Source organism: Symphalangus syndactylus, chromosome X, assembly GCF_028878055.3.
Source record: "Symphalangus syndactylus isolate Jambi chromosome X, NHGRI_mSymSyn1-v2.1_pri, whole genome shotgun sequence".
Lineage (NCBI taxonomy): Eukaryota > Metazoa > Chordata > Mammalia > Primates > Hylobatidae > Symphalangus > Symphalangus syndactylus.
In genome coordinates, this window is record NC_072447.2 from 123,850,872 (window position 1) to 124,139,229 (window position 288,358).

General features: G+C 40.2%; 4 protein-coding genes, 2 long non-coding RNA genes, 2 other non-coding genes and 2 pseudogenes across 13 annotated transcripts; 5 read left to right on the forward strand and 5 right to left on the reverse strand.

Annotated features, from left to right (window-relative positions):
• Positions 1 to 2,728: 2,728 nt before the first annotated feature.
• On the reverse strand, positions 2,729 to 45,976 carry LAMP2 (lysosomal associated membrane protein 2). Of its 3 annotated transcripts, none has more exons than XM_055269391.1 (9): positions 45,712 to 45,955; positions 33,245 to 33,363; positions 31,955 to 32,168; positions 25,867 to 26,025; positions 24,745 to 24,929; positions 23,209 to 23,331; positions 19,132 to 19,195; positions 18,274 to 18,438; positions 2,729 to 5,196 (listed from the first exon to the last, which is right to left on the reverse strand). In XM_055269391.1, exons 1-9 carry the CDS (start codon positions 45,773 to 45,775, stop codon positions 5,054 to 5,056), a joined length of 1,236 nt encoding a protein of 411 aa, XP_055125366.1. In that variant the 5' UTR covers positions 45,776 to 45,955; the 3' UTR covers positions 2,729 to 5,053. The 3 variants fall into 3 exon arrangements, with proteins under 3 accessions (XP_055125366.1, XP_055125367.1, XP_055125368.1); XM_055269392.2 differs by having other exon boundaries at positions 2,800 to 8,061; positions 45,712 to 45,974; XM_055269393.2 differs by lacking the exon at positions 2,729 to 5,196 and adding an exon at positions 13,018 to 15,839 and having other exon boundaries at positions 45,712 to 45,976.
• A 35,339-nt stretch (positions 45,977 to 81,315) lies between these two features.
• Positions 81,316 to 81,375, reverse strand: LOC129476560 (U7 small nuclear RNA). The gene has a single exon (XR_008654991.1). It is a non-coding gene; the product is annotated as a U7 small nuclear RNA (small nuclear RNA).
• A 1,556-nt stretch (positions 81,376 to 82,931) lies between these two features.
• LOC129476567 (uncharacterized) lies at positions 82,932 to 82,981 on the reverse strand (annotated as a pseudogene).
• Positions 82,982 to 103,219: 20,238 nt separating this feature from the next.
• On the reverse strand, positions 103,220 to 159,038 carry CUL4B (cullin 4B). Of its 2 annotated transcripts, XM_063634853.1 has the most exons (24): positions 158,851 to 159,038; positions 157,998 to 158,077; positions 144,305 to 144,847; positions 142,160 to 142,275; positions 141,767 to 141,815; positions 139,148 to 139,215; positions 131,312 to 131,415; positions 130,725 to 130,794; positions 129,618 to 129,691; positions 128,654 to 128,816; positions 128,284 to 128,373; positions 127,897 to 127,979; positions 127,145 to 127,212; positions 119,599 to 119,717; positions 116,909 to 117,101; positions 115,809 to 115,913; positions 115,201 to 115,311; positions 114,656 to 114,747; positions 113,458 to 113,565; positions 112,358 to 112,471; positions 111,028 to 111,133; positions 108,940 to 109,112; positions 106,622 to 106,774; positions 103,220 to 103,382 (listed from the first exon to the last, which is right to left on the reverse strand). In XM_063634853.1, the coding sequence occupies exons 2-24, from the start codon at positions 158,062 to 158,064 to the stop codon at positions 103,287 to 103,289; spliced, it is 2,865 nt and encodes a 954-aa protein (XP_063490923.1). In that variant the 5' UTR covers positions 158,065 to 158,077; positions 158,851 to 159,038; the 3' UTR covers positions 103,220 to 103,286. The 2 variants fall into 2 exon arrangements, with proteins under 2 accessions (XP_063490923.1, XP_055125365.1); XM_055269390.2 differs by lacking the exons at positions 139,148 to 139,215; positions 141,767 to 141,815 and having other exon boundaries at positions 158,851 to 159,035.
• Positions 128,486 to 128,589, forward strand: LOC129476606 (small nucleolar RNA U13). Its single transcript, XR_008655030.1, has one exon. It is a non-coding gene; the product is annotated as a small nucleolar RNA U13 (small nucleolar RNA).
• A 19,680-nt stretch (positions 159,039 to 178,718) lies between the features above and the next one.
• Positions 178,719 to 178,808, forward strand: LOC129476648 (uncharacterized; annotated as a pseudogene).
• Positions 178,809 to 183,320: 4,512 nt separating this feature from the next.
• Positions 183,321 to 192,043, forward strand: LOC134736017 (uncharacterized). Its single transcript, XR_010119673.1, has 3 exons — positions 183,321 to 183,565; positions 184,231 to 184,411; positions 191,724 to 192,043. It is a non-coding gene; the product is annotated as an uncharacterized lncRNA (long non-coding RNA).
• A 1,137-nt stretch (positions 192,044 to 193,180) lies between these two features.
• On the forward strand, positions 193,181 to 201,642 carry MCTS1 (MCTS1 re-initiation and release factor). 3 transcript variants are annotated; one of them, XM_055269397.2, is made up of 6 exons: positions 193,181 to 193,548; positions 194,702 to 194,854; positions 195,374 to 195,471; positions 197,500 to 197,633; positions 200,276 to 200,343; positions 201,438 to 201,642. In XM_055269397.2, the coding sequence occupies exons 1-6, from the start codon at positions 193,538 to 193,540 to the stop codon at positions 201,517 to 201,519; spliced, it is 546 nt and encodes a 181-aa protein (XP_055125372.1). In that variant the 5' UTR covers positions 193,181 to 193,537; the 3' UTR covers positions 201,520 to 201,642. The 3 variants fall into 3 exon arrangements, with proteins under 3 accessions (XP_055125372.1, XP_055125371.1, XP_055125370.1); XM_055269396.2 differs by lacking the exon at positions 193,181 to 193,548 and adding an exon at positions 193,863 to 194,170; XM_055269395.2 differs by lacking the exon at positions 193,181 to 193,548 and having other exon boundaries at positions 194,665 to 194,854.
• A 13,961-nt stretch (positions 201,643 to 215,603) lies between these two features.
• Positions 215,604 to 219,855, reverse strand: C1GALT1C1 (C1GALT1 specific chaperone 1). Its single transcript, XM_055269394.2, has 2 exons — positions 219,675 to 219,855; positions 215,604 to 216,973 (listed from the first exon to the last, which is right to left on the reverse strand). Exon 2 carries the CDS (start codon positions 216,966 to 216,968, stop codon positions 216,012 to 216,014), a length of 957 nt encoding a protein of 318 aa, XP_055125369.1. The 5' UTR covers positions 216,969 to 216,973; positions 219,675 to 219,855; the 3' UTR covers positions 215,604 to 216,011.
• Positions 219,856 to 220,041: 186 nt separating this feature from the next.
• LOC134736018 (uncharacterized) lies at positions 220,042 to 234,808 on the forward strand. The gene is made up of 3 exons (XR_010119674.1): positions 220,042 to 220,400; positions 230,907 to 231,030; positions 231,456 to 234,808. It is a non-coding gene; the product is annotated as an uncharacterized lncRNA (long non-coding RNA).
• The last annotated feature ends 53,550 nt before the right edge of the window (positions 234,809 to 288,358 follow it).

Here is a 288,358-nt window from a genome sequence, read left to right on the forward strand (position 1 = left end):
CTGTCGCCCAGGCTGGAGTGCAGTGGCAAGATCTCAGCTCACTGCAAGCTCTGCCTCCCGGGTTCACGCCATTCTCCTGCCACAGCCTCCCAGGTAGCTGGGACTACAGGCGCCCACCACCACACTTGGCTAATTTTTTGTATTTTTAGTAGAGACGGGGTTTCACCGTGTTAGCCAGGATGGTCTTGGTCTCCTGACCTCGTGATCTGCCTGCCTCAGCCTTCCAAAGTGCTGGGATTACAGGAGTGAGCCACTGCGCCCGGCCTCTTTTTTTCTTTTTAACCCAGTCTGAGTTGATTTCTGTTCCTTAAGGTTTTATCTCACCTTATTCTCTCTCTCCACTTCCTCTTTCTATGATCTTATCTAAACAGCTGGCATCTGTCATCTTTAGAAAGAAGTCCAGATTGATATAAATAAAAAGCTAACATTGGCTGGGTGTGGTTGCTCAGGCCTATAATCCCAGCACTTTGGGAGGCTGAGGCTGGCAGATCACTTGAGGTCAGGAGTTCGAGACCAGCCTGGCCAACATGGTGAAACCTTGTCTCTACTAAAGATACAAAAATAAACAAAAATTAGCCAGGTGTAGCAAGAGGGTCAGTATGGCTGAAGTGAATACGGGAAAGTAGTAGATAAGGAGGGAGGGGCATGGGGCTTTCTCAGATTATGGCTGGAAACTTTGCAGGTAAAGATTTCTTGAAATTGGCTATGCACACAGTGGCTCACATCTGTAATCCCGGCACTTTGGGAGGCCAAGGCAGGTGGATCACCTGAGGTCAGGAGTTCGAGGCCAGCCTGGCCAACACGGTAAAATCCCGTCTCTACTAAAAATACAACAATTAGCCTGGCGTGGTGGCTATCCCAGCTACTTGGGAGCTACTCGGGAGGCTGAGGTATGAAGAGTTGCTTGAATCCGGGAGGCAGAGGTTGCAGTGAGCCGAGATCGCGCCCCCGCACTCCAGCCTGTGCAACAGAGTGAGACTGTCTCAAAAAAAAAAAAAAAAAAAAAAAAAAAATTCTTGAAACCCTTCCCAAAAGGCCTTAGATTTGGGAATAGGAACTGTGTATTAATAGGGTTCAGAACCACCTGGCAAAGATAGTTGAGTGTCATGGCTACAATGCACTTAAAGCTGAGGGACGAGGGGAAGGGGTATGAATGGTATTAAGGAAAGTGAGAAGAGAGACAGTTCCATTTAGTTTCTTAAACACACTAATGCACAGTCAAAATGATTCATGGTGCAGAAGAGTTTGAGGGCAGAATGACAATGATATGTGATCAGAATAACTAGATGAGGCTACCCTGAAAAAAGTGACATTCGGGGCTTAATATTACTGATGAGGTACAGTGCAAACTGGCCTTGGTTTTGATCTTCCAAAAGGCATGCTGCCACAACATCCATCTGCCCCACAAGTGGGCTGGATAAAACTCAAGTTATTTTAAAGATATTGAAGAATATTTATAAGGCAACTACATACAAGATAGAAGAGTACAGAAGTCAGATTTCTGTAACCATTTAATGTAAGGCATGTGCTTTAAAAAAAATCTATTGCTTCTGCAAAAGGCAGATGTATAGTGGTTAACTGCATGGTCTTTGGCGGGCAAACAGAACTGGGTTCAAATGTCCATTTTGCCGCTTAATCCTGTGTGACTTTGGTTAAGTAACCAACTCAAGCCTCAGTTATCCCATCTGTAAACTGGAAATGATACCCCCAACCTCAGAGAGTTGGTGTATTAAATGAAATAACGTGTTTAAAGTGCACAGCACTGTAACTGCTCAATAAAATTATGGATTTTTTCCTACTAAAGATGCATTGTATGGCAAGATTTCTCCTGTTCCTTACGCATACCTCTTGAAATTAAAGGGACCCAAACTTACAGTGCTATCAAAATACATGCAGACAGTAAAAACAAAGGAAAGGAAAAACATTTCATCAGAATTCTAAAGGCAGTTCTGGCATTCAAAAAGTATACACACTGAAGTTAAAAAGATGACCCTCCAAGTTGACTTTTTAGATACACTGTAACCCTCACAGCAACATATATCGAACCACTCTTCCTGATTATCAGTCAACTTAAAGTGCTTCTTTCAGAGGCCTCGTGAGGTGGCAGTTATGAAGGCCATTTTTTGACTTAATTACAAGCTATTAAACGTCTTTCAGAAAATGAAACCCTATTCTGGAACTATGGAGGGAGCCAATGTCTAATTCCTTCTCCCACCAAAAATACCTCTTATGTAAAAAGGAGTATGTTTATGTATGTGTTGTTGTTTTATCCAATTATATAAAAATTGAGCATTAGACTGGATTGTAAGGAATTTAAAGGAAATTCAGAAAATGGATAGCTCCTCCCCTTGCCCCACCATATCCCTGAGGTATATCTCACTCAGAATGAAATGAACTTCAACAATTAGTATAGTTCATCAATGCAGACAGACATACGTGGAAAGTTCATTTGTTAAGATGTTCTTACATTTGTTAGATTTCCATATTTTGTTTTTGATGTTTTCTTGTAATTTCCATGACTACGTAGGTCCCCCTATTCGAGGTGTCTGTACTAAAGGTTCTGTACTAGTGCCTTCCTAATGACGGGACTTGGTTAAGTTGCAGATCTATGAGATCCTATGATTCCTGTTGACAATCCAAGAGACTAGAATTTAAGAAACTTAGATTACACAATTAAGTCTAAGCTCTTAAGACTGAGCATATGGAATAAAAATGAGGTTATCCATAGTGGCATGGAATGTATGATCTTTATTAATTTTTAATCCATCAATCTAAAATCACACATACTAGATCAAACAGAAGTACCACAGTATGCTTTATTTTGCAGGTATTAATTGGCTCTCTAAATTGATACATCCAAAACTTTAGTTAGCAGCAAGCATCAGTTCTTCCAAAGCAGCTTAGGTGAAAAACAATTCTTTACATTCACCAGTTCAAAGTCATACTGTCTGATCCACTGTTGTATTGACATAAAATTGAACTCAGTAGGCAAAGCTAATTGAACACTCAGCTCATAGATTTTGAGCTTCCTTTATCTTATTGGAGTTGAAGCAGTTTTTAACCCTCTGTTAATATTCTGTATTTTAATTCTCAAAGAATTAAACACATATATTTTCTAATTAATTAAGATAGAGCCATGATAACTATTGAGGAATTAGTGATATTAGTCTCATACCCAAAAGGTAGAACACTTTTAAATGAACCCATAATTTTGAATGTATCTGAATTTCCAATTTATATGCTTAGCAAGGTCACAAGCTGATTTAATTAATCTGGCTTCTAGACAATCATCTCAAAAATATGTATTGAAATGAAGCCACTGTTCTTTATGATGCCATCGTTTTAACCAAATGCTTTTATAACAAATAAGCAGTTGTTCTCAAAAGAGAACATTTTAAAAGAAAACATTCTTTACATACTTAGCAATTAGAGGAGAGTGTGAATTTGCATGTCAGAGCTATAGAGTTCTAGAGGAGTTGTAGTTGAGCAATCTAACTTTCTACTCCAGTTTTTGAGATGTACATGTTTTTGAGATGTACATATAGAGAAGGCAGTAAAGAAAGATCTTGGTAAATTTAACAAACATTTGTAATTCCGGTTATTGGCAAAGGGTTCTGGCATGAGTTAATGGCAGCAATACAGTGGTGAGCTTCTGCATTGTGCTGAGAGGTAGATTGGGACTTAATCCTTGGAATGAATAACCAACTCACTTTATTTAAGGTTCAGGCTTAATTTTTTTAATCAAAAAAAATTTCTGAAGTGAAGGCAGATCTTTGGGAACTTTTGTTTTTAGTTAAATGTAGAGATAAAATAGCTTGATAAAATAAACATCTGCCTTACACTAATGACAGGTGTACAAAGCAGCCATTTGAACCCTAGACAACTTCAACACTGCTTCCAAATAAAAGGGCAATTCAACAGCTGAACCAATCAAGCAGACACAGGGATGAGTGGTCTCCAGTACCTTACACCAGAAGCCAGAGCCATTAGCGGTCCCTACAGGGATGTAAGTCTATATCAAGATCAACAAATGTACAGAATAATCTTGGTCCAGCTTTGGCTAGGCAGGCATCTGACTGATGACATATCAGGGCCCACTAACCTCTAGAGTAAGCACTTGTTGCTGTGAGAAAAAAGAAATCAATATATTAAAAATATCAACTAGAGCATATTCACGTAGGGAATGGGAGAGTGCAGGAGGCACACAAACAAAGTATATAGAGTTTTTGTTTTCAGTACAGGATAAATGAACCTTCTTAACAAGTTAAGGCTCTGAGGGAAAAAAACTTTCTAAACCATAACCTTAATAAACCATAGCCCATACAGGTGTTCCAAATCAACACCTTTAAAAAAAAAAAAAAAAGCTGGAGGTCTTACTTCATCCTTCAGTATAAATGTCAAGTCTGAGATAATCAGTATATTCCAAACTCTAGAACAACAACAAAAAAAGAAATCTCCTTGTTAAAATATAGTAGCTATTAACAGTAATGAAGAAGACAGCCAAACTTTTGATGTTAAATACAATATCATGAAGCCATTTCTTTCTTAACTAACAGAAAAATACAGAGTTAAATAATGCTGATCAGAAGGTGGTCATGAACCAAATTTCGTGTCTGCCACCAACAAAAATGAATCCATTATGTTCTTGAATTTATTTCCTGAAGCAAGTTAAATTCTTTAACACCTTTGATTTTGCAAATAACATCAAAGTAGTAAAATATAAGTAACTGTAACATATAAAATTACACATCAGTAAAAATGCTTTCATAATTGGATCCAGGGGCTTAAAATCATTATTTACTTAAAAAATTCTAAGCTGATTTTTTCTTTTAATTATACTTTAACAAAGGAAGAAAAAACAGAAAAAAAATTGGTCCTAATATATTTTGTCTTAAATAAGTGTACTCATGCCCAAGTTAGCTAGGAACTCACTGAAGTTAGTCTGCATATCTTAAACAATCTATTGCACAGCATGTCCTGGCTTTTAGCCAATGGAAATGTAACTTCTAATTGAAAACAAAAACAAACAAACAAAAACACTAGATTTAATTGATTACACAGACTGATAACCAGTACGACTTTTCCTTCTTCCAATCATATAAGAGATAAAGACAACAATTATAAGGAAGCCCAAGGCCACACCCACTGCAACAGGAATAAGAAAGTTGAGGTCAGAGTCAGCAGAACATTCTTCAGCTGTTAGAAAAGAACAGACAGCAAGGAAAGGAAATTAGTAAAGAATGCAATTAAGTAGTAAAAAGCATGCAAGAAACAAGCATTTTGAAAGTGTACATAGCTTAGTCTTTTATAGCATTACCTCTATTTTCTTATTTGCTCAATATCTCATTATCACTTTATCTAAAATCACACGAAATTCCTCAGTACGAAAAGCAGAAGGTAAGGGAAGAATGGGAAGGGTCCAAAATAGAGAATTGTGCTTGCCTAATATGGGAAGACTTTAGGTTTGATTATCTAATGACACTGGGTTAAGGAGCCATCTACACTTAAACCACTGCCTGTGTATTTCCCTACTCTCTCCTTTGTCACACCTATAATTAAAGTATAAATAAGAATTCTGTATAAGTAATAAAATTTAAGTTAAAAAAGACAGGATCAAGAATGCAGTATATATATGTATATACACGTATATATATGCGTATATATACACGCATATATGCGTGTATATAGGTGTGTATATATACACATATATACGTATATATAGGTGTGAATATATACATATATATACGTGTATATATATATATATATATATACACACACACACACACGCACAATTATTTTTAGCTGAGCAGTGGCCTGGAAGAATAACAGCAGTATCTAATGCACTGCAGTCCATTCCACCGAACCACCAGGAAAGCAACATGTGCAATGTAGATTTTGAGCTCTGGATTCAGACAGAACTGAGTTTAAATCTTGACTCCTTCCAGTACTAGCCAAAGGACCTTGGGCAAGTTATTTAAACTGGGCCTCACTTTCCTCATCTGTAAGAAGGGGATAATAATACCTATAAGGTATTTGAGGATTAAATACAATTATGTTTCTAAGCATCTGATACACATCAGGAGGTCAACAAGTGTTCATTCTCTTGTCTTTTCCTCTTATGCTCATGATCCCATCTGAGGAGGATTAGGTTTTGAAGTAGCAAACAGAGATTAAAATAGGAGTGTTTTGGTATATTACTACTGAAAAAGCCCATATTAGTATTAAAAAAAAAAAACTTAAGCAAAACATAGTATGGAAGCCCAAAGTGCCCAATTCTGATCTCATAATTTCAAGTGTAAACCAGCTGTTGTTTTACTGTTGAGTGACTAGATTTCATTAGGGGCAATTTTCATCAAAATGCTAATAATAGTTTTGTTGCCCACTTGATATGGAACCTCAATGAATTTCACTCCCCTTTCCGTAAATAATCGTTAAGGTCCTTTCCAGTAATAGCTAATGAAATTAACAAAATGTGTTATCTGGTGTGATTTATGATTAAGCAATAACTTGTACTTTTCTTCTAATTTTAACTTTTCCTCCTCTTGTACTTTTACCATTCATAAAAATGTTGCTGCGGTTCTGAGTACATAACACTCATCTCAGTAACCACACGTTAGGCTATGTTGAAAGAATTTACTATATTTTACTGAAAGCTCTCAAGGACTGAGAGCTGGGTAACAAGATACACTGTATTATTAATCAGGAAGTTATAGAAACTCTGATCATGCCCATATATACATACAATGGGTTAATAATACTTCAACGCGATAGTCTTCTAGTCTATTAGCCTTCCTTCTTTATGTTTCATGTCTGTGCTACTCTTATACCATGGAATATGCTTCAACAAGGGCTGATTATCTAGCTCATTTTAATGCCAACAGCTTCTCTTTACACCCCCATCTATGCACTGCCCCACAGGGGCCATCTTGAAGAAACAAGAGCCTAGTTGCTATGCTTCACTGCCTCCCTTCTGAGATTGCTGTTAGCTTACATTTCATAAGTACCACACTGATGACAACACTAAATAGATTTTAATGCTCCAGAGATCAACAAGATGAGGTAGAGAAACACAACGCAATCTGTCCTAATTAGTTCACAGAATATTTCTATCTTTCAATACTAATCAGGCATCCAAAGAAGAACAAAACAAGAAACAAAAAAGCAAGTGGCTAAATATGCTTGAATCTTTTCAGTCTATACTGCTGAAAAACAAACAATTATCTTAAAAACTCTAATTACGAAGCCAGTTTAAGTTCTGTTGTAGCCTCTTGGGTCTGTATCATCCCTAGGGAAAAATCACAGGCTTGAGGTACTAACTTCATGCTTAACTTGAACTCAGAGAAATCAGCAAAAGTCACATAACCTTTAAGATGCTGATGGTCCTGAGAACATTCTCTACTTCCTTCAACTGAAAACCAAGTTTAAGCATATCTGATGGGCATTTATACCACATCGATATTTATTTAATGAACTTTATGCAAAGGCACATTGATGAGTTTAAATCACTATAGTCCTTATACAGTGAAACAGAACACCAGTAGTGAAATGATATTTATTAATTCCATTAAGACACAACTACATATTTTATTCTTATAATGGCCATGTTAATAAGTTCAAGGCATACTTCAAGGTTAGGATCAAAATTTGGCCAGGGCTTCTTAAGATAGACCTTAAAACACTGCATGTTGATGTTCTTTTGAACAAGTTTGTCTCCAGGACCAGTAAATATGACACTTTGGATTTTAAGCTGATTAAAGAGAACAGGTTTTATTAATAAAGACTGATCTCAAAATGCTGGGATTGATAAAAGAATTAAAGTTTCAACGTATCAATTTTAAGAAGTAAAGTGTTTCAACAACTGAGAGGTAAGAAAACCGTGTTATTTGCATGTATTTTTATATAATCAATCAGGTTGCAGATTCTAAAATTGCTCATATCCAGCATGATGGCGCTTGAGACCAATAAAATAAGCCAGCAACACTAGAATAAGTACTCCTGCCAAGGCTGCTCCCACCGCTATGGGCACAAGGAAGTTGTCGTCATCTGCACTGCAGTCTTGAGCTAGATGTGGAGAAAGGACAATTGAGAACAGAAACAGTGACAAACTTTCAAATCTGTGTATTTTGAGTAAAATGACAGCACTTCCTAACACGCACATTTTGGTTTTTTATACCAAGGTAACGAGTCATTGGCATTTCATTATCAGCAAATGAGATGTTCCACAAAAGTGATTTTCCAAATAACCAAATAATACACTTTTAAGTACCAAGTAAAAATGCAGTCGTTTTGGATGAAAAATGTATAACATGGTCACATACTTCCCAGATTTCTTAAACAGAACATAATGAACAAATATAATTAGCCTTGCCTTGATGATCAGGCCGTGAGCTTTCAGAGGCAAACTGTTATGATGTCGAAGAAGCACAGTGCTTCAAATATTGCAGATTGTTAAGTATTAACTCGCTGCATGAACAACTATACAAAGAGGACATAAGAACTCAATACATTACAATCTGGGGTCATTTACTAATGGGAAAAGAGATATAAGAGATATAAGCAGGCCCTGATGACATAACTGTTTGCCTCAAGATGCTCAGTCTAGTGTGAGAGTCAGACAAGAAAAATCAGTGGTTATAATTTCAAAATGTGTTGTGGTAGGAGCAGGCAACACAAAGTGCCATGGAAAAATTTCAGAGGCACACTCAAGTTTAGCCTTATTACATAAGACACACTTTGAAAAGGTGACACTTGAGCTGAGATTTTAAGGATGAATAGGAATTAACGATGCAAGTAATGGGGGAAGGGCATTCCAGGTATAAGAAATAGCACAGACAAAAATATGGAGAGTAAAAAGACACAGCACTTCAAGGGAAACGCAAGCAGGTTGGCATAGCTAGAACAATGGATCAAAAAGTATTTTCGGCTGGACAGAAGGCAGAAAAAGTGTACAGGGACCCAGGTCACAAAGGTACAATATGCTCTTAGGTAGTCTGGCCTTATCCTGATGAAAAAAATTTCAGCAGCAGGATATTAAGCAGGATTTCATTTCAGAAGTTATGGCAGATGGAGGTAGTAAGGTAGGAGGCATCTTTATCACTACAGTCCAGGTAACCAATAATATTGTCCTGAGCTGGATTAATGAAGTGCAGAAGAAAAGCAGAAGGCACAGACTGGAGATCAAATTAGAAGGCAAAATTGACCAAATGGATGTAGGGGGTGTAGGAGGAGGAGATAATAGAATGGTTTCCAATTCCACACTTGACTGATTATGTAGATGCTGGTGCCATTCTATAAAAGAGGAAGAATATATGCATTTCAGTTTTTTGTATTTATATGGAACAGGGGCTAAAAAGGATACGTGGAAGAGAGAGATGCTCAGTTTTGGATATGTGAGTTTAAGATACCTGTGTCCTTAGTTGAGCATGGTGGCTTACGCCTGTAGTCCTAGCTACTTGGGAAGCTGAGATGGGAGAACTGTTTGAGCCCAGGAGTTCAAAACCAGCCTGGGCAGCGTATCGAGAACCATCTCAAAAAAAAAAAAAAAGTGACTATGTCCTAACCAAGTGGCTATATGAACCTAAGTGGTAGTTAAAACATGGGCAAGAACATTTCTCAGTAAGGGGAAGTAGAATAAAAAGAGGATCAGAGACAAAAACCCTTGGGAACACCAATACCTGTGGGATAGACAATGGAGTAGGAAAAAGATGTAAAAGGGCAGATAGAAAATGGCGCCAGAGAAGCTAAGGATGGAAAGTTTCAATTAGGGTGGAAAGACAGCAAATAATATTAGAAAGCTTTGAAACATGTCCATTGCCTCTAGCAATATGAAGGGTGGGAGATATGAGTAAAATTGCTGCAGGTTTAAGAGGGAATGGGAAGTGATTGGTTAGGACATCAAGAACTTGGGCAGGGTAACAAATACAATACTCATTTTGAGAAGTTTAGAATGATTAAGGCAGGACAAAAGGGAGGTAATTAGAAGGGGGACATAGGGAACTTAAATAGGATGAGGGAAAGAGCCATTAGCAATTGACAGAAGATGCTGAATGGTGCAAGTTCTCCTACAAGTTAAGAGAATTTGGATTCCAAAAGCATAAGACATAAGACTCAATACATAACAATCTGGGGTCACTTAGTAATGGGAAAAGAGATATAAATGGGCCTTGATGACATAACTGTTTGCCTCAGTTTAACGAGGAAAAGAAAACCTACTCTGAGACTGGAGAGGAGGAAGGAATGGTACAGATGGATACACTTGCAGGAAGGAAGTTAACTGCTATTTCTATTTCCCATTTCCTGTGTCTTGTTGCCCTAGTTCTCTGCCTAGCTTGCAGTCTACCAGGGACTGATAAATCAGATAACTAAGCTTATTAGAATTGTATCAAAGATAGGACAAATAGGCTGCATGGCAATTCTGATTGTGCTTGCATTCAAGAAATGTGCCAAGCTTTCCCTGCCGCCCCCACTAGCCTCTGGGGCAATAACTAGGAACAAAATGCAACCCTGGAGCTTATGAACTTTTCTGACATTGACTTTGGCTGCCAGTTCAATTATTTTTTTTACTTGCTTCTTGGTTCTGTTAAGAATCCAGAGAGCTAAGGTTGCCAGATGTGACCTGTGAATAGATGGTGTTAAGAGTCCCCAGTTAGCACCTCCCCTACAATTTCCCAAATTACCACCCAGCCCATAAACTATTAGGTGACATGTACCATAAAGTATTATGTCGTGGGTTTAATATAACTTGGTTTTTTAAAAATTCATTAGTAGATTAATTTCTTATTCTGGCAACAGACTCATAGTTCTCTCTTTCCCAAATTGGGTATTTGACCTAGTACTGAAACGACTTTCATAAATACTGCCAATAAGGCGTTCATGTAAGACAAATATTCCCAGAGTAGCTCAAAAAGGCAATTCCGCTAATACAAAGATCTTTCTAGATACTGTCACTTACTTAAAATGCTCTCAATTAGTATGTGAAATATTAATTTATAATAACTATTGATTGTATGAATTGAACCTTTAAAAATTATTTAGTTAATGGAAAAAATTGTGGTAAAACAGTAACTTTAATGGGATCACATTCTGAAGAAAAGAAAATCTCATCCTATAAGTCATTTTGATCTGATCTACTTGCCTAATGTATACTTAACGCTGTATTGAAAATGCTTCTGGGGAAAAGAAAAGTGTATTTGCAGAAGAATTTAATAGCCACAGAAGCAATAAAGATTTTTAAAGATTAACAAATTCCATGGCCACTAAAATTTCAGTAAGAAGTTTCATGTAGATTAAAAATGCTGTTAATCTTCAATTTTCTGCCAGTTCAGACATTTTTCAAATACAATTTTCAACACAAGAACTGGAAAGCTGAGGTATACATTTACAACAAAAACTAATAAAACTTCTCTTAAAAACCAGTTGAGGCCAGGCACAGTGGCTCATGCCTATCATAACAGCAGTTCAGGAGGTCGAGGCAGGCAGATCACTTGAGGTCAGGAATTCGAGACCAGCCTGGCCAACATGGCTAAACCCCATCTCTACTAAAAAAATAAAAAGGTAGCCCGGTGTGGTGACACTCGTCTGTAATCCCTGCTACTTGGGAGGCTGAGGCATAAGAATTGCTTGAACCTAGGAGGCGGAGGTTGCAGTGAGCTGAGATTGCACCACTATACACACTCCAGCCTGGGCAACAGAGCGAGATTCCATCTCAAACAAAACAAAACAAACAAACAAACAATTGAGTCAAAACTTCTTTTTGGAAGGATCAACATTAAGAAGCACATTCTTAGGTGATATCTTATTGGTTATATACATTTTATATCTATAATCAAACTGTGTTAAGTAAATCACATGCATCTGAAAAGATTCGTGAAGCTACTCGGTATCATTCATGAATATCTATACCAGTTTCAAAGACAAGAAATGGTGATTATTAACGCAGAAAGTTAGCTACCAGGGTAAAAGAAAAGGAGATGGGTGGAAGATGAGCCCAAGACAATTTAACATTATCTACCTAAATAAACAGATGAAATACTATCATCTTAAAAATGTCCGAGTCTTATAAGAATTCCTCCTGAAAACTGCAGGAAACTTAAGTGGTACATTTTACACAAAACTTATAGTATGTTCTTGATACGTAACAAGTAGCTTCTTATCAGATTCCTTCTAAAGTACTAAGATGTATGAAATACTAAGATGCATTCCTCTGAAATGCAAATTATCACTCAAAGAAATGAGTAGCAGGATTTTAAAGCCCCCACCCACTGGATGAAGAAATTGAGACACTAGAAGTTAAACAACTTGGCCAAAGACAATGGTAGTTAACTGCAGAGTTTGCAGCCGTGATGACTAACTGGCATTCACATGGCTTAACTGGGTAATTCAGCTACATTGCTAAGTTTTCTTATGTGATATAGTAAGGTGACTAGGTAACTATCCGTATATGGAAATTGGAAGGCTCAAGTATTTTAGGGTGATCTAAGTAAGAGAGAGACTGCACACAATCCTACGTTGGTTCAGATCAATAGCTCAATATGTATGGCTGCAATGTAAAGCTACTATGTAGAGATATTTAGGAATTTAGAAAAGTGTACAAAGAGATACTCTGAAGCTTTTATTATGAAATAAATATTCTAGATCACTGGTTCCCTAACTGACTATGCATCAGGTTCAGCAGGGGAGCTTACACACACACACACACACACACACACACTCTCTCTCTCTCTCTCTCTGTCTCCTCACTAGACCTACTACGTTAAATCCTCTAAGGATGGAGCCTGGAATCTATTTTTATAAAACGCTTCCCAGGTGAATCTTATTCTGTAGCCTGCCTATCATCAATCGAGGCCTATGTATGGGGCTATTCTTCCAGATAGTAATATACAGACAGAACATCAGAACATTTTGCAAATAATTTAATTCTACTTCTAAACATTTCTAAAGTTTTTCCATTTGAAAGAAATTGTCATTATGTGGTATACAAAATCTTGACTTTAACCAACGGGAAAAAATGTGAGCAAATTGCCTTAAGAAATAAAAGAATCTTTATTGTTTTAGAAGCAATTTTGAGTAAACAGACAGGCAAATATCTAAAGATACGATACATCAACTAGTGGTTTAAACATTTGAAGAAAAAACATGGAAAGTATTTACATGGACCAGTTTCTTTATACAAGTGCTAAAACATGAAAAACACCCAAAACCAAATAGAGGGTTACCATCAAGTATGAATCAAGTAATACAAATAAAACTACAAAAGGTACAAAGAACATGTAGCTATAGGAAATAATAGTGTAAATAGCAGTATATAAACTGGCCCATGTAAAATACAAAAATATTCACTGAAGTCAGGTTTTCTATAAAACAGTGTTTATTAGAGGTATTTTACTATGAATCAGGCATATAATCTGAATGTAGAAACTTTTAGAAATATTAACAGCATTCAGTCAGTGCCACGCACTTGTGCTTCCAATTATTTTTTTAAAGCTGCTTTGTTTTGACTTGTGAAATAGTTAAGGCCTACATTCTTATACACATTATCCATCTTATAAGGTTAACAATTTTACACTAAAACACAGTTTAAATTAAAAATGATTTTGAAAAATCACATCTATATTTAATCTTTAAGAAGTGTTTTAAGCTGGTAATGCAGCTCACTGTAGCTCTAAGAGAGAGGTTAGTCAGGATCTGATCTTGAGCCATAAAGGTTTTCAGGCTAAACAAAGAGCAAATTTAAGTGACGGAAAATATTTATAATTCCAATATAACTCAGTTATATTGTTATAAAAATACACATGCTAGCATGCAACTGCCTATATATGTGTGCATATATATATATATATATGTCTGTGTGTGTGTATTGATTCATTCAATATCAATATTTTGGAACCCAGACATTTTCTCATTTTCTAGTGAATAGTGAATGGGAGGCACATAATACCCCCCACTACAAAAAAAACAAAAAACAAAAAAAACCAAAAAAACAACCCCACAGGAACCTTCCATATATGGCTGCATATTAACAATTTTAATATTTGCTCAGCCATTCCAACACACACCAAAAAAGTTCTCCTAGAAGCAGCAAGAAATATTTGATGTGTTAACTATCAAGCTGATGTATGTTGCTTTCTCCTATAAACATTAGGTGGTGCACGGTAATTTGACAATTGGTGCATCTCTCAGAGCACAAAACTGAACACAAAGCACATGAATTAATAATGATTCTACCAAACGAATAATAACAATGAAAGTTTTGATTAGCACAGAACCATTTAAATGTGAAAGCCAAATTAGTAATGTTGTAGCAATCAATGCAAGCTGGAAACAAAGAACAACTTTTTAATGGATTAAGATAAGACCAAGACTTCTGGGTTAGATGCAAGTTTTGTTTGTTTGTTTTGTTTTGTTTTTTTTTGAGACAGAGTTTCATTTTTTTTGCCCAGGCTGGAGTACAATGGTGTGCTCTCGGCTTACCGCAACCTCTGCCTCCCGGGTTCAAGTGATTCTTCTGCCTCAGCCTCCCGAGTAACTGGGATTACAGGCGCCCATCACCACGCCCAGCTAATTTTTTGTATTTCTAATAGAGATGGGGTTTCACCATGTTGGCCAGGCTGGTGTCAAACTCCTGGCCTCAAGTGATCCACCCACCTCGGCCTCCCAAAGTGCTGGGATTACAGGCATGAGCCGCCACGCCCAGCCTAGATGCAAGTTATTTTATAAGTGTAAGTGCACTTTGTTATCTAGGTTCTAGGACACACTGGCATTTCTTAAGAAAAAGAAAATAATAAAATACATCACTACCAACAAGAAATATTGGAAGGCTAAAGAGAAATCTGCATTAATTTTAGTACTGCATACAGCGGCCAATTTATGAGCACAAAGTACTAATGCCCTCAATTGGCACTGGCAAGCAATTATCTCTAAAGCACCTAAAAAATGGATTGAAATGCCCAGTTGGAACAGTCTCATATCTTGCAATTTAAAAGATTGAAATATCCAGTTTTTTTTAAAAAAGATTAAACAATAAGATTAATACCTACTCTAAATTTTAAAAAGCTTTTGTATCTTTTGTCATTACAGCCACATAAATACAAATGTATTCAAAAAGCATTAGAAAAGCATTTATTGCTAAGAACATAATAATACCAGCCCCTGTTCAAATCTACTATTATATCTCTCAAAGGTCAAATATGCAGCAATGCCAAAGTAGCTAAGTTAACCTGCAAACAAAAATCACACACACACACACACACACACACACACACACACACACACACACACACACAGAGCAAAAGGAGCAAGTACAAATCCACTGTAGAACATGTTGTTCCAACTCAACTACTTGCAGGGAAAAAAAATCTCTTTTTCAAAAATTGTTTTTTCTAAACTGTGTATTTTTAGTCTGAATGTCTAAAATGAAAACACTGAAATATTAATTCAAGACAATAAAATAGAACTTATAATCCAGTGATTTTGCACATCTTTTGCTGTAAAAATAACAGTTTTAAATTCCTTGGTTGGAAAAACCAAAGTCAGGCAACTAACTTGTAGTTGATAGTTTTTTGTTTAAGTTTGAAATCCCCCATACCATCCATTCTAAAGAGCTGGACTGCAACTAAATATACCTTAAGTTGACCAGTATTGCATGTTGGAACTTGTACTTGCTTTTTTTCTTTTGTAACAGAGATCACGTATTGATTAGTGTTACAGAGTCTGATATCCAGCATAACTTTTTCTTCTGCCAATTACGTAAGCAATCACTATAACGATAATCAAGCCTGAAAGACCAGCACCAACTATAATTGGGATTAGAATGGTGTCATCATCCAGCGAACACTCTTGGGCTGTAGGTGAGAAAAAGTGTGTAACAAATAATGAGTATAATCACAAAAGAATGTCCCGAAGTCAAAGATATTGATTTAAAAGTCAGAAATGTTCTTACAAGATCAACTTCAAGTAACTAAGACAGGTATATTTTTAGATAAAGCTATAGAAAATGGAGAACTGTTCTAGAATTAAAATTCTGAGACTTTCTTTGTCCTTTCATTTGTTTATGTGTATATATGCAGATATTCATATCTATGAATACATGTATATTCATTTACATCTATAAACAGCTCATATTGTAATGTGCATATATTATATGCACATTATATGTGTGCATATATAATATATGCACATTATATATGATATACGATGCGCACATTATATGATATATATTTGATATATATGTGATATATATAATGTGTGCATATACATATATATGCACGTATATGTTTGTTTATATTCCAAGTCCTTTCCAAAATAGGCATATTACTTTATCAGAAATAAAGGGAGCTAATCTAGCCCACTTTTACATAGCCAGATTAGACTCTCAGTGGTAGCGTGAATGTCTTTTGGGAAAGTGGAAACAGGATCAGGAAGGTATCATGTGATGAGAATAGCCAGGCTGGCTCTGAAGTCTCTTTAGGGTCAGGGGTCAGCAAGCTGTATAGCCCATGGGCCAGATCTGGTCCAAGAGCTAAAAATGGCCTTGACATTTTTAAATGGTTGAAAAAAATATTTTGTGACACATGAGAGCATATAAAATTCAAATTCCAGTGTCCATAAATAAGGTTTTATTGGAACCCAGCCACAGTCATCTGTTTATGTGTTGCTGTTTTCGTGCTACAATAGCAGGGTTGAATAGTTGTGACAGAGACCATATGGCCCCAAAGCCTAAAAACACTTACTGTTTGGAACTTTAAAGTTTGCAGATCGTGACTTAGTACATACAATTTTAGTGGCTGCAAAGTCAAGAAACTGGGACCTCTTACTAATTTGAGTGTGCTTACTGCATTTCTTATCTGGTCAGGGTTGGCAGCCTAAGGGGGCTATTTTTTTCTATTTCTAGAAAGTGGTCTGATCCAGTAAAATCTAATCAACACTCTTCTGCCTTATTGCAATTCTATTTCTTTCCCCATACAGTCAAATATTACCTATGTGTTGTATTTATAGGTACCCACAGCCAAGAACCTAGTTTCACAAATAGATTATACATTCAATATCAGTATTAAATGTTGTATATCTCTTTGGGTGATATTTTTAATTCTATGTACATAAAAACCAAAGTTTCAAAGTAAGAGAAAGAGCACAGCTCATCTCTATTACAGGTGACTAGATAAACAGTCTTGAAGTGATGATACTAATACTGCAAATGATTTTAAATTGTAAACACAAATCTGGACTTAAAATTAGGGGAATAATGAAGGGGAGCCAGATAAAAAGTCCAAAAATAAAGCTACTAAAGGATCAAAATAATTGAAGTACTTAAGCAAAACAGGCAAAAGGGAAAATGAATTCTTGTAAATATTTTTAAAGTGTAACTAACGTCTTTAATCGCAAGAATGGTAGGGTGGAGAGCCCAATTTATTGTGGCCTAACCGAGTCAGACTAGGTATTCAACACCACTGCAAAAGTAGTCGAATGGCTCACAGTATTTTCGCTTTTAAACACAGCTTCCACATTTCCTTCCAAACCATAGAATGGTTGAAAAGGATGTGGATGCCTGGAATAGCTCTGCTCAACAGAGTTGTGATCCACAAACCCCCAATTTTAGGTAATAGGCTTAAAAGGACAAGTCAATTAAGGAATTTTATGTGCCTTTTTACTTCATGCAAATTTTAATCTTGTAATGCCAAATATGTCTTTCATATTCATATGAACACATTATAATGAGCCCTTCACAAGAGTTTCATTAAAAATCTAATAAATACCACCATTATCCCTGAGTGATCTTCAAAAAGCCTCATTCACACTGGCACATGCTTTGAAAACTCTCCAGATCGTTTTGGCTGGTAAAAACATAGTTCATGATATTTGAGGCTTTGCTACCGCTTTTTATCTTTTGTCTTAACAAAATCGGCCCAAACTGCTTTCATTCAGGTATGAAAATGTTTCCAGTGAGAAGACGGCCTCAGGAAGCAGATGCAAGATGCTCAAAGCTGCCCCTCCCAAGTGCCATCTTCCCTACAAACTAAAACCCATACCTCAAATAAAGCTCACTTAAAGCTTCTATCAGTTCTAGCTTTAAGAACTTTTTTTGCAAATGATTTTAAGATCACAAAAACATCTCGGTTGAGCAAAATGATGAGCCAAATATAGAGTTGCACAATTCGCTCAAGGCTATGAATTCATATTCCTCTATTTCAACGTTTAAATGTCTATGATTCAAAGGAAAAGCCACCTATCAGTCAACATAAGAACATAAATTATTAATGAAGTTTGCTTGATTCTTACCTGTGGAATACTTTCCTTGTGTCACGTTGAAAGGCTGAACCCTTAGATCAAAGGTATTTATCTGAAATGCTCCAGACACTGAAACAGTCTGCTCTTTGTTGCACATATAAGAACTTCCCAGGGGGGCATCCCAGTAGCTGAGATTGTTATTTGCAATGCTGAAAACTTCAAAGAAAAGAAACAGGTTAGTAACTTCTTATCCTATCAACATCAAAAATGGGAAAGTTGGCCAGGCACAGTGGCTCACGCCTGTAATTCCAGCACTTTGGGAAGCCAAGGTGGGCAGATCGCGTGAGCCCAGGAGATCAAGAACAGCCTGGGCAACATGGCGAAACCCTGTCTCTACAAAAAAATTAGCTGGGCATGATGGTGCACACCTGTAGTCCCAGCTACCTAGGAGGCTGAGGTGGGTGGTTGGCTTGAACCTGGGACTGAGCTGTGGTCACGCCCCTGCAATCTAGCCTGGGCATAGAGCGAGACCCTGTCTAAAAAAAAAAAAAAAAAGGAACAGTCCTCAGGGTTTTTCAGTGAAGTATGGGAGCCTGGGGGACAAGATCAACCCACAAAAAGCAATTCTTACCATAACTAGGTTCCCTTATCTTTCTATAGATGTTTCTATAGTCTAAAAATCGGTCACAACCTTAATTATTATCTACCCTACTTTGAAAAGATGGGATACAGAAAAAGACAGAACATCATAGTTCTAAGTTACTGATTTTAAGGTATGATCAAGGTACACTTTTTACATAGCATCTTCTGTTTCATTAAATAAGGCACTATTTGGTAATAAGACCATTGTAATTTCTAATCCTTCAGGGTAACCCACAGTCTTTTTCCCCAGGCCAATGCTTCGCTTACCAGAGCCATTAACCAAATACATGCTGATGTTCACTTCCTTCAGATAAAATCGGTTTTCATTTTTCTGTTTGAAAAAGAGCTTCTAGTTAATTAACATATCACAACTGTCTACAGATAACAGATACGGTTAATATCCACAGAAGAAAAGCAATCTAACACTATTACACAGAAGAAGAAACCATGCAGTTGAATAAACTGCAACTAAGTAAAAGAGAACTCATAATCTGACAGAAACCCCTTTCCTCTGTATTTTGTTTCCAACTTTTGGAGCACAGGTGTAGTCATGTGGATCTCAGACACTTGAAGATTTATGGCCTCAATTTTATTCCTCCTGTCACTTGCTGAGCCCTCACCACCTCTAGCCTGGATCACAGCAGCCTCTTAAGTGGGCTCCCTGCCTTTCAGCCCCTCCAGCCCTAATCTTTCCTTTTCACTGCTATTATCTTTCTGAAGTACTCATCTGATCAGCCAGTCATTCTAATAATTTCAGAGTGCAAGTACTCCAGGAGCTACCAAAATGAACCACACTTCAATCCTGCCTTCACCGTGTTTGCAATCTGCCAGGGAAGGTAAGATAAATACATAAACTACCATATTACAAAAAAGAAAGTGAGAAGTCATGAAAATAGGAGAGAAATCACTTCCAAATAAGGGAGGAGAAAAAGTAATGCCAGCTTAGGGATGGGGCATTTTGAACTGGGCAGGATTCTCTTAGGAAACAAGCGGGAAAAGGGGTATTTGAGAGAGCAAGAGTATAAATAATGGTAGTTAGAAAATAAGCATAATCTCAAGTTTTTATGCTAGCATTTGAGCACTTACTAAGTGCCCCGCACTGTTCTTAAAACTTTACATATGATGCTTCACTGAGTAAGTACAACACTCCCATGCAATAGGTGCTGTTATCATCCCCATTTTGGGAGTATGGCTGCAGAATCTATGTAATTATTATTACTATGTTCTCCTACCTCATAAGAAGTGCATAGAGGACAGGATGAGGGAAGCACCTTGAAGGAACTGAAGGAAACATAAGGTTCATAAAGAGGGAGTGAAGGCTGAAAATGCACGCTGCATTGCATGGGAGAAAAGAAGGCTTGAACTACCCAGCCATGGACTTTAGATGTTACCTTGCTGGCAAAAGAGAAACATTGCGAGGCGGGCAGACCACGAGGTCAGGAGATCAAGACCGTCCTGGCTAACATGGTGAAATCCCATCTCTATTAAAAATACAAAAAATTAGCCAGGTGTGGTGGCACGTGCCTGTAGTCCCAGCTATTTGGGAAGCTGAGGCAGGAGAATCGCTTGAATCCGGGAGGCGGAGGTTGTAGTGAGCTGAGGTCTCGCTACTGCACTCCAGCCTGGGCGACAGAGCGAGACTCCGTCAAAGAAAGAAAAGAAAAGAAAAGAAGGAAAAGAAGAAGGAAGGAAAGGAAAGGAGAGGAGAGGAGAGGAAGGAAAAAGAAAAGAAAGAAAGAAAGAAAGAAAGAAAGAAAGAAAGAAAGAAAGAAAGAAAGAAAGAAAGAAAGAAAGAAAAAGAAAGAAAGAAAGAAAGGAAAGAGAGAGAGAAACACTGATGGAGAGATGTGCTTTAGGAAGGTTAAGTTGATGTAGAACAATGGAGAAGGTGAGGAAGAGGAGCAATCAGGCAGGAGCTGTTTGAATGGTCCAGGCAAGAGGTAATGTGGACTGGACCCAGAGCAAAAGCAATGGGGAGTAAAAGCTAGGGGACAGACTTCAGAGAAATTTCAGGAAGAAGCATAATGGAGGACTTCACACCTTCATCACATCCCTCCTCGACTTAGGCTACATCTTGGCTTTGCATTCAAGACTCCACAATTTGTCCCAATGACTTTTCCATATTTTCACTAAACATATAACACTCCTCATTCTCCCAGCTGGTCTTGATTATGCCCTTTACCCAGGGATAACCTGCACTTTCCCACTTACTCTCCTTATCTCCCTACCAATACAAACCAGACCCATCCTTGAAGGCCCAGCTCAAATGCCATCTCTGCCGTTAAACCTTCCTGACTCTCCTCCAGCCAGAATTAACCTCTCTCTCCTCCATTCTCCTGCAGCACTTTGTACTATTCTCTGGTCTGGCACTCATCCCATTTCATATAAACCTTCCACAGTACTCTGCTGCCTACAGAATCGAGTTCAAAAGCCTTGGCATGGCATGTAGGCCTTTCACAAAAATGGTAATTATCTGCAGATTTCTCCCATTACCACTAAACTGTGGGCACTTTAAGAATACTGGCTTTCTTCTTCATAACCCACCATAGCAGCCTGCACATAACGCACTCAAATTCTATAAATTCTCCTAAGGAGCATCTATCATGACAGGGTTGAAGGCAATAATGGGCCCCACTGAACTCTGGGGACATTGCAGGGTGTCTCTTGATTTTTCAGAGTGCCTGTAGCATGATTAAAATGTCACTATTTTGGATTACGTTTTAAAATAGCCTGCTGGGGTTGGCCGGGCACGGTGGCTCACGCTTGTAATCCCAGCACTTTGGGAGGCCGAGGCGGGAGGATCACGAGGTCAGGAGATCGAGACCACGGTGAAACCCTGTCTCTACTAAAAATACAAAAAAAAAATTAGCCGGGCGTGGTGGCGGGCGCCTGTAGTCCCAGCTACTCGGAGAGGCTGAGGCAGGAGAATGGCGTGAACCCAGGAGGTGGAGCTTGCAGTGAGCCGAGATTGTGCCACTGCACTCCAGCCTGGGCGACAGAGCGAGACTCCGTCTCAAAAAAAAAAAAAAAAAAAAAAATAGCCTGCTGGGTAAATTAAATATTGTACTTCTTAAATACTAAACATTGCTGTATGAGAGTCAAGAGAAATCATGTTCCTCTTAGGAGTCTACCACAGCTAGAAAGATCAAACTCAATCACTTGAAAGGGAATAAACCCAAAATACTACTTTCCTCGTTCTTATTGACCATAACCCCTATTAGGTAACTTTAAAAGAGAATGTGCCTGAGGCTTGCTTTTACCATACTGGAGAGGACAAATTTAATGAGACATTTTCAATAGTAATTCACTGGTCACATGGTACTTTAACAGAGGAATTATTTGAATGCTGGAAAAAGGAACATTTTTGTAAACCTTTCCAAAATATAAGTGCCTAATGTAATCCTCAATTACTCGGCATATATTCTAAAGAGAAAAATGTGCTTTAGACTCAAAATACCAAGACCACATATGAAATAACAACATACCTACTTTTTATATATCAGATGTTGAGATTATTTCCCCATCCCCAAACACAGTAATCTGATTTAAAAACAGAACTGGTTTTTATCTAATTACACAATATTTTTAGTTTGAGAATAGTTGGTGGTTCAACATTTTCCCTCACTTATAGCTATCTTCTATTCCACCAGTCTCATTTACCACAACACGTTCACACATACATCCCTTCACAGAAATTATGGGAATAATTGCTTCTGAGAAGGTGGAAATAAAGGTCCCCGATGATTAATTTATGCTAGCAAGAAGTAGAACAGGTATGCTCAACCCAAAACCTTCTGTTTAGGTTTCAGCTCTTGATCAACAATAAAAACCTGAATGCTGCCATTATAAATTGTCCTGATTTAACGAATTCATATACACACTTAACACAGAGCTTGGTACATAGTAAGTACTCAATAGATGTTACCTATTTTTATTACTGACACTATTACAAATAATATAGCCTCCAAATGGCTTCAAATAGTATCATAGAAAAACATGAGCACTACCTAACCAATAACTGAGAAAAAATTATCATGGAAATTACTTATGTATGGATAGATTAGACAATTGTGTTTTTTTTTTTTTTTTATGTGAGTTAATTCTTGCTTCTATCCTAGAGTCTGTCTAATGGCAAAATGGCCACTCTTGGTGAACATTAATGCAAGAGTCCAACCATTGCACAGACTCTGAGGGATGAACAGGGATGAATGGACTACACTTTATAACTGAGTACTGTAGAACTGGAAAATAAAGCTAAATATCCCCCTCCCCCCATGCAACTATTTAGACTTTCAGATGTGTTTCTAAGAGAATGAACCTAACTTTAAAAAATCTGTTACTCACCACAGCAAAGACAAAGTCAAGATACTTAATGGTGCTGCTATGGAGTCTAAGTAGAGCAGTGTGAGAACGGCAGCTGCCTGTGGAGTGAGTTGTATTGGGGTTGATGTTAATAACTGAAGCAACCTTCAGGAGAAGAAGAAAGGGAAAAGGTACAGGTTAGCTATAAAAGTGGCCAGCAAAGCCTTATACTCTACCAAAACCAACTTCAGCATAAAACAAAAAATCTTTTGTCTGGATACTTAAATTCATGGTGTCTTAACTTTCAAACAAAGTTGGCATGGGTCCTCAAGCTGTGACTCAGACAACTTAAAAAAAAAAAAAAAAAAAACAAGAGGGAAGCTTCTACAGTAATGAGCCAAATGAAAACACACATTTTTATGGAGCACAAGAGCCACCTGTCTCGCTTGTTTAAGTCACAGGATCCTGGAAATCGGATTTGTTTCTTGGCACACCCTCTATAGCCTGAGTGGAACATTGCAACTAGAAGTGCCATCGTGTACTTGGGCACGTCTACATGATCCGAGTCATCAAATAGCTGGAGAAACGAATAGCTGTGCCATTCCCGTACGCCAACCTACAGTGCATTTCAGATCAAAGTGTGAAGGAGTTATATTTTAAACTGACCGAAATAAAGGCCAATTGTTTGTACTCTGATCCACTGATGGCAAATAGAATCTAACCCCAAAGAGTACTTTAAACAGCTAGGTTTTCTGCCAGCCAACACAACACCTGAAAGTGACATTAACACTTCATGGTTATAGTAACTCCTAACTAATCAAAGCTCAACAAGCCAACATGAAATCTCCATTTAAAACTGAATCAGGCTGGGCGCGGTGGCTCACGCCTGTAATTCCAGCACTTTGGGAGGCTGAGGCAGGTGAATCACTTGAGGTCAGGAGTTCAAGACCAGCCTGGCCAACATGGTAAAACCCCATTTCTACTAAAAATACAAAAAAAATTAGTTGTGCGTGGCAGTGCATGCCTGTAATCCCAGCTACTCGGGAGGCTGAGGCAGGAGAATCACTTAAACTCTGGAGGCGGAGGTTGCAGTGAGCCAAGATCATGCCACTGCACTCCAGCCTGGGCGACAGTGTGAGACTCCGTCTCAAAAAAAAAAAAAAAGAAAAAGCTGGGCGTGGTGGCTCATGCCTGTAATCCCAGGACTTTGGGAGGCCGAGACGGGCGGAGCACGAGGTCAGGAGATTGAGACCGTCCTGGCTAACACAGTGAAACCCCATCTCTACTAAAAAAATACAAAAATTAGCCAGGCATGGTGGCGGGCACCTGTAGTCCCAGCAACTCGGGAGGCTGAGGCAGGAGAATGGCATGAACCCGGGAGGCGGAGTTTGCAGTGAGCCGAGATCACACCACTGCACTCCAGCCTGGGGGACAGAGAGAGACTCCATCTCAAACAAACAAACAAACAAACAAAAAATGGAATCATTCTAGTAACACTACCTTTGGGCTGAAGGTAGGATACGCAATATTTGAAATGAAATGCAAAAAGGATGTATTGATAAAAATAGACACCTATACCTTATCCTGAGTGATGTTCAGCTGCAGCCCCATGGTAGCCAGCAGACAAGTATCATTGCCATTATTCACTGAATAGGTTCCAGCTTCTGGTTTTTCCTTTGGAATAGGTGCTGTAGTAGGAGATGGCACAGTGGTGTGTACGGTGGGTGCCACTGTTGAAGTTTTGTCTTTATCACACAGGAACTCTAAAACAGGCAAAAAGGGACAAAAGAAACCAAAGCAGACATTTTCTTAATTCATAAGGCCAGGGAAAACCAAAAAAAATTTCTCATAATAGAAGTCCAAAAGGGTTATATTAGGGGAAGAGAATATCTTGTTAGTATATCTGAAACTAAATTAGGCAGAGGTTCTTAAACTGCTGCTTCATATACAGAATATCTACATGAGTTATGACACAGCAGACAAACTCAGGACACATCCCTATGCTTTATCCACTCACACATGGCCACATACTCGTCTTTTTCAGACCCTTAAATCTTTTTATTCCCAGAGAACTTTGCCTGCCTCTGATATGAAATTCAGAGAGTTAAGTCTTAAATTTTTGGCTTTTTATTCCCACATACAACCACCATAAGGAAGGATACTGTTTACTAGAAAAAAGCTTAGACATCATCAAAGGACTTAAATACAAATGAACAATTTATTTGCATTAGCCCTATGGCAAATCATAGGCATTTCAAACTCTTCTTAGGAAGTGTTAGTAGTTTTCCAGAACTGGTGAATGAGAAATTATTACCTTTCCATAAAGCTATATAAAAATTATAAAATCAACTTTAAAAATTCAAGATTAGAACATGAATCTGATTTCTAAGCTTTGGTCTTGGAACTGCTAAAAAAGCTGATAATCAAGCTATCTGAGGATCTGTTCAAACAATGGTCAGGTTTTATCAGCTGAGAACAGTATAGGTAGTGTCTTTTAAAAGACCATTCCACAACATGTGCATCAAAAACTTTAAATTGTAAGATCCACAAAAATAAGAATTGCTATTATTTACAAAAACTTTATAGCCTAGTAGAAGCTATGAATAAACCTTAATATATAAATGCTTTCAGATAATGACTTCAATGAAAGCTACCTACTCTTAAATTAGGATCCAAGTAGAGAAATATATATTTACTCACCATTTGTGCTCACTGTGCCATTTTGGACAAAAGCTTGTACAAGAACATCCCAATAGTGTTGGACGACATCATTCTTTTCCAAAGTTGATAAACTATTGCATCTAAAAAGGTCATTCAATGGAATTTTGATGGCCAAAAGTTCATCAGCAGTAAGAATTCCTATAAAACAAGATTAACAATGGCTGTTTCCAAGAAGGTAGGAGAAAAGTAATAATATAAATATATTTGTATGGGCTTTCTTCTCCTCTCTGCCTGCCCTACCCCAGGCCCAAAGTGACAAAGGGTATAGCATGCTCAAGGGCATGATCAGTTCACTGTGGCTAAAACATAAGGAGTAAGGGGGAAGAAGAAATGGGGGTTAGGGGCTGGGCACGGTGGCCCATGCCTGTAATCCCAGCACTTTGGGAGGCCGAGGTGGGTGGGTCACCTGAGGTCAGGAGTTTGAGACCAGCCTGACCAACATGGTGAAACCTCGTCTCTACTAAAAAGATAATAATTAGCTGGGCGTGGTGGCAGGTGCCTGTAATCCCAGTTACTTGGGAGGCTAAGGCAGGAGAATCCCTTGAACCTGGGAGGGGGAGGTTGCAGTGAGCCGAGATCACCCATTGCACTACAGCCTGGATGACAAGAGCAAAACTCTCTCTCAAGAAAAAAAGAAAAAAAAGCAAAAAGAAAAAGAAATGGGGGTTAAGAAGGAAAGACAAGTTGCAGGTGATCATACTTTGAAGCATCTTCTATGATCTAACGCCAGTTTGGGCTTTTCTTTTTAGCAGTCGAGGGCTAGCCTCAGTTTTTAAAGCAGAAAATAACACATATATAATTTATTTTAAGGAAGATAGCAAATTTGTAGGGGATAGGCAGGGGGAAAAACTTTTCAGGGAAGCCACTTAAGAGGGAAACCAGAGGGTGATGGTCTGGTTAAGGTGAAGGGTAAGGGAGGGTTGCCTAAACTAAGATGGTGTGGGGCAGTAGAAAGAGAGCAAAGAAGCCAAACTGAAAACACTTATCTATGGTAGAATCAACAGGACTTATTGACTATAACTAAGGACGCAAGAGAGATGGATTAATCATACATTTGTACAGTAAATCCTTATTTTTGTTTTACTAGTCCCAAGTAAGTTATATTAACTCCAATGAGCTTACAGAACCTCTTCCTGGATTAAATTTAAAGATGATTCCATTTCAGGGAATCTTCAGAGTATGAAAGCAGTAAGTTACAGCCATTTCATATAGTTTTTATTAGCCTGTGTAGATTGAAACTTCAAAAGACTATGATCACCCAAGTGGTTTGGCTTCTTTTGGAGAAGTAGCAAGAAAGGAAAGTATCCAAGGTCCTTAATATAGGCTGCCTTCTGTGCCTCTCCATCATGTAGCAAGCAGCCACATAATGCTGCCTTGGCACCCCCTAATGGCCATAGGAATTAAAAAACAAAACAAAACAAAACAAAAAACAAATGAACTAGAACATTTTTCCCAGAATTGCTTCTCACCGTTAACAAAAATGAATAGATATGTGACTGGCTGTATATAGACCGACTCCAAAAATAAGTCAGTGAAAAAACAACTTGCAGACATATTGGAATTATACTATGAATAGCTTTTTTTAAACTATGTATTGTTTATGAACATGTACTTATATAGTAAAAAACAAACATAAAGACAGGAAGGTTATACCCCAAATTCGTGAAAGTGTTTGCCTCTTAGCAGGCAAGGAGGAAAATGGGTCTGGGGAGTGAAGACAAAGGAAATATCCACTGTATCATCAACGTTTTATCTTTTTAATCAAAAAGTGACACAAACATTAAAAAAACAGCATTTATTAATTCTGGATAATGGGTACATATGGGTCTGCTATATTATTCTCTGTATACATACATAATCTTTATAGATATATAATCTTTATATATATGTATATGTAGAGCCTTTTTAAAAACCCTTATTATATATGTAACTTATATATATATATATAATTTTTTTTTGAGATGGAGTCTTGCTCTGTTGCCCAGGTTGGAGTGCAGTGGCATGATACAAGCTCACTGCAACCTCCACCTCCTAGGTTCAAATGATTCTCATGCCTCAACCTCCCAAGTAGCTGGAATTACAGGTGCGTGCCACCACGCCCAGCTAATTTTCGTATTTTTAGTAGAGATGGGGTTTCACCACGTTGGTCTCGAACTTCTGACCTCAGGTGATCTGCCTGCCTCGGCCTCCCAAAGTGCTGGGATTACAGGCACGAGCCACCACACCTGGCCAGTACATTTCTATATTTTAATCATGAAAAAAATTTAAAAAAGAAAAAAGCAGCTTCAGTGTTACTTCAATTATCAGATGCCTAAAAATAAATTAGTAGTTTTTTATTTTTATTTTTTGAGACAGAATGTCGCTATGTTGCCCAGGCTAGTCTCACACTCCTGAGCTCAAGTGATGTGCCTGGCCTTCCAAAGTGTTGGGATTACAGGCGTTGAGTCACTGCACCTGGCCTAAATTAGTATTTTTTTTGTTGTTGGATGGGGTAGGGAAGGGTGTCCCTCTGTCGCCCAGGCTAGAGTGCAGTGGCGTAATCTTGGCTCACCGCAGCCTCCGCCTCCCAGGTTCAAGCGATTCTCCTGCTTTAGCCTCCCGAGTAGCTGGGATTACAGGCACGCACCACTACCACCCAGCTAATTTTTGTATTTTTAGTAGAGACAGGGTTTCACCATGTTGGCCAGGCTGGTCTCAATCTCCTGACCTCAAATGATCCACCAGCCTCAGCCTCCCAAAGTGCTGGGATTACAGGCATGAGCCACTGTGCCCGGCCATAAATTAGTATTCTTGAAACACTGAACTATATCAAAAACAATTATCAATAGTCCATTTCAGGAAGCCATTTAACATTCCAAATAGTTTCAAATATTATTATATAGAAGGTAGTAATTTAAACAGTAATCTTCCCTTTGTTTTAAATAAAAGGGGAAAGAGAGAAGTGTTAACATTTCAGGGTCCATAGTTTTTCTATCCAAATATGTCAGATTAAACACCTCCTCCTAATAACTGCTAACAACTGCTGCCCCCGTAGTCCAGGCATTTATTACATCAGCCCTTGATTACTATAACAGCTTCTTAAGCCGGCATCTCTGCCTGTAGCCTCCTCACTTCTCAACTAATCCTGCAGAATATTCTTTATAAGCTACTGTCTCTGCTTTTGTTATATCATTCTCCTGCTTTAAAAACCTAAGATGATTCCCCAGTGCCTACCCCATCAAGCTAAATGTCTTTCCTTGGCTTCCAAGGCCCCCTATAATTTAGGCCCACTGCATTTAGCCAACTTTATTTTCCTTCTGCTACACACACAGCCTCTGATTTAATCAGGCAGCTCTCCAATTACTGCCGCATATGCTATGCTTCCCCCTGCTGGAAACATCCTGCTCAAAATCCTCCGCTTACTCAAATTCTACCATTAGCTGAGTTTCAGCTCAGGTCCTACTTCTCTACCAAGCTTTCTCACTACTCTAACACACACTGAGCCTTCCTTTATCACTCCTTTATCCACCACTTGTGGGAACACGGGAACACTTTTAAATCAGCCAGTCTTTTTTTTTTTTTGAGACAGGGTCTCTCTCTGTCACACAGGCTGAGTGTAGTGGTGCGATCACAGCTCACTGGAGCCTCAACCTCCTGGGCTCAAGCGATCCTCCACCCCAGCCACCCAGGTAGCTGGGACCACAGGCACACGCCACCACACCTGGCTTTTTTTTTTTTTTTTTTTGTAGAGACAAAGTCTTAATATGTCGCCCAGGCTAGTCTTGAACTCCCTGGCTCAAGTGATCAGCCTGCCTTGGCCACCCAAAGTGCTGGGATTACAGGCATGAGCTACCATTCTCGACCTAAATCAGGCACTCTTAACCACAGGGATCTACATATGGGTTCAGGGACTATGTTCCATATGCAAAGTTTACTGTGTACTTTTTCTTTCTTGAGAGAGAGTCTAAAGTTTTCCTCACACTGTCAGAAGAGATGAACACTCTACTCCCTCAAACAAAAACGCAAACAACAACAACAAAATCAGACTGAGCTCGATGTTTTCCAATTTTTCCATGTAACTCAGGAATAGCATTTAGCTTTGTCTTCCCAGCTCATTCTTAGGCTACTTGAAAGTGAGGGGGCATATCTTATACTAGCTCTGAAAGGCAAAACAGGGCACAAAGATAAACTGATAAGAGAGCCAATAACCATTTGCTTTAGTTATACTCTCAAACTAAGAGATTAGTAAAAAGAGCACTAGGATTTGATTTCCAAGTCTCATTCTGCAATACCTCCCAAGTTTTACATGAGCTTATTTACTTCTGGTTCTTTCGAACAGGATCTTTTGACAACCTTAAGTCCAAATGAGTTATTAATCCCCAGGTCTAGGCAACTAAGGCCCATCTACCTGTGTTTCTGGGATCAGAATGAAACACTATCTGCAAAGAGCTAAGCTACTACAAATACCACATTAACCCAATCTCAATGGGCAGGGGGAGAAAGAAGAGAATTATATCCCTAACAAAATTAAAATCTTGACCGGGTGCGGTGGCTCACGCCTGTAATCCTAGCACTTTGGGAGGCTGAGGTGGGTGGATCATGAGGTCAGGATTTCGAGACCATCCTGGCCAACATTGTATTTTTGTCTCTACTAAAAATACAAAGATTAGCTGGGCGTGGTGGCACGCACCTGTAATCTCAGTTACTCAGGAGGCTGAGGCAGGAGAATTGCTTGAACCTGGGAGGCGGACGTTGCAGTGAGCGGAGATCAGGCCACTGCACTCCAGCCTGGGTGACAGAGCGAGACTCCAGCTCAAAAAAATAAAATAAAATAAAATCTCTACACTCTATATCTTCAAAATATTTTAACATGCATTTCAGTTCTGGGAATTACTAGAATGACCTGCCAATGCTTCCCAAGTTCACTTTGACCTGAAACTGTCTTAAAATAACAGCAAATGTTGACTTTAGTCTCCCTTTATCCACGGTGTTTGCTTTCCCCGGTTTCAGTTACCCATGGTCAATTGAGCTCTGAAAATATTCAATGGAGAATTCCAAAAGTAATCAATTCATATGTTTTAAAATGTACGCCATTCTGAGTAGCATGATTAAATCTCTTGCTGTCCTGCTCTGCGCAACCAGGAACATGAATCATCCCTTTGTCCAGTATATCAACGTTGTCTACACTATCCATCCGTTAGTCACTTAGTAGCCATCTCGGTTATCAGATCGAAAAAACATCGCATTTCCTGTATAGGGTTCAGTACTAACTGCAGTTTTAGGCATCTACTGGAGATCTTAGAATGATACCCCCTGAGTGTAATGAGGGACTACTACACCTTTAACTAATCATCATTTACTTTTCAATCAAAATCCAACCTAAATGATAAAAAGATTTGAACAAGAGGCATTTCTCCTAGTCTCAGGTTACTTAACTTTTACACATTTAAAATAGCTATTAGTAGCCAGGCGCAGTGGTGCATGCCTGTAGTCCCAGCTATTCAGGAGGCTGTGAGGCACGAGGATCGCTTGAACCCAGGAGTTCAAAACCAGCCTAGGCAACATAGTGAGATCCCCCCTGCCCCAATCTTGAAAATAAAGTAGCTATGAGTAAAGCATTTTCTCATTCATCAAACCTTTGTTTCATGCACACTACTGAATGAAATCAATAATAGTTAAGTATATGAATTCTGCAGGTCAATAGACTGCTTCAAACACCAGCTCGCCCACTTACTAGATTGTGTGATGTTTGGAAAAGTCATTTAATCTTATCAAGCCTCATTTCCTTTACCTGTAAAAATGAAACAACATCTACTTCCCAGGGTTGCTGTTAAGAGGGATGCTGCAGGTAACACACCTAGGATAATACCTGGTATACAGTAAGTCACTCAAGCAATGACAGCAAATATCATCAGTATGTTGGATGGTATCATATGTGCTATGCATGGAGTCAGTGGGAGGGGTATAAAGACATGAAGTTTCCATGCTAGTTAGGAAGACAGACATTCATAACAGTTTTTAAATTGTTTACATTTTTATCATTAATAAAAAGCAAGAGAACATAACACAAATCCATTCTTAAGGTTACCTTTATCTTCAGCATCAGGAAATGTTGTGTTATCACCAGTGTTGTAGGAAAATGAGATGCTGTCAATTGAATAAGTAGATGCCGCCTTGGTAAAATTCGCAGTCCAGGAAAAGCCAGGTCCAAACTGCACTGCTATTTTGGGACCATTCTGATCATCCCCACAAATGCTTCCATTATATGTCACAGTGCCACGGTCTGAAATGGTTACAGTTTTCTAAAAGAAATAGAAGTTTGGGGGTGAGAAACGAACAGGCAGCAAGGAACACCAAGCATTTATGTAGGGCATGCCACTTCAGCCTAAATCATACATTCTCCGTGGCCAGGTAGCCCTTTGCCTGGTTTGCTGTGTAAACCAGTCCCTGATTCTTCAGCTACATACCACTCCTCTGGATAAATTCGTGTATGTCTAAAGAGAAAAGGAAAATTGGCTTGAGCTGCTGTTCTTAAACTGGTTTTTTTAAAAATTAGGTTGTAAGTAGTGAGGACCTTAACAAAAAGAAAATAAGGCAAAGGAATTAAGAGGAGATGTCAAAAAGGGGGAGATTTTAGTGTTAGGTTGGTGCAAAAGTAATTGCAGTTTGTGCCAAAAAAAAAATCGCTTACTTAGGTTGGTGCAAAGGTAATTGTGGTTTGTTCCTTTAATGGCAATTACTTTTGTACCAACCTAAGCAAGAGATTTTTTTTTTTTTGAGATAGAGTCTCGCTCTGTTGCCCAGGCTGGAGTGCAGTAGCATAATCATGGCTCACTGCAGACTCAACCTCCTGAGCTCAAGCAATCCTCCCGCCTCGGCCCAGCAAGTGGCTGGAGGTACATGTGTGTGCCACCATGCCTGGCTAATTTTTAAAAGCTTTTTGTAGAGATGAGGTCTCACTATGCTGCTCGGGCTGGGATCAAGCAATCCTCCTGCTTTGGCCTACCAAAATGCTGGGATCACAGGCATGAGCCACCACGCCCAGATGGGAAGCTACTTTTTAAAAGGGCAAGCTTTGGTGCTAGTACATTTTAAACACTTTACAGAAATAGTTAGACCTGAACACCATATAGTCGTCTTCAGATCATTTGCCCTTAATCAAGTCCTACAAAAACTCCCAAGAACCAATGAATCAGAAGAAATATTCATTCTAACACTAAACAGAATAACTTCCGAGTGTGTATGCTAAAAAAGAAATCCCAGAGTTTCAGCATTAAGTCAGTCAACGTGGAATTTCATTTGTATACATGTATCTAAAGGATAAAGTCAATTAAATTCCTACTATAAAACTCAAAGAAAAATTAAAATATATACTTACATAAGTTTTATTTGTAGTTTCATAGCGTACTGTGAAATTCATCTGCCATTTTGCATAAAGGCAAGTGGCTTTTTCTGAATCTGTCAAATTAAGTTCCAATGCATAAGACTGCACAGCTCCTGGATTTATTTTAAAAAATAAGATTTTAAAATTGTACTACAAAAATTATATAAATTAAAAACAAGCTCTATCCACTACTGAAGTTCAACCAGCTCTAAAATGAAACAAAAGTATTTTATATCTATATATACACATATATACATATATATACATACACGTATGTGTATATACATACGTGTATGTATATATATATAGTATCCTGCTGACTGTTTTTCTTTGTATTTTTAACAGAATCCTATTGATAAAAAAGTTGGCATTATCCCTTACCAAAAGAATGGTTACTAGACCTAGGATGCTTAGGTCATGGCTCAGACTGGTGACATTTATTTGCCTTTTGCCTTCAAATAATCATTTCCACATGCATTTATACCTTACTAGTTTTGTTTTAGGCAATTGCAGTTTGCTTGTTAGGACTTGCGATTTTTGCGGTAAATGAGGTAAGAGGAAGCCTGGTAGGGGTGTAAAACTTCTCTCAAACCAGCTGGTGAAACATTCACTGCAAAAATAATGATAGATCTGATATTCTATCATCTTTTTGCTTTAAATCCTGTTGCAAGCTACATAACCTATGACACACAGATGTCTTCCCAAATGATTTTATTCTGAGGTGATCAGATACTCTTTCTGAGTATCATGTAACCAAGGAAGCAGAGTTGCAAAGGGCTGTTAAATCCATAAGAAAAACATGAATTCTGATAAATGCAAAGTTCATCACTGTTTCCCTTTAAAATCTAATTGATAGAAAGGCTGATGAATTTTTTGACGCAAAGTTATCTCCTAAATTTTCAACCTGCTACCTCTTTAGGCAGAGAAATGTTACAGAGACAGAAAAGCCTTGGAACTTTTCAGCTAACATGGTTGATCTTCCACACTTAAACATAGAAACATTATCTATTAAACTGAAGAGCCCAAGGACTAAAAATACTAATTCAGAGGAGAAAAAATATCCCAGCAAACATGCCAGCAGCATAAATATTGGGCAACTATTTAAGGGATTTTCTTCACTGTATCACACATTACCCAAAGGGTAAGCTGTTTCCTGTTAAGATACTTGCATACTCTTTAATAATATCTGAGCAATCCACTGTCATCTACAGGTACAGACTTGCTATAGACTAGAGAAAAGTGCTAAGAGGAATATCAAGAAGGTGTGCCTCAGCAACAGCTTTCAAGTTGTATAGAAGAGCCTATCATCATGCTCTGGAGATCTGGCTGCTTTGCAAGCCAGAATATTATACTAAAGCTTGTGGTTACTGACAGTGACTAAATGCATTGGCTAAGGCTCAAAAAGACCTTGTGAGGCCTAAGTAGGTTTTATGATCATTCTTTTCTAAGCACAATACGGAAGGGAGCTGTCATACTTACCGATCCAAGGCTCCCTGCCGTGGAGCCAAGAGCTCCAACTTACAATTTTAATGAACTGGAGGTTTGCTTTTTATATGCAGTCTTTTCTCAGTCTTGTTTAAGGTCTCTAGCTTTAGTATATTATTCTCCTTGTATTCAAAGCATTCAAAAGTATTGAAAATAACCAAGAAAAGCCTCACATGTATTAATCATTTTCTTTCCAAATATGTTAGAATAACAGGAAGAAGACCATGTAAAATAGTAATAGCATTAATGTGTCTTAGGGTGTGAGAACTGACGTTTTATGAAACAGAAGGTAGAGGTTGTGGTTCAAACGTATCACTTAAAATCAAATTCAAGATAGTATAACTGGTGGCCCGTAAACAAGAGCTGAGAAACACCCCGAAGATTCTGGCACACTCTGTTCCATTCCCTTCACAGCCTTTCTGCCTGGGAGTGCAATTCTTTCCACTTCTTGGTCTCCAACTCTAACTGCACAGGGACCACTTTTACTCCATATCTCTCACCTCAAACTCAGCAATTCCCAAACTAAAATTCATTCTTCTGCTTCCTCCAAACTGGGTCCCTCCTCAGCTTTGCTAGCTCTAAATGAAGAGTGGGACCAGTCACTCGAGCTCAGTTTCAGAAATAGCGTCTACTTCTTTCTCTTCAAGAAGTCCTATTGATTTTTTTCCTTCAAATCTTCTCTTAAATACAATCTTTGCCTTTTATTTCTACTCCCAATCTATCACCCCACACCTAAATTATGACAGAAAATGCCTAGATACTCCTAGAAGTGCTGCCAGATTAACAATCCTTAAGTACCATTTCCTTTTAGGATACTATCTTGTTCAAAAACTTTTAGTGGCTCCAACATTCCCATATGAAATTTAAATTCCTCTGCCTGACTTTCAAAGTAATCTTTAATCTTGTCCCATCCTATTCCTTCAACTTTTCTCAAACTATTTCCCCAGATCACACCCTTTAATCCAGTTAAACTTGTTTCCACTGGGCTCAAAAATGCCATACTCTATTCAACCTCTACCCTGGGCTTCTATTGTTCCTAACACTTGAAATCTACTTTCTTCTATTGGCCTAAATGCTCACCTCAAAGATGGATTTTCCTCGCTTTTTGGCTGCCCCAAATCTGAAACACCCCTTGTCCCCTTGTTACAATTTCTGGCAGAAATCACCACCCACTATAAAAGCTGAAAACACTGGATACTTGCTTTCCCAGACTCCCTTGCCGTAAGGAGGACCACTCGTGCTAGGCTCTGCCTAACAAAAGTATCCACCCCACACTTTGAAAGGAGGGCTGCAAATGGAGCCAGGAATGGAACAGGGAGGGAGGCAGGTGTGGAGTAGCAGAAGCAGGATCAAGCTCCCAGGCAACAAGGCCAGCACAGCAAGCTTCAGTTTCACACTTGGCAGTGGTAGTGCAGTTCAGCGGCATGATCTGGGTTGTTGAATCCTGAACTGGGATTTGGTATATATAGCCAGGAGCACCAGAAATTCTGAGTTACCCAATATATCCCTTTAATAAACATTTGATATGTAACATATGTACAGAAGCAGGCACAGTATAACAGATGTAAGGGAAAAGTGCACATAACATTAAGTCTATAGCTCAAATAATTTCACAAATCAAAACCACTTGTGTTAAGAAACAGAACATTAACAGAACAGGTGCTGACCCACTGCACAGTTGAAAATCTGCATATTATTTTTGACTCCCCCAAAACTTAACTACTAATATCCTACCGTTGACTGGAAGCATTACCAACAACATAAACAGTCGATTCACACATATTTTGCATGTTATATATGTATTACATACTATGTTTTGAAAATAAAGGTACAGAAAAGAAAATGTTAAGAAAATCATAAGGAGGGCTGGGCACGGTGGCTCGCACCTATAATCCCAGCACTTTGGGAGGCTGAGGCAGGCGGATCACTTGAGGTCAGGAGTTCGAGACCAGCCTGGCCAACATGATGAAATCCCATCTCCACTAAAAATTTGCTGGGCTTGGTGGTGGGCACCTACAATCCTAGCTACTTGGGAGGCTGAGGCAGGAGAATCGCTTGAACCTGTGAGGTGGAGGTTGCAGTGAGCTGAGATTGTGCCACTGCACTCCAGCCTGGGCAACAGATACAGACTCCGTCCCTAAAAAAAAAAAAATCATAAGGAGGAGGAGGAAGAGGAGGGGTTGGTCTTGCTGTCTTAAGGGTGGTAGAGGTGAAATAAAACTCATGTATAAGTAGATCCACACACAGTTCAAACTTGTGTTGTTTTAGGGTCAACTACACTGCCAAAGCCCTCCTTATTTCCCTTTCCCTTCGTAAGGGTTACTATTCCCTTCCCAAGGGTAACCATTATCCTGATTTCTAACACTATAGATTAATTTTATCCATTTTTCAACTTGATATAAATAAAATCATTCACTATGCTCTCTTTTGTGTCTGCTTTCTTTCCTCAATTTTAGGTTTAGTGAGATTCACCCATGTTATGCAAAATTGCAGTCTGTGCTCACTGCTGTATAACCTTCTATGATCAGGTGAATACAGGCCAGGTAGGGTGGCTCACACCTGTAATCCCAGCACTTTGGGAGGCCGAGGAGGGCGGATCACTTGAGGCCAGGAGTTCGAGACCAGCCTGGCCACCATGGCCAAATCCCGCCTCTACTGAAAATATAAAAATTAGCTGGGCATGGTGGCACATGCCTGTAATCTCAGCTACTCAGGAGGCTGATACAGGAGAATCGCTTGAACCCGGGAGGCAGAGGTTGCAGTGAGCCAAGATCACACCAGTGCACTCCACCAGCCTGGGCAACAAGAATGAAACTCTGTCTCAAAAAAAAACCCAAAAAAAAACTACTTATCTATGCTACTTCTAATGGGCATTTAGATAGCTTCCAGTTTGATTCTATTATAAACACTGCTGCAAACATTCTTGCACATATTAGTAAACACATGTATGTGTGTATGTTGGCTGTATATCTAGGAATGAAACTGTGGGGCCAAAGGGTATGCATTATATCCCAGTTCTTTTTAATACATCCTTTTCTGCTTAAAATCAATCAGACTGTATTTCTCTTCCTTGCAATTAAGAACCTGGGCTGATATGCTATCTGTTTTTTCAGTAGCCATTTTCTCCACAAAGCTTTCCCTGACTATAAAAGCCCTCAAAGAGCAGTAATAATGCATATCCCATTTCAGTATATTTTATATTGTCCTGAATTATTCAGTTATTTTATAGCAGTAAATCCTGTCCCTCCTACTGTCATAAGCTCCAACACAGCAGTTTTCAACTGTCACTTCACAACAAACTGGTGTGCCATGGTAAATTATAGTATACAGTAAGTAATTGGTTACTAATAAAAAAAGTACCAAGTCTGTGAATGAATGATACATATGGATAGATTCAAGATTCCCTTTAGATAACATTTCTGTCACTCATTTGAATTCCAGTATACTCCCTTGATCAGATGATCTGATCTATGCCACAACCCCTAGCAGTGTGTCTTTTATATGAATGTCATCTATCATTGGTGTCACAGTAGGGGACACCATGTGTATTACTTTTCCTCTATCTCCTATCATTCCAAGTAGTGCTGAATGCATATTAGATTTTCAATAAATACTGATTAATTATATCAAGGTGAAAACACACTACAATAGGGACCCAAAACATAGCTTAATCTAATTACAGAGAGGCCAGTCCTTTAGCTCTTCCAAATCTTGAACATATCAGTCTTCTGGATATTCCCTCAAACCCCATGTTGGGTTTCACCTCAATAAATTTTGACATGGATTTCAAGCTAGGAACAGAGCTTTTCTCAAAAGGTAAGTTTACAGTTGAAATATTTACACTTTGTTAAAAAGTATCTAGCAAGCAATTTCCATCCTTACTGCTGTGTTTGATTTTACAATACCCAATTTTTAAAAGGCTTTATGACATTAAAAAACCATAGATGAATATATTCTAGAGTGTGTAATTTTAGAGCTGAGAGTTTATTCTCTAAATAAAAGAAAAAGGTATGCCTCAAAATCAACGTTCTCAAAGTCAAATATCCTCTCAATCCTGTTTTCCAAAAAGGTCATTTGTAAATTCTTTTAGAATGCAGACCTTGGCCGGGCAGTAGCTCACACCTGTAATCCTAGCACTTTGGGAGGCCAAGGGGGTCAGATCACTTGAGCTCAAGAGCTCAAGACCAGCCTGGGCAACATGGCAAGACCCCATCTGTACTAAAAATACAAAAGAATAGCCGGGTGTGATGGTGCATGCCTGTGGTCTCAGCTACTTGGGAGGCTGATGTGGGAGGATCGCTTGAGCCCATGAGGCAGAGGTTGCAGTGAGCCAAGATCACTCCACTGCACTCCAGCCGGGGGAATGGAACAAGACTCTGTCCAAAAAAAAAAAAAACAAACAAACAAAACCTCTCACAGAGAACACAGACCTTACTTCCCCAAGTGTATGACACTGCAAAAAGTGGCTAGGTTTTTGCAAGTCTATTTGACCCAAAGTATAGCTGAAAACATATAAACACACAAAACTAGGGGTGGGGGAAGAACATAACATTAGCAATAAAACAAAACCAATAAAAAGAAACGAAACAATGATCCAAGATATAGTGGATTGATTATATAATGAAGTGATTAAGAGTCCCCATTCCTGGAGTGGAAGAGCTAGAATTCAAATCTGGCAGTCCAACTTCCTAGCTGTGAGACTTTGGGCAAGTTACCCTTGTTTAGAATTATAATGCGTATTTCTGCAATAGGTTCTTTGAAAGCATATAAACCCTTCAGAGCTAAAAGAAATTTGCCAAACAAGTTAGATACCAATTTACAAGTCTCCTTTTTAGTAAACACAGCACCTAAAGGGAACCTTCCCAAGTTTTAGCCTTATGTTTACTTTCACCATATTAAATTCTGGACTCTTGTCCTCAAACTCATGAATTTAGAATGATGTTGAGCAAAAGGTCTTTTTAAAACACAGGACACAGAGGCATACAGTACCTATTTATCTTTGTTTTCTATTCAGAGTGATGGTTTTCCTACAAGTTTAAGTCAGATTAACTGTTTCTCCTTTATAATTCCTAATAATAGGCACACTCATTGCATTCAGTTACTTTATACTCCTGCTTTTTGGTAAGTTTCTTAAAGCAGAAAAGCAATATGATTTTAAAGTAAGAATGTTGAACACATGAAAAAGAGTATTAAAAGTTAATAAAAATATGTTTTTAAGCTATAAAATGACTTAATTTGTTAAGGTCAGAGAGTGGGTAAGGAAACAAGATTCAACACTACTCAACTAATGGAAAGTGCTTATTGTTGAGCAGTGTTTGGCACACCTCCAGAATTCTTTCACAATGCACAGCAGGATACCGACAAGTACTTATAAAGTATACTTTTGGGTCTGAGGCGATCTCTGATCACTTTAATAAGAAACTATGATCAGAATGCTTTTGCACTACAGAAAGAAGAGCAGCCTTCCTGCATCAAGGGTCATTTAAATCAGCTCCAGTGCTGCGAAATAATCCTTGGTTACAGACAAAATCTACCCAAAGATAGAAGAACGCTGTTCTTTTGGGACATATTTGAGTATCTATAACCCTATCAGATGTGATAATCTGATATTTGGGACATATTTGAATATCTATAACCCTATCAGATACGATAATCAATGACTAACAAACTAATCTGGTATTTGGGACATATTTGAACATCCATAACCCTATCAGATGTGATAATCAATGACTAACAAACTAACGACAAGCCTGTCCTTTCTTATCTTCTAGCTTGACTTCTGTTTTTTGGTTTTTTTGTTTTTGTTTTTTTTTAGGGTTCAGAATTTTTCAGTCCTTTACAGTATCTCTATTATAACTAGAATAATTTGGCAGAACCTCGAAATCAAAGTTATCAGTTAAATGAAATGTGTTAAGCCTATAGAAAAATCTTAGTGCTTGTTTTCTCTCAGAGAAAGCCTAACTTTGTGAAAACCTAACTCTCCTCACCAAGGAACTCCTAATTCTCCATATTACCCCCTTCAAGACTATGGAGGTATATCTGAAGGAGTACAAGTAAGAGACGAGCATTATTATATGGGATTATACGTTAGTAAGTTACTGTATAATTATCCGTACTGCTTAGCACTGATCTTGAAGTTTTCAATCCAAAAGAACTTCCTGCAAAACATCATTTAAAATTCATAGAAGAAAAAGGAAACTAAATGAGTCTAGTTTACCACCATATCCCTAGTGCCCACCAATGAATATCTTCAACAAAAATTCACTAAGGGTTAACCATGTACCAGACCCTATGCTAGGTAGGCAATGGGAAGTAACAGTACATAAGATAGTCGCTGCTCTTAGGAGACTGCTACCATAGGAGAGACTTGACTAAAACTAGGAGGAAACAAAAAAGAGTGGAGAATAGGCTAGTAACCTAAGATTTTGCAAATGATAAGATTTATTCCCATTTCCCCAGATGGTCACATGGCTGGCCTCCTGCCAACACCCAGGTCTCTGCCCAAATGTCACCCAATAATGGAAGGCCCTCTGACCACATAATATAAAGAAGGATCATCCATCATCACCCATTCCTATCATCTACTCATTCTCCTTTCTCAATACCTGTGTAATTTTCTTCATAGTGTTTTTGTTTTGTTTTGTTTTGAGACAGAGTTTTGCTCTTGTCCCCCAGGCTCGAGGACTGTGGCATGATCTCGGCTCACTGCAACTTCCACCTCCTAGATTCAAGCAATTCTCCTGCCTCAGCCTCCCGAGTAGCTGGGACTACAGGTGCCGGCCACCATGCCCAACTAATTTTTGTATTTTTAGTAGAGATGGAGTTTCACCATGTTGGCTAGGCTGGTCTCGAACTCCTGACCTCAGGTGATTTGCCCGCCTTGACCTCCCAAAGTGCTGGGATTACAGGCGTGAGCCACCACGCCCGGCCTCTTCATAGTGTTTATCACTATCTGACATTATACTATTTATCTGTTGAGCTTTCTTCTCCCACTAAAATGTAAGCTCCAGGAGAGCAGGAACCTCATCTGTCTTATCCATTCCTCTGTCCCTTTCACCTAATATAGTGGCTGGGACACAATAGGCATTCAGTAAACATGTGTGGAAGGGAGAGGCTCCTACCAGTGACGTACACTAAGAATATTTCTGTGAGGTTTTTCCCACCCAGAAAAGACAAACCTAAAAAAAAAACCATTCTGAACCCTAAAAAAAAAAAAAAAAAAACAAAAAAACAGAAGTCAAGCTAGTTATAAGAATCAATAACCACAGAAGAATCCTGAAATCTATGATGTCACAAAAGGACCATAATTAGGCAATTATATAAAGAAAGGATTTTCACCCACTATCCACTTTATAACACCTCTAAATCATATAGCTTCTCTTCGGAAAGTTATCTGGTCAGTTACAATTCATCCAAATAAACACCAGCATAATTTAATTTCTATGAAAAAGACCAATATATAGCCTCTAAGAATCCTTTTCTGTACTTACTCTAAAGCCGCTGTTTTAAAAAGGTTACGGGTGAAGCTGGGATAGAGTTATAAAGTTACAAAGTCAAACTGGCACAGCTAGAGCACTAATGCTAATAAGACTATAAATTTAGGACAGGTCCTCCTTCACTGGCACTCTGTACAGTACCCAGGCACAGTTCTAGCTACATAGTAGGTACTTTACAAATATTTATTGATCTAGCTACATAGTAGGTACTTTACAAATATTTACTGAGTTTTCAAAAACCTATTATTGGTATCCATTTTGATATAGAAAAATAACTTGCGCAAAACCCACCAAGCAACTGCTAAATTCTTGAGAGAAAAAGCTATATGGGAGGACTTTGGGCTCCACACTGAACCAAGAGCCATCAGAAAATGCAGCTGTATAGAAAAATGGTTTCTATTTCATCCTGGAACCTCTTAAAAATCAGATCTAGGTATATTATTAATATTTACTTTTCCAAATCCTGCTCTGAACTTGGAGGCAATCTTGGAAATTTTCCAAGAGGAAGAATCTAGTTAGTCCTGATCAATAAATGGCAAACTAGCAGATGAGCTGATGGGTTCTTTTATGTGCTTCTTTTTACATGTTTATTTTCTGCAATGAGTAAGCATTGCTTTTGTAAAAACAAAACAAAAAAGCTTTCATTAAAAAACAAAAAAAAAATTTAATGACATGAAAGCCAACAAATAGGACAACTATTATTTTTTTCACTTTCCCAAAACAATAACAGTGTTGTATTTGTGCAGAGATTCAATTGGCAGGGAACTACTGATTAACAGATGCCTTGGTCAGATGTGTTCTAGTCACTGATAAGGTACTTTCCATTGTAAACAATCCTTTCTTAGGGTCAGTTGGCCCTCAGTAAGTGCTCCAAGGTACAGTTAAGGCTTCGAATTAAGTATTCAAGCAAAGCCTGCCTCAAGGCCGCCTTTCAAAAGTGCTACAGAAGAGTTTCCTGCACGCTGTCAACAGTTGGGACTACATCAGGGATTCCCAAACGTTTTGGTGTCAGGACCCCCTTACTTTCTTATCCACTGAGGACTTCACAGAGGTTTATGTGAGTCATATGTATTGGTATTTACAGTATTAGAAATTAAAACTGAAAAATGAATAAAATATAAGAACATCAGAGTGGTGAGGTCATCACATGTTATGTAGCCACTGGAAAACTCTGCTGTACACTGGTGAGAGGATGTGAGTGAAAAGGACAAAGGACAAACACTTTTTTTTTTTTTTTTTTTTTGAGACAGAGTTTCACTCTTGTTGCCCAGGCTGGAGTGCAGTGGTGCAATCTTGGCTCACCGCAACCTCCGCCTCCTGGGTTCAAGCGATTCTCCTCCTTCGGCCTCCCAAGTAGCTGGGATTACAGGCATGTGCCACGACACCCGGCTAATTTTTGTGTTTTTAGTAGAGACTGGGTTTCACCATGTTGGTCAGGCTGGTCTTGAACTCCTGATCTCAGGTGATCCACCCACCTCAGGCTCCCAAAGTGCTGGGATTACAGGTGTGAGCCACTGTGCCCAGCCGAAAAGGACAAATACCTTCTTAACATTATTCTGAAGTTTTGATTTCACAGACCCATGAAAAGGTCCTCGAGAGTCACTGAATTAGATAATCAAGAACCCTTCCAATACTATGGTTTTCGAGCAGGATTTATCAATGTTGGCAGCATTGACATTTTCAGGAAGATAATTCTTTGTTGTCAGGGGCTGCCCTGTGCTTAGTTAGGGTGTTTAGCAGCATCCTTGGCCTCTACCCACTAGATGCTAAAAGCAATCCCCCAGTTGTGACAACCAAAAATGTCTCCAGATGTTGCCAAATGTCCCCTGGTTGAGAATCACTATTCCAGAGTGTTGATTTTATTCTGCTGAAATGTGATTTACAAAATGTATACCTCTCACTGCTTTCTCAGACCCCTAATATGTCTATTTCTTCCCCACTCCCATCTGGGTCTGTTCTTTATGTTATTTTATTAAGTCACAAATAGCAAGAACAGGTGGGTGGCAACAAGCACAGCATGAATCAAAGTCAGGAAGAGACACTCTAGTCAAAGTTCACCTTTAGGCATTAAAGTTGTTAGGGACCCACTGCCTATTAGGGCACAACACAATCAGCGAACATTCACCCAGCCATTTATTTATTGATTTATTTATTTTTATTTTTTGAGACAGTTTCACTCTTGTTGCCCAGGCTGGAGTGCAATGGCACAATCTCCGCTCATTGCAACCTCCGCCTTCTGGGTTCAAGTGATTCTCCTTCCTCAGCCTCCCAAGCAGCTGGGATTACAGGCATGTGACACGACGCCCGGCTAATTTTTGTATTTTTAGTAGAGACGGGGTTTCACCATGTTGGCCAGGCTGGTCTCGAATTCCTGACCTCAGGTGATCCACCCGCCTCGGCCTCCCAAAGTGCTGGGATTACAGGCGTGAGCCACCGCGCCCGGCCCCATCCAGCCATTCTTAGGCCCTGGTAACAACCCAATCCTTAGCAAGTTGTCTGCCTGCTCCCTGCACCCCCAAAATATGAGGTAATAGGCTAGCTGTGTGATGGGGAAGAAAGAAAACAAGAGACTCTGAAGGCAAAGAGGTAGTCTACCAAACTCCACCCCCAAAACTTCACATCTGGGAGGCCCTCCTAACTGAAACGTCTGGGGATATTTTTGTCAGTGTCTGGCTGGGAGGAAGTAGCAAAACTGGGAGAAAATTGACATCCTCAATACCTCCAAGTCAGATGTGCACTCCCCATCAAAGTTCCCACTGAACCCCTTAGTCTCCAGAGGTTGGGTCCAAGTTTTCTTTCCTGGAAATTGCCCCAGCTACCTTAGGTTCCTTCGCCCTTAAAACTATGACTACCAAACTCAAACCCAGCATCATTCCGAATCTGTTGAATCACCCTTTCTTCACAGCCTCAAATTCCAACCTTCAAAATGCCCAACCCTGTCCCTGCCCCTGCCCCTCAGGCTCTACTGTCCTATCTGTCCCATATGTCCCCCACCCGCACACTTCCCCCAAGCTACTCCAGGCAGGCATGGTCTCCTCTCTTAATTTCCTATCTCACCCCATAGTTTTTCCACCATCTTCAAAACTCTTCCCTGATCTCAGCAAACCAAGACTCTCCTAATTGTCTCTGGCGCCCAAAATCTGCATGTACCACCCTCCTACGCTCACTCCTCAGTGTTTTCCCCAAGTTACTCTTTCCACCCTGACCCTCTCCACGCTTCACTCCTCCTAGCCTACTCCCTCGGCGTCCACCCCCCGTTACCGGCCCCTTCTTACTCTCCTGGGCCCTTCTTCCCCGCCATCCGTCGGTCAGGCCTTCTCTAGGTCACCGCTCGCCTCCCCGGGCCAACCGCCGCCGCCCAGTGTCAGCTGCTGAGCCTCTCAACCCCCTCCCCCTCGGACCAGTCTTTCAGGTTGTAGCCTTTGAACTGGCGCCCCGGGCCCAGGCGGACAGACTAATCGGGAGGGCCCGACAACTCACCCAGGACTAGGCAGACCAGAACGAGCCCTGAGCCCGGAACCGGGAAGAGGCGGAAGCACACCATGACCCCGCAGAGCAGGCGGCGGCGACGGCGGCGGCGGCGGTACAACAACAGCTGCAACACCAGGGAAAAGGCTCGCTGGACCTGGGTCAAGAGCACGGATGACCACCGACCACAGCCTTGCAAAAGCCAGGAATCGGCGCTTCAGTGCGAGTCATAAGACTAGGGGCGGGGCTCTTTCTTGCTTACAGCCAATCTCCGCGCTTGAAAGCGGCGAGAGGGGTGGTGATGTAGAGGCCGGTGGGCGGGGCGACCACGCCCTGGCTTTTTGGTTCACAGCCCTTCCTATGCTCCTAAGAGATGTGCGCGGACGGCATTTTCTTTTTCTTTTTCTTTCTTTCTTTTTTTTTTAATTTTACTTTAAGTTCTGGGATACATATGCAGAATGTGCAGCTTTGTTACATAGGTATACATGTGCCATGGTGGTTTGCTGCACCTATCAACCCGTCATCTAGGTTTTAAGCCCCACATGCATTAGGTATTTCTCCCAATGCTCTCCCTCCCCTTGGCCCCCACCCCTTGACAGGCCCCCGTGTGTGTTGTTCCCCTCCCTGTGTCCATGTGTTCTCATTGTTTAACTCCCACTTATGAGTGAGAACATGCAGTGTTTGGTTTTCTGTTCCTGTGTTAGTTTGCTGAGGATGATGGCTTCCAGCTTCATCCATGTCCCTGCAAAGGACACCATCTCATTTTTTTATGGCTGCATAGTATTCCATGACATATATGTGCCACGTTTTCTTTATCTAGTCTATCACTGATGGGCATTTGGGTTGGTTCCAAGTCTTTGCTATTGTAAATAGTGCTGCAATAAACATACGTGTGCATGCGTCAAATGGTATTTCTGGTTCTAGATTTTTGAGGAATCGCCACACTGTCTGCCACAATACTTGAACTAATTTACACTCCCACCAACAGTGTAAAAGCATTCCTATTTTTCCTCAGCCTCGCCAGCATCTATTGTTTCCTGATTTTTTAATAATTGCCATTCTGACTGGCATGAGAGGGTATCTCATTGTGGTTTTGATTTGCATTTCTCTAATGATCAGTGATAATGAGCCTTTTTTCATGTTTGTTGGCCGCATAAATGTCTTTTTTTGAGAAGTGTCTGTTCATATCCTTTGCCCACTTTTTGATGGGGTTGTTTTTTTCTTGTAAACTTGTTTAAGTTCCTTGTAGATTCTGGATATTAGACCTTTGTCAGATGGGTAGATTGCAAAAATTTTCTCCCATTCTGCAGGTTGCCTGTTCACGCTAATGCTAATTTCTTTTGCTGTGCAGAAGTTCTTTTAATTAGATCCCATTTGTCAATTTTGACTTTTGTTGCAATTGCTTTTGGTGTTTTAGTCATGAAGTCTTTGCCCATGCCTATGGCGGACGGTATTTTCTAAGGCTAAGGAGAGAGGAGGAACTTTTGAGGGCCGTAGATAGTAGACTATTTCCGTTTTGGCTCCTTGACAAAGAAGAGAAGAATTTTGCGGGCACAAAAATGGTTGCTAGGCATCTCAAACGTAATACATACACAAATAATACATGCTTATTCTCCAAACACTGTTGTGACCTATGCAGTTCATGCTGTGAGATGGACGAGGGAACCTAGAGGGTAGTATGGAGTCACGGACCATCAGAACAAGACATGATCTTGAAATTCACCTAGTTACATCACCCTGTTCTCAGGTGGGGGAATTGAGCTCAGAAACAAGAAGCATCTTTTTTAAACACAGGAAGAAAAATAATGAGAGAAATAAAACAGAAAGATAAAGGGGAAAAATAGAGATCATCTGTATTCCCACTATTAACATTATTATATATATTTACATACATATATACACACACACACATCTATACTTCCAGATGTTTTTCCTATGTACATACACACAAATATTCTTTAATGAGTTCATACTAAGCATACTATTTGCTATACTTGATAGATGAACAGACAAAACCTAAAATATTCAACAGATGAAAGCATTTAAAAATCTCGAGTTGGAATAAAGCACTGATTCTCAAGTGTTAGTTTCCAAAAGAACCATCTGGTTTTGGGTTTTTTTTTTTTAACATACAAATTCCTGTACCTCATTCCCCAGAGATTCTGAAACAGTAGGTCTGTGGCAGTCTTATGAATCTCTTCTTTAACAAACACCCCAAGTGATTCTGATTCTGTGGTCCATGGACCACACTTTGAGAAACACTGAAAGAGAGCTTCAAAATCATCTAGTCCAGGAGATTTTAATCTGGAGTTTATGTATGAGTTTAGACAGGATGGGAGAGGTGTCGGTGAATCCTCAGAAATTACATGCAACATTTATGTATGTGTATTTTTGTGGGGAAGTTTGTAGTTTTCAATAGTTCTCCAGTGGGACCTGTGACTCCTTGCCCTAACCCCTACCCTAATTCAAATATTAAGAACCATTGATCTGCCTCACTATTGTTTGCTTTAATGTAATTAATTCCTGAAAGTGAGAATATTTGTCAATGAATGTTTACTACCATAGGTGAAACTAATTTGTGAACAAGTGACCCAACACAAGACTAATGAACACTACATACAGTGTTAGTCATTGCCTTTAGCAAAATGTCATTTGACTGCCATCAATGAGACTTGGCAGGAGCTATGTCCTGGGCATAGTAGTCTTCAGAGAACCCACAATTGAGTTGAGCCCTCTGAAGATGCCCCACCAATACTTCCTGGACTCTAGCTCTTCTCTCTCAATTATAAATCGCATAACTTTAATGTTCAGTAAAACCCTAAGTTCTTTCTATAAGAAGAAACAGAAAAAAGAACATAGTGGAAAGAACGTTGGGTTGGCAGTCAGAGGAGTTGGTTGTGAGACACCACTTACTGGCAGTGTGACCTTAGGCAGGTCACTTCATCTGTTTGAACTTCTATATCTTTATTGGTAAAATGAAATAATGAGACTAGAGCTGTTTCTTGATCCTGGCTGCATGTTGGAATCACTTGTGGAGCTTTAAAAGTGGAAAATGCCCCTTGGTCCCATCCCTTGAGATTCTGATTCAGTTTGTCTGAAGTCAGACCTGGGCATGGTGTTTTTCTCAAAACTCCCCAAAACAATATTGGTGGGCTCAGATGATCTCTAAGTTGGCATCAGGTTTATAATTCAAGGATTCTATGTGAGTAAATGCTCATTTATTTAAAATTGGCCAGGTGCAGTGGCTCACACCTGTAATCTCAACGCTTTGGGAAGCCAAAGCAGGCAGATTACCTGAGCTCAGGAGTTTGAGACCAGCCTGGCCAACATGGTGAAACCCCATCTCTACAAAAAAATTAAAAATTAGCTGGGGGTGGTGGCGTGCACCTGTAGTCCCAGCTACTTGGGGGCTGAGGCAAGAGGATTGTTCAAGTCCAGGAGGTGGAGGCTGCAGTGAGCCATGTTTGCACCACTGCACTCCAGCGTGGGTGACAGAGCAAGACCCTGTCTCTGAAAATATATGTATATATTTATATTTATATATAAGGATAGCCAGCCATGGTGGTGCACACCTGTAGTCCCAGATACCAGGGAGGCTGAGATGAGAGGGTCGCTTGAGCCCAGGAGGTTGAGGCTGCAGTGCTCTATGATGGCGCCACTGTACTCCAGCCTGTGCAAATGAGTGAGACCCTGTCTCTAACAATTAAAATAAAATACTGTCCCAATTTGTCAAATATCTGGTGTAATAAATTGTCGCCCTTTATCTCTTGAAGGTGTCATCAAATTAAAAAAATAAACACAGTGAAATACGAGCAGCTTTACAAGCGAAATCCACCCTCACCCCCATCACAACCTTTTCCTCAGGCAAATACAAATGCTGGCTCCTTGACTGGGACAGGCATCGTCATGAGACACAACAATGTTTTGAAAGTTGTAGATACATGCTGGGTATTTTGTCAGAATAAATAGGCTAAAAATTCTGAAATCTTTGTTTGCACTGAGCTTCCATACTCAGAATTGTTTAATGTTTTCTCCGAAAAACACTGTGAGAAAGATCCCTTTTCTTATACAGTCTCCCATTACCCTGCCCCAGATTGAAGGAGCTTTTCCTTGGCTTTTGGTGGTAGATGCAGATGTATATGTGAGACTGGGGTTAGTGTTTGAGGAAATCTGTGAGATCCCCTCTGATCTAAGCTTCACATAGGTTGACTTGATTGTTGATACTGCTGTATCTAGGGTGCTTTTATGTGCTCTCCTGAATATACCTCATACCACCCCAGTGCACGAACTCCTCAGCAGTCCCCCCACACTGTCCCCTACCATCATAGGTAGATTAAGACTCTTTTCAGCACCCTTGAGAGCGCATGACTTTTTGGCCAAAGAGCAGGAAATCATTGGCAAACATTTCCCTACATGTCAACATACTGAATGGTGTAAGAAATGATGACCCTATCAGATTTGGTAAATGATAGACAATGAAATGTGGGGATGAGCGGAGGAAATGAACTTATAGGTGCAGAAGTTTAGAATGGAAGAATAATAAATAGTTATTAAATAAATGGGCTGGGCACGGTGGCTCATGCCTGTAATCCCAGCACTTTGGGAGGCCAAGAGGGATGGATCACTTGAGATCAGGAGTTCAAGACCAGCCTGGCCAACACGGTGAAACCCCATCTCTACCAGAAAATACAAAAATTATCTGGATGTGGTGGCACATGCCTTTAAGCCCAGCTACTCAGGAGGCTGAGGTTCAAAAATTGCTTGAACCGGGGAGGTGATGTTTGCAGTGAGCCAAGATCGCACCACTGCCCTCCAGCCTCAGTGACAAAGTGAGACCCTGTCTCAAAAAATAATAATAATAATAAATAAAAATAAATAAATGAGTAGCCCTGAGGTATTGGTGTCATCTATTTGCCACCAAAAATCTTTACTTTTTAAATTTGCATTATCCTTTTCTCTGCCCCATTTTTCCTTTCCCTACTCATTCTTTTTATAGTTTTTCCTACCCTCCCTCTTCTTCCTTTCTCCTTCTGGCATTTCCCTTTTTTTCTGGATAATACCTTTAATATCTACTGTCTGGATGACAGTATGGTCATCGCTCAACCCCACAGCGAGGTCACAGTGGGCTCAAGGGGCTGCCAACTCTTCAGCCAGAGTTCTCTGGATAAATGGAAACATGCCATTTTGAGTTGTTTGTTCTCCTGGCCAGTAGTATTCTCAGCCTCCCCTGCCAAAAGATCTGATCTAATCTGCTAAAACAAAATGGTTTATGCATTACAACCACTGGAGGGCTTATTAAAACGCAGATTACTAGGCTCCACTGTGAAGTTCAACAGCTCCGGGGTAGGACACAAGAATCTGCATTTCTAGCATCTTCCCTAGTGATCTGATGCTGCTGGTCTGGAGACCACATTCTGAGTAATGAGATCTCAAACTCTCAGTAGGGGCTTCCTGTCCTCTGGGGAATGGGATTAAGAGATGAAGGAGAGCTAGGCATGGTGGCTTACGCCTGTAATCCCAGCACTTTGGGAGGCCAAGGAGGGTGGATCACCTGAGGTCAGGAGTTCGAGACCAGCCTGGCCAACATGGCGAAACCTCGTCTCTACTAAAAAAAAAAAAAATACAAAAATTAGCCAGGCGTGGTGGCAGGTGCCTGTAATCCCAGCTACTTGGGAGGCTGAGGCAGGAGAATCGCTTGAACCCGGGAGGCAGAGGTTGCAGTGAGCCGAGATTGTGCCATTGCACTCCAGCCTGGGAGACAGAGCAAGACTGCGTCTCAAAAAAAAAAAAAAAGAGATGAAGGAGAAGAGATTTTTACTAACTTCTGCAGTAAAGTTGTACAACGAATGGATTTTTTTTTGCAATAATGAGATTTAAATTAATGTAAATTATTAAAAATCAAATCATTTAAAATGTTATGAGCCGGGTGTGGTGGCTTATGCCTGTAATCCCAGAACTTTAGGAGGCCGAGTCCGGCAGATCACCTGAGGTCAGGAGTTTGAGACCAGCCTGACCAACATGGTGCAACCCCGTCTCTACTAATAATACAATAATAATAATAATAATAATAATAATAATAATACAAAAATTAGCCAGGCGTGGCGCATGCCTGTCTGTAATCCCAGCTACACGGGAGGCTGAGGCAGGAGAATCATTGAACTGCCCTGCCCCCCAAAATAAAGTTATCCAAAAAGCCATCGTTTCCCCTCTTTTGGACCCCAGTCCCATTGCCCAAAGTAACAACTGTTATTGGTCTTTCTTTTTTTACTCTGCGGAGAAAAATCATATATGTACCAGCATATATATTTACATTCTTTTTTAAAAAAATAGACAAATATGGCATTGTTTAGTGACTTACTTTTCTCACTTAGTGGCATATTTTGAAGATTATTCTTACAAATCTGTAGCTTTACCTCATTCTTTTAAAAGCCTGCATAATCTTTGTGTAGCTGTACTATAATTTACAAACATAAAAAATATTCTTAAACACCTTCTCCTCAAATCTCTAGATCTGTCTGCAGCATCACCATGTGGTCAGTATAGGGATTGCATCATAGAACAACACCACTTTATTTTATAGAAAATTTTAATAAACCATTTAGACTTATGTCACTGTTTTGAAAACTGGAAACGTGCCACAAGATAAGCATTGCTCATCTGGCCAGCAGTTGTGATGCTGAACTAGATTTTTGGAACCCACTCAGCCATCAGATTATTATTTATTATTTATTTTTTATTTTTCAAGATGGAGTTTCGCTGTTGTCACCCAGGCTGGAGTGCAGCGACGTGATCTCAGCTCACTGCAACCTCTGCCTCCCAGGTTCAAGCGACTCTTCTGCCTCAGCCTCCCGAGTAGCTGGGATTACAAGCACGTGCCGCCACACCTGGCTAATTTTTTCTGTATTTTTAGTAAAGACGGGGTTTTGCCATGTTGGCCAGGCTGGTCTTGAACTCCTGACCTCAGGTAATCCGCCTGTCTCGGCCTCCCAAAGTGCTGGGATTACAGGCATGGACAGCGCCCGGCCAGCCATCAGATTATTATGCGATCTTAGGAAAGTCACTTCATCCCCTTCGTGCATCTGATCTCCCTCTCCACATACAAATTAAGACACACATCTCTCCCCCTCCCCCCAATTTGGAGGAAATAGAGACATAGCTGACAACAGGAAGTTGCTTCTTAGAAATTAAAACACTAGTTGGGGCCAGGTGAGGTGGCTCACACACCATTTACACGCCAATGTCACAGTGATCTTCCTCAGATAATGCTTTTACCGCATCCTCCTCCTATTTAAAATCTTTTGATAGCTCTCTCTCCCTCTCTCTCCTATTATATTAACTCTAGATTCTTCTGCTTGGCTTTTGAGGGCTTCAGTCTGGTTCCTCCCTACCAAGCTGATCTTTTCACATTACACATTCTCTGCTCTAATTTGGCTGGCCTCCTTACTGCTGCATAAGTTTTCATTCACATTACATCTGTGGCAGACATGGCTTGTTGCCTACCAGTTATTCCCCCTCCTTCCTTAGTAATAGAACCTTGATTATGTTACAGGTGACAGTGTGTTCCCCAAGAGGTGAATCACAATTGTTTTAAGCCGGTCATGCAAATTTTTGCTAGTGATGGATATAGGGGTGAGTAGGTGACTTAGTTCTGGCTAATGAGACATAAGGAGAACTCTGAGGGAGTTTCTGGGAAAGATTTTTCCTCTCTGAAAAAGAGATGATCATGGAAAAGAGCTCCATCAATCTCTTGCTTAAGTTACTAGAGTTAGGATGTGAGGCTTGATGCTGTGGCAGCCATCTTGGAACCATGAGGGGAGACATTGCCATTGCAATGAGGATGTCAAAACAAAAAGATAAAAATACTGATGATATTGTTGAGTTGCTACACAAACTCTGGGACTGCCCAGCTCCCGATATCTCGTGAAGTGGTGCTATGGACTGAATGTGATTTCCCAAAATTCATATGTTGAAGTCCTAATCTTCAATGTAATGATATTTGGAGGTGGGAACTTTGGGAGGTAATTAGGTTTAGACAAGGTCCTGAGGGTGGGCTCCCATGATGGGATTAGTGTCCTTATAAGAAGAGGAAGAGACCGTAGCCCTCTTTCTTTTCAACATGTGAGGATAAAGCCAAGAAAGCAGCCATCTACAAACCAAGAAGAGTGCCCCCACCAGACACTAGATGTGCTGGCACCTTGATCTTGGACTTCCAGCCTCCAGAGTGTGAGAAATCAGTGTTTGTTGTTTAAACCACCCATTCTATGGTATTTTGTTATAGGAGCCTGAGCAGACTAAGACAAGTGGACTAGTAAATATCTATAAAAGTTTAAGCCACTGATAATTTGGGGATTTTGTTACTTGCATTTGAAGTCATCTGAACTAATACTGTACTCTTCATCCAGGAAGCTGTCCATTTGTTCCACCATCAATTTAAATACTGAAATGTTTTCAAGAAGCAGCTCAAACCCCACCTGCCGGCAAATTATCCCCTGACCACTGAAGACCTCACTGATCTCTTCTGCTGAACTTCTGAACTAATATTTAACAGGTGTCCTGCAGCTTGGTACTTCATTACATTAAGCTTTTGTGGAACTTTTCACTCTGGTTTCTCCCAGGTTTGCCTCTTCAACTGGGCTAAGTTTCTTGAGAACCATGCCTTCTACTACTGTAGTTTGCCTCTGGTACTGCCAGCAGTGCCTAGCATTGTGCCACACAGCTAGTGTCTCTCAACCTTCTTTGTCTGAAGAATAATGGTGGCAGTTGCTTGGAATTTTGAGTGCCAAACAAGAGGACCTCGGTCTATTCTCACAGTAAGTAACTTTTAACTCTAGGACATGTAATTCGAAGTCCAAAGTAAACAGATGACATTTTTTGAGCTGAAAGGGTTTTATGAGATTTGACAAATTGTTCAGTAGTATTAAACCCTCAAATCTATACTGTGCAACATATAAATCAGTGCTTCTCAATAATGGTTGCACATTAGGATCACCTGGGTAATGCTTTTAAACATACAGATGCCAGGGTCTCACCGCCAGAGACTCTGACTTAATGAATTAATTATTTTATTTTATTTTATTTTTAAGATGAAGTTTCGCTCTGTTGCCCAGGCTGGAGTGCAATGGCGTGATCTTGACTCACTGCAACCTCCGCCTCCCGGGTTCAAGTGATTCTCCTGCCTCAGCCTCTCGAGTAGCTGGGAATACAGGTGCCCGCCACCATGCCCAGCTAATGACTTAATTAATACAAGGTGTGTCCTGAATGTCAGCAGTTTTAAGAGGGCGCCAGATGATTCTAATGTACAGCCAGGGTTGAGACCCAGTGCTGTAGATCACTGTGTTGATGTTCTAGGGCAGGGTTCTTAAACTCCGGTGTCCATAAGTATCACCTGTGTTTTATACAAAAATGATGATTTCTGAACCCCACTACCAGAGAGTCTAAAGGCTGGGTGGCACCCAGGGGACTGTATTTTTAGAAAAACAGTCAGGTGATACAGATATATGTGGTATGTGGGCCACACTTTGAGAAACTCTGTTCTAAATGCACTTACACTTAGAAAATTTTGTAATCTATTTTTTACTTGCTTAAGAAATTATGGTTGTCTGCCTTACAGAAAGGAAAAAAACAAGATTTGTTTAGATTAAACTGATGATTCAAACTGAAGGACAATGCTAATTTCTAGTGTGCTAGAAGTGAGTATAAGTATGGAAAAGAAAAAAATACATTTTAAATGACAGAAACATTTTCATGAAAATTAAGTGAGCATAAATTTTGCAAATGATCCAAATTTAGGAGGGCAAGCTAGTCCACAGATTCAGATTCAAATGCATGAAGATTTCTAATTATCTGGAACAGGAACAGTGGGCCCAAACCAGTGAGATGAAAGTGAACAGGGATAAACATAAAATCTAGTATTAGGAGCTTTAAAAAAAAATCTATCTCACAAATACAAGATGGAAGAGACCATATTAGCAAAAACTCATGGGAAAAAGATCTGCAGGATTATATTACTGACAAATTATGAATCAACAGTGTGACTTTTTTTTTTTTTTTTAAATGAAATTGAGCCGGGCATGGTGGCTCACATCTATAGTCTCCAGCACTTTCGGAGGCTGAGGTTGGTGGATAGCTTGAGGACAGGAGTTCAAGACCAGCCTGTCCAATATGGCGAAGCCCCAACTCTACTAAAAATACAAAAATTCTCCAGGCGTGGTGGCGCACACCTGTAATCCCAGCCACTCAGGTGGCTGAGACACGAGAATAGCTTGAACACAGGAGGTAGAGGTTGCAGTGAGCCGGGATTGTGCCACTGCACTCCATCCTGGGCAACAGAGTGAGACTCTGTCTCAAAAAAAAAAAAAGTGAAAAGTACAAGCTTGGGCCACTTAGGTAGAAAGCTCAAGCAAGCAAGTCAAGGGAGATGATATCCTAATGGACTCTGCCATGGAGTTATATATCCAGTTCTGGGTTCCACAGTTACAGAAGGACATTAACATACCAGAGAGCCTCCAGGATAGAGAGACCAGAACTGGGGAGGCTCTGGAAAATCTTCCCATGGGGACATGCTCAGGCTGGAGAGCAGAATCTGTCTTAGCAGGGTAGCTAAGGTAGGTCTTCAAACCTTTCTTCTTCAAACCTTCTTCCTTCTGCCCTGTGTATGACGAATACAGGGCAGAGTGAAGAAGATATCTTCTAGAGCTCTGGAGAGCAAAGTAAAAAGGATAGTTTGTCATTAAAAGGAGCCAGGGTTCAGTTTAGTAGAAAGGGAAAGTTTTTAACAATGAAATCTTAAAAAGTAGTAACTCATAATTATTCGTTCTGAGACACCAGAAGTGTTGTTTAAAGAGAAGCTGAATTGAGCATTTGTCCAGAAAATATGAGTTTCAGTATCAGAAGACAAGTTAGATGCGATGGCCTCTAAACACTCTACCAACTTGAATCCCACAGCTTTCTGAAATTTCTTGTGCCTCAGTAGTAGTTAGAGAAGAAATTTTACAGTAAATTAAAATACATGGCTGGGCGCAGTGGCTCATGCCACTAATCCCAGCACTTTGGGAGGTCGAGGCGGGAGGATCACCTGAGGCCAGGAGTTCGAAACTAGCCTGGCCAACATGGTGAAACCCCGTCTCTACTAAAAATACAAAAATTAGCCGGGCATGGTGGCACACGCCTGTAATCCCAGCTACTCAGGAGGCTGAAACAGGAGAATCACTTGAACCTGGGAGGCAGAGGCTGCAGTGAGCCAAGATCACACCATTGCACTCCAGCCCAGGCAACAAGAACAAAATTCCATCTCAAAAAAAAAAAAAAAAAAAAAAGGCCGGGTGCGGTGGCTCACACCTGTAATCCCAACACTTCGGGAGGCCAAGGCGGGTGGATCACGAGGTCAGGAGATCGAGACCATCCTGACTACTGCGGTGAAACCCCGTCTCTACTAAAAATACAAAAAATTAGCTGGGCATGGTGGCGGGTGCCTGTAGTCCCAGTTACTAGGGAGGCTGAGGCAGGAGAATGGCATGAACCCGGGAGGCGGAGCTTGCAGTGAGCTGAGATTGCACCACTGCACTCCAGCCTGGGTGACAGAGCGAGACTCCGTCTCAAAAACAAAAAAAAAAAAACAAAGAAGAGAAAACAGAAAATACAAAAGGCATTCAACAGTGATATTATGAAAGGAAAGGCACATTCAATGCCATCAAACTTTCTTTCACAAATACTTCAGAAGAAAGCCTTTGACTTTTTGTTAATTACAAAACAGCTAGTGGAGAGAGACCCCTTACCCCCATTCCAGAGTTACTTGATCTGATAGGCAGAACAATGTGCCCCTGACAAAGGGGTCCATATCCTAATCCTCAGAAAAATGGGGAATTTGGGTGTCAGATGGAATTAAGGTTGCTATCATCTGACTTTAAAGTAGGGAGCTTATACAAGGTTATCCAGTGGGCCCAATGTAGTCACAAGAGTGCTTATAAGTGAAAGAAGGAGGCAGCAGAGTCAGTCAAAGACAGAGATGTGACAATGGAAGCAGAGGTCACAGTGATACCACGTGAGAAAGACTCAAGCAGCCATTGTTCCCTTTGACGATGGAGGAAGGGGCCATGAGACAAGGAATTTAGGCAGCCTACATAAAGTAGAAAAGGCAAGGAAACAGATTCTCCCCTAGAGCCTCCAGAAACCTGTAAGTCTGGACAATGATTTTGGGGCAGTTTGAGGCCCTGGGTCCATTTTATATCCCTTCTGTGTCCTCCCCTCCCTTCTACAACTCAAGTTTCAGGGAGCATACCTACAACTGTCTTTACCCAATAACTTCCTTCCAACTCAGCAGTTGCTCAAGTACTCAGACCTTTATTTATTTATTTTTATTTTTATTTATTTATTTATTTATTGAGACAGAGTTTCACTCTGTCACTCAGGCTGGAGTGCAGTGGCACGATCTTGGCTCACTGCAACCTCTACCTCCTGGGTTCAAGCGATTCTCCTGCCTCAGCCTCCTGAGTAGCTGGGCTTCCAGGCGCACGCCACCACATCCAGCTAATTTGCGTATTTTTAGTAGAGACAGGGTTTCACCTTGTTGGCCAGGCTGGTCTTGAGCCCTGGACTTCAAGTGATCTGCCCACCTCAGCCTCCCAATATTGTTGGGATTACAGGCATGAGCCACCACACCCAGCCCGCATCCCTTTAATGTATGGTACAGGTAGGATTTTTTTTCATACTTCTGACATTTTGCTTTGTGATCACGTGTCTAGCCATTTATTCCTTTAATCAATCAGCTTGGCTCCTCTCCATCCACGCTGGCTTTCTGGCTGTTCTTCAGGTACACTCCCACTTCCAGGGACCCGACACTGGCTGCTGTGCCTGGGACTTTCTTCTCTCAGGTATCCCGATGGGTAACTCTCTCATTTCCTTCAAGTCTTTGCTTAACTGTCACTTTTTCAATGAAGCCTATCCTGACTACGCTATTTAACACTGAGACCCCTCTTCCACCCGTGTCACCCCACCAATGCACTTTCAAACTCCCTTTTCCTATCCATTTTTTCATAGCACTTATCTCTAACACAAAATAGAATTTAATTACTAATGTCGTGCACTTACTATCTGTCTTCTCCCATTAAAATATTAATGCCACAAAGTGAGGGGATTGGTGTGTTTTCTGTTCACTGATATATCCCTAAGCACTAAGAACAGTGCCTGGTACATAGTAGATACTCAGTAAATACTACTGTCAAATTAATGAATTTATTATCTTCTTGGTGCCTATTACTAGGCCAGATCCTGGCGTAGGGCTATAAGAGAATAAGACATTGTGTGACTTAGAATCTGCCTCTCCAAATATTACACACCTATTTGATTTCATTTTGGCTGGCTAGGCTGCAAACATCTGGAGGCAGGTACACTACCTTTGACTTGCCTCAACTCCCCTGATGCTCACTCAGTCCCTTTGCTCCCCACCCCGCGCCCAGTGCCCCAACCCTAATTGCTATTCTACTGGCACCCATTCTCTCCAGGTTTCTCTTCTCTCTTCAGTGGGGAGGAATAAGTAGGAAGGGGGTAAAATCACTCTTTTCACTAAATCTAGGTACTTACCAATATATATGATGTTGGAACGCTTCAGAAAAACACAAATGATTCTTAGAACAATAATTTGGGATTTTTATTTTTAAAACATAAATGTGTAGGAAAACCTCAAACAACTCCAAAACTTAAAAAAAGAAAAAAAAAGTTCAGGTGTGTTTTTGCCTTAAACAAATTCCAGTAAATGAGAACTGAAACTTATAAAAATAGACTGGATCTGGGAGCAGATTTTCACATTTCAAAGGATGCCTCACTTCATATAAATAATTTACTACATGGTTTTGTTGTTGTTGTTGTTGTTGTTGTTGTTTTGTTTTGTTTTTTTTGAGACAGAGTCTCACTCTGTCGCCCAGGCTGGAGTGCAGTGGCAGGATCTCAGCTCACTGCAACCTCTGCCTCCCAGGTTCAAGCGATTCTCCTGCCTCAGCCTCTTGAGTAGCTGGGACTACAGGCATGTGCCACCACGCCTGGCTAATTTTTTTGTACTTTTAGTAGAGACGGGGTTTCACCATGTTGGTTAGGCTGGTTTTGAACTTCTGACCTCAAATGATCCACCCGCCTTGGCCTCCCAAAGTGCTGGGATTACAGGCGTGAGCCACTGCGCCCAGCCAGTTATTTTAAATAGTTCGTTCAATTGAATAAAAAATTGAACCCATATGTCCTACAATGGAGAAACTGAGATTAAATGATCAACGTTCAATTCATACAATGGACTACTAAACAGTCATTAAAAGTTATGTTCTTAATAAAATGGGAAAATGCTAATATTGTAATGGGGGAGAAAGTTGAAAATCAAATTGTATAATTACAATTATTTTTAAAAATCCATAATATTATATACCTTAAATTGGTATATTGGGCTATTAAAAAAAAAGGAAAAACAAACAAAATCCATAATAAGAATACTGGAAGGAAAGACACCAAATTATTAACAGATTGTTTCTGAGTGTAAAGATTGTAAATAATTTCCTTTTATTCTTTTGAATTGTCTGTCTACATTTTCTGTAATGGGAGTGTATTATTTTTATTTTAAAGATTAATATATGGCCAGGCCCGGTAGCTCATGCCTGTAATCCCAGCACTTTGAAGGCCAAGGTGGGGAATATCATTTGAGGTCAGGAGTTGGAGACCAGCCTGGCCAACATGGTGAAAACCCATCTCTACTGAAAATAACCCGGTGTGGTGGTGTGCCTGTAATCCCAGCTACTCCGGAGGCTGAGGCAGGAGAATCGCTCGAACCCGGGAGGCAGAGGTTGCAGTGAGCCGAGATCGCACCACTGCACTCCAACCTGGGTGACCGAGTGAGACTCTGTCTCGAAACAAAATAATAAAATTAAATTTTAAAAAAGATTAAAGTAAACTTTAAAAACAAAATCCAGGTTTGATTTTTTAAAATTTGATTTGCACAAAACTTTCCAGAATTGTCACTATTGAGGTGACTATTGAGTTGTCACTATTGAGGGAGAAAAAATTCCAGGACAACTGTTTATCAAGTTTCTAATCTAATCACTCATTTGCTTAAGAACGAATCTATAAGATCTATTATACAACATGGTAACTATAGTTCATTACAATATGTTGTGGACTGAAAATTGCTAAGTAGCCAGGCGCAGTGGCTCACGCCTGTAATCCCAGCACTTTGGGAGGCCAAGGCAGTAGGATCGCATGAACCCAGGAGTTCAAGACCAGTGTGGGAAACACAGCAAAATCTCGTCTCTACAAAAAAAATGCACAAAATAGCTGGACGTGGTGGTGCATACCTGTGGTCCCACTGCTCGGGAACCAAGGTAGAAGAGTGAGAAAAACTGATGGTCCTTTTAACAAAATGTGTGGCAGTTGCTTCTGTGGGAAATGAGGGAGGAGCCTCATGTCAAGTGGTTATTTAAAACCCATATCTTGTCATTTGTGGGCTTGAAATGAATTTGGCTAAATGAATTGACTAAATTGAATTTTTAGAAATCAAATCTTGATCTTCATTTTTAAAGGTTTAAAATGTATTTGTTCTTTGTATCGAATGGAGGAATTCCGTTTAAATGTTCAAAACTGGTAGGTAGGACTGTACAAGAAAAGATGAAGGCGGTGATGACAAACCAATAAATTCAAGGAGGCCGTTTGGAGAAATCGCTGAGTCAAGAGTACGGCAATCACGTGAAGATTTTAATAGAAACGAAACTAATCAGACGCGTTTAGCCTTCCCTTCCCTCTCCACCCACTTTTGGTCTTGTTAAAGGGAAGAGGAGCGTCGGTTTTAATCAATCCTTCGGTTTCTCTACTGGGCGGAGCACTGAGATGGTGGCGGAAGGAGGGGCAACCGGGCCCGGCTGGCGCGCCTTTAGGCACGTGGGTCCGGGTTGCGGACCAGGAACACAGCGATCTGGGCGAAACATTGGCCTTTTGTGTCTCTTGCGTTTGGTACCTTTTGGGGGCCGGCTGCAGCTGTGAGAGGCCGCACTCGCTGCCAGCGGTCAAGGCGACCTTGCTCAGCAAAGCCACTATTGTACTTTGAGCTAGTGACTCCGGCGGCTTGGCAGCTTTCTAGGCATTCCTCCAGGACCTTTCTCCCCCTGGAGGCCTCAGCTTTAAATGCAGTTTGTTTTTACAGTTGGATACTGCTCTATTCTTGGCTTTGGCGCCAAGAGTAGCTTGCAATACTTGCCAGTTAATTGTGGCCTCTGCGCGAAAAGACCGATGAAGTGCTGCCCTTTATGTCTAAAGGTGGCGCTTCGGACTTCGCTGGCAGTAGGTGCTTTCAAGTCTTTCTTCAGCGAACCTACTCACCTGGTGGCCTTTATGCGAGTATGAACCTGCACCAAAACCACTAGGCTTAGTACCTGTCCTGGGTTGGCATGTCTGTTGGTGCCGCTGTAGCTATAAATGACTTTGATTGGCATAAAGAAACACAATTGTTTCACATATGCACTTGTCAAAATTTAATTAATTGTACACTTTATTTCTGCTAGCGAAGTTTCCTAAAAACAAATAAATAGTACACTTTAAATATATGTAGCTTATTATATGTCACTTATGCCTCAATAAAGTTGTTTAAAAGAAGCACATTCAGAAGATTAATACATGATAACTAAGATTAAGTAACTGATAAAAATACAAAATGTGTTTCTTTTATCTACATCACCGAGTAGAGAAAAAAAATCACATCTATTGCCGAATTTCGTAATTTAACTGCCATTTATTTTAAAGCCTTTAATTTCTGTAAATATAGGCACGTGGTTTTACTTGCAAAGTTTTTCCTGAGGATATTTAATTAATATTTTATTTACTATTGCCCTGACACCTAAGAAAACACAAAGCCACTATTCTTCAAAAAAGAAAAGAAAAAAAGAAAGAAAACAAACGATCATAGCCCCATAGGAGATAGCCCGGCACAGGGGTCAGGAACCCTGGCTAAGGGGTCAGGCCAGTGTCGGTCTGAACAGAAACTACCATATACCAGCTGTGTGAGCTAAGTTGAATTCCTCATTTTCTCTGAGCCCCGGCTTTCTTACAGAGTTCCTGAGTAAATCAGGGTCAGCAAGGGAGGAGTAGAAGGAGAGTAATTTGGGGGGAAGCTCAACTCTACGTGGGCCTCAAATATGGGCTGCTGTCTCATAATAAATTTGTGTGGAATTACTGGGAGAATGATTCTCACAAAAGTTGATCCTAAGTGAAATCTGTCAGCCCTGCTACTAGAAGGTAAGAGAATAGGAGGTCGGTGAGTGTCCTTAAAATCTGAAAGTTTCAGCCGAGTATGGTGGCTCACGCCTGTAATCTCAGCACTTTGGGAGGCCGAGGCAGGTGGATCACCTGAGGTCAGGAGTTCGAGACCAGCCTGGCCAACATGGTGAAACCTTGTCTCTACTAATAATACACAAAGTAGCCAGGCATGGTGGTGCACACCTGTCATCCCAGCTACTCAGGAGGCTGAGGCAGGAGAATCACTTGAACCTGGGAGGCAGAGGTTGCAGTGAGCCAAGATCGCACCATTGCACTCCAGCCTTGGCAACAAGAGTGAAACTCCATCTCAAAAAAAAAAAAACTGAAAGTTTCCCAGGCCTGGAGGACTTTTAATGATTAAATGAGATAATAATGAATGTGAAGGCCCAGAACGCTACCTGATACATGCTACTGTGTAATCAATGGTACTTATTTCTATTTTGTCATTATCATCAGTGGTGTAATCACCACCAATGGCACTTATTTTTTTTTTATTCTCATTGGTGATCGAACCACCTACCTGATAGTATTATTGTGAGCAGAGCATTAATGAACAAAAGCAAGTAGAGTTCCTAGCAGAGAGCCTGAGACATAAGGCTCAGTCGGTATTCATTTTCTTCCCACTTCCCTCTCCCTTACTTTGAAGCATTCAGCTCAAATTCAGCCTACATCATGAAGTTTTCCCTGCTTCACATTTCCCAGGTCAACACATGTGGCCTTTCCTGTGGCTATGGGGTTGGATGGGAGAAGCGTCATTGCCAAGTGCAGGCTAGTGTGGGAGACCTGAGTTGGCTCAGCTGGCACTGAGCTGCAGGAAGGCATCTAAGCTTGCACCGACGTGTTGCCCTGGACTTTGTGCACTTCAGTTGTAGTTACTATAAGGGAAGGAAGTGGGGTGTCACAGGTTGGATTTTGCCCAAATAGGCTGAGGTAGAATTTGACGTGAAAGATGTTTATTTAGAAATCAATACCTGTGAAAGGAAGGGGTGGGAGGCAGGATGCATCCCAACAACGGTGATGCCAGCCCAACACAGCCTTGACCAACCCCACAGGAACGTCTGGAGTGACTATTGCCATCAGTGTCCCACAATGGGCTGATAAGGCTGGGCCTTCATCTCCCTCTCTCTATCACTGGACGCAGGCTGCCCTGGAGAGAGCATGACCTAATGACCTGAAGTGGGGCAGGCCCTGCAGTCACTGACAGCTAATTCTTTTTTATTTTCATTTTTTGAGACGGAGTCTTGCGCTGTTGCCCAGGCTGGAGTGCAGTAGCATGATCTTGGCTCACTGCAACCTCCTCCTTCCGGGTTCAAGTGATTCTTCTGCCTCAGCCTCCTGAGTAGCTGGGACTACAGGCGCATGCTACCACACTCGGCTAGTTTTTGTATTTCTAGTAGAGACAGGGGTTCACCATATTGGCCAGGCTGGTCTTGAAGTCCTGACCTTTTGTTCCGCCCACCTCGGCCTCCCAAAGTGCTGGGATTACAGGCGTGAGCCACCGCACCCGGCCTGATTCTGAGCATACCCTTCACAGCTGAGCAGCAAGTCCTTTTTTGCAGGGGGATCAGAATGGCATATTCCCTGTGTCCACCACAACGGGGGCAAACCAACAGTGTAGTAACACATGGCAAACCGTTGAATGTCCTGAACAGTGAATTGCAACTATATCTCAACGTGTAAGGAGGAGGACTAGCAGCCATCTCTTGACACAGGATAGTAGGAAAAGTGAGATGAAATGTCTGTGTACCAGACAACTGTACATGTGCGGTAAGAGCAGCTGCCACAGAGAAAAGAGTGAGTGCAGGAAGAGAAGGGAGGCAGGCCCAGGACCCAAGCCTTGGAGCACTCCTGACAGTTAGACTTGGGTAGAGGAGGAGGAACATCAGAGTAAGGATGAAACCCCCCCAGAAGCGAAAAGAGGGAAGAACATTTTAAGGAGGATGTGTAATCAACTGGGTCAAAAGTTCATCATCCACATCATCATCATCACGATATTACTATTCTAGGATGTTGGTTAAGACCATGTGGAGTTACTAAATGGGACCCAGTTTAAGAAATAATAGGCTGGGCCTGGTGGCTCACACCTGTAATCTCAGTACTTTGGGAGGCCGAGGTGGGAGGATCACTTGGGCCCAGGATTTCGAGACCAGCCTGGACAATACAATGAGACCCCATCTCTACAAAAAATAAAATAAAAACTAGCCAGGCATGGTAGCATGTGCCTATCTATAGTCCCGGCTACTGGGGAAGCTGAGGTGAGAGGATGGCTTGAGCCTGGGAAGTTGAGGCTGCAGTGAGCCGTGGTCGTACTACTGCATTCAAGCCAGGGTGACAGAGTACGACCTTTTCTCAAACAAAAACAAACAAAAAGAAATGGTAATCTAGTGAGAAGTAGTATAACCATGATGACTACATTCTCATTTTGCCTGGGACAGTCTCAGTTTATATCCATTGTCCCACATCTCATCCAATTTAGCATTTGTCTCACATGTTTTTCATTTTTGAACTAAATATTACTCTCAATAGTTCCACTAAAATAATTTGGTTTGAGTTTAGTAGATCTCCACTTTGAACGTCCAGTTTCTACAGAGTTCTCATTTTGGCTCTCACCTGATTAAATCTGAAAAACAACCACTGATAATCTCTCTTTTCCTTACCCTTTCCAGAAATAACATAACTAACCTCCCCATCAAGGAAAGCAGGCAAAAGAACTCATTGATAAAAGGAAATATGCCCAGACATCAGCAGTTAGGGACTGCTAACAACCTCAGATCTCGTGTAGTGGTGGAGGAAGTATCTGACACTGTTCAGCTGCCTGCCACTTGGAGTACTGGCCAGTGGTTCTTTGGCCTGTGAGTTCCATGTGTGTTTCAGAAGCCATCAGGTCAGACTTGGAACCAACCCAAATGCCCATCAATGATAGACCGGATAAAGAAAATGTGGCACATATACACCATGGAATACTATGTAGCCATAAACAAGAATAAGATCATGTCCTTTGCAGGGACATGGATGAAGCTGGAAGCCATCATCCTCAGCAAACTAACACAGGAACAGAAAACCATGCACCACATGTTCTCACTCATAAGTGTGAGTTGAACAATGAGAACACATGGACACAGGGAGGGGAACATCACACACTGGGGCCTGTTGAGTGGTTGAGGGAAAGGGGAGGGATAGCATTAGGACAAATACCTAATGCACGCGGGACTTAAAACCTAGATGATGGGTTGATAGGTGCAGCAAACCACCATGGCACATGTATACCTATGTAACAAACCTGCACGTTCAGCACATGTATCCCAGAACTTAAAGTTTAAAAAAAAAAAGAAAGAAAAGAAGCCATCAGGTTGCCAGTTAGCAGGGTCAATGGGAAATGTGGGCAATTATAGGTAAGTTGTACCTGTATAGACATAGGAAATTGAGGCTGAGCAGACCAGCCACAGAAGATATAGAGAGCAGTCTGAAAATTCTCACACCAGTGGTTGTATAATTTATGCATAGTGTAAATATACAACTATGTATTGATTGATAATGCTTTTTTATTTTGTTATAAACCTTCTTAGCAGTAATGAGCTCAAATAAATGAAAGTACATGTTTACTGAAAATTTAGATACTGGCTGGGCATGGTGGCTCATGCCTATAATCCCAGCGCTTTGGGAAGCTGAAGCTGGAGGTTTGCTTGCACCCAGGAGTTTGAGGCTGCAGTGAGCTATGATTGCACCACTGCACTCCAGCCTGGGCAACAGAGCAAGACTCCATCTCTTAAAAAAAAAAAAAAAGGTACTAAATTTGGTGATGTACATGTAACTCGCACAAAATGTCTATTGATGTTTACCACTGTGAGGGCCACAGTGATATAACTGACCACACAAAACCCAGAAGGCAATGGTCTGTTGAGGAAGCATCAGCATCTACCTCATAAGGCAGTAGTTATTTTAAGAATGTGCTTAAGGACCACAGGTTTACATATAACTCTATTCAACGTGATTCTCATGTAGATCAAATGACTGTTCTTCTGAATTCATTTTGCTCAATTTTTATTCCAACTTTCCTTGTGCACATACAAAAAGTGAAGTTGTAGCTATTAAGGTGTTGGCTGCATTAGCCAAACAGTTTAATGATGCCAACCTTGTATCGGTGTCCTCAGGTGCTTCAGAGAGAAGTTAAATTAATAGTGATACATTTATTTCATCCAATGTATGAAATCAAAATAACAATTTTGGAACTGAATTCTGATGAAGACAAAACATCTGACAGCATCATAAACGCTGTTGTAATATAAACTTAAGATAAAATCCTAAGCCCCCTGCCGAATGAACAGACCCCTTCTTGGCCAAGAGGACCCCAGAAAAACCTTAAAACTGAGTTCCTGGCCATGATGGGATGATAGGTCAGACACGTCTTGTTATACCCTCTCCCTTATATGGTTTAGACACAACTAACCAACACTAATGTTAAAATAGAGACTGTAAGACTGACAGAATACACTCTCTGTGGCAATAAGATATGAAATTATAAACAGGACCTAAGGCCATGCCAGGCAAGGGTTAAGGAGGAAGGGTTGGGGTAGGAGCTTTATGCTAAAGAGGTTGGCTAAAGTTATATGTATGCAACAGGTTACAGGAGGAATTATGAATATTCATGAAGGTGGTCTTGACGCATGCATATTGAACGAACATGCATATATGACTATGCTCTGTCTCAAGGTTTTGCTTCTTCTCTAGCAGCAAACAAGCACTGGTCTTGAGATAATATTAAAACAACTACAACTCATCTAGCTCACAGACCCTGACTAACTGAACCTCTGTTCCCCCAGCCGTAACTACAGCTTTAATTGGACAACGGACTGATTTTAGCAACTTTCTCCTGATAAGATCTATCGGGGAACTTGCCTTGATAATCACGTAGGTTCTTTTCTATTTTCTTAAGCGTCGGCTGGCTTGAGAAATAAAAGGACAGAATACAAAAGAAAGAAATTTTAAAGCTAGGCGTCTGGGGGAGGCATCACACATTGGTAGGATCTGTGATGCCTTACAAGCCACAAAAACTAGCAAGTTTTTATTAGGGAGTTTTAAAAGGGGAGGGAGTACACGAATAGGTGTGGGTGACAGACATCAGGTACTTAACAGTGTAATAGAATATCACAAGGCAGGTGGAGGCAGGGCGAGATCACAGGACCACAAGACTGAGGCGAAATTAAAATTGCTAATGAAGTTTTGGGCACCATTGCCATTGATAACATCTTATCAGGAGACAGGGATTTGAGATCAACTGGTCTGACCAAAATTTATTAGGTGGGAATTTCCTCTTCCTAATAAGCCTGGGAGCGCTGTGGGAGACTGGAGTTTATTTCACCTCTGCAATCTCGACCATAAGAGACAGGTACGCCCCGGGGGGGGCCAGTTCAGAGACTTACCTCTAGGTGCGCATTCTCTTTCTCAGGGACATTCCATGCTGAGAAAAGGAATTCAGCGATATTTCTCCTATTTGCTTTTGAAAGAAGAGAAATATGGCTCTGTTCTGCCCGGCTCACCGGCAGTCAGAGTTTAAGGTTATCTCTCTTATTCCCTGAACAATTGCTGTTATCCTGTTCTTTTTTCAGGGTGCCTACATTTCATATTGCTCAAACACACATGCCGTACAATTTTGTAGTTAACACAATTATTACAGGGTCCTGGAACGATATACATCCTCCTCAACTGACAGGATTAAGAGATTAAAGTAAAGACAGGCATAGGAAATCACAAGGGTATTGACTGGGGAAGTGATAAGTGTCCATGAAATCTTCACAGTTTATGTTTAGAGATTGGAGTAAAGACAGGTGTAAGAAATTACAAAAGTATTAATTTGGGGAACTAATAAACGTCCATAAAATCTTCACAATCCACGTTCTTCTGCCATGGCTTCAGCCGGTCCCTCCATTTGGGGTCCCTGACTTCCCGCAACATCTCTCCCTTTCTTTTTATATAAATGTGCCATGGCGATGAAGGCTTGTTCGTTCTCTCGATTTTGACGCAGGATTCTTTGACTGGTCCGGCACACTAAAAGCAAGCTGATTAAACAGAGAAACGTAATTCCAAAATTTACTACAGTGGAGCCTCTAATAGACTTAATCTAAGTCGTGGGGTTTGATCTAACGCCTCAGCTCTAGGCACGATGGATAAGTGAGCTTGAGAGGCTTCAAAAATTTGTTTCTTTAATTTAGTTATGTCTAATGATAAATTATCTTCTTTATCTAGAAGGTGTCCTTTGACCATTTCTTATGAATGATCAGTCTCGTTATAGGAATATGGGGTGATGCAGAAATCCAAAGTATTCTAATCGCACTGCATTTGCCAATAACAGACTGTCTTAAATCATTAATTTGATTTGCCAATTTCTGATCGATGCCTTGTTGAGAATTCTACATTTGGGTGGAATTGGCTTGCCAACCATTAACAAAATGAGCTGTTTGAATAGATTGGTGTAATGCTATTCTGGCAGTCGTGGCCATTGCAGTGACTGTAATTAGGCCTATGATAACAGCGATTAAAGTGAAAACAAATCTCTTAGCTCTTTTTAGAATTCGCTGTAGCATTTCATTAATTAAATGTATTGAGGGGGAGGATTCCTAAGGTCTAGGTAAAGTTACCGGAATCCAGATTTCTTCTTGAGCTCGAACTAACATTACACTTTTCTTGGAGTTAAAATGGGAGTTAATACAAGTGTATAGATGACAATGCATCGGACAGTTTGATTATTCGTCCAAATTCTGATATTTCCTACTAATAGCATGTAAAGAGGCTTAACACAACTCTGTATGGGAACAGTCAGGTTGGAGGTAAGTAAAGCAGAATGTCTGGGTCTACATTGATACTGAGAGAGTGGGACTGTAGTGGGAACAACAGTCAAAATAGTTTTCCTTTCCTATACTCGCAGCCCAGACATGGCAATAGCCAATTTCTAAAGTTCTGGGTGTTCTGGGCTCAGAATAGGGAGTATCATATGAGGCCTGGGGAGGGGGGGCAATGCCTTTATCTTCTTATTTTAAGGGAAAGAATGAGCTGATCCTCATATGCAAAGTAGAATGATGATTCTCTTTCTCCTGATAAGAAATAAAATAAGTAGCCTCCAGGCATTCTTGTCCACCAGAGGACCAATTGTTTTTTAAATAGCCTTTTGGTGCCTAGTCTATTACTAAACTATATGAGTCATTTTTTAATATTACCGCATGTGAGTTAACACAATCTTCCTAAATTAAAGTTTTAGATGGGCCCTCAAAATTTTTAGGGCATGGTTTTCTTGCAGGTTTATATTCAAAGTATGGGGTATCTCCCATTACTCCTCCTTTCATTTGTTTTAAAGGAGAAAGGGAGAGTTCTGGCCGGTTTACAGAGGCTGTGCACTTGCATGCTTATGTGTCCTGAAAAGATCTTCTGTGTATAGGACCTAATTGTAATACATTTAAATGTTAAGTCTCAGCGCAGCATGGTGGCTCACACCTGTAATCCCAGCGCTTTGGGAGGTCAAGGCGGGCAGATTACTTGAGGTCAGGAGTTCAAGACCAGCCTGGCCAACATGGTGAAACCCTGTTTCTACTAAAAGTACAAAACTTAGCCAGGCATGGTGACAGATGTCTGTAATCTCAGCTATTTGGGGGGCTGAGGCAGGAGAATCACTTGAACCCAGGAGGCGGAGGTTGCAGTGAGCCGAGATTGCGCCACTGCACTCCAGCCTGGGCGACAGAGCAAGACTCTGTCTCAAAATAAAATAAAATAAATGTTAAGTCTCCATCCCAAAGTGAAAATGGGTCATATATGCATGTTTGTTCAATATGCATGCATCAAGACCGCCTTCATGAATATTCATAGCTCCTCCTGTAACCTGTTGAATACATATACTTTGCCAACCTCTTTTTTTTTTTTTTTTTTTTTTGAGACCGAGTCTTGCTCTATCACCCAGGCTGGAGTGCAGTGACGCGATCTCGGCTCACTTCAAGCTCAGCCTCCCGGGTTCATGCCATTCTCCTGCCTCAGCCTCCCGAGTAGCTAGGACTACAGGTGCCCGCCAACACGCCCGGCTAATTTTTTGTATTTTTAGTAGAGATGGGGTTTCACCGTGTCAGCCAGGATGGTCTCGATCTCCTGACCTCGTGATCCGCCTGCCTCAGCCTCCCAAAGTGCTGGGATTACAGGCGTGATACTTTGCCAACCTCTTTAAGATAAAGCTCCTACCCCAACCCTTCCTCCTTCCAAGTACTACCTGTCTCTGGTCTTGGCTGGAGGCTGTGTTTTCCAGCCTGCGGGATGGCCATTTTGCAGGCTGTAACTTTTTATAAGAAATAAAGTCTCCTCTCCTCTAAATTTATAAATTGTGTGTTTTCTAAAGATAACAGTAAGTTCAATAACAAAGTTTAATGCTGAATATAAAATGACTTGGGTTTTTTTCAGGGATAATAGGAACACAAATTTTAGCAGAGAAAGAATGTGTTAAAAATAATGTTCTTAATTAAGAAACTTATGGAGCAAAAATATCCTTGGGATTGGTTATAGTGCACATGTAATTGATAATTGCATCCATGCATCCAAACAAGCTGTAACACTGTATCTATCAAATGATAGATATTCTATTTGCTATGCTCATGCATATGCAATCCCAGCAATTTGGGAGGCTGAGACAGGAGGATTGCTTGAGCCTAAGAGTTCGAGACCAGGCTGAGCATATAGTGAGACCCCCATCACTACAGAAAATTTAAAAATTAGCTGGGCATAGTGGCATGTGCCCGTTGTCCCAGATACTCATGCGCCTGAGGTAGCAGGATTGCTCGAGCCCAGGAGGTTGAGGTTGCAAGGAGTTGTTGTCATTATGCCACTGCACTGTGGCCTGGAAGACAGAGTAAGACTCTGCTTTAATTTTTTTTTTTTTTTTTTTTTTTTGCTGGGCTCGGTTGCTCACACTTGTAATCCCAACACTTTGGGAGGCTGAGGCGGGCGGATTACCTGAGCTCAGGAGTTCAAGACCAGCCTGGCCAACTTGATGGAACCCCATCTCTACCAAAAATATAGAAATTAGGCGTGGTGGCGTGTGCCTGTAGTCCCAGCTACTCGAACCTGGGAGGTGGAGGTTGCAGTGAGCTGAGATGGTTCCACTGCACTTCAGCCTGGGCGACACAACAAGACTCCATCTCAAAAAAAAAAAAAAAAAATGTGAAGAAAGTTTTTGAAGGGCTCCTTTGATAGTGCACCTAAGTGTCCTAAAATAGGTACTGACTTTTTTTTTTTTTTTTACAAAGATTGGGTTATTTTGTTGAACATCAGTAGGTAATATTTAATCAAAATATTCAACAAATAGAACGCCTAAAAATCTTTGGCTTTTGAAGCTTTTAGCAAATTGCAGTTACTGAAAACAAAGCCTGAAAAACAGAAAGGCATCAAAATGTATCCCTCAAAAAAGGACTGAAACAAACTAGAGCTGTAATGGTGAACAATGAACAAACAGGATTTAACTGTGAAATTCTATAATTGTGCTTTGGAATATGTTGACTTGAGGGAAAGCACTTGACATGTTGATAGTGCTCTTATTTTTTTTAGTTGAATACATTTAATTTGATAATATTTTAATTTGACAGATTTCTATTCTGTACCTGAATAGAATGAAATTGAGAAGGCCTATGATTTTCAGCATCCACATTTGGCAAAATTTTCAAAAGAAACATAGAGACAACTTTTTACATGAGTTTTGTCTTGTGAAAATATTCATTGAAGAATGACATTTTGAATAGAGGGTTTCTGTAAGAATATTTGAGATGAAATAATTACCCATTTTAATTTTTTAAAGTGTAATTGTGAGTCTGGGGGAGGTAGCTTACACCCGTAATCCCAGCACTTTGGGATACAAAGGTGTGAGGATCAATTAAGGCCAGGAATTTGAGACCAGCCTGGGCAACATAAAGAAATCGTGTCTCTACAGCAACAGCAACAACAACAACATATTATAAAACAAAAGTAGGTAGGCATGGTGGCACACACCTGTAGTTCTAGCTACTCAGGAGGCTGAGGCGTGAAGATTGCTTGAGCATAGGAGTTCGAGGTTGCTATGAGCCATGATTACACCACTGCACTTCGGCCTGGGGGACAAGACAACACTCCATCTCAAAAAAAATAATAATAATAATTGTGACTAAGTATGCTATAGTTAAGATGTATACCATTTATTGAACTTGAGGTGCAGGGTACTCACCTCAATACTATCTCAGCACCTGCAGACATAGTATTTTCTAAATTAAAAATAGTGTGGTTTACAGATACGAGATAATTGAAGATATGAACAATTTCAAATTTCTTAACCATAAAATGCAAATTTTTCTCTTTTATAAAGACAAGTTTTCACTATGTTGCTCAGGCTGGTCTCAAACTCCTGGGCTCAGGTGATCAGTCCTCCTGGGCCTCCCAAAGTGTTGGGATTACAGGCATGAGCCACCTCACCCAGCCTAAAATGCAAGTTTAAAAATGATTGCAGACTATTTTATTTTAAAGTTTAAAAATAACAAAATAAGCTGAGCATGGTAGCTTATACCTGTAATCCCAGCACTTTGGGAGGTGGAGGCAGGCGGATCACTTGTGCCAGGAGTTTGAGACCAGCCTAGCTAATATGGTGAAACCCCGTCTTTATTAAAAATACAAAAATTAGCCTGGCGTGGTGGTGTGTGCCTGTAATCCCAGCTACTTGGAAGGCTGAGGAAGGAGAACTGCTCAAAGAGGGGAGGCAGAGGTTGCTGTGAGCGGAGATTGCACCACTGCACTTTAGCCTGGGCGACAGAGCAAGACTCTGTTTCAAAAAAACACAATAAAATAAAAATAACAAAATCATATTGAAACAATACCTTCTTCACAAAAATACCAGTGATGCATTATAAGACAGGACTAAGAAACTGATTAGACTATGTGAATATATACCAATAATAATTACTCCTGCTATTCGAAAATTTTCAGATAATCAATATAAATATCATTTTGCTTTAATATACACAGATGAATGTTATCTTTGTTTTTTAAATAAAGATTTTACTTTTGACAACAGTTTTTGCACACTAATATAATAAAATCAATTTTTGGTACAAAATAAATATTTCAGAAAAGTTATATAGTTAGTTTCAGAGCTCTCCACTCAAAAGCGCATCAGCTTGGACAAGAAGTTATGTGGTCACCTTAACTATAGCATACTTAGCATATTAGCTTTTGCAGCAGACAGCCTGGATTTTAATCCCAGTTCTAACACTTAGTAGTTTTGTGACTTTAAACTATTCAATCACTCTCATACTAAGTTTCCTCATCTTTGGTTTTTTTTTTTTTTTTGAGACGGAGTCTCACTGTGTCGCCCAGGCTGGAGTGCAGTGGTGTGATCTCAGCTCACTGCAACCTCTGCCTCCTGGGTTCAAGCAATTCTCCTGCCTCAGCCTCCCAAGTAGCTGGGACTAAAGGTGTGCACCACCATGTCCAGCTAATTTTTGTTTGTATGTTTTGTTTTTGAGATGGTCTCTCACTCTGTTGCCCAGGCTGGAGTGCAGTGGTGTGATCTCGGCTCACTGCAACCTCTACCTCCTGGGTTCAAGCAATTCTCCTGCCTCAGCCTCCCAAATAGCTGGATTTCAGGTGTGTGCCACCACACCCAGCTAATTTTTTTTTTTTGTATTTTTAGTAGACACAGTGTTTCACCATGTTGGCCAGGCTGATTTTGAACTCCTAACCTCAAGTGATCTGCCTGCCTCGGTCTCCCAAAGTGCTAGGATTAAAGGAGTGAACCACTGCACCCGGTCATAATTTTTGTATTTTTAGTAGAGACAGGGTTTCACCATGTTGGCCAGGCTGGTTTCCAACCCCTGACCTCAGGTGATCGGCCCGCCTTGGCCTCAAGTTTCCTCATCTTTAAAATGGTGATGGTAATAATATAAATTCTCTCAGTGGTTTGTTGCAAGGATGAAATGAAATAATGTTTATAAGGCATTTGGTACAGTGCCTTGGAATGTTGTGCTCTCAGTAAACATGAACTATTATCATTGCTGTTGTTATTATGATTAAGAGGCTATATTCATGATTATTGTTAGATTTTCCTTACCATTGACTTGGCGTCCTAACAGCACATTAGTTGCCTGGCCTTGTCTTTATCTAGCAAAGGGATCCAGTGATCAGGAAGATTTGCCAAATTAAATGGTGGCATAGACCAGCATTGGCTTGTCTTGTCTTTTTTTATTTTTTTCTTCATTTTTTTTTTTCTTTTTTTTTTTGAGACAGAGTCTTGCTCTGTCACCCAGGCTGGAGTGCAGTGGCACAATCTCAGCTCACTGCAACCTCCGCCTCCCAGGTTCAAGCAATTCTCTTGCCTCAGCCTCCTGAGTAGCTGGGATTACAGGTGTGCACCACCACACCTGGCTAATGTTTGTCTTTTTAGTAGAGACGGGGTTTTGCCATGTTGGCCAGACTTAGACCAGCATTTTCAAAATTGTTTTTTCTCAGAATACTGCAAGAATACTACAACATTGCAAGGATACTGCATTATTGCAGAATCCTGCAAGGTGCTCTGTCAGCAAAAGGTTCTGTTGTCAACTGGTGTTGGGAAACTATAGACATGTGTTGTAAATTCATAATACATATTTAGCACTGTAAAATCTCTCCAAAGTCCTGCAATAAACACTTTTATTTTGCTTACCCCTCATTTTCCAAATTTATTTGATAATGTAGCCTCTCCTCCCCTCTCTCTTTTGTGTGCGTGTGATGCCTTCAACATAATAGAGAGTATTCTACAAAACATTTTGCAAAACATCGATCTAATATAACATTTTCATTTTAAAAATGAGAGGCTCAACTGAGAGAAAGACTTTCCCAAGGCCACGCAGTAATAGTGGATATGTAGACCTAGGTGCTAGGGCTCCAAATCCTTGTGCTTTTTCTTTTAGGAAAGTCTCTTTGTATGTAATAATCTTTGTGCACGGATACATTAATGTGGGCTGTATATTGATAAATAGGTGTGTGATACCTTTGACATTTCAAGGACAAGGACATTTTATAATAGCCAGAGGGTTTTATTTTATTTTATTATTTTTTGAGTGGAGTCTGGCTCTGTCACCCAGGCCGGAGTGCAGTGGCATGATCTTGGCTCACTGCAACCTCTGCCTCCCGGGTTCAAGCGATTCTCCTGCCTCAGTCTCCTGATTAGCTGGGATTACAGGCGTGCACTACCACGCCCGGCTAATTTTTGTATTTTTAGTAGAGGCGGGGTTTCACCATTTTGCCCAGGCTGGTCTCGAACTGCTAACCTCAGGTGATCCCCCACCTCGGCCTCCCAAAGTGCTGGGATTACAGGCGTGAGCCACCGCGCCCAGCCGGGTTTTTTTAAATTGTGAAACCTACCCTTGTAACAACCTCCACGCTCTCTGGGACTGAAGGTTTCCGCTCATAGCCAACAGGCAGGGACCACAGACCGCAGTAATGGAAAATGGTCTCTTGAACTGACACCAGATGAATGCCAGAGGGCGCTCTTTCCTAAGCGGTACCAATTTAGAGACCCTAAGCAGGAAGGCACAAAACCAACAAGTTTCAAGGAGACAGAGGAAGAGAGAAAACACTGTCTCTGGAGGAAGTATAATAATGTTTAAGATATAAAGCCATGGACGAGAAGTTAGAAAAGAAAGAGAGACAGAATAGCACTATATCAATGTATAAAACAGTTTCGTAATCAACAAAATTAAGATTATAAACCAGACGCCGTGGCTCAGGTCCGTAATCCCAGCACTTTAGGAGGCCGAGGCGGGCAGATCACTTGAAGCTAGGATTTCTAGATCAGCCTGGGCAACATAGCAAAACACCGTCTCTACCAAAAATACAAAAATTAGCCAGGCGTGGTGGCGCACGCCTGTAATTCCAGCTACTTGGGAGGTTGAGGCAGGAGAATCGCTTGAACCCAGAAGGCAGAGGTTTCAGTAAGCCAAGATCACGCCGCTGCATTCCAGCCTGGGCGACAGAGCAAGACTGTCACAAAAACAAACAAGCGAAAAAAACGAAGATTATAAACAAAAACATGTAAATGCAAAAAAAGTTTTTAATGCATAGGAATGATAAAAAGCCAACATGAAATTATATATATAATTGCATATTATAAATAATTATAATTAAATAAGTATGTAATTAATTTTATATTATAATTGTATAATATATGCACACATACATATAACCTGTACAAATCTATGAAACCACCAAGTCTCCAGCAGCCAAAATGTCAAGTTCATATTTAGAGGAAAAATATAGAAATAATTGCTAAGGACCCCATCTCTAAAAAATAAGAAAAGAACAGAAATTCCTGATACTTATTGAGCGCATATTATGTATTTGGTACCTTATGTCCACTTTTGACACTTAAGCTTATGAGGTAGTTATTATTAGAATACCGTCCTCATTTTTCTGGGTTTTTTTCAACAGGGTCTTTGTCGCCCAGACTGGGTGCAGTGGCGTGACCATGGTTCATAGCAATCTCGAACTCCTGAGCTCAAGCAATCCTCTTGCCTCAGCCTCCTGAGTAGCTAGGACTAGAGGCATGTGCCGCTATGCCTGGTTAATTTAAAAAAGGAAATTTTAGAGGTGGGGTCTTGCTATGTTGCCCAGACTGGTCTGGAACCCCTGGCCTCAAGTAATCTTCCTATCTCAGCCTCCCAAAGTGCTGGGATTATAGGTGTGAGCCACCGTGCCCGGCCTTGTCCTCATTTTACACACGAGGAAACTGAAGCTTAAAGGCTTATGTAACTTGTCCGAGTTCACAGTGCTAAGTGAAAGAGACAGCTGAGACTTCAAGGTCTTCTTCCAGAGGACCCAACTACTCCCTGCTTTTTTCCCATGGCTTATAAAGCCCTGTGTGGCCTGGTTTCCACTTACCTCTCCAGCCTTCCTCATCACTCAGCTCTCTGAAAAGACCACGTTCCCTGCCTAGGACCCACTTCCCTGCATCTTTGCCTGATTCAATGTTACCCGTCCTACTGGCTCAGCTTAGACATCACTTCCTTCAGGAAGTCTTCTCTGTTCTCCAAGCCTGGATTAGGTGACTTTTCTTTGTGGGTGTTCGGCTCCCCATCATCTCACCACACTGTATGGCAACTGTCCACTTCCTGATCTGTGTCCTCTGTTAGACTGGGAATTTGGGGAGAGCAGAGACTAGATTTGGCTTGCTCCCCACTGCATTTCCCAATCCTGGCACAATGCCTGCCACGTAGTAAGTTCTCTATACACAGAGACTCCTCTGCTTAAAACATTTCTCAGAGAACCACATGTGAAGAGCAAATGTCATCAACTCTGCCACCAGCGGATGGTTATTGGCTGCCATTTTGGTCTCTGGCATTGGTGGTTCATCAGGCATGTTTGCTGTGATTTTGCTTATGTTTGAGTAGTTTAATGAACGTTATTAACATATTATATATCCGATACATATAAAGAGTGTTGAAAGTCCCAGTAACAAGTGACATAGGGTTACAATAGAAATGAAATTAGAGCCGGGTGCAAAGCTCAGGCCTGTAATCCCAGCAGGTTGGGAAGCCGAGGTTGGAGGATTGCTTAAACCCAGGAGTTTGAGACCAGCCTGAGCAACATAATGAGACCCCATCTCTACGAAACATTTTTTTTTAAATTAGCTGGGCATGGGTCGGGCGCGGTGGCTCACGCCTGTAATTCCAGCACTTTGGGAGGCCGAGGTGGGTGGATCACGAGGTCAGGAGTTTGAGACCAGCCTGGCCAACATAATGAAACCACACCTCCACTAAAAATACAAAAATTAGCTGGTCATGGGGGCACGTGCTTGTAGTCCCAGCTACTCGGGAGGCTGAGGCAGAATCGCTTGAAACCAGGAGGTGGAGGTTGCAGTGAGCCGAGATCGTGCCACTACACTCCAGCCTGGGAGACAGAGAGAGACGCCGTCTCAAAAAAAAAAAAAAAAATTAGCCGGGCATGATGGCATACGCCTGTTGTCTCAGCTACTTGAGAGGCTGAGGTAGGAGGATCACTTGAGCCCAAGAGGCTGAGGCTGCAGTGAGTCATGTTTATGACACTGCACTCCAGCCTGGGTGACAAAGTGACCCTGTCTCTCAGAAAAAAATAAAAAAAAAGAAAAAAGAAATAAATGAAATTAGAAATAAATAAATATGAAAATTATCAGGATTGTACAAAATATATATGAATAGTTAAGAGTAGTAAACGTTCTAATGGACGAACACTAAATCATGCAGCGTGTGAAGAAAGCTGCGTCAATGAAGGTCAAAAACATCTATAAGAACCATATATTTTGACTGGGGAAATGCATGTCTTAGGCTAATTTCCAGAGCACTTATTTTTGGCTGGTCAAGGTGGAGTTAGAGGTCTCTGTCCACTTTCCAAAAGTATTTTTTTTAATCTTTTATGACACAGGATGGCCCTGAGTTTCTCCAAAATCTATTATTGTGACATCTTGAATTTAAAGATGTTATGGCAAAGAGCTAAAATAATCAATGTTTATGAAGGAGGGTCACATCTAAAAAATAAAACAAAAAACAACACAGAAAATTCCTCCTATTGTGTATCCCCTTGCCCCATTTCTATAGGATTTTAGAAGGTATTATCTAGATTTTGCAATGTATTACCATCTCCTGAATGCCTATTACAGGTCAGGCACTTTTATTTTATTTATTTATTTATTTTTCAGACGAAGTTTCGCTCTGTCACCCAGGCTGCAGTGCAGTGGCATGATCTTGGCTTGCTGCAACCTCCGCCTTTGGGTTCAAGCCATTCTGTTGCCTCAGCCTCCCGAGTAGCTGAGATTACAGGCAAGAGCCACCATGTCTGGCTAGTTTTTTTATTTTTAGCAGAGATAGGGTTTCACCATGTTGGCCAGGCTGGTCTCGAACTCCTGGCCTCAGGTGATCCGCCCACCGCGGCTTCTCAAAGTGCTGGGATTACAGGTGTGAGCCACCGTGCCTGGCCTAGGTCAGGCACTTCTAAACATTTTTTTCATTTCATTCACACATCCCTGTGAGACAGATACTATCTCATTTTACAGACTGGGAAACTAGGACCCTGAAAAGTTAAGTAACTTTCCCAAAGTCACACAACTAGGAAGTGTTTATGTTGGAATTGGAAGGATCCAATATGCTCCTTACAGTCCACCAGCCTTCCTCTATTATCTAATTTCATTCTCATAACAATCATGTGAATGAAGTTAAGAAAATTATTCCCCCACTTCTCAGATGAAAACAGTGAAACCCAGGAATGTTCACGGTTTCACTATGTAGTGAGTAGAGATAGACGTGAACTCACATCTTGTGTCCCTAGGTCCAGTGCTCTCTCCAGGTCACCATATCTTTATTTCTTCATTGGTTGGTTAAAGGCTAGTGGTTGGAGCTTTTCCAGGGATTAGTCCTTCTTAGTGGCTGTGGAGTATGTGCCTGAGGTAGGGAGGAACTGGCCTGCTCTGTTGTTGGGATAAGGGAAGGAACAGCAGATACCCCACTAGAAGAAATGTTAGAGGATGTCCTTCATGATAACAGATGAAAATCAGGATCTACACAAAGGAATGAAGAGCACTGGATATGGTAACTGCATTGGTAAAATGCACAAGATTTTTTTCTTATAATTTAAATCTTTATAAGATATTTGGCTTAAAACAAAAATAACATTGTATTGTGCAGTTTATAACATATAGAAAAAATGCATGGCAACAATAGTGGTATGGTTTGAATGTGCTTCATTCAAAATTCATGGTGAAACTTAATCTCCACTGTGGTGGTATTAAGAGGTGGGGTTTTTGGGGAAATGATTAAGTCATGAGGGCTTTGGCCTCATGAATGGATTAATGCCATATAAAAGGTCTGGGATGGGAGAGGTGGCTCACACCTGTAATCCCAGCACTTTGGGAGGCTGAGGCGGGTGGATCACTTGACTCCAGGAATTCAAGACCAGCCTGGCCAACATGGCGAAACCCTGTCTCTATAAAAAATACAAAAATTAGCCAGGCGTGGTGGTGTGCACCTGTGGTCCCAGTTACTCAGGAAGCTGCAGCAGGAGGATCGCTGGAGCCTGGGAGGTTGAGGCTGCAGTGAGCTGTGATAGTGCCACTGCACTCTAGCCTTGGTGACAGAGTGAGATCCCGCTTCCAAAACAAACAAACAAAAAGAAGGTGGACTGTAACAGGTTAAAGATGTATTACTATAAAACCTAAAGCAACCAGTAAAATAACGAAACAAAGAGTTATATTTAATAAGCCAACAAAGGCAATAAAATAGAATCATTAAAATGCTCAATTCATACTAATTTATTACTTTTTCCTTTTTTTCTTTTTCCTTTTTATGTGGAGGTTTTCTGGAAAACCAGAAAACCTGCTAGACAAATTCTAAAAGGGCTGTAACACTGAATTTTTCCTTTCTTGAATCATGCTTTTGCTCTAAATCCCATAGATTTTCTCCTATATTTTTTCTAAAAGTGTTATAGTTTTACATTTTACGTCTAAGTCTGTGGCCCGCTTTGAGTTTTTTTTTTTATACGGTGTGAGATTTAGATTGAAGTTCATTTTCTTTTGCTTACGGTTGTCCAATTGTGCCAACACCATTTGTTAAAAGGGCTATCGTTCCTCCATTGATTTGCTGTTGTATCTTTGTCAAAAATCAGTTGGAATAGCAAACTATATGTTACATGTACTTTGCTATAATAAAAAAAGAAGAAAAAAAACAGATGGGTTCTTTCTTCTGTTGCATTGATCTGTATATCTATATTTCCACCAATATCACACGGTCTTTATTACTGTAACTACATATTAGGGCTTAATATCAAATACAGTAATTCCTCCCACTTTATTCTTCTTTTTCAAGAATAAGCTTGTCTATTTCTCAAAAAGCTTTGCTGGGATTTTGATAGGAATTGCATTACATCTATAGATCAGTTTGGGAAGAATTGCTATCTTTATTATGTTGTGTATTCTAATCCATAAATATGCTATGGCACTCCATTTATTTCAGTCTTCTTTGATCTCTTTCATTAGTATTTTGTAATTTTCACCATACAGATCCTGTATGTGTTTCGTTAAGTTTATATCTAAGTATGTACTGTTCTTCGGAACAATTGTAAATGGTATAGTGTTTTTCATTTTGGTTTCCACATGCTCTCTGTTAATATATAGAAATGCATTTGGCTTTTGCACATTAATCTTGAATCCTGCAAACTTTCAAGCTCACCTATTAGTTGTAGAGGATTTTTTGTTGTTTATTTGCTTGGTAGATTTATTAGGCTTTTCTATATAGAAAAGCATGCCATCTTCAGGTAAGGACAGATTTATTCTTCCTTTCTAATCGGTATTCTTTTTATTTCTTTTTCTTGTCTTATTGTGTTGTGTTTCCAGTACTATGTTGAATGAGTGATGAGAGTGAACATCCATGCCTGGTTTCTAAACAGGTGGAAGCCAGTTACTCTTTCAGCATTAACTGTGATGTTAGTTGTAGGGTTTTTGTAGATGCCTTTTATCAAGTTAAGGTAGTTCCCCTATCATGCTAACTTGCTGAAAGGTTTTTTTTTTTTTAAATATAAATGGGTGTTGGATTTTGTCAAATGTTTTCTGTGTCAATGAATATGATAATACGATTTTCTTTCTTGAGCCTATCAATATGGTGAATTACATTGGTTTTTGAGTATTGAACCACCCTTGAATACAGGCATACCTTGTTTTACTGTGCTTTGCAGATATTATGTTTTTTACATATTGAAGATTTGTAGCAACCCTGCATTGAGCAAGTCTATCAGTACCATTTTTCCAACAGCATGTGCTCACGTTGTGTCTCTGTGATAGCATGTTTTAACAATAAAATATTTTTTAAGTATGTACATTGTTTTATAAACATAATGCTGTAGCATACTTAATAGACTACAGTATGGAATCAACATAAGCATTTTATATGCACTCTTTCTCCTTTTTCTGTGAAGGTTTTCCAGAAAACCTGCTAGAAAAATTCTAAAAGCTGTAACACTGATTTTTTCTTTTTGTGACTCACTTTATTGCAATATTTGCTTTATTGTGATGGTCTGGAACTGAACCTGCGTCATCTCCCAGGTATGCCTGTACTGTGATGGCTAATTTTATGTCTCAACTTGACTGGCCATGAGTGCTCAGATTAAACATTATTTCTGAGTCTGTGAGGATGTTTCCAGGTGAGGTTATCATTTGAATCAGTGAACTCAATAAGTAGATTGCCTGCCCCAATGTGGGTGAGCATGATCCAATTCATTGAGGGCCTGAATAGAACAAGAAGTGGAGAAAGAAGAAAACTGCCCTTTTGCTTCCTGTTTGCTTGCCTGAATTGAGACATCTCATCTCATCTTCTCCAGCCCTTTGGCTGGGATTTATACCACTGGCTCCCTCGTTCTCAAACTTTCAAGCTCAGACTAAATTACACTAACAGTTTTCCTGGGTTTCCAGCTTACAGATGACAGATCATGGGACTTCTCAGCCTCCATAATTCCATGAGCCTATTCCTCAATTCCTTGTGTGTCTCTCTCTCCCTCTTTTTCATCTCCTACTGGTTCTGTTTCTCTAGAGAACCCTGACAAGTACAAATACCTGGAATAAATCCTACTTGATCATGGTGTATAGTCGTTTATATATTATATTTTATTTGCTAATATTTTGTGGAGTTTTTGTGCCTATGTTCATAAGAGATACTGGTCTGTAGCTCCTTCCTCCCTCCCTTCCTTTCTTCTTTCCTTCCTTCCTTCTTTCCTTCCTTCCCTTCCCTCCCTCCTTCCTCCCTTCCTTCCTCCTTCCCCCCTTCCTTCCTCCTTCCCCCTTCCCTTCTCATCCCTCCTTCCTTCCCTTTCTCTCCCTCCCTCCCTCTCTTCCTTCCTTCCTTCCGATACTGTCTTGAATTTTGTATTAGGTTAATAATCGCCTTATAAAATGAGTTGGGAAGTGTTTCCTTCTCTTATTTTCTGGAAGAGATTGTGCAAAATCTTTTTCAAATGTTTGGTAGAATTCTCAGTAAAACTACATGGGCCTGGAGATTTATTTTTTGAGAGCTTTATAGTTATAAACCCGATTTATTTAATGGTTATAGGACTATTCCAATATTGGTTCAGTTTTGATCATTTGTGATTTTGTGGTTTGTGGCCTACAGTTTGTAGAATTGGTTCATTTCTTCTATGTTGTTGAATTTACGAGCATAAAGTTGTTTACAGTATTCCTTTTATTTTTTTTAAATGTTTGTGGGTACAAAGTAGGTATGTATATTTATGGGTACATGAGATGTTTTGATACAGGCATGCAATGTGAAATAAGCACACCATGGAGAATGAGGTATCCATCCCCTCAAGCATGTATCCACTGAGTTACAAACAATCCAATTACACTCTGAGTTATTTCAAAATGTACAATTATTAGTGACTATAGTCATCCTATTGTGCTATCAAATAGTAGGTTTTATTCATTCTATTTTTTTTGGACCCATTAACCATTCCCACCTCCCCACCAGGCCCCCGCTACGCTTCCCAGCCTCTGGTAATCATCCTTCTACTCTTTATGTCCATTAGTTCAATTGTTTTCATTTTTAGACCCCACAAATAACTGAGAACATGTGATGTTAGTTTTCCAGGGCCTGGGTTATTTCACTTAACATAATAACCTCCAGTTCCATCCATGTGATTGCAAATGACAGGATCTCATTCTTTTTATGGCTTAATAGTATTCCATTGTGTATCTGTACCACATTTCTTTATCCAGTCATCTGTTGATGGACACTTAGGTTACTTCCAAATCTTAGCTGTTGTAAACACTGCGGCGAGAAACATAGGAGTGCAGATATCTCTTTAATATACTGATTTCCTTTCTTTGGGGTATATACCCAGCAGTGGAATTGCTGGATCATATGGTAGCTCAATTTTTAGCTATTTGAGAAACCTCCAAACTGTTCTCCATAGTGATTGTACTAATTTACATTCCCACCAACAGTGTACAAGGGTTCCCTTTTGTCCACATCCTCACCAGCATTTGTTATTGCCTGTCTTTTGGATATAAGCTATTTTAACTGCGGTGAGATGATATTCCATTGTCGTTTTGATTTGCATTTCTCTGATGACCAGTGACGTTGAGCACCTTTTCATATGCCTGTTTGCCATTTATATGTCTTATGAGAAATGTCTATTCAAATCTTTTGCCCATTTTTTAATAGATTATATTTATTCTTAGAGTTGTTTGAACTCCTTATATACTTTGGTTATTAATCCCTGGTCACATGGGCAGTTTGCAGATATTTTCTCCCATTCTGTGGGTTGTCTCTTCATTTTATTGATATTAGGTAAAGCAAACCGTCTCATATGTGTCCTCAAATATTATAAACATTTTTAAATTTTAAAAAAGTAATTTAGTTTTAAATTTTTAAAAATTTAAATAAATGGTATCACAGTGGATGTATTTTCCCGTGCTTTTTTGCACACCATTGTTTTAGACATTTATCTGTGTTGACACATATAGTACTAATTCAACTGTTATATAACACTGTATTTTATAAATGTAACACAATTCATCCATTCTGTTGAACACTCATAGCTTGTTTCCATTTTTTTCTCATTACAGACAATACAGAAATAAACATTCTTGTAGATTTCTCTTCAAACATAGTGTGAGATGTATATCCTAAGATTAGAATTACTCAGTCATAAGATGTGGGCAGCTTTGATCTTACTAAATATTACTATTGCTTTTCAAAGTAGTTGTGCCAATTTATATTCCTACCATAAATGAGATTACATTCCTCATTACCGCCATCATTTAATGCTGTAAGGCTTTTCCATTTTTGGTAATCTGATGCATGTGAAGTACAATACCTTACAGTTTTATTCTGCATTCCTCTGACCATAGTGAGATTGATCTTATGAATGTAGTGGTCATTCGGGTTTCCTTTTCTGTGAATCCCCTATTCATATTCTTTGCTTGTTTTTGAACTTACCTGTTTTTCTTATTGACTTATGAAACCTGCTTATATTTTCTGAATATTAATCCTGTGTTGGTTATATGCACTATGAATGTCTTCTCCCAGACTGTAAGTTGTCTTTCTGATTTGTATGGGGCCTTTTGATTAGTTATATTGGAACTATCTCTCCCATGTTATTTTTGTGCTTTGCATTAACTTTGCTTTTTCTAAGCTTCTTTCCCTGTTTCACTGATCATGTTTCCCCCTTCTACTGGTTTCGATGTTAGACATTCTAATTCTTTTTGAGTCACCCTAAAAATATATATTTTAATTTATATACAGTATAATTCATTTTTGTTGTACAGCTGAGTTTTGACAAATGCAGAGCTGTGTAAACACTACTACAATTAAGATGCCAAAGAGTTTCATCATGCCTCAAATTCCCTCTTAGTACCCCTTTATATATCCCTCCTCTCACCCCCACCCATGCTAATTACTGATCTGTTTTCCACTCTTAGTTTTGCCTTTTGCATAATGTAATATAGGAATTACACCGTATGTAGCCTTTTGACTTTGGCTTCTTTCACTTAGAATAATGAACTGCAGATTTATTCGTGTTGTTGAATGTATCAATAGTTCATTCCTGTATATTGCTGACTAGTAGTATTCCATTACACAGATGTACCATTATTTACCCATTCAGCAGTTGAAGGACATTTGGGTTGTTTCAGGTTTTTGGCAATTATAAATAAAACTACCATAAACTTACATACGGGCTTTTGTGTGAGAATTAGTTTTCATTCCTCTTGGAAAATACCTAGGGGTGAGATTTCTCGGTACCCTTAAATTTTAATATGCATACAGTCCAAAGTTAGTATATACTTTATTCCCCTTTTGAATAAAACAAAGATCCTAATACATTCCAACTCCAAACTTTTACCTTCCATCTTCCATGTTAGCTTGTCTAATATTTTAGTGCTACTCTTACTGTAATCTTCCCCAACAAAATCAGTAATTTTTATTTTTAGTCAATACTTATTTAGGTATAGGAATATATTTCATCAATTACTTTGGTCATCATTGCTTCTTGCATCCCACTCCTTTCTTCTAAAAAGCACATTTTAGGCCGGGCGCAGTGGCTCATGCCTGTAATCCCAGCAGTCTGGGAGACCGAGGTGGGCGGATAATTGAAGTCTGGAGTTCCAAACCAGCCTGGCCAACATGGTGAAACCCCATCTATACCAAAAATGCAAAAATTAGCCAGGTGTGGTGGCAGGCCCCTGTAATCCCAGCTACTCGGGAGGCTGAGGCAGGAGAATCGATTGAACCCAGGAGGTGGAGGTTGCAGTGAGCCGAGATGGTGCCACTGTACTCCAGCCTGGGTGACAGAGCGAGACTCTGTCTCAAAAAAATAAAATAAAATAAAAGGACATTTTAATGATGTGCTTTAGAACAATAAATTAGAAATTAAATTAGCAGAATGTTCTAGTGTATACTAGAGCCTGATATGCCCAAAATACTCATTCCTAGATGACAGAATCTAGTGATCTGTTTTAGGTAGGAATTATATATACTGGTCTGAAATAATCTTTTCTTATTCCTTTTAATTGCAAAGGAAGTGACTCTCCATTTATTAGTTCCTACATGAGAGTAGGGTGAAAAGGCTAATAGAGGCTTCATGCATTCAAAGAGGGTTGAGGTTTTCATACTACTCTTATCTTTGGTTAAAACATTTGACCTGTTTATATCTAATTTCCTCTTAAAACAATCACATGCAAAACCATATTGATTAAGTAGGATACTTGAAATTCCTGAACATTATATAAATTATGTTAAAAATTTAGTATGTTTGAAAGATAAAGAGGAAAATGCTTATACAGTTATCTTTCTGCCTCATAATCCTTAACTCAAAGAGGAATTAGAAATAAACCTTTGAAAGATCCTAATTCCATAGTCTGAATTGCTGCTTGTGTTTTAGGACAGAAGTCTAATTCATTATGTAGGCCTGATTCTAAGAAAATTTGTCTTTGCTTCTCACTTGTGTTATCTTTTAAAAATCCAGCAAATTCCATACTGCCCTTTTAGGTATAATGTTAACCATTACAAATAATTTTTTTTTTATAATAAGTCTCACACTGTCACCCAAGCTGGAATGCAGTGGCATGATCTCGGCTTACTGCAACCTCTGCCTCCCGGATTCAAGCGATTCTCCTGCCTCAGTCTCCCGAGTAGCTGGGACTATAGGCACACGCCACCATGCCTAGCTAATGTTTGTATTTTTAGTAGAGACGGGGTTTCACTATGTTGGCAAGGCTGGTCTTGAACTCCTGACCTGGTGATCCGCCCACCTCGGCCTCCTAAACTGCTGCGATTACAGGTGTGAGCCACCGCGCCCGGCCTGAAGAATCTTATGACCACTTTTAAAAATGCTTTCACAAGATATTCACATACCAATGATTTAAACAAATCAACAAAGGAAAAATTTCTTTGTACTTAATAAAAAATTCTTACTATCTGCCAAATGTTTAAAAAAATAACTTCTGGCCGGGCGCGGTGGCTCACGCTTGTAATCCCAGCACTTTGGGAGGCCGAGGCGGGCGGATCACGAGGTCAGGAGATCGAGACCACGGTGAAACCCCGTCTCTACTAAAAATACAAAAAATTAGCCGGGCGTGGTGGCGGGCGCCTGTAGTCCCAGCTACTCGGAGAGGCTGAGGCAGGAGAATGGCGTGAACCCGGGAGGCGGAGCTTGCAGTGAGCCGAGATTGCGCCACTGCACTCCAGCCTGGGCGACAGAGCGAGACTCCGTCTCAAAAAAAAAAAAAAATAATAATAACTTCTGACATATAGGCTGGGCGCGGTGGCTCACATCTATAATCCCAGCACTTTTGGAGACTGAGGCGGGCAGATCACTTGAGGTCAATAGTTCGAGACCAGCCTGGTCAACATGGTGAAACCCTGTCTCTACTAAAAATACAAAAATTAGCCAGGTGTGGTGGCGCATGCCCATAATCCCAGCTATTCGGGTGACTGAGACAGGAGAATAGCTTGAATCCAGGAGATGGAGGTTGCAGTGAGGCAAGATCGCGCCACTTCACTCCAGCCTGCGTGACAGAGTGAAACTGTCTCAAACAAAAACCAACAAAACAAACTTCTGACATATAGTTAATGAAAAGAAAATGCGTTTATGCACAGAAGGGATTTTTAAATTAACACAAAACAATTGAATATCTAAAAGCAACCCGTGCCGATATTTATATTGCTTTCAACTTAAGAATGTCTCATTGGCTATTTCAGACTAAGAAATCTGAGAAAGATTTCATCTCTAAATAGGCACACAATATATAAAGATGCACTTTGGGACAATAACTACATAAAGGAGGAGAGATAGAGCTGTATAGAAGCAGTTTTTATATATACTATTGAAGCTAAATTAGTATTAATTCATACTAGTTTGTTGTAAACTTAAGATGCCCATCATAATCCCCAGGGTAACCACTAAGAAAAAAACCTAAAAGATATATATGAAAAGAAGCCAGGCAAGGTGGCATGCACCTATACTCTCAGCTACTCAGGAGGCTGAGGAGGGAGGATCACTTGAACCCAGGGGCTCTAGTCTAGCCTGGGTAACACAGTGATACTTTGCTTCTATTTAAAAAAAAGATATGCATAAAAGGAAATGAGAAGAGAATCAAAACGGTATACTACAAAAAAAAAAATCAATCAAGTACAACAGAAAGGGAGATTTACTCATGCTTCCCTGGTTGGATGTATACATGAGGCATATAATAGTCTCCCCTTATAAGCAGTTTTGTTTTCCCTGGGTACAGTTACCTGTGGTCAACATGGTCCAAGAATATTACATGGAAAATTCCAGAAATAAACAATTCCTAACTTTCAAATTGCACGCCATTCTGAATAGCATGATGGAATCTCATGCCGTCCTGCTCCATCCCACCCAAGATGCAAATCATTCCTTTGTCCAGCACATCCATACTGTATATACCACCCGTTAGTCACTTGGTAGCCATCTTGGTTATCAGATCAACTGTTGCAGTACTGCAGTGCTTCTGTTCAAGTAACCCTTGTTTTAATTAATAATGGCCCCAAAACACAAGAGTAGTAATGCTAGCAAATTGTTACAATTGTCCTATTTTATTGTTGTTAATCTCCTACTGTGTCTAATTTATAAATGAAGTATAGGTATGTATTTATAGGAAAAAATGTATATATAGGGTCTGGTACTATCCGTGGTTTCAGGCATCTACCAGGGGTCTTGGAACATACTCTCCTCAGATAAGGGGGGACTGCTGTACAAGCTATTAAACTGTTTTTCTCTTGTGAATCTATCTTTTGTTATAGGAGTCCATCACAATTAAAATCTATGAAGGGTAGAGAGAAGATTATCTTTCCTCCCCTAGAGTTTCTGGTGATGAGGATAGGATCTCTGGGGTACCCTGCTCATTCTGGAACCTGCCAATGGGATCCCGGGGAAACTGACAGAAGCTGGCTAAGGGTAAGAATTCTTACCAAAGTCAACTCTCCTGGATATGTCTGTAGCACCTAGTAGAGAAGAGGAAGGCAAACACTTTTCTTTGCTCCTTACTTTCTAACTTTGATTAGCAGGAGGAAAACATCTGTACGAACTGATTTTTTTGGATTGTGACTCTGGCTTGATCCTTTCCCTCTCAGAGACAGCTTTTGCTTTCCTGTTGGTCTCATCTTGTGTCCTGAAAGCTTAGCTTGGCTTTCTACCTGTCCGGGCACACAGGTTATCAAGCCTGTATTTGCAGGCAGCCAACTGAAAGGTTGGCAGCCCCCAGTAATATGGCTGGACAGAAATGGGGGTTGCACCCTACTTGTATCTAGGGTCCTACCAACTGTTGCCAGCTCTCAGAGGATTCTCTGTCTTTTGGCTATCTCTGGGAGTGGCTCTGGATCTTGGCGGTGGGGGGAGGGCTGTATCTTTGCACCCTCTATGAAGACCCTTATACCCACAGTTAAGCCATTAAGGGCTTATTGGTTTTGGTCAAGTCACTCGATAAATATAACTCTGAAAATGTCCCCAGTGGGGTGACATGAATTGCATGCCAGGTTCTGGGCAGAAATATAGTTAAAAATTAATCAGGCTGCCCTTTGGCCCACTTTCCTCTTGCTGAAAGTCATGTAGTACTAGATACTGACTATTTGCATTCCCATTGTTTCTATAGATAGGATCTCTGACATTGGAATCATAAGGCTTTTGTTTAAAGACTGCTTAAGATATTCTTCAGATCCTGAATTCCAGTGGAAAGGCTGAAGCCAATCAGTTTCAAGACCCTCAGAGAGGAACCAAATCAGCATAAGAATATACTTTTTTCTTTTTTTTAAGATAGAGTCTTGTTCCATCAGCCAGGCTGGAGTGAAGTGGCACAATCATAGCTCACTAAAGCCTCAAACTCCTGGGCTTAAGTGATCCTCCAGCCTCAGCCTCCTTAGTAGCTGGGGCTACAGGTAGATACCACTACACCCAGCTAATTTTTAAAAATTTTTTGTAGAGATGGGGTCTCCCTATGTTAGCCAGGCTGGTCTTGAACTACTGCCCTCAAGCAATCCTCCTGCCTTGGGCTCCCAAAGTGTTGGGATTATAGGCGTCAACCTGGCCAAGAATAGTTTCTTCATCTCCGAGTCCTATGACTTCATCCTGCACTCTTCAACCAATCAACAATTTCCACACTTTGGCCCACTCCAAAACCCTTTAAAACCCTAACCTCAAATTCCTTGGGGAGATAGATTTGAGGTTTCCTCCCATCTCTTTAATTATCCTACCATTAAACTTCTTTCTCAGCCAGGCGCAGTGGCTAACACTTGTAATCCCAGAACTTTGGGAGGCCGAGGAAGACAGATCACCTGAGCTCAGGAGTTCAAGACCAGGCTGGGCAACATGGCGAAACCCCATCTCTACAAAAAATACAAATATTAGCCAGGTACGGTGGCATGTGCCTGTGGTCCCAGCTACTCAGGAGGCTGAGGCAGGAGAATTGCTTGAGCCCGGGAGGCGGAGGTTGCAGTGAACCGAGATAGTGCCATTGCACTCCAGCCTGGGCGACAGAGCAAGACTGTTTCAAGGAAAAAAAAAAAAGGACAGAAAGAGAAACTTATATAAATTAAGTATTCTCTTAGAAAACAGAAGAACTAACTCAAATGCTTTTCAAGTTCACTTGACTGGTAATCTTTGGTAAATAATACTGCTAGTTTAGTTAAAAAAAAAAAAAGAAAAGAAAATGCCTTCAGAGTTGTCAGCATCAGCATTAAATATAATGCAAACACACAACTTTTATTCTGAGTTTACTAGTCGAATAAGCTTATGTTATTTCTACTAGATGTTTATGATTATAAAATTAATTCAACCAAGAATAAATGTATAAGTAAAAATGCAGTATCTGTTACTTCATATATATCAAGTACAGCAGTAAACAAAAAAAACCCATGAATTTAAAAAGAAACACACACGAGAGACGGCAGTAATAAAGCTATTAAGGAACAAAAAAAAATAGGATATATAGAAAACAAATAGCAAAATGACAGAAGTCCTTCCTCATCAGTAATTATTTTAGATGTAAAAAAATTAAACTCTCCAATTTCAAAAGTCAGAGATTGGCAGAATGGATTTAAAATCAAGATCTAACTATAAATCGTCGACAAGAAAGTCACTTTAGGTTCTAGACACAAACAAGTTGAAAGAGAAAGGATGGAAAAAGACATTGCAAGCAAACCAAAAGAGGGCTAGGGTTGCTCCACTAATGTCAGATAAAATAGACTTTTAAGTAAAAAAGTGTATTATTACAAGAGACAAAGAACAATAATATATATTGATATAGGGGTCAATCCATCAGTAAGGTATTAATAATCATAAACACAGACATACCTAACAGTCCTACTATATATGAAGTAAAAACTGGTAGAATTGAAGGGAGAAATAGACAGTTCTACAGTAATGGTTGAAGATTTCAATACCCCACTTTCAATAATGGATAATAATAGACAGAAGATCAATAAGGAAATAGAAAAACTGAACAACACTACAAACCTACTCGGCTCAGTAGACATATACAGAACATTCCACACAAAACAGTAGAATACACATTCTTCTCAACTCCACATGAAACATTCTCCAGGATAGATCATGTTAGGCCACACAACTCTCAATAAATTTAACAAGACTGAAATCATACACTATCTTCTCTGGCCACATGGAGTAAAATTAGAAATCAATAATAGACCAGGTATGATGGCTCTCGCCTGTAATCCCAACAATTTGGAAGACCAAGATGGAAAGATTGCTTCAGGCCAGGAGTTCAAGACTAGCCTGGGCAACACAGGGAGACCCAATCTCTGCAAAAAATTTTAAAAAAATTAGCTGGGTATGGTGGCATGCACCTGTAGTCCCAGCTACTCAGAAAGATTGCTTAAGCCCAGGAGTTTGAGGCTGCAGTGAGCTGTGACTGTGCCACTGCACTCCAGCCTGGGCAACAGAGTGATACCCTGTCTCAAAAAAAAAAAAAAAAAAAAGAATAACATAGAATAGACTCAAGTTACTAAAATCAGAAATGAAAGTGGGATATTACTACTGATCTCGCAGAAGTAAAAAGGATGATAAAAGATTGCCATGAGGCTGGGCACAATGGCTCATGCCTGTAATACCAGCACTTTGGGAGGCCGAGGTGAGAGGATTGCTTAAGACTTTGAGACCAGCCTGGGCAACACAACAAGACCCCATCTCTACAAAAAATTAAAAAAAAACAAAAAACTAATTAGGTGTGGTGGTGAATGCCTGTGGTCCCAGCTACCTGGGATGCTGAGGTAGGAGAATTGCCTGAACCTGGAAGATCTAGGCTGTAGTCAGCTATCATTGTGCCACTGCACTCCAGCCTGGGTGACAGAGTGAGACCCTGTCTCAAAAAAAGAAAAAAGGATTGCTATCGACAATTGTATGCCAACAAATTAGATATCTAAGAGAAAATCGAGGCAGGCGGATCACAAGGTCAGGAGATCGAGAACATCTTGGCCAACATGGTGAAACCCCGTCTCCACTAAAAATACAAAAATTAGCCGGGCGTGGTGGTGTGCGCCTATAGTCCCAGCTACTCTGGAGGCTGAGGAAGGGGAATCGCTTGAACCCAGGAGGTGGAGGTTGCAGTGAGCCGATATCATGCCACTGCACTCCAGCCTGGGTGAAAAGAGTGAAACCCCATCTCAAAAAAAAAAAAAAAAAAGAAAAAAAAAAAAATCCCAAAAAAACCAAATTCCTGGAAATATACAAATGACCTAAAACTGATGCAAAAAGAAATAGAAAATCTGAACAGACCTGTAAGATACTAAATAATCGAAAACATCCCCGAAGAAAAGCCTGGGACCGGACAGCTTCAATAGTGAATTCTCTTTTTTTTTCTTCATCCTCTGACTTTCACACTGGTGAGTTCTGTTAAAGAACCAATCCTTCTCAATTCTTCCAAAAACCAGAAGACCAAATACTTGATAGTTCACTGTATAACACTAGCATTACCCTGATACCAAAGCTGGACAAAGATACTGCAAGAATAGTACAGATCAATATTCCTTATGAATATAGATGCAAAGATCTTCAAAAAATAATAGCAAATCAAATCCAACAACATACCAAAAGGATTAGACAACATGACCAAATGGGATTTATGCCAAGAATGCAAGGCTGATTCTACATATGAAAACAAATCAATGTACTATACCACATGAATAGAATGAAGGAAATAAACCACATGATCATCTCAATTGATGCAGAAAAAGCATTTGACAAAGTTCAACACCCTTTAATGACAAAAACATTCAGAAAGCTAAGAATGAAAGAAAACTTCCGGCTGGGCAGTGGCTCACTCCTGTAGTCTCAGCAATTTGGGAGGCCAAGACAGCAGATCAATTGAGGCCAGGAGTTCGAGACCAGTCTGGGCAACACAGTGAGACCCCTGTCTCTATTAAAAAATGTTAATTAGCCAGGTGTGGTGGCAGGTGCCTGTAGTCCTAGCTACTTCGGAGACTGAGGTGGGAGGATTGCTTGAGCCCAGGAGGTAGAGGCTGTAGTGAGCCATGACTGTATCATAGCACTCTAGTCTGGGTGACAAGAGCGAGACTCCATCTCTAAAAAACTAAATAAAAGAGAAAGAAAACTTCCTCAATAAGATAAAGGGCATTTATAAAACACTCACAGGTAACACCATACTCAACAGTGAAAGACTGAAAGCTTCCCACCTAAGAACAGAAACAAGTCAAGAATGCTCACTTTAGCTACTTGTATTTAACATTGTTGAAATCTCCACTCAGAGAAATTAGGCAAGAAATTGAAGGCACCCAAAATGGAAAGGAAGAAGTAAACTGTAGATGGCAAAGATGCTATAAATAGAAACTCCTTAAAAATCCACAAAAATTCATAAAAGCTAGCAAACGAATCCAGCAAAAATGCCGGATACAAGATAAACATGCAAAAATCAGTTGTATACAGTTGTATACACTGGCAATGAATAGCACGAAAAGTAAATTTAGAAAACAATTACATTTATGATAGCACCAAAGAGAACAAAATATTTAGGAACATAATTAGGGAGATACAAGAAAAGTACACTGACATATATAAAACTTCACTGAAAAAAAATTTTTAAAGACCTAAAAACAGAAAGACATCTTTTGTTCACGGATTAGAAAACTTCATATTGTTAAGATGACAATACTCCCCAAAGTGATATACAGATTCAATGCAATCCCTATCAAAATCCCAATGGCCTTTTTTGCAGAAATGGAAAAGCTGATCCTAAAATCCATATGGAATTATATGTAAGGCACCCAAATAGTTAAAACAATCTTGAAAAAGAGGAAAAGTGAAACACTCACATTTTCTGATTTCAAAATTTACTAAAAAGCTATAGTAATCAAAACAGTGTAGTACCAGTGTAAGATGGACATATAAGAAGAACGGAATAGAATTAAGAAATAAACCCCATCTCTGTGGTTTTATCTACCTTTGGTCTTTGATGATGGTAACATACAGATGGGGTTTTGGTGTGGATGTCCTTTCTGTTTGTTAGTTTTCCTTCTAACAGTCAGCACCCTCAGCTGCAGGTCTGTTGGAGTTTGCTGGAGGTCCACTCCAGACCCTGTTTGCCTGGGTATCAGCAGCAGAGGCTGCAGAACAGTGAATATTGCTGAACAGCAAATGTTGCTGCCTGATCGTTCCTCTAGAAGCTTCGTCTCAGAGGGGTACCTGGCCGTGTGAACATTGATGCAAAAATCCTCAATAAAATACTGGCAAACCGAATCCAGCAGCACATCAAAAAGTTTATCCACCATGATCAAGTGGGCTTCATCCCTGGGATGCAAGGCTGGTTTGACATATGCAAATCAATAAACATAATCCAGCATATAAAGAGAACCAATGACAAAAACCACATGATTATCTCAATAGATGCAGAAAAGGCCTTTGACAAAATTCAACAGCCCTTCATGCTAAAAACTCTCAATAAATTAGGTTTTGATGGGACATATCTCAAAATAATAGGAGCTAGTTATGACAAACCCATAGCCAACACCATACTGAATGGGCAAAAACGGGAAGCATTCCCTTTGAAAACTGGCACAAGACAGGGATGCCCTCTCTCACCACTCCTATTCAACATAGTGTTGGAAGTTCTGGCCAGGGCAATCAGGCAGGAGAAAGAAATAAAGGGTATTCAATTAGGAAAAGAGGAAGTCAAATTGTCCCTGTTTGCAGATGACATGATTGTATATTTAGAAAACCCCATTGTCTCAGCCTAAAATCTCCTTAAGCTGATAAGCAACTTCAGCAAAGTCTCAGGATACAAAATCAATGTGCAAAAATCACAAGCATTCTTATACACCAAATAACAGACAAACAGAGAGCCGAATCATGAGTGAACTCCCATTCACTATTGCTTCAAAAAGAATAAAATACCTAGGAATCCAACTTACAAGGGACGTGAAGGACCTCTTCAAGAGGAACTACAAACCACTGCTCGATGAAATAAAAGAGGACACAAACAAATGGAAGAACATTCCATGTTCATGGACAGGAAGAACCAATATCGTGAAAATGGCCATACTACTCAAGGTAATTTATAGATTCAATGCCATCCCCATCAAGCTACCAATGACTTTCTTCATGGAATTGGAAAAAAACTACTTTAAAGTTCATACGGAACCAAAAAAGGGCCCGCATTGCCAAGTCAATCCTAAGCCAAAAGAACAAAGCTGGAGGCATCACACTACCTTGACTTCAAACTACACTACAAGGCTACAGTAATCAAAACAGCATGGTACTGGTACCAAAACAGAGATATAGACCAATGGAACAGGGAAGAGCCCTCAGAAATAATACCACACATCTACAATCATCTGATCTTTGACAAACCTGACAAAAAAACAAGATATGGGGAAAGGATTCCCTATTTAATAAATGGTGCTGGGAAAACTGGCTAGCCATATGCAGAAAGCTGAAACTGGATCCCTTCCTTACACCTTATACAAAAATGAATTCAAGATGGATTAAAGACTTACATGATAGACCTAAAGCCATAAAAACCCTAAAAGAAAACCTAGGCAATACCATTCAGGACATAGGCATGGGCAAGGACTTCATGTCTAAAACACCAAAAGCAATGGCAACAAAAGCCAAAATTGACAAATGGGATCTAATTAAACTAAAGGGCTTCTGCACAACAAAAGAAACTATGATCAGAGTGAACAGGCAACCTACGGAATGGGAGAAAATTTTTGCAATCTACTGATCTGACAAAGGGCTAATATCCAGAATTTGCAAAGAACTCAAACAAATTTACAAGAAAAAGACAAACAACCCCATCAAAAAGTGGGCGAAGGATATGAACAGATACTTCTAAAAAGAAGACATTTATGCAGCCAACAGACACATGAAAAAATGCTCATCATCACTGGCCTTCAGAGAAATTCAAATCAAAACCACAATGAGATACCATCTCACACCAGTTAGAATGGCCATCATTAAAGAGTCAGGAAACAACAGGTGCTGGAGAGGATGTGGAGAAATAGGAACACTTTTACACTGTTGGTAGGAGTGTAAACTAGTTCAACCATTGTGGAAGACAGTGTGGCGATTCCTCAAGGATCTAGAACTAGAAATACCATCTGACCCAGCCATCCTATTACTGGGTATATACCCAAAGGATTATAAATCATGCTGCTATAAAGACACATGCACACGTATGTTTATTGCGGCACTATTCACAATAGCAAAGACTTGGAACCAATCCAAATGTCTATCGATGATAGACTGGATTAAGAAAATGTGGCACAGATACACCACGGAATACTATGCAGCCATAAAAAGGGATGAGTTCATGTCCTTTGTAGGGATATGGATGAAACTGGAAACCATCATTCTGAGCAAACTATCGCAAGGACAGAAAACCAAACACCGCATGTTCTCACTCATAGGTGGGAATTGAACAATGAGAACACTTGGACACAGGAAGGGGAACATCACACACTGGGGCCTGTCATGGGGTGCGGGGAGGGGGGAGGGACAGCATTAGGAGATATGCCTAACGTAAATGATGAGTTAATAGGTGCAGCACACCAACATGGCACATGTATACATATGTAACAAACCTGCACGTTGTGCGCATGTACCCTAGAACTTAAAAGTATATATGTATATACAAAAGGAAATAAACCCATACAGCTATGGCCAACTGATCTTCAACAAGGGTTGATAAGATTATTCAATGGGAGAAAGAATAGTCTCTTTGAGAAATGGTGCTGTGACAACTAGATAACCACATGCAAAAGAATAAAGTTAAATATTTACTTCATATCATATACAGAAACTAACTCGAGATCAAAGACCTAAACATAAGAAATAAAACTGTAAAACTCTTATAAGAAAACACAGGGGTAAAACCTTGAGCATTGATTTGGCAATGGTTTCTTAAATATGACACCATGACATATAGACAGCTTATAAGTGAAAATAAAAAAAATGACACCAAAAGCACAAGCAACAGATAAAAAATAAACTAGACTTCATTAAAATTAAAAACTCATGTGCAAAGGTCACCACTAAGTGAGTGAGAAGGCAATTCACAGAACCGGAGAAACTATTAGAATATAAAAAGGATTCTTACAACTCAACAAAAAGACAAACAACCTATTTTAAAAACAGCCAAAAAGTGTGAATAGACATTTCTCCAAAGAAAATATACAAATGGCCAATAACCACATAAAAAGATGGTCAACATTATTAGTCATTAAAGAAATGAGATTCAAAATCACAATGAACTACCACTTCACACTAAGATGATTATGATAATACCTGAAAACCAGAAAACAGCAAGTGTTGAGGATGTGGAGAAATTGGAGAAATACATTGCTGGTGGGAACAGAAAATGGTGTAGCTGCTGTGGAAAAGTTTAGTGGTTCGTCAAGAAGTTAAGCACAGAACTATCATATAACCCAGCAATTTCACTCCTAGGTATATTCCCAAAAGATTTTAAAACAGGAACGTGAACAGATAATTGTAAACAAATCTTCATAGCAGCATTTCGCACAACAGTCAGAAGGTGGAAACCATACAATGTCCAACACCTGATGAGTGGATAAACAAGATATGGTATACACATGCTATTATTCAGCCATAAAAAGGAATGAAGTATCAATACATATGATGTGGAGGAACCTTGAAAACATCATGCTAAGTGAAAGAAACCAGATACAAAAAGTCACATAATGATTCCATTGATAGGAAATATCCAGAATAGGCAAATCCAGACAGACAGAAAGCAGTGGTTTCCAGAGGCTGGGTGAAAGGGGGAATGGGAAATGACTGCTTAATGGTGCCAAGTTTCCTTTAGAGTTGAGGAAAATGTTCTGGAACTACATAATGGTGACTGCACAATATTGTGAATGTACTAAATGTCAGAATTGTATACTTTATCATGGTTAGAATGGTAAATTTCGTGTGTACTTTACCACAATAAAAAACTTAAAAATTAAAGAAAAGTTTTGAAATTAGGGAACAAATGAAGAGGATCTGTTGTTGTTACAGCTGGCAAAACTATTAAGTTCTAACATGCCAATGCAGCACATTCTTATATTTTACATCAAATAGAAAGGGTTTTACAAAAGAAAGGTTAGGGTCTTTTTCATTATGCTAGAGATGACTTCTAAGGATTGTTAAACATGAAGGTACATTATGTGTCCATTCAAAAGAAAAAATACCCTTTTTTATAATAGCAAGGGGAGAAAGAAAAATAATTGAGCAAAGTGTTTGATTTGAACCAAGTGTTTGCAGGTGAACAAACTTCAATATTCAAATGTAAAGCAGGTTTCTTTTTTTGTAGGACACTGAAAAATATTCATTAATGAAGTATTAGCAAGATATCATTTTACAAAGCATAATTATGCAAATTTTCATCAGTACTGCTCTTTTCTTTTTAATGAACAATTTGTTTTGGCAATTTTATGTAAATAAGAGAATAGAACATGCTCATAACACTCCTGCCATTCACAGCATTAAATAGAGTGGTCATGAAAACAAAGACTAGCTCATTTTAAAAGATTTATGAATATCAAGATTAAAAAACAAACTTCTCAAATCTTTAGATCCAGATGCCTAAACTGGTTTTCTGAACTGTACACTCACATACACAGCAAAAATTTCAAGAGTATAGCTAGACATCATATTAAGACCATTCAAGCAGACTGAGGAACTGGGTTCAAAAACTTTGAGGAACATCTTACTCTGAGAGTATTTGGCCCAGAACTCAAAAAACTATTAACAGAAAAGGCAGAGCAAATGCCATAACTAAGAGTAATCTTTTCTTCTCCCCTGAACTCAAATCTAGACTCATTTCATATTGACTTTATGAAACACTTTGACACTGAGGATTTGAATGAAGCAATGTTTATACTTGTATCCGCATGTTTAAGAATAATTATCCACCTTGAGGATTCCTGGGAATTTTCCTCGCCCTGTTAACCATGCCCTCCCCCATACTCTTATAGCATTACCACAAAATCATCACAAAATTTTTAAAAAGTTTAAAAATAACAAAATCAACAAATGTCAGTTCATTAGAAGTTGTTAGGAAGATTTTAAGTCCTGTGATTTTATAACTTTCTTACAATACTTGAATTTTAAAGATCTTCTCTAGAAACTTTTTTTAAATAAAAGTTTTATTGGAGAAAAATAGAACCACCACATACACAGGGAAAAGAGCACAAAAATTCAACTCATACAGAACAACAACTGAAAGTCACAATTATCCAATGTAGTTTGCAATTACTTTTCAGTTTCTTAAACAGCTCCCCTCAACTTGTTTTTTTAACAGTCTTGCTAATTTTTCAGCTGAAACAGCATCAAGTTTTCAAAGAATTAAGAGCCTCAAGGAGGGGACCTGCTTTCAAGATACCGAAGGTGACATCAAGAGTCTCCTCCTAACAGGACCAACTCTATCTAAAAGTTGCTTATGAGTAACTTGAATCTTGTGTAATAGTCTACATCTCACAGACCATCAGGAATGAGTTAGAACACTGTTGTTGATGGTCCGGTATGAAGAGAGGGCAAACAAAATAGCTGCATTTGCTTGTCAGCTGAGCTCATATAAAGAAATCAGTGAGGAGCTGAGAAAATATAGGCAATGGCTGCTCAATAAGAATTACAAGTTCCGAATACCACATATAGTTAGACACCAGTGTGCAAGTTGATGCAACTAGAAAGAAATAGACGACTTTTTAAAATACCTGGCCACAGGTCTTTGAGAACTCAAGAAAACAATCAACAGTAGACACAAGAGTCAAAAATCTTCTCAGGTTGAAGATTAGGACATAGGTAATCTTCCTAACGGCTCCAACAGGCAAGGAAATATGCTGTGGCAAAAAGCATTAAGTAGTTCTGATTTTTAAAAAACAAAAACAAAATTTTCTGCTTCTCCTCCCTTCAAAGCTTCAAGGAAATAGAAACAAGGAAACAAAACAAAAACAAAAACAAAAACAAAAACAGTGATGGTAAAGAGAAGGCTTTTGCTTGAATTATCAATTCGAAAAACAGTACTTTTGCTATTTTGTATATATAAACAATCTTGGGACATTCTCTTGAAAACTAGGTGTCCAGTGGCTAAGAGAACTGAATTTCAAGCAATTCTGAAAGGAAAACCAGCATGACACAGAATCTCAAATTCCCAAACAGGGGCTGTGTGGGAAACATGAGGGAGGACCTTTGTATCTAGGGTTTTAGCAAGTTAAAATGAAGATAACAGGAAAGGCTTATTTATCAACAAAGAGAAGAGTTGGGATGCTTCTAAAAAAAACTTTGGTAGAGAAAATAGGAATGCTAAATCCTAGGAAGCCTGTAACAATCCACAATTGGTCCAAGTTGAAGACAAAACTGTCCAAACAACATTTAAAGTCTAAAGTATGTTGAAAACTAGTTGAGAAGTTTTTGCTCCTGTAACAATTTACAAAACACGTTCATTTTGGTCTCTTTTGCGATTTTCTTATTGTATTCATTTTTAATATAAAGAGTTGGATTTTTCTCTTCTATGATGTTCCTCTAGTACAACTGATCATTAATTTTCTATTTTAGCTATTTTTATAAGTACTTGTTAATCAGCACAGTTAACTTGGGGCTAAGCCATATATACACATCCCATACTCATAAATGAAAATTTTTAGGATGTGAATATACAAGATATTATGTAAGCAACTGTCCCCCTACTTGAAAACTTGTTTCCAAATAATTTTTTTTTAAAAAACATCCCTTTCAGTGTAACAGAACATTACCTAGTAAAATATCAATAGCTATGACAATTCATTTCTCTTTTTAAGGGAAATCACAAAACGGGTGAACAACCAAGTCAAGGGTGGTTTTTCTATTTGATAAATACATCCAGAACTCTGTACAGTAAATAAAGTTTGCATGCAGTTTAAGTATCTTTAAATGACATTTTAAGCAAATAAACCTTTTGCTTCATAATTAATGGTGTGTAAGAACCCTCCCCCCTTTTTAATAGCCACAGGGATCTCTTTCCCAGTTCCAAAGAGGAATTCATGAAGACCAGGTACGTTCTTAAGTGTTTTCTGCACATCGTACTAAATAACATGCAAAGAGTTCAACAACATTCTTCTTAAAGGTAAGTATTACTCTTTAAAATAGGCATGTTAACCACTGAGAAAAAGTCCACTCAACTATTTCCATTAATTACACTGCTTCATTTGGTCATCGGTAGTAAAAAAGGAGTCAAATAATATTGAATCAACAGGTTAGTTTATCCACTGGCTACTGCATATGACACCAAATGCTGCAAGGCCAACATTCTATGCAATATAGTTGTACTGGTTGGGATTTTCTTTATCTCTTTCCATGTAGTCCCGGTCAATTAAAGATTCTATTCTCTTCTTAAGATCAGCAGGCTGTAAGAGAAGGCAAATTTTCAATGTAAAGTTCATTATCATTGGCTCAAGCCCATTTAGTTAACACCCCATTAAAAAGACAACAGTTTTGGCTCATGAATTTAATCTCCTTTTTTAAAATTTTTATTTATTTAAATCTCTTTTTTAGAGAAAAGTATCATGAAAATAAACCAGGTTAAAAAATGTTTTATACACGTTGAAGATTCTTTTTTTTTTTTGAGACAGAGTCTTGCTCTGTCATCCAGGCTGGAGTGCAGTGGCACTACCTCGGCTCACTGCAACCTCCACCTCCTGGGTTCAAGCGATTCTTCTGCCTCAGCCTCCCGAGTAGCTGGGACTACAGACACAAGCCACCACACCCGGCTAATTTTTGTATTTTTGGTAGAGATGGGGTGTCACCATATTGGCCAGGCTGGTCTCGAACTCCTGACCTCAGGTGATCCACCTGCCTCAGCCTCCCAAAGTGAGGGATTACAGGCGTGAGCCACCGTGCCCAGCTATGTTGAAGATTCTTTAACACCAGAAGTGTTTTTGATTTTTGATTTTTTTGGTAGCTTTTAATTTTTTTTAATAGACAGGGTCTTGCTATGTTGCCCAGGCTGACCTTAAACTCTGTTCTGGAGTGATCCCCCCAGCCTCAGCCTTCCAAAGTACTGGAATCCCAGTACTCACAGGTGTGAGCTACCATGCCTGGTCCTGACTTTTTCATTTTGGAATATTTGCATATACATAGTGAGATACCATGGAGATGGGACCCAAGTCTAAACACAAAATTCATCTATGTTTCATACATACCTTACATAGCCTGAAGATAATTTTATACCTTTTGTGCATGAAACAAAGTTTTGACTGCAACCTGTCAAATGAGGTAAAGTGTGGAATTTTCCACCTGTGGCATCATGTTGGCATTCAAAGTTTCCAATTTTAGAGCATTTCAGATTTTGGATTTTCTCATTAAAGATGTTCAACCTGTACTATATACTATACATACATTAAACTGTCACACCCTTGTCATATTGTTATGGAATACTTTCTATTACTTTTCTATTTTAAAGAGGTCATGCCAGAAGCAGCTACCCTTCGCGTGGTTAAATACAAAAGACTACATTTATTGTAACTTCACATGAGCACTGTAAGGTAGTTTAAGGATACAGAATACTAGTTTTGTCAAGATAGTTCATGAAGCGCACCTTTACTTTGGGCAAGAGTTAGTTGGCTTCATTTTTATAAATTAAGATTTTAAATGTATTGATGAAATCACTATTTAGACCGGGTGCGGTGGCTCATGCCTGTAATCCCAGCACTTTGGGAGGCTAAGATGGGTGGATCACCTGAGGTCAGGAGTTCGAGACCAGACTGGCTAACATGGCAAAACCCCATCTGTACTAAAAATACAAGAATTAGCCAGGTGTGGTGGCGGGCGCCGGTAGTCTCAGCTACCAGGGAGACTGAGGCAGGAGAATTGCTTGAACCCGGGGGGTGGAGGTTGTAGTGAGCCGTGATCACGCCACTGCACTCCAACCTGGGTGACAGAGCAAGAAGACTCCATATCAAAAAAAAAAAAATCACTATTTAAAAGAATACTGGCCACGTGCAGTGGCTCATGCCTGTAATCCCAGCACTTTGGGAGGCTGATGTGGGCAGATCATGAGGTCAGGAGTTCGAGACCAGCCTGACCAATACGGTGAAACTCTGTCTCTACTAAAAATACAAAAATTAGCCGGGAGTGATTGCGTGCACCTGTAGTCCCAGCTATTCGAGAGGCTGAGGCAAAAGAAGTGCTTGAACCCGGGAGGCGGAGGCTGCAGTGAGCCAAGATCATGCCACTGCACTCCAGCCTGGATGACAGAGAGAGACTCCATCTCAAAAAAATACATGAAATGGCTTGATAAATGAAGTACCTCATAATTTAGATCTTCATATTTCTGGTTTAGTGCATTTAAGTGACTTGGATTTCTGCATCCTGTGATTTAAAAGTAATCAAGAAAGCTTGTAGCTTTATCTTCATGATTGCATTCTAAGCTCCTGGATGACAAAATTCCACTATATATCTTATGTATCTAGTCTGTAAATATAATATAATCTTGTTTGCTAATAGAAAGTTTTTCAGGATAAGTAAAATGACCACTTGTTCAAGAGGGGAAAAGAGGGGAGGCAGTCTGATGCAGCAGTGAAAATTTTATCCAGTAATCCCAAGATTGGGAAATCAGATGACTTTCTCTTAATTATGGTGAAAGACCTAGAATATCAGCACAATATTAACTACAGCGATCCCCTAATTTCCCCAGCATCCGTGATCTCTCTGGCTTGAGGTGAAATGACTGTTAGGCAGAGCATGAGGGTGAGAGGGTGGTAATGAGGAGTGCGATATTAGGTTTGGAGAAAAGAAAATGCTTACCTTATTAGAACTAAGAGCTACCGAGTGCTTATTATGTACCAGGTCCAGTGCTAAGATTTTTACATTCATGATCTCACTTAAACCTCACAATACTCCTACAAGGTAAGTACTACTATTATCTCAGTTTTACAAAAGAGGAAACAAGATCAGCAAGGTGAAGTGATTTATGAAAATCCAAAGCTCATAAGAACCCTAATAGCTAGCAGTCTATTCAAACTCTATCAATGTTTATCATCCAAGAGTTTGGCTATCTACCTCCTAAAACTTGTAAAAAAGGCCAGTACAACATCACATTAAGTGACTTTATTATTGGGCATTCACAGTGGAACGTTTCCATTTAATGACCAATTTCAGTTTACCAGAACTATCACCATACTTTTCAAAAAGATGGTTAATCATGACTAGTTATCGGTATGGTTTTTAACAGATGATCTCTTATATAAGCTAACTAAACAGGAGATTTAACTCAATCCACAATAACCGAATCTGTCAAATACCATGGTATTTCAATAAATACCATGGTATTTCAAGAGGAAAAGAAGTAAATAAACCAACCAAGAAGTTCAAAAGAAATATAGTGAATAAACTTGAAAATTTCAAACACTCATTTGGCAGTTCAACTTTCAGGTATCCAGGCTTTTCTGTTATTTTCCCCTTTTGTCACTGCTGCCCACATATGCCAACAAAGTTTTTTTTTTTAAATCATATGCATCAACATGGGAAATTAAAACTTTTCTCTAACTGGTCATGATGCTTTATGTTTGCAAGATTTGTGTCTGAAAATCTAATGTACTTTCTTTTATTTATAACACGTTCAATAGGAAAACACAGAAGTACCTACCTTAACTGGAAATTTCAACTGGTTGTACACTTCTGAAACAAGGAGATTGTGGCTAAGTGTCTTTCTCATCTTCATAATTCGAACAATTGCAGCATCAATTTGATACTGTCTATCTTGAAATACTCTTTCTGTAGTGCTTGCTTGTTCTTCAACCTAACAAAAAAGTTTTAAACCTAAGAATTATACCAGAAGCAAAACCTGACTATTTACATAAATTGTGCATTTTAGGGACATGACATTGTTATTGCTTTAAAGGTACTGAATTATGTAAATGGGGTCTTATAAATATAGATGCTGACAGAGAAAAATCCTACAAACATAACTCCTTTCTGTTCTGATTATATTGCCCTATACCAATGAAGTAATGCTAGTATTAGTTAATAGAAAAACATCATCTTTGAATTGCTTTTCTAGAAGTAGAGATAGCTGATGTGGAATTTACCATTTTGTTTTTTTACTCTGTCTTTGATATCTTCTAAATGTGTGTATCAGTTTCAATGGATTGTTAACCAGATTTCTCTATGACAATAGCTTGTCTATAAAGTGACTCTGTCTGACCTCTGACTCAAGGCATGGTATTAACTGGCTAAGCAAACTAGTTAAGAGTCAACCTCTTTGAAAATTAATTTTTATTTTGTAATATATAAATCAGACATGCATGCCATTAGTGCTTACAATCCTTCAAGACTTACAGAAATGTAGGTATTTAGGAGGCGGTTTACCAATCTTGATGCTAAAGTAAAAATGTTCATCTTTAGTAATTAAACCAAAAAAACAGTTTGGGCTTTCTGCAGCAGTTTCTTCCTGGTACAGCATAAATGTTTTAAAAGTAGGGACATGGTAATCCTTTAAGAAAATATCCTGTCTTTGATGTGTATGTGAAAACGACAGGAACTTGTTTGAAGATACTGGTCGCTGTCCTACATTAAAATTTTTTCAGCTGGGCGTGGTGGCTCACACCTGTAATTCCAGCAATTTGGGAGGCCGAGACGGGTGGATCATGAGGTCAGGAGTTCAAGATCTGCCTGGCCAATATGGTGAAAACCCATCTCTACTTAAAATACAAAAATTAGCCGGGTGTGGTCGCGCACGCATGTAGCCCCAGCTACTCGGGAGGCTGAGGCAGGAAAATCGCTTGAACCCAGAAGGCGGAGGCTGCAGTGAGCCAAGATCGTGCCACTGACTCTAGCCTGGGTGACAGAGTGAGACTCCACCTCAAAAAAAAAAAATTTTTTTTTTTTTTTTCAAATACTGCATTAAACCTTATTGGAACTGAAACAAGCAGTTTCAGGATGCTGCAGTTGGAAGTCTCTTACAAATTCAAATGGCAAAAACAAACAAAATATTCACCTTCACTGTTTTTGTTTGTTTTTTTCTTTTTAGACAGAGTCTCACTGTCACCCAGGCTGCAGTGCAGTGGCGCGATCTCAGCTCACTGCAACTTCCACATCCCGAGTTCAGGTGATTCTCATGCCTCAGCCTCCCAAGTAGCTGGGACTACAAGCACGCACCACCACGCCCAGCTAATTTTTGTATTTTTAGTAGAGAAGGGTATCACCATGTTGGCCAAGCTGGTCTTCAACTCCTGACCTCAGGTGATCTGCCCGCCTCAGCTTCCCAAGGTACTGGGATTACAGGTGTGAACCACCGTACCTGGCCCACCTTCACTGTTAATCAAATAAATAGTGAATAAATCAATTCAGATTTTTCACCAAGCAAGTTGGCAAAAGAAAATATAATCTTTAGTGCTGGGGGACGTAGTAAGACAGGCTCTCATATGCTGCTGGACAGAGTATAAACCGGTCCAGCCTTTCTGGAACACAATATGACATTATGTACTAAGACTCCTAAAATGTTCATACCCTTTAACCCAAAAAAATCTACTTCCACAAATTTATCATATATCAAAGAGATTAAAATTTAGTTTCAAAGAGGTTTCTTGCAATCTTATTTATAATACTAAAAAGTCATGAATTTAATTGCCCAAAATGAACAGTGGTTGAACAAACTATAAGAGCCATGTAAAAATATTACACTGACATCTGCCATTTTTTGAAGCTATTTAATAGCATGGAAAAATTCTAAAGATTGAATACTAAATAAAGTAAGATATAAAACCATGTTGAGTATCATCTCAATCCTGTACAATCTCTCTCCCAAACACCCAAAATCAAATACGGAAACATATTTAGCTAGACACAGGCACAGAAAATATTAATGGCATTGGCAGTATTACAGGTATAAAAATCTTTATATATTTTGATTATTAACATGTATAATTCCAGTGTGTTAGGACTAGGATAAAGTGAAAGAAATACCGTTTCTTTCATCTGGATTTGATTGATCTTTATCCTGAAAAGTTTATGTTTGAAATCATCATTACAAATGAACTTGTCACCATCTTCAATATCTTTGCCCTTTGGATTTTTTGCCAGAACTCTAGCTTTGCCACAGGCTAATGACTGCAGTGTTCTCCTTAACTCTCCATCCTCTGAAGAAGAAACAGAGGTTTAGTTATTTGTTACCAGCATGAACAACTACGACATTCTACCTCAATCTAGCTTCCACTCCATCCCCCTATTAAAACTGTTTCATTTTTTCCCAAAGGTCACCAACAACTTTTCTTTGTTCTAGCCAATGGCTTTTTTCCTAGTCCTCTTCTTTTTTTAAAAAAAATAGAGGTGGGGTTTCACCATGTTGCCCAGGCTGGTCTCAAACTCCTGAGCTCAAGTGATCCACCCGCCTTGGCCTCCCAAAGTGCTGGGATTACAGGTGTGAGCCACCACGCCCGGCCCCTAGTCCTCTTTTAAAGGTGTCAATTATCATACCATGTGGGCAACTACCAAATCTTCCAAAATGACATTTCACTTCTCTCCAGTTGCACGTTTAAAGGGTAATTCCGCCTGGCTGTTTTACTATCAACTGTAGTTACGTCCAAAATTTGATTCATCGTCTCCACATAACTGTGTCCTCTTTCCAACTGTCAGTGGTGATACCACTAACCTTCTCAGTTGGGAAACCCTGAAATCATCTTTTAACTTTTCCTTCTCCTTCATCCTCAACATAATAGCTAGCCGCTGCTTCCACAGAGATGAGTTTTCTCCATTTTCATGGTCTCACTCTAGTCTAAGTCCCTTCCACTTTATGCCTGAATCATCCCAATAGCATCTAAACTGGAATCCCTTGATCCTTCCAGCTGCCCTGTAGATTGATTTCAGTAAGTGGTCCAAATAATTACTTCCACCATGCCACATAGTTGAGACACTACAGTGTAGGTTTCATTTGCTAGACTTATCAGGTTCTCCACAATCAGGCCCTACTCATCTTACCTAATTTTTTAACTCACTATTCTATGTTACAATTAAGCTCTTCATGATTCTTCATGATTCTATGCTACAATTAAGCTCTTCATGGGCCTATATACTGTGCCCATTCCTGCCTCCAAACCTCATCTCAAAATATTTCCCCTTGCTGTATATGCCTTCTCCCTGACCAAAACTTGAAGTCCCAGCTCAAATGCCACTTGCTTCATGACAGCTTTCCCAATTGTGCCAGTCCACAGTGATCTCTTACTTTGTTGAACGCTTACCACACTTACAGTCAGTACCACAAGCCAGTACTTATTGGTTTTGACATTATGTCAAGTGTCATTTCCCCCTTTCCCTATGGTTATATAAAGAGTTCTGGCCAGGCGCGGTGGCTCACACCTGTAATCCCAGCATTTTGGTAGGCCGTGGCAGGCGGATCACGAGGTCAGGAGTTCGAGACCAGCCTGGCCAACATGGTGAAACCCCATCTCTACTAAAAATACAAACATTAGCCGGGTGTGGTGGCAGGCGCCTGTAATCCCAGCTACTCGGGAGGCTGAGGCAGTAGAATTGCTTGAACACAGGAGGTAGAGGTTGCAGTGAGCTGAGATCGCGCCACTGCACTCCAGCCTGGGTGACAGAGCAAGATTCCGTCTTGAGGAGAAAAAAAAAGAGTTCTGGCTGGGTGCAGGGGCTCATGCCTGTAATCACAGTACTTAGGGAGGCTGAGGCAGGACGATCCCTTGAGCGCAGGAGTTTGAGACCAGGCTAAGCAACATAGTGAGACCCTGTCTCTGCAACAAATTTTAAAAATTAGCCAGGCATGGTGGCATGCACTTGTAGTCCCATCTGCTTGGGAGGCTGAGGCAGGAGAATCACTTGAGCCTGAGCCATGATTGTACCACTGGACCCCAGCCTGGGTGACAGAGTGAGACCCTGTCTCATAAAAAACAAAAACAAAAACAAAAAACAAAACAAAACAAAACAAAAAACAACTCAAAAGAGTTCTGAAGCAAGGGATTATTCCTATAAGTATGTCCCCTAGACCTCTTAACATAGTGGTGTGCACATAGTGAACACTTAATGCTTGCTACAAACCTATTCCAGTTGCCTGCTTGATCTCTTCTAAACTGAACTCCTCTCCCTCATTAAACATTAGCAGCACCAGTGTTTGAAAAAGAGAGACCTGGAGTTCCTTTTTACCCTGTTGAAGAAATAAAAGTGTTTAGTCATCACTTTTTAAAAAACACATGAAAAATTAATCAAATCATCTCTTATAGGAAAAGCATTTTTCAATTAGTGGATTTAGAAACATGATTAGCATTATCCAGCAAAGCCACTTGACGTGGTAATACAGTATTCCAGTGTGAGGTTTAGGTGTGACCCTACCTAAAATAGGGGGAAGGATTAGCTGACCTTTTAACAGTTTTTTTAAGCCTTATAAATAGAATAAAGTAATGAAAATTAATCAGCCTTATGTGTCATTCTAGATATTCGTCACAAGCAGCAAGAAATCACTATTTCAAATGTATTTTTGATTTGTTTGGCTCAGATTAGTCATGAAAAGCTAAAGTTTTTTGAGATTAGATATTGCACACTGTTCCCCTTAACTCCCACTCTATTCGTAGCTCCCAGCAACAAGATTTCCGTCAAGAAGTGGCAGTGTTAGACTGGGTGTAGTTGCTCATGCCTGTAATCCCAGCACTTTAGGAAGCTGAGGCAGGAGGATAGCTTGAGCCCATGAGTTTGAGGTTACAGTGAACTATGATTGTGCCACTGTACTCCTGCCTGGGTGACAGAGTGGGACCCTGTCTCTAAAAATAAACAAATAAATAAAAATAGAGAGTGGCAGTGTAAAGTTTTCATCCACAGGTGAGGAAAGGGTAGGGGGAAAGTTCACTGCTTTTCGTTTTGCAGAAGGGCCAAATCAATTGTGGAAAGACCACACACCTAAAATTACTTAAAAATACATAAAGCTATGACAAGCTATCACTGTTGTCATGCAGATATCTAGGATACAATTATAAAACAATAGCTTAAACTGGCCAGACATGGTGGTTCACACCTGTAATCCCAGCACTTTAGGAGGCCGAGGCCCGTGGATCACGAGGTCAAGAGACAGAGACCATTCTGGCCAACATGGTGAAACCCCGTCTCTACTAAAAATACAAAAAAATTAGCTAGGCATGGTGGCACGTGCCTGTAGTCCCAGCCACTCGGGAGGCTGAGGCAGGAGAATCACTTGAACCCAGGAGGTGGAGGTTGCGGTGAGCTGAGATAGCGCCACTGCACTCCACTCTGGTGACACAGTGAGACTCTGTCTCAAAAAAAAAAACAAAAAACAATAGCCTAAACTTTCAGTTAAGAAGGATGACCTAAATATTAAAGATAAAGATGAAAACTAAAAGTTTTGGGAACATCCACTTACCTCTTTAAATTCTGCTTTTAACACACAGTGTCCTAGGGTTGACTGCCACTGAAGCTTCCTGCCACTATGTTTGCCTAGGTAAAATGTCTTGAAAATCTCCTGAAGTTTTACCATCTAAAGTAAATAAAATAAGGCTTTATTTAAGCTCTGTATCCAATACCACATTTACCACTTTTTATACTTACCTCATATGATATAGTTTCTGGAAAATTTTAAGACTATATCCAGTAGGTCCACCAATCACTTTGATGAAAAACAATGATCTCCCAACCACCAAATCAAATGGGATTTATTAGGATTTATACCTTTTGTTCTCTCTGAACCATTTAATCATCCCCTCTTTTGAAACATTCACCTGCAGCAGCTTTTGTGCCTCTGCACTATGCTGGTTCCTTTATTTCACTGTTGCTTCTGCACTGGTTTCCTTCACAGGTTCCTCTTTCTACCATCTGCCAAATGTGAGCCTTTTCTAAAGTTCTGCCTCTGCTGTTTTTTCTTCCTCTTTGAGAGAGATCTACTCCCTGGGCCTTCATAATCATCTCCATGGAGGATTCTCAATATCTATCTGTCTAGCCTTAATCCCTTTTATGGGCTTCAGTCCTGGGCTAGACAGTTTCCCAGGAGTCAGGATAGATTTAATCAAGGACCCATCATTTAGCAATCCCACCTATGGGTGAAATATGTGCAAGAATTCTTAATAGCTAGGTAGAGTGAGGGGTATAACCTGGGAAGATGGAAGAAGAGCCAGGGAAATTGACCCTGAACCCAGAAATTTGGCATTATTAGCTATGTGCTTAACTGGACTTCTAAGTACAAAAGTAAAGTATTAAAGCAGTTGGTATTCGGTGTTGGTGCGTTTACTGACATACACTTTTAAAAGTATCCATGCCAGGCCTGATGACTCACACCTGTAATCCCAGCACTTTGGAAGGCTGAGGCGGGGGGATAACTTGAGCTCAAGAGTTCAAGACCAGCCTGTGCAATACAGCGAGACCCTGGGTCTCTATTTTTTTTTCTAAGTATCTATTTTTAAATGACAAGCAAAATGGAAATGCTATGATCTCTATGCCTATAATTCAGTTCTAAACAGTAACTCTTACCTCTGGTGGTAAATGAACTTCCATAGGCACATATGTTGGCCAATAGCCCATTGTCAGGATATTCACAGTTAATTCAATATTTCCCGGAACATTCTGATTCTGCATATACTATAAGAAGATCAAAACACACACTGAGATCTTAAAACTGCATACATTTCATATCATAATAATCTATTTAAGAAGTTCCCCGTTATGAAATTACATGCAAACACTGACCATCCTTAAAATAAAAGGCAACTATTAAGAAGACTTTAAATGAAACCTACACAAAATGCACTAGGCAAGTACAGAGGTTAACATTTTGATACAAAGGCATACAAGGATCACATGACCTCATTACAGGCATTATCAACTTAAATAATTTCTTACATACGGCTGGGCCATTATAGGATCTCTTCTCCATTCTTTTCCCCAATACCACCTGCAGTCCCCACCTTTGAATACCCCTATGTGGCTTAAACACCTTGCAGCAACCCCCCATTCCTCACCCCACCAGCCAGCCCAAGTCTCCAGTTTTTCGCTTGCTCCACTGCCTGTCTGCAGGGAGTGACCTGGAGTAGGGAAGGAAAAAGAGGGGAAAAGGGCAAAGCAGATAAGCCCTATTCGGTAGCTACTATAGAATCCATAATCTTACTGACTCTGATTTTTTCTTAATTCTTTCACTTCCACTTCCCATCTTAGCAACACTGTGGAGTAAAGAAGTCACTACTAAAACCCAAAAGAGGAAAATCTAATTTGTCATCATTATCACCTATGTTCTTAAACATTTCAAAACTACTTTCTACCTACATCTTCAAAACTGTGGATCTAGCTTTCTATCCCCAATGTCCCCAAAGGCTTTATACAGCTACATTATCACTTCTCCTCTCTCCCCATTGCAAGCTCTGAACATGCAAATTACCAAACGATAAGATGCTGGGGAAAGCCCTGTTCCCACTATAGCTCTTCTTGTACTGACTTCAGTTCAATACATTTTATTTTTACTTTTGTGTTATTCTGGGTGTTTGTTAAAAATAAATCCTAAAGTAGGTCAAATGTACTTATATTTCACCGATGATTTTTTTTCTACTGTGAATATCACCTCAGTTGCCATGAAGTAATTACAACAAACACGTTTCTATTTATCCTCTTTAGCACAAATCACAGCAAGCAGATAACTAAATATAACTAAGTTTGACGAATTAAGAGTTTAACTCACTTTTACCTGTTTGAACTGAATCATGATGTCTTTAGAAAGTTCCATGTCTTTAAACATTCCTTCAAGTTTACTGGTGAAAGCAGCTCCGCATTCTATTAAAGATGTTTGTACATGTATAATATTTTAAAGTGGTAAAAACAAAAGAGGTTTAAAAGTGGGAAACACGAAATACAAAACTTACTTTAGTATGAAGTATGATCTGTAACTTTCATAAGAATAAAAAGAAATCCTTACCCCAAAGTGTATGCCCCATTAATTCAGAGTCAAACTCTTTAATCCTGTAGTAACCTTATCTACTATTTAGGTATAAAATAAATGGGAAATTTTTATACAAATAATAAAACCAAGAACAATGCTTTATCTTAAAAAACACAACAACTCTGGATATATGTACAAGTTGGAAACCTCAGGAGCTTGCTCAATTTATGTTTTCATCATATATACATAGACGTGAGTGACAAAAGAGGAAATCGATTGAAAGGGTAAAAAGCTAACATTCTCCTTCAGAAATCAAAGAAAAGGAACAGAAAGAATGAGAAACCTACCATGTTTAAGTTTGGACAGCATTGATTTTTCAGCATCTACAGATGCACTCTTCCCGACTAACAGGCGCTTGGCTAAATCTTTCTTATAGAAGGCCTCAAAAACATCCTTGCCTATGTAAAAAGAAATGCAAAATTTATAATATTCCAATAAAAAGTTCTAACAAAACTGCTTTAAAGTGCTTTAATAAAGCATAACATTATTCCAAGTTATTTTACTTTACACATTTTATTTAAGTTTGTTAAATGCAAGAAACAGTAGAGATCTATTTTTGTGCCAGACATTTCGAAGTCTTTATTGTAAAACTTTTTTGCATGTAACTGTCTTGATTGCATTAACTTTTCTTCAGAAAAGCTTTTGTGGACTGGTAGCTTTGGTGCCAATATTTAAGAGATTAAGCCAAGTAGCAAAAATCAAGGCACTTAATACTAGAAGAGCCAAAGCATAGGACAATCACGTAACATTCCTCACATATCTCCCCAATGAATTAAAAACAATTTTAAATCTGTAATTTCCAAATAAATATTCCCTCCACTTTGAATATACTTGCTAGCTTCTCTGTTGAGTGCTATTTTAAAATAAAAATATTAAAACATTAGTAAATACTTACCATAGATAAATCTAAATATGATCATAATTTTATCCAACATTTTCTCAAGCTCTTCATCTGTAGCTTCTTTGTTGCCTGCACGAAGTTTTGAATCTACATACTTAGCTAAAATGGGGGAAAAGTTTGTTGTTTAATAACCAGGGAATACACGAGGTCCTGGGCACTATATATACCCAAAGAGGAGTATGATACACTGAGTTTTTCAATACTTCAGAAATCTATATGCATTTTTTAAAGTCTCCAAAGTCAGGAAGATCAACTGACTTGTTCAATGCCATAGAGCTAATAACATCAGGGCCTGAACACAAACCCAAGTGTTCTGACTCCAGATCAAATGTACTTTCCACTATACTGATGTTTATGAAAATAGGATAGGGACATCCTGTGGGGGAGGTCTCATGTAGCCCTGTGAGGGCATAATGTAATCAAAGCCACGAAAAGACATGGGGAATCTTCTGGAGTATCCATTTTATAGGAATAGTAAGCAATCTTAAACATTACTTTTCTATTAAAATAAACCAGATACATCATAGAGTAGAAAGTAAAATTTCCTACATGTTTAAGGATAAATAGTAGATAGGTTGCAACAAAATTTCATCATTTTGGCAGAGGACCCTAGGCCTTCTCAGGTTACCCCCTCCTCTGACACTAAGGGTACTCAGGTGGAAAAACCTGAGAAGCACTGTAGTGTATATCGCATCCTTATGCTAAATGGGCCCAGATTATTAGGTTTATTTTTGCCCTGGACTTTTTTCTTTTTCACTGACAACTGTAATTCATGCTGCCCTTTTTTTGTAGCTTGAAATAACACCCTGCCTCATTTCTAAATCGTTAGGCTACGAAAACAGATAAGCTTATTATCAATAAAGGTAAACAGTGTCCAATGTACTGTCTTTCAAAGAAAGCACATTATGTTTGACATGTGGGCTTTCAGTATTTATATCCAGGTTTTTAGAAACACTTTTCAAACTTGATATACCAGCTAAGCAACCTCAAACAAAAGGAATTAGTAATACTACAACCTGGTAAAAATTTCAGATTGAGATTTTATGACTCAAAGAACATCATTAAACAACTGGAAAAAGGACTGGAAAACATACCTATAAGTTCAGCTGGTTTATTTGGTCTTTTGTTAATGAACGTTTCAAATGCTTCTTTCATGGCATTAATAAATTTCTCATTCTTCAGAAAGCAGATATCAATTATATGGTCAACCTTATCTTTAAAATCCAGCAATTCTTGAACCATGGTTTTATCTTTTTCAGGATTAATTACAATAGTGCTGCCAAATGCCTAAAACGAAAATTACCACTTTTTACTGTAATCAAATTGTCTACAATGAAAACAATCCCCAAATCGTATTTTAAGTGGCATATATATTTAAAGATCTTTAAAAAGTAAAATAAAGGTATTTTTAAGATGGAATCTCGCTATGTTGCCCAGGCTAGTCTCAAACTCCTGGGCTGAAAGGATCCTCCTGCCTCAGCCTCCCAAGTAGCTGGGGTTACAGGCATGTACCACTGCACCTGGCAAAATAAAGCTGATGGTGAAATGAGGACAAAAAAATAAAGTGCTAAAATATCCACACTGTTAACCACTCATCTATAATCACAAAAATAGTAAGCAATGATCACTGGGCATATGATATCATAACAGGGTATTATTAGAAGCCTCTGGGATCTTTTCCTTATTTTTAAAGAAGTCAGCTTTCAATTTCCTTAAAATGGCAATCTGGCTTTAGTGTAAGATTGAAGAAAGGAAAGAAATTTGGGGTTCAAAGTCTTCTTTTTCTACATTCACTGCTTTAAGTGGTAGAGATAGAAATTATGTCAGCCAGGAGGCGCGGTTTCGCCATGTCGGCCAGGCTGCTCTCCAGCTCCTGACCTCGAGTGCTCTGCCCGCCTCGGCCTCCCGAGGTGCTGGGACTGCAGACGGAGGCTCGCTCACTCGGTGCTCGGTGTTGCCCGGGCTGGAGTGCAGTGGCGTGGTCTTGCCTCGCTGCAGCCTCCGCCTCCCAGCCGCCTGCCTTGGCCTCCCAGGGTGCTGGGATTACAGCCTCCGTCTGGGAGGTGGGGAGCATCTCTGCCTGGCCGCCCATCCTCTGGGTTATGAGGAGCTCCTCTGCCGGGACGCCTCGTCTGGGAGGTGAAGAGCGCCTCTGCCCCGCCGCCACCTCGTCTAGGAAGTCAGGAACGTCTCTGCCCGGCCGCCCATTGTCTGGGACGTGAGGAGAGACTCTGCCTGGCCGCCGCCCCCTCTGGGAAGTGAGGAGCGCCTCTGCCTGGCCGCCCCTTCTGGGAAGTGAGGAGCGCCTCTGCCCGGCCGCCCCGTCTGGGGTGTGAGGAGCGCCTCTGCCGGCCGCCCCGTCTAGGAAGTGAGGAGCACCTCTGCCCAGCCGCCCCTTCTGGGAAGTGAGGAGCGCCTCTGCCCGGCCGCCCCTTCTGGAATGTGAGGAGCGCCTCTGCGCTGCCGCCCCGTCTAGGAAGTGAGGAGCGCCTCTGCGCTGCCGCCCCGTCTGGGAAGTGAGGAGCGCCTCTGCGCTGCCGCCCCGTCTGGGAAGTGAGGAGCGCCTCTGCCCGGCCGCCCCGTCTGGGAAGTGAGGAGCGCCTCTGCCCGGCCGCCCCGTCTGGGAAGTGAGGAGCACCTCTGCCCGGCCGCCCCTTCTGGGATGTGAGGAGCACCTCTGCCTGGCCGCCCCGTCTGGGATGTGGAGAGCGCCTCTGCCCGGCCGCCCCGTCTGGGAGGTCTACCACAGAGGCCAGAAGCAATGTGGGGGCTGGACGTGGTGGCTCACGCCTGTAGTCCCAGTACTCTGGGAGGCCGAGACGGGTTGATCACTTGAGGCTAGGAGTTCGAGACCAGCCTGGCCAACATGGCGAAACATATGAAAAATGCAACTGACAAACCAACCAACCAACCAAGCGACAACAAAACAGGTCTACACTGGAGTCATACTCTAATTTTTTCTATTTTCCTCCCTTTCTGATCCTTTATCCCACTTTCTTTTTCTTCCTCTTCCTTCTCCTCCTTCTTTGTCAAATAGAGGATTGAGTTATTATCATTGATCCATACAAAGTCCCTCTCTCATTTATTTTCTTTAATTCCCACCCCCCATTTCTATTCCCCGTCTTCCCATGTGCAACCTTCCTAATATGTTTGATATGCATCTTTTTGTTTGTATGTACTTTTAGAAAATGTTTATTGTTTTGTGTGCAAAAATAAATTAAAAATTTAAAATAAAAAAAGGAAAAAAAAAAACAAAAAAAACAAGAAATTATGTCAGCCATCAATCAGGTTTTATAGCTGATATGCCACACAGCTACCATTCTCAGGTTGACTGTTCTCAAAATTCCCATTACTTTTTAAACAAATTTAAAATTCCCTTAAAAGAATTGGATCAAGGCCGGGTGTGGTGGCTCACGCCTGTAATCCCAGCACTTTGGGAGGCCAAGGCGGGTGGATCATTTGAGTTCAGGAGTTCAAGGCCAGCCCGACCAACATGGTGAAACCCCGTCTCTACTAAAAATACAAAATTAGCCAGGCATGGTGGTGCATGCCTGTAATCCTAGCTACTTGGGAGGCTGAGGCAGGAGAATCGCTTGAACCTGGGCGGCAGAGGTTGCAGCGAGCCGAGATCGCGCCACTGCACTCCAGCTTGGGTGACAAGAGCAAAACTCTGTCTCAAAAAAAAAAAAAAAAAATTGGATCAAACAAGAAATGCTTGCCAATATGCACTCTTGATGTGTAGATAAGCCGTAAGAGAGAAAAATCACAGGTAAATTGTTAATACCTTGATATATTCGATCCACTGCTGCAAAAGAACCTGAACTCCACCTCGAACTCTACTGAAGAGCTGATACAGAAGAGACAAATCTTGAATTCGGTTTTCATCAAGGAGGTTATTTAAACCTGTATTTTAAAACATTTTGGCATTAAAATATAGTGAACAAAAAAGTGAACAAGATTATCAGACATTTTAATAAAATTTGAGTTATAATCATCATTGTGATACTGGTTTGAACTATGACTAGTCTGTACGTGAGCTGTAATGTGAGATTTCCTTGGAATTAAACCCAACCATCTTTCTGGATAAAAACTAAATATAGAGACTTTAGTCGTTATAAAAATAAAAACAGGCCAGGCACGGTGGCTCACACCTGTAATCCCAGCACTTTGGGAGGCCGAGGCAGGAGATCGATTGAACCCAGGAGGTCAAGACCAGCCTGGGCACAATAGTAAGACCCCCTCCCCCTTTCTATTTTAATTTAAAAAGTTAAAAAAATCAAAAAGAGAAAGAAAAATGGTTAACTCCATAATGGTTTGTGCCATTTAGCATGATAGAGGCAAAAACAAACTTATAAAAACTGGCTTACATAAATATACATTATAAATACCTCATATATGTAGTAACCATATTATGTACATAGTTATATGTCAGAATACCGGATATAGCCTGTGATATATCAAAAGCCATGCATAAATAGGTCAAATTTAAATGAGGCTCTAATAAATATTTGATTTTCAGGATGAAATAACAGTATAACTGCATTAAATTTCTAAATATATAAATTTTTATACAAAAGAAAATATTGTTGGGGAGAAAGGTAAGGCTTTTACCTATTTGTGGCATTCTCAAAGTAAAATGTAGGGTATACTCTAAATTCACTTGGGATTAGAAGTGCTTGGTTTGACATGCCATGAACAACAACAAAAAACCCTCACCACTTTGGTGTAAAAAGGAATACCTTTCCTTACTGAAAGCTTACATATTAAGTCAAGAATTTCCCACTTTTTTTCTTTTATTTTACTTAAAGAGACGAGAGTCTCACTATGTTGCCCAGGCTGACCTCAAACTCCTGGGCTGAAGCAATCCTCCTGCCTCAGCCTCCCAAGTAGCTGATACTACAGGCACATATCAACCACTGTTTTTTTATTGGTATTTGTGGATCCTTCTCTTCTAGTTCCTGTATCTTTCAGATAAGAAAACTGGCACCTCCAGGAAATTCACTGTGATTAATAAGGATGGTGTCCATCCTCAGAAATGCAGCCACATGCTATCAAATTTTTAAAAGGGCAACATCTTTAAAAATTCCCTACTAAGGGGGTGGAGCCAAGATGGCCGAATAGGAACAGCTCCCGTCTCCAGCTCCCAGCCCCAGCGACACAGAAGACGGGTGATTTCTGCAATTCTGCTTGAGGTACCGGTTTCATCTCACTAGGGAGTGCCTAACAGTGGGTGCAGGACAGTCGGTGAAGCGCACTGTGCACGAGCCGAAGCAGGGCGAGGCATTGCCTCACTCGGGAAGCGCAAGGGGTCAGGGAGTTCCCTTTCCTAGTCAAAGAAAGGGGAAACAGACGGCACCTGGAATATCGGGTCAGTCCCATCCTAATACTGCGCTTTTCCAACGGGCCTGGAAAACGGCACACTAGGAGATTGTGTCCCGCACCTGGCTCAGAGGGTCCTATGCCCACGGAGTCTCGCTGACTGCTAGCACAGCAGTCTGAGATCAAGCAGTAAGGGGGCAGCCAGGGTGGGGGAGGGGCGCCCGCCATTGCCCAGGCTTGCTTAGGTAAACAAAGCAGCCAGGAAGCTCGAACTGGGTGGAGCCCACCACAGCTCAAGGAGGCCTGCCTGCCTCTGTAGGCTCCACCTCTGGGGGCAGGGCACAGACAAACAAAAACTCAGCAAGAACCTCCACAGACTTAAATGTCCCTGTCTGACTGACAGCTTTGAAGAGAGTAGTGGTTCCCCCAGCATGCAGCTGGAGATCTGAGAACGGACAGACTGCCTCCTAAAGTGGGTCCCTCACCCCTGAGCAGCCTAACTGGGAGGCACCACCCCAGTAGGGACAGACTGACACCTCATTCAACCGGGTACTCCTCTGAGACAAAACTTTCAGAGGAACTATCAGACAGCTGAATTTGTGGTCTCACGAAAATCCGCTGTTCTGCAGCCACTGCTGCTGACACCCAGCCAAACAGGGTCTGGAGTGGACCTCTAGTAAACTCCAACAGACCTGCAGCTGAGGGTCCTGTCTGGTAGAAGGAAAACTAACAAACAGAAAGGACATCCACACCAAAAACCCATCTGTACATCACCATCATCAAAGACAAAAAGTAGATAAAACCACAAAGATGGGGAAAAAACAGAGCACAAAAACTGGAAACTCTAAAAAACAGAGCACCTCTCGTCCTCCAAAGGAACGCAGTTCCTCACCAGCAACGGAACAAAGCTGGATGGAGGATGACTTTGATGAGTTGAGAGAAGAAGGCTTCAGACGATCAAACTACTCTGAGCTACGAGAGGAAATTCAAAACAATAGCAAAGAAGTTAAAAACTTTGAAAAAAAAATTAGAAGAATGGATAACTAGAATAACCAATGGAGAGAAGGGCTTAAAGGAGCTGATGGAGCTGAAAGCCAAGTTTCAAGAACTACGCGAAGATTGCAGAAGCCTCAGTAGCAGATGCGATCAACTGGAAGAAAGGGTATCGCTGATGGAAGACGAAATGAATGACATGAAGAGAGAAGGGAAGTTTAGAGAAAAAAGAATAAAAAGAAATGAACAAAGCCTCCAAGAAATTTGGGACTATGTGAAAAGACCAAACCTACGTCTGATTGGTGTACCTGAAAATGATGGGGAGAATGGAACCAAGTTGGAAAACACTCTGCAAGATATTATCCAGGAGAACTTCCCCAATCTAGCAAGGCAGGCCAGCATTCAGATTCAGGAAATACAGAGAACGCCACAAAGATACTCCTCGAGAAGGGCAACTCCAAGACACATAATTGTCAGATTCACCAAAGTTGAAATGAAGGAAAAAATGTTAAGGGCAGCCAGAGAGAAAGGTCGGGTTACCCACAAAGGGAAGCCCATCAGACTAACAGCTGATCTCTCAGCAGAAACTCTACAAGCCAGAAGAGAGTGGGGGCCGATATTCACCATTCTTAAAGAAAAGAATTTTCAACCCAGAATCTCCTATCCCGCCAAACTAAGCTTCATAAGTGAAGGAGAAATAAAATACTTTACAGACAAGCAAACGCTGAGTGATTTTGTCACCACCAGGCCTGCCCTAAAAGAGCTCCTGAAGGAAGCACTAAACATGGAAAGGAACAACCGGTACCAGCCACTGCAAAAACATGCCAAATTGTAAAGACCATCGAGGCTAGGAAGAAACTATAGCAACTAACGAGCAAAATAACCAACTAACATCATAATGACAGGATCAGATTCACACATAACAATATTCACGTTAAATGTAAATGGGCTAAATGCTCCAATCAAAAGACACAGACTGGCAAACTGGATAAGGAGTCAGGACCCATCAGTGTGCTGTATTCAGGAAACCCATCTCACGTGCAGAGACACACATAGACTCAAAATAAAGGGATGGAGGAAGATCTATCAAGCAACTGGAAATCAAAAAAAGGCAGGGGTTGCAATCCTAGTCTCTGATAAAATAGACTTTAAACCAACAAAGATCAAAAGAGACAAAGAAGGCCATTACATAATGGTAAAGGGATCAATTCAACAAGAAGAGCTAACTATCCTAAATATATATGCACCCAACACAGGAGCACCCAGATTCATAAAGCAAGTCCTCAGTGACCTACAAAGGGACTTAAACTCCCACACAATAATAATGGGAGATTTTAACAACCCACTGTCAGCATTAGACAGATCAACGAGACAGAAAGTTAACAAGGATATCCAGGAATTGAACTCAGCTCTACATAAAGTGGACCTAATAGACATCTACAGAACTCTCCACCCCAAGTCAACAGAATATACATTTTTTTCAGCACCACACCACACCTATTCCAAAATTGACCACATAGTTGGAAGTAAAGCTCTCCTCAGCAAATGTAAAAGAACAGAAATTATAATAAACTGTCTCTCAGACCACAGCAGTGCAATCAAACTAGAACTCAGGATTAAGAAACTCACTCAAAACCGCTCAACTACATGGAAACTGAACAACCTGCTCCTGAATGACTACTGGGTACATAATGAAATGAAGGCAGAAATAAAGATGTTCTTTGAAACCAACGAGAACAAAGACACAACATACCAGAATCTCTGGGACACGTTCAAAGCAGTGTGTAGAGGGAAATTTATAGCACTAAATGCCCACAAGAGAAAGCAGGAAAGATCCAAAATTGACACCCTAACATCACAATTAAAAGAACTAGAAAAGCAAGAGCAAACACATTCAAAAGCTAGCAGAAGGCTAGAAATAACTAAAATCAGAGCAGAACTGAAGGAAATAGAGACACAAAAAACCCTTCAAAAAATTAATGAATCCAGGAGCTGGTTTTTTGAAAAGATCAACAAAATTGATGGACCGCTAGCAAGACTAATAAAGAAGAAAAGAGAGAAGAATCAAATAGATGCAATAAAAAACGAAAAAGGGGATATCACCACCGATCCCACAGAAATACAATCTACCATCACAGAATACTACAAACACCTCTATGCAAATAAACTAGAAAATCTAGAAGAAATGGATAAATTCCTCGACAAATACACCCTCCCAAGACTAAACCAGGAAGAAGTTGAATCTCTGAATAGACCAATAACAGGTTCTGAAATTGTGGCAATAATCAATAGCTTACCAACCAAAAAGAGTCCAGGACCTGATGGATTCACAGCTGAATTCTACCAGAGGTACAAGGAGGAACTGGTACCATTCCTTCTGAAACTATTCCAATCGATAGAAAAAGAGGGAATCCTCCCTAACACATTTTATGAAGCCAGCATCGTCCTGATACCAAAACCTGGCAGAGACTTAACCAAAAAAGAGAATTTCAGACCAATATCCTTGATGAACATTGATGCAAAAATCCTCAATAAAATACTGGCAAACCGAATCCAGCAGCACATCAAAAAGTTTATCCACCATGATCAAGTGGGCTTCATCCCTGGGATGCAAGGCTGGTTCAACATACGCAAATCAATAAATGTAATCCAGCATATAAACAGAACCAAAGACAAAAACCACACGATTATCTCAATAGATGCAGAAAAGGCCTTTGACAAAATTCAACAACCCTTCATGCTAAAAACTCTCAATAAATTAGGTATTGATGGGACATATCTCAAAATAATAACAGCTATCTATGACAAACCCACAGCCAATATCATACTGAATGGGCAAAAACTGGAAGCATTCCCTCTGAAAACTGGCACAAGACAGGGATGCCCTCTCTCACTGCTCCTATTCAACATAGTGCTGGAAGTTCTGGCCAGAGCAATCAGGCAGGAGAAGGAAATAAAGGGTATTCAATTAGGAAAAGAGGAAGTCAAATTGTCCCTGTTTGCAGATGACATGATTGTATATCTAGAAAACCCCACTGTCTCAGCCCAAAATCTCCTTAAGCTGATTAGCAACTTCAGCAAAGTCTCAGGATACAAAATTAATGTACAAAAATCACAAGCATTCTTGTACACCAATAACAGACAAACAGAGAGCCAAATCATGAGTGAACTCCCATTCACAATTGCTTCAAAGAGAATAAAATACCTAGGAATCCAACTTACAAGGGATGTGAAAGACCTCTTCAAGGAGAACTACAAACCACTGCTCAATGAAATAAAAGAGGATACAAACAAATGGAAGAACATTCCATGCTCATGGGTTGGAAGAATCAATATCGTGAAAATGGCCATACTGCCCAAGGTAATTTATAGATTCAATGCCATCCCCATCAAGCTACCAATGACTTTCTTCACAGAATTGGAAAAAACTACTTTAAAGTTCATATGGAACCAAAAAAGAGCCTGCATCGCCAAGTCAATCCTAAGCCAAAAGAACAAAGCTGGAGGCATCACGCTACCTGACTTTAAACTATACTACAAGGCTACAGTAACCAAAACAGCATGGTACTGGTACCACAACAGAGACATAGATCAATGGAACAGAACAGAGCCCTCAGAAATGATGCCACATAGCTACAACTATCTGATCTTTGACAAACCTGACAAAAACAAGAAATGGGGAAAGGATTCCCTATTTAATAAATGGTGCTGGGAAAACTGGCTAGCCATATGTAGAAAGCTGCAACTGGATCCCTTCCTTACACCTTATACAAAAATTAATTCAAGATGGATTAAAGACTTATATGTTAGACCTAAAACCATTAAAATCCTACAAGAAAACCTAGGCAATACCATTCAGGACATAGGCGTGGGCAAGGACTTCATGTCTAAAACACCAAAAGCAATGGCAATAAAAGCCAAAATCGACAAATGGGATCTCATTAAACTAAAGAGCTTCTGCACAGCAAAAGAAACTATCATCAGAGTGAACAGGCAACCTACAGAATGGGAGAAAATTTTTGCAACCTACTCATCTGACAAAGGGCTAATATCCAGAATCTACAATGAACTCAAACAAATTTACAAGAAAAAAACAAACAACCCCATCAAAAAGTGGGCAGAGGACATGAACAGACACTTCTCAAAAGAAGACATTTATGCAGCCAAAAAACACATGAAGAAATGCTCCTCATCACTGGCCATCAGAGAAATGCAAATCAAAACCACAGTGAGATACCATCTCACACCAGTTAGAATGGCCATCATTAAAAAATCAGGAAACAACAGGTGCTGGAGAGGATGTGGAGAAATAGGAACACTTTTACACTGTTGGTGGGACTGTAAACTAGTTTAACCATTGTGGAAGTCAGTGTGGCGATTCCTCAGGGATCTCGAACTAGAAATACCATTTGACCCAGCCATCCCATTACTGGGTATATACCCAAAGGACTATAAATCATGCTGCTATAAAGACACATGCACACGTATGTTTATTGCGGCACTATTCACAATAGCAAAGAGTTGGAACCAACCCAAATGTCCAACAATGATAGACTGGATTAAGAAAATGTGGCACATATACACCATGGAATACTATGCAGCCATAAAAAATGATGAGTTCGTGTCCTTTGTAGGGACATGGATGAAACTGGAAAACATCATTCTCAGTAAACTATCGCAAGGACAAAAAACCAAACACCGCATGTTCTCACTCATAGGTGGGAATTGAACAATGAGAACTCATGGACACAGGAAGGGGAACATCACACTCCGGGGACTGTTGTGGGGTGGGGGGAGGGGGGAGGGACAGCATTAGGAGATACACCTAATGCTAAATGACGAGTTAATGGGTACAGGAAATCAACATGGCACATGGATACATATGTAACAAACCTGCACATTGTGCACATGTACCCTAAAACCCTAAAGTATAATTAAAAAAAAAAAAAAAAAAAATTCCCTACTAATTTGCCATTGCCATTTAAAAAGCAATCTCTTATTTACAAATTGCCAATTACCTTTCTGAAGAATTGCTGTTAAGTGTTCACCTAGAAGTTGTTTTTCTACAGTAGCAATTAATGACTTCCTAAAGGAAAAAAAAAAAAAAAAGGTTAGTATTATTGATGTTTGACTTCCAGAAAATCTAAAGCCTCTCCTGAGGGTGGAAAAAAAAATCAAATAGCTCATTTTATGTTGATTTCAAGATTCTTATCCTATGTATAAATCTATTGGTGCTCAGAGTTACTATACTTTATGCCTAAAAGAAAAAAAACATAAAGGAATTGACAGGCAAAAATTTAAAAAAAACACTGCATATTTTAGAATTTGGTTTACATAATGAAATAAGTATCTCCAAGACCTTGCTGTAGTTGGCTTTTTCCAAGTTTTGCTACTTTTATTAGGAAGGTAAAGAAGTACTACATACAGAAGCCCCTCGACTGGCAATATTAATACCTAGGAAAGCACAGAAATAGGGGAATCCACTGAATTTTAATTGGCCTGAAGAGTTTAAAGGTCACATCAGCCTCTAATATTATTTCTAAATTACCTTCTAAACACACACACACACACACACACACCCCCCTAATAATCGAATCCTTGGATGAAAACTAACTAGGGAAAAGAATAACTTGAAGTTTGTATTATGAAAACAACTGTTAACACTTCAAATCACACCTGAAAACAGTTACTAACATGTTTAGGATAGCTAAAGTGCTGCAAGTAATTTAACGACAGTTTAAGACTATTAAATTCAGCATGTAATACTTACTGGGTGGTCTGATCTAAGTAAGTAATAAGTCTGTCTGCTTCTTCTTCTAAACGTTTGTTAACATGATGTAGATATTCAGGAACCTACAAAGATAGTTTTTTATATTATTGTTTTCCTCCCCATAAATCACTCAGAAAATGTCAAGTCCAAAAGATCCTGGAAGTGGCCCTGTCAAATGTGACAGGGTAGAATCATATGTAAAAATTTATAGGTAGAGTTTATGATCCAGAATTCTGGCCTTTAAGAAGAGAGAAAAGAAAGGAGCACCTAAGTGAGAGAAGAGCATCACAATGTTGGGAAGATAAATGCAAAGGGAAGCTTATATTCTACAAAGTAAAGTCTATTGTGAGAGACAGCGAGAATTTATTAGTCATGATTTTTAAATACCTCTCTTTCTTGCATTAATTTTTGGCCTTCAGCTGCATAGAGCCGGTTAGTTTCTTCCAAAAATCGTTGTTCAAAAGAATCTTGATAAATCTGGGAGGGGGAACAAAATGAAGGAGATCATTTATTTAGCAAATATTTACTAAATGTCCTCTATGTCTATGTAAACAGCATTATGAATTTGGTTTTTAAACAACAAGCTAGGATCCTTTTGTAGTTTAGAAGCATGATGATTGGGTTTTTATGCTCATATATGAGATGTGCTTCCTTCAAACCTTGTTATGACATCAGCACATTACCTGTCTGATATGGGGGGAAAAAAAAACTAGGAATAGCAATCAGCTCTGTATAGTATGTGTAGAAGTTAACTTACTTGCAAATCAGACAGCATGCTTAAAAGGCTTCGAAGTAAACTTCTATCAATTGCTTCACCATTCCTTTCCCTCTCAATCAAGAGAAGAATGCCATCAATTGTCTTATTCTGCACTTTCTGATCACTTATAATATGAGCCCTAAATAACTCCAGTCCCATGTCCCTAAAATAAAAAACAAATATAACCTAAATTAGTTGACAATACCACTTCTGAAGAGGTTTGCTTAACTTCTTACCACATGTTCCCACGCTAATTAGGGCTCCAGGGCTTTGAAGCAGCAATTGTCAAAAAATAACATCCACACATTTAATTTTGAATAACATTATTAGATTAAAGCACACAGGAAACTCATTTTGTCTTTACTGAGAATTGAAGCTAAATTCCTATTTTCCTCCATAACTAAGTTTTGTTGTATTATTTCTTTTTGTGGATTTCTTCCTTGCTCAAATCAACAGACAAAATTAGTTCAAAGACATAAAACAGTTTTCACTGTACTGGTATTGAAAGCTTATTTGGTTATTTATCAACTGGTTTCAATACTAAAGAATCAGTGAATTCTGATCATTGCTGTAGGCAGATGATAGGTACATGGGGGGGGGAAGAGTTCATGATACTATTCTGTTTTCGTGTATACATGGACTTTTCCATAATGTTAAATGAGCGAACTCTTGATGATCAGCAGCAAAATGAATCACAATCATAGACATTCCAGAGCAAACTTTAGTCCCCTTGGCTAACAAAAAACTTCTTCATAAATTAATACATGCCCAGGGAATGTTAGCTATCTTCAATATTAGCACAGGCAACATATTATTAGGAAGATAAAACTGCTACAAAGGAAAGTCTAGAAGCCAAATGTGAATTTTTAGAATATTTACAGTATAGCTTATACTCTTTCATTAGTGTAATTAAGATTTGAATATGATTTGGAACAATCTTTTCATGTTTTTCTGGTATCCTTACCAAATGGAGGGTAGCATTGAATTCTGAAGAACGTAAGTTCTATCCAGAAACAAAAAAATGCTCCTAATCATGATCTGCCAATGAAAAAAAAAGAAATCAGACAAGTTTTGTATGTTGTGAAGCTGAAATACTTGCTTTCAATAAGAATAAAACTGAAGGGTTTGTCTGTATATATATTAGATTACTAACATCAAACATGCAGATAAACACATCTATCTGAAAATATACCCATATCGTTTTTATTATTCAACAGTCTTAATCCTTTTTGTGTTTTCTAGAAAAAAGACGCTTAAAATGGCCCTCTGACTTACTACTTGAAAAGTAACTGAAAATAATAACAGAGAATCAAGGGGACACTCATATAATTCTTCCTGCGCCACAGTGCTAGGGAATGAAGCTGCCTTACATTGCACATGTGAGGGGTTTTTTTGGCAGGGGGTGGGGGTGGGGGGGGTGATGGATTTTAAGATTTTAATCTGTAGAATATAAGGTATAAACCAGATTAAGAAAAATGGAAAAGGTTGTCATCTGAATAAACTAAAACACAGGACCATCAGGCACCTTCACAGGTAATCAAACAGTGGACAGGATAACCATCAAGAGAGAAAAAAAATAAGAGTGACAGACGAAATGTAGCTTTTTAATGAATGAGATAAATACATTTTTGGTAAGTGTGACAAAAATAAAAATGAACCTAAGGTGCAAGACATTTTGAAATGCAGGTTTACCTATAACTTGTGGTTTTAAAATAGAAAACTCAACCAAAACTAGTTTCCAATTCAGAAAAGGAACTTGGGAGGAAGAGTGGGAGGGGGGCGAGGGATAAAAGACTACAGTGGTGCAACGTATACTGCTCTGGTGAAGGGTGCACCCAAATCTCACAAATCACCACTAAGAAACTTACTCATGTAACCAAATGTCACCTGTACCCCAATAACTTACGGGAAAATAAAAAATAATAAATAAAAAAAAGAAAAAGAAAAGGAACAGATATTGCAGCAATCTCCCTATTGCTAAGTTTTAAAAGCTAACACTCCTGTATTTGAAGAAATGTTTTTAACTATTAATACAATGTTTAGCTGAAATACAATACTTTTTCCAGCTTACCATTTGTCTGCAATGGTTTTGCCAGCATCTATCAATCTTCTTTAAAAAAAGAACGCTATCCAATGAATCCCTGAAACCTATGTTAAGGATATTTTAAAGCGTTTGGTACAAGTCATATGTGCCATGTGACAGACAGCACATTAGTCTTAAACATGAATACCTTGCACACTAAGTGAAACTAAATGGCACTTGATTATGCACCAAAGTGCTATTTCCTAATTTGTAAAAGAAAAAAAACATAGTTTATACTAAAAAACACCTTTAAAAACAAGTCTTACACATAACTGAACATCATGTTTTTAGTTTACGATTTCCCTTAGGAGATTATTTTTCCTCAAGTGGAAATCTGTTAGGGCAAAAAGGGTAAAGACATAAGGACATCTTATTTACATGAATACCACATGTAGTTCTGGACACGAATTAAGGCTGAAAAGTCAAAATGTGTTTCTTTCTCGAGAAACACAAGGCATAAAAAATGACAAACCTACAAAATACAGGCATTCTACTTCAAGCTGGGTTAAACAGTGAGGGGTCGGGACGCAGAGGAAGACAAAACTATTCACGATTTTTTGTTTTAAAAAGGATATTCTCTGAATTGATGAATCTGTGCTTTGATGTGATCTTCACAGATCTGTCTCAGCTGTTTGTACAAGTTTGCAGAAATCTTGTAAGAACAGAGATTTTCTACAGCCTGCAAGGTTAAACACATACTTTCTTAAGGAGAGGATGAAGGATTTCTCAACTATTTACATCAGATTCTTATTGATATTTCTACCACATCAGCTTATTAAAAAGGGTTATTCATCCACTTAAAACACAAGGTAAAACAACAAAATATATCAATGTGGATGACAAACTTTCTCATAACCAATGCACTGTATCAAAAAAGAACAAATTACAGGTTTAGCATCTTTAATCTAAAAATCTGAAATCCAAAACGCTCAAAAATCTGAAACTTTTTGAGTGCCAACATGCTGCTCAAAGAAAATCCTACTTGGGCTGAGTGCAGTGATTCATGCCTGTAATCCCAACATTTTGGGGGGCCAAGGTGAGAGGATTGCTTGATGCCAGGCTAGAACAGCCTAGGCAACTGTAATGGTTAATACTGAGTGTCAACTTGATTGGATTGAAGGATACAAAGTATTGATCCTGGGTGTGTCTGTGAGGGTGCTGCCAAAAGAGATTAACATTTGAGTCAGAGGGCTGGGGAAGGCAGATCCACCCTTAACCTGGCAGGCACAATCTAATCAGCTTCCAGTGAATATAAAGCAGGACAAAAAAAGTGAAAAGGAGAGAAGGGCCTAGCCTCCCAGCCTACATCTTTCTCTCATGCTGGATGCTTCCTGCCCTCGAACATCAGACTCCAAGTTCTTCAGTTTTGGGAATCAACCTGGCTCTCCTTACTCCTCAGCTTGCAGACAGCCTATTGTGGGACCTTGTGATCGTGTAAGTTAACACTTAATAAACTCCCCTTTATATATATCTCCTACTAGTTCTGTAGTTCTGTCCCTCTAAGAAAACCCTGACTAATACAGAAACAAAGCAAGACTCCATCTCTACAAAAAATTTAAAAATTAGCTGGGCCCAGTGGTGTGCACCTGTAGTCCCAGCTATTCAGGAGGCTGAGGCAGGAGGATCACTTGAGCCCAGGAGTTCAAGGTTGAAGTGAACCATGATTACACCACTGCACTCTAGCCTGGGGACAAAGTGAGACCTTGTCTCAAAAATAAAAAAGCTGTCTTGTTTAAAATGTTAATCATTTTCACAAGCAGAGCTTCATTTTGGGTTTAAAAAAGAATTTCACCTATGTATCAGATGGGTCGGGCAGTCCTACTACAATTGAATTAAAATTTACTTAAACGTTCTTGAATTTTCCTGAACAGAACAAAGCAGAAATTATTGCTAGCAGTATGATAATGAGTATGATATAATACCAAGGAATTTTCTCCAACATTTCAGTTTAAGAATAGTTAAATATAGATTTTAAAATTTGTAACTGGGTGCAGTGGCTCATGCCTGTAATCCCAACGGTTTAAGAGGCTGAGGCGGGCGGATCACTTGAGGTCAGGAGTTCAAAATCAGCCTGGCCAACATAGTGAAACCCCGTCTCCACTAAAAATACAAAAATTAGCCGGACATGGTGGTGCACGCCTGTAATCCCAGCTACTCAGGAGGCTGAGGCAGGAGAATCTCTTGAACCCAGGAGGTGGAGGGTGCAGTGAGCTGAGATCACACCACTGCACTCTGGCCTGGGCAACAGAGAGAGACTCCATCTCAAAAAGGAATAAAATAAAAAATAAATAAAATTTGTACAACTGAATTAACACCAATTACAAAAGAAATAACTGCATTTTTACTTCACTTTAATAACTGAATTGGTCTTCTTTTATACTCAGATTCCAGAAGGATGACCTTCAGATTTCAGTAAGTTTCCTGTTATGCATATATAAAAGACTTGCAAATTTAAAACAACAGGCATGGTAAAACTCTTTGGGAAAACTCTGATATAATCTATAATTCCAAGTGGTAATGACTTAAATGTAACACCAGAATTCCTTTCTCACCACAACAGAAGAAAAAAATTCCATTAAAATGGACTCTAGGGGGGCATCCAAGTTCTGTGGGTTGGAGTGGAATTTTAAAAATATGTAGTTAGAAGTCACATTCCCAATATGCAGGTCCAGTAAATAAATTAGCAAATGAAAAGAAAGCTTGGCAGAGCGTGGTGGCTCACGCCTGTAATCCCAGCACTTTGGGAGGCCAAGGCGGGCAGATCATGAGGTCAGGAGTTTGAGACCAGTCTGACTAACATAGTGAAACCCTGTCTCTACTAAAAATACAAAAATTAGCCGGGTGTGGTGGTGTGCACCAGCTACTCGGGAGGCTGAGGCAGGAGAATCTCATCAACCCGGGAGGTGGAGGTTGCAGTGAGCCGAGATTGTGCCACTGCATTCCAGCCCAGGCAACAGTGTGAGACTCTGTCTCGAGAAGAGAAAAGAGAAGAGAAGAGAAGAGAAGAGAAGAGAAGAGAAGAGAAGAGAAGAGCTTAAAGGAAACCTCTTACACCACAAGAGACAAGTCACCACACCTCATCAGGAAACAGCAGGCCAATTAGATTGGGCAGCTATGGAGGAATAAGAAGGCTGAGACCCTGCTGGACTGCCCACTTTTCATGTGACCTGGGGCTAGGCCACAAATGCTTAAGGGAATTTACATGTATTTCATGTGCCTCTCTGTTCACACGGGTCCTTTGTGGACTGTCCCCCTTCCACCTTTAGTATTCCTCCTCTCATTGTATCTCACCGTTCCTTCTGAATGACTGTTTTCTCAGCATTTCTTATCTCTCTGCTTAGATTCTCTCATATGACTTAGTGCGTACTTCATCTTTCCACACTGCACACTTCCAGTACTTCTCTAAGTCCTATTTATCCCATTTCCTTCTGCTATGTTCCCTTCTCACATAAAACAGTTCTCGGCACATCTACTTATCTTCTCACACAAGATACCATATTCCCTTACTACTCAATTAGGTCCCACTTCTTCCAATAAGTTCTTCTTAATTGACTCAGCTACCAGTGACTCACATGGCACTCGCACCCATCATACCACACTGACTTAGTCATTGAGTCAACACTATTTATCTCTCAACCACTGGACACTTCTTACACAAAACTACTTATCTTTTTATGTGTATATCTTGTCTCTCTGACTCCTTAATGACAGAAAGACATTGTGTGGTCATCTATTTATAAATTCTTTAATACTTTTTAAGCTTTGAACCAAGTGAATACATGAAGTATTCAAAAAAATCTCTAGCAATGTGTCCTGCACATAGAAAGGGCTTCTAGTATGAGAAAAGCTGCCAGAAAACGTGTAATTACGATTGAGTGTGCTAGATGCTATGATGAGGATAAGCAGAGAGATGAGGCCCCTAACCCAGCATTTAGGGGAGGGCAAGTCAGAAAAGCCTTCCTGGGAAGAGGTAAAGGGACAGAGTCCCAAAGACCCACAGGGAAAGATAAAAAGTTAGTAGAAATAGTGAGAAATTGAGAATTAAGCTGGGCTTTACAGCACAGAGTCTCTCACCTGTGTTTAGCTGGAGGGTGGTTTAAGAACTTTAAGGCAAGAAAGGCAGGAGCATCTAAGGTGAGTTTTGAGGTCAAGTTCGGAGGGAACATTCTGTTTTTCTAATTTAGCCTTGACTGCTTAACCTATAGACCGGATCTAGTCATTTTCCTTCCTCAACAACCTTCCATCAAGCTTTTCCTGTACTGTGATGGGGCAATCTCGTAATAGGTATAAATAAACAAACAAAAAGAACTATCTGGTACATGGTCCGCTATCATTTATGTAAAAAAGGGACAAAATAAAAACATACACAGTCGTTTTACGTATATAAAACATCTCTGGAGAGATATCCAAAAAACTAATAATGTCTGTCACAAAGAGCACTAACTAACTAGGGGACTGGAGGATGGGGTGGAAGTGAGACTTTTCACTACGTGCTCTGCAATACTTTCGGGGCTTTGAACCAGAGGAATATATTAAGTATTAAAAAAACTTAAATACTTGCCTTCCCCAATAAAAGCCTTTCTAACTTCCCCACCACCATACTTTTAAGCATGGCGTTGAAGGCGAATCTTACCACTTCCATCTCATGTCTGATTATAACTTTTTTTTTCTTTTTTTTTAGATGCAGTCTTGCTCCGTCGCCCAGACTGGGGTGCAATCTTGGCTCAGTGCAACCTCTGCCTCCAGGTTCAAGTGGTTCTCCTGCTTCAGCCTCTCAAGTAGCTGGGATTACAGGCATGCACCGCCACACTCAGCTAGGTTTTTTTGTATTTTTAGTAGAGGTGGGGTTTCACCATGTTGGCCAGGCTAGTCTCGAATTCCTGACTTCAAGTGAACTGTTCACCTCAGCCTCCCAAAGTGCTGGATTACATGCATGAGCCACCTTGGCCACCCCTGACTATAACCTTTCACACATCCTTTGATCCAAGTACTCTACTTTTCTCACTTTTGGGCAAGATTTGGAGTGGTGTCTCTAAAACAGTGGCTTCCAAAATGTTTTGACCCAAAGCCACAGTAGGAAATCTAATGTCACAATCCATCATACATAAATTTATGTAACTAAAATAAAATCTTCACGAACCTACACATCATTACTCTATGTGATGCATTCTGATATTTGCTATTTCATTTCTTTTTAAAAAATGCTGGTCACAAACTATTAATTTCATGAACCTATTAGAACTTAAGTAACTTAGGGTAGGTACTTATGCTCTCTTACTAGTACTAAGTGCTTTCCACAACCCCAAGGTATCAGTCCAGTTTTGGACACAGTAAGCAGTCATGGATTGAACAAGGAATGACTGTTTACTAAGTACTCTTCATCCTATTACATGCTGGGATGGAAACAGGAATAAGGTGTTTGAGATAAGCTCTATTTTACTCTAGGTCTTTGAAACGTACTTTTAGAAATATATTATTTTAAATATTATGTATTTATTATTTATGTATTTTTACATATTATGCATTGTTTTATTTAAATATTATGTATTATGTATTTTTACACAGTATGCATTACATATTTATTATTTAAATATTATGTATTATTTATGTATTTTTACATATTATGCATTATGTATTTATTATTTACACTAATAAAACACTTTGGGAATCTCTGGAAGTAACCTCTTGCCTCACAAACAACTATTTGTAATGAACAGATTCTAGATAACTGCAACCTCTGCCTCCTGGGTTCAAGCGATTCTCATGCCTTAGCCTCCCCAGTAGCTTGGATTACAGACACATGCCACCACACCTGGCTGAATTTTGTATTTTTGGTAGAGACTGGGTTTCACCATGTTGGCCAAGCTGGTCTTGAACGCCTGACCTCATGTGATCCGCCCACCTTGGCCTCCCAAAGTGTTGGGATTTCAGGCGTCAGCCACTGCACCCAGCCTTACAAGTATTTTTAATAAAACTATCTTTTTACTTAAGCTCCCACTAATTACCAGTAAATATGCTGCCTTAAATCCTTTGAAGGTACTTAGGTATAAAATACAGGCATTCTAGCAAGCTTCTAACCCTTATTCTTCCAAATCCCAGCCCTTCCCCTCCAAAATCCACAGGATACATAAAAAATGTGTCTTTCTTCGCAAGGATGAGCTAAAAAAAAGTGTCTGAAAAAAAAAACACACTCAAAAAAATATATATAAACGTGTAGCAAATGACATATGCAAATATTTACTGAACAACAGACAATAAAAAAGATACTGAATTTTTCCACCAGGGTGTTGAACTCTGGTCACTGGTCTAAGGAGTGGAGTCTTATTTTTCAAGCTATGTTTACAGATAGTAAGTAAAGCACATAACAAAAATTCAACAACTGATATAGCAATAAGATCTACACTATCTCTCTTTTTATGTCAAGTAAAAATGGCTAAGATACTCTAAATATTGAAAAACTAAGAATCTGCTTAAAGGAAACCAACTATACAATGAAACCTAAACTCCTTTTCTTTTTACTTCCAGTAAACAGGGCTTAAACAAGACTGAAAATTATCAAGGACTAAGAATTTGTAAGTGCACATTTTAAAATTTTTTAGTATTTAATAATCTATTGTATATTTCAAAATAACAAAAAGTAGAATTTTAGTTGTACATTTTAAAAAACAGCAACAATAGTACTGATTAACGATTCAGTAAAAAGAGAAATACATAATACATAATAGACTAAGCTTTAAGACATCAACAGTGTGACAAAAGTTACATAGACTCCAACAGCTAGTCATCAACAATGCTAAGAATCTGACTGCTTTCTTACAATCATTGACTGCTTAAGCAACCAGATTTTACAATTCATAATAACCTATACTATTTGATTCTAGTCCTGTGGTCAACTACTCAATAAATGAATTGTTAATAGAAAGGTTCATCATTTAAGGTTTATTTCACAAAAAGGTAACTACAGTTCCCATTATTAATAATAAATAAAATTATTTTCATCAGAATTGAAGTATGGACTAGGCTTGACTTTAAAAATAGCTAGAGATTTATAGGAAAGATAAATGTTACACGCTCCTGTACAAACTCTCAGCATCTCCAAAAAAGGTAGCTGATCTTAAACACTGTACTAGGCCAGGCATGGTGGCTCATGCCTATAAGCCTGGCACTTTGGGAGGCCAAGGCGGGATGACTGCTTGAGGCCAGGAGTTCGAGAACAGCCTGGGCAACACAGCAAGACCCCCATATCTCTATTTAAACAAAACAAAACAAAACAAAACAAAACACTGCAGCTACTCATACAAAAGTTGATAACATGAGCTCATAATAGGATTATCAAAATAATCCTATTTAAAATATTACTTATTAATAGTAAAAAACTCACACCAAAACCAAAATTCCAACTGTACGATACCACATGTGAAAACAAGACACATTCTTTTTAAGCGTAGAGGGACACTGTTCCTAGAGAGTTCCTGTCTTTTTCTATTATTTTTTCAATTTCGCTAATGGTGTCTATTGAAGCACATTTGGAATGTAATCTATTTATCAGCCAGCTGCTGTGGCCCAGTGTAGATTTAGAATTTAAAATCGTGTGGCTTCAGAGCTCTAAAATAAAATGTAATTTTAAAATAAAGATTTCTAAAGACTCAAATATCTACTATCATTGATGACACATAACAATATACAGCAGGGACTGTGATAATTACTTTTTTGCAATATTTCATTTACGTCTAAAAAACCCTGCCATATAGGTAGCCATTAGTCTCACCATCTTGTAAATGAGGAAACCAAGACTTAGAGAAGTAACTCGCCCAAAGTTATATGATGAGTGACAGATCTGTAACCTAAGGCAGGCTGAACAGCTCAAAAGTCAGTGCATTTAATCAGTCTTATTTGTAGTCAATCAAAAACAAGCACGCAAACAAACAAAACAGTCAAATGAAAACATTAATCACTGCCTCACACCCACAGGATCTCAAGGTTGTCAAGGAAAGATAATTTTAAAACTCAGGTCCAATTCCAATTTAAAATTACTTTAAAAAGACAATGTTTGCTTACTGCAAGTGTACTTAGAACAGCATGTTCTTTTATAGAAATTAAAAACTTAGTAGGCAGTACATGCAACCCACACTAGGGACTTCCATACTTAAAGCTTTAAAGCAAAATGTTTTTTCATGCAGAAGTAAGTTCTAAGTAGATATATGCCAGTAAGTGTTTACCTCAGAGAAAGAGGGTGGGACAGGGGTTTGGAAAACTTTTGTATAACTACATATTTCCACATTATTTCAATTTTAGAAGAGTACTTTTTCTTATTTCCCACTCAGGTAGATTGAGAGAGTACTTCTAATTACGTTTCAATAAGTCAAAATCAAACAAGCACCTGAAGTCCAGATTATATGAAATAGCTTTACCTCCTTTATCCTCCTGTTTGAACTTGAACATCTCAAAATAATCTTTCTGAGAACAATCCAAAGGAACATTTATAAAATTAAGGTCAAAAACAGTAAAAGAGCTAAAAACCAATGCTTTTGAATTCATTACAGCAAAAGCAGTAAGGTATTATGAAAAATGCAAACAGTGAAGTTATAAGACTTGTGACTAGGCTAAAGAAATGCAACTGAACAACAGCAGGTAAAACTTACGAAGTACAAGAAAACAAAAACAAAAGATGCAAGCTCTATGCTCTTGAAAGAAAAAGATTTAACAGAATCAATATATCAGGAAAAGTATTTTCAAATCAAAAGCTCTGGAAAAATATTCAAGGTAAAGTAAATAGGGTTAATTAATAACCACAATAAACATTTGTTATAAATATGGAATATATATTACTGAAATTAAATATGCTGTATACCAGCATATCCAAATAAACACCATATACTATCCAAATAAACACCATTTATGCATGCACAAATAAAAATACTACTAAAATGATAAAGAGCTTTTTCCCTAAAGTAAAACAATTTAATTGTTTCAAACACTGCACTACAGTGGTATTCAAAGTACCAGGGTATAGTAGTGAGGTGGTACAGGAGTAAACGTGCAACGAACTAGAAATCCAGCACCTCAGTTTGAGTTGCCCCTGCTCTGCCAATATGTGACTCTGGGCAGGTTACTCAACTTCTCTGAGACTCAGTCTCCTCATCAATAAAGTGGGGATAGGCCAGGCGCGGTGGCTCACACCTGTAATCTCAGCACCCTGGGAGGTGGAGGTGGGTGGATCACTTGAGGTCAGGAGTTCGAGATCAGCCCGGCCAACATGGTGAAACTCTGTCTCTACTAAAAATACAAAAACTAGCAGGGCGTGGTGGCAGGCGCCTGTAATTCCAGCTACTTGGGAAGCTGAGGCAAGAAGATCACTTGAGCCCGGGAGGTGGAGGTTGCAGTGAGCCAAGATCACGCCACTGCACTCCAGCCTGAGTGACATAGCAAGACTCCATCTCAAAAAAAAAAAAAAAAAAAAAAAAAAAAGTAAGGATAGTAACTACTACCCTACGTACTCCAGAAAGGGTTTCCATAATGCTTATATGAGATAATACAAGATGAATCCCCTTTGCAGGCTGTCACGAACACCACAAAGAAAAAATATTGGACCACATGCTCTCTTAAGGCCTTTCCAAGTCAGTTTCATATTTTGGCTTTTATTGTTGTACATTTTAGGAGACGCATATATAATATGCCAAAAAAGCCATATGAAATGGGCTTATTCTTAATAGCTTAGTACTACAACTACTAGCTGACATTTGCATAGCATTACAATGCTTATAATGTTACATGGCATTATTACTATGTGTTGTGCACTGATTTGAGCATTATGCATGTACTGACTAATTTTCACAGCAACAGAAACTGGTGATCTCAATTGACATACTACAAGTGAAGAAGCTATACTGTGGCTTGTAAAAAAGTTTGACTCGTGATATCATCTTATATTTATAAGATTATAGTGCCTGGAGGTGTTTTCCACAAATATCTTATTTGATTCTTATCAGCAACCTTGTGAGATAGGTAGGGCAAATTATTATTTCCTCTACTTTAGAGAGAAGGAAATTTAAATTGAGAGTGATGGCTGGGTTTGGTAGCTCACGCCTGTAATCTCAGCACCTTGGGAGGTTGAGGTGACAAGACTGATGTAGCCCTGGAGTTCAAGACCAGCCTGGGCAACATAGCAAGACCCGTATCTCTTAGAAAAACAGGAAAAAAACTGAGAGGGCTTTAGTACCTGGCCCAAGATTACGAGGGTAACAGCAGTCAAAACTAGATCCCAAACCCATCTTCTGACTCCTAATCCAGGATTTGCCCATCACCATACTAGCTCTGCAACTAAAATATACAAATACTGATAAATCAAAACAACATAATTTCTTACAAGGTACTCATCAATACAAAAATTCAAGCTATTGTACTCTGAAGTATCTTTTTTTTTTTTTTGAGATGGAGTTTCACTCTTGTTGCCCAGGCTGGAATGCAATGGTGCGATCTCGGCTCACCGCAACCTCTACCTCCTGGGTTCAAGCGATTCTCCTGCCTCCGCCTCCTGAGTAGCTGGGATTACAGGCATGCACCACAATGCCTGGCTAATTTTGTATTTTTAGTAGAGACGGGGTTTCTCCATGTTGGTCAGGCTGGTCTCGAACTCCTGACCTCAGGTGATCTGCCAGCCTTGGCCTCCCAAAGTGCTGGGATTACAGGTGTGAGCCACCGTGCCCGGCCTGAAGTATCTTTTAACACCAAATCCCTGACACTCTACTGAAAGTAACTTCTTGAATTGGTTGTGTGTCAAATACACAGTAGGGAAAAATTTCTTGGTAGCAAGAGATTGCCCTTAGTAACTGCCCTTAACATTACTTTTAAGTGTAGGGACCCATTTGCTAAGTAAAGAATCTGAACCTCAGACTAAGCTGCTGGACTACAAACTGCTACTCATTTCTGGGCTAAGGTGCATCTTGTAGCCCAGGTATTAGAAAAATGTAAAGAACAAGAAAAAGAAATGGCAAAGTCTACTATTAAGAAGGAGGTAGAATAAAGGATATGAATAATATCTGCATGTCTTGAGGCCTTTCCTATGGGTAGGTAACACAACTAAGAAACAATTATCACAATAGAATGACATGTCACCAGAAATCATCTTTGGGATTCATGCTATAGGATTACATTATAGGTAGAACTTCTATTACACCAAGGTACACGTAACTGTAATTCCTTATCAGAGGGGTCAAAGATAAGCACAACTTATACCGGTATGACTGTACCCATGGTTTATGTGAGAATATGTGGTCTAATTATAGAGTTCATCAATTAATGGAAAAACTAAAATTAGAAGGGAACCAAAAGTCTACTTAAGAACCTATTTCAGAAAGCAAAATCCATATACATCCCACCTCAATTTATGTTAATCAAATCTGGTTATGCATATTAATACATACCTGGTAGAGTTCTTCTAAATTGTACTTAATTGAAGTACTATTCTGAATAGCTTCCACTGCTTCTTTCAGTTTTTGCCAGGTTTCATCTGTGTAGTTTTCTGGTAATTTAGGCTTATCTAGATGATATGTAAAAGATTGGTATCAGAATACCATGTCAGATATAGTAACCAAAGATCCATAAAATACAATAGCATTACTATTTTTAGGGTAAATTGTGATCTTTATAACTATTACACCTAATCATTAAAGTAACCACTGTATTTAAGCTTAATATAAAGAATAAAATTTGAAATGCCATAATACTGTTTAAGTCATTTTGACTCACCTATTAAAACTGAAGGTGAGGTTTTTCTCCTATTGATTGTATTGCTTCAAAAAAATAAAAATTCAAGAATGACCATAAAAAATAACAATCCTGATCTTATTTCATCATGTGTAAAACCTAAGTCGACAGGAATTTTTAACCTGAGATTTAAAGTACTGTCTATGTGCAAGGTACTTTATAAGCCTCTTAATCTTCCCAACAATACCCTGAGGAATCTATTTTACAACCGAGGAAACTGAGGCTGGAACTCATTTAGTAAGCTTGCCCAAGGTCATCATAGCTAGTCAATGGCAAAGCTGGGATTCTAATTCAGGTCTGTTTGACCCCCAAATTTATGCAGCATCTATAGAAACGGAAACATCTTAACTCAGGTTTTAAACTACATTTAGGAGCAGAGTGAAATTTTTAAAGATTAAAAGAAACCATGTTGCATTTTCAGAATAGAAAGAAACATCTTACTCTAGGCTTTAAACTTCACTGACTAGCAATGAGTGTGGGGAAAAAACTTTTAATTAGAACATCCAAATGCCTTAATGATATGCTTTTATTTTAGGAGGGAGAGAAAAAAATCTCTGAAACCAATTTGAAAATGCAACCAGGATCATAACTCATTTAAAAATCTTTAGCTATAAAATCCATATATTTTTAAGTGAAATAATGAAAACGTTAGTCAATTACAATTCATATTGACTTCAGAAAGCTCTACTATTAAATCAGAAACTGAGAGCCTGGGTATGGGAAGGTAGTGATATAAAAAAGAAAGGGTTAAAAATAGACAACACCATAGCCCTCTGCTTGAGACAAAATAGAGCATATTCCTGATTTCCACACAATGTTAAAAACACAAGCATAGAGAACCTAATCTTCTCAATACTAATATTCAGCCACAAAGCACTTATCTCATAAATATTACTTAAGTTCATTCATTTACTTCTCTATTTAATAAACACTGTAGCACTGATTACCTGGCAGTTAAGGGTGTTGAAAAAGTAAGTCAGAAAAACAGAAACACATTCAACAGATAAAAATTAATTCAGCTCAAATACATTTTTAAAAATTGCTGATTTTATATTTGCATCAATGTATTCATAATACTCTCCTCACATATCTCAAACACGGTCTTAACAAATTTTCCTAAAAGCTGCAGGTCGACACTTTAAAATTCATTTTAGTGATGGAAAAAATAGATGTAGTAATTGTTCCTATCTTTAGACTAGTGGTACACAGAGCTACTACTGTGTATACACAATGTTTTTCACTTTCAAACCCTACCTTTGGAAAGAAATGCAGAGAACATAAATTTTTCTGCAAATACTGCTTCCAAATGAGTTTCATGAATACAGTATAAATCTAATTATAAATCTTATTTGAGCATAAAAAGATCACTATTGCTACCTGCATTTCTAGGCATTGGATAATGTGGCCTACTGAAGCATAAAAATAAAAATCCCAGCAGTGCCAAGGCTCGCTATGCACCTGAAATAAATAAACCTCTTTAGAATACAAATTTCTCACCTGTAAAATCCGGATCAATCATACCGATTGTCAGTGTTATAGGGAATAACAGATTAAATACAATAGGTTGAAAAAGACCTCAAAATACTGCATAGAAACACCCCGGTGTATGCTTCAGCACAAGGATCCTAACCACCCCCGGAAAATGAACCCTCCACCAAAAAAGGACCTCCCCTCCACCTCATTGATTATGCATAAAACATTAGGCCACCTCCAAACTGTTTAATATATTAACATAAATACAGCACGTGACCCCTCGAGTGTCAAATCCTTATTAGGTGATTATGGATTTTGGCCTTGGTTACCTTTAAAGTTCTTGATCACTAACTTCTTAGCAGAGCCAGGCTTGCTGTTAGCAAAGCTAGAGACGGTGGTAGAAGATTTGGCTAGGCCGTTTGCATGATGCACCGAAGCCACAGAAGAGATTAATATACTCTTATTTTTAAGTTGCTGCTGCTGAGATGTTGCAGCAGTTGGTGAAGATGAGGAGGAGGAGGAGGAGGATTCCTCAGCCATCTTCGCATCAAACCCTACAAACTCCAGGGTGTCTTCAAAACGCAGCTTCTTCTGTATCGGTACGTGGCTGGAAGCAGCCACTGAAACCCCCAGGCAGAAGGACGAGGTTGAAGGGGATGCCGAATCCCTGGGTTGTAAAGGAGGAGTGGAAGAGGAGGAAGAGGTGGAATCAAAGTCTTCTCTCTCGTTACTACTGTTACTGCTGCTACTGCTGCTGCTGTTTAACTTTCTCTTCTTGGCAGAGGTGGGCGGAGTGGTGCTGGTATTACCATCAGTGGCAGATCTGACCTCCTGAGCAGCAGCAGCAGCTGAGGGACTGGGGGAAGAAAAACCTGTTGGAAACATGAAAATAGCGGGGTCAACAGGCAGAGGAGCATCAAAAACCTACGTTTATGCCTGCGTGCGTGTAGGAGAGAAGGTGGCAATGCTAGAGGGGGAAGGGAAGAAAGAAGAGAGGAGAAACACAGAGGACGAGAAGGAAAGTGAAGGAGGGGGGGCTACACCGGGGGAATGGGAGGGTTTGGGAAGGCGGATAGGCTGACACCAGGAGTGAGCAGAACGAGGGGGGAGAGCGAATGAGGAGGCAGACAGGTAAACGGCCGTGCCGTCCCCCTCCCCTGCTTTTCGATCTCTCTCCCCCACTTTCTGCAGGAGCGACTCAGCGAGTCTGTGAGGCTGCAGCTCCTCCTCCTTTTCTCCCTCTCCCTGGGAGGGGAGAAGCTGTGGTTGGGGGAAAGGGGGAGGGGGAAAGAACCAGGGCTTGTTATTGTCAATAGCACAAGAGGCTAAAGATGGCGCCATTTCCGGTCACGCGGCGCCGAGGGAGGGGCGGTGTCAACCTCTGGGAGTGGGGGTGAGGGAAGCGCTGCAGCCGCCCGGGGGGCGGGGGAGCTCGCGCGTGAGGGGGCGGCTGGAAAGGGGCGGCTAAAGTGCCCCAGACGCTCGCGCTAGTTCGCTCCTGCTCCCGCTCCCCTTCGCGCTCCCCTTTCCTGGCAGCGCCTTCCTTCCCTGGCCCACCGGGAACTCCCACTCCCTTCTTAACGGTCCCGCGGGAAGCTCCGCGCCGCAGCGCCCTTACCGGAAGTGACTGGGCAGACACTTTTCATAGCGCCCAGATCCCGAAGCCCCCAGGTCCGCAGGACTTGAGTGGGGGGGGAAGGGGGGAGGGAGAAACCGGGGGAAAGAAAAGTGGATAGGAGGAGGGGGCGGGCCTTCGAGACACCTTCGGAGCTCCTGATTGGAGCTTTCTGAAGGCGAGGGGGTGGGGGGGTGGCGGGAGGAGCGGGAAGGAGCCTCGGGGGAGGGAAGGTAGTGACGGCGAGGGGCGGAGTGAGCTAGCTGGGAAAACGGAGGAGGAGGAAGAGGAGGAGAGAGGGAGGGACGGAATAAAACGTAAGGGTCCGGGAGAATAGGAACTTTGAAAGAGATAAAAGAATAAGGAGTGGTTGCAAGGCTAGGGGAGTAACCCTAAATAGAGGAAAACGTAATCATGCCATTATGCCCGCTGCTGGAGAGGAATGTCCCGATGTTAAGATAGGAAAGGAGAAGAAAACGAGCTAAGATAGGAAGAAAAGGACTTTTTGATTCGGTGCCGCTATAAATTGTTTCTGTTGTATCTCAGGGCACCACAGACCCAAGGCTGAATAAGGCTTGAATTTTGATGCCTTTTTCTTTCATGTAGCTGTAAATCCTTTTATCTTACTACCAGGAGCATTTTCTAAGCTGGCTGGCCAAATTAAGGGTGTATTCTAAGGCGAAGAAATAGGTAACTAACCCCTCACCCACCCAGCACTATGCCCAGGACCGTCCTAACCCCCGCTCTATCAGTCCTTAACTCAGTAATTTATAGACCAAACAAAGCTAAGACCCACTTCCTTCTTTTGCCAAATCTCAGTTTACGTGCTGTCCCAAAGGAGACATTTTAGAACAATATCGGCAAAAGTCAGTGTTTTCTACTAATGTCTTTCATGAGCCCACGCTTTACAGTTGAATACTGATTTTAAAAATCTTTAAATTTGGTTAAATTAGCAACAATAAACCTTGTAAATTCCCTGTTGGGAGTTTTTACTTAACCTTGGGGCATTCTCAGAGGGAGGTAACACAATATCAAAAACTAAATTTGCTAACCTGTTGATCATTCTAACTGCAAATGCATTCAGTTAGCATGTATGGTAAGACTATGCAAGGTCTCTGCCCTTGAGAAGCCAGTAGGGGAAGATAGTTTCAAAACTAATTTCCATAACAATATTATGACACATATACAAAGTGCTGTCAGAAGAGGCAAAGCAAGAAATTTGGGAGAAATCTGGAATAGGAAGAGTTCTACAGAGATTATGTTTATGCTGTGTCTCAAAGTGGGAGTTGCCAAAAAGACAAGAGGGAACAGGATGAAAGGCATTCTGGGGAATGGAAACAAGGGCAAAGCAAGGAGTGAAAGGGCCTGGCCTGTTTATGGAAACATGGAAAGTGCAGTGAGGCTGGGAAGTAGGATGTCTGGCTGGGAGTAAGGAAGATGAGGCTCAAAAGTGCCTGGCACACCAAGCCAAGAATTTGGAGTCTACTCTGTAGGCGATCATAGATAGTAGGGAGACAATCCAGCAAGCAGAGCTTTTACAAACCAGGGGTGACAGGATTGTGAGTGGAGTAAAAGCAGCTTGTATGGTATACCTTGTGATAGATGAATCAGAACCCTGCAAATAAATCAACTTTCTAACTTTGTTTAAACAGGCCCACTTGTTTTTGTGTCTTGAAAAGTCCCTGATTAAAATGCAAATCAACTTTTGGCATTATTAGACAATATCATTGCTATTTGATGACAGCCTGCTGAAAGCAAGGCTCTAATGGAACTTAGAACCCCTGAGAAGGGAGATAGGGGCCTGAAAGGAGACAGATGGAAGCACTCCTATCTGTTTTGAATATACCACATAGTTTTTTTCGTTTTGTTTTGTTTTGAAGACAGAATCTTGCTGTGTCGCCCAGGCTGGAGTGCAGTGGTGTAATCTTGGCTCACTGCAACCTCTGCCTCCTGGGTTCAAGCGATTCTTGTGCGTCAGCCTCTTTGAGTACCTGGGACTACAGGCGTGTATCACTACGCCTGCTAATTTTTTTTTGTATTTTTAGTAGAGTCAGGGTTTATCCATGTTGGCCAGGCTGGTCTCGAACTCCTGGCCTCAAGTGATCCGCCTGCCTCAGCCTCCCAAAGTGCTGGGCCTACCATATAGTTCTTGCTGCCCAAACAGAAACAGTAAACTCTTAAGGCCAGGAAAGACGCCTTAAACATTGAGCTTTCCTTTATCGTGTCTCACAGTTCACAAAATGCTGAACCACTGTAAATGCAGGGTAAATGCTTATTGAATTGAGTATTTCATTGCATGTGAATAAAATAATGTTGTGTCTTTATAAGGGAGGATTAACTGACTCATTTTCAGGATTTAATAACAAGGTTGTTCTAATTCATGTAGTTAAAATCTTTAGGAGGGTATATGAAGTGCTAGCCATTTAAAAAATTACAAATATTAGTGTAACTGAAAGGGAATGGACATAAAGATAAGAGAAAGCTGCTTTTGCCATACAAAGATAAACTTTTCTACTCACCTAAATGATAGCTGAGTCCTGTTAATATTTAACTACATTCTAGTAATAATAGTTCCATATCTCACATGGTTATCTAAGCCCTTCAGTCTTCTGAGTTATATGTTGGTTTTAAAAAGCACAGATCTGGCCACGCATGGTGGCTCATGCCTGTAATCCCAGCACTTTGGGAGGCCAACGTGGGTGGATCACATGAGACCAGGAGTTCCAAACCAGCCTGGCCAATATAGTGAAACTCCATTTCCACTAAAAATACAAAGATGGGCCGGACATGGTGGTGTTCGCCTGTAATCCCAGCTACTCAAATGGCTGAGGCAAAAGAATCCCTTGAACCTGTGGCAGAGGTTGCAGTGAGCCAAGCTCACACCACTGCACTCCAGCCTGGGCGACAGAGTGAGACCTTGTTATAAAAAACAAACAAACAAACAAAAAAAACAAGGCCAGGTGGCTCAGGCTTGTAATCCCAAAACTTTGGGAGGCTGAGGCAGGCAGATCACCTGAGGTCAGGGGTTCAAGACCAGCCTGGCCAACATGGTGAAACCCCATCTCTACTAAAAACACAAAAATTATCCGGGCACGTTGGAGGGTGCCTGTAATCCCAGCTACTTGGGAGGATAAGGCAGGAGAATCGCTTGAACTCGGGAGGTGGAGGTTGCAGTGAGCTGAGATTGTGCCACTGTACTCCTGCCTGGGCAACAGAGCAAGACTCTGTCTCAAAAAAAACAAAAACCTCCCAAGTTGGTTTGTAAAATATCTTTTACATCAAGAACCAAATAATTGAGGCTAGTTGAAGAACATAAGCATGTATTCTGTACACCCAAATGTTTGCCAACCAACGTTAAACACATTCTCAACATTAAAATACATTTTCAAGGTTGAATTCACGGGAGCCACACTAATCAAGATGTGTAATGTAGGACACCATACAATTATAGCCATTATCAGACTAAACCAGACTGGGCACTTAACACATATTCCATATTTAGGATCTTTCATCTTGTGAGTTCAACTCATACCTTAGAAACATTAATTAAACTTTACAATTTTGCCACATGAGGTGTAGTTATTATTGGCCGCCTTTTAACCAAGCTGTTTATAAAGGTAGGTATATGTGTATAGGAAGAAATACAAACAAAGACAGGGAGCTAGCTTTTATAATGTCAATTCCTTTATTTCTGTGGACATCTCCCTAAAAAGGCAAAGTGTAACCCATTTCCCCTTTTTGATCACAGGGATTCCCCAGGGTGCTTGGGGAATCAAGATGTGTAATGTAGGACGCCATACAGTTATAGCCATCTGGGGTGCTTTAGGTCCTCTCCAGATATACCAGTGGCTTGCCACTAGACAGACACTCCTGGAAGCCTTCCTATCCAATGGGTGGGATTTTCCTTAGGAATGGGAGAGACTGCTTGCCCAGGGGAATCTGAAGATGTTTCTGAGATGCATTAAAAAAAAAAAGCAAAAACCAAAACAAAACAGAAAAAACGGCTAGGCACAGTGGTTCACACCTGTAATCCCAGTACTTTGGGAGGCCAGGGTGGGTGGATCACTTGGCCAGGAGTTTGAGACCAGCCTGGGCAACATGGCGATACTCCGTCTCTACTAAAAATACAAAAATTAGTCAGGCATGGTGGTGCACATCTGTGGTCCCAGTTACTTGGGAGGCTGAAGCAGGAGAAGTGTTTGAACCCGGGAGGCAGAGGTTGCAGTCAGCCGAGATTGCACCACTGCACTCCAGCCTAGGTGACAGAGTGAAAAAAAAAAAAAAAAAAAAAACTGCTAGGTAAAAGGCAGTCCATTTTCTTCATCCACTTTTCTGAAGGATCATCTTTGAAGCAGGAAAGTACAGAGAAGGCAAACTAAGCAATGCTGAGATAGTAAAGATTGTATCATAATAAGGGCTTTGTTATGCTATCAACACCAATGGGCTGCTGAGCAGGCCAAAGCTCAAGCAAAAATAATCCAACTACACAATGTGAATTCATCCATTTCCCATCCCGAGATTGCTATATAAAAGCAAGGAAAGTAATAACATGTGCTGAACCTATGTGCTAAGTAAAATGTAAATAGATTTCATATGTATGTGTGTGTGTGTATAGGTATATATATATATTTATATATATATATATTTGGGTTTTTTTTTTGAGATGGAGTTTTGCTCTTGTTGCCTAGGCTAGAGTGCAATGGCACTACCTCGGCTCACTGCAACCTCCACCTCCCGGGTTCAAGTGATTCTTCTGCCTCAAGCCTCCCAAGTAGCTGGGATTACAGGCATGCAGCACCACGCCCGGTTAATTTTGTATTTTTAGTAGAGACGGGGTTTCTCTATGTTGGCCAGGCTGGTCTCAAACTCCCAACCTCAGGTGACCTGCCCGCCTCAGCTTCCCAAAGTGCTGGGATTACAGGTGTGAGCCACCGCGCCCAGCCAAATTTCATATTTTTAACAAAATTGTTTATCTTACATCGCCTGAAGTTACTGACTTAGTACATCAACCATTCAAGCACTTCGTTCCTTAGCTCAGAGATTTTATCTGTCATACCTGTGAACCATCTGGAAAGCAGATTTAAGGACTAAAAGTTAGAGATAGGCTGTTTTCCCTGAGGGTTTGGGAGTGGGGAGCCAGACCAGCCACAGATGACTTCTCCCTTGGGTGCTGCCAAGGACTTGCTTATGGAGTTGCTGGGCCTATATATATATATATTTGGCGAGCTGATGTGCCATGGCATGGGCCTATTTTTAACATTCTGTTTACTTTATTGATGTCTCTCAAAGTCCCTCCAACCCCACCCTGCTCAATGTTTGATCTAATGGCATTCAGCTTTTCTTTTTCTCACAGACAAGGCCAATTTAGAATTTTTTTTTTTTTTTTTTTTTTTTTTTGAGACAGAGTCTGGCTCTGTCACCCAGGCTGGAGTGCAGTGGCGCGATGTTGGCTCACTGCAATCTCCATCTCCCAGGTTCAAGTGATTCTCCTGCCTTGGCCTCCCAAGTAGCTGGCATTACAGGTGTGCGCCACCATACCCAGCTAAATTTTTTGGTATTTTTAGTAGAAATGGGGTTTCGCCATGTTGGCCAGGCTGGTCTTGAACTCCTGACCTCAGGTGATCCGCCCACCTCGGCCTCCCAAAGTGGTAGGATTACAGGCATGAGCCACTGCACCCAGTGCCAATTTAGATTTAAATCCGGGGTTCCCAACTCACTGTACAATAGAATGACCTGGGAGGTTTTTTTTTGTTGTTTTTTAATCTTTACTCAGGTCCAAACCTAGTCAGTCCAATTCAGTCAGAATCTCTGTGAGGAGGACCTCAATTATCAGTATTTTTAAGAAGCTCTTGGCCAGATGTGGTGGCTCATGCCTGTGCCTGTAATCCCAGCACTTTGGGAGGCCGAGGCAGGAGGATTGCTTGAAGCCAGGAGTTCAAGACCAGCCTGGTCAACAAAGCGAGACCCTGTCTCTATCAAAAAATAAAAATAAAAAATTAGCTGCATGTGGTGGCACATGCCTGTAGTCCCACCACTTTGGGATGCTGAGATGGGAGGATTGCTTGAGCCCAGGAGTTCCAGCTGCAGTGAGCTATGATGGTGCCAATGCACTCCAGCCTGGGTGACAAAGTAAGACTCTGAAGAAAAAAAAAAAAAAAAAGCAGCTCTCCAGGTAATTCTACATACCTCCAAGTTTGGGAAACCATAGTTGTAGGTGAAATAAGTATGTCTTGTGATTTGAATGGGACTGATAAGCCCTTGTATCCCCTTTAATGCCTGAAATTTCATGATTATTTATTCACTTATTTGGATAACACATTGCCTCCTTCTCTAGGATCCTTTTTTAAAGTGCAAATTAGCCAAGGAGACTTAGTTCCTAACCCTTTAAGGTGAATGCCTCTTGGAGGAAAAAGGCTAATAGGAAAGTCCTAAGAGCCTGGAGGTAAACAGAACTAGGAGAAGCCACTGCATTAGGGAGTGGTGAGAGGTGAGGTTACCAACCAGGAAGGAAAGATTTTTGAGAGTACATTTTGCTGACCTCACAGTATTGCCTAGGGCCAATCCTGCTTTTTGATGACTGTATATTTAAAACCTAATCAAGTTTGACAGCTTATCTAAGCTGCCAAAATCATACTGAAAGAAAATTTAAATATTTTTTATAAGCAAAGCAGAGAGCAGACATTGGGTATATAGGTTTAGAGCTATCCCTAAATGCCCAACTTTTAAATTATCACTCACTTTAGGGAAGTTTCTATTACCAAGTCATGTATTTTTCCTGCTTCTATTACTAAATGTCCTTTATTCCCACCAACAGCATTATTTCTCTCTCCAATTGCTTTGGTCATTCAACAAAAATGTATTGAGCAAATACTCTCAGCAACGCATGGTGCTAGATGCCATGAGGGAATACAGAATAACACAAAATTCAATTTGTAGTTGAATTCAATTTTCAAAGCACTTTCACATACAATCTTATTTTATCCTGATAAACACACTGTGAGATAGATCAAGTACCATCCCCACTGTACAGATAAGAAATAGGCTCAGCAAAGGAGGTTAAAATTATTTGCTAAAATCACAAAGCACACAGACCTAAGTCCAGTTCTTCACTGACTCCAAATACAGTACTTCCCATAGTTTACATAATTTCGTAAGGAGACTTTCCATAAAATAGTCTCAAGTAGTAGACATGTTAGAAAAAGACGTTCAGAGCCCCACTCACCAAGATAAAGAAATGAAGAATAAGAAAATAACTCCTTTATTGAGATAAGCCAAATCAAAATGCCCAAAAGGAGACCAAGCTTGCATGCAGTTCAGGCCACGATCAAGCAGGTAGGACAAAACAGCAGGCAATGCACATTTAAGGATATGGTGGCAATTTTGTTCTAGAGAATCAGTCTATTCTCTGGCTGGACCCTCAGCCAGTGGCTGATCTTCACAAGAGGTAGAAACTGGCTGCTTCTCCTGGCCAAATCCAGGAAAACAGTGAAGGAACCCTGCCGGCAGACCCATTATGATCTACTCCCTTAGTATACAAAGACAACCCTTGCCCTCCATTCTCAATTGGCAATGTAGGTTTAGAGCTATCCCTAAATGCCCAACTTTTAAATTATCTCACCTTAGGGAAGTTTCTATTACCAAGTAATATATTTGGTGGGTAAGGCAGACAATTACAAGACAGAGTGACAAAGGCTGCTATGAGAACGCAGAGGTGGGACACCTGGCCCAGCCTAGGAGAGTGAGGTGGGGTGCAGCGGAGGAAGGGAATTAATAATAGCTTCTAGAGAAAGAAATCCAATTTAAATCCCCGAGAGTGAGTGGGAATTAGCCAGGCAAAGGGAGTGAAAGGGAGCAGGGGGCATAAAGAAGGAAGATAGGAAGCACGTTTAAATCCTAAAGGAAGAGAGAGTAAGGCACATTCAGGACATTGCAAGGAGACTAGTTATTAAAGTGTAACTTCAGTCCTAACCAGAAACTCTGAAGAGCTAATGAAGGAAGTGAAGGCAGCATCCCAATCTCAAGTCTGGTACAGCAATCTTAGGCCTCTTAGTACCAAATCTTACTCATATACCCTACTTGCTGTTGGAGCTGTGGCTACAGATAACACTTCTTGCCTTGAGCCACACTGGTTCAGGAATTGGATTTACAAGTCAAGCTCACTCTTAGATATAGGAGGTGAGAATCACAAAGGGGGAGAATAGGGTTTGACACGTGCAAAGTAAGACAAGGGCAGACTTGATAATAAGAACCACAATACTGGGCAACACTACAGAAATTCAGATGAACTACAGCAGGGTTTGGAAACTACAGCCCATGGACCAAACCCTGCCCTTTACCTGTTTTTGTAAATAACGTTTTATTGGAACATTGCAATATTTATTTGTCTACGTATTTTCTGTGGCTGCTTTTATGCTAAAACAGCAGAGTTTAGAGTTTTGACAGAGACCATATGGCCCACAGAGTCTAAAATGGTTCCTATTAGTTCTTTAACAGAAAAAAAAATTGCCAATCCTTGCATTTGAATATACTAATTGTTAAAAATAGAGACATGGCACAAAGGAGAAAGTGATTTAGAACATGCTAAGGATTTTCTATTCCTAGTCTGCATACAGACTTCAAAGGATGGCAAGAGGATATTCTTTGATAAGAAAATGGCTAAATAAATTGTGGTATAGTCACATAATGAAATACTATACAGCACTGAACAATGAATAAATTACAGCCATGTGCATAAGTCTCAAACAATGTTATGTGAAAAACACAAATCACCAAATAATATCTACAATTTGATAACTTTTTAAATAAAGCTCAAAAATAAGAAAAACTTGCAGATATATAATATGGTAAAGGTATTAAAGTATAGAAGGAAAATAGCTGGGTGATATGGCATGCACCTGTAATCCCAGCTACTTGGGAGGCTGAGGCGGGAGGATCGCTTGAGCCCAGGAGTTTGAGACTAGCCTGAGCAACACAGGGAGATAATAAAAAAAAAAGGGGGTGGAGTGGGGTGGGGGGAATAATTAATATAAGATCCGGGATAGGAGATTGCTCTAGGGGAAGTGTGGGAGGAAAATTTAGGGAAGGGGAATTTAGGTAGATTCAAAAGCATCAGTAATGTTCTAGTTCTTACACACAGATGATGGATTCCTGGACGTTTATTTAATAATTATGCTCCATAAATTACACATCATACATCTTTTGTATGTATTAAAATTACACAAGTCGCCATAGTGTTTGCAGAAATTTTTAAAATTAAACTAAAAGGTTTTTTGAAAAAAAGTTTCAAGACGGGAAGTGGTGACTTATTGAAGGCAGACTATGACAGTATGCAGAAAGAATGGTCCACAATATGGGGGCTTAACGTTGTAATCTGTATATTAATCATACAAATCCAAACTTAATTTGTAGTATCAGGACAGTGAGATCTAGAGATCTATGGATTACTTGAAAAGGGGAACAGTGTGTGCAAAGACATGGAGGCATGAGAAAGATCGTGGTCCATTTAGGCAACTGTTTACAGGTGACCCTTGAACAACTGGGGTTTAAACTGTGATGGTCCATTTATACACATATTTTTTCAATAAATACAGTCGGCCCTCTGCATGGGCGGGTTCCACATCAGCAATCAAGCAGGAATGGAAAACACAGGATTTGCAGGATTGGAAACCTGTAAAGGGAAGGCCAACTTTTTGTATCTGTGGGTTCCGCAGAGCTGACTGTGGGAGTTGAATATGCACCGATTTTGGTATCTGCAGGGTTCGTGGAGCCAGTTCCCTGCAGATACCTTGGAACAACCATATTACCATGCTATGTGACTGATGTTCAGTAGACCTGTGGAGGAATGATGAGAGATGAAGACAGAGAGGTGGGCTGGGTTCAGATCATGGCGAATATTGTATGTCATCCTCCAGAGTTTAGATTCTATCTAGTAGGTCATGGGTAACCACTGAAGGGCATCAAATATGGAAGGGAGTAATATAACCAGAGGTACAGTTAGAAATGTCCAGGTCTTGGCCAGGCATGGTAGCTCATGCCTGTAATCCCAGCACTTTAGGAGGCTGAGGTAGGCGGGTCACTTGAAGTCAGGAGTTCAAGACCAGCCTGACCAACATGGTGAAACCCTGTCTTTACTTAAAAAATACAAAATTAGCCGGGTGTGGTGGTGCATGCCTGTAATCCCAGCTACTTGGGAGGCTGAGGCAGGAGAATTGCTTGAACCCAGGAGGCGGAGGTTGCAGTGAGCCGAAATCATGCCATATAGCACTCCAGCCTGAGCAACAAGAGCAAAACTCCATCAAAAAAAAAAAAAAAGAGAAAGAAAAAGAAAAAGAAAAGAAATGTCCAGGTCTCAACGACCTTTGACTACAAAATAAGGTGAAATCTCCACTCAGTCCCTGTTCCTCGACTAAAACCAGCCCCCAAAGGTAACCTCAGTTAAGTTTGCTGATTAAAGATCTTTTTCTATACACTTAACCAACATGCAGAGTTTTTGCTTTTTTTAAAAAAAGGATCACACAGAATAAATTTTTCTGTGACTTTATTTTTTGCTTAATATTATATCATGAACATCTTTCCTTGTCACTACACACAGATCTACTTCACTATTTTTAAGGGCAACACAGTGTACTATATATGGATACATATTCCTATCACTTAAAAAAATCTAATTATCACACGTTATTGTTGTTGCTTTTTTCTCTCACCTTACGTTGCTGGACTGACAATTTCCTTTGTTTCTTTGTTCAACTATTAGTGTTTTGGAAGTTCTACATACTATTTACATTCTATTAATGGTCACCTTTCAGTTCTGTTTAGTTATGCAAATGATATATAAACATTCTTTGTGTAAGAAAAAATTTAAACAATATAAAAGAATATAGGATAAAAAGTGTAAGTGTTGGTGGTCAGATAAGCATACAAAAAAAGAAAAATAAATAAAATTAAATTAAAAGTGTCTCTTTTACCTGTTAAATTTGGTGCATCACCTTCCTCAGCATTTATGTACGTATGTACTTGTATATATACAAATAGGAAGCTTTCATATTTTTTCAAATGGCATAATTACTGTACATATAGCTCTACAATTTGCTTTTTTCGCTTAATATATATTAGAGATCTGTCCATGACAGTATATAGAGATCTACCTCATTCTTTTTAAGGGCTTTATACTATTTTACAGTAAAAATATACCATATTGTATTAAACCATTCCCCTATTTCTGGACATTTGGTTATTTCCAATTTTTGTGACTACAAACATGCTCCAATGAACATCCTTGTAACATAAATCTGTGCATGTATGAAAGTATTTCTGAGGATATATTTGAAAAAGTAGAATTGGGTCAAGGGGAAGGTATATTTAAAATTTCGATACACTGTCATATTTACCCTTCAAAAATGTTGTGCCAACATATGATCCCCACCTTTTGAATGACTGTTAACTGCCCTATATCCTTAGCAACACTAAATTTTATCAAACCTTAAAGTTTTTGCCAAAATATTACATGAATTCATTCTCACTGTAAAGCAAGAAAAACAAAGTAAAAACAGGAGTACCCTCTTGACCACCATCCCCTGATCCCAGTTTTCTCTGGGAAAATTTGTTTCTACCTTGCTATTAATTTTTTTATCAATTGTTTCATTACGCTAGATGTTCTGAGGAATTTCCTTCCTTTTCTTTTTTCTTTTCTTTTTTTTTTTTTTTTGAGACGGAGTCCTGCTCTGTTGCCCAGTGCACAGTCTCCGCTCACTGCAACCTCTGCCTCCCACATTCAAGCGATTCTGTAGCCTGAGCCTCCCTAGTAGCTTGGATTACAGGCGCGTGTCGTGACCACGCCCAGTTAATTTTTGTATTTTTAGTAGAGACGGGGTTTCACAATGTTGGCCAGGCTGCTCTCGAATTCCTGACCTCAGGTGATCCTCCCTGCCAACCCCTCCTCCCCCGTCACCTCCTCCCCACGGCTGCCCCAGCCTCCCAAAGTGCTGAAATTACAGGCGTGAGCCACCGCACCCGGCCCTGAGGAATAATTTCATAAAGAATTTACTCTAGCTTCCTAGACATGTTGTTAACAATTTTTTTTTTTTTTGAGACGGAGTCTCGATCTGTCACCCAGGCTGGAGTGCAGTGGCGCGATCTCGGCTCACTGCAAGCTCCACCTCCCGGGTTCACGCCATTCTCCTGCCTCAGCCTCCCGAGTAGCTGGGACTACAGGCGCCCACAACCACGCCCAGCTAATTTTCTGTATTTTTAGTAGAGGCGGGGCTTCACCGTGGTCTCGATCTCCTGACCTCGTGATCCGCTCGCTTCGGCCTCCCAAAGTGCTGGGATTACAGGCGTGAGCCACCGCGCCCGGCCTGTTAACAATTATTTAGACTTAACTCTTGAGTTTTACTAGTTCATTTACTCACCACCGTCTTTAGAGGTAGTAGCCTCATCATCACTCTCATCTCCTGATCCAGATGACCGTGACATCATCCGTCCTTTGGATCTACGATAGAAAACAGAGAATTCACTTTTCCAGCAGTCCTCTCCCATATCTGTATAGTGTTATGAATTCATTGACTCTGGTTTCTCAGCCAATTTTATCCTATTTGTTCCATATCTTCAAGGAAATTATGAAAATTTTGGTCTGCTAATCACATCCTTCCTTGCTAACCCTTGCAATTTTAGTGCTATTCTTTTACTTGTTTTTTTCTTCTGTCATTTAAAGCTGATTTGGCAGGGAAAACACATTTTTAAGACTCTCTTAAATTGGAAACCTGACATGCCATTTTAAATTACAATGGCTTGAACTCCTGCTGGCTTGAATGTCAACAAAACAGATTCCCCTCAAAGTGCCCTCCAGCTACTTCTGGAGGTTCTTCAAAGTACTATCTCACTTAGGATCTGAATCGGGTCACAAATTTTCTTCTGTTCCTGCCTCTTCATTAAGCTGCAGTGCTATGGTTGTTGAAGGCCATCTTGTGATCACCACTTTGCTGGGTAGCATCTTCACCACAAATAACTATGACTCTAACGAGCTTTTCCCTAAGTTATCCACATCACAGGTGAATAAAGGCTGTAACTTTTGACATACCTCTTATAAATATTTGGGAATAACGAAACCTAGCACAACATTGAGAATAACTTAAAATTGCCTAAAAATGTGGCTTTGCTTAGGTCTTGTGACCCATAACCAGGTACATAATCAGGTCCACCTTTAATAAGTTCCTAAACAAGATCCTCCCCATTCCGAGATCTCAAAAGGGCATTTTAGCTCACCGTCAGTCACTGGAGGATCCGTTGTGTTCTTCTATCTAAGGTCCGATCTGTCTAGAGTAGAGGATTGGGAAGACCTTTTGAAAACACATTAGCAATGCCCGCCCTTTCAGGCTAGGTCCTGCCCGCCGAGGCTGGCCTTCCTGTGTATACCTTCCAGGATGATAGACAGCATAGCTGACCAATCTCTGCAGGGGAAACCCCACTAGACTAACAACAGAGGCCTGGTTGGAGCCAAAAGAAAAACAAAACGAAAATTTCAAACGATCTCAGAGTTATACGGTTCCCAAAGCCTGAGTTATTCTCTAGTAATACTACCTATGGGACTTAAACAGATAAGCCAAGGCTGTTCTTTAACAAGACTGGCAGTTTCTAAACTGAACTGCTGGGGAGGGATTGTGTCTTCACAATTGGGTAGTGCTGACATCACCCTCATGGGGAGGGGGAGGGGCATCAGGCTCTCCACGTGGTCTCTGCTGAGCGGGAAAAGGTGGGGGATGGAAGATGGGAACTGGAGCCTAAGAGCTGAAGTCTAGGCTCCTGTTCTGCCATTGCTGGCATGGGTAAGGGTGAATCTGCATTTTTTTTTTCCCATGGCATTTGGCTTGACTAGATTAGTTATCTAAAATTTTCTCGATTGCGAGATTGCTCCTTTTTTGGTCCTTTGTCTTGAGAGACAAGTTTTGTTAAGGCTTTAGTCTGTGTCTGTTGGTGTTTCACACTGTTGTGAATGGGATATATATATGCACACATAATGTCTAGTTCTGTTATTACTAGAATAAGAGAAAATTATTGGAATATAACAAAAGAATGTTAATTTTAAAATCTAGGTGGTGGGTGTATTGATGTTCATTGTAAAAATTCTTTAAACTTTTCTGCATGTTTGAACATTTTTATAACAAATATTGGAAAATGAAAGGGAGCTATTTAATAATACTTTGAAAAGGAAAAAAATGGAAATGATGGGATTCTGTATACTTATTTTACATCTGGCTTGTATTAGGACTCTTGTTTGCAAGTGACAGAAACCCAACTTGAATAAGCTTAAGAGGAAAATTGAGTTTATTGGTTAACGTAACTGGGAAGAATAGGGCAGATCTCAGAACCAACTAGATCAAGGGACTCAAATGGTATCTAGGCTCTCACTCTGTCTCATCTTTCATCTCTGCTTCTCTCTGTATCGCCTAATTCTCCAAGACTCTTACATGGTAGAGACCTGACATGGCTACTAATTGCTCTGGGGTCACATCCTTACAGTTCAAGACCCAAGGAAAGGAGAAAATTACTTCTTTGATTTGGAAAATTCCAAGGGCGATCTTGTATCTCTGGGCCAGGTCTCATGCCTACCACTTGGAGCTACCACTGGGTCCAATGGGGTTGGATATTATGATTATGATATTATGATTAGTCCATCCTGGGTTAGGTGCCCAGCCACAGGCAGCAGAGGGGACTATTGTGATTGCCTGTCCTACCAGGACTATATTGAAAAGATAAAGTACGAGCAGGTATCCAAAGGAAGAAGAATGCTGTTGCTAGAAGCAGAGAGGAAGGAATGCTGGGCAAAGCAAAATAGCAGATATCCACTACATAGGCTTATTAGTTTTAATGTTTTTAAGATACGTTTCTTGGATCTCAATGTGTATAATCATATCTATAAATAATTATACTTTTTCCTCTTTTCTCTTTCTTTTAGATTTACACAGCTTATTTTATTTTCTTGTTTTGTCACATTCCAGAGCCTTCAAAATACTGTAGTGGACATCTATGCTTTATTCCTGAATTTCAGGGGAAGTGACTTAATTATGATGCTTTCTATTGGCTTTTCAATACTCTTTACTGTGTTTAGAAAGCTCTTTTCTAGCTGGGTGTGGTGGCTCATGTCTGTAATTCCAGCAGTTTGGGAGGCTGAGGTAGGTGGATTGAGCCCTGGAGTGCGACAGCAGCATGGGCAATATGGTAAAACCAGTCTCTACAAAGAATACAAAAAATTAGCTGGGTGTGGTGGTGCGTGTCTGTAGTCCCAGCTACTCCAAAGGCTGAAGTGGGAGGATCACCTGAGCCTGGGGAGGCAGAGGTTGCAGTGAGCAGAGATCACGCCACTGTACTCTAACCTGGGCAACAGAGCGAGACCACAGCCAAAAAAAAAAAAAAAAAAAAAAAAAAAAAAAAAAAGTTTTTTTTCTATTCTCGTACTTTCTATACTCATTGTACTCATTTATAAGGAATAGCTGCTGATTTTTATCCAGTGCCTTTTGGCCATCCATTAACAGGTAAGACTACATCAAAATTAAAAATTTTGTAAGGAAGGTAGTGAAGTACAGAAATCACCTGGAAACAAGAAAATGGAGAAACTGGAATGTAGACTTTACCTTCCATGAAACTAGGAGCCGTAAATGCTACATGAAAACACTGCTTAGAGCTAGGTGCGGTGACTCAAGCGTATAATCCTAGCACTTTGCGAGGCTGAGGAGGGAAGATCACTTAGAGCCTAGGAGTTTCAGACCAGTCTGGGCAACATGGTGAAACCCTACCTCTACAAAAAATACAAAAAGTAGCTCGGTGTGGTGGGCATGCACCTGTAGTCCCAGCTACTAGGGAGGCTGAGACGGGAGTATTGCTTGAAGCCAGGAGGTCAAAGATGCAGTGAGCCGTGAGTGTGCCACTGCACTCCAGCCTCGGCCAAAGTGAGACCCCATTACAAAAAAAAAGAAAAAAAGAAAAGGAAAGAAAAAGAAAAGAAAGAAAGAAAGAAAGGCAGATGGAAAGCAGATGGATAGATGACTAAATTATTTTAGCTAGCCCCAGTAGAAGCACTCATCATAATGCCATGGACGTTCTAAGTGCTTTACGTATGTTACTCCAGCAAAAGAGGTCTATTATTTGTAGAAACTAAACAAGAGACATCTGGATGCTCATTATGTAGCTTTATTTGTAAAAGTTCATTGAGCAGTACACTTATAATTTGTGAATTTCTTTTTTTTTTTTTTTGAGACAGAGTTTCGCTCTTGTTGCCCAGGCTGGAGTGCAATGATGCAGTCTCAGCTCACTGTAACCTCCACCTTCTGGGTTCAAGCGATTTACCTGCCTCAGCCTTCCTGAGTAGCTGGGATTATAGGTATGCGCCAACACACCCGGCTAATTTTGTATTCTTAGTAGAGACGGGGTTTCTCCATGTTGGTCATGGCTGGTCTCGAACTCCTGACCTCAGGTGATCCGCCTGCCTCAGCCTCCCAAAGTGCTGGGTTTACAGGCGTGAACCACCGCGCCCAGCCAATGATTTGTGCATTTCTGTATGTTATTTATCAATAAAACGTTTTTAAAATAGACTAAAATGCAAATAAGTGAAAATGAACCACAGATGTTATAGACTTAGAGACAAGTAGGGAAAGCAGAGTATGCTAGACTGAAAATAGGAGGAATAAAGTCTGGGATTCTATTTCTCATATCTAGTTCCTGGAATATAAGCAGCCAGGCTTATATCCCAGATAGGAGGTTTAAAGGATCCTTCTCTGAAGAATTGAGCCACATCGAAGAATAGTCTACTGGTACAGGTACCTCAACCAAAAAGCATCCTGCTATCCAATTGCCATACGTCAAAGCCCACTCCTTCTCCCAGGCATTCAGAACTTCCAGCCAGCTTTTTAGTGCCTCACTCTTAAATATGAACAAATCACTAAAGATTTCAAACAACTCAAGGAAAGTTCCAACGTGAAAACCAGAAGTGAAGCAAAAGCCAAAAAACAGAAAAGGGGAGATGGGAGAAAATATAAACAATGACAAGAACAAATAAAAACATTTTAAAAAGCTGGACGTGGTGGCTCACGTCTGTAGTCCCAACATTTTGGGAGGCTGTGGTGGGTGGATTACTTGAGGTCAGGAGATCGAGACCAGCCTGGCCAACATGGCGAAACCCTGTCTCTACAAAAATACAAAAGATTAGCCGGGCATGGTGGCGCACGCCTGTAATCCCAGCTGCTCCGGAGGCTCAGGCAGGAGAATCACTTGAACCCAGGAGGTAGAGGTTGCAGTGAGCCAAGATCGCACCACTGCACTCCAGCAACACTCTGTCTCCAAAAATAAAAAATAAAAATTAAAAAAATTTTAAAAAGCCCTACTAAGCTTCTACTCCAGTATATGCAGAAAGATAAAAGATAGTGCTATATTCATAAAACATGAAGCATGAGCGAGAAAGAGCCCCACATGGAGGCATACCATTGTAAAATTTCAGAGTATTAAAGCAGACCTTAAAAGCTTCCAGAGGTAGGAAGAAGTAAAAGTTTCCATACAAAGGATCAAGAATAAGAATGGCATTTGGTTTCTCAATAGAAATCAGTAAAGCTGAAAGACAGTGGATCCATACTTCAAAATTATTGGTGAATATGATTTCCAATGTAGAATTCAATATTCAGTCAACATATCAATTGAGTTTTAAGGTAGATAAATACATTTTCAGTCATGCAGTGCTTAAATAATTTTCTTCCCATGCACACACTCACAAGAAGTGACTAGAAGACATGCTCCACTAAAACTAAAGGGCAAACCAAGAAAGAGGAAGACATGGCATCCAGGAAACAGATGATCTGACACAGGATATTGAAGTAGGAAGACAGAGGCATCTAAGAAAATAAAATGGAATGGATAGATCATCTATTAATTTAACTGTCTATAAAATTATATTGAAAGTCTGGCTCCCTTCTCAGAAACCCAGCCCCCTCACCCCTCCTTCACCCTAGAGGAAAAAAAAAAGAAGCTCTGTTTGATAGTTGGGATGACTTAGCCATAGGTACAGACAGGGCTGCCATATATAACTGCATAAGTTATGCATTGCACAACTCCGCAGAGCACCATAGAAAACGAAGCAAATGAAAAGGAGAGGCAATTGTTAAATCCAGGAAAAGCAAATGTTTAAGAAAGGAAATGTAATTATAATATATTACTTGGCTCATCAGTTAATTATTTACACATAATAGTTTATCTAAAAGTTCTGTCAAGAGGATGAGGAGGAGAGAATTGGGGGGAAGATAAGAAAGCCTAAATAGATTATGGTACATCCATGTAGTAGAACACTGCAGCCATTACAAAGAAAATGACGGTGCTGTTTGTATCCATCTGAAAGGTGTCTGTGATACATTTAAGTGAGGCATAAAACCAGTTGTAGCCCAATGTCCATTGACTAATCCTATTTTTGTTTTAAATATATAAATAAAGGTATATGCATTCTGGTGTATCCGCTGATGGCCCTGGTGAGTGAGTGAAGTAAATTGTGGGAGAGAGGTTGTAGCATGTCCAATAGAGGCCTTGTCTCTAATTCCTAAGGACAGCTCCTAGGGAGTCCTAGTGGTGGTTGATGGTCTCTAAGAGTTGTTGGTGGCATTTGCATTAAAGACCTCTCTTCGGCCGGGCGCAGTGGCTGACGCCTGTAATCCCAGCACTTTGGGAGGCCAAGGCGGGCAGATCATGAGGTCAGGAGTTCGAGACCAGCCTGACCAACATGATGAAACCCTGTCTCTACTAAAAATACAAAAATTAGCCATGCATGGTGGTGTGTGCCTGCAATCCCAGCTACTCAGGAGGCTGAGGCAGGGGAATCGCTTGAACCCGGGAGGCAGAGATTGCAGTGAGCCGAGATCGCGCCACTTCACTCCAACATGAGCAACAGATTGACACTCCGTCTCAAAAAACAAACAAAAAAACAAAACAAAACAAAACAAAACAAAAAAACCTCTCTTCTTGGTGCTGAGAGTGACTCTATTAGAAGCCTAAGTGAGGAGAGCCTAGTCTTTAAAACCGGAGTTCCCTGGTTATTAGAAGGATGATCTCTGGGCTGCTCTGCAATGTTGGCTCCGCTAGGACTCAGGGATTCAGGGCTGTCTCTTGGTGCAGTGGAAAGTGGGGAGCAAAGACTGCTGTCATAGAAGGCCTACTTTAGCAAAGTCTCTCTGAACTTCAACTGACCTTTCAGACCTGTGCGTGGAATTGGGAGACACTCCAGAAGGCAGAGGCCTTGTCTCTGGGCGTTGTGATTAGCACCAGCAGAGGCCACCATAATTGGTAATATGGTTCTGCAGCCTATGCCCCCCACACAGCTATGTGTGGGGAAATGAAATCTAGCCTATACTGTACTAGTCAACCAAGCCTTGTGTCCTAATTCAGGGGTGCCATGGTCAGCAGAGAAAGGCAAACTTTCTTATAACTGGCCTATCCAAAGAGGTGTCTTTTTCTAATTAATCTACCCCAAGGGGAGACTATTTTTTGCAATGTTTCTGCTCTGAAGGTCATGCCCTTTTCTAATTTGCCCTAAGGGGTCTTATGTGCTAGCTGTAGCCTTTGCTCTTTCTAAAACACTGATACGCAGATTGTAGGTCCTTAAGTCCTAATGGTCCTTTATCAGAGGTCATGAGTAATCATAATATAAATATTGTACAATAGTTAAAAAAGAAGAAGAAGAAGAAATCCTGAGTGATCAAAAGCCTTCCCTGGAAGAGGCCCTTTCTCCTTGCCTCTCTGAGTGAGCCCTGGCCAGTCTCCTCGCCTCAGGCAAATTGACATAAGAAAATGACTCTGGTCAGATTAGATCAAGATGGCAGCCTATGCACCTGTAACTTTGTTCTCATCCTCCCCGATTCAAATCCCTTAAAATATTACAATGGCAAAATAAACAAGAGCAGCATAATTAAAGGAAAGTGTACCATCAGCAGTCCAGAAATTGTGAAGAATCCCCTGAGGATAGAAATCAGTTGGAATCATATTGATAAGAGAGGAAGAGAAGCCTGGTCCAAAACCTGCAAGAGAAGATTACGGGAGTAAATCCAGAGAAAATTAAATTTCAGAATAAACAAATGCAAACACATGGGAAGGGGGAACTTCCAGTTAATTAAAGAATTGCATTCACTACAATTGGAATGGGACAGTTAAAAAAAAAACAAACAAGAACTGTATTCAGAAAAGAAGGGTCACTTTGTGGCTGTTTCTGTCCTTCCTTCCCCCAACTTATTCCAAGGTTAAAACCTAGAATTTCACACTAAAGAAAGCGAACTACTTGCTTCCAAAAGTTTGCTAATGTGAGTGTAGGATCCTAGAAAAACAAAAACAACAGAACAGACCTTTGTGTAATCTGGACTTTCAGGAAATATAGGGAAAAAAACAGAAGCAGTTTTGATCGTGAGAGAAATACACTCCTGAGTAATACCAGTGAAACTGCCTTTGCAAAATTATGACAGTAAAAGGCCTTTATGCTTTTTCCCTTCTTGGATCTTGTTTTTTGAGGAAAAGGTTTTTTTCTTCCCAGTTGACTGAATTATGTTTCTCCATTTACTTCTGTCTGCCCTCTTGCCACCCTTGATGCCCACATGAGAGGACCTAAGATGATTCCTAACAGCGTGGGACCCCTCAGGAAAAACAGAAGGCACCACAGACTCTGTTTTGGGTGGAACCTCTGTTTTCCTCATGGAACCCCAGTAGTCGTAAGCAAACAGATTAGATATAAGGCTCTACTCTGTTTCACATTGTAATATCTGACCTTTTTACTTTGCATATTGAGATAGCTTTTAGCCTTGGTATGTAATAGCTAGGTAGGAGATATACTTTTAGGGATGGCTAATGGCAGTTATGGGGGGATACTCGGTTCTTTGCACGTTTGGATAATAAAATAATGTTTTTGGTCACCTGGAAGGTATGGAAACATTCCCAGCCCGCACTGAGAGGTAAGGCTCTGATATGGTTTTGCTGTGTCCCTACCCAAAATCTCATCCTGAATTGTAATCAAAATTGTAATCCCCACTTATTGGGGGAAGGTCCTCATGGGAGGTGATTAGATCTTGGGGGTGGTTCCCTCATGCTGTTCTCATGAGAGTGAGTGAGTTATCATGAGATCTGATGGTTTTCTAAGGGGATTCTCCCCACTTTGCTCTGCACTTCTCTCTCCTGTGCTCTGTGAAGAAGGACGTGTTTGCTTCCATTTTTGCTGTGAGTTGTAAGTTTCCTGAGGCCTTCCCAGCCACGTGGAACTGTGAGTCAATTAAACCTCTTCCCTTTATAAATTACCCAGTCTCAGGTATGTCCTTATAGCAGCGTGAGAACGGACTAATACAGGCTCCCATGGGGGATGGCCTGATTATAGAATGGGTTGATTGGCTTTGGTTTGGCCACCAGCCTCAGAGGAATGCCCTTGCAGTGGGATTCAGGTAAAAGCATTGTGTTGTGTCATCCCACAGTACTTAGTTTTTCGGGGGGACCCAGACTTTGGTGTGAAAATGGGATCCTTGATTTTTGGGGATTTGTTCTGCCTTCCAGCTGTGACTGCCTATTAGGTCCTAGAATCTGCATGCCTCCTTGACCCTGTTCCTTAAAAGGCTCCATCTTAAAGCCAGTAGTCCAATGAAGAAACTTACATCTTTAAGGAAATGTCCACATGTAAGGATGTCTGCTTTTCCTGGCTGTCTTAACTGAACTTTTACTTGCACCATTTTTTTCCTTGGTTTGAGTAAAATATGAATCCTCTATCTTGTTTCACCTAAGAATTGTCCCTTTAGAAATGCAAATTTAGAGTTGCCTAGCTGACAATTGTTCAGGGCAGGGAACAAGTAATTAAGAGACTGGTCTCAAATGGAGAAAAGAAATTTAAAAACTGGCAAATGAAGAATTTATAACTCTACCAGATCTGCTTTTGTCTGTCTGTCTATATATTTATGTGTCCTGTGCGTGATGTTTCAATAACCAAAATATATGAGAGAGCTCTAATTAATTGGCTTCAATAAATATAAACACTTGAAAAAATAGAAACTTTAATGCTTTTTAGTTCATGTGGCATTAGTAATCTTTGGTAAATATAGTTTTAAGATTTTTGGTAAAATAAAATAAAGATGTCTTCAGAATTTAGATATTTAGTCTGAATCAGGCAGGTCAGACAGTCTTTGTCAGATGTTTTAAGGTCATAAACTGCTACTATGACATTTTTGATAATTGTTTGACTTGTCTGTTTTACAGCCATTAGATTCTAGGTAAGGCCTGGGGACATATGGAGTTAACTGTGTCCCCTAGCTAGTCTGGAAAGAGTCAGACATTGTCTACAGCTCTGTCCTTGTCCTGGGCTCTGAAATCTGATACATTGTCAAAGTTGCTTACTTAATAAGTTTCTCACTAGAATAAAAATTGCTGAGAGTTAACATTGTAATATATGTAATTGAGATTACTGGCAAAATAGTTACATGTAAGGCATATAAAGAAAGTAGAATGTGTTTTGGTAAGAGGTTATAAGAAGGCATGGAAATATTTTTTTTGTTAAAAGGAAACTCATTTTGTCTAGTTTAGAAGTTTTTATAGAATGTCCTAAGTTAAAAGAATGATAGGACAAAACTGAAGCCTTAAGCAAGTTGTAGAAGTTTGTAAAATATTGATCTTATAAAGGAAGTCCTGTGTGTGAACAAGTTGGACACAATTTGAAGGGGATTATTTAGTTTTTCTATAAATTAAACATAAAAATAAAAAGCATATCTGGGTCCATGTGCCAGAATAACAGGGTTTCTTTGGAGCATCTATCTGCTGTTTAATAGAAAATTGTAAAGAGTTATAAAAGGTTTACAAAAATTTTAACTTATGGTCAAACTGATTAAGATTGGACAGATTTGTTTATAAAGTTTTATTATAATAGGTTTAACATTAATAGTATACTAATGCAAAGGCAAAATTTGGTTTTCTCTTTTGATCAAGATTTTCATGTAATATTAAAATAATAAAGACTTGTGTTTGCCTTTTGGGTAAACTGCAGGACAAAAGAAAAAAAGAAAGGAGAGAGAAGAGACAGATTCAGCTGGTCCCATGCTGTCTTTATTGGGTCTTGTTCTTTGGAAAGCTCGGTCTCCCAATGAGTAAAGATTTTTGCCATTTTGAAATTTTTTCAGTTATCACTTTGGCTAATTGAATTACCTGTGATCCTATTTTGTGATATCAAGTGTTTTTAATCTTTGATATTTGACAGATCGTCCAAAATAAAAATTTCAAGTTCTAAATTCAGTCCTTTTCTCCTCATTAATTTTTTTTAAGATATTGGGTCCCCTGATGTCCAAAAGTGACATATTTGGCTTATTTGGTATGTTACAATCATACAGGGAACATTATCATGTGTGAAATGGCATTTGGCTTTCTTTGGGATGTATTTTTATGAATGTGTTATTAATGTGTGTTCTAGAATTATGTGAGACACCTATAATTTTAATATGACTTATGTATGTTATCAGTAATAATTATGATTATTATGTTTGCTGTATGCCACAAAATAACCAAATTTCTTTGTTAATTGTGTCTTTAACCATGGGTGTTCTGATTCTCTTGTCATCTACAATTGATTTGCTTTGATCCTTTTCAAAAGGTGGTTTTATATTCAGCTATGGGACTCTGACAGGGGATCTTGAATGCAGTTTCCTGATAACTTTAGAAATTGTGTCATTGGAATAAAGAAAAAAACTTCCAGGACTCTCATGGAGAGCTTATGTGTCCATAAGGATTGTTGGCCCAATATCAAATAGAGCAGGAATTAATCACATGGACTGAACTAATAGAAGACTGAAATTATCTTTTTATGACTTTTTGCTTAAAATGTTGCTGATCCTTTTTGTTTTGCTTTTCAGAGTTAAGAAAACTTTTTTTCTTTTTAAACATTTTAAAATTCTTTTGAGACAGTCTCGCTCTGTCACCCAGGCTGGAGTACAGTGGTGTGATCTTGGCTCACTGCAACCTCTGCCTCCTGGTTCAAGCAATTCTCCTGTCTCAGCCTCCTAAGTAGCTGGGATTACAGGCACACATGACCACGCTCAGCTAATTTTTATATTTTTAGTAGAAGCGGGGTTTTGCCATGTTGCCTAGGCTGGCCTCAAGCTCCTGTCCCCAAGTGGTCCACCTACCTCAGCCTCCCAAAGTGCTGGGATTACAGGCACTCGTGACCACACCCAGCTAATTTTTATATTTTTAGTAGAAACGGGGTTTTGCCATGTTGCCCAGGCTGGTCTCAAACTCCTGTCCGCAACTGATCCATCCACTTCAGCCTCCCAAAGTGCTGGGATTACAGGTGAGAGCCACCATGCCTGGCCAACTTTTTTTTTCTTTTGAGCTATTTGACAGCTTATAACAATTGAGTAGAGTATACCCCTATGAACAAAATTTGGAGCATATTTATTTCTCTCTACCTGATTTCTCCAGAATTTGCAGACTATTTGTGATTATTCTTAACTTATGGCAATATAGTTATTTGTATAAGTTCAATAAGAATCCATTTTCTTTTGTAACAGAACACAATTTGGGACACAGGTTACATTACCAAGGCTTTTACTGGAATGACATGTTTTCAGACTGTATTGGCAAATTGAGGTTTACCTATAGAGCTGATAAGAGCCCCTTAGAAAAACTGGCCTCATACTTTGTCCTTTACAGGGTTCCAAACCTGTGGCAAGTAAAGAATGTTACTTTCTGACAGGCCCAGGAACCCCAAGTTATTTTGGTACCTTGAGAAGAGAGCAATTCACCCAATTCACACAGTTATCTGCAGGTACAAATAAATCCCTGGCTGGGCTCAAGAGGCTGTTAAAAGGTCTAATCTGAGATTCCTTATGAGAAGTTCCAGCAACGCCAGGTTTGTTTTTTTTTTTAAAGCCTTTATGGCAAATAATTTTTCTTGCTGCAGTTTATGCAAATAATTAAGCTAAGCATAATAAGACTCATACTTATTTTGCAAATAAATTGGTCCTACTATGATTTGTCTTTGGTAGAATTGAAAAACTGGAGAGAGAAAAATTATGTTTTGGAAAAACATAGTATACCTGTTACTAGATTCCAGTTAATTGTTTTTGGATTCCAGTCCATTGTTTTTGAGTCTCTGCTGATGACCCAATATATGATTGGTTCTCAAGGTCATTCACCTAGGTCCCTCAAGGCTTCACATCATTTCTACAGCAACACCTGAAGCTAGGATTTTTACTCCTTATGTTAGGGCTTATTATTTATTTTAAGTCTGCTGTTCACTTAAGTACTATACTAAAGCTGTAGATAAGAGTGCTAATGTTGTTATACAGACCTTGGGATCCTAACTAGGCACTTGTGAATACATACAAACAACTGCAAGACAGTTTCACTCCTCTTACCCTGGGGCAAACCCTACTCCAACTATGCCCCATCAGCAGGAAGAAGTTGGAGTAGTCATCTGCCTTTTCGCATCTCTGTGACTCACACTTGAGGATTGAAGTGTGCTGAAATCCAAAGGGGGGATTGAAACTGACTTTACAAAATTATGACAGTAAAAGAAGTCTGAATGGATAACTCCATCTTGCTCCTAACCTCTAAGCTGTCTTTGCTCTCTATGGGGCACAGGCCAAGCTAACCATGGGAGGAATTTAGTTTATAGCTTAACTTAAAATTAAGGATGATAATAGTCCCTCACTAAAACTAACTCACTGCTTGCTTAGGGCCTGAAAACTGCCTTTGTAAGACTAATGAAAGGTGACAAGATTAGGATTATGGGAGGAACTTGAATACTGCAAAAATGTAGGTGTAGTTTGTATAAACCTTTACTGCTCAGGAGTCATGTGGTCAGAGGCCAAAGGATTTGTGACTTCCCCAGTTGCTCCTACGAGTAACATCACTATTGTAGAGCCTAAAATTGGTGTTTTAAGATTTTTTTTCAGATTTTCCAGCAACGAACGGACTCTGCCTGGACCCATAACTTATGTCTCAACTGGTCCTGTGGCCCCACCCAGAGGTGGACTCAGCCCACGAGGACCGTTTGCCACACCCCTGTGATTTCATCCCCGACCAATCAGCAGCACCCATTCCCTAGCCTGCTGTCCACCAAGTTGACCATGAAAACCCTAGCCTCAGAATTCTAAAGGAGGCTGATTTGAGTTAGAACTCTGTCTACCGTATTGCTAGCCTAGTGTCAATTAATCTCTTTCTTTACCGTAATAGTTTGGTCTCACTGAATTGATTTTGTCTGTGCAGTGTGCAGGAAGAGCCCATTGGGTAATTACACTACAGCAAAATTATTTTGACAATTTGTAGGGAGGGAAGAGACCAGCCTTTCTATCTCCTCTGTACCCACTCACCTTAAAGTAAAGCCTGATAGGTCAAGACACTCAACCCACTTACACAAAGCCCTCTATCTTAGGAGACAGGCCAGTCAGGGGACACAGACCAATGTAACTGCAGAGGAGACCCAGGTAAGCTATCTTTGCTAACTGATTTATCCCTTATTCACTAGTGTGCATAGATATCAAAGGATTACCAGAAATATGTGGAGAAAAACTATAGCATAAAAGAGAAGAACCAAAATGAATAAATAGCACAATTGACCCTGCATGGATGTGGTGAGGGGGAAATAATATAAGGAACAAAACTCCAATTTTCAGATTATAATGTTCACACATATTCAGAGCCTCTATTAATTACTCAAGTATGTAGAACAGCAAAATGAAAAATGAATCCAAAAAAGAGGAACATGTGGAATATAAGAAATAGTGATGAGCAAAGAAACAGTGAAGCTTTGAGTTTTCCAGATGCTAGCAAAAAGGAGTAACATTTGAATTAGACAAAAATAAATTTAGAGCCAACAGTATTAAAAGAGACAAAGGGGGCCAGGCACAGTGGCTCATGCCTGTAATCCCAGCACATTGGGAGGCTGAGGTGGGAGGCCAAGGCGGGCAGATAATCTGAAGTCAGGAGTTTGAGACCAGCCTGGCCAACATGGCGAAACCCCATCTCTACTAAAAATATGAAAACTTAGGTGGGTGTGATGGCACGTGCCTGTAGTCCCAGCTACTCGGGAGGCTGAGGCAGGAGAATCACTTGAACCCAGGAGGTGGAGGTTGCGTTGAGCCAAAATTGCACCACTACACTCCAGCTTAGGTGACAGAGTGAGACTTTGCCTCAAAAATTAAGAGTTGGAGTCTTGCTCTATCACCCAGACTGGAGTGCAATCATAGCTCACTGCAGCCTTGAACTCCTGGGACCAAGCGATCCTCCCACCTCAGCCTCCTGAGTAGCTGGGACAACAGGTGCATGCCACCACACCCAGCTAATTTTTGTATTTTCTGTAGAGACAGAGGTCTCACTGTGTTGCCTAGGCTGTTCTTGAACTTCTGGCCTCAGGTGATCCTCCCACCTCAGCCCCCCAAGTAGCTGGGATTACAGATATGAGCCACCATGCCTGGCAAAGGGATATTTAATATTGATAAAAGGTGCACTCCACCAAGAACACATGACTGTTATGGACCTTTATGCACATAATGACATGAATAAGAAATATAAAGCAAAGTCTGTTAGAAATACAAGGAGAATAAACATTTACAAATAGTCAGTCATGGGGGGAGATTCCCCTCTCTTGCTCTCCGTTCTCTCCTTCCCTACTTCTTTTCTTATCTTTTTCTTGCTTTCTCCTCTTCCTTCCTCCAACAAATAGATATTTAGCACTTTGTATGTATTAGGCATTGTGTTAGATACTGTGGGCACAGTACCAAGCAAAACAATCTTGGCGCCTGCCACATGAAGCTGACAGTCTAGTGAGGGAGATAGACATTATTCAAATATTCATGCAAATACATGTAAAATTACAACTGTGATGAGTTCTCTGTTAATTACTCAATTAATTATTCTGTAGGAGAGGCACACAGAATATGAGGTCAGGGAGGTTTTCCTGACCAAGCAAAACTTCCTCAGAGATTTGAAGACTGCACAGGAGTTAACCAGATGAAGCAGGAAAAAAAGCATTGCAAGCAAAGGGGAAAACATGTGCAAAGACCCTCTGGCAGGAGGAAGCCCAGTGCATATGGAGGACAAAAGAAAGCCAGTGTAGCTGGGGCTCAGACATCAAGTGGAGAATTTTATGAGGCTGAAGAGGTAGATATTGGCCATGCTATGCAGGGCCTCAGAGGCTATATTAATTATTTTGTTTTTAATGCTAAGAACAATAGGAATCATTGAAAAGTTTACAGCCTGGGCAACATAGGGAGACCCCATCTCTACAAATAATAATAATAATAAATTAGCCAGGCATGTTGGTGCATGCCTGTGGTCCCAGCTACTTGGGAGGCTGTGGTGGAAGGATCACCTGAGCCCAAGAGGTCAAGGCTGCAGTAAGCCATGATCACACCACTGCACTTCAGCCTGGGTGACAGAGTGAGACCCTGTCTCAAAAAAAAAAAAAAGTTTAAAAGTGAAAAAGACCACACTGACTGTAAAAAGTATTGGATGAGGGGCAAAAGTCAAAGCAGGGTGATCAGTTAAAAAGCTATTACTGAGAAAAGAAGATATCTTAGCTAGAAGTGGTGGGAGGAGTGGTAGACATTGAGAAAGAACAAGTAAGCTTTTTTTTTTCTTTGAGATGGAGTCTTGCTCTGTCGCCTAGGCTGGAGTGCAGTGGAGTGATCTTGGCTCACTGCAACCTCCACCTCCCAAGTAGCTGGGATTACAGGCGTGTGCCACCATGCCTGGCTAATTTTTTTTTTTTTTGTATTTTTAGGAGAAACGGGGTTTCACCATGTTAGCCAGGCTGTTCATGAACTCCTGACCTCAAGTTATCCACCCACCTTGGCCTCCCAAAGTGCTGGAATTACAGGCATGAGCCACCGTGCCTGGCCCAAGCAAGCTTTTAAGAGACCTTTAGTGGGCAAGATGAGGGACAGCACATAACAAGGATGACTTCCTAGTTTCTGGCTTGTGCAAATGGATGGATGATGGTGCCATTTACTGAGTTACAGAATACTGCAAGAAGACCAAGTTCTTGTTTTGGTTTTGGTTTGGGGGAAAGGAGGAAGAAGGACTAGACCAGTTGGGGGCAAGTCGGTCATCTCTCTCTCTCCAGACATCCCTTCATGTGGCTAGCTAGGGTCTCCTCACAGAATGACAGACTCAGGGTAGACAGACTTGTTACACGGTGCCTCAAGGGTCCAAGAGGGAGTGTCCCAATAAGCCCAGGTGGAAGCTGCACGGCTTCTTATGAACCAGCCTTGTAAATCCCAGAATGTCATTTCTGCTGCATTCTTTTGGTTAAGCAAGTCCCTAAGATCAGCCCAGATTTAAGAAGAGAGGGATTAGGCTACACAGAAAGAGAAAGTGGAAAGGCCATGTGCCTCAACTAATGAACCAATATTGATTATTGTTAACAAAAGTCTATGTTTTATTCAGATTTCTTTAGTTTTTTACCTAATGTTCCTTTTTCTGTTCCAGGATCTCATCCAGGATACTATATCATATTTAGTTATTATGTCTCCTTAGATTCTCTTGGCTATGAAGTTCTTAAACATTCCTTGTTTTTGATGACTTGGACAATTTTAAAAAGTCTGTTGAGGTATTTTGTAGAATTTGGGTTTGTCTGATGCTTGTTTCATAGTTAGGGGTTATGGATTTCTGGAAGGAAGATCAGGAAGGTAAAGTGCCATTATCACATTATATCAAAGGTACATGACCTATCACCGATGATGTTAACCTTGACTGTGAATACAGAAAACTATTTCCAGGATTGTTGCTATAATGGGGAATAGGAAACTTTAATGGTAGTTAATGTGGTATTCCATTTATTCATTCAACAAATATTTATTGAATGCGTACCATGTGCCAGGATCTTGGATACAACAGTGAACAAAAACAGGCAAATCCTTGCCTTCATTGAGCGTACAATCTGGTTGAGAAGAGACACAATAAATAATAATATAACAAATTTTATAGTATGTTAGAAGGTAATGCATACTATGGAAAAATTACATCCCTGAGCAAAAGGGATGGGAGGGCAAATGACATTATTAGTGGAGTGACTAGGGCAATGCCTCATTGAGAAGGTGACATCTGAGCAAAGACTTGAAGGAAGGGAGGGATGTAGTCATTGGAGATCTAGGGTAGAGCCTTCCAGGTAGAAGGAACAGCCAGTGCAAAGACCCTAAGGTATGAACATGGCTAGTGTGTTTGAAAAATAGGAAGAAGGAGGCAGGGCACAGTGCCTTACGCCTGTAATCCCAGTGCTTTGGGAGGCCGAGGCGGGTGGATTACCTGAGGTCAGCAGTTCAGGACCAGCCTGGCCAACACGGTGAAACCCCGTCTCTACTAAAAATACAAAAAAATTAGCCAGGCATGGTGGCAGGCGCCTGTAATCCCAGCTACTCGGGAGACTGAGACAGGAGAATTGCTTGAATCTGGGAGGCAGAGGTTGCAGTGAGCCAAGATCGTGCCATTGCACTCCAGCCTGGGCGACAAGAGCGAAACTCTGTCAAAAAAAACAAAAACAAGAAAGAAAGAAAGAGAGAGAGAGAAGAAAGAAAGAAAGAAAGAAAGAAAGAAAGAAAGAAAGAAAGAAAGAAAGAAAGAAAAGAAAAATGCCAAGTAGGTTAGTGTGACCAGAGAAGAGTCAGAGAAAGTAGGGGAGAGTAGTAGGAAATGATGTTAAAGAGATAACAGAAATCCAGACAATTAAAGACCTTGTAAGCTATTGTACAGACATTGGTTTTCTTCTAAATGAGATGGGAAACCATTGAAGAGGTTTGAGCAGAGGAGAGACTTTAATTTAACTTTCATTTTTAATAGGAAAATCTGACTCATGTTGAGAGTAGATTGTGGTAGGGGGCAGAGGTATAACACCAGTTAGGAGGCTGTTGAAATAATCCAGGCAACGGATAATGATGACTTGAACCAGGATGGTAGGTGTGAGAACTGTGAGAAGTGGGTGAATTATTGATATATTTTGAAGAGTAAATAGGATTTTTTGATTATTTGAAGATAGAATGTGAGAGAAAGAGAGGAGTCAAAGAAATACCAAAGAGTTTGGATCTAAGCAAAGGATGCAGTGCCATTCATGTAAAAGGAAGCAACTGTCATCAACTGAAGGCTGTCAGTAATATAAGTTTTTGGATGTGTGTGGGGAGGCAGAATGGGGAGAGACTAGAAGTACTGTTTTTTTTTTATTTTATTTCAGTAGTTTTTAGGAAACAGGTGGTAGTTTTAGACATGTGCTATGAGATGTCTTTTAGATATTCAAGCAGAGAAGTCAAATAGGTACTTGGATATACAAGTCTAGAGTTTAAGGGAGAAGTCTAGGATGGAGATATAAATGGTGTTTAAAGCCAGGAGACAAGATGAGATTATCAAGAGAGGGAGTGTGGACAGAGAAGAGAATACCAAGGATAGCATTCTGGGAGAGAAGAAGGAATCAGTGAAAGAGTCTCAGAAAGAGCAGCCTTCTGAACAAAGCTGGAGGCATCATAATATGTGACTTCAAATTATATTACAAGGCTATAGTAACCAAAACAGCATGGTATTGTTATAAAAATAGACACATAGACCAATTGAACAGAATAGATAATCCAGAAATAAATCCATGTATTTATAGCCAACTGATTATAGACAAAGGCACCAAGAACATACATTGGAGAAAAGACACTGTCTTCAATAAATGGTGCTGGTGTTGTTACATGGATATATTGGGACACACACATACACACACACACACCACAAATAAACGGTCCTGCAAAAATTGGATATTTATATTCAGAAGAATGAAATCCGACCCCTATCTCTCACCATACACAAAAATCAATTTAAGATGGATTAAAGACTTAAACATAAGATCCGAAACTATAAAACTACTAAAGGAAAATGGGAGGAACACTTCTGGACATTTATCTAGGCAAATATTTTATGGCTAAGACCTCAAAAGCACAGGCAACAAAAACAAACAAAAAGGACAAATGTAACATAATTAAACAAAAAGCTTTTGCACAGCAAAGGAAACACAAAATAAAAAGGCAACCTATAGAATGAGAAAAACATTTGCAAACTATATATCTGATTAGGGGTTAATATTCAAAATATATAAGGAACTCAACACCATAGTAAAAACAATGACAAAAACAACAACAAAGTAATTCTATTAAAAAAGTGGTCAAAGGGCATGAATAGACATTTCTCCAAAGAAGACACACAAATGGCCAAAAGATATATAAAAAATGCTCAATGTCGCTAATTATCAGGGAAATGCAAATCAAAACCACAATTAGATATCGTCTGACCCCAGTTAGGATGGCTGTTATTAAAAAGCAAACAACGGATGCTGGTGAGGATGCGGAGTAAAGGGAACTCATATGCACTGTTGGTGGGAATGTAAATTAGTACAGCCACTGTGGAACACAGCATGGAGGTTTCTCAAAAAACTAAACATAGAACCACCATATGATCCAGCAATCTCACGACTGAGTATTTATCCAAAAGTAAAGAAATCAGTATAACCAAAAGATACTTGCACCCCCGTGTTTATTGTAGCAGTATTCATAATAGCCAGGATGCAGAATCAACCTAAATGTTCATTAACAGGCAAATGAATAAAGAAAATGTGGTATTTATACACAATGGAATACTATTCAGCCATAAAAATGAAATCCTGTCATTTGCAGCAACATGTCTGGTCATTATGTTAAGTGAAATAAGCCAGGGACAAAATGACAAATATCACGTTTTTACTCATCTGTGGGAACTAAAAAAGCTGATCTCATGGGGGTAGAGAGTAGAATGATAGAAACCAGAGGGGGTGGGAAGTGTATGTGGGTGGGGGGTTGATGAAGAAAGATTGGTTAATGGGTACAGTCATACAATTACATAGAAGAAATAAGTTATAATGTTTGATAGCAGAGTAGGGTGACCATAGTTTGCAACAATGCATTGTACATTTCAAAATAGCAAGAAGAGAGGACTTTAAATGTTCCCAACACATAGAAATGATAAAGACTCGAGGTGATGGACACTCTAAATACCCTGACTTCATTAATACACATTCGATGCATGCAATGAAATACTACATATACCCTATACATTTATGCAAATATTATGTATCAATTTAAAAGCACATGTGTAAGACTATACTTTCAGGGGTCACTTCTATAGTTTGTTACTAGAGAAGTTTCTCTGAACAGGTAAAGATAAAAAGCACATATGTACTGTGTATATAAATGCACCGAAAATTTCTGGAAGGATATACACACAAATGTACACATAATATACACACAAAATTATTGCCAGTCATTACCTATGGGGAAGAAAGGGAAGAGTTAAGGAGGGGAGGGAGAACGAGGTGGAGTGGGGCAGGACAGGGCAGGACACAGCAGGGACACTTTAAATGTGGTAATTTAGAGAGCACAGTGTTGTGACTACTTGAGTTCAAATCCAGATTCTGGTATTTCATATCTGGGTAATCTTGGGCAAGTTACTTCTTTTTCCTCAGGTTCCTAATTCAAGAAAAGAGAAAATACTAATAGTATCTACTTTATAAGTAATTCTGAGAATTAAATGTGTTAATACCTGAACACATTTGCAACAGTGCCTGGTACATAGTAAGTCCTCAATAAATGTTAGCTATTATGATTGTCATTATGCTTCTGTGTTGTTTGGATGTTATATAATGTTGGACTATTCATGTACTTCCTTTGAAAAAGCCAAGAGAAAGGGGCCAGTAGAGAGTGAGAGGTTGAAAATAGGAAAGAGGTAATAATAGGTTGAGTATGGCTAGTGAGGAGACCTGTACATGAATGGGCTCTACAATGCACATGGAGGAATTACACCTAGATTGGAAGAGGGATATCTTTCATTTTAACAGTAGAAAAGGATGGCTGCGAATATATTTCTAGTTTGGTAGTAGGAAGTTGGTTTCCATCTGGAGACTTCTATCTTATCTTTAAGAGGTGAGTTCTTTGGGGCAGCTGAGTAGTTGGAGTTTTGAGGAAAATGAAGAAGATCGAGAAGTATCATTTGGGAAAATGAGAGAGTGAGTTGAAAATATGACAGGAATCCCCAGAAATATTGAAGGTCCACTTGACGTTGGTGACCACGAATTCAGAGTGGTAACAACCTCTTCATCTATGTGACTTTCTCTTGCAGTGCTTAACACCCCTGGGGGTAGGAGTGAGAAGAAAGGCTGTGAACCAGATGCCAGCATCTTTGATGAATGAGTACAGGAGAGCAAAGAGGTGGAGTCAAGGTGTAACCAAATATCATGAAATTCAGAGGAAGAAGGATCAGGGTGTTTTGCCTGAGGGTGGAGGAGGAATGCTTTGAAAGGTGCAGTGTGGTTGGAAGAGGATACCCACCTTACCTCCTCCGTATGCAGTATATGCGGTGTGTTGGTATAGATCACTTTCACTGGAAAGGGCTGTAAAGGAAGCTCCGTCCTCATGGGAAACCTAGGAACGTGGATATTCAGGGATGAGTTTGTGGATGGCAGAAGAGTTTGTTAATCATGGAATAGTGTTCCAGGAGGCACAGCCGAAGCATGTAAGGAGTGAAGGTAGAAGTGGGAGGTCAGGGCCGGGCACGGTGGCTCATACCTGTAATCCCAGCACTTTGGGAGGCCAAGGCAGGCGGATCACCTGAGGTCGGGAGTTCGAGACCAGCCTGACCAACATGGAGAAACCCCGTCTCTACTAAAGTGCAAAATTAGCCAGGCATGGTGGCACATGTCTGTAATCCCAGCTACTTGGGAGGCTGAGGCAGAAGAATTGCTTGAACCTGGGAGGTGGAGGTTGCGGTGAGCTGAGATCCTGCCAGTGTACTCCAGCCTGGGCAACAATAACAAAACTCCATCTTGAAAAAAAAAAAAAAAGTGGGAGGTCAGGTTCAGGGAGAAGAAGCACAGAGCAATATGGGAATGCAGTTAGAGGATAAGAACAACAATAATAATAAAACAATAATAACAATAATAATCTAACAGGGCTTTGCATAGATTATTTCATTTAATCCTCATAAAACCTCATGAAGAGTAGACCTTAATTTTACAGATGAGAAGAAAGGCACAGAGCTCAAGTGATTTGCCCAAGGTCACAAAGCAGGTATGTCAAACTGGATACTTACATGTTGAATGATGACAGAGGAAAACAGGGATGTGAATGAGGTATGGTGGGTTTGGCTCATCACAAATTTGGTTAGATGGTTAGTCCTGCTATTTTCTGATAAACAGGGGGCTCTCAGGTCTCCCCAAATTTAGCTGTATTTGTACCTGGAGGCAGAAGTTGCTGTTTTATTGGTGTTCCTTATATTGCTAGGTGTGGAAGGATCCAGGCAGTGGCATGAGCAGTATATTTTCTCACCTGTGCTCTGCAGAGTGATTGGTGGTAGGGGCAGTGGTGTGGTTCTTAGATGCGTCTTGCCCTAGTTGGATATATAAAGCCAGGCTGCAGCTGCCTGTAAGGTATAAGGCTGAGAAGCAGTTTGTGGGAAATGTGAACCTACTGGAGGACTTCACAGGCTGTAGATTCTGAGAGATGTGAGGCCCAGCAGGGGTCTGGCAGTGGCCCAATTCTTTCTTGCAGTGAAAGCATCTCCTCCAGTGTTCAAAGCTTTGGCCTAGCTCCTAAAGAAACCTTTCTTTACTGAAAGGTTTGGGTGCCATGCTTGGTGTTCAAGGAAGTTTGTAAAAAAGAACAGGAGGCCTTATTGCAAACTTCCTTGGGCAGCATTTTAGAGCCTTGTGTCAAGATGACCCTATAAAATCCTTTCAGAATTCTAAGAAGGTAAACACAATTGTTAAATATTACAGCTACATTACTTATTTTAGTATAATGTATGATAGAATTGGGTTTTCTGTGTCCTGTGCTACATGTACCTCAAGGACCCTTGTAAGATAAATTTCACAGAACATTTATGTACAAGTTACAGGACAGAGAAAATGTATGTCTAAAACATAAAGGTCCTTTATTACATGACTAAATGAAGTTCATTGTTTTAATTTTTGAAGAAGTTTATTTTGAAGCATTTCTTTTTTAATGACATATGGTTAGTTGTAGCAATTATTTATTTGAAGACAAGTTATTTGTCAGGAGCAAACCCTCAATTACAGCCTTGGAAAAACAGAATCCACTTTATGATGATACCATTTACAACACAATATCCAGAAATGCATTGCAGTGAAAAGTGGGCCCTGCTTATGTACCTGTATAGATGGGTTATGAATGAAGGTAGTTATGCACATGTACAGATCTGAATAGCACGTTAATACTAATGACCAAACGTGGCATTTGTCATCATTCAGATTTAGTTTCTGTGATTGTCAGAGTATATGAAAGTAGATTAAAATATATATGTACATGTGGTTATATATCAATTCCCATGCATGTAAGATCTGTCATAACTTATATAGCATATGTGTAATTTTTATAGAATTAAAATTTATGGGCTGGGCGTGGTGGCTCACACCTGTAATCCCAGCACTTTGGGAGGCCCAGGCGGGTGGATCACCTGAGGTCAGGAGTTCGAGACCAGCCTGGCCGACATGGTGAAACCCCATCTCTACTAAAAATACAAAAAAATTAGCTGGGCGTGGTGGCAGGCGCCTGTAATTCCAGCTACTCGGGAGACTGAGACAGGAGAATCGCTTGAACCTGGGAAGCAGAGGTTGCAGTGAGCTGAGATTGTGCCATTGCACTCCAGCCTGGGCAACAAGAGCAAAGCTCCTTCACAATAAATAAATAAATAAATAAATAAATAAATAAATAAATAAATAAAATTTATTATTTCTTGGCTGGGCATGGTGGCTCACGCCTGTAATCTCAGCACTCTGGGAGGCCAAGGCGGGCAGATCACTTGAGGTCAGGGATTCGAGACCAGCCTGGTCAACATGGTGAAACCCTGTCTCTACTAAAAATACACACACACACACACACACACACAAAATTAGCCGGGCTGGCACACACCTGAAATCCCAGGTACTTGGGAGTCTGAGGCATGAGAATCTCTTGAACCCAGGAGACGGAGGTTGTAGTGAGCTGAGATCGCACCACTACACTCCAGCCTGGGTGACAGAGCGAGACTCTGTCTCAAAAACAAACGAACAAACAAAAAAGTTAACTCTTACTATTATTTCTAGCACTACAGATTTTCAGTGTAATACTTTTGACATTTTTTTTTTTTTTTGAGATAGAGTCTCGCTCTGTCGCCCAGGCTGGAGTGCAGTGGCGCGATCTCGGCTCACTTCAAGCTCTGCCGCCTGGGTTCATACCATTCTCCTGCCTCAGCCTCCCGAGTAGCTGGGACTACAGGCGCCCACCACCACACCTGGCTAATTTTTTGTATTTTTAGTAGAGATGGGTTTTCACCGTGTTAGCCAGGATGGTCTTGATCTCCTGATCTAGTGATCCGCCCTCCTGGGCCTCCCATAGTGCTGGGATTACAGGCATGAGCCACTGCGCCTGGCCATTTTTTTTTTTTTCCCGAGACAAGGTCTTACTCTGTTGCCCAGGCTGGAGTGCAGTGGCGTGATCCTGGCTCACTGCAATCTACCTCCTGAACTCAAGTGATCCTCCCACCTCAGCCTCCAGAGTAGCTGGGACTATAGGCACACACCACCAGGCCTAATTTTTAAATTTTTTTACAGGTGGAGTCTCACTGTGGTGCCCAGGCTGGTCTCAAACTCCTGGGCTCAAGCAATTTTCCTGCCTCAGTCTCCCAAAGTGCTGGGAATATAGGTGTGAGCCCATGTGCCTGGCCTGTTGCTGTTTATAATGTATTTATTGTTAAATGGCAGGCTCCCAGGGTGATTTGAGAGTTGCCAGGACAGGGAGGCCATTTGGCAAGAATCCTGATAGACAAAAGCTGGAGGAGGGTAGAGCAAGATGGCGGAATAGAAAGCTCCACCGATCATACTCCACCCCCACAAGGACACCAAGTTAACTATCTACACAGAAGAAATACCTTCATAAGAACCAAAAATCAGGTAAGCCCTCATGTTCATACTGGTAAGAGAGGCACTGAGGAGATTAAAAAACAGCTTGGAATTGCCTACACCACCCCTCCCCACTCCCGGCAGCAATGACGTGGTGGGGAGAGCATCTCTGGGTGCTGGGGGAGGGAGAACACCGCAATTGTGAGGCATTGAACTCAGTGCTGTCCTGTTAGAGCAGAAAGGAAACCCAGACCAAACTCAGTTGATGCCTGCCATTGGAGGGAGCATTTAAAGTAGCCCTACCCAGAGGGGAATCACCAGTCTCGGTGTTCAGAACTTGAGTTTTCACAAACCTCACCAATGAGGACTATAGCACTCTGTGTCTCCAAGTAAACTTGAAGAACATTCTAGGCCATTAAGACTGCAACTCGTCGTGAGTCCTAGTGTTGAATTAAGCCCAGAGACAGTGGACTGTGGGGGCATGCACCATACTGAGACACCAGCTGCAGTGGCTAAGGGAGTGCTGGCATCACCCCTCCCCCAATCCTAGGCTGCATGGCTCGAGGCTCCAAAAGAGACCACTTCCTTCCACTTGAGGAGAGGAGAGGGAAGAGTGGGGAGGACTTGTGTCTTGCATCTAGGATAACAGCTCAGCCATGGCAGGATAGGGCACTGGTCAAAGTTGTGAGGTCCCTGTTCCTGGTTCTACCTCCCAGGTGACATTTCTAGACACACCCTGGGCCAGAAGAGAACCCACTTCCTTGAAGGAAAGGATCCAGTCCTGGCAGCATTCATCGCCTGCTACCTGAAGATCCCTTGGGCCTTGAATAACCGGCAGCAATATCCAGGTACTACATCGAAGTCTTTGGGTGAACCTCTGAGACTTCCTGGCTTTAGGTGAGACTCAGCACATTACCAGCTGTGGTGGCTATGGGACAAAACTCCTTTTGCTTGAGAAAAGCAGAGGGAAAAGTAAAGGGGACTTTGTGTTGCACCTTACATACTAACACTGCCACGGGGATAGAGCACCAAGTGGGCTCTTGGGATCCCCACTTCTAGGACTTGATTCTTGGATGGTATTTCTGGACCTGCCTTGGGCCAGAGGGAAGCCCACTGGCCTGAAGGGTGAATCCCAGGCCAGGCAGCATGCATGACAAGCTGACTTAACAGACGTTGGGCTTTAAGGGAACATCTGTGATAATCTGGCAGTACTCCTTGTGGCCTGGGGTGGCAATGGCTATGGGGTGAACCTCCTCTCCCTTTGGAAAGGGTAGAGAAGAGTGGGAAGGACTGAATGGTGTGATTTGAGTGCTGGCTCAGCTACAATACAATAGAACACCAGGTAAACATCTAAGGTTTTTGACTCTAGTCCCTGATTCCCAGATGGAACTTCTGGACCCACCTGGGGCTTTGCGGACCTCACTGCTCTGAAGGGAAGGACACAGGCTTAGCTGGCTTTGCCACCTGCTGATTGTGGAGCCCCAGGACCTTGAGCGAACATAGGCAGTAGCCAGGGACAGGTTACAGCAGGCCTTGGGTGAGACCCAGCGCTGTGCTAGCTTCAGGTCTGACCCAGTGCAGTCATAGTGGTGGTGGCCACAGGGGTGCTTGTGTCAACCCACCCCAAATTTAGGTGGCTCAGAACAGAGAGAGAGACTATGTTTGAGAGAAAGTAAGTGAAGGGAACAAGATTCTATGCCTGGTAATGCAGAGAATTCTCCCAGATCTTGTCCAAGACCATCGAGGCAGTACCCCTATGAGTCTGCAAGAACCACAAGGAAATTTAAGGTACCACAGAGAAGGAATTCAGAATTCTATCAGATAAATTTTAAAAAGAGACTGAAATAATTTGAAAGCATCAAGCTGAAATTCCGGAGCTAAAAAAATCCAATTGGCATACTAAAGAATGCATCACAGTCCTTTAATAGCAGAATTGATCAAGCAGATGAAAAAATTAGTGAGCTTGAAGACAGCTAACTGAAAATACACAGTCAGAGGAGACAACAGAAGAAATAAAAAACAAGGAAGCATACCTACAGGATCTAGAACATAGCCTCAAAAGGGCAAATCTAAGAGTTATTGGCCTTAAGGAGGAGGTAGAGAAAGATATAGGGGTAGAAAGTTTATTTAACGGGATGATAACAAGAGAACTTGCAAACCTAGAGAAAGATATCAATACCCAAGTACAAGAAGGTTGTGGAACACCAAACAGATTTAACCCAAAGAAGACTACCTCAAGGCATTTAATAATCAAACTCCCAAAGGTCATGGATAAAGAAAGGATCCTAAAAACAGCAAGATAAAAGAAACAAATAACACTGAATGGAGCTCCAATACATCTGGCAGCAGTGGAAACCTTACAGATCAGGAGAGTGGTGTGACATATTTAAAGTGCTGAAGGAAAAACACTGTAACCCTAGAATAGTATATTTGATGAAAATATACTTCAAACATGAAGGAGAAATAAAGACTTTCCCAGGCAAACAAAAGCTGAGAGATTTCATCAACACCAGACCTGTCCTACAAGAAATGCTAAAGGGAGTACTTCAATCAGGAAGAAAAGGACATTAATGAGCAATAATCACCTGAAGGTACAAAACTGACTGGTAATAAGAAATACACAGAAAAACACAGAATATTATAACACTGTAACTGTGGTGTGTAAACTATTCTTATACTAGGTAGAAAGACAAAATGATGAACCAATCAAAAATAACAACTACAACAACTCATCAAGACATAGTCAATACAATAAGAAGTAAATAGAAACAATAAAAAGTTAAAAAGCGGTGGGGATGAAGTTAACGTGTAGAGTTTTTATTAGTTTTTTTTTTTTGCTTGTTTGTTCGTTTATGTGTACAGTGTCAAGTTGTTATCAGCTTAAAATAATGGGTTATAAGTTATTATTTGCAAGCCTCATGGTAACCTCAAACTGAAGAACATACAATGGATAAAAAAACATAGAAAGACATTACGTCATATCACCAGAGAAAATCACCTTCACTAGAGGAATACAGGAATGAAAGAAGGAAGAGTAGACCACAAAACAACCAGAGAACAAATAACAAAATGGCAGGAATAAGTCCTTACTTATCGATAATAACATTGAATGTAAATAGGCTAAATTCTCCAATCAAAAGACATAGAGTAGCTGAATGGATGAAAAAACAAGACCCATTGATCTGTTGCTACAAGAAACACACTTCATCTATAAAAACACACATGGACTGAAAATAAAGGAATGGAAAAAGATGTCCATGCTAATGGAAACCAAAAAAGATCAGGATTTGCCATACTTAACATCAGTCAAAATAGATTTCAAGATAAAAACCAAAAGAAGAGACAAAGAAGGTCACCATGTAGTGACAAACGGGTCAATTCAGCAAGAGGATATAACAATTTTAAATACATATGCACCCAACACTGGAGCACCCAGACATATAAATCAAATATTATTAGAGCTAAAGAAAGAGATAGGTCCCAAAACAATAATAGCTGGAGACCTCAACACCCCATTTTCAGCATTGGACAGACCTTTCAGACAGAAAATCAACACAGAATCATCAAACTTAATCTGCACTGGAGACCAAATGGATCTAATAGATATTTACAGAACATTTCATTTAAGAGCTGCAGAATACACATTCTTTTCCTCAGCACATGGATCATTCTCAAGGATAGACTATATCTTAGGTTATAAAACAAGTCTTAAAAAATTCAAAAATTGAAATAATATCAAGCATCTTCTTTGACCACAATGGAATAAGACTAGAAATTAATAACAAGGGGAATTTTGGAAACTATACAAATACAGGGAAATTAAACAATATGCTCCTGAATGACCAGTGGATCAGTGAAGAAGTTAAGAAGGAAATTGAAAAATGTCTTGAAACAAATGATAATGGAAACATAACCTATCAAATCCTATGGGATACAGCAAAAGCAGTACTCAGAGGAAAGTTTATAGCTCTAAGTGCCTACATCCAAAAATGAGGAAAAACTCCAAATAAATAATCTAATGATGCGTCTTAAAGAACTAGAAAAGCAAGAGCAAATCAAACCCAAAATTAGTAGAAGAAAATAAATAGTGAAGTTCAGAGCAGAAATAAATGAAATTGAGATGAAGAGAACAATACAAAAGATCAATGAAACAAAAAGATATTTTTTTAAAAGTTAAAGAAAATTGACATTTAGCCTGATTAACTAAGAAAAAAAGAGAGAAGATCCAAATAAAACCAGAAATGAAAAAGGAGGTATTAAAACTGATACTACAGAAATTCAAAGGATCATCAGAGGCTACTATGAGCAACTATATGCCAATGAACTGGAAAATCTGGAAGAAATAGACAAATTCCTAGACACACACAGCCTACCAAGATTGAATCAGGAAGAAATCCAAAACCTGAACAGCACAAAAGCAAGTAATGAGATCAAAGCTGTAATAAAAAGTCTCCCAGTAAAGAAAAGCCCAGGACCCAAAGGCTTCACTGCTGAATTCTACCAAACATTTAAAGAAGAACTAATACCGATCCTACTCAAACCATTCCAAAAAATAGAGGAGGAGGGAATACTTCTAAATTCACTCTATGAGACTGGCATTACTCTGATACCAAAACCAGACAAAGACACAATAAAAGAAAACCACAGCTGGGCGTGGTGGCTCACGCCTGTAATCCCAGCAGTTTGGGAGGCAGAGGCGGGCAGATCACAAGGTCAGGAGTTTGAGACCAGCCTGACCAACATGGTGAAACCCTGTCTCTATTAAAAATGCAAAAATAAGCTGGGCGTGGTGACACGTGCCTGTAATCCCAGCTATTCGGGAGGCTGAGGCAGGAGAATCACTGGAACCTGGGAGGCGGAGGTTGCAGTGAGCTGAGATCGTGTCACTGCACTCCAGCCTGGGCGACAGAGCAAGACTCAGTCTCAGGCCAATATCTCTCACGACCATTGATGCAAAAATCCTCGGCCGGGCGCGGTGGCTCATGCCTGTAAGCCCAGCACTTTGCGAGGTTGAGGCGGGCGAATCACAAGGTCAGGAGATTGAGACCATCCTGGCTAACACGGTGAAACCCTGTCTCTACTAAAAATACAAAAAAATTAACTGGGCTTGGTGGCATGCACCTGTAGTCCCAGCTACTCGGGAGGCTGAGGAAGGAGAATGGCATGAACCTGGGAGGCAGAGCTTGCAGTGAGCCGAAATCGCACCACTGTACTCCAGCCAGGGTGACAGAGCGAGACTCCATCTCAAAGAAAAAAAAAAATCCTCAACAAAATACTAGCAAACTAAATTCAACAATACGTTAGAAAGATCATTCATCATGACCAACTGGGATTTATCCCTGGGATTCAAGGATGGCTCAACATACACAAACCAATCAATGTGATACAGCCTGTCAACAGAATGAAGGATAAAAACCTTCAGTTTCAATTTGAAATAAAAACCTTTCATTTCAGTTGATGCTGGAAAAGCATTTGATAAAATTCAACATTTCCTCATGATAGAAACCCTCAATATCCGGGGATAGAAAAAACATACCTTAACATAATAAAAGTCATATACGATAGACCTGCACCTAGTATTATACTGAATGGGGAAAAACTTAAAGCCTTTCCTCTAAGATCTGGAACATGACAGGATGCCCACTGTCATCACTGTTATTCTGAAAGTGCTAATTAGAGCAGTCAGACAAGAGAGAGATACAAAGTGCATCCAATTTGGAAAAGAAGAAGTCAAATTATCCTTGTTTGCTGATGATATAATCTTACATTTAGAATAAACTAGACTCCATGAGAAAACTATTAGAACTGATAAATTCATTAGAATTGTAGGATACACCATCAAAATGCAAAAATTAGTAGCATTTCTATATGCCAACAGTGAACAATCTGAAAAAGAAATTTAAAAAATAATCTCATTTACAATAGCCACATGTAAAATTAAATACCTAGGAATTGACTGAACTATAAGAAGTGAAAGGTCTCTATAATGAAAAGTAAAATACACTGGCCGGGTGCGGTGGCTCACGCCTATAATCTGAGCACATTGGGAGTCCAAGGTGGGCAGATCACAAGGTCAGGAGTTTGAGACCAGCCTGGCCAACATGGTGAAACACCATCTCTATTAAAAATACAAAAAAAATTAGCTGGGCGTGGTGGCACACGCCTGTAATCCTAGCTACTCAGGAGGCTGAGGCAGAATTGCTTGAACCCGGGAAGCAGAGGGTGCAGGGAGCTTAGATCGCGCCACTGCACTCCAGCCTGGGCGATAGAGGGAGACTCTTTCTTGACATATAAAAAAGTCAATTCAAAATGGATTAAAGACTTAAATCTAAGACCTCAAACCATGAAACTACTGCAAGAAAACATTGGGGAAAATCTCCACAACATTGGTCTGGGCAATGACTTCTTGAGCAATACCCAACAAGTACAGACAACCAAAGCAAACATGGGCAAACTGGATTGCATAAACTTAAAAAGCTTCTGCACAGCAAAGGATACAATCACCAAAGTGAAAAGACAACCCATGGAATGGAAGAAAATATTTGCAAACTACCCCTCTGACCAGGGATTAACAACCAGAATATATAAGGAGTTCAAACAACTCTATAGGAAAAAATCTAATAATACAATCAAGAAATTGGCAAAATATTTGAATAGACATTTCTCAAAAGATGACACACAAATGGCAAACAGGCAAAAGAAAAGTTGCTCAGCATCATTGGTCATCAGAGAAATGCAAATCAAAACTACAAGATATCATCTCACCCCAGTTAAAATGGCTTATAGCCAAAGACAGGTAATAACAAATGCTGGTGAGTATGTGGACAAAAGGGAACGCTTGTACACTGTTGGTGGGAATGTAAATTAGTACAACCACTATGGAGCACAGTTTGGAGGTTCCTCAGAAAGCTAAAAATTGAGCTACCATATGATCCAGCAATCCTACTGCTGGGTATCTACCCAAAAAGAAAGGAAATGAGTATGTCAGAGAAATATCTGCACTCCTATGTTTCTTACAGCAGTGTTTACAACAGCTAAGATTTGGAAGTAACCTAAGTGTCCATCAACAGATGTTTGGATAAAGAAAATGTGGTACAGATACACAATGGAATACTATTCAGCCATAAAAAATGAGATCCTGTCATTTGCAATAACATGGATGAAACTGGAGATGACTATGTTAAGCGAAATAACCCAGGCCCTGAAAGACTAACATCACATGTTCTCACTTATTTGTGGGATCTAAAAATCAAATCAATTGAACTCATGGACACACAGAATAGAAGGATGGTTACCAGATGCTGGGAAGGGTAGTGGGGGTTGGGTAGTGGAGGTAGGGTTGGCTAATAGGTATTAAAAATAGAAAGAATGACTAAGACCTTCTATGTGATAGCAAAATAGGGTGACTTACATGGTTTGGATTTGTGTCCCCACCCAAATCTCATATTGAATTGTAATCCGCATAATCCCCACATGTCTGGGGAGAGACCTGTTGGGAGGTGATTGGATCATGGGGGTGGTTTTCTGCATGCTGTTCTTGTGATAGTGAGTGAATGCTCACGAGATCTAATAGTTTTATAAGGGGCTCTTCCCCCTTTGCTCCACACACTTCTTTCTCCTGTCACCTTGTGAAGAAGGATGTGTTTGCTTCCCCTTCTGCCATGATTGTAAGTTTCCTGAGCCCTCTCCAGCCATGCAGAACTGTGAGTCAATTAAACCTCTTTTCTTTATAAATTACACAGACTCAGGTATTCTAGAAGTGTGAGAATGAACTAGTACTGTGACTATAGTCAATAATAACCTAATTGTATATTTTAAAATAAGTTAAAGAGCATAATTGAATTGTTTGTAACTCAAAGGATAAATACTTGAGAGGATGGACACCCCATTCTCTATGTTGTGCTTATTTCACGTTGCATTCCTGTACATCTCATGTACCCCATAAATTTATACATATATTTATTTTATGGGTACATACTACTATGTACCCATAAAAATTAAAAAAAAATAATCCTGCCAGTGTGGTACTCACCACAGCTTGGGGTCTGGACATCAGTTTTACATGTTCACAATGTCAATATTCTAAATGTTGCAGAGTTGATGGATGCTGGGAATGTGAATTCTCACTAAGAATGTTCACAAGAGAGTTTTGTATAAACTAGAATGCCAATTTATTAATCTACAAATGCAAACATAATTGTTCATGCAGATTTGATTGGAACATAGCTAATTCTTTCCCTGTGGGCAGATCTTCATGGGAAGCCAAATTATAATCAGAATATTGTTCATACCACAGCATTAAGACAAGGTGAGTTAGTTGGATCATTTAAATGCATAGTACTGTTTGCTATAATTGCTCTAATGGCCCATCTCCTCAATATGGACTAGAGTATTTACTCCCTGGGGAGACTGGTGTATTTATTTTGGATGTCAGTGCCTACCCACCCCACCTCCTGAGTAGGGCCTTTTCAGGTTTTTAAATTTTTCCATGATTTCTTGGCTGATCAAAACCCTTGATTAGGCCAGGCACAGTAGCTCATGGCTGTAATCCCAACATTTTGGGAGGCTGAGTTTGGGGAATTGCTTGAGGCCAGGAGTTCAAGATCAGTCTGGGCAACTTAGTGAGACCCTGCCTGTCTCTACAAAAAATTAAAATTGGCCAGGTGTGGTGGTACATGCCTGTAGTACCAACTACTTGGGAGGGTGAGGCGGGAGGGTCACTTGAGCCTGGGAAGTTGCAGCTCCAGTGAACCATGATCATGCCACTGCACTCCAGCCTAGGTGACAGAGTGAGATGCTGTCTCTAAAACAAAAAACAAAGTGAAACTCTTGATTGGCATAATTTTATCAGCTTTCTTTTTTTAAAAAATTACATAAGTAAAACATGTATCTTTAGCTATTATCTCTTAAATCAGATTACCTTCTGTAATAATTCTATGGGAATTATTCTATGGGAGCACAGTCATTCACGCCTGTAACCCCAGCACTTTGGGATGCCAAGGTGGGAGGATTGCTTGAGCCCAGGACTTTGCAACCAGCCTGGGCAACATAGACCCCGTCTCTACAAAAAAAAAAAATAAATAAATAAAAATAAAAAAATTAACCACGCATCATGGTGTATGCCTGTAGTCCATGCTACTTGGGAGACTGAAGTGGGAGGACCCCTTGAGCCAACGAGGTAGGGGCTGCAGTGAGCCATGATAGCACCACCGCATTCAAGCCTGGGCAAGAGTGAGGCCCTGTCTCAACAAAAACCCGCAAGAAACTATGGGAGCATCGTACGGTTGCCAGTGAATAAGGTTATAACATAAAAAACAGGATGCTCAATTAAATTCAGTTAAACAAGGGCTGTATATTTTTAGTGTAAGTATATCTAAAATATCAATGAGGTATACTTACACTAAAACAAATATTCGTTGTTTACCTGAAATTCAAATTTAAATAGGCATCCTGTATTTTCATTTGCTAAGCCTGGCAATCCTACCAGCACTTTAACATGAAGCCATGAGGGTTGCCTGGATTCATGCTGGTAGGTAAGCACCAATCCATTCGGTTGCCTCAGACAGGACAGAAACCATTCCCTCTAAAAAAAATCGTTTAGTTTGACGATAGGTAGCAACGAAGCACGGAAGAATCTTGACCCTTTGAGGAACCCGTAACTGACGCAAGTGCCATAAATGCTACTTTGATTGGTTCCCCGCCCCCTCCATTCTTCTCTTCCTGCAATTGCTCTATCACTTCTTCCCTCTCAAGTCCCGCCCTTTCAGCTACCTCCAACTGCAGAGGAACCGGTTGCCTAAAAGGAGCCGGCAAAAGCGCCTACGTGGAGTCCAGAGGAGCGGAAGTAGTCAGATTTGACTGAGAGCCGTAAAGCGCGGCTGGCTCTCGTTTTCCGGATAACGACTACAGCTCCGACTGTCAGTGCCGGCCTTCCTCGTGTGAGGGGATCTGCCGGACCCCTGCAAATTCAATTTCTTTCCCATTCCGGGCCCTTCCCTATCGTCGCCCCCTTCACCTTGGATCATGTTCAAGAAGTAAGGACATGCTGTGGCCTCCATCGGCTGCTCACAAAGGCGGTGGGGTGGGGGTGGGGAAGAGGGCGAGAGCTAAGATCCTCTTTCTCTCTCCCCCGCCCCTGCCATCCTGACTCCCTAAGGTTTTCTATAGTACTATGCTCTCACTCCCAACTTGAACACTTCTTTAAGCTTTCCATCCGTAGTCCTCAGTCGGGTTTCAGTCCCTCCACTCCCATTGTTTTTTCTCCTTACCCCTCTTTCTCTTTTGCCCCCTCCCCCAATTCTGTCTCCATTCCTAGGGTTCTACCAATCACATCCGTGCACTGTGATTTAGGGGCATATCCTCTGTAGCTGAGAGGGGAGCCCTGCGCTCACTGCCATATGTTTATTAGTTATGAACTGAATAAAGGAAGGCTTGACTTCCTGGGTCATGGGAGTGAAGGAGTCTGGGTGACAGGAAGCAAGCGGCCTGTCATGCCTATTGCCTAGCTGCCAGATTAACCTTGCCTTGAAAATAACGTGATTGCCCCATAGGCTATTCAGTGTAAGGAAGACAAAAATTCCTTGGGAACCTACTAGTGGGTTTGCCTTCCAGGTTTGGTAGACGCAAAAAGCAAAGGGGGAACATGGGCAAAGGAAGGTGGGTTTTGTGCATGAAATTTTGAGCAAAAACGAATAGAGAACTTAGAAATCATTATTATCATTACTTAGAAAAAATCTCAGCAGATTACATAGCCTAGCAGGGGCCGATTTTCTATGTTATGCTTGGGTTGGTCTTTTGTATCTCAACAATTGAGGGTTTTGTTTTTTGATCGCAGGTTTTATTATTGGTGGGAGCCTGTGTTTCTTCCTGGGTAGAATTGAATAAGATTTCCCAGGAAAGGCATTTGTGTAGCTGATTACAGATTGTGGTGCAAAGTATGTCTCATATTCCTCCCCCTAACCCCAGCTAATTGCTGTATACTTGACAGTTTATTTCAGTATTGTATTAAGACGTTGGTTTTGTGCTGGACAGAGTAAAAGGGAGGTGGTATTTTAAAAAAAACAATTTATTTCTTAATTATCTAAATATTTGGTTGGGAATAAATGACTAATTAGAACAGTACCTTTAGGTATTCTGATACCTCTACTTAGAAATGCCTTTTCTTTTCTTGCAAAAATTACTTGACAGATTTGATGAAAAAGAAAATGTGTCCAACTGCATCCAGTTGAAAACTTCAGTTATTAAGGGTATTAAGAATCAATTGATAGAGCAATTTCCAGGTATTGAACCATGGCTTAATCAAATCATGCCTAAGAAAGATCCTGTCAAAATAGTCCGATGGTAAGTCTTTGTTTTTGTCTGTGTAAAGCTCGGTGTAGCTGAATATATAATGATTAGATTGCACTCATACTAAATGGGATTATTTTCAGATTAACTATTGATAGATTAATAATGGGGTAGACACAGAATAATTCTAAAACTCCAATATTTGTATTTTCAAAGATTTTCTATGTCCCTGAAAAAATGTGGCTTTTTGTATTGATTGTTTTAGTAAAGAGTTAAATGTTTTAGTTCAGAGTTGGATTTAATTTATTTCAGTTTGTTCTTTAGAGAATTGTTTTATTGAATTACCTAACAATGGAATTAATAAAATGTGAAATAAAATTGGTTGTAGCAGGTAATATTTTTCTTTTTTTCTCTGCTGGACTTGTATGATAGGAAAAACAATGTAAACAATATTTTTTGGCCAGGATTTTTACTGACTTTTTAAAAAAGTTTATCACTGTATATGCATGTTTTATATTGTGAATTTTTGAAAGAAAATATCTAACTTGGTACTTTGTGACATTTGCCTTACAGCCATGAACATATAGAAATCCTTACAGTAAATGGAGAATTACTCTTTTTTAGACAAAGAGAAGGGCCTTTTTATCCAACCCTAAGATTACTTCACAAATGTAAGGTTTTTTTATTTTTATTTTTTGAAATTTTACTCCTATTGCAATATTCAAATGTAAAGTCTTGTAAGAAATATGCATTTAATCAGATAAGACACTGCTGGGGGAGAAAAACAGAAATATGCATTTGGGGATATTAAAAGACACAAAAAGTTTAGAGTGACTTCTGATAATTGACTCATTATTTATTAGTACTAGGTAATAATGGATGTAAAAGTAAAATGAATGCCCATCTTGTAGTAAATCTGAAAAATGCAAATTCTCATGCATTCCAGAAAGCCCAAGAAAGATCATTCATTCATTCAACAAATATTTATTGCCGGGCACAGTGGCTCAGGCCTGTAATTTCCGCACTTTGGGAGGCCAAGGTGGGTGGATCACCTGAGGTCAGGAGTTCGAGACCAGCCTGGCCAACATGGTGAAACCCCATCTCTACTAAAAATACAAAAATCAGCCGGCGTGGTTGCAGGTGCCTGTAATCCCAGCTACTCGGGAGGCTGAGGCAGGAGAATCACTCGAACCCGGGAGGCGGAGGTTGCAGTGAGCCAAGATCATGGCATTGCACTCTAGCCTGGGGGACAAGAGCAAGACTTTGTCTCAAAAAAAGAAAAAAAAAAAACAAAGACAAATATTTATTGAACTTACTATGTGCTAGGCACTCAGGTGCTGAGAATACAATGGGAAGCAAATACATTGTCTCTGTCCTTAAGAAACTAATAGTCTAGTTTGGAGAATAAACAACAATTAGATAATTACACAAATATGTATTTACAAACCGTGATAAGCATTGTGAGCATTTTCATGTTTTATATTTGTGTCTATTTGCCTAATAGAGAAAAGTCTATATATGGGAAAGCATTGACTAAGTGTCCTTCCATCCAGTTATTTCCTGTGATGTGTGTAAATGCATTTTTTCTTTAAATTGGGCTCTCTGTTACATAGTTTTTAAAAATTGATATGTAATAGCTGTACATTGTCTGCTGTTGTGGTGCCTGTATCCCCCCCCACATATATATATTTATAATAGTTGTACATATTTTAGGGGTACATGTGATATTTGATACCTTTATAAAGTGTGTAATGATCAAATCAGGGTAATTAGGATATCTGTCACCTCAAACATTTATCTTTGTGTTAAGAAGACTACAATTCTTCTAGCTATTTTGAAATATACAGTAAATCTTTGTTAAATACAATTTCCTTATTGTACTTTTATCGACCTGTATTTTTATACCCCTTAACCAACTTCTCCTCATCCCCTTGTAGTTTTTTTTTTAAATTAACAGGCTTTTATTTTTTAGAGCAGTTTTAGGTTTCCAGAAAAAGTAAGCAGAAAGAACAGAGTTCCCTCTCCCCAGTTCAGATTCCCCTATGAATAACATCTTGTATTGGAATGATACATTTGTAACAATTGATGAACCAGTATTGATACATTATTATTAATGCAAGTCCTTAGTTTACATTAGGGTTTACTCTTTGTATTCTACAGTTTTATGGTTTTTCCCAAATACATAATGTCAAGTATCTACTGTTAAAGTATCATACAGAATGGTTTTACTGCCCTAACATCCTTTGTGCTCCACCTATTCATCCTTCCTCCCCCCACTTCCCCAACCCCAGGTAACCACTGATCTTTTTAATCGTTTTTTTACTCTGTGTTTTTCACCTAACATTATATCACGAAAATTTCCTAGGGCATATTAAGTAGTCTCCAAAAACCGTAGTTTTGAAACTACGGTTTTTGGAGAATACTTGGGAGGCTGAGGCGGGAAGATTGCGTGAGTCCAAGAGTTCAAGGTTATTGTGAGGTATGATTGCTCCACTGCACCCCAGCCTGGGTGGCAGAGCAAGACCCTGTCTCAAAAAAACAAACAAAAAAGATTATCAATTTGGTAAACAAATGATAGTGTTTCAGAGTTTTCTTTTGTATCTGTCAGATTAATTTGGGGAAATACTGTTCAGATCCTTTGCTTTTTTCTGTTGAGTCATTAGTCTTATTATTAATATATTGTATTTCTTTTCTTATAGATCCTTTTATCCTGCCACACCAGCAGGTTGATAAAGGAGCCATCAAATTTGTACTCAGTGGAGCAAATATCATGTGTCCAGGCTTAACTTCTCCTGGAGCTAAGCTTTACCCTGCTGCAGTAGATACCATTGTTGTATCCTTCCCAGGCTAAAACTGCTGAAAAATGTATTCATTGTGCTCTTATCATTACTGCGAAAGGTGTACCATCCAAGAGAACATTAGATGTACTTTTTTGAAGGTTACTGTTACTCTTATCTCATGCCTTTCTGGTTACATTTGAAGTTATACAAAGTAATTTTATTTGTTGCTACTAAATTATCTCATCTTAGGTCGTTTCTTAGAAATTAAATGAGAACAAGTTACAAAAGAGTCTCAGCTGCATTTCAGCCCAGTCAGGGCCTACTGTTATCAGACTTAGGACACAATAGGAAATTCTTGATTACTAGGGGAAAGGATATAGATGATATAATTGGATCAGCTTTTTGGATATCAACTTGCCACTGTAATGTTCATTTTGACTTACTGACATACATTGGAGTAAAAGCTCTCAAAAGGGAAAAGAATTTAGGCACCAGGTATAGGTATCTCTTACCAAGCAACAATTTTTTGTTAGGAGTGAATAGTGGGAAATATTGGCAACCTCCAACTTTTATTTTGAAAATTATTTGAAAAGTTGAGTTTGGGGGCCTCAGAGCACGTTTTCTCAAAGAGAAATGTCAGAGTACCAGATAGTCCTTAAAGATCGATTCAACTCATGACATAGCTGAATAATTCTGCATCATTTCCATTTCTACCATGCTGTTTCAGCTATTTTCTGGATTAAATAGATTTTTGTGACTATTCTGGACAGGAGAACATCTCCTTTATCATAGCTAAAGTAGCCATTTGCCTCAGGTATAGAAAAGGAATGGTACTTGGTGGGAATAGGGAAATTACTTTTAGAGTGTGTTTATCTTATTTTATTTTTTGAGATGGAGTCTTGCTCTGTCGCCCAAGCTGGAGTGCAGTGGCACAATCTTGTCTCACTGCAACATCTGCCTCCTGGGTTCAAGCAATTCTCCTGCCTCAGCCTCTCAAGTAGCTGAGATTACAGGCACCCACTACCACGCCCGGCTCATTTTTGTATTTTTAGTAGAGATGGTTTCACCATGTTGGTCAGGCTGGTCTCAAACTCCTGACCTCAGGTGATCCACCCGCTTTGGCCTCCCAAAGTGCTGGGATTACAGGTGTGAGCCACCGCGCCTGGCCAGGGGTGTGTTTAAGAAGAATAAGAAAAAAAAATGATATTCTCTGTTGGGGCAGTTATAGCGAAGGGGTAGTATAAGTTGTATGTTTATATTCTAGGAACAGCTTATGTTGACATGCTTTTTGCCTAATAGGTGCTCACATATTTGGAACACTGAATGAATTGAAAATCAAGGGATAAAAGTGAGGACGGGTTTTTTGTTGTTGTTGTTTGTTTTTAATATTTATTAAGTGTTGGTAAATTTATAGTTCTGGAGTTAACCTTAAATGGAAAATTTTCTTATTACCTAGTCTTTACTTTTAAAAATAATTTTTATTTTGAAACAGTTATAGATTTAGAAAAAGTTGTAAAAAAAAATGGTACAGAGAGGTCTTGTGTACCCTGAATCTTGACTTTTTAAAATATGTACTGCAGTGTTTAACATTCCAGAAACTTGAAATGTTAACCAAGACCACTCTGGTTTTTCTAGAAAGGTTGAAACTGTTATATCGGGCTCTTAAAGATAGACTGGGAATTTAACTATTATTTTAAAACATCCTTTACATAAAACCACCATTCAGGCTGGGTGTGGTGGCTCACGCCTGTAATCCCAGCACTTTGGGAGGCCGAGGTGGGCGGATCACCTGAGGTCAGGAGTTCGAGACAAGCCTGGCCAACATGGCGAAACCCTGTCTATACTAAAAGTACAAAAATTAGCCGGGTGGGGTGGCGTGCACCTGTAATCCCATCTACTAGGGAAGTTGAGGCAGGAGAATTGCTTGGACTCAGGAGGTGGAGGTTGCAGTGAGCTGAGATCATGCCACTGCACTCCAGCCGGGTGACAAAGCAAGACTCCATCTAAAAAAACAAACAGCCAGCCATGGTGGCTCACGCCTATAATGCCACCACTTTGGGAGACTGAGGCAGGCAGATCATGAGGTCAGGAGTTCAAGACCAGCCTGGCCAACATGGTGAAATCCCATCTGTACTAAAAATAGAAAAATTAGCTGGGTGTGGTGGCACACGCCTGTAGTCCCAGCTACTCGGGAGGCTGAGGCAGGAGAATTGCTTGAACCTGGGAGGCAGAGGTTGCAGTGAGCCAAGACTGCGCCATTGCACTCCAGCCTGGGCAACAGAGTGAGACTCCATCTCAAAAACAAACAAAAATCCCCACCATTCAGTGATCAGAATAATTAATCAGAACAATTAATATTTATCGATTTCACAGTTTTTAGTATTTATGTGCAAGAAATTTTACTCCTTTTTTGTGTGACTTATTCTGGTTTTGTTAGCATGGGGTTATAGTATTAACATTTGACTTAAAAGAAAAGGGGTTATTAGATTTATTCATTTAGCATTTACTGAGTATTTACAGTGTACCCACAGACTCTGCTAGGTCTCTGCTCTCAAGGAGTTAATGGTCTAGGAGAAGAAACAAGAGGGGTTCCAAGTGGCTTAACTAGTAACATGATCGTTATTTGACACCCTTCCCTTGATGGGGAGGCCCCAAGGCATTTTGATAAATAGTTTTCTTAGCTGTGTTCTTTCAGGCTATCATGGCAGAAGGAAAACAGCATGCTCTATGCGTTGGAGTCATGAAGATGTCTGCAGAAGACATGTAAGTCTTACTTTAGGCCCCCTTAACTTTTGATATATGGGTAACCAACCCAGGAAGCATCAGAATTACAGGCGAAATTTGCTATCATGCATACCACATTACACAGATATCCAAGCACACAAGCTTCATTTCTGATATTTCCTAACACTTAGGAAGCCAGTGAAACCTATTTTGTCTTCAGGATTGTAGTCTTTCTTAAGCACTGAAAAGAACCCATGTGCCAACACAGCTGTTTTATATGTGTGTACGTGGTACTTTAGGAATCTTATTTAGTATAATTTAAATTGGGAGAGGAGGGAAGATGTTTTACTGCTAGCTTCATTTTATTTATTTTTATTTTTATTTTTTTAAATTTTTTTGAGATGGAGTCTCACTCTGTTGCCCAGGCTGGAGTGCAGTGGCGCGATCTCAGCTCACTGCAACCTCTGCCTCCCAGGTTCAAGCGATTCTTGTGCCTCAGCCTTCCAAGTAGTTGGGATTACAGGTGTGCGCCATCATGCCGAGCTAATTTTTGTATTTTTAGTAGAGATGGGGTTTCACCATGTTGGCCAGGCCAGTCTCGAACTCCTGTCCTCAAGTGATCCACCCACCTTGGCCTCCCAAAGTGTTGGGATTACAGGTATGAGCCACTGTGCCTGGTCATTACTGCTAGTTTTAAAAACAGTGATATATTTCACCACCACACAGTATCTTATATTCTGACCTGATAGTACAAGAAATGTAGAATATTTAGAGAACTAGTAAAGATATATTATCAAAACATAGGCAGTATATTTAAAAACTTTAGAACCCATTTGATGACCAAATTAGTGGTATTAATTTTGTTTCAGGGTTAATGTAGCACTTTGATATTCCCCAGTCTTGTGACATTGTTACTCTGGTTCTATAGACCCACTAGTTAGATCACTAAAATCACTTTTAGATATGAGCTGCCACAGAGTAATGTAGTTTAATATAAACAACAATGTAATTGTGATGGCAATAAGTTCTTTACTTGTGGCTTAATAATTATAACAATATACTTTGAATTATATTTATCACAAGACTATAAAAATGCATAAAAGTATGTTTATGTGTTTTTTTTCCTTCTACAGTGAGAAAGTCAACAAAGGAATTGGCATTGAAAATATCCATTATTTAAATGATGGGCTGTGGCATATGAAGACATATAAATGAGCCTCAGAAGGAATGCACTTGGGCTAAATATGGATATTGTGCTGTATCTGTGTTTGTGTCTGTGTGTGACAGCATGAAGATAATGCCTGTGGTTATGCTGAATAAATTCACCAGATGCTAAAATTCTGTTAGCTTCAGAAATTATTTTAAGTTTTCTCAAACTCAAGTTAAAATTGGGTAGCAAACTTGGACATTAAAAGGTATCTGGTAAGTAACCAAACTCAGACAACTTAACGTCCTTTCTTAGGCTAATGATATAAGAGTGAAGAGCAGGACTTGGTCAATGGATTGCCACTTTATGGTAGACCTCTAGAGAAACTGTCTAGTTAAATGGGGCTGGAAACTAGACTAGGAATTTTATTCTATTACTCCAGGGGACCCAGCAGTGCTCATTCTCCTGTGTGTGTGTGTGTGTGTGTGTGTGTTTTGTTTGTTGATTGTTTTTTTAAAAAAAACTTTTCAATGGAAAATTCTAAACATATTCAGAAGTCTGGAGAATAGTATAATGGACCTTTCCATATCCATCACCCAGTTTCAGTTTATGGTCAGTCTTATTTCATCTATACCTCAATTATTTCTCCCCACCCCCCAATTGTTTTGAAGCAAATCCCAGACATCCCATCATTTCATCCGTAACTACTTTATTCTTTTTTTTTTTTTTTTTTTGAAACAGGGTCTTGCTCTGTTGCCCAGGCTGGAGTGCAGTGGTGCGATCTTGGCTTACTGTAACCTCCACCTCGCGGGTTCAAGCGATTCTTGTGCCTCAGCCTCCTGAGTAGCTGGGATTACAGGCATGTGCCACCATGCCCGGCTAATTTTTGTATTTTTGGTAGAGACGGGGTTTCGCTATGTTGGCCAGACTGGTCTTGAACTCTTGGTCTCAAGTGATCCGCCTCCCAAAGTGCTGGGATTACAGGCGTGAGCCACCGTGCCCAGCTAATTTTTATATATTTTATAGTTGGCCAGGCTGGTCTTGAACTCCTGGCCTCAAGTGATCCGCCTCCCTTCAGCCTCCCAAAGTGCTGGGATTATAGGCATGAGTCACCATGCCTGGTGTCATAACTACTTTAGTATGTGTCTTTAAAAATTAGAAAAACCCCACAATACCATTATCACACCTAAAAAGTTGAACTGTTTCTTAATATGATCAACTGTCTAGACTGTTAATTCTCTTAACTGTTGGTTTGCTTGAAATAGGTACCACACAAGGGTCATACATTGCATTTGGTTGTTATTTATTGAAGTCTGTTTAATTTATAAGTTACCTTTTCTTTTCCCCCTTAAATTATTTAAGAAATCTAGTTGTTTTGTCTTTAAAGTTTCCACACATATTCTGGATTTTGTTGATTGTATCACTGTGAAGTCATTAACTTGTTTTTATGCCTCCTGTATATCCTGTAAACAAATAAGATTGATCACATTCAGGTTCAGTTTTTTTAGTGCCTTCTATTGAGTAAAGTCATACCAAACAGATGCCCAGAACATCTTGATTTGGGTCCCCACTAGACTCCTCAAATAATGTATGTCTTCTATAAGTGGAATATGAGGGACATGGACCTGCTTTAGTAAGAACAGTAATCTGTTTGGGGAGTTAAAAGAGCAGTTGTGGATTTATTTATTGATAAAGACCATTTTTCTTCCTAATAACCTTGCTGTTATTCTAGTGTCTTAGCCATCTTCATTTGGTTGTTTACCAATATATGACATGTGATTTTATTTTTCAGATGGATACAGACATATACAAGATTGTGGTGACCTGTGTTACAGTTAGAAGTTGGTGAGAAAGGTGAGGGTGGATAGCAAAAAGAGAGAGATCATTTGGCTGGCTGTTCCAGCTGGGTCTCCCAGGATGTAACATAGGTGGACATAAATCCAGGGTCTGACCCTCAGCTTGAGAAACCATTTCCCACTGATGAAACTTGTAAGACTTGGAGATTCCCCAGTTAGAATATAAATGTATTAATTCATAGTGATAGGTCTGCCTATGGTAAACAATTAGGAAACAGGAAGTTACTTGGTAAACATAGGTATGAGCAAAGGAAGATTGATAAATTAGGGTAATATTTCATTTGTGCTGAGGTAAGACTTGGAGAAGTTCTCCTGCTTCATCATTAATTACAATGCTTATCTCTGCCAAAATCTCGTGTCTTTCCTAGCCCATAGAGGTGCCCTGATATTTTATTTCCTATATCCTTTTCAAGTTCCATGTAGTTTTCCTTTTGTTATGACAGTTTTATTCTGCAGCTTACCATATTATGTATTCCTGGTCCATAAAAGTATAAATAGTCTTATCAGGAACTCATTTATAAGTCATCTCCCAGGGAGGTTTCTTCAACAGATAGTTTCATTTTTTGCTGACTTACTGGCTTCAAATTCAGATGTCTCCCTGTTTGGGGGAGGAGGCACCCTATTTGAGGCCTGTAGCTCCTTATGTTCTTAAAAAGAATATACAAGTCATTTATGTCAGAATCAAACTTTGAACCTTTATTTTTATTGCTAAGATAATGTTTTTTGACCAAGACTGCCTATGGAGTATTTGCAATGAAAAACAAAGCACACACATACACACATTAGAGAAGTAAAAACTTTTATATTAGCTTGGTTTTTGAAATAATTCATCTTTGTGTCTAACCACTGTTACAGTGGGTGTAAGGAACACTTTTTAAATATTCAACATCAACATCTGTGCTTGTTTTTCTACTGTGCTGAGGTACACTGTGTTGCCTTGGTGATATGGACTAAATATGTATGTTCTCTGCTTCCCCTGGGTCTGAGGCCTCTGCTCATCACTGTTAATCAGGGATGTCACTCTACATGTGTGATCCTTGTCATTTTCTAAATATTAGGTCATACATGAAAGGCAATTCAAAGAGATTAAACTAGCAGATATGTCAGCATCTTTAGATACTGTGCTTAATGCAAACTTAGTTTACCTGTGTTCCTGAGAATAGGAATACAGGGATAGAGAGTCTGCTTCTCTCAGGCAGTGTGTCTTCAGTTCATTTTTAGTTTCAAAATTAAGTTTGTGTCAAACCAAACTACAATCTAGTAACTTGTGTATTGGACTCACTTTTACTCAGACAAGGTCAGTTCAGCTCAATAGGTATTTATTGAGTATCTGCTAGGTTCTAAGTGACGTGGCACGAAGATGAATAATACAGAAGTAGCCCTTGCCCTTAAGGAGCTTCCAATCTAGTGAGTAAAGAAAATTTATATTTTAAATAATCTGGGTAATGGTGACAGCCCAATACTAATAGGTAAAGCCGGTAGGAATGTACTAATACTTTTCCAATTTTAGTCATCAAAAATTGTAAATTACAAATGAACTAAATGTAGTAATATTCCATTGATTGTATCCAATGTGAGGTTAAAAAAAAAATCCCAGATGTCTTGGAGTTGCCATGATTCAGCATTCCAACTCAGATGATTGTCCTGTTGCCCAGTGACATAATGGCCTGATCAGTTCTCTTCTAGCAGACTGTCTGTTATGGTGGTTTGGTAGTGGTCTGTTGGGAAGCTGCATTTTTCCTTTTCTGTTTTTATGCTCTGGACCCCAAACAAAAACAGCTGGATTTATCCCATAGGTAGTCATGAACATTTCCAATTTGAGGGATTTTATATTCCCCAAACAGAAGGTTATATGGCATATATCAAATAATAATGATATCGAGCCAGGTTCCCCCTTGTACACAAATCAGTAACTGAAGATACAGTATTTCTAAGTATAATACTTCAGAGGAAGAGATAAGAATTACAATTCACTAAATTCGTGGAGGTGTTTCATTATAATAAATATGTCACTTATTAATAATGTAGCAATTATATATTAATGGAAATATGAATGTATGCCCAAGCAAAATGTCGTAAATATTTTAACTTTGTTTATCTAGTTTCCTTAATTTTGAGAATATAGTTATCAAGGCTCTTCAAGAAACTCAAAATGATTCCAATTTCTAAGGAGTATCCATTAAAACTGATATATAATGAAAGAAAAACAGTGAAAATGTATGCATCAGTTTTCTAAAGAAATCATACTTGTCATTGTAGAGACTGATGCACGTAAATTAAATGTATTATACATTTTTATACTTGTATATATTTTATGCTTTGTATGAATACTTTTATTACACTTTTTAAGGCAGGTAAAAGAATGAGTAGATATCAACTATAACAACAATTTGTTGAATACTGTGTTAAAACCAAGTAAAGGACCACAACTCCACGAGATCAGGAATGAATGAACAAAATTGAGGGCCAGTTTTTAAATCATTGTTGAGACTATTAGGTTCATTTGTCTGTTTAAGAGTCTGGCCTTAGGGAATATAATTTATGCATGTAAAAAAATACAGGAGATGATTCACTGGAATTTCTCTTAATAATACCATGTTCATTAAGAATAGGTCATTGGGAGGAAAAATAAATAAAAACATCTGAACTCATTAGTATAATTAATATTTGCCTCTTAGAATGAAAATTAAAGAACTCCAAATTTTAGCCTTGAATACTTTGAGAAATAAAAGATGAATTAGTGAAATAATTTCTACTTAAAATCTTAGTTGTTACAGAGAATGACATGCCTCACTATTAATGTCCAATTCTAATTAAATGGATTGTTTTAGAAATGTATTTGTGAAATATAGCAAACATAGCTAGTAATACTAACAGGTGAAAACTGATATTTCAAATGAGTAAACAGACTTGGATTAGAGGAAGGTAGGAAAAGGTGTGTAACTAACAGAAGCAGTTAACCAAAAAATGAGCTTCAGGCATCAGTCTTATTTGGAAGACTGTAAATCAACAGGCTAACATTCAAAATATGGCAGACATCTTAATATCAACATATGCTAAATTGGTTTATCTTTAGGCAGAAACAGAAAGCAAAAAATCAAACTCATCCAACTCATACATTTGTTGTTGTTGTTGTTGTTTTTGAGATGGAGTCTTGCTTCATTGCCCAGGCTGGAGTGCAATGGCACGATCTCGGCTCACTGCAACCTGTCTTCCGGGTTCAAGAGATTCTCCTGCCTCAGCCTCCCGAATAGCTGGGATCCCATGCATGTGCCACCACACCCAGCTAATTTTTGTATGTTTAGTAGAGACAGGGTTTCACCATGTTGGCCAGGCTGGTCTCAAACTCCTGACCTCAGGTGATGCACCTTGGCCTCCCAAAGTGCTGGGATTACAGGTGTGAACCACCGCGCCTGACCCAACTAATACATTTTTAAAATCCCATTTTAAAAGTAAAACCACAGTTTTCATATAACAAATGTTATTGCTCTTCATTTCATTCTCCAATTTTAAATGCTTTACTTTCAGCCAATATGTGAATATAGGAGACTTCAAAGGCATAATCAATTACTCCCTTAAAGTTCATTGTAAGTGTTCTCAGAACTCTACCACCTAGAATTTAAAGACAGGAAGATTTACTTTTTCTTTATAATTTTAATTTCTTATCACAAGACTCGATTGTCAATAACTGTTAACTTCCATTTAATAATCTATGGTGAAATAGGTAATTTCTTCTTATTTTCACAAGCGTGTGAGTAAAAGACTGGGTTTTAAGCAATAAATCATTTGTTCTAACTAAGCACATGCTTGGAAAAGGTGCTATTTTTCCAAACATATGCCTTGAAAACAAAATTCAACTGCCTTTTTGGTTCACAGGAAGCCGTATTGGGGTGGCTTCCAAGATTGGCCAACCTGTTTTTATTCTTACCACCTCTTTCAAAAAGGGATGTTGTCTTTGTCCCCAAATTCTGGGGTTGTCCTATGCTGATGCATAATGAAGTCCTGAGGCTTGGAAACTTGCAAACCAATAAGATGATTTAATGATGAAAGTGCATGTCAGTTTGACACTGTCTATTAATAGTCCTTGAGTGAGCTTAAATTTGAGACACTTTTAAAAGCACCATGTAGTTCCAGTTTTGCTTCCCTCATCAGTGGAGCTTGAGATGTCTGTTCCTGACGACTGATGTTTTCACAAATTTTTAGTTTCTCATGATCTGAAAGGTTTTGTATGCACGTCTTAGTCTGGATACTGTTTTCATTAGTTCTAATGCTGCTGCTGCATGCAAATTTTGTTTAAAACCAAAATTGACTCTTCACATAGATTGGACATGGTGAGGAGGCTGGAAGGAAAGTCCTTTTTGCTCTGTAGGCTCTGGACAGCTTTCTTAGAGAGTTGACTTATCCAGGATTAAGAAAAAGTTTTCTTTTGTGTGACTGAATTCTTTCTACAGTTTGCTTGTGTAAGCATTTTAGATTTAAGCAAATTCTACTTGAAATATATTTGAATATAAAGTAGAAACAGCTTCATTTAATGGGATAATAGCAATCTCTAACCCATCAAATTAATATCTACTAAATAGCTTCCAAAAAGCACTGACTGGAAAATATTTTTCACTAGCATGGCTTTATTCAGTTTCAAAAACAGTAGGGGCTAAAATGTTTGGACATTTATCCTGCATTTATTTTGTGTTTCACAAGGTTAAAATTTTATATTTTGTAAAGTGTCTGAAAAGGAGTCCACAAAGTATTCTGCTTTCTTGCTCCTGAATGCAAAGGTCTGAGCAAAGGCACATGGCCTCATTAGCTTCTGGGTGTTGTCAAACCCAATCCTCTCTCAAGTACCAAATGCCCAGATAACATTTATTGGGATGCAGGAATCTCACTTAAGCAGCGGTTTTTGCTGATATAAAGACAAACATCTTGATTAAAGTATAGGGAGATAGAGCCATACCAATTTGGGCAATTTTGGCTCTAATGTCTAATTTGTTGTGAAAGGGGAAGATGTTCTAAGCTAATGTTCTTAAAAGTAACTTATGAATGTCTTAAAAATAGTTTTTAAAAAGCTTTCAGGAAAAGCAGTTTTATTGCATGGCACAGATTAAATGTACAGATGTTATCTTAAAACAATGAAAGAGTTCCCCTAATTTGAATATTCAATACCAGCTGTTATTCACATCAATATTTTAACATTTTACCATAAGATATTTAATACAAAGGATTGATACATATTTAACTGTTTAGAATGCTAGTTAAACTTGCCCAGATGAGTAAGAGGGAAGGAGAAATAACATTCTCCAAGTACCTACCATGTGCACAAGCTCTACTTGTATATCTTGCTTAATCTTAGCAATGATTCCATGAGGTAGATTTTAATTCTCATTTTACAAACGAGGAAACTAAGGCTCAGAGAGGTCATACAACTTCAGGAAAGTTGTATGACCTCTCTGAGGTAATAAATGGCAGAACTGGAATTTGAACCTAAGTCTGCTTGTCTGCAAATCCTGTGTTTTGCAGAAAACTCTCCCCTTGTATTTCATAAAATGTTAAATCTTGGCCCAAATTCAAATCACCATCTTTATGGGTTATTGGAGAGAGGTATAAGTTGGCAAGACTGTTCCACAATGGGAAAATATGGGTAGGATTTGAATGAGTAAGAGTGGGATGCTTGCACAGTATCGTATTTGTGTGGTTGGAGTAATGTTTTTCTGTTTCCCTCTTAGACAGCAAAGTGGAGTGGGAGAATCTTGAAATTGAACTCAGTCCTGAGGTCTGATTTTCCTATTATTAGTCACTTTCAAGCCAGGTGATTTGTGACCATTTAAATGTTATACTATTTCAAAGTCTTCTACATCTTTAGAAAAGGACATGAGGGAGGGTTAGTTAAGTGGGGCAATGAGAATGTAGAGTGTAATGTGCAAAAGCAGGACTAGCAGTTGCTTTAAAGATATCTGGAGAAGGCCGGGCGCGGTGGTTCACGCCTGTAATCCCAGTACTTTGGGAGGCCAAGGTGGGCGGATCACGAGGTCAGATCGAGATCATCCTGGCTAACATGTGAAACCCCATCTATACTAAAAATACAAAAAACTAGCCAGGCGCAGTGGTGGGTACCTGTAGTCCCAGCTACTCGGGAGGCTGAGGCAGGAGAGTGGCATGAACCCAGGAGGCGGAGCTTGCAGTGAGCTGAGATCGCACCACTGCATTCCAGCCTGGACAACAGAGCGAGACTCCGTCTCAAAAAACAAACAAAAAACAAAAATTAGCCAGGCATGGTGGCGCGCGCCTGTAATCCCAGCACTTTCTGAGGTCAAGGCGGGTGGATCACGAGGTCAGAAGATTGAGACCACCCTGGCCAACATGGTGAAATCCCGTCTCTACTAAAAATACAAAAAAAAAATTAGCCAGGCGTGGTGGCGCGTGCCTGTAATCCCAGCTACGCAGGAGGCTGAGGCAGGAGATTTGCTTGAACCCGGGAGGCGGAGGTTGCAGTGAGCTGAGATTGTGCCACTGCACTCCAGCCTGGACGACAGAGCAAGACTCCGTCTAAAAAACAAAAAAAGATATTAAAATTAATGACAGGAAGAGTTTGGGTTCAGTTATAATTTAAGGGAAAAAACATCGAGGGGCCTAATCTACATTTTGCTCCAGATCTAATGATTTAATTTTTGCGAAGAAAAATCCAGTGATAGAACTCATACAAGGAGATGGCCCGGGGCTTGCTAAAAGTCAGGTTGCAGTTTCCATTGCATTCAAGAAAATCAGAAAAATAAATACAACTTTTAGAAGAAACTTTTTTAAGTTTTCTCCCATTCATGTTTAGCCCTTGGGGGTCTCATACTTCTGGACTTGCTTAGACCTATGCTATCTAATATGGTAGCCACTGCCCATCCATATGTGGCCACTGAGAACTTGAAATGTGACTAGTTTGAATTAAGATGTGCTGTAACTGTAAAATACACCCTGGATTTCAAAGATTTAATAAATAATGTAAACTAACCTTTCCTGTTGATTATATGTTGAAATGATAATATTTTGGATATGTTTGGGTTAAATAAAATATATTACTAAAAGTAATTTCACCTGTGTCTTTACTTTTTAAATGTGACAATTAGAAAATGTGAAATTAAAGGCTGGGCGCGGTGGATCACGCCGGTAATCCCAGCACTTTGGGAGGCCAAGGCGGGCGGATCACGAGGTCAGGCGATCGAGACCATCCTGGCTAACACGGTGAAACCTCGTCTCTACTAAAAATACAAAAAATGAGCCGGGCGCGGTGGCGAGTGCCTGTAGTCCCAGCTACTCGGGAGGCTGAGGCAGGAGAATGGCGTGAACCAGGGAGGCGGAGCTTGCAGTGAGCCGAGATTGTGCCACTGCACTCCAGCCTGGGCGACAGAGTGAGACTCCATCTCGAAAGAAAGAAAGGATATGTGAAATTATATATGGCTCATGTTTTATCTATTGGACGGCGATGGGTTGGAGAAAAGGCAGTATTCCCTGAAGCTTCGTGCTAGAGGCAAGTGCTTTAAAGTGGTAAGTATGAAAAAGATTCTCAGTGCCAGCATTCAGTCTTCCATCAAGCCAGGAAGTTCTTCCCTCCTCCCCTCAGATGGTACAGGGGTGGTATTTTGACTATTGGAATATTTCCATTAATTCAACACTTTGGGTAACTAGATGGATATCTGTATCATTCACTCACTAGATCAAAGCTTTTTTTTCTAATCGAAGTCTGTCACTCATGAAAGGCAATTATACTATTTATCCCTCTAAAACCTGAGTCTTATTTTTAAGTCCTGCTCTTTCTGCTAGGGTTTTTGCCAAATTTCCAAAGCAATGGCATAACCAATGTGGCTCTTGCATGTAATCAGTAGAAACCTAAAGAAATGGGAACTATGTGGGTTAGAAGAAATAGCATTTATCAGGCAGGGCGCAGTGGCTCATGCCTGTATTCCCAGCACTTTGGGAGACCAAGACGGGTGGATTACTTAAGGTCAGGAGTTTGAGACCAGCCTGGCCAACATGGTGAAATCCCGTCTCTACTAAAAATACAAAAATTAGCCAAGTGTGGTGGCGTATGCCTGTAATCCCAGCTATTTGGGAGGCTGAGGCAGAAGAAACGCTTGAACTCGGAAGGCAGAGGTTGCGGTGAGCCAAGACCGTGCCACTACACTCCAGCCTGGGCAAAAAAAAAAAAAAGCATTGATCAAATCCAGGAATTTTTTTTTTTTTTTTTTTTGAGACGGAGTCCCGCTCTGTCGTCCAGGCTGGAGTGCAGTGGCGCAATCTCGGCTCACTGCAAGCTCTGCCTCCCGGGTTCACGCCATTCTCCTGCCTCAGCCTCTCCGAGTAGCTGGGACTACAGGCGCCCGCCACCACGCCCGGCTAATTTTTTGTGTTTTTAGTAGAGACGGGGTTTCACCGTGGTCTCGATCTCCTGACCTCGTGATCCGCCCGCCTCGGCCTCCCAAAGTGCTCGGATTACAAGCGTGAGCCAGCGCCCGGCCCAAATCCAGGAATTTTAAGACAAAAGGGCTGACCACTATATTCTAGTACTACATTATTAAATTACAGTTTGTCTTATTGCTTATGCAAAGCTTATGTGAAATGATTATTTGACTATGACGAATTATGAGTTTGGGCTCCTTCTGCTTTCCACAAAGTACCAGGCCTACTGCCTACTGCTGACCTCATAGATACCCAATATACACAAAGAAAATTATAGTGTATGGATGCCACAGTAGTAAAGCTGGATTTTTTTTTTTATCATGGTAGAGACCCTAGAGATACATCATTTCATCATCTTATACTTTCCAAACAAGTCATTTTCCCATTACCCTTTAAATGCTTTATAGTATTCTATTTTTGGTGATATTAGAACTGAGTATAGTTATTTTTGTCATTTTTTTCAAACTTGTAAAAACTGTCAAGTTTAGTTATTTTTAAAATTTGGGGCAATATTTTTTGGAGGGGGGGAAGTTGATAAACATTGCTGAATGTCTTTGTATGCCAAAAGAAAGCTAACTTCTATAAACATATGCTTCTCACATAGCCACTCAGGCAAGTACTGAGTGCATCAAAGCCCATACCAAAAGGAACACAATATTCTTTTTTTTTCTTTTTTTGAGATGGAGTCGTGCTCTTGTCCCTTAGACTGCAGTGCAATGGCACGATTTTGGCTCACTGCAACCTCCACCTCCCAGGTTCAAGCAATTCTTCTGCCTCAGCCTCCCAAGTAGCTGGGATTACAGGTGCCTGCCACCATGCCCAGCTAGTTTTTCTATTTTTAGTAGACACAGGGTTTCACCATGTTGGCCAGGCTGGTCTCGAATTCCTGACCTCAGGTGATCTGCCAGCCTCAGCCTCCCAAAGTGCTGGGATTACAGGCATGAGCCACTGTGCCCAGCCAGAACACAATATTCTTAACAAATGAAAGGGAAATTAGTGGTACATCATCACTAGACTATTTTCAGCAACTTTTCTATTACAGGTATGCCCTGCTTTAAGAACACCCAATAACTGAGTTTGTTTAAATGCATTATAGAAAAATCTGGGCATTATGAATCAGATTTGATACACAAGCAACCTTTTAGCTTACTCCCCTGCCAGCCCACCGCCCCCAGAAAACAGCCAAGGGGTCTAAATCTATATTTTGCTCCAGATCCAATGTTTTACTTTTGAAAAGGAAGATCCAGTGATTGAACTCACACAAGGCAATGGTCTGGGGCCTGCTAAAAGTCATGCTGTGGTTTCCACTGCATTTGAGACAACCAGACAAATACAACTTTGAAGTTTTCTCTTACTCACATCTCAGCCAGGAGTGGGATCTTACACTTAGAATTGCTTAGACCTGTGCTGTCCAATATGACAGCCACTAGCCATATGTAGAGTATATTCACAATCCTGATCAATTTCCATCAGACCTCCATTTTTTCCAACTCTCTCATCATGAGTGGGGTTAGGGTTATTGTTTTTGGTTACTGAATATATTAGTTCTCTATGTAAAGCTAACAGACATATATGGTGATCAAATCTGTAACCACAACCTCATTAGTACTATTTTCTGTTATTGATTCAGATTTTATCTACAAGACTGGCTGCAAGTAAGTTCAGAGAGACTGCATATTATTTGAGACACCTAACATTTCGTTAAAAAAATACTCATGTATTGGCCGGGCGCAGTGACTCACACCTGTAATCCCAGCACTTTGGGAGGCCGCGGCGGGTGGATTACCTGAGGTCAGGAGCTTAAGAACAGGCTCATCAACATGGAGAAACCCTGTCCCTACTAAAAATACAAAATTAGCCGGGCGTGGTGGCACATGCCTGTAATCCCAGCTACTCGGGAGGCTGAGGCAGGAGAATTGTTTGAACCCGGGAGGTGGAGGTTGCAGTGAGCTAAGATCGCACCATTGCACTCCAACCTGGGCAACAAGAGCAAAATTCCGTCTCAAAAAAAAAAAAAAAAAAAAAAACTCATGTATAAAGATACAATCAAGAGCATCAATTTGGCTTAAAAGGCAATGTTACCTTAGTACTCATTAGCAAAACAAACAATGCAATGCATTCTGACATGTTTATTATGATACTCTGATATACTAATGTAAGTGAAGATGATAAATGCAATAGAAACATTTTAAATATACTGGTGTTGGGGGCAAGGTGACACATAAGCTGTGTCACACTCTGAGAGATACTGTTTATTACTGTACTCACACTGAACATGATTTGATTGTAGTAACTGCATCTGAGACCACATATTAGGGGGCTTCATAAAGGGGTTTTGTTATTCTTCAAAACTAATAACGCTTCATCTTAACCAAAACCCTCAATGAGAATAATCAGAAATAAAGCAAAGTTTTACACACTACCCTGAGGATCAATAACTTCAAGCCCAAGGCCATCTTAAGGAAATTTTCTTTCTGGTTTGCTAAAGCTGTGGGAGACCATTACCATCATGAGGCCAGTTACAAGAAATATTGATCTCTAAAATGTCATGCTCTAACATAACACTCTATGGGGACTCACAGCATGTGCTGGCCAGATTATAGAACAAGTCAGCTCTTAAGTATTTCTTTTTGAGGCGGAGTCTCGCTCTGTCGCCCAGGCTGGAGTGCAGTGGCGCAATCTCGGCTCACTGCAAGCTCCGCCTCCCGGGTTCATGCCATTCTCCTGCCTCAGCCTCTCGGAGTAGCTGGGACTACAGGCGCCCACCACCACGCCCGGCTAATTTTTCGTATTTTTAGTAGAGATGGGGTTTCACCGTGGTCTCCATCTCCTGACCTTGTGATCCGCCCGCCTCGGCCTCCCAAAGTGCTGGGATTACAAGCGTGAGCCACCACGCCCGGCCAGCTCTAAGTATTTCACACATTTATCAGTACAGGAGCTATTGCATTTACCACTGGATTAAGTTTCTGAGTAGCCATTGAAATTTGGGAAAAGGTATGGTAATGCAAAGTAGAAGGTTAGGACCTCCACGCTGAAAACAGATACAGCTGTGAACATGGGAAACAGTACAGCTGTGAACATGGGAAAAATCCCTGAACTTGTACAAGGAAACAAAATCCAGAACAGGCTGGGCGCGGGGACTCATGCCTGTAATCTCAGAACTTTGGGAGGCCGAGGCGGGTGGATCACCTGAGGTCAGGAGTTCGAGACCAGCCTGGCCAACCCCATCTCTACTAAAAATATAAAAAATTAGCTAGGTGTGGTGGTGGGCACCTGTAATCCCAGCTACTTGGAAGGCTGAGGCAGGAGAATTGCTTGAAACCAGGAGGCAGAGGTTGCAGTGAGCCGAGATTGTGCCATTGCACTCCAGTCTGGGCGACAGAGCAAAACTCTGTGTCAAAAAAACAAAACAAAACAAAATACAGAACAGATTCAACTCAGGTAAGTGAAACTGCCAGATGGCCAAAACAAGTTCTTCAAATTTCCACAGAACTCACTGACCCAGCAGGAGTACGTTTTTATCCAAATTGCAGCTGGGAGCTTGATTAACTGAGAAACAACACAATTAAATGACATGACATTCTTCATAGGCACCAATCCAATGTCAGTATCTGCAGGCTGAAGTACAGACAGTTACACTGAAATTGCGTATGCTCTGAGGAATGACATTAAATTAGCTTCCAGGAAAATTACTCAATTTTGTAAGTAATTTTCAGTTTTTTTTCTCAAGGATATTTTTCAACTTTCACTTTAATTTTCTTTAGTTGCTTAGTTGTACATTTTGAGAAGGCAAATCCATTGGAACTTGGGGAGGCTTAGAACATAAATCAGTATTAGAAGTAAAGGGAACACACAGCTAAAAGTTTTACTTTAATCACAAATTCACAACTAGAGATATCATTTGCATATCTTAGAACGCTAAAGACCTGTTAACATTTTTTAACCAATCAGCAAAAATATGTGCCCCACAGATTTCTAATGTTCATAATTTAGAATTTATCACATATATTTATTAATACTTTATTTGCAAAATTATTATTCTTAAAACACTTCTTTCCAACACATTTACAATGTTCATGTGTTTTAAAGAAAAAAACCACCCTCATTTAAAAATGTACTACTAACTTTAATGTGTGGTTATACCAGTGCCACCAAATTAGAAAAGAAAAAGAAACATACAGCTGTATTGGATATGTAGTTACTACTACAAATAATGACAACACATGTCCTATACAATGATCATATTCATGCTTTTCTACCACTTCTCAGTCATTGTCAGAACCATTTGGAGGTAAGAAAACCAATGCATCATTGAAAATATGCCCAAATGCCCTAAGACGGTATACCCCATACATCATCACATGCATCTGATTTGGAGTCAGTCCATTAAAAGTAACAGCCATATCTGAACAACAGCCTTCTACTACCTGGTTGGGGTGATAAGTCATTGCCTCTTTAATAGAAAGCCCAACAGATTTGGTATTAAATACATCTTTTCCATCAGCATCTTCTGCATTTTCTGCAAACACTCCAGCATATTTCAGGCAAACTGCTAGCTGTTTATCTTCAGATATCTTCCAAATCATCCCTCCCTGTTCAGGACACTTTTCAGGGATATTGAGAAGGCTGTTAAATCTTTTCATTGATTCTATACTTAAGACAATTCCTCCTTCCATACCCACATATTCAAGGTCTCCAGATTTTATAGTGTGGCCTAGATAGAAAGGCTGTGATGGATCCTTTTTTAACAAAAAATACTTTAGGTTTTCAATGATAGCAAACGTAGTGGGGCGTGCAAGGAAGAACCAGTTGTATTGGTCTCTATACTTATCAAAGGCATATTTGTAAGCTTTTCTCATCATTAACCACATGTCATTTGTGTCCATATTAATTGACTCAAACACTTTAACATTTTCAGAACTGAAGAACTCTGCTTTGTCACAGTGTTTGGTCCAAGTCTCCTTTACTGCAGCCCAAAGACTCACATCTTTGGGTTTTACAAGGATAATACAGTATACCCGAAAGCTCTTACTGAGCTCCATGCGCTCATCCTCTGAAATTTTCAAGATATCTTCTTTGTTAGGAGCTTGTAGGTGATGATGCTCATGGTGGTGCATTCTATTTCCATGACCAATCCTAATGTGTCCTAGCATAGTGATCAAAGCACAGAAAATGCTTCCAAGCATCACACCCTTCAAAAAGGAGCTGCTTTCAGAAAGCATTTTTCCTATAAAGAAGAAAAAGACTCTTAAAATACTTAATAGAAAAAGATTAGTCTATAAATTTGATTTGGTATTCCTTATATACTTACATTTTGCTCTTAATGTTTTTTTTTAAAGGTTCCCAAGCTTGAAATCAAGTTAGTTGCATATAGTACAAAAGACTCTCAAAATCTTTAGCTTCCAATGGAATCTGATTACTGTTTGGTATAAACTGGAACTTTGCAACAACTCCTCTATGGAGAATTTGTTTTGCACTTCATCTATGGGGATTTAATTAACCCTTGAAACCAGTGTTACAGAGGTTATCCATCCACCATTCTCTTTAAAGAATTTCACATCACAAGCTTGCGTTATTTAAATACCTCTAAAAATATAGTGGACTTCTACACCAAAACCTTGAACAGATAAAACCACCTATAAATGGCAAATCACCAATGGTATTGTGCTGACATTTCTGTTCTCAACATAGTGCTTTCTTTAACTGATGGATGCTGTCCTTAAGTGTTTTGAGTAAATCTAAACCAAGTTTCTTGAGAATAATACCATATATGTTAATATTCACTCTTTTGTTCCTAAAACTAAATGGTTTACAATACAGTATCCCAACTATTGATGTAATAGAAGCCCATAATAAAAAGTTACATTTTTTGGATCAAAAAGGAATATTGATAGACATATCTGGGGCCCATTAATAAACATTTTTATTTCCTCAAAAGGAATTTTCTTCTTTGGGGAAGTAAAAATGGAAAAATTTACACTTTTATTTCAATTAGAAATTAAGAGCCGGGTGCAGTGGCTCATGGCTGTTATCTCAGCACTTTGGGAGGCTGAGGCGGGTGGATTCCTTGAGCTCAGGAGTTCGAGACCAGCCTGGGCAACATGGTGAAACCTTGTCTCTACCCAAAATCCAAAAAATTAGCCAGACGTGGTGGTGGATGCCTGTAATCCCAGCTACTTGGGAGGCTGAGGCACAAGAATCTCTTGAACTCGGGAGGCGGAGGCTACAGTGAGCTGTGATCTCACCACGGCACTCCAGCCAGGGCATCAGAGTGAGACTCTGTCTCAGAAAAAATAAATAAATAAAAGAAATTAAAAGCTGACATTAAATACACTTGTTGAAAAAAAACTATATGTTAACCATTTATTCTAGTAAAGGCTGAATTTTCCAATCTTCCCTCCATCTTCAGAAAAAAGCGATCTATTGAGCTACTTAGACTTCCCCGTTTTCTCTGTGGTTGAAAGGAGCCTTAGAAAGCTACCCAATGTCAGTCACTTCTCTCATTTTACAGAGAGGAAATGGAAGTCCACAGAGGTTAAATAACTGACTCAGTCACACAGTTAGACAGTGGTATAAGTGGACTAGAAACCACATTTCTCAGTATCAGTTTAATGGTTTTTTTCCATTACAGAAGAGTAATTGCCATAGTGCTTCTACCACATTAGAGTTTAATAAATGGGTTACTGAATATCCTTGTTTTCATACAAATGGAAAAAAATTGGGATCGGTTGACCATAACTGATGTTTTGCACCCAACAGCACCATATTGCTAGAAGGAAACCACTCCTTTCTGCTAGAGGAAATGGAATTTTGACTTCTACCAGAAAGACAAGGTGTGGAATAGCTTGGCAGATGTAATTTCTGAGCGGTGGGTGGGGCAAGAGGCAGGAAGGCTTTCCTGTGTCACTCACAGAACTTGGTCAATAAACACAGTTCCAAGAAGAGAAGTGACAGAAAACAAGCTCTGCATAATATTAGAATTGTCGGCTGTGCGCGGTGGCTCACGCCTGTAATCCCAGCACTTTGGGAGGCTGAGGTGGGCAGATCACCTGAGGTAAGGAGTTCAAGACCAGCCTGGCCAACATGGTGAGACCTTGTTTCGACTAAAAATACAAAACTTAGCAGGGCGTGGTGGCATATGACTGTAATCCCAGCTACTCAGGAGGCTGAGGCAGGAGAATCGCTTGAACCCGGGAGGCAGAGGTTGCAGTGAGCCAAGATCGCACCACAGCACTCCAGCCTGGGCGACAAGAGCGAGACTCTGTCTCAAAAAAAAAAAAAAAAAAATTGTCAGGTGCACTCTAAAATTAATTTATATAGGATTTTTGTATTTCATGTGACGCAGTTTTCATTATTTCTGGCTAATACATAATTCACACGTTTCTTTGCTCAATTATGGCATATGTGTCAGAATTCTTCCTGATGGTGATCCTACTCCTGGCTGCAAAAATAGTCATCAAAACTCACTAAGTCTACACATTTTAAATAATTTGCAAAAATTATTCTAAGGAGATTTTCTTCCCCATCAGAGAGGCAAAAAATATAACACTAGGGATGCATATGATAGGATACTTTGTGCAGAAGGAAACAAAACTGCACACGAGCACAAATGAAACAGAAACTACCCCAATGGTTTTTAGATGAACCTTTTTGGGTGAAGGTAGTTAGGGTGAAGTACGGAAAAGGAAGACGAAATAGGGAAGAGAAGTGAGAGGGAGGACATGGTAACCTCGAGATCCCTCTGAGGGACCAAGAGAGCGTCCCCAGGAAGAAGACTCTCGGTCTCCTGTGCTGACAATCCTCCCGCTGCACCTGCCCAAGCATCCCGCGTGGAGCATGCTGGGAGAGGGCTGGGGCCCAGGCCTCCCCCAAAAGAGGGAGGGGAGTCAGGGTGCGCTTGGGGTGGGGGTCGAGGCCCCGCCACTCACCCGCGTCTAGAACGGCTTTGGGGCAGGAAAGCGCAGCCGCGCACGGGTTTCCTCTCACGTTGGCGCACCACTCGGTTACGCTCCTGGCCGGGCTGTTCTAGCTGCAGGCGGTGTCCTCTCGTTGGTCTCGCTAAAGGTGGGGAGGACCAGGAAACGAGCGCCGCGAAGGCGTGGGTAGTGGGGCGGGGCAAAGGAGCCGGCGGCTGGGCGGAGCCGTCGTTTGCCCGCCCGCGCAGGCGTCGGAAGGGCCGGCGCGCCCGCTGCGCGCACACTGCGTGCCCTTTCTCCCCGCCCCCTGCCGAGTTCAGAGACTTGCTATAGGCCTGCGTGTCCCGCGCGCTCTCCTTTACCCAACGGGAAGCTCAGAGAGGAGGCCGCGGTTACGACTCGCTGACACCTCCCAGTTCACCTTCCTGGCATGGAAATTGGGAGAGCGAGAGGTTCTTGCTCCCGGTGTCGCTTTTTATCAGACCTCTTGATGGTTTCTCTGATGTACCTCTGCGTCCTTGAACCCTCATATTGCCCACCCCCCCAGTACTCCTGGGCTGAGACCAAAACGCAAGCCACTGAAATAGTCATGTAATTATGACACCAACGGTTTCCTATTATTATTGGAATGAGATCTGAAGCCCCACTGCCTGGAATCCAATCCTGTCTTCACCACACCTTTTGATATCCCAGGAAAGTTACTTCACCTCGCTGTGCCTCAGTTCCCTCATTTGTAAGGTACGGAGAATCTCACAGTAGTGCCTATTTCATAGAAAATTAGATGAGATAGTGCATATGACTCCCTTAGCAAAATTTCAAGCCTAAAGTAAGCATTTATTAAAAAGTACTGGCTGTTACTATTCACCCCAGTATTTCTAGTACTTAACCACAGTGCCAGCACGCAGTGGACAGTAAATATTAGTGGAATTAATGAATATTAGAACTACAGCTGAGGAACCAGGCCTAAAAAGGATAAGGAAATTTCAAAAGTCCACACAGCAAGTTAATGGCAGAGGTGGGACTGGAATCCAGGTCTTTTTTTTTTTTTTTTTTGAGACAGAGTTTCGCTCTTGTTGCCCAGGCTGGAGTGCAATGGCACGATCTCGGCTCACTGCAACCTCTGCCTCCCGGGTTCAAGCGATTCTTCTACCTCAGCCTCCCTAGTAGCTGGGATTACAGGCGCCCGCCACCACCCCCGGCTAATTTTTGTATTATTAGTAGAGACGGGGTTGGCCAGGCTGGTCTTGAACTCCTGACCTCAGGTGATCCACCCGCCTCGGCCTCCCAAAGTGCTGGGATTACAGGCTTGAGCCACTGTGCCCGGCCCCCAGGTCTTCTAATTAAGAGTGCAGAGCTCTCTTTCCACGAAATATTTGATGTGTCTTTTTTTTTTTTTTTTTTTTTGAGACTTGAGTTTCGTTCTTTTTGCCGAGGCTGGAGTGCAATGGCGTGATCTCGGTTCACTGCAGCCTCCGCCTCCTGGGTGCAAGTGATTCTCCTGCCTCAGCCTCCTGAGTGGCTAGGATTACAGGCGTGCGCCACCACGTCTGGTTAATTTTTTTTTTTTTTTTAGTAGAGACAGGGTTTCACCATATTGGTCAGGCTGGTCTCAAACTCCTGACCTCAAGTGATCCACCCTCCTTGGCCTCCCAAAGTGCTAGGATTACAGGTGTGAGCCACAGCGCCCAACCAGAGCTTTCTTTTTTAAATTAACAAACCCATTTACCCTCCAGCAAACATATATTAAGTGTTTGCAATACATCCGGCATTGTGTTAATCATTATTTAAACTTTTTTATTATGGATAATTTCAAACATATACAAAAGTAGAAAAAAAACTATAATGAAATCACTTTTTATGTAGATTTAACATCATCAACTCAAAGCCAGTCTAGTTATACCTGTACCCGTATTTCATTCCTTTCTAGATTATTCAAAAGCGTCTCCTGGACATTATATAATTTTACACAATTTCATCCACAAACATTTCCGTATGTCTCTATAAGACATAAGGAATTCTTAAGAAAAACCCACAACACCACTAGAGCAACTAAAAAATTCCTTAATATAATCAAACATCCAGTCTGTGTTCAAATTACCAATATCACAAATGTGATTTTTTAATAGTCTGAATCAGAATCCAAATAGTGTTCACATTGTGATTGTTTTTGTGTCTCTTAGTTCTCTGTTGTCTATAGGTTTCTTCTCTCTCTTTCTCCCCTTGATATTTATTTATTGAAGAAATCTGGTTGTTTGTCTTTTTTGTTTGTTTTAGAGACAGGGTTTCACTCTGTCACCCAGTCGGGAGTGCAGTGGTGCAATCATAGCTCACTGCAGCTTCAAACTCCTGGGCTCAAGTGATTCTCCTGCCTCAGCCTCCCAAGTAACTGGGACTACAGGCTCATGCCACTACACCCAGATGTTTTTTTTTTAATTTTTTGTAGAAATGCACTTTGTTGCCCAGAGTGGTCTTGAACTCCTGGCTTGAAGTGATCTTCCTGCCTTGGCATCCCAAAGTGCTGGGATTACAGTCATGAGCCACTGCACCCAGCCTTGTTTTCTTGTACCTTTACCTAGTCTGATGCTGATTGCCTCATCCTGGTTCCTTTAAAATATTTCTCTGTCTTTTGTGTTCCTCATAAACAGGTAGTTGGATCTTAAGTAGGGCTGGGCCGGGTGTGATGGTGGCTCACGCCTGGAATCCCAACACTTTGGGAGCCTGAGGTGGGAGGATTGCCTGAGCTCAGGAGGTGGAGGCTGCAGTGAGCTAACTTCAGCCTATGATCGTGCCACTGCACTCCATTCTGGCGACAGAGTGAGACCCCATTTCAAAAAAACAAAAATAAAATAAAAAGTAAAGTAGGGTTTCCAGATTCAGCAAAGATAAATGCAGGACTCCTAGTTAAATTTAATTTCAGATAAACAATGAATGGTTTTGTAGTATTAGCATGTCCCAAATATAATGCATGAGACCTACTAAATATTGCATGGGATGTGCGTACACGAAAATACATATATATATTTATATAAATATATATTTATATAAATTTCACATATATATTTCACATATAAACATATAATTTATATATATAATATATACAAATAAATAAACTATATATGTGTATATATAGTTGTTTTTTTTTTTAGATGGAGTCTTGCTCTTTCGCCCAGGCTGGAGTTCAGTGGCGCCATCTCTGCTCACTGCAAGCTCCGCCTCCTGGGTTCATGCCATTCTCCTGCCTCAGCCTCCCAAGGAGCTGGGACTACAGGCGCCCACCACGATGCCCGGCTAATTTTTTGTATTTTTAGCAGAGACGGGGTTTCACCATGTTAGCCAGGATGGTCTTGATCTCCTGACTTCGTGATCCGCCTGCCTCGGCCTCCCAAAGTGCTGGGATTACAGGCGTGAGCCACCGCGCCCAGCCTATATATAGTTGTTTATTTGAAATTCACTTTTCACTGGGTATCCTGAATTTTACCTGGCAACACTAAGCTTAATCTCAAGGCTATGCTAGATTCAAGATCAATATTTTTTTGAGACAGGGTCTCACTTTGCTGCCCACGCTGGAGTACAGTTGCACAATCATGGCTCACTGCAGCCTCAAATTCCTGGGCTCAAGCAATCCTCCCGCCTCAGCCTCCCAAGTGGCTGTAACTACAAGTATGTGCCAACACACCCGCCTATTTTTTTATTTTTATTTTTTGTAGAGACGAAGTCTCCCTGGTCTTGCTATACTGCCCAGACTGGTCTCGAACTCCTGGGCTCAAGGGATCCTCCTGCCTCAGCATCCCAAAGTGCTGGGATTACAGGCGTGAGCCACCGAGCTTGGCCCAGGTTTTTTTTTTTTTTTTTTTTTTTTGAGATGGAGTCTTGCTCTGTCTCCCAGGCTGGAGTGCAGTGGCATGATCTTGGCTCACTGCAACCTCTGCCTCCCAGGTTCAAGTGATGATTCTCCTGCCTCAGCCTCCTGAGTAGCTGCGATTACAGGTGCCCGCCATCATGCTGGCTAATTTTTTGTATTTTTAGTAGAGATGGGGTTTCACCATGTTGGCCAGGCTGGTCTTGAACTCCTGACCTCAAGTGATCCATCGGCCTAGGCCTCCCAAAGTGCTGGGATTACTGGCCTGAGCCACCGTGCATGGTCTTTTTTTTTTTTAAGGCAAAACTGCTTCATAGGGGGTGGTGTGTGTTTCACTCAGGAGACACATAATGTCTGGTTGTCTCTCTTTGTGATAATAGCTGCCTTTGATGCTCAATATCTAGATTGGTAATTGACTAGAGTTGCAATATGGCGATCTAATTTTCCAAGGCATATTTTAAAGAGGAAATTTAGTGTTGTAATTAAGAGGTCCTGCTCTGAGATGGGAAAGACTTGGTTTTGACATTTGGTCCTACCACTTCCTAGCTGTGTGACCTGGGACAAATCAGTTCGCTTCTCTCAACCACAGCTTCCTCATCTGTAAAACAAGATTAATAATAGTACCTATCTCATAAAGTTTTCGTGAGGATTAAATAAGGTAGGGTATGTAGGGGGTTTAAAACAGTGCCTAGCGCATGGTAGACGCTCAATAAAAGCCAACTATTATATCTCATGAGATTCTTGAAGAATTACGGCCTCTCAAATTCAGAATTTTCCAATATTCAAATCCTCCATTCAACAGTTAAATTACATTTTCACATTGTTTATAAAAATAATAATAAAGGTTAACGAATGAACAGTCTCTCATATTTGTTCAGTGCTTTATAGCCAACAAGGGCCTTCTTCACATGCATTCTTACTTGATCCTCATAGCTGCATTTTAACCAGAAAGACTGGTTTTATTCATTTTTTACATCTGAAGAATCTTGGCCTTAGGGAGGCAATTTGCTACACATAACACATCCAGAAAGTCACACAATAGAGCAGGGAGTAAGTCCTAGCCCAAGGCTCTTTAGATGGAAAACAGGTCTTTCCTCCTGCAAAGATTTCATTTCTTGGTTTCAGTTACAACACCACTGTCTTGTTTTCTTCTTCAACTTTTCTTCTTTTCTTTTCTTCCTCAATCATTTACTTGTTTGTTTATAGCTTTTTTTTGGTAGAGACACTATGTTGTCCAGGCTGGTCTCAAACTCCTGGCCTCAAGCCATCCTCCCACCACGGCCTCCCAAAGTGCTGGAATTAACCGGCGTGAGCCACTGCACCCAATCCAACCTCTCAACTTCCCATTCTTTCAAATTATTCCCTCCTTATCCCCATTCTTGGTGTCTCTTTCTCTTCTTCCCAAATACAGTCATTCTGAATTTCTCTCCTTGGGTCATTTTAATTGCTATATTCTCCCCCTATGATATCTACTCAATAGCTTCATCTAGTCAAATAGCTTCAACTACTCCCTCTGGGAGGATGATTTCCAAATCCATATTTCTGGCTTCTATGTCTTCCTTGAGTTTTGGACCTGAAATTTCAGTTGCCTGCTTGATATCTCCACATGACTGTTTCAGATAGAATCCAACGTTCAATGAATCTGCTTATTTGGATCCTGATTTCAAACAATCAACTATAAACAAACAAGTAAATGATTGAGAACATTTAAATGCTTAATGGATGTTTGATTACATTACAGGCTTAATGTTAATTTTTTAGGTGGCCAGGCATGGTGGCTCATGCCTGTAATCTCAGCATTTTGGGAGGCCATGGCAGGAGGATTGCTTGAGCCTAGGAGTTTGAGGCCAGCCTGGGCAACATGGCAAGACTCTGTCTCTGCAGAAAATTTAAAAAATTAGCATGCACCTGAGGTCCCAGCTACTCAATAGGCTGAGGCGAGAGGATCACTTGAGCTTAGGAGGTCGGGGCTGCAGTGAGCTGTGTTTTTGCCACTGCACTCCAGCCTGGGCATCAGAGTGAGACCATGTCTCAAGAAAATTTTTTTTTAGTTGAGACAATTGTATGTAATTATAATTAGAAATGTATAGTGAATTGTTTGAGGATTATATCATATGATGTCTGGGATTTACTTCAAAATAATTCAATTCAGAAAACAGTATGGAAGTTCTTCAAAAAATTAAAAATAGAGTTACTATACGATCTAGCAATCCTACTACTGGGTATTTATCTAAGAAAAATCAAATTAGTATGTTGAGATATTTGAACATCCATGTCCATTTCAGCACTATTCACAATAGCCAAGATATGGAACCAATCTAAGTGTCCAACAGTGAATGAATGGGTCAAGTGTAGTATGTATACACAATGGAATACTATTCAGCCACCAAAAAGAAGGCAATTCTGTTATTTGTGACAGTATGGATGAATCTGGAGGACATTATGTTAAGTGAAATAATCCAGGCACAGGAAGACAAATGGATCCCTTAGGAGTAGAGTAGAATAGTGGTTGCCAGGGCTGGGGGAATTAACAGGGAGAAGGGCTGGGGGGAGGTTGGTCAAAGGGTACATATTTACGGTTAGATAGGAGGAATAAGTTCAAGAGATCTATGATACAGCAAGGTTACTATAGTTAATAAGGATATATTGTATCCTTGAAAAATGTAGAGAGTTGATGTTATGTGCTTTCACTGCAAAAAAAAAATGATTAACTATGTGAGATACTGTAGTTGTTAATTAGCTGGATTTAACCATTCTACAATGTATATGTACTTCAAAAACATCATGTTGTACATGATAAACAATTTTACATGTCAATTTAAAAAATAAATAAATTTGAGGCCAGGCACTGTGGCTCACGCCTGTAATCTCAGCACTTTGGGAGACCGAGGCGGGTGGATCACGAGGTCAGGAGTTTGAGACCAGCCTGGCCAACATGGTGGAACCCTGTCTCTACTAAAAATACAAAAAATTAGCCAGGTGTGGCCGGGCGCAGTGGCTCATGCCTGTAATCCCAGCACTTTGGGAGGCCTAGGTGGGCGAATCACGAGGTCACGAGATTGAGACCATCCTGGCTAACACGGTGAAACCCCGTCTCTACTAAAAATACAAAAAATTAGCTGGGCGTGGCGGTATGCGCCTGTGGTCCCAGCTCCTCGGTAGGCTGAGGCAGGAGAATGGCATGAACCTGGGAGGCGGAGCTTGTAGTGAGCCGAGATCACGCCACTGCACTCCAGCCTGGGCGACAGAGCGAGATTCGTCTCAAAAAGAAAAATTAGCCAGGTGTGGTGGCGTGCACCTGTAATCCCAGCAAATTGGGAGGCTGAGGCAGGAGAATCGCTTGAACCCGGAAGGCAGAGGTTGCAGTGAGCTGAGATCACACCACTGCACTCCAGCCTGGGTGAAAGAGCAAGACTCCATCTCATTAAAAAAAAAAAAACAAAAAAACATACATTTGAAAAAATAAAAAAAAGTTCTAAGTTTAATTCAGGAAGGGGAGGAATAGGTAAGATTGATAAAACAAAATTGACCATGAGGTGATAATTGTTGAGCTAGGTAATGGGTATATAGGGCTTCAATATCCTATTCTCTCTATTTTTCTCTCTGTTTGAAAACTTGCATAATAAAGATTTAAAAATATTAAATAGATCCAAAATCAAATTGATCAACCTTACCTACATCCATCTCCTGACAATTGTTTTCCCATTAATGTCCTCTTATCTTCCCAGTTACTTATTGTGAACATGCAAAGTTCTCTTGGTTTTGTCCTTCTCCCTAACTTCTACATCCAGTCAGTTGCTGTCAGGTCAATGTTCCCTTCACAGTGAATCTTGCATCCATTTTTTTCTTTTCAAACTGCCACCACTTTATTAAGTCCTTCATCACTTCTTGCCTTAAATAGTGTAATAGCATACATACATTCCTCCCCATTTCCAGTCCCTCCTTACTTTATGCATATCAAACATCTAGCATAGTGCTTGGTACTTAGTTTTTTTTGGAATGCAGTGGTGCCATCTTGGGTCACTGCAACCTCCACCTCCTGGGCTCAAGTGATTCTCGTGCCTCAGCCTCCCAAGTAGCTGGGACTACAGGCATGCGCCACCATGCCCGGCTAATTTTTTGTATTTTAGTGGACATGGGGTTCACCATGTTGCCCAGGTTGGTCTCAAACTCCTGAGCTCAGGCAATCTGCCCATCTCTGCCTCCCAAAGTGCTGGGATTACAGGTGTGAGCCACCGCGCCTGGCCAATACTTGGTTCTTTCTCCCTTTCTCCTCAACCATGAATTCACCTTTCTCATTAGTGCCTGCTTAACCCTCTGATTGCATCTTCTGTCTTCCCTGAGAGACATGCATAGACACTAGGTATGCTTTCATTTTTATTTTATTTATTTATTGAGACACAGTCTCACTCTGTCACCCAGGCTGGAGTGCAATGGTGCAATCTCGGCTCACTGCAACCTCTGCCTCCTGGGTTCAAGAAATTCTCCTGCCTCAGCCTCCCGAGTAGCTGGGATTACAGGTGTGAGCCACCACTCCTGGCTAATTTTTGTATTTTTAGTAGAGATAGGGTTTCACTATCTTGGCCAGGCTGGTCTTGAACTCCTGGGCTCAGTTGATCCACTCACATCAGCCTTCCCTGAGAGAGACTGCCCTTCACTTCCTTTCAGCATTGCTTTTCTCTCTGTCCTTGTTTGATCCTCAGTAGGCTTCACTGCTGCCTTCATTCCACCCTCACTGCCATGCTTTGTGGAGGAAACGTGTGTGTTTGAATAAAGACTGACTTCTCAGTTCCAAAGTTAGATGTGAGAGCAGTATTTTTCCTAGCTCTGGATGAATGGGCCTTTACATTTTGAGAAAATAGTCATACTGATTGTGAGTAAAAGCGAAGCAAGTTTTAAATCTCCCTCTTGTCCCCCGACTTGGTTGGGAAGAAAAGGGAAGATCTTTAGTTCAGAGGAATCAGCTTCAAGATCCAGGCAGGATAGGGTAAATGCTAATGTTGAAGAAAGAAATGGGTGGATGTTATTCCAGTAAGCTGGGGGCTTCTTGAGGAAATACTTCTTGCCTAGCGATGAACAGCAAGAGCTGCCACCAGTGGGTCTCATAGAATCAACATCAGCAGTGCAGATTGGGTGAAGGTGCTGTGGCCCAGGGATGTCTCAGGGAAATTACTATAGAACTCTTGTTTTTTGAGGTCTGTCTGGTGTAGTTCTGTTTGTTATGGACAGCAGCCAAGCTGTCAGGTGTTGGGCTGACCATGCACAAAGAACCGTCCTATCCTTCAAAAATAAAATGCCGTTAAGTCAATCACATTCTACCATTTTAAGCATAACACTTGTAACTAAATCAAACTGCTGTATTATAATCAAAATGCATCCTCCCGTTTTATATTTAAGGCCCACAGGCTTCAACTAATTTATGGGACCATCTGGTAAGAGAGAGAGAAAGTCTCATTACAAAGTGGCATTTGTTTTCAGGCTCAGACCTCAAAAGGGATTGTCCTGAAGACCCCAACCAATTCCCTGTGTGACGGTCTAGCGCTCCCGACCCTACCACTTAGGTAGAAAGAACATGACTTTGGAGTCAGATAAGATTCAATTCTCTCCTTCAACTCTCCCAAGCTGGGTGCTTTGAGCCACAGAACTCCTGAGGTTTGAGTTTTCTCAGTTTCCTCATATGTAATATGGGAATTAGATTATACCTGAAGTTGTTTGGAAGATTAGAGGAGACATAGGCTCCCAGAGGGACCCTAGAGCTATTGGTCCCCTTCCCAATATCTATAACTTAATCCTCCTTCATTGTATTCACTCTGAGTCTTGCTATTCTGGCCTTCTTTGCCTAACATCCACTTTTACATACATAGACACTAGGCATGCTTTTATTTTTCATTTATTTATTTATTTATTTATTTATTTATTTATTTATTTATTGTTGAGATGCAGTCTCACTCTGTCACCTCCACCTCCTGAGTTCAAGCGATTCTCCTGCCTCAACCTCCTCAGTAGCTGGGATTACAGGTGTGAGCCACCACACCTGGCTAATTTTTGTATTTTTAGTAGAGATGGGGTTTCACTATGTTGGCCAGGCTGGCCTCGAACTCCTGAGCTCAGGTGATCCACCTGTCTCAGCCTCCCAAAGTGCTAGGATTACAGGCGTGAGCCACCACGTCTGGCCTAGGCATGCTTTTAAACAGATCTTTGAACTAAAGGGCTAAAAAATAAGTTTTGTTCTAATCCTGTTATTTGCTCACTTTTCTAGAAAGTAAAGAATTGAAATTGGGATTGCCGTGATATAAACTTGTCAGAAGGCAATTTTGCCTCTTATGTAGTGTGCTAAGCAAATCTATTCTCAAAGTCCTCTCCTATATTTACATAGTTGAAAGGATTAGATTAGTTGGTTGGGACAAATCTTGGTTGCAGCTCAGGGGTGGGGAGGAGAGGGAGTGAAGAGTAGGTTGGTTAGAGATGGAAAATATGGGAATAGGGATGCTTTTAGACTCTATCTAGATAACTGTTATGTAGGTTACAGCTTTATTTCAAGTGAGAATGTGAATATGGCTGTCTTCCTAGTTAGAGCCTAATGCTCAAAATTTCCTTGAAACCAAGAAACAAAATTAAAAAGTGATGATTAATATTGGCAGAATGTAATTGCTGAAGCTGAGTCATGGATACCTGGAACTTCATTGTGTGATTCTCTATACTTTTGTGTGTGTTTGAAAATATCCATAATTAAAAGATTTTTATGTGACAATAGAGGTCAAGAACTGAGGAGTTTGACTGTCATGTCAGAAAAGCTAGTAGAGCATATCTGAACCAGTATAATTTGTTAGAGGAAATTATGGTGATTTCTATAATGCTTATTTAGTTAACTGGATTTACTTGAAAGATTATATAGCATATGGCAAACAGATAAAACATTCAGTGGATATAATATAAATTGATCTCAAAAAAAATTTTTTTTTTTTGGCCTGGTGCTGTGGCTCATGTCTGTAATCCCAGCAACTTGGGAGGGTGTGGGCAGATCACTTGAGGCCAGGAGTTCAAGAGCAGCCTGGCCAACATGGTGAAACCCCATCTCTACTAAAAATACAAAAAAAATTAGCCACGCATGGTGCCGTGCACCTGTAGTCCCAGCTACTTGGGTGGCTGAGACAGGAGAATTGCTTGAACCTGGGAGGCAGAGGTTGCAGTGAGCTGAGATCATGCCACTGCACTCCAGCCTGGGCAACAGAGGGAGACTCTGCCTCAAAAAAAAAAAAAAAGTGTGTTTTTGTTTTTGTTTTAATTCAGACGGGATTTGCAGGTCACCAAAAGGCCTCTGACAGGATGTCACAACCACTGGTTCTGTTTTTTATTTACAAGACGTGTCTTGCTCTGTCACCCAGGCTGGAATGCAGTGGCGTGATCATGGCTAACTGCTGCTTCAACCTCCTGGACCCAAAGGATTCTCCTGCCTCGACATCCTGAGTAGTTGGAACTACAGGCACCAGGCGCAAGCCACCATACCTAGTAAATATGTTTTATTTTATTTTTGTAGAATGGGGTCTCACTATGTTGCCCAGGCTGATCTCAAACCCTGGCGATCCCTCCTACTTTGGCTTCCCAAAGTGTTGGGATTACTGGCATGAGCCACCACTCCCAGCTGTGCATAACATCTGTTTTTAAGGGAATTGAATCACCATAGGATTGTAACCCGCTTTCCTCTGAGTAGATATTGCCTGAGAAGTAGGAAACAAAGATAAAGATAAAGGAGGTTAAAGGATTGTTTTGACATTTCAAAAGCATGATTCCTTAAGGATAGGAATGGGTGGAGCAACATTTTTTTAATAAATATATTTCTGCAAAAGAGCTGAAGGAATGCACAGTGAAATCTCTGAGTTGATTACATTAAACTCTTCTTGAGCCATGAATTACTTTTATTTTTTATAAACCAGGAAGAAGCCGAATACCTGAATAGACCAATAACAAGTTCTGAAATTGAGGCAGTAATTAATAGCCTACCAACCAAAAAAAAGTCCAGGACCAGACAGATACACAGCTGAATTCTACCAGAGGTAAAAAGAGGAGATGATACCATTCCTTCTAAAACTATTCCAAACAATAGAAAAAGAGAGACTCCTCCCTAACTCACTTTATTAGGCCAGCATCATCCTGATACCAAAACCTAGCAGAGACACAACAAAAAAAAAAAGAAAATTTCAGGCCAATATCCCTGATGAGATCGATGCAAAAACCCTCAATGGAATACTGGCAAACTGAATCCAGCAGTACATTAACAAGCTTTTCCACCAAGTTCAAATCAGCTTCATCTCTGGGATGCAAGGCTGGTTCAACATACATAAATCAATAAATGTAATCAATCACGTAAACAGAACCAATGACAAAAACCACATGATTACATCAAAAGATGCAGAGATGGCCTTCGACAAAATTTAATACCCCATCATGCTGAAAACACTCAATAAACTAGGTATCGATGGAACGTATCTCAAAATAATAAGAGCTGTTTATGAAAAACCCACAGCCAGTATCATACAGAATGGGCAAAAGCTGGAAGCATTCCCTTTGAAAACCAGCACAAGACAAGGATGCCCTCTCTCACCACTCCTATTCAACATAGTATTGGAAGTTCTGGCCAGGGCAATCAGGCAAGAGAAAGAAATAAAGGGTATTCAAATAGGAACAGAGGAAGTCAAATTGTCTCATACACAGATGACATGATTGCATATTTAGAAAACCCCATTGTCTCAGCCCCAAATCTCCTTAAGCTGATAAGCAACTTCAGCAAAGTCTCAGGATACAAAATCAATGTGCAAAAATCACAAGCATTCCTATACACCAATAAACAGACAAACAGAGAACGAAATCGTGAGTAAACTCCCATTCACAATTGCTACAGAGAGAATAAAATACCTAGCAATACAACTTACAAGGGATGTGAAGGACCTCTTGAAGGAGAACAACAGACCACTGCTCAAGGAAATAAGAGAGAACAGAAACAAATGGAAAAACATTCCATGCTCATGGATAGGAAGAATCAATATCATGAAAATGGCCACACTGCCCAAAGTAATTTATAGATTCAATGCTATTCCCATCAAGCTACCATTGACTTTCTTCACAGCATTAGAAAGAAACTACTTTAAATTTCATATGGAACCAAAAATAGCCCACATAGCCAAGACAATCCTAAACTAAAAGAACAAAGCTGGAGGCATCATACTACCTGACTTCTAACTATACTACAAGGCTACAGTAATTAAAACAGCATGGTACTGGTACCAAAACAGATATATAGAACAATGGAACAGAACAGAAGCCTCAGCAATAACACCACACATCCACAACCATCTGATCTTTGACAAATCTGACAAAAACAAGCAATGGGGAAAGTTTCCCTACTTAATAAATGGTGATGGGAAAACTGGCTAGCCATATGCAGAAAACTGAAACTGGACCCCTTCTTTACACATTATTCAAAAATTAACTCAAGATGGATTAAAGATTTAAATGAAAGACCTAAAACCATGAAAAACCCTAGAAGAAAACCTAGGCAACACTATTCAGGACATAGGCATGGGCAAAGACTTCACAACTAAAACACCAAAAGCAATGGCAACAAAAGCCAAAATTGACAAATGGGATCTAATTAAACTAAAGAGCTTCTGCACAGCAAAAGAAACTACCATCAGCATGAACAGGCAGCCTACAGAATGAGAGAAAATTTTTGCAATTTATCCATCTGATAAAGGGCTAATATGCAGGATCTACACGGAATTTAAACAAATTTACAAGAAAAAAACAAACAACCCCATCAAAAAGTGAGTGAAGGATATGAACAGACACTTTTCAAAAGAAGACATTTATGTGGCTGACAAACATATGAAAAAAAGCTCATCATCACTGGTCATTAGAGAAATGCAAATCAAAATCACCATGAGACACCATCTCACTCCAGTTAGAATGGCAATCATTAAAAAGTCAGGAAACAACAGATGCTGGAAAGGATGTGGAGAAATAGGAACACTTTTACACTGTTGGTGGGAGTGTAAATTAGTTCAACCACTGTGGAAGACAGTGTGGTGATTCCTCAAGTATCTAGAACTAGAAATACCATTTGACCCAACAATCCCATTACTAGGCATATACCCAAAGGATTATAAATCATTCTACTATAAAGACACATGCACATGTATGTTTACTGCAGCACTATTCACAATAGCAAAGGCTTGGAACCAGTCCAAATGGCCATCAATGATAGACTGGATAAAGAAAATGTGGCACATATACCCCAGGAAATACTATGCAGCCATAAAAAAGGATGAGTTCGTGTCCTTTGCAGGGCATGGATGAAGCTGGAAACCATCATTCTCAGCAAACTATCATGGGAACAGAAAACCAAACACCGCATATTCTCACTCTTAAGTGGGAGTTGAACAATGAAAACATATGGCACAGGGAGGGAAACATCACACACCAGGGCCTGTCGGTGGGTGGGGGACAAGGGGAGAGATAGCATTAGGAGAAATGCCTAATGTAGATGATGGGTTGATGGGTGCAGCAAACCACCATGGCACATGTATACCTATGTAACAAACCTGCACATTCTGCATGTTTATCCCAGAACTTAAAGTATAATTTAAAAAAAATGCAAATAAAATTGTCAGTAATAAACATCAGTATCAGCAGATTTATAAGTTACATGTATCTCAAATTCTTTTTTATACATGTACTTTATTTTTTATTTACAAATATTTGTCAAATAAAGATTGAGTATATTTTGGAACACACAAAAAAGAAGAAATTACTTAGGCAGATAGTGAGGGAATGGAAGTCCTCTGTAAGGTTTTACTTTTAATAAAAAGCAGCCCTAAATTATTTTCCTTTCTAACAAAAAGCAGCCTGTAAAATCAAGCCACAGACATAGATGCCAGCAGTTGTGCCAATCATGCTCAAGATGTCGACTCCATCTTCCCTTCTCTTCGTCAGCCACATGTAGAGTAAGGAGCAGACCAGATGGAGTCTGCCAAGTGAAAAGTTCATTTGCATAATAAGATTAGGGTGGGGCAGCCCGCCTCCCTGTGCGCTATGTAAACATCATACCTGGTCGAACCAATCTGTGAGCCCTATATAAATCAGACACTGCCTCCTCAAGCCTGACTATAAAATCTGGGGCATCTGCCAAGGCCGGTGGCCTTTCCTCTGGGAAGTCCCCTGTCTCTCACTAGAGAGAGAGCAGTTTTCCTTTCTTTTTCTTTGCATATTAAACCTCCACTCCTAAACTGCTTGTGTGTGTCCGTGTCCTAAATTTTCCTGGCGTGAGACAACGAACCTGGGGTATATACCCTGGACAATGTAGCTGCTTCATGACTGAAGAGAAATTGAGTTGCAGATCCATTTACTTGGGGTTAATGGAATATATTTATGTGGTGTAGTGTCACTTCTGTGTATAGTTAAGTTATTGCTGGCCGTATCTGTATAGTAATGACTTGTGGGAGCACTTCTAAAGTAGTCAATTCAAAGCTTTTTAAGTATTAGTCATTACATAAAAGACTTGACATATCCTAAAATCTTACAGCTTCTATATAAAAGAAATAATAGGTTTGATAGAGGTTTTCTTAAATTTGACAACAATCCAGAACTTTACATCACATTAGCCAGTAATGGGTTGCCATGCTGAAAGAGGCTTTTCTAAACTCTTGGGAAAAACTAAATTGTTTTTCTATTCTCTCCATAGAAATTACACTACAAAAGTAGTATTGGATGAAGAGGTAATCAAAAGACATGCAGACAAAAATATAGGAAAAAAGGTAGCGTGGAGGTGCGTCAGCTAATATAATGAAAATATTATGTTATTTTTCCTGATTTTGTGATGTTTATGGTATTTGCCAGTTTTAAAACTTGTAGTTTCTTGTGATTTGTTTTCTCATTCTAAACACATGTTCAGGATTTTACCTAATTTTATTCTTTAAAAAGAAACTTATTTAACCCAAATGATATAAGCTTCTGCCCCATAAAACTTGGATCTGCCACTACCGATGGGGTAAATAGTGATGGCCATTTGGAGTGTGCCATGTTATAGATAAGGACACTGGCTTGCCCAAGCTAGCATAGATAGGGGTACAGCCAGGATGCAATGTTGAGTCTTCTGGATTTAAAGCTTATGTTTTCTTCACTATCTGAAACTATCTTCTTCCAGATGAAAATTTATGGTAATCAACACAAATTGTAGTAATAACAACAGTCTATCAAGTGCTTAGTAGGTGTCAGGCATCAATAAATATTTCATTTAAACTGCACAATGACTGTCTATATTATCATCCTTATTTTACAGTTGGGAATACTAAGATTGAGAAAAGTGAATTAAATTGTTCAGGCTCACACAGCTAATAAAGGATGAAAGTCAGGATTTGAATTCGTGTCTAAATGAGTCTAAAGCCTCAACTATGTTACAAACTGCCTGGGGAGAAAACCCTGGAGTTCCTACAAAGGAAGACTGGCTTATTGTTTCCTTCCATCAACCTCCAGTTGAGTACAGAAGAGGACAGTGCCTTCTCTGACCCAGATGTGAGCAGATCAAATCCTTCCCCCAAAATTTTGGCACACCAATATGAACCAAATGCCCTAGGTGTCTCCTTCCACAAATCCTAGACAGTGTTCTGTCATTACCTTTGCCCACTCCTATCCTCTCAAAAGCTAATCTTGGCTGCTCAATTGTGGTGTTCCTCATAGACAGGAGGCCTAAACATGATCAACCAAAGAACTTTCTGGCCTCTTCTTCAGGGTCATACTCACAGTTACCATTGAGGGCTCATAGGCACTGCATTACCACTGAAGCAACCCTGTACTTCCTCCCTTGCTATCACCAATCCTGCTTTTGGCAACACTATTACCTTTTTCAACTATTTTTTTTTTTTTTGAAACGGAGTCTCGCTCTGTCGCCCAGGCTGGAGTGCAGTGGCGCGATCTCAGCTCACTGCAAGCTCCGCCTCCCGGGTTCATGCCATTCTCCTGCCTCAGCCTCCTGAGTAGCTGGGACTACATGTGCCCACCACCACGCCCGGCTAATTTTTTGTAGTTTTAGTAGAGACGGGGTTTCACCGTGTTAGCCAGGATGGTCTCGATCTCCTGACCTCGTGATTCGCCCACCTAGGCCTCCCAAAGTGCTGGGATTACAGGCATGAGCCGCCGCACCTGGCCTACCTTTTTTAACTATTTAAGTGATGTCAAATATGGTTGTCAGAACCTGGGCTGCCAAGATTCCTTTGATTCCTCGTAAAGTCTTCAAGAAAGGGAGATGCTGTCCCCAGGGCACATACCTGAATCCTATTAGTTCTCACTTCACTTCTCAGCTTGGGGGACAACAAAAGACCTCTGTGTCACAGCCTTTCCATGTTCCAATATGAGATTTCAACCTGACCCTCTCAGTAGGGCAGCAGGAGACTGAAATAAGCATCCCTGCCTTTCAGGGCACCAAGTACCTGAGGATGTTTCTGTACTTGTCTACTTTTGTGCTACAAACTCAAATTTTTGAACTGGATTCCAAGTCTCACCAGCTGACCTATTCTAGTTGTCAAAAATCAGTAGTTATTTTCTCCTCTGTATTTTTCTGACATAGCACTGCTTCCAAGTCATCAAAATTGGCATCCATTTGTCAAAGGTCTTGGAGGTAGTGGACAGCATATGCTAAAATAGAACCTTGAGCCAAGCAGGTTGACAATTTCCAAAATGTTCAAGTAAGAGGAGGAGCACATGAGAGAAGTTTGCCCAGGTGAAAACTCCTTCGTCTGTTAGTTTGCTTTCTGGGGGATCCCTCAGCAAGGACAGCTTTATTTTGATAGGCCACATAGTTAAGCCGCAAACACTCTTCCTCACTGTCAGGCCCTGGCATTTTGTACCTGCTTCCCCCTTCCTCTTCAACTCCACAGCCCTTTCTAATGTGTGCTCCAATTCTGACCTGACCATCCTGAATCAACTCATTGATGAGCTTTGCAATCTTTGAACAGTCCTTCTAACAGCGCCTGTGGTACCGGCTGAATCTCCCAAATGTCTTTAAATGTTGAACACTGGCCATTCAGTGATCTTTTCAGGGTCTATGCCCAGCCCCTGCTGTGATTTTATATATCCAACGTATTATTTTTTGTTCCAAAGTTTGTTTGAACTGATTTTTAAAAATGTCTACCCAAAATATTTTAATGAGGTCTTGCAGAACTGGCATTTGTCAAGGGACGGTTTCAGGCTGTGTTTCCCAAGTGATCCAGTAATGTGAGGAGCAATTGCTCCTCTCCTCCAAAGCACCACCAAATATAATTATGTCATCTAAACAGGCAAGTACCTCCAGGTAATTCATATCACCAATTGCCTTTCCATAAAACCCTGGAAGGTGTCTGGGCTGAAAAGATGTATGGGACAGTCTTTCAAATAGGTAAAACCCCACAGAACAGATGAAAGCTGTCTTGTCTTTATTTCGGTCAGCCATACGGATTTAATAATAGCACTTCTCAAACACAGAATTGGAAATCACTGATTCCCTACCATACAGTCTAGAGGGTAATCTGTCCAAAACACTCGCTATCTTAGGTGAAAAATGATAATAGGACATCTATATTCCCGGCCCTGTGTCTGCCCTCTCCTACAGTGAGCTTTGCTTCTTTCTCTTTATGAATTTGTTTATTCAGCTAAATTAACTCTGACTGCACATTATAATCTATGGAGTTTGTTATAAAACATCTATCCCTGGACCCTACCCACCCCTAGAGATCCTAACATTTTCTAAATATCTACTCTATGCTACGCCCCATGCCTTGCCCTAGGTGTAAAGGAAATCCAGTCATGGACCCTGCCCCTCAATTCATAGTTGAGGGGCAAAGATGGATAAATAAAAAACTATAATTCATCAAGAAAATACAGTATAATTCCATGTTCTTTTCTTAATCTAGATTGTTTCTCATAAAATTGTGCCAGTATGGGTAAGGTAAACATGGATTTGTTCAACAAGTCCTTGTATATAGGAGGAGGAGTGTTTCCTGGGATCTTGGGTGACATAAATTGAGGATTTTAAAAAAACAGTAAGATGAGGCTGGGTACAGTGGCTCATGCCTGTAATCACAGCACTTTGGGAGGCTGAGGCAGGCAGATCACTTGAGGTCAGGAGTTCAAGACCAGCCTGGGGCAACATGGCAAAATTCAGTCTCTGCTAAAAATACAAAAATTAGCTGGGAATGGTGGCGGGCACCTGTAATCTTAGCTACTCAGAAGGCTGAGACAGGAGAAACGCTTGAATCTTGGAGGCAGAGATTGCAGTGAGCTGAGATCGTGCCACTGCACTCCAACCTGGGCGGCTGTGTCTCAAAAAAAAAAAAACAAACATATATATATACATATTAAAGTAAGATATATATGAATGTCCATAGAAGTTTCATTTGTAATAGCCAAAAATGAAACAGCCCAGACATCCTTCAAAGGATGAATAATTAAACAAACTGTGGTACATCCATAACTTGGAATACTACTCAGTAAGAAAAAGGAATGAATTATTGATACACATGACAACATGGATGAATCTCCAGACTATGCTGATTATGTTGAGTGAAAAAGGCTAATCCCCAAAGGTGACATACTGTATGATCCTATCTGTGTAATCTTCGTGAAATGACAAAATTATAGAGATGGAAGAGTGATTAGTGGTTGTTAGGGGTTAGGGAAGCTGAGAGGAAGTGAGGGAGGTGTGGTTATGAAACGGTAACATGAGGGATCCTTGTGGTGACTGAAATGTTCTATGTCTTGATTGATTGTAGTGATGGTGATGCAAGGCTATACTATGGTAAAATTATATAGAACTAAACACTCACCCACACACCACATGCAAATATACATGTAGAGGTGGTGAAATCTGAATAAGCATTGTGGATTGTACCAATGTCAATTTCTTGGTTTTGATATTGCACTATAGTTGTATAAGATGCTAACATTGGAGGATACTGAGGAAAAGGTGTGTAGGACTTCCTTACACATGTCTTGCAATCTTCTGTGAATCTATAATTGGTTCAAAAAATAATAGTCTGAGAAGCTGCTAACCAGAAATCAAAAGGATTGAAAATGTCAGACACATCTGTAAATGCAAAACTACAAATGGTGTCATTAGGAGAACCTGGGAATATAGTTAATCTTCGATGTTACAAGGAGGACAAACTGTCTCAGGGAATATTACATTTTATTTTTATTTATTTCACTTCAACTTCCAAATCCCAGACTCAGGAGATTCTCCTGCCTCAGCCTCCTGCGTAGCTGGGACTACAGGCATGCACCACCATGCCAGGCTAATTTTTTTTTTGTACTTTTAGTAGAGACGGGGTTTTGCCATGTTGGCCAGGCTGGTCTCAAACTCCTGACCTCAGGTGATCTGCTTGCCTTGTCCTCCCAAAGTGCTAGTATTACAGGCGTGAGCCCCAGAGCCCGGCTGGGAATATTACATTTAAAAACAGATAAGTTTCATTGTTTGTCCAATTATAAAAGAATGTTTCTTGTGGAAAATTTAGAACATGTAGCCCCAAAAACATTATTAATAATCCTACCAATTTGAGATAACAATTATTTTTCATTTAGAATGGGTTTTTTTGTTTGTTTGTTTTGTTTTTAGCTATAGAGTCTCTCTCTATTGCCCAGGCTGGAGTGCACTGGTTTGATCATAGCTCACTGCAGCCTCAAACTCCTGGGCTCCAGAGATCCTCCTGACTCAGCCCCCCCAGTAGCTGGAACTACAGGCACACGCCACAACATTCAGCTAGTTTTCTTTTTAGCAGAGATGAGGTCTTGCTATGTTGCCCAGGCTGGTCATGAACTCAAGCTCCTGCCTCGACCTCCTAAAGTGTTGGGATTACAGGCATGAGCAACCATACACAGTCTTTTTTTTTTTCTATGCATAAAATTAAAACAAAAATTTTCATACTCAGCAATACATTTTTTTCTCGTCTTTAAAGAATCATTTATTTTGAGCCAGGCTGGATAAAATGATCATTTATTAATATAACTTTAATGTACATATAGTATTCTATCATATGGATGCAGAATTAAGATTTACCCAACCCCCTATTTTGAACATTTAGGTTGTTTTCAAGTTTTTGGCATTATAGATACTGCTGCCATACATATCATTGTACATACATCTTTGTATATATCCCTGATTACTTCCTTAGTATAAATTCTTTGGAGAAAAATTATTGGGTCAAAGATTATATACATTTTTAAAGTTTTTGCTACATCTGGCTAAATTGCCTGTCAGAAAGTTTATATTAACGTTCCACCTATTTTTTTTTTCTAGAGCACATTCCCGGTTGCTGATGTCAGCAACAAGGCTGGAGAGACCCACTGTACCAATTTGTTTGCTCCTTGGTCCAGTGCTATAGAATCTAGCACAATGCTGAGTACATACTAGGCCCTCAGAAATATTTGTTGATTTAATATCTTTCATAATGTATTCTTTGAAATTTGCATCTGAAACTGGTGAGAAACAAAATAATCAAAATATTAGCGTGCTTTAACCCCGAATTATATTACTGACATCTAGTGAAGAGTGAGGTCTTGAGGGAATAGGACAGGCATGTTTTTATAGAGAGGAAGGATCTGGGAAAAATCTGGAGGCTCTAAAGTAGAAAGCAGAAATCACCGGAGGTTTCTGGGAGTAGACTGAGGGAGTCTAAAAGGAGGAGAGAGAGGGCACTTGTGAAGTGCACCCACTCCATCAGTTTGCTGGAAAGGGAAAACTGTCTGAGGCATCAGGGTAGTTGTTGGGGAGATGGGAAAAAGGCCCCCTGCTTCCTGCTACTAACTCCTGTAAGCACTCGGGGTGCTAATTGACCTGGCAGCTTGGATATAAAAGTATCTAGTGTGCAAACTTCTCCCAGCAGAAGTCTGGGCAGAATTATGCTCAACTGTGCTTTTATTTTTATTTTTTATTTTATTATTATTATTATTTTTCCAAGACGGAGTCTTGGTCTGTCACCCAGGCTGGAGTGCAGTAGCGCGATCTCAGCTCACTGCAACCTCCGCCGCCCAGGTTCAAGGAATTCTCCTGCCTCAGCCTCCTGAGTAGCTGGGATTGCAAGCACCCACCACCACATCCAGCTAATTTTTGTATTTTTTTTTTTATTAGAGACGGGGTTTCACCATGTTGGCCAGGTTGGTCTCAAACTCCTGACCTCATAATCCACCCGCCTCAGCCTTCCAAAGTGCTAGGATTACAGGCATAAGCCACTGCACCCGGTCGTACTTTTATTTTTTATTTGGGGGAGGGAAGGCACAGGTTTCATCTGTCTTTCCAAGTTTTCCCCTTTATGTCCTGCATGTGGCTGTTACCAGTTATGTGGGACCAATGGCCAGAAGTCTGAGCTCCTGATCATTGCAGCTCCTTTCACTCTTGGTCTGAAATGCAAACAGGGCGGGGACCATAAATGCCCCAGGGCTGTTTGGGAGGAGCCCTCCATGGTTTCCGGAAAGAAGAGGCAACAGCCAGCTCTATTTAATCACCAGATGTGATTAAATAATAAAAATACGTGAGCACTTAAAAAATTACGCCAGGCTCTTCTTGAATGACTATATGTTACCACATTTAATCTTCATAACAACCTTGTAAGATAGGTCCTTCTTATCCTTGTTTTACAGTTGAGGAAACTAAATTAACTTACCTTGATCACTCTGCCAATATGTTGCAGAGCTAGGATTTGCAATTGGATCCGAAAGTCCACTTATCTGATTTCAAACACCTGCTCCTAACCTCTGCCTGAGTTAAAACACACAGGGCAATGGGCATTCCTGAACCTATTTCCTGCATTGCATGTCTTAATTTCTCAGATTCCACCATTTGAGATTCAATCCCTTGGATCATGAAGGCTTTCCTATCCAAAGATCTTTTTAAAAAATAAATCTGGTGCCTGGCATGGTGATTTCACGCCTGTAATCCCAGTGCTGTGGGAAGCCGAGGCAGGAGGATAGCTTGAGCCAGGAGTTTGAGACCAGCCAAGGCAACAGAGTGAGACCTTGTCTCTACAAAAAAAAATTTAAAAATTAGCTGGGTGTGGAGGTGTGCACGTGTAGGCCTAGCTACCTGGGAGGCTGCAGTGGAGGAGGATCACTTGTGCCCAGGAAGCGTAGGCTGCAGTGAGCTATGATTGTGTCACTGTACTCCAGCCTGGGTGACAGATCAAGACCCTGTCTCTAAAAAAAAAAAAAAAAAAAAAAAAAAAAAAAAAAAAAATTAGAAACTGAATCTATCTAAATGAGCAGCAATGATTTACCATCAGCTAGCACACCAGATAATATTTGAGTGGAGAAAAATGGGCCATTATCTAAATCCTTCAAACAGGCCAGGCGCAGTGGCTCAGACCTGTCATCCTAGTACTTTGAGAGGCCAAGGCAGGCAGATCACGAGGTCAAGAGATCAGGACCATCCTGGCCAACATGGTGAAACCCCATCTCTACTAAAAATACAAAAAATTAGCTGGGTGTGGTGGCGCGAGTCTGTAGTCCCAATTACTCAGGAGGCTGGGGCAGGAGAATCACTTGGACCCGGGAGGCAGAGGTTGCAGTGAGCCGAGATCACGCCACTGCACTCCAGCCTGGCACTGGAGACTCCGTCTCAAAAAAAAAAAAATAAATAAATAAATAAATAAAAAATAAAAAAATCCTTCAAACAAAGGACATGCATAATTAATTCAGTTTCCTCAAAGTGGTCAGTTTTGGAGAATCAGGACACAAAGGTCCAAAAAGGATAGATTAACTTTTTAAAATATCTTTCCCCACTGGCAAATAATAAATTTTATATTGGTACCCTTAGAGCTTTACTACCGTTTAGAAAGCCAATCATTTGGGGCCTTGTCCATTGTTTTTGCATGCCAGATGACCTTGCCAGCACGTTTAGTAAACAATACATTGTAATTCTCAGAAGGTTGACTGTAACCTTCTTCTGTAGCCTTTCTTGCCTCCCTGAAAGTTCCCTTTGTTTCTCAAGATTACACGAAGACTCAATCGCAATCAGGTACCATGATGGAGTTTTATTTCTTCTCAGCATGCTGTGTAACAGGCTGTTTGATTTTCTGGGCTTGGGCTATCTCCTCTACAAAACTGTAAGTTCCGGGGAAGGGATCTTGTTAGTCTTGTTTATCTCTCTATTCCCAATGACTAACATAGGGCTTAGCATATTGTAAGTGTGATGGTTAATTTTATGTGTCAATTTGATTAGCTTAAGGGATGTCCAGAGAGCAGGTAAAACATTATTTTTGGGTGTGCCTGTGAGGGTGTTTCCAGAAGAGATTAGCATTTGAATTGGTAGAGTGTAAAAAGAAAGTTATCCTCATTAATGTGGGTGGCCATCATACAATTTATTGAGGGCCTGAATTTGGAGGAAGAGTCAATTCACTCTCTTGAGCTGGGGCATGTCTTCTCTCACACATCAGAGCTCCTTGGTTCTCAGGCCTTCAGACGCAGACTGAATTATCCCACTGGCTTTTCTGGTTCTCCAGCTTGCGGAAAGCTAATCATGGGACTCTTTGACCTCCATAATTGTGTGAGCCAATTCCTACAATTGAGTCTCTCTTCCTGTTAATACATACATAGATATAAATATATCTTATTGTTTCTGTTTCTCTGGAGTACCCTGACTAACACAGCAAGGTGTTACATACGTATTTGTTGAATGAATGAGTGAACTTATAAAGGCTAAGCTAACTTGCCTATTGTTAAACAGCTATTAAGTGATTGATCCAAGACTTGAACTAGGCTAGCTAATAGTAGACCCCAAGTTCTAACCACCATACCAGACTATCACTGTTCTTTTTTGCAACTGAACCATGTCAAAGGCCATAGAGTAATTGCTAGGGAACTTAGAATCAGCTTTTCCCTCTCCTCTCTTTTCCCCTTTCTTTCCCTCCCTCCCTTCCTTCCTTCCGTCCTTCCTTCCCTCCCTCCTTCTTTTCTTCTAAGATCTGGAAGGGCTATTTGAGGTCATCTTGTTCAACCTGCACATTTTGCAAAGGAGAACCCTAGAGTTGAATCAGTCACGCTGCTTGCCTAAAGGCAATGTTAGTGGCAGACTTAATAGATAAGTTTAGCTTTCGTGGTGGGCATCATTCTAACAAAATCAATGGAGATCTAATTTATTTCATTCTTGTTTACCCAATATCTGTTTATTATAACTAGATTAGTCACGTCACTAACCTGGGACTGCGTCTTGCTCATTTCTACCTAAGTGGAATAGCCCACACTGGTTCCTTTGCGGAGGATTTATTCTTTTTTCCTACATCGATCTATTTTATTCATCCCTCAAGCCCTAGCCAAGCCCTAGCTCTGTTCTCCCCTCCTCCATACAGATTTCTCTGGCTCATTGCAAACTCATACAGCACTCTGCATTTGGTCTTTAATCACACATTACCATGTATTTTCATTTAAATGTTCTCAGGTATGTCTTTCCCACAGGCTCCCCCCACCACAAGCTCATCAAGAGCCGGATCTATATCACATGTAAACCTCTTTTGTAATCCTCTGGACTCCTAGAAAAGCACTAGACACATAGTAGACACTCAGGGAATAATTCTTGAATGAATGAATGAATAAATGATATGAACAAGAAAAAAAATGAAATGGTAAACTCTGCCATCTTGTGGTTATTCGTCTTTAGTGTTGTCATTTTCACTGTATTTTTTTAGTGTTGAAATTAGAAAAGTGTCACATGGTAAGAAACTAAGGTGATGATGGTGAAATTGGGAAGGTTTCTTTTTCTTTTGCTCAATGTACCAACAGCATGGTTACTGAAATATTTCATAAGAAAAACTAGCGGTGGAGGGAAACAAAAACCCAAAACAAATCATGTACCTGAGGATTGAATATAGACCTGGGAAATATTTATTGGATTTCCTCAGGTACAATCCGTGCTTCGAATGGGTCAAGTAAGAGAAATTGTCCCAACATGTTCAACAATTCAGAACTCTGATCAGATAACCAATCTACTTATTTAAGGGGAGCTATTAGTAGACCTTTTATAACAGTCATCTGGTGAAGAGAAGCACTGTTTGTTTGTTTATTTATTAATTTATTTTGAGACAGGGTCTTGTTCTGTTGCCCAGGCTGGAGTGCAGTGGCGCAATCTTAGCTCACCACCGCCTCGACTTCCTGGGCTCAAGCGATCCTCTCACCTCAGCCTCCTGAGTGGCTGGGACTATAGGTGCGTGCCACCATGACTGGTTAATTTTTAATATATATATTTTTTTGTAGAAATGGGGTTTTGCCATGTTGCCCAGGCTGGTCTATGAACTCCTGAGCTCAAATTGTCTGCCCGCCTCGGCCTCCCAAAGTGCTGGGATTACAGGCGTGAGCCACTGTGCCTGGCTGAGAATCACTGCTGTTGAGTTAACAGTCCTGGGATCCAGTCTTAGTTTTGCTGAACAACCTTGCGCGGATCACACAACCTCTCTTATCTCAGTTTTCTTATCAGTTAACTTGATGCCTAATTTACTTCCCAGGGCTGTCATGACACTCTATAGGACCACAGGCATGAAGGTTCTTTAAAACATTTTTAAAAAGTGATATACATGTTGAACAATACTACAAAAGAAAAATAATGCTTATCCTTTTCATTTGTAAAGCACCTGAGCGTTTTAAAGTGCAGTCATGACAGCGGGTGGGGGCTCACTCTTGTAATCCCAGCACTTTGGGAGGCCGCAGCAGGAGGATCATTTGAAGTCAGGCATTTGAGACCAGCCTGGGCAACAAAGTGAGACCCTGTCTTTATGAAAAGAAAAATTAAAAAATTAGCTGGGTGAGGTGGTGCACACCTGTAGTCCCAGCTACTCAGCAGGCTGAGATGGGAGGATCTCTTGAGCCCAGAAATCTCTTGGGGCTGCAGTAGGCCATGATCACGCCACTGTACTCCAGCCTGGGTGACAGAGTGAGGCTCTGTCTCTCTAAAAAAATAAAATAAAAAGTAAATAAAAACATCATTATTTTTTTTAAAAAAGTGCCTTCGTGCTCATTATCTATTTTCAGTCTCACAGCAACCCCAGGATGCAGGCAGGCATTATTACACTCAACTTACAGATGGAATTCAGAGGTTCATATACAGAGTCAATAAAAATATATTGAGGACCTGTTATATGCCAGGCATACTGATAGGTACTTTCCCATGTTAGAGAAGTTAAGTTAGTTGTCCAAAATCATCTGGTTGTTAAGTAGCAGAGTCTGCACTCCAACTCAGATCATCTGATTTAGGAATCCAGGGCTCAAACACTACTATCTTTAGGTCAGTCCAATTTCTCTCCTGGGGGTATTCATATTTGATTTTTCCTTTTCTTTTATGGAATGAAATATTTTGTTTTCTGTTAGATATTTAAGGTCTCAAGAGCAGGTGCACCAAAAAACACTGGGTGCAGGCTACAAGCCTATACTTTATTTAATGCAGTGGTTCTCAGCCCTGGATGTAAAATAACATCACCTGGGGAGTTAGAAAACAACTACCCACATTCTGGCCCCACAAGAAAGTAATTAAATCAGAGCCTCTGGCAGTGGAGCCTGAGAAAAAGGTTTTTTTTCTTTTTAAAAGTTAATTCTAATGTACAGTTAGGGTTGAGAACCACATTGCTATAGCAGAAAAGTCAGTGACCCAACATCTTAACATAGTCAATTCAACTTTTCTAGAGACTGTTCCTAGCAAATACCAAGAAAATTCAATGAGGAAAAAGGAAGAAGAGCAAAGAAATATCTTAGAAATGTCATTTGTTCAATCTGATTTAGTAGTGCAAATAAGTTGAATGGCAGTTGATGGAAGTAAACCATTAGAGTTGAAGAACCAGGAAAGAAAAGGACATGGATCCCACTTTGAGGTAGGGAGAGAGATGGTAAACACATCTTTCTTACCTCATAAGATTAGACACTATAAACCCCTATTCATTCATTTATTCCTAGATCAAATATTTACTGAGCATCTAGTATATGCCAGATGCTATTCTAGGTACCATCAACATAGCAAGCCAGATACAGACATTAGACTCATGGAACTTTCATTCTAGTTGTGAGTGTAGAGGAATGAATGGTTCTGCTGTGGTGCCCTGGTGACCTTGAGCACCTTCACCTATGTCACACAGCCAAGGTTCAACCATGGTCTGACTCAAATCTTGGAGGAATGCTCTGTGATCTCTCTGCAACATGGCAAGATAAGAAATATTGTGATAAGTTGTCACAAGATCATTTCTCATCTGCCTCCTCATCTTGTGGGAGGGTGCCATGACGTAGTTTCTTATTTGCCTCCCTGGTTCCAGTGAAACATAGAGCTTTGTACCATCACACACACACACACACACACACACACACAGCCCACTTCAGTAGAGCTGTAGCATAAACTGCTTGGCTATAATTTAGAGTTGGATTCTGCACACCAGAGTGACCCATTGCTTGTGTCATCTGCCATCTGACCTCTCTAATTCAGTGTCATCCTATGGGATTAGCGACATCATACTGATCTTGTTTTGCTGCCTGTGTTAGTAATAAACCGTATCCATTTGGGCTAGTTGTCTTCTTATTGGCTGAATCTATGGAAGTGTGCTAAGATAACCTAGCAGCTACCAATGCACTGTTGCTTAAGGGGCTTGACTGTTTGACAAATTGGGACAGATCTGATCCATACCAGTTAGATAGAAAAACAAAATTATTTCAAATTGTGATAAATACAATGAACCCTAAAATGTCAACTCTACGTGGGCTTAGAAATCACCTAAGCACTGGGGAGAATATACAGGTTTAATTGAATAATTTCAATAAACAAACATATAAGAAATGAGAAAAGCACAAAATCATGGAACAAATACCGTAATTGTTGTGGACAAAATGGATGTTAAAATTAGTGGGAGAAAGTTTGAGAAGAAATAGGGTTTCAAAGTATCTCTCCCATGATATTTGTTAATTACAAGGGAAAAACAGTAACTTTCCAGTAGAGAAACTCAGCCCCCTCTGTTTGAGTGGGAACATATGAGAGACAGGAAATAAATGAATGGAGTCCTGGCCCAAGAACAGGTCATTGTGGGTCTGCTGGGTCTATGGACTTATCTGATGGTCATTTCCCTAGTTCCAGAATGTATAATTGGACTGGCAAAACTGAGAAGTTTGCAGAACCCCTATATTGATTATTTGAACAGTAGAGTAAAATCTGTTGTAGGAGGAAAGGCAAGCAAAAGCCTCAGAAATTTCTCATCCCCTCTTACCAAGATAGTAAGTAAATAAATAAATGAAATTGACAAACCACATTGCATCCCAGGGAGAACTGCAGAATTTAGTGCCTTCAAAGACTTATATAATGCAGTCCCCATCAGATACCTATTTAATTCACCAGTGTGGCTCCTGAGAAAACCAGATAAATCACGGCAAATGACAATGAAGTACCACAAATTTAACTAAATAGTAGTAACAACTGTAACAGCTGTGTTAGATGTCATATCTTTACTGAAGTAGATTAATATACGTGTATATATGGCTATTGGTCAAGTGAATGTTTTATTTTCCATACCCCTATGAAGGTGGATCAGAAAGAGTTTGCATTCACATAGTATGGACATCAGCACATGTGGTGAATGCTGTAATGGGGCATCCAGATTTCCCTTCAGCAATGAAGATGTTATTACTCTAGCTGCTGAAAGCACATCTAGAAGATGGCCTTTGGGTGCCAGTTCTCTCTAGAGATTACCACAGCTAAAGAAAACTGCCTCACCCAATTGAAACCTCATACCTCTTTCCAAGGGCAGCCCACACCCAGTGATTAGTCAATGTAGGCATATAAAGGCCCAGCCCTCTCAACCTAATTTGGGAAAAGCAGTCATTCTAGTTTCAGAGCCTCCCATTGGAACTGGTTGGTGGAGGCCTTCATTAGAACTACATCATGGCTTCACTTCTCCCTCTGACTAATCCTCTTTCTTTCACCTCCTTTCCACAAGTGTTGATCTCAAGGGGCACTCCCTAATAAACACCCTGCACACTGGTCTCCATCTCAGGGTCTGTTTCTTGGGGAACCCAGGATCTGTGACAGCTGGTGCCAAGAGTGGTCTGAGAAAGCAGGTACCTTGATGGGATTTTGGATCTGGATCAACCACTGCCTTGATGACATCGTGGACATCATTACTGTTGGTAGGTGGAGCACTGATATTCATTGACATAGGTAGAAGTGCAGGTAAAACTTTCATTGGTGGAAGGGGATACAGTAGCTATTGGGATATATTAGGCATTTGAGAACTATGGGGAGAATAGTAATCTTAAAAAAGATGGAATTTAGTAGCTATTCTGAAGTTTGATTGCTACTCTGAACAAAGATAACACAAAGCTGAAAGTGATTAATTAGCAATTTAAAGTTAAGAGTGAAAGCCATGGAACCTCTTTGGTAGCATATAAAGAGGCTCTTACTTCCTGCAGCAGGATGACAGAGAAAGCTAAGGACCAGGTCTAGGACTTAATTGTAAGAGTAGTCAAGCTCCAAAGGTCGCTAACATATCAACTAAGACAAGTGTGCTATGCCAGGGTCAAGGCTGTGGTTGAAAAAGAAAGAGATCCCGACACATGGGATAGGGACTTCTGGGCCTGTAAATCTTGAATTCCCAGATTTCCCTGAGACCTCTGAGCTTGTAGAAGTGGCCTGCACCTCCCTATTAAGAGCTAGCATGCCCTGTTTGCTTGAAGACAATACAGAGGCCTCTCTCTTGCAAGGCAACATGTGCCTGCACCCCCTCCTCCTGGACGTAGGGTTTGATTTAACTAGGGTTAAATCACAATGTAACCCATCTGGGGATATGCTATGCCTGCTAAGATGTGAAATGGATAAGACTCTGAAACTGCAGCATCTGGGCAACATGTACTAGCAGGAGCTGGGAAGTAGGTATGGGCAAGAATTTTGAGAATGCTGATTTTTTTTTACTTTATGATAGTGCAAAAGCTGTAAGCATTAAGCAGAAACTGCACTTCAAGTACCTATACATCTGATATGGTTAGGCTTTATGTCTCCGCTCAAATATCATCTTGAATTGTAATCCCCATACTTCCCACGTGTCAAGGGTGGAGTGGAGGTAATTGAATCATGGGGGCAGTTTCCCCCACACTGCTCTAGTGATAGTGAGTTCTCATGATATCTGATGGTTTTATAAGGAGTTCTTCCCCCTTCACTCGGCACTTCTCCTTCCTGCTGCCTTGTGAAGAAGGTGCCTTGCTTCTCTGCCTTCGGCTATAATTGTAACTTTCCTGAGGCCTCCCCAGCCATGCTGAACTGTGAGTCAATTAAACCTCTTTCCTTTATAAATTACCCAGTCTTGGGCAGTTCTTTCTAGCATTTATAGCAGTATGAAAACAGACTAATATAACATCCATTCTGGTTTTTTTTTTTTTAACTTTCAGTACCATATTCAATAGATTACATGAGATATTCAACACTTTATTATAAAACTGACTTTGTGTTAGATGATTTTGTCCGTCTGAAGGCTGAAGTAAGTGTTCTGAGCACATTTAATGTAGGGTAGGCTAAGCTATGAGGTTAGGATGTTTAGGTGTATTAAGTGCATTTTTGACACAGTATTTTCAACTTACAATGGGTTTATTAGGATGTAACCCAATCATGAATCAAGGAGCATCTTCACTTCAGAGTATGTGCCCCCAAAAATAGAAAGCAAGGACTCAAGGAGGTATTTCTATACCCAAGGTCATAGCAGCATTGTCCACAATAGCCAAAAAGTAGAAACAACCCAAATGTCCACTGGTGGATGAATGGGTAAGCAAAATGTGGTATATGCCTACAATGGAATCCTACTAATTCTATAACATGGATGAAACTTGAGAGGGCTTTATGCTAAGCAAAATAAGCCAGTTATAAAAGGACAAATCGTGTATGATTTCTTTTTTTCTTTTCTTTTTCTTTTTTTTTGAGACGGAGTCTTGCTCTGTTGCCCAGGTTGGAGTGCAACCTCTACCTCCTGTGTTCAAGCAATTCTCCTGTCTCAGCCTCCCGAGTAGCTGGGATTACAGGGGCCTGCCATCATGCCCAGCTAATTTTTGTATTTTTAGTAGAGATGGGGTTTTGCCATGTTGGCCAGGCTGGTTTTGAATTCCTGACCTCAGGTGATCCACCTGTCTCGGCCTCCCAAAGTGCTGGGATTACAGGCGTGAGCCACATGCGCCCTGCCATGATTTCATTTATATGAGATACGTGGAGTAGTCAAATTCGTAGAGACAGAAAGTAGAATAACAGTTGTTGGGGGTAGAGAAGAGGGTAATGAGTAGTTATTGTTTAATGGAAACAGAGTTTTAGTTACGCAAGATGAAAAGAGTTCTGGAGATGGATGGTGGTGACGGTTGCACAATAATGTGTATGTATTTAATGCCACTAAATTGTACACTTGAAAATGGCTAAGATGAGCCAGACATGGTGTCATGTGCCTGTAGTCCCAGCTACTCAGGAGGCAGAGGTGGGAAGATCGCCTGAGTCCAGGAGTTTGAGTCCAACCTGGGCAATATAGCAAAAGCCTGTCTCTAAACAAACAGACAAAAAACATTAAAAAATGGCTAAAATGGTAAATTTTATGTTATGTGTATTTTACAACAAGTTTTTAAATGTTAAAAAATTAAGCCTTATTCTCATGGGCTCTATATTCTATTATAAGAGGTATATAATACCAAAGTAACAAAATAATATAACAAAATTATGTATATCCAAAACAATTTAAAGTTTTCATTTATTCCTCCCTCTTCCCCTAAACTTCTTTCCTCTTCCCAAAGGTAATAATTGTGATCAGTTTGGAATTACCCCCCCCAACACTTTTAAAAATGCATGTGTGCTGATTTGATCTTTACAAATTATATGAATGTATTAAATTATCACATGTACCTTGAAATGATATACAACTATTAAGCATCAATAAAAAATGTGTGCATAATGCCTATATAAATATATACTGTTGTGTTTAAAAACAATTACATAAGTAGTATCATACTGTATGTGTTGTTCTCTAACTTACTTTTTCATCTCAGCAATATATCCTGGGGATTTTTCATGTCCATTTATACATGAAACATTCATACTAATCCACAGAAGGCCGTGTCCTGCTACATTTAGCCTTTCTCTAATGAGTAGACATTTGGTATTTATCTAGTCTTTTTCTGTTACAAACAATGCTCCAGCAAACATCCTTGCATCTGACTCTATGCCTCATGTCTTCACACTTCTTTGTGTAACTTGTCATCAGAAATGCGAATCTAAGACTTCAGGTAGTACCAAGAGTGCTATGAATATTAGTTTTTTGGACTATGGCTATATTCCAGGAAACTAATTACTTAAGGTAAATCATGAAAGAGTCCATGAATTATGGAGCTACACAAAGATATTTCACAAAAGAGTTACAGATTAGGGAAATGGAAAGGATGAAGCATGGGTGGAGAAATGAGCTGAGATAGTGGGAACAGTCCAGATAAGCTTGACTATTTTGAGGAAGTGGTTAGATTTAAATAGCAATTAGGAGTGTTTTCACTAGAGGAAAAGTAGAATATTGAGGAAAGATAGGATTATGTGGCAAACACAGGTTTGAAGGTTTTGATAAATTAGGAGACCGAAGAGATGAGGCAAGGGATTTAAGTGAGGGTCTTAATGTGCAATATTGGAAATTACAATCAAAATGCCCAAACTCAAGGGGTGCACTTAGGAATGATCTGTTAATACATATACAGGCCTAAGAACCGTTTTTATTGAACTCATTTCCTGTAGGGCTTTTCTGAAAGAACACTATGCTCCTTTCAAGCTTATTTTTCTTTGTTCCGATCGTCATTCTGCCCTTACTCGCTATGTTTGTTGCCAAGATCTAGGAGGCAAAAAATAGGCAAGAGAGCATGTCACAGTCCATGACTAGACAAGCTGTGTGACTCAGGAGGCCAAACAAAGGTCAGGGCACGGAAACCTGCCTTGGCTGTGCTCTTAAGCAAATGAATGGGTCAGTTGGCCTATTTTTTACAAAAAGTTATCTGTTTATATGGCAATGTGCATTTTGTAATTGTTCTTTTCTACATGATCTTATGACATGCTGATTCTACTTCCATTATACCACTGATTTTATTCTGACTTGTATTATAGTTACTTATAATTTGAGGATGCAAAATGGTGGTGTATAGCTCACTTCTAGCCTATAGATACGCTTCATTTGGCTCACACAAGCTCACATTAAAAAATAGTTGCCAATATTTCAAAAATAGGAAGGTTCATACGAAAATATGCATTCCTGATTTCTCCTGAAAAAATGAAATCTGGCACACAAGATCTTCATTTCCTTATAGCAACCAACAACTGACTGGAACTGAGCAGTAGCTGCCCTTATTATAATATCAACTTGATGTTGAATCTGAAAGTTGGTTGCCATTTTTCATGGAACTGACATTGTTATTCTTACAGTGACACTAAGAAAAAAGTGAAATACTTTTCTATGCCCAGTTTTTATAAAAGTTGGGAAACAAAAGCTAGAGTAAGGGGAGAGGACTGTTGTGCTTTAAGAATTGAAATATAGAGATGGGTTGAAAAATAGGTGAGGTTAAGAATAGAGAGCTTGGGCAAAACTGCTGAGAAGGCAGAATGACACGCACAAGGAGGTAGTTAGGTCACTTCTCTTGCTAGGCTTCTCATTGGGGGCATCACTCCTAGGGCATATTGTACTGCCTCTCTGCCTTCAATTGAAAATTTCATTGAGCATCTACATCATATCAGTCACTGGGGAATGACATTTCATACAATTTTATAGCTTTAAGGTGGTAGGATAAATCCAGCCCCTTGTACTCCATCTTGGCCATAGTGGAAGTTAAATTAACTGAATTTTAACTTTCACTTTGCTTTTTTTTTCTTTTTTGAGACAGAGTCTTACTCTGTCGCCCAGGCTGGAGTGCAATGGTGCAATCTCGGCTCACTGCAACCTCTGCCTCCTGGGTTCAAGCGAGTCTCCTGCCTCAGCCTCCTAAGTACCTAGGATTACAGGCGCCCGCCACCATGCCTGGCTTTTTGTCTTTTTAGTAGAGATGGGGTTTCACCATGTTGGCCAGGCTGATCTCAAACTCCTGACCTCATGTGATCCACCTGCCTTAGCCTCCCAAAGTGCTGGGATTATAGGTATGAGCCACCGCACCCAGCCATTTTTCTTTTCTTGTTATGCCTAGTTTTTAGGGGAATGAGGTAAAAAATAAAAAAAGAAGGCTGTATCAGGAATTTATTTTAAAAAATAAACTTGTGTAGCATGTCCCTGGTTAGTCTGCACTCGGCTAACCTGACAACTATATGTCCTAGATGCCTAACTTTTCATGATTGACTTCAGGCCATTTGACAGCAGAAAAATTCTGTCTTAGTCAGAGTCTGCTCACTAAGAAATGTTGCCAAATGCCGCGGTGGGAAGATCATTTGAGGCCAGGAGTTTGAGACTACCCTAGCCAACATAGTGAGACCCCATCTCTTAAAAGAGAAAGACCAGGAGATTCAATTTCTACGTTTATTTAGAAAAAAACATAAACATCAGTTTTTAAATTTTTTTTTATTCCTTTTTTTTGTGTGCCGGGACATGTTCTCATGTAAAAAAATCATAAACATCAGTTTTCTGGGAAAATTGGGCTGGTTTCAAAAGGATAATGAACTTAAATGTTTTGTCTTTTTTTTCTGAGACACAGTCTCACTCCATTGCCCAGGCTGGAGTGCAGTGTTGTGCTCACAGCTCACTGTAGCCTCAAACTCCTGGGCTGAAGTGATCCTCCTGCCTTAGCCTCCTGAGTGGCTAGGACTGCAGTCACCATGCCTAGCTAATTGTGAACTTTTTTGTAGACAAGTGGTCTCACTATATTGCCCAGGCTGGTCTCAAAGCTCAGGCCTCAAGCAATCCCCCAACCTTGGCCTTCCGAGGAGCTGGAACTACAGGCTTGCACCACTGTGCTTGGCTCTTGCCTTCCTCTGTTGTTCCTATCAGTGCCCCTTCCCCATAGACACCATCTTCCTTCTGGCCCCTACATGTCGGGAGCTGGGCTACATATCTTAAACTCCTATCAGCCGTGAGTCTTGATGTAACCCGAATCTCTCTACCTGCACTTTTTACTGTCTCTGCCATGGCTCCTCTATAGGCTGGTTTTCTCATTGTCTCTTGAATATGTTGTACTTATTTGAAATTTTAAGTTCATACCCATGTTGTCGCCACTGTCTACAATGTCCCTTGCCACAACAAAGGTTGACCATCCTTCAGGGATCAACACAAAGTTGCATGCAGCCATTTTTTACCTCAACTCCACCAAGTGCCCCCTTTCAATCTATATCATTCACTTGGAACTTAATACCTTGCCGGGGTTTCTGACACTATCACTCATGTGTACACCTTGTCTCCACAATCACATTGTAAAGTCCTGCAGAGTAGAGACTATTTAGAGGTGTTCTTTTCTTTCTTTGTACTCCAATCCCCAGCCTCCCATGTCTAATATTTTGTTATGTTCGTGATAAAGCAAGCACCCAAACTATGCACATAATTTTTTTGTTTTTAGGTGGAGTCTCACTCTGTTGCCCAGGCTGGAGTGCAGTGGTATGATCTCGGTTCACTGCAACCTCCATCTCCCAGGTTGGAGCTATCTCCTGCCTCAGCCTCCCAAGTAGCTGGGATTACAGGTGTGTGCCACCACGCCCAGCTAATTTTTTCTGTATTTTTAGTAGAGATGGGGTTTTGCCATGTTGGCCAGAGTGGTCTTGAACTCCTGACATCAAGTGAGCTGCCCACCTTGGCCTCCCAAAGTGCTGCAATTATAGGCATGAGCCACCGTGCCTGGCCTAAACAATATTTTTTGAGTGAGTAAATGAATGGAGTAATGAAAATAGCATTCAGAAGTCTTTAAAATGATAACAAAAGCTAACACTTATTGAACACTTACTCTGGGCTAGGTTTTTGCTAAGGACCATACATAGTCTATCTCATTTAATTTTCTCTTTTTTAGAGGGATCAGCATTTATTTTCTTTCCAAATGTTACAATGGAGCCAAGTGGGAATGATTTTAGCAATTAGAATATATACATCTTCAGGATTTGGCCATTATATGTTATTTACAAGGGAGACAAAAATTAAGTTGTATTACATTAGACACTTTCCTCTCTCTCCCTGCCTTGGCCTGAAAGCCTAACCATTCCCCGACCATGTCTAAAACGGACACACAGTTGATTCCCAGTCTGGGGGCATAAACCTAGGGAGGGTCAATGTCCCAACTCAGAGACTCTTGGAAAGCATAGGAAATTAAAACTCAACATGGGGTGGCAGAGGTGGATGCTCAGAGTCTGGGAGTGAAAACACTCCACTCTAGCTCTGGGATTTAGTGGGCAGGTAAACAAAACTTACCTGGAATAGAAGTAGGGAGGAGAATCAGAAATTGACCTCTGCAAGTGTAGAGACAGTGAAAGAGGTGGGGACATGGACAGATGTATTTTACATGACTAAACTCACTCAGAAAACTGTAAAAGATCATTTTCAACTGTCCTTGAGGAAGGAAGGGCAGATGGATTATGGGAAGGTCCTCAGGAAAGAGAAAGGGAAAAATGTGGCTGTGGGGAGGCAGAAGACAGTTTTTTTTTGTTTTTTGTTTTTGGCATAGGGAGAAAGTGAGGGTACTAGGTCTGGCCTGTCACCCTACAATGACAGTACAATTTTTGCAGCTTAGCAATCACTTGTGTGCTCCCAACCCAGCTCTTCGTTCTGCTTCCTGACCCTTGGTGTTGGTGCTGGTCTCTGGCCTAAGGGGGTGGACAATTCTGTGGCTTGGAGCCCTGTCTCTTCTTTTGTGTTTCCAGCATTACTGGTAGAGGTAGCCTCTGCTTGGGACTCCTGGCTCTTGGGAGAAGGTGGTGGCGGTGGCCTTTCTTTCCTGGCAGACTGTTCAGTACCACCAGCACAAACTTCCCCTTCTCTTGGTTGGTGAGGTGGGAGACACAATATCTTCAACCTCTTTCTGGTTTCTTTTGAAAAATAGGCCTGTATTTGAAGGGCTCCATCTTTGTCCATTCAGTCTGCTATAACAGAATACCATGGAGTCAGTGATTAATAAACAACGGAAATTTATTTCTCACAGTTCTGAAGGCTGGGAAGACCAAGATCAAGGCAACAGCAGATTCAATATCTGGTGAGTGCCCGTTTACTTGTTAGTAGTCAGCTGTCTTCTTGCTATAACCTCACAGGATGGAAGAGGAGAGGAAAATCTCTGAGGCCTCTTGTTTTATTTTACTTTTCTTGTATGTCCATCCAATGAAGGGCCTCTTTTATAAGGGCACTAATCCCATTCATGAGGGCTCCACCTTCATGACCTAATCACATCCCAAAGGCCCCACCTCCTAATACTATTACATTGGGGATTAAGTTTTAATATATAAATTTTGGGCCAGGAGCGGTGGCTCAAGCCTGTAATCCTAACACTTTGGGAGGCTGAGGAGGGCGGATCACGAGGTCAGGAGATCGAGACCATCCTGGCTAACACAGTGAAATCCCGTCTCTACTAAAAATACAAAAAATTAGCAGGGCGTAGTGGTGGGCGCCTGTAGTCCTAGCTACTCAGGAGGCTGAGGCAGGAGAATGGTGTAAACTCAGGAGGTGGAGCTTGCAGTGAGCCAAGATCGTGCCACTGCACTCCAGCCTGGGTGACAGAGAGAGACTCTGTCTCAAAAAAAAAAAAAAAAATATATATATATATATATTTATATTTATATATAAAAATTTTGTTGGGGGGCACATTCAGTCTCTAGAAGGCTCCTCCTCCTCTATCTCCTCATTTCCTTCCTCTTTTCTTCTTTTCTTCCCCTCATTATCCTTCTCCTTCTTTCTTCTTCTGAGTCTTTTTGGGGCTCTACATTGCGGAGTGCTGGTTTTGTGGCACCTGGGGTAGCCTCGCCTGCCTCATCCATTCCATTTAAGGTGATGAGACTCCCCTTTGCCTATGAGTGCCAGGTTTTAATTGCTTTTCAGGTGGCCATTCTCCTGTATTTTGGCCATGGTGATGGAATGGGGGTGAATTAAGTGTTCACATTTCCCTAGAGCACCTAGGAGCTCTGGATGCTCATGCTAGGGGTTTGCTGTGAAGTACCCAGAGGCTTCTCAGATCCACACCTCTGGAGCGGGGCTAGTGAGGTGTGACTGGCCAGTGGAGTGATAGACCTGCATTACTGAGGGATGGGGGTTTCAGGGAAGGAACTGCACAAGATCTCTCATTTAATGCTTACAGCCACTCTATGAGATAAATAGCTGTATCTGTCTATTCCCTATTTACTGATTATGAAACTAAATCTTAGAGGAGTTAAGCAACTTGTTCAAGGTCACACAGTTAGTAAGTATGTGTGTGTGTGGTCTCTTAAATAAAGACTCATGTTTGTCTCCAGAGCCTGTGTTCTTAACAAGATAGTGTAGGCTAATTTGATGGCAAATCATTAAACTATTTGAATGCTGGTAGTAGCAAACAGGACTTTTCTTGCTGCCAACCATGGGTGTAAGAAGGTTTTTAAGAGATGAATATTTTAGAGATATTATTGTCCCTTCTGAATTGTGTGCCTTTGTGGACAGGGACTGGACCACCTACTGTTCAAATGTTGTAGCAGATATAACAAGGACCCCTGAAGGGAATGGAACAGTTGCCAATTGGATGACAAATTCAAGTCACTGTGTTCTGGCTAACAGAGTCACAGGAAATGCTGAAGGAATCATAAGTAGTAGTAGCCAAAGAAGGAGAAACACATTTTGGAGCAGAATTCCTCTCGTTTGCCAATCTTTTTACCAAAGATTTTCCTGATGAAACTCGTCTGGACTTTGCTTCTTGAAAGAATCAGAAGTGTGGAATGTGGGCATCTGGCTGCCAGCGGGGTCCTGTATCCCACTATTGGAAGGTGCCAACCAGAGTTCTCCTGTGAATGTAATAATTACCAAGCCGTTATTGAAATGGTCTTTAGAAGAAAACTTGTTTAAAGGGTTACATCCTGGGAATTTTTGCTCTACCAATGTTATTAAAACCTAGTTGCTGTTTTCTCAGTTAGGCAAATGTTAGAGGAAATGAAATATAAACAGAGATTAATTTCTTCCCTCTGACATTTGATTTGCATTAGTTCCAAGTTATACTGTTCCTTTTATACTGTGTTCTTTTTATACTGTGTTCCTTTTAATCCTCTGTTCCACAAGTTAACGTACATATTTTTTTCTTTTGAGATTCATAATGAACTTTAAAATGATGTTTTAAGGACAGAGCTTTGATGAGACCTGACTTTTTTGTTTGTTTGTTTTTGTTTACCAAATGATGTATTCTTGAATACACCTTTTTGGGTGGAAAACAGCCACCAAGTCAATTCCTCCATGCAGGGATAGACATAGTTGTGAAGGAGGCGGCAAAGCTGCCATTGGTAGTTCCCCATGTCTTCAGCCATTTTCTTCAATCCCCCATTCTTGCTTCCAGCCAGCTTGTTACCTTATAATGTGTGCCCCATTGTTATGTGCCCCACCTTCTTTCACTTTCTTTCAAGAACTTCACCCTTGTCAAAATGCCCTCCTTCAGAGTCTTCTACTTTGCTTCCTGGTTTCCTCCTACCATTCTCTTACTTTCATTCTGAACTGGTACTGATTCCTCCTTGTTTCAGTCTTCCTATAAACCTACATTGTGCCAGAGGCAACAATAAATATTGAATAAATGAATAGATAGGTGAGTGAATGAGTTAATTAATTTGAGGAATTCTGATGATCAGACAGGATGTCAGGTCCTCATTTTTATTTTTATTTGTTTTTTGAGATGGAGTCTTGCTCTGTCTCCCAGGCTGGAGTGCAGTGGCACGATCTCAGCTCACTGTAACCTCTGCCTCCCAGGTTCAAGTGATTCTCGTGCCTCAGCCTCCTGAGTAGCTGGGACTACAGGTGCATGCCACCACATCCACCTAATTTTTGTATTTTTTAGTAGAGACAGGGTTTCACCATGTTGACCAGGCTGGTCTTGAATGCCCGACCTCAAGATATCCTCCTGCCTTGGTCTCCCAAGGTGCTGAGATTACAGGCATGAGCCACTGCACCCGACATGTCAAGTCCTTTATTTAATTTAATTAGATTAATTTATTTTTTTTTTTAGAGACAATGTCTTTCTCTGTCACCCAGGCTGGAGTGCAGTGGCATATTCATAGCTCACCGCAACCTCGAACTCCTAGGCTCAAGTGATCCTCTCTCCTAAGCCTCCTAAGTATTTGGGACGACAGGCGAGAGCCACTGCATCTAGCACCTTTATTGTGTTTATTACTTCTAAATCATTTGAGTATGAAAAATTTCAAATATACAGATGAGTAGAGGGAGTGGTACAAACAGTCCCTGTGTATGTATCACACAGCTTCAATAGCTACCAACATGGAGCCACTCTTCTTTTATTTATAACCTGTCTGCTTTTTGTCTGGCCCTTTAACTAAATTTAGTTCAGTCAAGCAAGTGCATTATGGGTGCTATGATCTGAATATTTGTGTCCCTGAAACTCATACGCTGAAACCTAGTTAGCAGTGTGATGGTATTAGGAGGTGAGGCTTTTGGGAAGTGATTACCTCACGAGTGGGACTAGTGCACTTATAAAAGAGGCCACAGAGAGTTAGCTTGCTCCTTGCACCTTGTGAAGACACAGTGAGAGTGTGCCATCTGAGAACCAGAAAGTGAGCCCTCACCAGACACCAAATTTTCCAGTGCCTTGATCTTGGACTTTCTTTTTTCCTTTCTTTTCCTTTCCTTTCCTTTCTTTCCTTTCTTTCTTTCTTTCTTTCTTTCTTCTTTCTTTCTTTCTTTCTTTCTTTCTTTCTTTCTTTCTTTCTTTCTTTCTCTCTTTCTTTCTTTCATTTCTTCTTTCTTTCTTCTTTTTCTTTTTTTAAGATGGAGTCTCGCTCTGTCACTTAGGCTGGAGTGCAGTGTCACGATCTCACGATCTCGGCTCACTGCCACCTCTGCCTCTTGGGTTCAAGTGATTCTCCTGCCTCAGCCTTCCGAGTAGCTGGAATTACAGGTGTGCACCACCATGCCCAACTAATTTTTGTATTTTTAGTAGAGACAGGGTATTGGCATGTTGGCCAGGCTGGTCTCAAACTCCTGACCTCAGGTGATCCACCCACCTTGGCCTCCTAAAGTGCTGGGATTATAGGCGTGAGCCACCGTGGCCGGCCGATCTTGGACTTTCTAGCCCTGAGGAACTGTGAGAAATTAATTTCTGTTGTTTATAAGCCACCCACTTTACAGTATTTGGTTATAGCAGCCCAAATGGACTAAGACAATGGGAACATTTTAAAAACTGCTACAGGTATCTGCACTTAATTTAGACCTCCTGCTTGCCCTCCCTATTATAAAAGAAGCAAATTTGTTTGTAACTTTTCCTGCTTCCTTGTTTGGCTCTTGTTTTTTACTTCTACCAGGGGTTCTTAATCTGGATGCACAAATCCCCAAGGAGTCAATGGGTAAAAATCAAGGGGTCTATAAACTTGTATGGAAAAAAATACAGCTTCATTTTCACTAACGTCCAACTAAAATTCTATTATGAACATAAGCAACGAACCACAGTAGTATGTGTAGTACCTGCAACTTTGAAACGAGTAGAAATCTTTTAATATCAAATTTCAGAAGTTGCAGAGGCTTCAAAGGACCTTTTATGCTAATCACTACTTTGGAATCATAATAGTTATTAGACCTGCCACCAGATCTTGTTATTGGATGTGTGAATAAGGAAACACGTACATTACTGTATCACTTATTAATATTTTTATGATTGTACAGAGATATATTTGGTTTAATTTGTAGCTCATTATGTTTTATTTTATACACTTAAATATTATTCTTTTAAAAGAAATTTATAGTTTTTCCTAAACTGTCAAAGGGTCCTATGGCTCAAAAAATATCTAGACACTTTAGTTGATAACACATTTGAATTCCTTATTCTAATTTTGACTTGATGTCTCCCCGTCACCCACAACCAGTATAATTTATTACTTGTCTTCTGTGTAATACACAGGAAAGAAGCACCTCTCTTTCAAGTCCTGTATGCAGGGCTAGCTTCCCAGGACCTTCTCCTTTTACTTCCTGCCAGAGCAGGAGCAAGAGCAACCTTTGCTAGCAACCCCAGAAAATAGATTTATCCAATTATCATTTACTAGCAACAGGAGGGCCTGATGGATGACTTTAATATATTTTAGTTTTCTACTGTTCAGGTAATTCTCATAATTCAGTTGGCTTTATATTATAATCTATTTTAGCCACCGACTGTTGGGTAAATATTGAATCCCTGACTCTTGTGCGATTTTGGCAAGCCTAGCCTTGCCCTTGGCATTATGAAAGAAGCAGATTGAATTATGTTCCCCTTCACATTTTCTTTTATCAATCTCCCTCTCTCCTCCTCTTTTTTGTTAATACTTTCTCCCCTTTCTTACTCAAAGACGGTTTCATTCTTTCCAGGCCCAGATCTCTGCTAGGCAGCAAGAGATAAATCTACTTGGTCTCACAACCTGATGGCCTCTGTACTGAATTTACAAGCATGAGGTATAGAAACATCGCACAGATTGTAAGGGGTGGCCATCCCAGTTGTGTAACAAGTCTCTTGTGCCACAGGTTTTTCTTTCTGACTCTTTGCCTCAACTTCAGTCAGCTGTCCCCATTTTATCTACCTGCTACCACTCTTAGCCTTAGGACATAGACCTGACTTGGACAAATAGCATGTGGGTTTGGTTGCTCCATAGATGGGGCTTCCATAGCAGGTACCAACATTCCAGGAGCCTCTCTGTTTCATATGGTATCAATTTCCAATATCCAGTGGTCATGTAACAGACAATTGCTGTCTCTTCCATTTCTAAAGTCTCTGTGCCTATAATAAAGTGTCATCTAAGTTCTTTTATTATGTCTGAGGAATGCTGTTATTTCTATTGATTATTTGTGGAGGAGGAAAGATTGACATGCCCCGATTCTTCCTTTCTCAGGCTAACAGCTCTTGTCAGTTTCCCAGGTTACTTCTCTCCTTAAAAGGGAGTGTTCTTAAAAGAGTCTAATAATGATGGTTTATAATGCCAAAAATACCTTAAGCGTTCCATTCTTTTCAGGCCCTTAAATGTAATGTCAGTCATGAGAATCCTATAAAAATCTGAGGCAGATAGCTCAGAGACAATTCAAGCCCACCCTAACCCACTTCATGTGTTAGCTTCCCTGTCTCCTTAATTTTTGCTTTCATATCTTGGTTCTATATTTCTGGTAATCCTTCAGCCTTGGTGATTTATGTTTTGCGCTCTATATCAGCTAACATCTTGGCATCCTCAGGACTCCACATTTGGAATCTGCTCCTTGGCTCCATGTATTATAACCCTGGGCAAAAAACACATTGGCTTCACGCACAGTCCTTGGAACATCCTCTTCCCTCCCCTAACAAGAATGCTGAGCTCATTCACTTTCCAGAGCCTCAAGAGGCCTCCTGCATAGAGTCATGGATCATGCATCTCACCCTAAAGCTCAACCAAGCAGCATCTGATGAGAATGTGACAAAGGCTGAACCAGCACACTGAACCACCATCATCCTTGTGCAAAAGCAAAACTGGAGTTGCTGGCACTATTCTTTCAGGTCCCCTATCAAAATGCCCTTGAGCTGCGTCTGGTTCTGTTATGGCTTCTCACTTCAAATAGAACCATTAACACAGACACAGCAACTGCTTTTTTTTTTTTTTTTTTTACTGTGGTAAAATACGTATGAAATAGACTGCTATTTTAACCTTTTAAAGTGTAAAACTCAATGGCATTAATTACATTCAAAATGTTGTACAACCATTGCCACTATTTTTAAATTTTTTTCACCCATGCAAATGGAAACTATGAATCCAGTAAGCAATAACTCCTCATTCTTCCCTCCCTCCTACTCCCAGTTTCTGATAAACTTTAATCTAATTTCTGTCTCTATGAATTTACCTATTTAAAATCTTTCATGTAAGTGGAGTGACATATATTTGTTCTTTTGTGTCTAGCATATTTGACTCAGAATGTTGTAGTATGTGTTGGAGCCTTACTCCTTTTTATGGCCAAATGATATTTCACTGTATGGATATACCAAATTTTGTTTATTCATTCATCTATTGATGGACACTTGGGTTGTTTCCACCTTTTGGCTGTTGTGAATAATGTTGCTTATGAACATGAATGTACAAGTATCTGTTTGAGTCTCTGCTTTCAATTCATTTGGGTATATACCCCAAAGTGGAATTGCTGGATCATATAATAATTCTACATTTAAATTTTTGAGTAAGTGCCAAGCTGTTTTCCACAGTGGCTGCACCATTTTATATTTCCAACAGCAATGCACGAGTGTTCCAATTTCTCCAAATCTTCAGCAATGCTTATTACTGTCTGATTTTTTTTACTATAGCCATCCTAGTAGGATAGAAGTGATATCTCATTGTGTGTGTGTGTGTGTGTGTGTGTGTGTGTGTGTGTGTGTGTGTTTGAGACCAGGTCTCACCCTGTCGCCCAGGCTGGAGTGCAGTGGCACAATCTCAGCTCACTTCAACCTCTGCCTCCTGGGTTCAAGTGATCCTCCCACCTCAGCCTCTTGAGTAGCTGGAATTACAGGCACACGCCACCACACATCCGGCTAATTTTTCTATTTTTAGTAGAGATGGGGTTTCACCATGTTGGCCAGGCTGATCTCGAACTCCTGACCTCAAGTGATCCACCTGCCTTGGCCTCTCAAAGTGCTAGGATTACAGGCGTGAGCCACCACACCTGGCCCTCATTGTGGTTTGGATTTGCATTTTCTTAATGACTAACGATGTTGAGCGTCTTTTCATGTGCTTTTTGCCATTTGCATATCTTATTCTGTAAAATGTTTATTCAAGTCCTTTGCCCATTTTAAAATTGGGTTGTCTTTTTGTTGTTGAGTTGTAAAAGTTCTTTATATATTTTGGATATTAAGCCTTTGTCAGATTTGTGATTTGCATGTATTTTATCCCATTCTTTGGGTTTTCTTTTCACTCTATTGATAATGTCCTTTGATATACAAAAGTTTATAATTTTAATGAAGTGCAATTAATATATTTTTTCTTTTGTTGCCCGTGCTTATGGTGTCAGATTTAAGAAACTATGCCCAAATTCAAAGTTGTCAAGATTTGCTCCTCTGTTTCTTCTACAAGTTTTATAGTTTTAACTCTTAAATTTAGGTATTTGATCCATTTTGAGTTAATTTTTGTATATAGGGTAAATTAAAGTCTACTGCTTTTGACATTCTCCATTCATAAGTTCTCTTGGCTCTTTCTTCAAATTTGGCTTCATAAAATTCCTATCAATTTTTAAAAATTTACACTCTTGGATTTCCTATGCAGCTAGGACCTTGGACCCGTCATGTCTCTGAAACCATGGGTAAAGGTCACTTAACTTATGTGCTCTCTGCTGGTGTGTCAGAGGAAGATATCAGACATAAACATAGAGTACGAGATGACTGACCACCAACTCTAGGAGGATGTTTTCTTACATTATTATGCAGGAGAACCACGTGCTTAGCACATACCTAACTGAATCCAACATAGCAGGCTATTGTAATACAGAATTCAAGAGGCTTGAAGAATCATAGGTTGCTTACAAAAGAGCTATAAGAGCTGAGATCTGGCTGTCTCCACTTAGATGATTCTAGCTCTGCTACATGTTCACCCTTGATAGAAAAAACACACATACACACAACAACAACAACGACAACAACAACAAACCCAAAAAATCCTAGCCCTTTAAAGAGTGAAGGCTATACTAAGAAGATAAGGCAGCATGACAGGCAACTGTGGGGGACCACTTTGGACAGGAAGCTCTTTTGGTGCTGCCAGGTGTCCACCACACCATGCTGCTGGTGGTTGATTATAGAATGCTGAAACTGTCTAGAAGGAGTAATGACTTTGCATCTAATGTGAGAGAAAATTACTTGAATGAAAGCCTTGCCATATTCCCATTCATGCTGTAGATGACAGCCTCTCTCAGTTCCTTTACTGGCTGATGCTTTGGCATGTGCTAAGGAAGGTTGAGAATTGCTTCTTCCTTCTTGTGCTATATAATACAATGAAATTTCACTGAGCATCTATTTCAGGCCAGGCCCTGCACTAGATACTGGGGAATGAAACGTGAAAAAGACTTGGTTCTGGCTGGGAGCGGTGGTTCATGCCTGTAATCCCAGAACTTTGGGAGGCCGAGGCAGGCAGATCTCTTGAGGCCAGGAGTTTGAGACCAGCCTGGCCAACACGGTGAAACCTTGTCTCTACTAAAAATACAAAAATTAGCCGGGCGTGGTGGTGCACACCTGTAATCCCAGTTACTCAAGAGGCTGCTGCATGAGAATCGCTTGAACCCAGGAGGTGGAAGTTGCAGTGAACTGAGATTGTGCCATTGCAATCCAGCCTGGGGGACAGAGCAGGACTCCATCTCTGAAAAAAAAAAAAAAAAAAAAGACTTGGAAGGATTCTCATCATAGTCTTGTTTTGTTGCTGTCTTTATGGAAAGTTGAGTGTTTCAGTTTCAGTTGGTACTGGCTTATGGGGACATTTGAGGGAACTTACATGGTAAATAAACTCAGGATTATATATCCAGATTTCCATAGTGGAAATGGGCTTTAAGGATGCATGTGAGAAAGACTTAGATATTCTTTACAAGTCTCAATCAATTTATTTTTTATTTTATTATAAATTGACAATTTATACCTGTATATGTTTATGAGGTACAAAGTGATATTATGATTTATGAATACCATGTGTAATAATTAATTCAAAGTAAGTAACATATCCATCACCTCAAATACTTATCATTTTTTGTGGTGAGAACATTTGTAATTTACTGTCTTAGCAATTTTGAAATGTACAATACACTATTATTAACTATATTTACCATGCTGTGCAGTAGATGTAAAAAAAAAAAAAACCCTTATTTCTCCTAAGGAATGAGTTGGTGCTCATGTGTGTGTCAGTGTGTGTCTTTTTAAGACAAGGTCTAGCTCTGTTGCCCAGGCTGGAGTTCAGTGATGTGATCATGGTTCATTATATCCTCGACCTCCTGGGCTTAAGTGATCCTCCTGCCTCAGCCTCCTGAGTAGCTGGGACCACAAGTGCATGCCACTACACCAAGCTAATTTTTTCATTTTTAGTAGAGATGGGGTTTTGCTGTGTTACTCAGGCTGGTCTCTAACTCCTGGCCTCAAGCAATCCTCCCACTTTGACCTCCCAAAGTGCTGGGGTTATAGGCATGAGCTACTACACCTGGCTTATTTATATTTTTTAACCGTCATCTCCCCATGCACCCCATCCCCAGCCTCTGGTAACTACCATTCTATTCTCTGCTTCTATGAGTTCAAATTTTTTAGATCCCATATATAATTGAGAACATGTAGTATTTGCTTTTCTATTCAGGCTTATTTTACTCAGCAAAATGCTCTCTAATTCCATCCATGTTGTTGTTGCAAATGACAAAATTTTCTTCCTTTTTTAAGGAATGGGGTCTTGCTATGTTGCCCAGGCTGGACTTGAACTCCTGGGCTCAAGCAATCCTCTCATCTTAGCCTCCCATGTAGCCAGGACTACAGATGCATACCAACATGCCTAGCTAGAATTTCTTTTCTTTCTTTCTTTTTTTCTTTCTTTCTTTCTTCTTTCTTTCTTTCTTTCTTTCTTTCTTTCTTTCTTTCTTTCCTTCCTTCCTTTCTTTCTTCTTTCTTTCTTTCTTTCTTTTTCTTTCTTTTTCCTTTCTTTTTCTTTCTTCTTTCTTTCTTTTCTCTCTCTCTCTTTCTTTCTTTCTTTCTTTCTTTCTTTCTTTCTTTCTTTCTCTTTCTTTCTTTCTTCTTTCTTTCTTTCTTTCTTTCTTTCTTTCTTTCTTTCTTTCTTTCTTTCTTTCTTTCTTTCTTTCTTTCCTTTAGATGGAGTTTCACTCTTGTTGCCCAGGCTGGAGTGCAATGGCGTGATCTCCTCTCACTGCCACCTCCACCTCCTGGGTTCAAGCAATTCTCCTGCCTCAGCCTCCACAGTAACTGGGATTACAGGTGCCTGCCACCATGCCAGGCTAATTTTTGTATTTTTAGTAGAGATGGGGTTTCACCATGTTGGCCAGGCTGATCTCGAACTCCCGACCTTAGGTGATCCACCCGCCTCGGCCTCCCAAAGTGCTGAGATTACAGGTGTGAGCCACCATGCCCAGCCAAATTTCCTTCTTTTGAAAGGCTGAATGGCGGAGTAGGGAGCGGAGGGGAGTGTCCAAGATAGCCGACTAGAAGCACTAGTGTGCATGGCTGTCAGGTAGAGGAAAAGAAGGGGCAAATAAATACAACACCTTCAACTGAAACATCCAGGCATTCACACTGGGATTAATCAAGGAAACAACCTGACCCACAGAGAATGAACAAAAGCAAGACAACAGCCTACCTAGGAACAACATGGAGCCAGGGGATCCCCCCGCCACCCAGGGAAGCGGTGAGTGAATGAGCGAGGCAGGGAAACCAGGCTTCTCCCACAGATCTTTGCAACCAGGAGATCTCCTTGTGAACCCACTCCACCAGGGTCTTCAGTCTTCAGTTTGACAGACAGAGCTACCTGGAGTCTTGGCAGAACCACCGCTCAGGCATGTGTGAGGAGCCTTACATATCTGGGCTTTCTGGCAAAAGTAGCTGCACTTCTGGAAGAGTGGGAGGTTAGATTCCCGTACATACCCCTAGGAAAGAGGCTGAATCCAGGGGGCTGAGTGGCAACAGCCCATACACCCCACTTCCATGGTACCTCACAAGATAAGACCCACCGTCTTGGAATTCCAGCCAACTACCAGTAGCTGCATCGCACCTCCTTAAGAAGGAGTTCCCAGGGGAAGGGGTGGGCCACCATCTTTGCCGTATGGGTGTCTTGGCCATTCCAGCCTTCAGGCTTTGGAATCTGAGCTGAAGGCTGAAGGGATCCCCCAGCACAGCACAGCTCCACTACCAAAACATGGCCAGACTGCTGCTTTAAGCAGGTGCCTGATCCCATTCCTCCTCACTGGATGGGACCTCTCAATGGGGCCTCCGGCCACCCCTGCCTGAGCTCTCCAGCTGACAAAGATCTTAATTCTCCCTAGGATGGAGCTCCGAGAGGGAGGGGCGGGCTGCTTCTTTGCTGTTTGGGCTACTTAGCCGTTCCAGCCTTTGGGCTTCAGCGAGTCTGAAGCAATCAGGGCCTGAAGTGCACTCCCAGCACAGCACAGCTACTCTACCAAAACGTGGCCAGGCTGCTTTTTAAAAGCAGGTCCTGATCCCGTTCCTCCTCACTGGGTGGGACCTCCAAACCAGGGCCTCCAGCCACTTCCTACAGGTGCCTTTGGGCCAGCAACAGGTCTGCACCTCCCTGGGACAAAGTTCCCAGAGGGAGGGACATGCTGCCACCTTTGCCTTTTTGCAGCCTTCACTAGTGACACCTCCAGGTTCTGGAAAATCTGAGGTGACTAGAGACTGAAGCAGGCCCCAAGCATACTGCAGCAGCCCTACAGAAAAGTGGCCAGACTCTTATGCCCATTCTCCTATCTCCTCACTGGGCAGGTTCTCCAGGCCTGGGCCTCCAGGCACCCTGCCATCAGAGCTCTCGAGCCAGTACCAACTCAGCAGCTCCCTGTGCAGGTCCTCCAGGGGCATCTGAAAGCTTCTCTGCCACTGCCCTTGCCACCCTCAGACTAACAAAGGAACAAAGACCCTAAGTGCCTTACCCATACCTCCAACAAGCTGCAGTTGACCCAAGGAGAGGTGGCCAATCTGTATCCCACGGGTCCCACACACCCATCATGGCTCATCACCAGGCAGGGAACCCCTGGCTTGGGTCCATAGCACAAACCCTCCATCTTGGGCTGACTGCACTGAGCAATTGCTGACCTGCATCTCTCTGGCATAGAGGTCCCAGGAGTCGAGCAAACGACCCTGGGCCACAACCATTACTAAGATCTCTTCTTTAGCAGCTCTGAGATTGCCCCAGAGCTGCAGTGGGCAGCCCAAGAGTGCCAAGTTGTGAACAACGGCCAGCACTTAAGGGGAAGAGGACCCCACACTTTCAGGGCACTGAGAGGGAACACAGGGGAGCCACACAACCAGACAAGAGTCTACCAAATGACCAATAAGCTTAAGTGTCACCTGCTGGATCACACCCCAAAGCTTCAACACGAAAAATACTTCACTAACATATCCCCCTCTGAAACCAGAGACAAGACATCAGCTTCAAATAAAGACTCTACACAAAGCCTTGGCCCAGTGAAAACATCCAGAAAAGAAGTCTATTGTCTGTACTCAATCTATGTTGCAGTTTCATGTGGTTTCTTACTGTTTCCTTTTCTTTGAAATGCCAAAGAGTTGCACAAATTGAGAATGTCAGGGTTGGAAGTCCCCATAAATGCTGTCAACTGCAACAATGCATCTGGCTCTTAAATCTTCTGTAGAGTTTCTCTAAGTGGTTGCCCACATTGTGGTTAAACACAGTCAATACAATGAAAGCAATCACCTGATAGGCAGCGCATGCCACCTCTCAGGTGCTGGGAAGCTGTCTTCCCCCTTTAGCAGCCATCAAATCACCACCCCTCCACAGCTGACACCAGGCCCTGCCCATCTACCTTACAGGACATCTCCTGTAGGATGTATTGATCTTCCTGGGCATCTGCCTGTTGCTACCAACATGAGAAAGAACCAATGCAAGAACTCTGGTAACTCAAATGGCCAGAAGGCCATATATCCTCCAAATGACCACACCTCTTGTTCTCTAACAAGAGTTCTTAACCAGGCCGAACTGGTTAGAATGACAGAAATAAAATTCAGAATATGGATAGGAACAAAGACTATTTAGATTCAGGAGGATGGCAAAACCCAGTCTAAGGGAAATAAGAACCATAATAGAGTGATACAGGAGCTGAAGGGTGAAATAGCCAGTTTGAAAAAGAACCTAGGCTGGGCATGGTGGCTCGCATCTATATTCCCAGCACTTTAAGAAGCCAAAGCAGGTGGATCACCTGAGGTCAGGAGTTCGAGACCAGCCTGGCCAACATGGCGAAACCCCATCTCTACTAAAAATACAAAAATTAGCTGGGCATGATGGCAGACACCTGTAATCCCAGCTACTCGGGAGGCTGAGACAGGGGAACTGCTTGAACCTGGGAGGTGGAGATTGCAATGAGCCAAGATCATGCCACTGCATCCCAGCCTGGGCGACAGAGCAAGACTCCATCAAAAAAAAAGAAGAAGAAGAACATAACGGGTCTGACAGAGCTGAATAACACAGTAAAGAATTGCACAATACAATCACAAGTATTAACAGCAGAATAAACCAAGCTGAGGAAAGAACCTCAGAATGTGAAATAAGAGAGTGAGACAAAAATAAACAAAAAATAATAAAAAGGAATAAACAAAACTTCTGAGAAGTATGGGATTATGTAAAGAGGCCAAATCTATGAATCACTGGCATCCCCAAAAGGGATAGGGAGAAAATCTATTTTGGAATATCATCCATGAAAACTTCCCCAACCTTGCTAGAGAGGCCAACAGTCAAATTCAGGAAAACAGAGAACTCCTACAAGATTCTCCACAAGAAGATCATCCCCATGACACATAATTGTCAGATTTTCCAAGGTCAAAATGAAAGAAAGAATGTTAAAGGCAGCTAGAGAGAAATGACAGGTCACCTATAAGAGGATCCCCATCAGGCTAACAGCAGACCTCTCAGCTGAAACCCTATAAGCCAGAAGACATTGGGGGCCTATATTCAACATTTTTAAAGAAAAAAATCTTCAACCAATAATTTCATATCCAGCCAAACTAAGCTTTCTAAGTGAAAGAGAAATAAGATCCTTTTCAGATAAGCAAATATCAAGGGACTTCATTACCACAAGACCTGCCTTACATGAGGTCTTGAAAGGGGCACTAAATATAGAAAGAAAAGACCACTGGTAGCTAATACAAAACCACACTTAAACACACAGACCAATGTCATTGTAAAGCAACCACACAAACAAGCCAACATAATAACCAGCTAACAGCCCAATGACAAGATCAAATCCATATATATCAATACTAACCTTGAATGTAAATGGGCTAAATGACCCACTTAAAAGGTGCAAAATGGCAAGCTGGATAAAAAAGCAAGACCCAACGGTATGCAGTCTTCAAGAGATCCATCTCACAAGTAATGATGTTCATAGGCTCAAAATAACAAGAGGCCGAAAAATCTACTAAACAAATGGAAAACAGAAAAAAAAAGGGGTTGCAATTCTAATTTCAGACAAAACAGATTTCAAACCAACAAAGATAAAAAAGACAAGGAAGGACATTACATAATGGTAAAGGTTTCAATTCAACAAGAAGATCTAACTATCTTAAATATTCATAAAGCAAGTTCTTAGAGAGCTACAAAGAGACATGGACTCCCACACAATAATAGTGAGAGACTACAACACTCCACTGACAGTATTAGATAGATCATCTAAGGAGAAAATTAACAAAGATATTCAGGACCTAAACTCAGCATTGGATCAAATGGACCTGATAAACCTTTACAGAAGTCTCCACCCAAAAACAACACAATATACATTGTTCTCATTGCCACATGGCACATACTCTAAAATCAACTACATAATTGGACATAAAACAATCCTCAACAAGTGTAAAAAAACCAAAATCATACTAGACACACTCTCGGACCACAGCACAATAAAAATAGAAGTCAACACAATGAAAATTGCTCAAAACTATACAATAACATGGAAATTAAGCAACATGCTACTGAATGACTTTTGGGTAAATAATGAAATTAAGGCAGACATCAAGAAGTTCTTTGAAAATAATGAGAACAAAGACACAACAGAATCTCTGGGACACAGGTAAGGCAGTATTAAGAGGGAAAATCACAGCACTAAATGCCCACATTGAAAAGTTAGAAAGATCTCAAATTAACAACGTAACTTCACACCTGAAAGAATTAGAGAAGCAAAAACAAATCAACACGAAAGCTAGCAGAAGATGAGAAATAACAAAAATCAGAGCTGAACTGAAGGAATCAAGACACACACACACAAAAAAATTCAGAAGATCGACAAATCCAGGAATTGTTTTTTTGAAAAAGTTAATAAAAAAGATAGGCCACTAGATAGACTAATTAATAAGAAAAGAGAGAAAAACCAAATAAACACAATTTGAAATGACAAAGCGAGTGTTACTACTGACCCCACAGAAATAAAAACAACCATCAGAAACTACTATGAACACCTTTACACACACAAACTAGGAAACCCAGAAGAGATAGATTAATTCCTGGACACATACACCCTCTTAAGCCTGAGCCAGGAAGAAATTGATTCCCTGAACAGACCAATAATGAGCTCTGAAATTGAATCAGTAATAAATGGCCTGCCAACAACAAAAAAAGCCCAGGACTGGATGGATTTACAGTTTAATTCTACCACATGTACAAAGAAGAGCTGGCACTATTCCTATTGAAACTATTCCAAAAAATTCAGGAGGCAGACTTCTCCCCAACTTATTCTATGAGGGCATCATCATCGTGATACCAAAACCTGGCAGAGTCACAACAAAAAAGAAAACTCCAGGCCAATATCCTTGATGAACATCAATGCAAAAATCTTAAACAAAATACTTGCAAACTGAATCCAGCAGCACATCAAAAAGCTAATCCACCATGATCAAGTAGGCTTCATCCCCAGGATGCAAGGTTGATTCAACATATGCAAATCAATAAATGTGATTCATTACATAAACAGAACTAAAGACAAAAACCATGATTATCTCAATAGATGCAGAAAAGGCTTTTGATAAAATTCAACATCCTTTCATGTTAAAAACTTTCAATAAGCTAGTTATTGAAGGAACATACCTCAAAATAATAAGAGCCATCTATGACAAATCCACAGCCAACATTATACTGAATGGGCATAAGCTGGAAGTATTGCTTTTGAAAACCAGCACAAGATAAGGATGCTGTCTTTCGCCACTTCTATTCAACATAGTATTGGAAGTCCTAGCCAGAGCAATCAGGTAAGAGAATGAAATAAAGGGCATCCTAATAGGAAAAGAGGAAGTCAAACTATCTCTGTTTGCAGATGACATGATTCTATATCTAGAAAACCCCATAGTCTCAGCTCAAAAGCTCCTTCAGCTGATAACAACTTCAGCAAAGTCTCAGGATACATAATCAATGTACAAAAATTACTAGTATTCCTATACACCACCTACAACCAAAGTGAGAGCTGACCCAGAAAGGCAATCCCATTCACAATTGCCACAAAAAAATAAAATACCTAGGAATACAGTTAACCAGGGAGATGAAAGATCTCTACAATGAGAATTAAAAACACTGCTCAAAGAAATCAGAGAAGAACAAATGGAAAAACATCCTGTGCTCATTGATAGGAAGAATCAGTATTATTAAAATGGCTATACTGTGCAAAGCAATTTACAGATTCAATGCTATTCCTATCAAACTACCAACAACATTCTTCACAGGACTAGAAAAGAATATTTTAAAATTTATATGGAACCAAAAAAGAGTCAGAATAGCCAAGGCAATCCTAAGCAAAAAGGACAAAGCTGGATGAATCACATTACCTAACTTGAAACTGTACTACAAGGTTACCGTGACCAAAATAGCATGGTACTGGTGCAAAAACAGGCACATAGACTAATGGAACAGAAGAGAGAGCCCAGAAATAAGGCTTCACATTTACGACCATCTGATCTTTGACAAAGCTGACAAAGACAAGCAATGGGGAAAAGACTCCCTATTCAATAAATGACGCTGGGATAACTGGCTAGTCATATGCAGAAGATTGAAGCTGGACCCTTTCCTTACACCATATACAAAAATTAACTCAAGATGAATTAAAGACTTAAATGTAAACCCCAAAACTATAAAAACCCTGGAAGACAACTTAGGCAATACCATCCTGGACATAGGAGTGAGCAAAGATTTCATGACAAAGACACCAAAAGCAATAGCAACAAAAGCAAAAAATTGACAAATGAGATCTAATTAAACTTAAGAGCTTCTGCACAGAAAAAGAACCTATCAACAGAGTAAACAGACAACCTACAGAATGAGAGAAAACATTTGCAAACTATGCATCTGTCAGAGGTCTAATATCCAACATGTATATGGAACTTAAGCAAATTTACAAGAGAAAAACAAACAATCCCATTAAATAGTGGGCAAAGCACATGAACTGACACTTCTTAAAAGAAGACACTTCTCAATGCGACCAACAAGCATATGAAGAAAAGCTCAACATCACTGATCGTTAGAAAAATGCAAATCAAAACCACAATGAGATACCATCTCATGCCAGTTAGAATGGCTATTATTAAAAAGTCAAAAAATAACAGCTGCTGGTGAGGTTGCAGAGAAAAGGGAACACTTACACACTTTTGGTGGGAGTGTAAATTAGCTCAACCATTGTGGAAAGCAGTATGGCGATTCCTCAAAGAGCTAAAAGCAGAACTACCATTTGACCCAGCAATCTTGTTACTGGGTATATACCCAGAGGAATATAAAGCATTCTACCATAAATACACACGCATGTGAATGTTCATTGCAGCATTGCTCACAATAGCAAAGACATGGAGTCAACCATAACGCCCATCAATGACAGATTGGATAAAGAAAATGTGATACATATACACCATGGAATACTACGCTGCCATGAAAAAGAATGAGATAGCATTTTCTTTTTTTGCGGGAACATGAATGGAGCTGGAGGCTATCATCCTTAGCAAACTAATGCAAGAACAGAAAACTAAATACCATATGTTCTCACTTATAAGTGGGAGCTAAATAAGAACTTATGAACACAAAGAAGAAAACAAAAAACGCTGTGGTCTACTTGAGTGGAAAGTGTGGGAGGAGGAAGAGGAGCAGAAAACATAACTATTAGGTACTGGGATTAATACCTGGGTGATATAATATGTACAAGTAACCCTCGTGATATGTGTTTAACTATGTAACACACCTTCACGTGTATCCCCAAGCCTAAAATAAAAATTCACACACACACACACACACACATACACACACACACGGCTGAATAGTATTCCATTATGTATATATACCACATTTTCTTTATCCATTCATCTGATGATGGACACTTGGATTGATTCCATAACCTAGCTAATATGAATAGTGCTGCAATGAACATGGGAGTGCAGACATCTTTTTGACAAACTGATATGAAATCTTTTGGGCAAATACCCAGAAATGAGATTGCTGGATTAGAAATGTATAGATATGAATGACATAAATTGGCTAAGCTCCTAAAAGGGAATCTCTCTGCCAACCACTATGTGGTTGTATCTTGTTATTAACGATTGTTGGGCTTTGATAATGTATTAATCTAACACTAACCATAATAAATAATGAAAAAAATAGTTAATACTTAATGAGCACTTATTGTTGTCAGGTGCTATACTCAGCATTTCACATGTATGAACTCATTAAATCTTTACCTCAACCATATGAAGTAGGTGCTGTTATCATCTCCATTTTACAGATAAGGAAACAGGCACAGACTGATATGTGGATTTTGCTGTCTGTAAGTTTATATAAATAAAGCAGCATTCTTGGGGATGGATGTTTTCTCTCAAGAGGATGCAGTCCAGTCAAGCTCTGCCTAAATTGGGGTTGCATTTATCATCTAAGAATCTCTGGTGGCCATGTTGATCCTGATGGTGTGGATGAAATGCTGGAGACTATTTGAACTTTTTTAGGAAACCATTCCCCTTCTGCTTTTACCAGGACTGCCTCTGCTAAAAGGGGCTATCAGAAGTCTTAGAAACATGTTGGTTAATTTCAAAATGTTACCAGAAAGGTGAAGCTAATGTTATCTTTTGGGAGAACAGCCTGAACTCCGCAATTTGTTATAACGGACTTAGCATCAATTAAGAGATCCAGGACATGAGGATTTTAAGTCACGGATACTAACTCTGGAAACTCTGATTAACCAAGCAAATTTACCTCTAGTTGTGCTTAGGAATTTCTTACCTCAGTCAGATTTCTCTGGCTATGAACTTGTTAACTGTTAATGTTGAGTGTTTTTTAATGTAATCAACATTGTAACCTATATAACTATTGGCTAAAGGCTATCATCCTAGAAAGCTCTTGGAGTGGGGATGAGGGGCTGAGTAACAAATTAAAACATTCTTGGGATAGACTGTTCCCTCTTTATCTTACTCCTCCTTATTCTCTCCCTCTTCTTTTCTTTCAAGCAAATACTCTCAGTCCAAAACTCTTACCAAAATACACAATCAGCTTTGTAACTGGATAGAAAGAAACTGTCTGTTTAGATAGCTTCCAATCTCCTTTTTAGTTGCAACGTGAACAGCGAGCTAATGACAAGTGGGAGACATTTGCAAATTGTACCAATTGTACAAAAATACAAGGTAAACAACTTCTTCTTCTTCTTCTTCTTGTTCTTCTTCTTGTTCTTCTTCTTCTTCTTCTTCTTCCTCCTCCTCCTCCTCCTCCTCCTCCTCCTCCTCCTCCTCCTCCTCCTCCTTCTTCTTCTTCTTCTTCTTCTTCTTCTTCTTCTTCTTCTTCTTTTCTTCTTCTTCTTCTTCTTCTTCTTCTTCTTCTTCTTCTTCTTCTTCTTCTTCTTCTTCTTCTTCTTCCTCCTCCTCCTCCTCCTCCTCCTCCTCCTCCTCCTTCTTCTTCTTCTTCTTCTTCTTCTTCTTCTTCTTCTTCTTCTTCTTCTTCTTCTTCTTCTTCTTCTTCTTCTTCTTCTTCTTCTTCTTCTTCTTCTTCTTCTTCTTCTTCTTCTTCTTCTTCTTCTTCTTCTTCTTCTTCTTCTTCTTCTTCTTTTTAGACGGAGTTTCACTCTTGTTGCCCAGGCTGGAGTGCAATGGCACGATCTCGGCTCACCACAACCTCTGCCTCCCGGGTTCAAGTGATTCTCCTGCCTCAGCCTCTCAAGTAGCTGCCATTACAGGCATGTGCCACCATGCCTGGCTAATTTTGTATTTTTAGTAGAGACGGGGTTTCTCCATGTTGGGCAGGCTGGTCTCGAACTCCCGACCTCAGGTGATCCACCCGCCTCGGCCTCCCAAAGTGCTGGGATTATAGGTGTGGGCCACCATGCCTGGCCAACGCAAGGTAAACTTTTAATGTGGAATAGAAAAAAATAATTTTGTTAAATCCCTGGGATGGAAATAACATAGTGACCAAAAGAGTACATCTTTCTCTCACATGCAAAGTTTTCTGCTTGATGCTACAGTATAAAAGTATAAAGCACGGTTTCAGTCTTCCACCAGATGTTTAACCCCAATCCCCACTGTTGTTTTTCACAAAGCCTCTGGGATCACCTGTTCCACTTAATTCTCACTGCTGAGGGCAGTGTGGTCTGCTATTCCACTACACCTGCTTTGCTGCCAATAGTCTCCTGGCTCAGGTTCATCTCACTTCAAATTCTCTTGCACACCTCGCCAGATCAATCTTCCTAAAATCCTGTTTCTCAAACTGTGCTTTGGGGAACATTGGCCCTGATACATGCTCCTCATTAAAAGGAGGATTTTGTGCTAATGTGAGTTTAAGAACCACGGCACATTCAAATCCCTCCTGAAGATTCACTATGTTTATTATCATGTTAAAGGGTCTGAGAAGTCCTGCAATAAAGAACCATCTCTAACTTTAACCCTACATGCCCCAAACTTAATTGCCCACATAACTTTTTCATGTAACATCAATTAATATTACATATAACAACTTTTTTCAGAAATGCTATACTAAAGCATTACTTTAGTCATGCTATTTTCCCAGTTATAATATATCCAGTGGTTCCCCATTTTCCCATGGTGGAAATATTCATTGTGACAGCCTTACTTCAAGGACCTTTGGAACTTGATCTGAACTTCATCCAGTCCAATTTCATCTCCCTTTGCTTCACTCCATGAACCATTTTTTTTCCAATTAGACTGCTTTCTTCATCATTCTGTACTCATCAGATGCTGAGGGCCAGGTGAGGAGCTGAGGCCAAGAATGGTTAGGGACAGAGATCTGAGACTTTAGGTAGGGATCATTTGTTAGTAGGTATGCTTGGAAGGACCAGCAGCAGGAACATGGGAATTGGATAACCCACATAGGATGAGGATGAGTAGGTGTGAGAAGTTCAGGGTGAGTAGGTGTGAGAATGATGTAGCTGGAAACGACTTATAATATGATGTATAACCATGGACACATAGTGCAAGGCCTTATAGCCAGAGAAGTAAACATCAAGACAGGGAAGATTCCTAAATGAAGTGCCAAAAAAAGGAAGAAAGAAGGAAAAAAGAAAGAAAGAAGGGAGGAAAGAGAGAAAGAAAGAAAAGAAAAGAAAAAAGAAGTGGTAGGTGAGATCAGGTCAACTATTTCTAATGTACAGAAGCAGCTATAGTGCCTGCCAGGATGAGATCAGAAACTGAAACATCCCTAAAGACAGGATGTGTGTGTGTGTATGTGTGTGTGTTGCCTGTGTTCAAGGCAGTGATTGTTGATATTCTTTGAGAATCTGATGGAAGTTATGAGCCTTCTTGCTATGGTTTGAATTTGTCCTCCAAGATTTTTGTGTTGAAACTTAATCCTCAATTAAGTTTCTTTAATCCTTAATGCTTAATTAAGAGGTGGGGCCTTTTGGAAAGTGATTAAGTCATGAGGACTACACCTCTTTGAATGGGTTAGTGTATTTTAAAAGGGCTAGAGGGAACAAGCTTAGGCCACTGGATATACATCAATAATGTTAAAGCTGAGAATCAAATCAAGAATACAATCTCATTTATGATAGCCACAAAAATGTAAATACCTAGGAATACAGACAACTAAGGAGGTGAAGGATTTCTACTAAAAGAACAACAAAACATGTTGAAAGAAATCAGAGACAACACAAATAAATGGAAAAACATTCCATGCTCATGATTTGGAAAAATCAGTATTGTTAAAATGGCCATACTGCTCAAAGCAATTTGCAGAGTCGATGCTATTCCTATCAAACTACCAACATCATTTTTCACAGAATTAGTAAAAAATTATTGTAAAATTCATATGGAACTAAAAAAAAGCCTGAAGAGCCAAACCAATCCTAAGCAAAAGGAACAAAGCTGGAGGCATTGCACTACTTAACTTCAAACTATACTAAAAGACTAGAGTAACCCAAACAGCATGGTACTGATACAAGAACGGACATATAGACCAATGGAACAGAACAGAGAACTTAGAAATAAAGCTGCACACCTACAGGCATCTGATCTTTGACAAAGTCAACAAAAAAAAGCAATGGGAAAGGACTCTTTATTCAATAAATTGTGTGGGGATAACCGGCTAGCCATTTGCAGAAGAATGAAACTGGACCCAGAAATTTTACTGTACACAAAAATTAACTCAGGATGGACTAAAGATTTAAATGTAAGACCTTAAATTATATGAATCCTAGAAAACCTAGGAAATGCCATTCTGGACATTGGCCTTGGGAAATGACTAAGTCCTCAAAAGTAATTGCAACAAAAACAAAAATTGACAAGTGGGACCTAAATAAACTAAAGAAACTATAATTAAACTAAAGAAACAGGCCGGGCACGGTTGCTCACACCTGTAATCCCAGCACTTTGGGAGGCTGAGGCGGGTGGATCACCTGAGGTCAGGAGTTCAAGACAAGCCTGCCTAACATGGTTAAACCTCGTCTCTACTAAAAATACAAAAATTAGCTGGGTGTGGTGGTGGACGCCTGTAATTCCAGCTATTTGGGAGGCTGAGGCAGGAGGATCTCTTGAACCCAGGAGGCGGAGGTGGCAGTGAGCCAAGATCGTGACACTGCACTCCAGCCTGGGTAACAGAGCGAGATTCCATCTCAAAAAAAAAAAAAAAAAAAAAGAAAGAAAGACATACAAGTGGCCAAAAAACATATGAACAAATGCGACACATCACTAATCATCAGAGAAATGCAAATCAAAACCACAATGAGTTATCATCTCACACCAGTCAGAATGGCTATTATTTAAAAAGTCAAAAAGCAACAATGTTGACAAGGCTGCAGAGAAAAGGGAACACTTATATACTGTTGGTGTGAATGTAAATTAGTTCGGCCACTATGGAAAGCAGTTTGGTGATTTCTCAAATAACTTAGAACTACTCTTTGACCCAGCAATCCCATTACTGGGTATATATCCAAAAGAAAATTAATCATTCTATTATACCAAAAAGACACATGCACTTTTATGTTCATCACAGCACAATACACAATAGCAAAAACATGGAATCAACCTAGATGCCCATCAATGGTGGATTGCATAAAGAAAATGTGGTACATATACACCATGATATACTATACAGCCATAAAAATGAACAAAATCATGCCCTTTGCAGCAACATGAATGCAGCTGAAGGCCATGATCCTAAGCGAATTAAAGCAGGACCAGAAAACCAAATACCACATGTTCTCACTTATAAGTGGGAGTTAAACATTTGGTACACATAGTCATAAAGATGGGAACAATAGACATCGGGGACTAGTAAGAGCAAGGAGGGACAGAGGTGGGCAAGGATTGAAAAACTACCTATTGGGTACCATGCTCACTACCTGAGTGATAGGGTCAATGTTGTACCCCAAACCTCAGCATCATGCAATATACCAGTGTAACAAACCTGCAAATGTACCCCTGAATGTAAAATAGAAGCTGAAATTATATAAAAAAAATTTATCTATCTATTTATCTATCTATCTAAGGAAACTTTAAATTTCACTTATGGAAAAGCCCATGTTCTATCACAAAAGTAAATGGTCAAGTTCCTCAGACCCTGGGGTTTTTTTTGGTAGGTGTACTTTATATTTTCATTATGATACAAAGGTAGACAGAACAGTATAAAGAAACCCCATGTTCCCATCACTTGGATTCAACAACTATTAACTAATAATCAATCTTGTTACAGCTATATCCCCACTACTTTCCCAACTGTACCCCACCCTATCCCACACTTGCCATCCATACACTTTATTGGTTGATACATCTCTTGTATTTACTTTAATTTATAGGTTCCCTTCCTATCTCTTTATTTTTGGTAATTTATTTGTTGAAGAAACTGGATGGTTTGTTTAGTACAGTTTTTCACATCCTGGATTTTGCTGAAAGCTTTCCCATAGTGTTTAACATTTTTCTCTGTCCTCTTTATTTCCTGTAAATTAGTGCTTGGCTGTTGATGCTTATTCAGGTTCAGGTTCCTTTTTAATAGCCTCAATTATTGAACACTTGCATCAACTCATAACCAATAATTGAAAAAAGGCCCTCTAATGCATTTAATCAATTCTACTATTATAATTACTACCCAACAACTCATTAATATAGAGAAACATGGAAAAACTATCATCCACCCATTCTTCATACAGCAGTTTGCCACTCTTGAACAATAGTGTTCACGTCACGGAATCTGAGTAGTTACTTTTCACACCATCTTGAGTGAGGGGATGACTTAAGCTCAAATGCAATATATAAATATTTCCTTGCAATAAAGTCACAAGTTAAAGCAAAACATTTTGCATAATTTGCTACTAAACACCATACAAACTGCCTTAACTTAAGCTCTTTTTCACCATGTCAAGCAGGCTAACAGGGCATCCTAAGGCACGTTAGAGACTCTCTCATCACAGATGACACACAGGTTAAAATCTTCAAATAACAGCACCAGGTATGCTTCACCAGTCTTCTGAAGCACTCTATGGCTGCACTCTGGAAACTGAAATCTATTTTGAAGTCCTGGATGATTTCCCTCATCAACTTCTGGATCAGAAGCCTTATTGCTTTCCAGCCTGTAAGACAAGGCTTTCTAAACCCTTGGCAGCTTTAGTGGCCAGCTAATTTTGTGTGGCTTTCAAGTGGTGGATTTGTGAGCAATACGGTGTCACTCATTTTCTTTAACCCAATAATAAAGTCTTCTAGAAATATTTAATAGACAAAGATTTAATATAATCCCGGTGTACAGTGTGATGATTTAATACACATATACATCGTGAAATGTTTGATAATCAAATTAATTAACACCTCTCTGACCACCCGTGGTGTATATTAGAGCCCCAGAACTGGTTCATCTTATAATTGTAAGTTTGTACTCTTTGACCAACTTCTCCCCATTCTTCCAGCACAGGTTGCCCATGGCAACTGCTGCTCTACTCTCTGCTTCTGCGATTTTAAATTTTTAAGATTTTACATATAAGTGAGATCATTCAGCATTTGTCTTTCTGTATCTGGCTTACTTCACTTAGCATAATGTCCTCCAGGTTCATTCATGTTGTCACAAGTGGCAGAATTTCCTTCTTTTATATGGCTAAATAATATTTCTCTCTCTCTCTCTCTCTCTCTCCCTCTCTCTCTCTCTGTGTGTGTGTGTGTGTGTGTGTGTTTGTGTGTGTGTGACGTTTACTTCATCCATTAATCCATTGATGAACCCTTAGGTTGATTTCATGTCTTGGCTAGTGTGAATAGTGCTGCAATAAATACGGGAACACAGATGTCTCTTTGACATAGTGATGTCATTTCATTTGGGTATATACCTAGAAGTGGTATTGCTGGATTGTATGGTAATTCATTTTACATTTTTTGAGTGATGTGATGGTTAATATTGAGTGTCAACTTGATTAGATCGAAGGATGCAAAGTATTGTTCCTGGGTGTGTCTGAGAGGGTGTTGCCAAAGGAGATTAACATTCGAGTCAGTGGACTGGGAAAGGCAGACCCGCCCTCCATCCAGGTGGGCACAATCTAATCAGCTACCAGCACGGCCAGAATAAAAGCAGACAGAAGAACGTGGAGAGACTAGATTGGCTTAGTCTCTCGGCCTATATCTTTTTCTCCGACTGGATGCTTCTTGCCTTCGAACACTAGACTGTAAGTACTCTTGGATCTTCGATCACAGACTGAAGGCTATTGCAGTGTCAGCTTCCCTACTTTTGAGGTTTGGGACTCAGACTGGCTTCCTTGCTCCTCAGCTTGCACGTAGCCTATTGTGAGACCTCACCTTGTGATCATGTGAGTCAATACTCCTTAATAAGCTCCCCTTTATATATACATATATCCTATTGGTTCTGTCCTAATACAAGAGACCACTATACTGTTTTCCACTATACGGTTTTCCACTGTGGTCCTTTTACTCTATACCCTCTCCAACACATGTTACTTCTGTCTTTGATAATAGCCATCCGAACAGGTATGAAATGATACCTCACCGTGATTTTTATTTGCATTTTCCTGATGATTAGTGATGTTGAGCATCTTTTTATATACCTGCTGGCCATTTGAATATCTTCTTTGGAAAAATGTTTATTCAGATCATTTGCCCATTTTATAATCAGGTTATTATTATTATTTTTTGCTATTGAGTTGTGTGATTTCCTTATATATTTTAGATATTAATTCCTTATCAGATATATGGTTTGTAATATTTTCCCATGCTGAAAGTTGTAGTTTCATTTTGTTGATCGTTTCTTTTGCTGTGTAGTCCCATTTGTTTATTTTTGCTTTTATTGCCTGTGTTTTGGTGTTGTGTCAAAAAAAGAAATCACTGCCAAGACAAATGTTGAGCTTTTCCCCTATGCTTTCTTTGAGGAGTTTTGTGATTTCAGACCTTGTTTCAGATCTATTTAAGTCTTTAATCCATTTTGAGTTATTTTTTGCATATGGTGTAAGAAAAGGGTCCAATTTCATTCTAGCATTAAAAAGAGTAAAATACTTAGGAATAAATTTAGCCAAGGAGGTGAAAGATCTGTACACTGAAAACCATAAGACATTGATGAAAGAAATTGTGTTATAAAAATGAAAGGAAAATGTATTTAAAAAATGGAAAATTATATCACAAAAATAAATGGAAAATATCTCATGTTCATAAATTGGAAGAATTAATATTGTCAAAATGTCTATACCACCCCAAATGATCTACAGGTTCAATGCTATCAATCCCTATCACATTTCCAATGGCATATTTCACAGAGATAGAAAACACAATCCTAAAATTCATATGGAACCACAAAAGACCCTGAAAGGCTGAAGCAATCTAGAGAAAAAAGAACAAAGCTAGAGGCATCACACTCCCTGATTTCAAACTATATTACAAAGTTATAGTAATCAAAAGAGTATGGTACCAGCATAAAAACAGACACATAGACCAATGGAAAGAAATAGAGACCTCAGAAATAAAAAATAAAACCATGCATATATGGTTAGCTAGTTTTTGACAAGGGCACCAAGAATACACAATGAGGATAGGAAAGTCTCTTCAATAGATGGTATTGGGAAAACTGGATATCCACATGCTAAAGAATAAAATTGGACATTTATCTTATACCATATTCAAAAATTGACTCAAAATGGATTAAAGACTTAAACGTAAGTTCTCAAACCAAAGGCTTAAGGTGCTTCTGTATCTCTCTCTGCCGCTGCTTAGCAACCTAACTCAGCAACCAAACTAAGAAAACAAACCTGCTCTTTCAACCAATACCTAACCTTCCCACTCTTAGAATCAATGTATTTGTTTTGTTTTGTTTTTGAGACAGAGTCTCACTCTGTCGCTTAGGCAGGAGTGCAGTGGTGCAATCTTGGCTCACTGCAACCTCTGCCTCCTGGGTTCAAGTGATTCTCCTGCCTCAGCCTCCTGAGTAACTGGGATTACAGGCGTGCACCACCTCGCCCAGCTAATTTTTTTTGTATTTTTAGTGGAGACGGGGTTTCTCCATGTTTGACAGGCTGGTGTTGAACTCCTGACCTCAAGTGATCCACCCGGCTCGGCCTCCCAAAGTGCTGGGATTACAGGCATGAGCCACTGAGCCTGGCCAAAATCAATGTATTTTTAAAGAATATACACATATATATATATATATACACAGAAAGCAGGTCAATGAAACAACCAGGCTGGCAACATATATACCAATCTCACAATTGGCTCAATTGTATTTGAAAGGCTGTGGTTTCGTGTATGTGTGGACGAAGTTGTAAGTATTCTTCTACTCACTGGTATTTATTTATTTTAAATATGTATGCCATCCCTTCAGGATTATCCAGCAGGTTGGAGATGAGGGTATGTGGATACTTGTCCCTTTACTATTACCACTCAGGCTGTAAACAGTGGGATAAAAACGGGGCAAATCTGGAGCTTGCTGTTTTATTTTTCTGACCATGAGAAAGTGTATTTATTTTGAGGAGACTCAGACCATTGGTGCAATTTTAGGTCCTTGAGGAAACAATGCCTGAACTTCCATTTCTGAGAATTTACCCAGTAAAGAAGACACAGAACTATTGGAAATAATTAAATCTAGTTGGGGTGGGCTATGCTGCTGCTATTGCTTCAGGCCCGAGGTGGTTTGGACAGAAATAGGCCAAGATGAAACATACCGCTCTTCGGAGCTCCAGGTTTGGACCTAGAACCAGACATTTAACAGGTGCAAACACAGAAAATAAAGGATAGCAGTTCTGTTTGTTCCTGTACATAGGTGCCTTAGATTTTCAGAAGCAAGATCCAGGTCATGCCAAGTCCCTGCAGACAGTGATGAGATGCTCCCTCAGAAGTACTGTGTGCAGACAATGCTTCTGGGGCTGTTGCTGGAGAGGTGGATATTTGTGTCTATAAGATCAGTCTTTGCCAACTACTTAGTAGACTGATGCCATCAGTCAGAAAGTGGTAGCTTCCTCTCTCAGCTCTTATGATAGCTAGGATTAGGAATGACAGAGCTGCTGTGAACTCTTCCAGGATGATGTGGTTTGAATCTGTATCACCACCAAATCTCATGTTGCATAGTATTCCCCAATGTTGGTGGTGTGGCCTGGTGGGAGGTGAATGGATCATGGGAGCCGAGTTCTCACGAATGGGTTAGCACCACCCCTTTGGTGCTGTTCTTGTGATAATGAATGAGTGAGTTGCCATGAGATTTGGTTGTTTAAAAGTGTGTAGCACCTGGCCCCTTCTCTCTTCTTCCTGCTCTGGCCATGTAATATGTGCCTGCTTCTCCTTCACCTTCCACCATGATTGTAAGTTTCCTGTGGCCTCCGCAGAAGCAGAAGCTAGTATGCTTCCTGTATAGCCTGCAGAACTGTGAGCCAATTAAATCTCTTTTCTTTATAAATTACCAAATCTCAGATATTTCTTTATAGCTGTGCAAGAATAGACTAATGCATAGGAGGTGTCTCTAGGACAAGCAGTTCATGAACTGATGTCTAGGTCTGGCCAGTGAAAGTGAGGCAGGCTGAGTATGAGAGCTATTTTGGGAGGAAAAAAATGACTAGAAGCATATTGAGGTTGAGGTCAGGCTGGAATGGGGAGATACGCTATTAGTGGGATGGAAGGCCAAATGTAACACTGGAATACTAATCTGGAAACCTAGTTTGGACTCTACTTCTGGCCTTAGAGTGGTGGGTTTCTAGTCTTAGGTTTTTATAACTTTCCAGACTAGAGGCTGTATGTTTTTCCAAAATAGAGAGGGGTTGAAGCTGAAGGTACAGGGACCAGGCTACCAGGATTTAGAAATCTGCAGAGGAAAAAGCTAGGTAGGATTGAACCTAATCGTTTTGAGTGTACTTCTAAGAATTGTTTAAGTGGCCCAATTGACATCTTAAAATCTAGGTTCCCTTCTGCCTTCCCCATTTTCTGGACAGCTAGTTATTTGCAATTAGCAATGAGTTAATTGCTTGGAAATATTTGCTTAACCGGGCCAAGATTTATTTTTAGTTTTAGTTTTTAAATTTTTTTATTCCCATAGGTTATTGAGGAACAGGTGGTGTTTGGTTACATGAGTAAGTTCTTTAGTGGGGATTTGTGAGATTTTGGT

Excerpts from the sequence above, each read along its gene's own strand:
- C1GALT1C1 (XM_055269394.2), bottom strand. The coding sequence starts at position 216,968 with ATGCTTTCTGAAAGCAGCTCCTTTTTGAAGGGTGTGATGCTTGGAAGC.
- CUL4B (XM_063634853.1), bottom strand. The coding sequence starts at position 158,064 with ATGATGTCACGGTCATCTGGATCAGGAGATGAGAGTGATGATGAGGCT. Across the intron at positions 141,816-142,159 it reads ATTTAGAAGAACTCTACCAG|TTGTGTTACCTACCCATAGG; the intron begins GTATGTATTAAT and ends ATTGTTTCTTAG. Across the intron at positions 119,718-127,144 it reads AACAGCAATTCTTCAGAAAG|GTTTAAATAACCTCCTTGAT; the intron begins GTAATTGGCAAT and ends TTTAAAATACAG.
- LAMP2 (XM_055269391.1), bottom strand. The coding sequence starts at position 45,775 with ATGGTGTGCTTCCGCCTCTTCCCGGTTCCGGGCTCAGGGCTCGTTCTG. Across the intron at positions 32,169-33,244 it reads AAACTACAAATAAAACTTAT|AAAACTGTAACCATTTCAGA; the intron begins GTAAGTATATAT and ends TATTTCTTTTAG. Across the intron at positions 24,930-25,866 it reads TGGCACAGTGAGCACAAATG|AGTTCCTGTGTGATAAAGAC; the intron begins GTGAGTAAATAT and ends TGCCTGTTTTAG.
- MCTS1 (XM_055269395.2), top strand. The coding sequence starts at position 194,667 with ATGCCTTTTCTTTTCTTGCAAAAATTACTTGACAGATTTGATGAAAAA. Across the intron at positions 197,634-200,275 it reads CTGCAGTAGATACCATTGTT|GCTATCATGGCAGAAGGAAA; the intron begins GTATCCTTCCCA and ends GTGTTCTTTCAG. Across the intron at positions 200,344-201,437 it reads AAGATGTCTGCAGAAGACAT|TGAGAAAGTCAACAAAGGAA; the intron begins GTAAGTCTTACT and ends TTCCTTCTACAG.